General features: G+C 43.9%; 3 protein-coding genes across 7 annotated transcripts; all 3 read right to left on the bottom strand.

Annotated features, from left to right (window-relative positions):
• Positions 1-2,168: 2,168 nt before the first annotated feature.
• TRA2B (transformer 2 beta homolog) lies at positions 2,169-24,557 on the bottom strand. 3 transcript variants are annotated; one of them, XM_035133298.2, is made up of 9 exons: positions 24,402-24,557; positions 16,205-16,338; positions 14,849-15,101; positions 13,421-13,609; positions 10,815-10,930; positions 9,917-10,003; positions 9,286-9,363; positions 8,744-8,817; positions 2,169-8,059 (listed from the first exon to the last, which is right to left on the bottom strand). In XM_035133298.2, the coding sequence occupies exons 1-9, from the start codon at positions 24,435-24,437 to the stop codon at positions 8,049-8,051; spliced, it is 978 nt and encodes a 325-aa protein (XP_034989189.1). In that variant the 5' UTR covers positions 24,438-24,557; the 3' UTR covers positions 2,169-8,048. The 3 variants fall into 3 exon arrangements, with proteins under 3 accessions (XP_034989189.1, XP_034989190.1, XP_034989191.1); XM_035133299.2 differs by having other exon boundaries at positions 2,182-8,059; positions 14,897-15,101; XM_035133300.2 differs by having other exon boundaries at positions 2,182-8,059; positions 14,939-15,101.
• A 31,924-nt stretch (positions 24,558-56,481) lies between these two features.
• Positions 56,482-98,327, bottom strand: ETV5 (ETS variant transcription factor 5). Of its 3 annotated transcripts, none has more exons than XM_035133187.2 (13): positions 98,237-98,327; positions 96,064-96,207; positions 95,827-95,914; positions 95,640-95,687; positions 95,320-95,370; positions 81,354-81,483; positions 80,004-80,276; positions 75,203-75,459; positions 72,556-72,624; positions 68,777-68,845; positions 68,172-68,341; positions 60,624-60,725; positions 56,482-58,654 (listed from the first exon to the last, which is right to left on the bottom strand). In XM_035133187.2, exons 2-13 carry the CDS (start codon positions 96,106-96,108, stop codon positions 58,433-58,435), a joined length of 1,524 nt encoding a protein of 507 aa, XP_034989078.1. In that variant the 5' UTR covers positions 96,109-96,207; positions 98,237-98,327; the 3' UTR covers positions 56,482-58,432. The 3 variants fall into 3 exon arrangements, with proteins under 3 accessions (XP_034989078.1, XP_060130582.1, XP_060130583.1); XM_060274599.1 differs by lacking the exon at positions 98,237-98,327 and adding an exon at positions 98,003-98,073; XM_060274600.1 differs by lacking the exon at positions 98,237-98,327 and adding an exon at positions 97,834-97,935.
• Positions 98,328-111,307: 12,980 nt separating this feature from the next.
• DGKG (diacylglycerol kinase gamma) lies at positions 111,308-227,012 on the bottom strand. The gene is given in 28 exon segments (XM_035132701.2): positions 111,308-115,076; positions 117,283-117,343; positions 118,695-118,815; positions 126,019-126,220; positions 134,720-134,810; positions 150,063-150,127; positions 153,893-154,053; positions 154,555-154,644; positions 156,635-156,720; positions 157,820-157,894; positions 159,181-159,254; positions 160,109-160,225; positions 163,416-163,514; positions 164,403-164,519; positions 165,798-165,886; positions 166,383-166,500; positions 170,784-170,903; positions 171,077-171,151; positions 172,362-172,411; positions 177,308-177,478; positions 179,693-179,950; positions 182,981-183,043; positions 184,834-184,999; positions 188,845-188,865; positions 192,922-192,998; positions 199,118-199,454; positions 217,075-217,144; positions 225,670-227,012. Coding segments are annotated over 26 exon segments (2,733 nt in total). The 5' UTR covers positions 199,185-199,454; positions 217,075-217,144; positions 225,670-227,012; the 3' UTR covers positions 111,308-114,977.
• Between the last annotated feature and the right edge of the window lie 31,773 nt (positions 227,013-258,785).

Below are 258,785 nucleotides of genomic sequence, written 5' to 3'. Positions count from 1 at the left end.
TTCTTTTTCAAAACGTTTTTCAAAAATACGTTTTTGAAAGATTGGGTCTGACTCTGCCCACTGAGCAGACATGGCCTTGGAACCATGGATGAGTCAGAGTTGAGGTCCCACCCCCTCCACAAATAATAAACAATACTTTTTAAACCAAGAAACAATTGGACTATGTTTTCAGTTATATATATATAGACTGAAATCACAAGTCTAATACCTAAGTGCTCATTGCCTCTAGCTACTTCTTAATCAGAAATATTTCATTTATTTTGACCCTTGTATAGATAACAGAAAAGGTTATTTAAATAAAATAATATTGCATTAAAAAATGTCAGGCTAACTGGATTTACTGAAACATCCCAGAGCTTTCCAAACTTTTCATGTTGGTGACATACTTCTTAGACATGCATAATTTTGTGACACAGTAAATCAGTTTTACTAGCAAGTCGGAGGTTAAACTAACCCATTTCCAGGAATGTGGGGAGCGTTCACGCGACACACCTATACACTGCAGTAAACACACTAATGTGTAGTGACACACAGTTTGGAAAGCTCTGGTCTATTGACTGATTGCATTAATGGCTCAGCTTTTCTTCAAGGAGCACAAGGTGTCATACATGGCTCTCCCCCTCTCAATATCACCCTCTTATTTGTTTGTGAGACAAATAGAACAGACCATGTCTGCATTTTGTAAGGATCTTAAGAGGGACTGCAGGAGACACTTTGTGGATAATAAGCAGCGCCATCCTATGCATACTTATTCAAAAGTCAGTATTTTGTTCAATAGGATATATTTATTCCCTTGTAGATTTGAATAGGATTGCAGCCCTATCGAAAGTGTAACACTGCTATTGCTTTTTGGTATTCCCCACCACCACTAATGAACCAACATGGTTATCCTTTTTTTTGTCTTTATATGTGTGTTAACAAAGTTTGTATGCATTGCATTTATGCCTTGTTTTTCAGCCAAAATCAGCTTCTGAAATAGCTTAGAACAAAAGGAGGCTGCAAAGTGAAAACACCGAATTGCAATTTGTCAAGAAGTTCAGTGCTATCACCTATGGCTTGTGTAGGACAAATGTTTTCTTAAAATTGCACTACATGTTTGGGAGGAAGCATGCATGGACAACCCTGGAGAAGGTTTGAATACCACTGTGTGGAATAGAGCTGTCACAGCGTCACCAGACCAGAAGACTCCAAACAAGTGAGGCACCTTGCTTCCTGCATTTGGGAATCAACAGTTAAGCAAAGGAGAGGGCCAAAGACCCAAGGTAAAGTGGGATTCACATCAGACATCTCACAGAGCTACCCCTGGCTCCCATCTGGTAGCTCTGTGGGAGAAAAGCTCTCAATTTGTAAACAGGCAACTGCAACTCAAGCCTTGTCATGTGGGAAACTTTGGGTTGATCTCCGCAAGGCAAGACACTGCTGCAGAAGATGACCAGCTTGGAGGCTTCCAAGTAGCTCCACACAGTGACCATCAAACAAAACTAGTCTAGATGTGGCACAGGACCATTAGCACCAGAATGTGTCTGGTCTGACACAGCCCCAGGGGCAACTTACATCACTGCTGCCAGATACTATGGAGGAGAAGAACTGGGCATGTCCAGGAGAGAAGCACTTGTAAAAGATCCAGTCTAGTTGGCTTCTATATCTGGGGTGTTGTATGGGAGGTGAGCTACTGATGAAATATTCCTTTATTCCCACCAGCCCAGTTTACTCCTGTAAAAACTACAGTAAAGCAGACTTTCTCTTAAAGGGTTACAGCTGTTTCTCAGAAATCCATCTAGTCCAACATCTTCCTCCATATTCAGAAGTATGGTCTATAATGACTAACACACGCTCTGCAGGGTTTCAGACAGGGATTCTTTCCTGGCTCTACGTGGAGATGGTAGAGATTTAACCAGGGACCTTGTGCATGCAAAGCATCCCCTGTAGTTCACTGCTAACTTGCTAACTGCTGCCACATCCCCAAAACTTTGAACTACACAATGTTTCGGCTAATTCCTCTTTTTATAAAATAAAAAAAATCCTTCTAGTAGCACCTTAGAGACCAACTAAGTTTGTCATAGGTATGAGCTTTCGTGTGCATGCACACTTCTTTGTGCATGCACATGAAGCTCATACCCATGACAAACTTAGTTGGTCTCTAAGGTGCTACTGGAAGGATTTTTTAAATTTTGTTTTGACTGTGTCAGACCAACACGGCTACCTACCTGTAACTACTCTTTTTTATGTGTGACTGCTTAGTCATGAAACCTATGTGATTCACTTCGGGCTACAAGCATTTCGGGTTACAGACTCTGCTAACCTGGAAGTAGTACCTCGGGTTAAGAACTTTGCTTCAGGATGAGAACAGAAATTGTGTTCCGGTGGCGTGGCGGCAGCAGGAGGCCCCATTAGCTAAAGTGGTACCTCAGGTTAAGAACAGTTTCAGGTTAAGAACGGACCTCCGAAACGAATTAAGTTTGTAACCCAAGGTACTACTGTACTGGGTAATTCTTCCAAGGTTGGTTTTGCTCCCAGTCTAGGCAGAGACTCCTCCTTGGCTATTAAGTTACAGAGATGGTAAGTCTCTTTTTCTGCTACAATGAGCTCAAGTCACTCCATGAGCTACAGCTGCCAGACTCATGAAATACCACAAGAGTGCGCTGTGTGAACATGAGATCTATGCGATGCTAGCTTTCTGGTGCATGCAAAGTCACCCAACTAGCCCTGCACATTGAGTATAGCATTTCCACACTTTTTAAAAAGGTAGAGAAATTGCAGGTGATAATGGTACACTTATTGCAGAGGTAGGCAGAATATAGATTAGGATGTGCTCTCACCCCCCTTGCCCCCTTTTAATTAAGGGAACTGAAATGAAGCATGGTTGGGATAATTAGGAATTGAACTTTGTGTGGAAGGACTGTGAGCTCAGTTCAGTTCCAGTAATCAAAATAAATTATTGTCCTCAAACTCCGACAGGTGGTCAGGGCAACACTTTTAGCATGATAAAAACTGATGATTGACATAGGTGTGGTCCCGCCTACGTAGGTGGGGGAGATAAAGCTCTCTGGCTCATCAGAAAGGGTCCTCACCCCTGATCTCTAAGAAGAATGGGAACAGCAAGCTGCTCTAAAGAAGCTGCCCAATACAGTATATACAGAAGATGCTGAAGATCTGGCATGTTGCTGAATCTATGTATTAGATCAGGATAAGAAAAGACAGCTAAAAATGTGAGCTTCTGAAAGTATTGGGGATGTACCAGCCATGTGAGCTCTGGAAATTAATTGTGGCTCACCTATTTCACTGCAACAGATAGACCTATGATAGAAGTAGATGGTTTTTGGAATTGTGCAACTATGAGGCCTACAAATGGGACCTGAAAATCTAGCAGTGTTCAGTGCTTTCAGTGTTCCAGTTAGCCATTCATACAATACTTACTTTCAGTAAATTGTTCCCCTGCCCTTTGTCCCATCTAAGCCAGAATTTTATGACCACCGAGCATGCCCAGTTCTCACTGAGCAGTTTCTGCAGTCTCCTCTTTCATCTATCCCCCTTTTTGTACTTTGACAACCTTGGTGCTCCCCAAGCCTGCTGGTATTTCACTCCGTAGGTGATTCTGTTTTGGCTGCATAAGCAACAAGTCTCACCTGTGAATGCCAAAAGTAGACGGAATGGTGTAACTTAAGGAATTGATGCCCATGTTCGTTGTTTTCCTCTTCCCTCAGGTGCATGGGGTGTTAGGTAAGTGGTAGTACCTCTGGGATGCAGGTCTAAACGACTGAGCCTCTTGGGCTTGCCGATAGGAAAGTCAGCAGTTCGAGTCTGCATGACAGGGTGAGCTTCCATTGCTCTGTCCCAACTTCTGCCCACCTAGCAGTTTGAAAGCACACCAGTGCAAGTAGATAAATAAGTATCAGCTGTAGCAGGAAGGTAAACGACATTCCTGTGTGCCCTGGCTTCTGTCACGGTGTTCTGTTGTGCCACAAGCATATCAGTCATGCTGGGCCACATGACCTGGAAAGCTGTCTGTGGACAAATGCCAGCTCCCTTGGCCTGGAACGAGATGAGCGCCACACCCCAGTCACCTGGGCGTCGCAACCTGAGTCATCCGCGACTGGACCTAATGGCCAGGGGTCCCTTTACCTTTAAACCTTACCCAAATCCAGAGTGGAGTCCCTTAGATGGTTGGCTTCTTGTATGTCTGCTTCTGGCAACTCCTGCAGCAAAGCTGGTATCAAACATATTGCTCTGCTTTCCTTTGGACATCAGTGAGGCTGAGATGTGGGTCTTACCATTTGGGCAGCCCAGGACCTCCATACACGCTGCCTGGGCTTGCACCCTAGGGAGGTCACTTTGGTGCTAACAAAGCAGTTTGACTTCACCCCTGGAAGCACACTCCACTGACTCACAAAACAGATGCCAACAATTGGCCTCTTCCCTCCAAACCCATTTTTCCTTTTGTATAGTGTCTTTAGGATTCTAAATGTGTGGGCTGGAATATGTACATTTTTAATCTGTGTACAGTGCTTAATGTTTTAAGCACTTTGTTAAGTGATAAAACAGGCCTAACAACTGCTACATCAGTTTTGGGATCACAACTCCTTTTGGAGGTGAAGCAGTAGCAAAGTGTAGGGCCTATCATGCATACCCAGTGAGTTTTTGCTTGGGTGTGCATATGGAAGATCTTGCAAGTGGGCACTTTTAGGTTCAAAAATGCTGCTGTGGAGTACGAAGAAACATTTGTGCTGTGTTCGACGTTTTATATAGCACTGCCTCCACCTCTACTGGGTAAGTGGTTGCCAACCATCTGTCTTCATAGGACAATAGCTTTGCAGCATTCTTTCTGGGTAGTTTGGATTGCATCCATGCTGGTGAATGTAAGGGCAATGTGTCCTCTTCATGCTCTGCTGCAAAGCCTCTGCAGGCCCAGGGAGGCTATTATGTCTTGACAGTATTAATACAGGACGACAATCAAGAATGGGCCTCGATTGTAGGGCTTTGCTGGACATTATATACTCAGTACCTCTACCACTCTCAACTTGTTTCATCAGCTTTCATGCACACAGTTAAGTGGGCTGTAGAGGCAACAGGTTTATATATGGCAACTGGCATACACATCAGTGATATTATGGGGTTATGGCAGTTTTCACAAAGAGTGTGGTGTTCCTCGGTTAACATTTATGTGCTTGGGGGCTTCAGCTGCACAACAGAGTTGTTAACAGAACAGCATCCTTATGATTCTCATGAAGCCTGGCAAATAACCCGAAGGCAACTTTACATAGTTCAGGATCAACTTGCCTAGAGCAATGGGATATTAAGGCTCATTTTTTAAGAAAGTTAAATAAAAACCCTTTTTGTTCACTCCAGGGAATATTTAATTGCCTTTGATTTTTAGATTCAGACCCCATATTCATTGAACCAATCTTGTTTTGAGTTATGGCTCAGGTTTCTTTAACTGCTTAGCAGGGCCCAACTGCTTCTTGATCTTTGTACGATTAGAATGGGGAGAGAACAAGCATGAGTCTGAAAATAACCCGAGTAGTGCTACTGTAGCCTGCATCGATGACCCTTCTAGGTCAAACACAACTGATGTATGCATGAAACTTGAAGACCACTATAGTAGCTTACATTCTCTTGAGAAAACTGTGCCAAATCATATAATACTTAAGAGCTGGTGATTCTGTGTACAGTCAAATCTCGGTTCCTGAATGCCTCCATTATTGTACGTTTCGGCTCCCAAACGCTGAAAACCTGGAAGTAAATGCTCCAGTTTTTGAACGTTTTTCAGAAGCCAAACGTCTGACGCGGCTTCTGCTTGAGTGCAGAAGCTCTTGCAACCAATTGGAAGTCACACCTATGTTGTCGAACGCTTCAAAAGCCGTAAGGGCTTCCAGAATGCAGTACGTTTGACAATCAAGGTTTGACTGTATTACTTTTATTCATTCAGAAGATCAGGCCTGTTAAAAAATTGGCCAGCTTTAACACACAATAAACATGTTAACTGCTGACCACAAACCAACTAGAAGTCCTGTGATGTGGACCAGAACAAACTACCACATCTACAATGTATATCCCCAGTTGTATATTCTCCGACAGACATAACAGGCGAAGTGCACGGACACTTAAAGCAGCGTTTCTCAACCACTGTTCCGTGGCACACTAGTGTGCGGCGACGAGAAGGGCGATTTGCATTGTCACGTGCCTGGCGGCCACCAATACACAGCGCTGACCCGCCGGAAAGCAATATTTCTCCTCCTCTTTCCCAAAGCTCAGTGCAAACGAGCCTGGCGGCCGCCAATACACATCACTGACCCGCCGGAAAGCAATATTTGGGAAGTGTTTCTTACAGTCATAATTATAATATAGGGCGGCACAGAGTTAATTTTTTTAACTTTTTTAATGGTGGTGTGCCTCGTGATTTTTTTCATGGAACAAGTGTGCCGTGGCCCAAAAAAGGTTGAGAAACACTGACTTAAAGAACCTGTAATGTGAGAGGTTTTAGTTCACAGAAAGCTTATGCCACAGCAAGTCTTGTCTTAAGGTGTCACATTGCTTTTCAATTACATCTCTGTATACTGCAATGAGGCATGTGTCTAGTCCCCCCTGCCCCAATGAAGAAGAGTAGGGCTGCTGGTTTAAAATGTAAAGCTCATTCCCTATTTTTAGATTCTTTAAACCCAGAATGTCAGTCATCTACCATATAAAAACAAAAAAGGAGGGATGCCTATATAGCTAATGTTCTTACTAAGTATAACAGATCACTTAATGAGATGATACTTAACCACCATGCCTTTAACATGGGCTGCATCCAAGATTTTAATTGCATAGCAGAGATGAGAAAAGTACTATGCGTTGAAAGCTAACTCACCTGGTATTGAAGCTGGGATTTGCAGTAAATTAAAAGGCCAGCAGGCAAGTTATTTAAATGCCTGGTTCAGAGGTGTTAAGAGTTTAACATTTCTCATGATGAAATGTGTGCAACTCTCAAGCTCTCAGGAGCACATATTTGTTGTCACCCAGCAACTGGACACAGAGAATTTTTCTAAAGTAGTTTCCTGGATTCTAAAAATGGATTTCAGAGGATAAGGTGGGTGAGAAATGGAGATGAACCTATTTTACTGGGGCTTTTATTTTGTATAATAAAGCTATACATTTGAAAGCACTGAAATAAGAGCTCCCACCTAAACAGGAGGATTCAAACTGAAGCACCTGTGAAATACACAATACACTATTACATGTGTATGTGAACTGTTAATGCAGCTTTTTAAAACTGATGAGCTTGAAGTCCCTCCCCCCCCCAACATATCCTTAAATACAACACAAGAACTGTTTAGTCAGCTTTGCTCCTAAGGGAATAATTAATTGCACATTAATGGACATGGAATGCAAACAATTTAGGGACTGTTATGAAAACTGTTTTAACAACCAAATTTCCAGATCACCTTTATATCATAAAATATATGTTCCTTATCACAAGTTTCCAGCACTTACACCTGCTAATATGAAAAGCTTAACCTACTTACAGAAATAGCAAGTTATAGCAATGTGGGTTTTTATTCATACTTCATATTACAGAAAGTATTTGAGAAAGGTTTGGGGTACAGAATTTTGGATACGGCTCTGAATTTGGTAAAGGTTTAATTATTTCTCTGACTCAAACTTTGGCTAAGTAGGAGATAAGGGCTTCAAAGTAAGTTAAAAAAAAAACTTTATTATGCCACCATTTCAAAGCATATTACACAGGTTTTGTTCTTCAAAATACCTTGGAAACTGTAAAAAAAAACTGAACGAAGAACTTTGGACAATAGAAACCCTTCTGCAAAGTTCAGACTGAAACACATGCAGAAGACATACTGTTCTCAAAACATAACTTTGAACAAAGCACAAACTACACAAATATGCAGAATGAAACAGCATTTTAAAACTTCACCAAAAGTAGTCTCCATAAAAGGTGTAAAAGTCACCTATTCACTAGGCACTATTAGACTTGAACAAAAGTAACAAAGTATTGTCCACAAGATTGCAATCTCAATGCACTGTCTGTAGCTACAAAGTTCTTGTTTCACACTTCAATAGCGACCTGCAAGTAAAGAGATTGAAAGCTCTATTAGAAGCCTGGGTGGGTTCAATTTCTGTTTACTAAGTCTACATACACCGTCAATTCAAAAGCTCAGGGTCGGCTCTAGGTAGAGTCCTGGTGGTGCTGGGCCGCGCGGAAGCCATGCTACACCCTACAAGGGTGGGGGCACCGGAGCGATCTCCGCCCCTCAGCGCCAGGGCGCCCGGCCTGCTTGAGACTGCCCTGCAAAAGCTGGACACTTGGGGGCAGCGGGGGGGGGGAGAGAAAGTTCCCCATGTAAATTAAATGGCTTGGATCCAAACTTGCTCTTCAGGGAGTGGGAAGGGTGTCTGATATGGTAGTTCCTATTGGGAGACGAGGTGATTTCCACAAATTCCCACATGTCATCCATGCCACCTCCCATTTTGTTCAGGAAAGTTCAATCCACCAAAGCTATAAAGCTATGAAGGTTTTTTTTTGGGGGGGGGGCGCTTATGGGGGAATTGACAAGTGTCGCCTCCTTCCTTATGTAGCTAAAGCACTATGTTTGCAGAATACTACTCAAAGAATCCAAACTTGCATTTTTTTTAAATTGATGCATTAGCTAAGTTTAGAAAAACTTAACTACACTGAATTTCAGCTAGTTAATTATAATATAATAATCTCTGAACTTCAAAATATTAATATATTTAACTTGTGACTTACGAGGTGAATAGGATCGAGACCGGGAGCGAGATCTGTAGCCCCCCCTGCTGTAATAGGGAGATGGTGATCTTCGCCTGCAGAAAATACAGCAATTATGATGGTTTAAGTTTTACTTACACAACAGATGTTCATACACAACTTGTCTAGTTTTGTCACCCGTACCCTTTGCATTTCATGCACACTAGGCATAACAACTAGATACCAGATCATGGACTTTACTGTATTATACATTTGTTTCAGGTCATGTGGCCAGCATGACAAAGCCGCTTCTGGCGAACCAGAGCAGCACATGGAAATGCCGTTTATCTTCCCACTGTAGTGGTACCTAGTTATCTACTTGCACTTTGACGTGCTTTCGAACTGCTAGGTTGGCAGGAGCTGGTACTGAGCAACGGGAGCTCACCCCATCGTGGGGATTCGAACCGCCGACCTTCTGATTGGCAAGCCTTAGGCGGCTCAGTGGTTTAACCCACAGTGCCACCTGCGTCCCTCTTTTTAAAAAATAAATAAATAAGAAGGCATTAAATCTTTTTGTAGCATACCTGTACATCTGATCCCGGTCTTGGGCACCTCGCCACCCTCCTCCTCCTCCACCACCTCCTCCGCCACCACCTCCTCCTCTGCAAAAACAAAAGCAGAACCATTTTTTGCACTCTTATTTACTTAATTTCACAAATGATATATGGGATTATTGGTCAAGTCACATCTTACATGAAATACTTAAAACCAGCAAACATGTCAAAAAGACTCAAATGCCATATCAATACTAGGATATTACAGCTGCAGCAAATGTTCATCCTTGAAAATTGTTCCAGTCAGTTATTTCCTGGTAATGGAGTACCAGTATGACGGAGCAATATATTCACCAGTGCTTTTAAGCCCATATCTGGATATGGATGCCAATAGGATTTTGAAAGCAACAAGGACTGAAATAGACTGACATTGCTGGAACTCACAATTACAGATCAGAATAAAACATTGAACTTTAAAGCAGGGATGGGAAACATGTGACCCTCCAGATGTTGCTGGAATCTGATCCCCATCATCCTTGGCCATGGCTGGGGCTGACAGGACTTGGGATCCATCATCACTGGAAGGGGTCAGCTTTCCCATCCCTGTTCTAAAGGATTCATGCAATCTCATTAAGTAATAATTGGCAAAAAGTAGACTTACCTGTATGATCTGCTATAATAGTCACGGTCATCATAGCCTCCTCTCTCAAAACCTCTGTCATAGTAATCTCTCCGTCGGGAACTTCCACTGTAAGGAAACACACAATATAAGTATACAACACAGGAAGTAAATACTGGGTTGAAGCATCTAAGTAAATAGCATAATCTAGGAGGAATGCAGAGGAGAATGCATGCAAAGCATTTTTCATTGGTGTGCCAAGTGCCATCTGGTCCCCTTCATCCATCTATTTCCAGATGCTCTGTATGAGACCAGGGGGGGGGGGGGGAGAAGAGAGACCCTGCTTTGACAGGAATCCATGCTGGCTGGAATCTATGCACCATAGCACTTTTAGACACCACACCACCCAAGTGCCCACCAAGAGCCTCTTGTTTTAGTTTTAGGGATTTTTTGGCTGGTTGGGCATCTTGCTTTTTAAACTGTGGTTTATTTGCATTTGTGGTGGGGTGTAGGTGTTTTGCTTTGGGGGGGGGTTCTAAGCATTACTAGTTTTCCTTCTGTGAAATGGGTATTTTATGATGCCCATGACAGTCCAAATGCGGCAATGGCCCAAGAAGACTGGGGACCCCTGCTTAGATTATAAATCTCAGGGCAGGGACTATTGTTTTTAAACTTTTGTAAAGAACCTTGCAAGTGTTAAGAGACAACAAGAAGTTAACATGCCTTCCGAATTTCTGGAAGTTATACAACTAGTCTAAATCCCGTTCTTTAGTGAAGAAATCCAGATTCATATTTTAACTGCACAGATTTTATATTCCCACATGCTAATACATAACACAAATAAAATACAGGTGATACTCTAATTAGTTTGAAATCCTGTTTTTCAGTATTAAAGTTAACTTTGATTATTTCTAGATTAAATATAGTTACAACAACTTACTAAGTAGGTCTCCCCATATAAATTCCAGGAGTAGGTGTGTGAGGCCTTTTTGTTATTGAGAAATCAACTCTGATCCTTCTTCCATCAAGTTCCATTCCATTAGCACGTTCTTTTGCCTATAGGAGTTGAATTATTTTTAAAATTGTAGAATAAAGCTGTTCTGAATTCAATTTAATTCACATCAAAAACAAGTTAGGAACAAACTTACTTGCATGGCTGGAAAGGTATTTTACCAGGTACCCTTCTTTATTTATTGCACTAGGAAAAACTAGTCATGCTCACATCTATTTTGAAACTATTCTAAATACATACCACACTGCACTGCGGTTTTGGTTATGACCAGAGTTGGTTACATAAAATAGATGCACTGTTCACAGAAGCAGGGACCTTGTTGTTTTCTAGTCATTGCTCACATACATTTTAAAAGAGATGAGCAGCAAAAGGGGCATATATGCATTCTTCGTATCTGGGCACAGGATGTTACTACGCATGTATAGTATGCCTACTTACATGCATGCCATGCAAATATAATGAGTGAAATTTCTGTTTCCTGTTTTAGGTAATCTGGAAGAGGACAAATCACACCCTAAACAGCAGGTCTCAGACTCCATCTACATGAACTTTTGAAATGCCCATGATTTGGGTACAATGGTTTTCCACCTTTGCTTATGCAAGGAATGTAAACTGGTTAAGCTGAGGTTCCACTAGGCAGCCCATGGAGCAGAACTATGTGGAATGCAGAATACTGCATCTGGAAATCTAGACTCTTTTCTTACCAACACTGCATTAGTAAGCACACTTATGCAGAAAACGCCCACCAAATCACAAACCAGCCTACTTTCATAACCAGCCTATTTTCATAAGTATATTAAGTTTTTTCTGGTGTATACAGGGGAAGGTCTGGTGAAGAGTAGTGACTGGGACTGTGAGCTGAAATGCCTCCTGTTCAAATCTTATTTGTGTCATGACCCGGAAGCTGTACGCCGGCTCCCTTGGCCTATAGAGTGAGACGAGTGCCGCAACCCCAGTTGTCTGTGACTGGACCTAGCGGTCAGGTGTCCCTTTACCTTATACATACACACAACAAACAAGCAATGAGTACTGGCCTTCTTTATGGGGTTGCTTTTAGGATTACTATTAAGAATGAATGTTCATGAAGAGATCTGAACATCTGAAATGTGTTGCATAAATCCTAAGGACAAAAATCTATATAAATGAAGGACGCCTAAGAAGACAACCCAAGAACTGCATTCCATCTGGCCTGTAGGAAGAGAAGCCCTGATATATAGTGACCATTTCTAGGCAATGTGCTATTTCACTTGGGTTTATCACAGCCCTGTAAATAATAGCAGCAGTAGTACCAGAGTTTGAAGGGAACCACAAAGCAACTAGTTAATTTTTTTGAAGTGTATTGTAATCTTTAAAGAAACCCCAAACTGAATTTTAAACTGGGGAAGGTGTATTGTTTTTGCTTGTTATTATGTTATATATTTTTGTGTTTTTATATAATAAACTGCCCTGTGATCCTTGGGTGAAGGGCAGTATAGAAAAGTTATGGTTTACCACCTTGAGAAATGAGTACAGGACTAGATGGGCCTCTGGACTGATCCAGCAAGGTTCTTTTTACGTTCATCTTTGAAAAAACATTGTTTGCATTCAGTAATTATTATAGGTGCTTCAAGATCCAGCACATCTAACTGTATTGGATTGTGATACTTGTTTTCAAGTGAGGAATATGGTTTAGGATCCTTGCATGTTAATGAAAAACCAAACAGAAATCTATTAATTTGATAATTGCACCTCCCACCCTTGGTCTCTGAGCTGACCCCCCACCCCAATGAGAGGTGCCTGGGAACCACCCCCTGGCCAGCCCCCGAGGCACCATTCAGCTGGGGAGCTTGTGGCCAGAGCTGCTGCAACAAACAGCTGTGCAAGTCTTTGGGAAGCAGAGACACGAGAGGAACAGAGGCCAGAGCTGCCCGCAAAACACCTGACCATCATTCAAGGCAGCCCAGGGTGCCATGGCACACTGGTTGAAAACCACTAACCAGGGTTGTAGCGATGATAAAATACAAAGGAAAACACATGCTGCCCTAAGCTGCTAGAAGGAAGGACAGAATGCAAATAAACATAAAAATAAGACATAATGTAAGGAGGCACATGGCTTGCGTGACCATAAAAAAATGAGCTATCAACTCAAAACTGTATATAGTGGTACCTCTGGAGACGAACAGGATCCGTTCTGGAGCCCCATACACATCCAGAGCAGTACTTATCCTGAAGCACCAAATCTGCGCATGCCGTCATTCGGCGTATCTGCACATGCGTGAATCACTGAACCCGGAAGTAACCCATTCTGTTACTTCCGGTTTCGGCGCGTACGTAACCCGTGTTGTACGTAACCTGCAGCATTCGTATCTAGAGGTATGACTGTAGTTACAGCAACTAATTAGGATCCACCCTTGTTCAGGAAATGTATGGTTTGCAAAAGTAGGTACTTTAAATCACTTTCTTGATTCAAAACCTACTGACATTGTGAAATATTAAACACTTTATTAGCATTGGCTTTAGAAAAGTACGAAATATTTTAGAGAAAAGACACTCACCTCCTTAGCATCATCAACACTTTCAAAGTACACAAAGGCAAATCCTCTAGAACGTCGGGACTGCTGGTCATATACAATAGAAACATCAGCAATTGGGCCATATTTGGAGAATACCTCTCTCAGGTCCCTTTCTGTTGTGTACAAGCTTAATCCAAATACACCAAGACAACAGTTTGGGTCAGGATTTGCCTGTTTTTTTAAAAAAAGGAGTTTTCATAAGAATTCAAGATGTTCCCCAAAATTGTTTAAATGCTTTAGGATACAATATAAAAATGTTATTCCGGTAAATTCAGAAATCTCTAACAGGCCTAAGGACTACCCTGCTGGGTAAAGATTGCAGTGTATCCTCCTTCATTTGCTTTTCTCATGAGAGAAGAAAAGGTAGAAAAAAGGAAATCAAAATGTTTTCAAGTTCCAGGCAGTCTTATACAATGGTACCTTGGTTTTCGAACGCCTCCGTAGTCGAACGTTTCAGAACTCAAACACCAGAAACCCGGATTTAAATGCTTCGGTTTTCGAACATGCCTCAGAAGTTGAACAGGAAATGCAGCTTCTGTTATGTTCAAAAACCAAGGTACCACTGTACTTCATATCTGGCTGATGAACTCAAAGTCTCATTTATATACAGGTTCACTTAGAACACATAAACAAAAACCGGGCTGTCATACATGATTTCTCATGTATGACAACCCTTTAGCCTCTGTACTATCTTCTTCCATGGCTTTCTGGGTCAAGGAGCATTTCTGGGTTGATATCTTATTTCCCTAAAATAATATAAATCTCTCTTTAGCTAAACATTATTTAGCACATCTATACCTTAATACTTGCACCATAAGCACAATAAAGCTGGAATATGTGGTTTTTTAGAACAGGCAATCCATTTAGTAAAAGTTGCTATGAGAAGAATCCAATTAATATCTTCTAATTGCACCCTGGGGCTTCTAAGACCATCCTCCACAATGCAATCTTTCGTGTCCCCCGACGAGCTGCTGGAGAATGTCAGGGGACTGAAGTTTACCCTAATGTGTAAATTTCAAGAGCTCTCTCAAAGGAAGCACTTTCTGCTACCTCTAAAGAAAGTATTGCAAAATGCAATAAAACACAATGGGACTGATTATGTATGGTAATTATTTTACCTGCACTGAATTATAAATACCATCCCAACCATTATGTCATAACTAATCTGGACAAAATACACCATTTATAGGGGGAAGTGCCAGATTCTGCACACTGACATAAAAATACCTTTTAGAATGAAGCTTAGCTTAAAAGGTTCTCAAGCAGTAGAATAATAATCTTAAATATACAAGTTCAGGTTTAACCATGCACAAATATTAGTACAAATGCTTTCTATGCCCACAGTAAAATTCACCAAACATTTTAAATACCATTTTAGAGACATATTATAAATCAACTTAAAACTTTTACATGATTTCTGGGTAATTTGAAAACTTTAGAACCTCCAAAGACACACACAGCTGAATTATCTCTGGTCAACTGCTGCCATCCCAGCCTTACTCTGTTGCCAACATGACGCCGACGAGTAGACATAGGAGAATGGCTGTGACTGTGACGGCGACGATAGTCGCGGCTGTAAGATCTGCTTCTTGACCTCCTATGGGATCGAGAACGTGAACGAGACCTCGTATAATGTCTGCGAGAACTCCTCCTTGATCTGGATCTGTAAATATGAAAACTAAGATTATGCTGAACTACAGGTGTCCAAAGATGAAACTTGCATAGCATACAGAAGTTTCTATGTCTACTGTATTTTTAGTCTTATTAACTGCCAGTCTGGGGTACAACTAATCAATACCGCCTTCACTAAACATCTGACAGTCAATGGTAAGAAGGGATTTTAATAATCAAAACACTAAAACCCAAACCCTGTCCTTTGTTGTGACCATCAAGTTTCTGATGAAGGTGAAGTGTGGAACAGGGCCTGTGCTGAAGATCTTAATGCACAGGCAGCAATGTAACTGGTTTATATTTCAACAGAGACTTGTACGTATCTGTTGTTATTGCTGCAGGAGTTGGAAGTGAAGTCTAGAGTAAAAAATGCAGCTATAGATGCCTATCAGATTATTTAAATCAAAATGTTGGTATGCACATTGAGCCTCAGCCTCTGTTTGATGAATCTATACCGGTACTTCAGACATACGGTATATCGCATATGTGTAGCTTGGTTTCAGTCATGCAGTGAGTGTCATTATATACACTTTCTCGGTGTTTTACAGTAGCCAAACCAAAATTTCCTGAAAGAATATCTATCTGAGCAATTCCATTAGAATAGATACACAAAGCTTAACTTAGAATAGATACACAAAGCTTAACTGAAAGTTTGCAAGTGAATAGAAACAGGTTTCTAAAAACGCTTCATCTGGGAACCAGAAATACTTTTTGAAATACTGGTTATTCAACTAATGCCATGGAAAGATTCCACATGAAGAGGTCTCAATATAAGAATGTAACACTTAGTAGATAGCCATTCTCTTACCTTGCTATTTAAGACTACATTGGGTAATAGGCTTGGCCAATGCCATGCCCCTACAATACAGCCATATGCTTGCTGAGACTTGCTGAAAGAGGCTGCTTTCCATAGAAAGCTTTACAACAACTCCTTGCTGCAATGGCGTCTTCAGGCTAGACAATCTAGTCTATAATCTAGTCTATAATTGCACCACACACAAAATCCACATCAACTTACAGTCATCTCCAAAACTTTTCTCATAAAAAACAGCAAGGTTTTTAGACACACCAATCTCTTCCTCCAGACAGGCTTACCGAGATTCAGATCTTGATCTAGACTTTGACCTAGATCGCCTTGAACCTTCCTTGGACCTAGATCTTGCAGGCGAGTGTCTTGGAGACTTGCCGGAACCGTGAGCGCTTCCGCTTCTGGAAGCGGAACGGGACTCCTGCGTGTAGAAAAAAAAATAGTTTAGTTTAATTTAATATCAATGCTACTTCTCCAGTACTTTATTCTAAAAACAAGCTCTGGTAAAAGGTACCAAAAACATTAATGATCTGTGTCTCCATTATGTGTCCGGGCAGTTGCCATTAGAACTGCCTAGATTTATGGTTTTTTTGCACCTGTTATGCACTTATTTTTTTAAAACCTGCATGTTTTTTCTATTAAACAAATAATGCATGCATGTTTAGCAAAATATACAGGGACACATAAACAGACTAGTAATTACTTAGCGTAGTGCTTTCAGATTCCAGATTACTTCTTATCTTAACTTCATTTTTATTTCTTTTCTTCATTCTTCCGTTTCAAATTCTGACTTCTTTCATCTTCCCCACTTCACACAAATTGCTCAATATTCTATAAGTGGGACTTCTGGTCTGATAATTAGCATGCATTCACTTTTTTTTCAAATTTCAGCTTCACTTATTCCTGAGCTTCAAATAATTCTCATTTATAAAACTTGTCAAATGGCGACTTCCGCATTTTCCTTCTTCAACATTAACCTTAATAAAAAAAGAACAGGATGAAGAATATTTAAAACTCCAGGATAGATATCTAGTGCCAAGACTGAAACTAGAAAAAATGCTATGTGTTTGCACTATTTTAACTAGATATGCAGTTCTAGTATCACTTTCTTTTTTAAATGATGGCAATTCAATGAAAAATGAATTTGCTAGTTATTCCTACTTCAAAATTAACGTGTAACCACTGAAATGAGATCTTAGACTGCAACACCAAAACTCCATGAACTCCATGTGCCATTCCTCACATAAACATTAAGAAATTAGTACTGTAGTATGTCCCAAACTCAATTTATCATACCTCTGCTCAAGGTTTCAAAAAATAATTTAAGATACTTCGTTCATTAATAAGCCTACCGGTATATTTGCAAGATATAGTAAGTAGACTGCACTCTAACCTCTACAACAATGACGAAATGGAGAATTCTATCTTGTTACAATGACAACTCTAGTTTATGCTAATGTTTTATTAACATTTGAACTCTGCACAACTGAAAACACCTCTGCCCTTACTAGAATGTTTCTGTGCTATTTCTTTCTATTTCTTAAGGAATTCTGAGAGTTTCCATGCTAACAGTAGGGATGAACTATCTTAGTCGTAAAAAGATACTATCCAATCAAATAGTTCTATTAGCTGAATGACTTCTGGTTGCTAACTAAACTTCCCCTCCCTCTCCTTTCCTACCTCCAGATCTGTTCCGAGTCCCCACCTCCACCATATGAAACAGATCTGGGAAGGCTGGTGTGGTGTGAGTAGAAAGAAGTTCTGTCGCACAAATTGAAATCCTTGGGCTAATGGAGCGACTTAATTGGATACCCCTTAAATATTATTATTTTCTTTCTACATATGACAATGGCCCCCAAATCCTAAAACATATTGATTGATGATATAGTAGTAAGATTTTACTGACAAAACCACTGATGAACAACGTAGCACATGTACCATCAAAGCAAGTCTAAGGAAAATTAAAACAATGCATTATCATAATATGCAATTAGATGGTGTATTTTAACAAACTCTAAACCAATTCTTAAAATAGAGTAAACTATAAGAACACATTATGGACTTCCTCTGAAACGAAATGTGTTGGGATGGGCAGACCACAACCTTGTCCTCAGGTAAATATTTTCATGACATAGGCTGAACACTTAAGCAAGTAATTTTGCTTAATGTTCTTCAATGCATATGGACACAAGAAAACAGAAATCCTCAAGTTTCACATTGCTGTCCTAAGGAAATCTACACTCTGTGCAATAGCTATTGGATTGTTTGAGTAGAGATTGTTACCATCATGCATAATATGCAGTCTCAAAATTTTAATTAGTAGACATGCTTGTTCAGAAAATATAAAAGCTGAATACTTGATTTGAAATCATATTGATTAAAACAATCTATTCTCTCTTATTTGAAAGTTCCCACTGCTGGGAAACCTATTCATCTACAAATCGGCTACTCAAATAAAGAATCTGAGTTCACTACAGAAAGTATAATGGGTTGATAAGCAACCAACATTCCCTAGATCTAGAAGTCAAGCATTATGACCTTTGGAAGTTTCTAGCCAGTGACATTATTATGGGAACAACTCCAAAGAAAAGGAAAGACAATTTTAAATTAAGTGATTCCCACAACTCTAAACAGTATGATTTAAATAAAAAAGCAAAACATATAAAATAAAATAGAACTATTTGTATCCCACCTATCTGACTGGGTTGCCAACTTGCCACAGCACTCTGGGACGCTTCCAACAGAATGTGTTGGAACAATAAAATACTACAAGCCACCCATTATACCAATACTATTATCATTAATACAATTTCCTTTTAAAATACTATGCACATATTCTCCTGTGCAAACACCACTGAAAATGGTTAGGAATGCCATGATATGCTGTCGCAATAAAATGTTTCATACATGCAGCATTTCTGCTATATGGGAGTTCTTTTCCCACTGTATAAATTTGTATTTTGCAAGAATGGATGTGGAATGCCAACTTGCTCTATTCCCTACATTGCTCTGATGAATTAAGTGAGCCCACAGAACGACCCTTTCTGATTGGGAAAGTTAACAGGGGCGAATCATCCCTCAATTTCTTTTCTAGTCCTCTTGCCTGGAGAACATAGGGTGAATTAGTTTTATGGCAGAATGACACATAAGGCATATTCTGGAAAACATCAACTTACATGTCAAAGCACACAGTTGACATTCAGTTTATGCATAAATATTTCTTAGGTCAGCAATCAAGTCTTATTAAATTGCAAGCTTTTCCTTACCCTTAATCAGGTATGGCTCAGTCACTCAATTCTTAGCCAAACCTTTCTTCCTGTAATTCTTGAAAGGTGAACTGAACCTATGATTCCTCCACAACCCCCCCCCCATTCATACAAATCAAGGCATCCATTTCAAAGCATTAATCATTCAAGCAGATGTGCAACTTCTTGCACAACATTCCTTTTGCGCCATCTCAAGTTATTCAATCTTGTGTATTTACTCCAGTCTTCAAAACCAATCCAGTGGCTGAAACATTTACTATACCTTCACCATATGAACAACTCCTATACAATCGTACCTTGGTGGTCTAACGCCTTGGTACTCGTCCGTTTTGGCTCCTGAACACAGCAAACCTGGAAGCGAGGGTTCCAGTTTGCGAACATTCTTTGGAAGCCAAACATCCGACGCAGCTTCCGATTGAGTGCAGGCAGCTCCTACAGCCAATCGGAATCTGTGCCTTGGTTTTTGAACATTTCTGAAAGTCGAACAGATTCCGTTCAACAACCAGGGTACGACTGTACTTCCATTCTTACTTTCCATGTTCCTGCTGCCACTTACACACTCCCTTCCCACAGTAATCTCTAGCCTGAGGTAATGGTAATTGAATTACCAGCAGTCAGGTAAAGCACAGTTCTTCCTTTTCTGCTACTCCAAGGAGTAGAAACTGCCACACAGTGAAGTCTTGGCCATGATGGTTCCTAGGCCTTTAACTAGCAAATGCAGCATCTGAAGCTCTTTGCCTCTGCTATAGACTCCGTTTTAGAAACAGTGTGTTCAGATCTAGAACCATTCAAATTTCCAGGAAAGTAACATTTTAACAATGAATGATATTGCTACCATGTTGCCCAAATTGAAATATCACCATTCAGCAGCAACATTCGACTTGTTTCGAGCTAAATGTTCTTTAAAATGTGCCTCTTCTGCGAAGCTCATTCTCTTTCTGATGTAATCAAACCCACAATAATCTGAATGTAATCTTCACTTTCCAAGTTCCCCAAGCATTGGATTTCTTTTGAATAAAAAGCAAAAATCTTTTTGCACTTATTTTTGCCCTATGTTTCAATCATTTGAAAGATTCAGTCTAACCAAGGAACATAATGGTCTGCACATCTGCTCTGGTGACCATACATTAGGCTGATCAAGTGGGACACCTTACTTTCTCCCTCCTAGAATGGCAAAATGTTCTTTAAGATTATAATTATGGTTTGTTTTTGTTTTTTACATCAGAGCTTGCTCCAGTAAACTAGGGTTGATGCAAATGCACAGTGCCATGCTAAAAGAAAAGCTTGCACGTTTGAAATATTTACTTGTGCCAATGTTAAACAGAGAAGGCTGGCACACTAATTTACAGTTGACCAACAATCATGGCATGTGATATTTCATACTACAGGGCTGAATGGCAGCTATAATGAATTAACCAAGTGACAATTCACAGCCTTGTCCCACCCAACACCTGCATTATCATTCAAGTCTCTCAAAACCAAAACAACATACTGTAGATACAACTACAGTGTTCCTCCTAAAATAAGACACGTCTTATATAGATTTTTCCTCCAAAAAAAACACACGTCTTATTTTCGGGGGATGTCTTATTTTTTCGAGTGGGAGCTGGCAACAGCATGCTGCGCCGAGCGCCGTATCCATTGAGAGCAGAAAATAAAAATGGCAAGGCTGCCCTTGTAACAAAGCACAATAATAATACTGCGGAGCTGCGAAGCTCAGCGGGGTTCCGGCCCTCCCATTTGCGTGCTGCTGGGGAGCAGAAGAAACGCCGTGATCCAAGGATCCAAATGCGTCGGCGGAGCAGGAAGCAGCCGCAGAGGCGGCTGTGAGAGAAGCGGCGGCGGAGGGACCGGCAAGAGGCGGCTGCACGGGAGCCGCTTCAGGGAGCACAGCGCGAAGAGCCTGGTGGCAGCTGCGAAGAGCCGCTTCAGGGAGCACAGCGCAGCGCGAAGAGCCTGGTGGCAGCTGCGAAGAGGCAGCTGCGGCTGCAGGTGAAGCCCGGGGTCTGCGTGGGCGACTGGGGGCAAGCGCCCTGAGCACTGTGGCGGTAGCGAAGAGGCGCCCGATCAGCCCGCCTCTCAGCTGATCGGGCGCCTCTTCGCCACAGCGCTCAGGGCGCTCGCCCCGCCGCCCACGCAGACCCCGGGCTTCACCTGCAGCCGCAGCTGCCTCTCACCAGGCTCTTCGCGCTGCGCTCCCCGAAGCGGCTCCCACCCCCGCAAAACACAGTGAGGCGGCCGTGGGGGAAGTGCCGAGAGCGCCCAGGAGCGCGGCTGCAGCGACGGTAATCCCAGGGGCTGCGGAGGTGGCTGTGGGCATGCGCCAAGCCCCAAAGCACAGCAGCGGCAGTGGAGACGGCCACTGCGAGTGGCATGAAAAGAAGAAGGTTGCCAGGAAGCGCGCTGTTGCCTCTTGCCAGCTCTTCCGAAGGCGCTTAAATGTCTTCCTTTCCTTGCCAGACCTGCTCCCCCACTACGGCTTATTTTTGGGGTATGTCTTATATTTATTCTACTCATGAAAAGCCTGCCATGGCTTATTTTTAAGGCCCGTCTTATTTTAGGAGAAACATGGTAGACCTTACATTCAGTATCCAATCTAAACTGAACTGTAAGGACAATTAATCAGCAGGAAAAAGATGTGTGCGCTACTGCAAATAAAGGAGCTACAGCCAGTTCCTGCTCCTGTGCCTATAGCCGAGCGATCAATGTAATTTGTAATGTTTGCCACATGCACACACAAATAGTTTTTGTTGTTGATGTATCCCTAAAAATGTAACATGGGAACAGTACCACTCCTTGAGCAATACTCTTTTTTTCTTGCTGACCTCACCATCTCCATCTCAGCATGGGAGGTAACCACTTTGTTAGAGGGAATTTAAAGCTCACACAAGCATAAGTGCATCAGAAACTGGAACCAAGCACACTAGAAAGGTTTCCTCTCCTTAAGTCATTCCTTCCTAGCTGTGTTGTTTTTGTGCATACGTGAACATGCATACTCTGAAGCTCAACAGGAAGGGAAAGTGCCCAAATGAGAAAGTTCTCCTGGTTCATTTCCCTTTCTGTTCAGTATCCCAATGAGATTTTTTTTTTAAAAAAAGAAGCTGTGTGGGGTTAAATTGGCAATAACAAGGATCTGCAGAAATTTGGGTACACTATAAACATTTTGAGAATTCCCTAACCCAAACCTCAGTGATTCAGCTAGAACTTAAACTGACATACATGTGACTTCCAGGCACTCACTCATCCAGGCACTGGCCAGACCCCCAACCTGCAAGGTGGGAGCCTCATATGCCTTCCACCCATACTCCAGTCTTGAGACATACATATAATCTCTTTATGATCAGAGTTAACAAATTATCATAACTTTACCTTCAGCAATTTACCAGTTGACTAGCTCCCATCTGAAAGTCTCAATCAATTCATGCAATGCCCAATAACACGACTAAATTGCATACTCCCTCACCGTTATCAGCTGTTAGTGCAAGATTAATATGGCAAGAGACTAGATGTTTGAACTGGAAGTATGCTTGACCATTTTACTTTTTTCATATTTTGTGGGTTCAGTTCCTTCCCCCTCCATCACTTGCTCGTTCCCTCTGAACAGAAGTGTGACTTTTTACAATGCAGCTTTCAACAGAAGCCAACTCACAAAACAATCCAAGCCACCAAGCCAGAGGAGGTGTGGATGGCGCAGTGGTATCCCTCTACCCAGTACTGCCTGTGGGAGAACATCACAGCAAGTGGTGTCCTACTGCATCTGCCCAAAGGTGGTAATCAGCACAATCTCCTCCTTCCTCAAAAAAGTTGGTTGTTTTGGAGCCAAGCATCACAGAATCCACTGGATGATGTGACTGCAACAGACCTGACTTAGGCCCATTTGCTGTGATACTGGAAGTTGGCACAACAAAGAGGCAACCCCACCTCCTTTCTGCTTGAATGGTGAAGCTGTGGCTCCCACCACTGAAAGCCAGGGGTCTAAAATGCCTCCTTTGTCCACAGCCAAGAGAACCTGATGATAAGCCACCTCAGTCACCAACTGCAACAGGGAAATACAGCACACCTGTAAAGTTGGTCTGTATAAGCAACTGACATCACTATATCATACATTATCACTTGATACACACGCTCAAATTATTTTCTTACATAAGCTTTTATGTGTCTGCATGAAATTCAGCAATATCATTCCAAGACTGGGCTCTTTACTGCTGCTTACAACAACCTAAAGAGCACAGTGCAACTTGAAATGCAGGTTCCAGCACTTTGACCAATTAGCTCAATGAAACCTAATGCTTTACTTATTCTGAATCTAAAGTTCCCTTTCAAAAAATACCTTCCATTAAGCATTTAGGGTATTCAAGTTAGCCTGCTGAAGAAGAAAAAGTTCTTTGCACTTTATTATGGCAAAAGGTTTTGTGGACTTCACTCCATGAAAGCTCAAACCGCAAAAAATGTTTTCATTCGTTAAGATACCCTAAGGTTTTGGCCTGTTTATTTTAAATGATGTACACTGGAAGCTATTCGATAGCCAGAAAATTGTTCCACCTGAAATGCTGAGTGCGACCGTTAAGCTCAACGTAGAAGCGTCACGGGAACGATCCCCTTGCCATCCAGGCCAATCGGAACAGCAGCAGCTATCCTCTCCGCACGCCCGGGAGCAGAGTCCCAAGCACGTTACTAAGGCTGCGGAAAGGGGCGGGCACGCGTCTCTTTCCCGCGTTAGCCTCTTCTGGGTTGAAGCATCGGCCATTTTCTCTCCCCCTCTAGAGGGAGCCGCAGCTGAGGCGACGAAGGCGCTTCTCGCATCTCCGCTCCTCAAGTCCTGCGCGGCCATTTTGTCCCCGCGGCGGCGCGCTCATTCGGGTCACCAGCCCCAAGATGGCGCCGGGAGCGGGGCTCGCCGCGGAGCGCTACGTCAGAGCGCAACCGCTTCGCAGGAAACGGTGGGCCATTTTCTCGCGCCAAACCGACAAGCAGCGCGATAAAGTGGCGGGGGGGTGGGGAAGAGAGAAGAAGAAGCGGGTGCCGCTAAGCCGCTTCCCGCCTCCTAATCCCCCGCCCCGCGTGTACCTTCACCCCAAAGGCGGGTTTTTTTTCCGCGCCCGGCCCGGAGAATAAGGGGAGTGGGGGGCGGGGAAGGAATTAACTAAAAACAAGGCCGGGCTCCGCCTCTCCACCAAGCGGGCCCGCTTATGCTGCGCTCGCAGGCTCTGCGTATTACCCGCTCGCCGTAGTTCTGCTCCCCGCTGTCGCTCATCCTCCCGCCTCGGAGCGCTGGACGCCGACCGCGGTTGCTACAGCCAAACCGTCCGTTCGCGAGTCTTCTCCGCAGAGGAAGTGACGACGCCACAGAAGCCCCGCCTCCGTGGGTTGGCGAGCGCCCGCCGCCTGGCTCCTCCTCTCTCGCTCGGAGCTTCCGGCGCTAAGAGGAGGGCAGCGGGGCGGGGCAGAAGCGACCCTGCCTCGCGATATTTGGTGGCGCTCGGCGTTAGTGACAGGCTCGCTACAGTGATCGCCCTCGCGAGTAGCTGCGGCCAGTTCAGCACTCGCGCGGGTATCGTCTCTGTGTGTGCACGCGTGGAGGGATTGGGGCTCGTCTCCCCGGTGTTTTACTTTGCAGTCGCCGTTCTTTTGAGTTTCAATGCCATTTTGTACAGACCCTTGTTAAACTCGTGGCCTTGGTCTTTGCTACTATGAACACTGTTGCTCGCCACCCCAGTCTCCGAGAGTTCCAGGGCTCCGGTTTCCTTGTCTTATAAGAATTTCAAGCTCTCGAATATAGAATAAATATTCATAAATGCACACATATCTAAATATATGAACCATGTGTCTGAAATAGTATGGGAGAGCAATCATGAAGCCATTTTGACTCTCCCAATGATCTCAAATATTCCTTTGCAGTAAGGGAGACAGATGGGGAATGCTTCCCATTGTCTTTTTGCTTGCAAATCATGTCTTAAGTGCGTATTTGTGTATGAATAGGGTGAGCCTGTGACCTGGATTCAGGAACTAGAGTATTAACCATCACAAAAGAATGAGCAGACTGCCCAGGTAATGCAATCAGTGACCATTATCAGGTGGATCGCCTGCTTCTGTGATGTACTGTAGTATGATGTTTTTGAGGGTGGTCTTGGACTACAAGGTGGGCAACAGTTCCTTTAATAAAGATCAGGCTAATTAGCCGCTTTGCTTCTCAATATACTGTGGTTGGCCTCTGTTGTTTTCTCCTACTGATACCGTAGGTAACCCACTTAAGGAATCTATACGGAATACGCCATAAGGTAAAGGGGGCAGTTTTTCTTATAACACTTGGAATGAGGGATAGAGGAGAGAGTGGTGCCTTTAGGATATACAATTTGCTTTCAGTGCTTTTTTAAGGGGTTGACGACGCAGGGGTATGCATACCCCTAAACATTTTGTGAATCTTTGTACTTTTTCCATTTACTGTATTTCCCCCTGATTTGAACTATAAAATGGTGATTTTCTTGAGTCAGAATGAGGGTACCCCTAAACATTTTAAAAGAAAAAAGCACTGCTTACAGATACATGTATATATACAACCTGAGCCTATGATGGAGGGGCTCTCAGCACCAACATTTCAAGGTGGTCTTGCTGCTCCCATAGTCACAGCCTTGGAATCCAAAGAAATCAAGCATGGCTCTTAAACTCTCTGGTTTCTGCCTGCTTCTAGCCAGGTCACAGGCACACAGCTCTGGTCTTTGTCTTTCTCACTACCAGCCAGGTGAGGGAGTCAGCCCCCCCCCCCCGCTTATCCTCTGATAGAAAGCCACTTCCTTTGTTACACTAAGGACAGTAATTTGGACCATAAACTCACAAAAATACTTCGGTGTCGTGGATAACACCTGTCAGAAACCAAGATCCAACCTTCAAACAAATCATGTAGAACTGGGTTATAAAAAGTAATTGAATGGCAAAAAATAGGACATTTATTCATTCATTAATCCACCTTTCTTCAGTAGAACTTGGGGCTCTGAAGGTTCCCATATTGCATAGGTGCAGTCAGCCCATATTTCCAAAGATAGAATAATATACACATCAGCATTGTATGGCACAGTCTCCCCCAACCTAGTGCCCTCCAGAAATTTTAGACAACTCCCATCAGCTTCTCCATCTAAGACAAGTGAGCAGTCTTTTTTCAGCTAGAGTCCCATTTTACTCTTCCTGCCCCCCCCCTGCCCTTTTCGCTCTCCTACTCTTCCCAGCAAGTTACTGGAAAGGGGATAGATTGTCCTTGCAAGAGGTCTGAATTTGCAGGTGATTTTTTAAATTAGAGTGAGGCTCACAGGTTGTACAGTATACACCTGATCTAAGAGATGGCACACAGAGATCTTTAGAACATCTTGTCCCCTCCTTGAGTGATTTGCCTGGCTGGGATGTTTCCTTAAATGCCATTGTGCCTTTTGCGTAACTGGATGGAGTAGGTGGTGGTGTAGAAAGTTCTGGAATGGAGCCCACTGTACAAAGTAAGAGTCACATTCATCACTGCTCCCCTTTTTAACTCCCCCCTCCCCGGCATGTGCTACCTGGGATGTTGACACAAAGGGGTACAGCCATTGAAAAATACAACACCCCCTGGATTTATGGGGTGATATTCCCTGACCATACATCTTTTGAGTAATAAACAAGCAGTTGAACTGCTGAGGGATGGAGAGGTTATGATGATTCCTCCTCAACTGCTGCCATTGGCTGTGGACTGCTTGTGATGTCACAAAAGCACATGGGAGCTGGGTAGCTATATAAAGGTGGGCCAACAGAAAAGCCAAGGCAAAAGCTCCCCACCCCCTGAAGACAATATAGTGGGCAACAGCTATGGCATTCAGCACTGGGCAGTCTACTTCCAGTTGGAGACAAACTGGCAAATGGATGGCGGCAATCATGCAGCTGTGGAGCAATGAGAAGGCAAGTTTGCTTGCTGAGTGGGATTGCAGCTTAAAGGCAGCTGATACCCACAGTTGGAAGTTTGCTGATGTCTGGCAGTGGACCTGGTAGAAGCTGGTAGATGTTGGTAAGTAGACGCCAGTGAAGTTTGCATTTGAAAGCCAGTGGATGCCGCAAGGCTGAAGCAGGCTGATGTTTGTGTGTGTAAGCTGGCTGAAATTCACCTTTGGAAGCCCATTGACAGAAGCTGTGTGGATATTTGTGGATTGAAGCTGGGTGTGTATGTGAATGACTGGAGAGTAAACGTGTGTGTGAATGGGAGGTTCTGAATGTGGTCAAGGTAAATGGTGCTTTCTAGGAGTGGCGTAGGTTGCCCTCCATATAAGACCTTATTAGGAATTATGCCATTCGTGGGGCAGGGGGTTGTCCTCCAGGTGCACAGTGAATGAATGAACCAGTAGATATTCATGGGTGGAAGCCAGTGGAAGTTGGCAGGCTGAAGTCAGGGGTGAAGTTGCCAGGCAAAAGCCAGTGGAGGTGCCTGGGTGATGCTGTCAGGTGGCAGCTATCCTCACAGTTCCTGTATTTGCCATTCAGGGATGTCAGAAACCTGTGTAGTTTTCCCTACCTGCAAGAGTAATGAAGAGAATGGCAGGGCTGAAGCAAGCCACCTTCTATTTCTAAAAAAATGTCTTTCTAAATACATTTAAGTAAGTAGTGTTCATCTCCAATATGGATAATGGGAGGCTGTGCAGATGCTTCCACAGCTGTTGCCATCGGCTACCAACTCCTGGTGATGTCACAGTTAAGTATAACTGTTAATACTGAAATGGAGAATGCCTATGTGTATTACCCAAGGCTTTAACATTGGGTTTTTCCATGGGTCTGAAGTAAAAGAATGGGACTATGAGCTGAGGCTCCAATACTTTGGCCACCTCATGAGAAGAGAAGAATCCTTGGAAAAGACCCTGATGTTGGGAAAGATTGAGGGCACTAGGAGAAGGGGACGACAGAGGACAAGATGGTTGGACAGTGTTCTCGAAGCTACGAACATGAGTTTGACCAAACTACGGGAGGCAGTGCAAGACAGGAGTGCCTGGCGTGCTATGGTCCATGGGGTCACGAAGAGTCGGACACGACTAAACGACTAAACAACAATGAGTTCCTAACTGTTGTTGTTCTCTAGTAGCTCACACTTGGGGATTTTGCAATTCAATAGCCTTCCATCTTGGAAGGGTGGTGGCTGAGTCTTTGTTTTTCAGGCTCTGTGGGAGTAAGGCTGTAAAATGTAAATGAAGCTCTCCGGGAGCACACAGCCTCAGGCTAATGGAGGCTGTAAGAAGAGACACACCTTTGATTCCACATCTGTTTGGAAATACAGTATCTTTTACAGTCGTACCTTGGTTTTTGAACAGAATGTGTTCTGGAAGTGCGTTTGACTTCCAAAACATTCAGAAACCAAGGCGCGGCTTCCGATTGGCTGCAGGAGTGTCCAAGTTTGCAAACTGGCACACCTACTTCCAGGTTTGCGACATTCCAGTTCCAAGTTGTTCGTGAACTAAGCTGTTCAAAAACCAAGGTATGACTGTATTTCTAAGAAGATGAACTTGTGGTGGACTTACACAAGACAGTGTGTGGAATTATTTGGATGTATCTTTGACGTTTTTGTTCTGTTTTGAAGAAAGTTCTGCAAGTATAGTTTTAAATTGAACAAATGGGTCGGACAAATTTTATTCCAAAAGGAGTCAGTTTTTATGCTTCCAGTTGCTTCAAGCTATGCAACATTAATATCTGCAATAGTCACAAATGGGCATGGTAGCTGAGGAGAAAGAGGCAGTTACGGTACTAGTGGAAGGAGGTGGAGGGCGCAGCCTTGGTTCTCAAACGCCTTGCTTCCCAAACACCTAAAAAACGGAAGTAAGTGCTGGCTCTTTCCACGTCATGTCAATGCAGTCATGTCACCCACCGTCTCAGATTTTGATGAAACTTGGTGTACACCCTTCACTTATGGTTGAAAAAAAAAAACCCTTAAATTTCCCCCCTCTATCTCAAACAGTTTAGCTATTGGGAAGTGACTCCATTGAATTGTCACAATGGATTTCCACAGATTGAACACACTTCATCAAAACCACTTCAACACTAGATGAGTTCATTGATGACCTAATAGACAAAATAGAACAGGCATGCCCAACCACTAGATCGTGATCTACTAGTAGATCCCTGGCTGATCCTGGTAGATCGCAGGACCATTATCAATCACAAGATTAAATAAAGTTTACTGAAAGTTAACAAATAAAAGCTGAAGAACTCTGGGTAATCCTACCCCCCCAAAACTGAAGAACTCTGGGTTTAACAACTCTGGGCAATCCACCCACACTCCTCCCCCCTCCAATGACAAAAACTGCCAGTTTTTTTAAATACTGGGAGTAGATCACAGTCTCTTGGGAGTCGGACGTGCCTGAAATAGAACATTTGATTCCTCAAATGATTCTTGTACTTTGCATCCTGTGGTAGTGCCTTATAAAAGTCCTGACAGAGAGAAGATGATATTGTCCCATTGCATTGTTTCTGATGATTTAAAGCATGATGTGAATATGGTATACAAAACTCAAGAAATAGGTTTGAAATATATAAAAGATAATTTTCCTCACATCAAACAGATACACTACTTTAGTGACAGCTGCGCAGCACAGTACTGTACAAAAATAAGTTCAACTTCCGAAATCTCTGTCACCATCAGGAAGATTTCCAAATAAATGCACAGTGTCTTTCTTTGCCACTAGTCATGGCAAGTCAGAATGCGACGGTATTGGTGGAACTACAAAATGTCTAGCTAGAAAAGAGAGTCTTCAGAGACCCCTTGACAAGCAGAGTACAGTACTACTCCAAAAACATTTTTTGATTTCTGTGACAAAAAAATTGAAAAGGTCAACTTCCATTATATTGCAAGGGAAGACATAGACATAATCGGCTTTTCCCTTGAAACCTGTTTCAGAGACATGCAGACACTCCCTGGAACTCGCAGTTTCCACAACTTTAAACCACTCAATTCTATAGGCACAACTGAAGCAAGAAGAATGAGCATTGATAAAGAACCCTCCCTCACTTTCAACCTGAGAACCTCCCCAAACTTCCTGTGAATGCTGATGATCTGTATCCTGGCTGTTCTGTCGCTTGCAAGTATGATTATTTGTGGTACTTTGGAAAGATATCAGAGATCATATTTTGCACTTCCGCTTGGATCACCGTAGAAGATGGTTGAAAATTCCATCTCTCCGACCCCCATGGGGAAATTTACGAGGCTGTAGAGGGGAGTATGCAGCCTCCTGAAGTCTCCCCAGGGTATGGGGGGATGCAGTCTCATCCGCAGTTGCCCACTACCAGCTTTGACTTCGGAAGGAGGGAGAAGCTGGGGGCTCTGGATGGTAAGCCCCCATGGGAGCCCGGAGCCATGGAGCGAAAACAGGCTCCATGACAAGAGAAAGATTGGATATAAGCCATGGACATGCTTCAGATAAGGAAAGAAGATTTATACTGCCAAGCTCAGCCACTGAGAAAACAAAAGATAACACAGGAATGCAATCAGCAAGAAATGGTATGTGACAGACTGAAGGGGAGAGCGAGAACTTTATAATTCTGCTTTATTGTGCTTTACAATTCAATTAACATAAGTTTCGTGTGAAGAACCATAAATAACATTTATAAAGCAAGCGAGATTGGAAAGTGGGAAATTTATATGGTCTTTTTAAATATATAAACTGTGTGAATTGAAAACATAAATAATCAAAGTTGTATTATTGGATTCGCTTGGAATGTGGTTGGGGATTCTTCAAGATATGGACATCAAAAAGAAGCTTTCTCATTAGCGGTTGGAAACTTGTCAATAAACTTTTGAGTTATGGCGCAGCTATAATTTAGAGTCCGCCATGTTGGTGATAAAGCCGGCTACGATATTAGTCAAAGGGGGAGAGAGCCATAAATAAGACATAAGATGCGTGTTTACAGTTTTGGTCTGGCAAATCTCCCCTGGAAAGACTATACTGAGTAGCGATCTGGAGCGAAACATCACAGGAGCTTAAAGATTTGATTTATGGGGACTGCTCGAAAGATGGCTGTTGCTGGTTGTGAGAAGGATCTTTGGATTTTTGGACGGACTTGGCAAGATACCAGCGTGCAAAGAGACAGTGCTAATTTATAGAGGAATCAAAGGGATAAATTCACACAGAAACATATTGGTTTGGTTAAACTTGCTTGCTCGAAAAAACTCAGCGGCTTGAAAGAAGATAGAAGGATTTTAACATGTTATTGGATAAGATCTGGATTTTATTGATTAGAAAGCAGTGACTTTCTGAGTCTGAAGCATGGGAACTCACATTTAAATTAGTATAATTTGGCAGAAGATTTGGATTAATTATTTAATTGATATTTGGATAATTTGTATAGTTTGAAAATGGATTAGATGTTTAAATTGGAAAATCTAATAAAAATGTTTATTATTAAAAAAAGGAATGATATCAGAGAATAATCAAGACGAGGGAGATGCATTTGTAAAATTTCTTCACCCAAATGGACCTTCACCTTCATTCTGCTAACCTAGCTGAGACAATTCTTGCGCAATACCATTTCCTCATGTGCTTGGTATTGTACAATCCCCACAGACGATCACTGGCAGTATGGCGTTGATGGAAGAAAAATTGGAAAACTAACAGGTGATACTGAGGCTACAGCAAAGAAACTGAGGAGCATTGAACTTGTAAGGTAATCAACTTTGATAATAGCACAATCTGTTATGGTATTTTTTTTACTTTAGTTTAATTGTTGTCCTTATTGTTGTTAATGTATCTGCTGTCATAAAACTGTCTCATTGCAAATTACGCCTCAATATATTTAACGTAGATCAGCCCTGAGTGCTCCCTGGAAGGACAGATCGTGAAGCTGAGGCTCCAATACTTTGGCCACCTCATGAGAAGAGAAGACTCCCTGGAAAAGACCCTGATGTTGGGAAAGATGGAGGGCACAAGGAGAAGGGGACGACAGAGGATGAGATGGTTGGACAGTGTTCTCGAAGCTACGAACATGAGTCTGACCAAACTGCGGGAGGCAGTGGAAGACAGGAGTGCCTGGCGTGCTATGGTCCATGGGGTCACGAAGAGTCGGACATGACTAAACGACTAAACAACAACAACAACAACAACATTTAACATAAATGTTAAAAGGTCTCCTTGCATCCATTATTTCAAGATGGCACACAAACATCATTCTTTTTCTTTTCTTTTGTAAGACAGACATGTCTATGTATGCAATAATATTCTGAAAAACAAATTGGGGATCATGTAATGTTGCATAATTGAATATAATGCATAATTTTAAATTCTTTTAATCTTTTTCTTGCTAGGTCTTATTACCTACCTTACTTGTCAGCATTTAAAGTTTCTGACCGTATTTTTTAAATTGATTTCCTGATTGCCAATTTTCATAACTTCAAATCCACATATCCCCAAATTAAATGTTGATTATAATTTTTTTGCAAATATGTTGGCAAGAAGATCGAAGAAGGCACTGAGTGAGGTGATACATAAAGAACAGGCAGAATTCCTGCCTGGTAGACATATGAAGGATAATGTTAGGAATGTGGTTTATATATTAGAAATGTTAGAGGTTAAAAAGAATTGTAAAGCATTTTAATGTCCATTGATGCAGAGAAAGCCTTCGACAATGTTTCTTGGAATTTTATGAAAAGAATTTTACAGAATATGGAGGTCAGTCAAAACTTTCTAAATGGTATAAATGCAATTTATTCGGAACAAAAGGCTAAAATTATTGTCAACAATGTGATTTCTGAAGAGCTTAGAATGGAAAAAGGCACAAGACAGGGGTGCCCTCTTTCCCCCTTATTATTTATTTCTGTTTAGGAGGTCTTGCTGAATATTATAAGGAAAAATGATGAAATAGTAGGTATCGGAGTAGGATCGAAACAATATAAATTAAAAGCCTTTGCCAACAATTTAGTATTAACATTACAAGAACCAGATACCAGTGCAGGTAAAGCACTGGATCTCATTCAAGAGTTTGGACATTTTGCTGGTTTTAAATTAAATAAGAGTAATAATAATAATATATAATAATAATAATTTATTATTTATACCCCGCCCATCTGGCTGGGTTCCCCCAGCCACTCTGGGCAGCTTCCAACCGAATATTAAAACAGTACAGCATTAAACATTAAAAACTTCCCTAAACAGGGCCGTCTTCAGTTGTCTTCTAAAAGTAAAATAGTTACTTATTGCCTTGACATCTGCTGGGAGGGCGTTCCAAAACCAAAGTAGTAGGGAAAAATATTTCGAATCAAGAAATAGTTAGATTGGAAGAAATTACTGGACTGAGTTTTGTGAAAATAGTGAAATATCTGGGTGTGAATTTGACAGCAAAAATTTTGAATTTGTATAAAGATAATTATGAAAAGTTGTGGAAAGAAGTTAAAAGAGATTTAGATATATGGTTTGATTTGAAACTGTCTCTGATGGGCCAAATTTCAGCGGTTGCCAAGAATGCTATTTCTATTCCAGATGATCCCAGTGAGAGATAATGCGAAATGTTTCAGTGAATGGAGGAAAGCTTTATCAAAATTTGTCTGGAAGGGATAGAAACCAAGAATTAAATATAAATTGCTGACTGATACAAAGGATAGAGGTGGATTCTCCCTGCCAGACTTAAAAATATATTATGATGCTGCGACATTTTGCTGGCTTAAAGAATGGTTCATGTTGGAAGATATGGATCTATTGGAATTTAGAAGGTTTTGATAATGTATTTGGATGGCATGCATATTTATGGTATGATAAGATAAAAGCCCATAGAGGATTTAAAAACCACATAATTAGGAAATCATTGTTCAATGTATTTGTTAGAAAGAAAAACACCCTGGTGGTTATCACCACTGGAGGCCAAAGCTCAGGAAAAAAAATATGGAGTCTAAATGGCTAAAATATAGTGATTTATTGATTGAAGAAAGTAATAACTTTAAGTTAAAGTCATATGATCAGCTCAAGGACAGTTTAATGGATTGGTTACAGTATCATCAGATAAATGAAATGTTTAAGGTGTTAAGATGTATAATTTATTGTTGGAATGGCATACTAAATATCAACAAGTGAAATCAGAGATGATTGACTGGGCAAGAGATGTGGGGCACAATATTATGATCAATGACTGGGAAAGATTGTGGGAAAAAAGTATGAAATTTACTGCATGTAATGTATTGAAAGAAAACATGATGAAAACTATGTATGTTGTTGTTTAGTCGTTCAGTCGTGTGCGACTCTTCGTATAGGTGTTATATTCAACAGGTGTTATGTACCACCTATACTTTGTGTGATGTTAAACTGGCAAAAATGCACTGCATGTCAGATAATAAATGTTGGAAATGTAAGGAGAAAGAAGGTACCTTTTACCACATGTGGTGGACTTGCCCCAAGCTAAAAAACTTCTGGGAAAAGATTTATAATTATTTCAAAAAGGTGTTGAAATATACATTTCATAAAAAAACCAGAGGCCTTTTTGCTTGGAATTGTTGGAGAGGAAATTAAGATAAAAGACAGAACATTCTTTTTGTATGCCACAACAGCAGCAAGGTTGTTAATAGTTAAACTATGGAAGACACAAGAGATACCAACGATCAATGACTGGCAGATGAAGACGATGGAATATATGGAACTTGCCGAGATGACTGGGAGACTTCGCGACCAAGACGAGGAGAAGATGGAAGAAGATTGGCAGAAATATAAATTTTATTTGAATTTTTTTTACAACATATAAATCACCTTAGGGAAGTATGTGTAAGTTTTCAGTTTCTATTAGAATAATATTTTAGGTTAGAAATTAAATTTAAAATTAAGTTAGAGATATATACTTTTTAAGATGAACCTGCTAAAGAGGTGAAAGAAAAGGAAGCTGAAAAGGTGGGACTGAAGGAAGTCCCTTCACGATGGCAAATTTAAAAAGTTAGTGAGAGTAAAAGAATTTTTTTCTTTGTTTGTTTTTAATAGTTTTTTATTTATTGGTTGTTTGTTTTCATTGTATTTTTGTTGTGTATTTTTGTTATTTTTGTATTTTTGTTATTGTGCTTAATTCTTGAAAAATGAATAAAGTATTTTTTTAAAAACTGTTTGAGATAGAGGAAAAAAAATTAAGGGGGTTTCTTTCAACCATAAAGGAAGGGTGTACACCAAGTTTCCTGAAAATCCGAGATGGTGGGTGATGAAACCCTTGCTTTTTGCGTTGATTTGATGTGGAATGACCCTGTTCTGGTTTTCGAACATTTTTTGGAAGCCGAATGTCTGTCGGCTATTGTTTCCAGGGCACCTGCACCAATCAGAAGCTGCACCTTGGTTTTCGAACATTTTGGAAGTCAAATGGACTCCCAGAACGGATTAAGTTTGGCGTTTTTGTTTTTGCTATTTATTTTGTGTTTTTGAGGCTTTTTCAGTTAATTTGTTTTTGTGACTGTGTGGAACCCAGTTCAGCTAATGATTGATTGATTGATTGATTATTGATTGTGCGACTGCAGAAATGGATAAAAGCCCCCCCCCCCCGCATCCAAACAATGACTATCATCAGTGCAGGTAAGAAAAAATAATAATTTCCATTTTTATCATCTACAATGCTGTCTTGTACATTGATTATTGCTTTCATTTTATGGATCAATGGTCTCGTTAGATAGTAAAATTCATGTTAAACTGCTGTTTTAGCGGTTGTTTTTAAAAGTCTGGAATGGATTAATCCGTTTTGCATTACTTTCTATGGGAAAGTGCGCCTTGCTTTTGGAATGCTTTGGTTTTAGAACGGACTTCTAGAATGGATTAAGTTTGAGAACCAAGGTACCACTGTAGAAGGAGGAGACAATTCAGGGGAATCTGGCGAAGGGCAGGCCAGTTGGAAACACAGAAAGATAACCTGACCTAGCTCTCTTCTGTCTACTTGAGTCGCCAACATTCTGTTCTCTCAGGGCTCCTCTACCAGTCTCAGCTACATAGAGCTAACAAAAGCAAGCGATTCTGCCTCCGGTGAGCAGACGAAAGTCTTACACCCATCCCTCATCACTGTTCTAAGAAGCAATAACTTCCAGAGATCCCGGGTTTGGCTTAGTTGCTTATTGTCATTTCCTAATAACTGTGCTTCTTTAAAAAGATGCACATTGAGTGCACACTGCAGTTCTGTGCCTTGTTTCTGTTCAGAAGGCAAACATATTTGGTACACTTTGACCTGAGAATCTTTGCTGACGAAGAATAGTCGAAACAGGGCCTTGTCCTGATTTTTACTGGAATTTACCTTTATTTGCCTTCAACATTGGGATTGATTCCCATTTAAACTCCGCATCACATCAATAAAACCTTGTGAAGATTTATTTGAAATCCATCTTCTTTTGGCCTGAGTTCTTGTAATTTATCGTTTATTTCTGTTCAGAGATCTAGCTTGCCCTCTCTCCCTTCTGAGAAGGGATAATAATAATAATAATAATAATAATAATAATAATCTTATATCCTGCTCTTATACAAACCACAGTGTGGTAACAAAATCTAAAAAACCACAACATTAAAATCGAAATCTGAAATACTCAATGCTTAAAACAATCAGAAATATAGCTATGTCAATACAGTGAAATGTCCGCCTTTTTGGGCCATCTTAGTTCCCAAGGAGGCAATCACTTGAATGTTATGGGTTATTAAAGGTATTTGGTCAAGGCTGAGCTGCTGGCTAGGTCTTACTTCAGAGCAACTCCTATCAAAAGCCTGTAAAAGATGGAAGCTGGCCCATTAGCATGATATATTTATCACACAGCCTGGTGGGGCTTGCTGTTTTAGTGGTTGTTGATGTTGTGAATAATATATTTTGGTGTTTTCTTCTAGGTGTTGCATACCCTGCTTTGAGATTGTTCGTAACAATGAAGAGTGATAACAAATATTTTAAGTACTGTACTGTAAAATAAAATAAAAAAAATTGCCTTAAGGGAAAGTAACTAATTCATTTGGACACCAGAGGGCAATATTTGCCAATATTTCTCTCTGCCCCAGAAGTGAACTTTTTGTCGTTCCCTTGAGGATTCTTCAGATATGCCTATCATGAGGGGCGTATTTCTAATAATTTCTGGTATTGTTCACGAAGTCTTTTGGGGGGGGGGGTTAAGTTTAAGTAAGTCACTGAAAATGACTAAACACATTCTTTGGATCAAATGTAAAGTTCCATGTCTAACAAGCTTCACATGCACACACAGTTGGCAAAGAAGTAGGGTTGTCAACTGATTAAATAATTTTAGTTAGCTTGGAGGGCTGCATTTGGCTCCTGAGCTTGAGCTTGCCTACCCTGGGAGGCAGCAATCTGTGTGGTGTGGCCAGCAATGGGAATTCCATAGTGCTCTTGAGATCCTTTCAGTGTGAAAACTGTGCCTCATCACACCCTTTTGCAAGGTCCAATCCTGTGCAAACACCACAGTATCTCATTACCATGTAGTGTAGCAAGGGGGAACCAGGCTGAATGCTGCCCTCCACGCCCCTTAGTCTAACCCTTGGACCTCTCTCCATAGTACAGCACCTCTCCCAAGGCCACATACCTGACCTTGTGCTACTTGCCTGCATGTGTCCTAGAAGAAGAAGAAGAAGAAGAAGAAGAAGAAGAAGAAGAAGAAGAAGAAGAAGAAGAAGAAGAGGAGGAGGAGGAGGAGTTTGGATTTGATATCCCACTTTATCACTACCCGAAGGAGTCTCAAAGCGGCTAACAATCTCCTTTCCCCTCATCCCCCACAACAAACACTGTGAGGTGAGTGGGGCTGAGAGACGTCAAAGAAGTGTGACTAGCCCAAGGTCACCCAGCAGCTGCATGTGGAGGAGTGGAGACGCGAACCCAGTTCCCCAGATTACGAGTCTACCTTGAAACTGGGTAATGCCTCTTCAGTGTTTCCCAAACTTGGGTCTCCAGCCATTTTTGGACTACAATTTCCCTGATCCCCGATCACTCATCCTGCTATCTAGAGATGATGGGAGTTGTAGTCCAAAAACAGCTGGAGACCCAAGTTTGGGAAACACTGGTCTTGATAGGATGTGGGAACATCTGGAGAAGCTACCCTACCGCAGAAAGATATAATTTACACTTTTGCCTCTGGCTGTCAGTTTGCATGTCTTAGTGCAGAAAGTATTGATCTTTTCCTATTCTAATTAATTCAAGAGGGTTCTGGAAGCTTCTCTGTGTGAAAGAAACAAGCAGAAGGTTCATGATGTTTGGGTTATTCCTTCAGAGAAGTTGAGTACAGCTGTTTCTCTTATCTCTTCTATCAAGGTCATGCTGGCAAAAAAAAAAAAATAAGGCCAGAAGAAGCCTGGGTTTCTCTCTCTCTCTCTCTCTCTCTCTCTCTCTCTCTCTCTCTCTCTCTCTCTCTCTCTCTCTCTCTCTCTCTCTCTCTCTCTCTCTCTTCCTTCTAGTGTGTATATAGTGTTAGACATAAGTTTTAGTAAGCTTAAGTTAAGTCTGCTGCAACTGGATTTCTTATGGACAGTGCCAATCCTGAATGCATTGGATTTGTAACCATGATGCTCATTTGCCTTCAGTAGCAGTAAAGCTCTGCTGGATGAAATATTAATTGCCTCTGGTCTATTTTTTGGGAATCCTGCAACATGTTTAAGTTTTTACTCTGCTAACTATATGCTGGAATCTGCTCTGGATCAATATTGTGTAGAATTTCAATGATACTGGCTCCACTCATCTCATTGTATGTGGTCCTTCGAAGGTTGCCCAGAAAGGAATATGGCCCTCAGGCTGAAAATCCCAACCTTGATACATTGACTAGGAAAATAGCTGCAGCACAGAGAAGAGTCATTGCTTGGTCCACCCCTCGTTTAAAAACACAGTTAGGACTCAATTACGGTATATGGCTGCAAATATAACATTTTGAATGTGTTGTTAAGTGCAACATACAATTGTGACGCTAGATGGTGACTGTGAGCTATAGCAAATTTAATGCATTTTTCAAAACTATTTTTAAAAAAGCATTTTTCACAACGTTTTAAATGTGTAGATTCCACCTTGGATGAATATTCCAGAAAGCACAAAAGTACTAAGAGGTTTTTTTTTAAAAAAATAAAATAAAATAATAGTGCAACATTCAATAGGAAGTATAGCCAGATATTTGTCACTTTTTCTCTTTCTCACATAGACATGAATATGGGTTATGTTATTCAGAATAGCAACAGACCTGCACAGCTACCAAATAATAATAATATGCAAATAAATTTTAAAGAAGACTTTACAGAATGGCATGGCCACAGGAATTATTATATTGTTCATCAGTAATAAAACACACACACAACTACATTCCACATTCTCTCTCCCCCCCCCCCCGCAAATGGATGCCAAATCTGGGAGAGGGCAGAATTGTATTTTCTGAGGTAACCCCCCCCCCATACACCATGTAGTCAATGTTCAGGTAGTGCATTCTCAAGGAGAGAGACATGAATTATGTCCAATGAACAATAAAAATGCATGTGTTGTGCTAAAAGTACATTGCCTTCAGTCTAATAGGAGAGCAAAACATGTACACAATCCCTCCTGTGCACTTTTCATGCACAGTTCCCCCCATTGCATCAGGTAGCAGTGTGGAAAGGCAGTTCTAAATCTTTCACAGGCAAAAGTTGTGTTTCCTGCAACAATGAGGGAAAAATAATAAAGAACTGCTGTCTTGATGGGCTTGTTATGGGATTAGCTGTACAAAGCACTCTAAAAAATGCCATATCTCTGCTTGAGTGATGCATTTCCTCATGCTAAAGAATTGCTCACGAACTGTTACCAGAATTTGTGAATATCAAACCAAGTATCATTAGAAATAAAATTAATGAGCATGCTAGAGAAAGGTTTAACAACACAGGATATAATTACTCATGAGACCAGAAGAAAATTAGCCTTGAAAGGAACATTGTGTTTCCAGTTATTCCAGTAGATTAAGTAACCAAGACTGTTTCACACTCGTGAGACAGCCCCATCAAGGTGCTTGCTGGCATGTCAAAAAATTGTAAGCAGCTATGCAATTACATGCGCTGAACTTTGACTTTTGGGGCTCATGGACGCTTTCCACAGCACTGCTATGACTTTACCGCCACTCTCCCAAGTGAGATTAGAGGAAACCAACAGTCTCCTCTAATTTTCAGGCCAAGCATGGCCCATAAGAACAACCCCCTCAGCTGATGCCCAGCAGCCACTACAGTAGACAAGGAGAGTCCATAGCTGTGTAAAAATGTATACAGTCACAGTGATCTATTTCTATCTACCTATCTACACACATACACTGAAGAGCAGCAATGCATAGCATAATCTCCAATTTATTATTCTCAGCATAACTGCAATCCTATGCATCGTTTTGTGGGAGTAAGCTCCATTAGGCTGACTTGATAGGGCAGAGGTGCCAGGTTGCCACCAAGATTGAGAGAGGCCTGGTGCATGTTGTGTGCGTGACGTCACACACATCTCCCAGCACTGCACAAGCCGGTACACCCTTCTGCTGGGCTGCGCCAGTCCCAGCGGCATCTCCTGATGCTGCACAGGCTGGTACGACCTTGTGCCAGGGTGCGCCGGTCCCCATGGCCTCTCCTGACACCGTGCACCACAATGTTGCATCCTCTGGAGTCTGGAGGATGCTGAGGCGCACAAAGCCTCTTCAACCTGAGGGAGCCAGGCTCCCTTCAAACAAATGTTGAGGGGGCTGAAGACACCTTGGCCCTCTAGAGTTGGCACACCTGTGAGATAGAAACTTCTGTCAGTTTGCATGTCTTACTGCAGAAAGCATTGATCTGATGTGTAGCGATCTTTCCTATTCAAATTAATTCAAGAGGGTTCTGGAAGCTTCTCTGTGTGAAAGAAACAAGCAGAAGGTTCATGATGTTTGGGTTATTCCTTCAGAGAAGCTGAGTACAGCTGGCTTAAACTGATTCTCAACTCTTTCAGTCAAGGTCATGCTGATTATCAAAGTAAGGCCAGAAGGAGCCCGGATTTCACTTTTCCTTTCTATCTCTTTTCCTTCTGGTGTGGTATTCTGTATACTGTACAGTGGTACCTCCGGTTACGAACGGGATCCGTTCCGGAGGCCTGGTCGTATCTCGAAATCTTCGTAACCGGAGGTGCCTGTTCTGCGCATGTGTGAGGTGTGCAGAGCACTTCTAAGCGTGCGCAAGCGGCAAAACCACTTCCGGGTTTGCAGTGTCCACAACGTAACCGTGCCGTGTCCGAAGGTAACGTAACCTGAGGGTCCACTGTATAGTGTTAAGGTTTAGACTTATTGTAAATTATTGTGAGTTTAAGTCTACTGCAACTGGATTTCTTATGGACAGTGCCAATCCTGAATGTATTGGATTTGTGACCATGATGCTCATTTGCCTTCAGTAGCAGTAAAGCTCTGCTGGATAAAATATTAATTGCCTCTGGTCTATTTTTTGGGAATCCTGCAAGATGTTTAAGTTTTTACTCTGCTAAGTATATGCTGGAATCTGCTCTGGATCAATATCGTGTAGAATTTCAATGACAACTTCATCAAAGAAAAGGAAAGAAGTATTCGGCCTATTGTTATTCTCTAACTTTCTCTATGCTAGTCAATCATAAATGAACTTGAAAGTCTCATTATCCTCTCATTTACATACCAGAGCAATTGGGGTTTGTTATCTGGCAGATAATGTAATCACTTCTGCTCTGAAAAAAACCCTACATTTCCCGTCTACAACTGCCTGAATTCAAAAATGTGAATAGGAACATGGGCCTACTTCAGAATCTTTGAATCTTCGCTTCTAGCTGTACTTAAACCAGTCTCAAGTAAAGACACAGTTCTGCCAGGGATGAACAAACGTAGTGCAGACCTGAGGCAAACATATAATGCATCAAGATGTCTAGGACATGCAGTGCTCTGTCATGAGAGCTACTTAGCTAGCAATTTATTAGTTTGTTAGTTTGTACTTTGCACTTTTGTGCTTCGGTGTATCATAATTTCTGGATTCGGGCTTCCTAAATTAACCACTCCAGCAGAGCAGAATACAATTAGTATTCTATGAAGTACACCACAAATTCACTCAGCAGATGAGAATATTTAATGAATTTACTGGTGGGAGTTCATCAGCTCCATAGTAGACACTAGGAAATCTCCCCAAACCAGGGGACAAACCAGGGGACAAACCAGAAGATCTTAAACATTTTAGGCAAATAATGTTTATCACAGGCATGTCCAACAGGTAAATCGTGATCTACTGGTAGATCACTGGACGTCTGCGGTAGATCACTGGTAGATCATTGGTTCCCTTCCAAAGTAGCTGCACAACTGTGGGTCCCCTAAAAAAACAAACTCAACAACTTTGACCCGAAGGCCCTCAAAATGGGCCTTCTTCCTTCCTAAAAGAGCTCAACAACTTTGACCTGAACCCCAAAAAAGGAGGTAGATCACTGCCAGTTTTTAACTCTGTGAGTAGATCGCAGTCTCTTGGGAGTTGGCCACCCCTGATAACAATTCAGGATAATGGGATATTTTTTGCACTAGGTAAATAGATTCTGTAGGTTGTTTCTCTAAGTTGAAATGCTACATTCTTGCAAGTCAACAGTGCTTTTAACAAACATTATTTATTTCATTATTGATATACCAGATGTATAAGGCTACTAAAGATTTCTTTCATCAACTCTATGCAGGTACTAACCTGTCTTGACAGATGACATATGCCTTCAAAAATTGTAAAACAAAGCAGCCAGGAACCTTGCCCCCATTTGATAATCAAATATAAGAGGCACTTAGTTGCTTGGTATCTATAAATCTGCCTCTTGGTTTTCGAACAGAATGCGTTCCGGAAGTCTGTTTTACTTCCGAAACATTTGGAAACCAAAGCGCGGCTTCCGATTGGCTGAAGGAGCGTCCTGCAGCCAATTGGAAGCCGCGGAAGCTGCGCCGGACGTTCAGCTTCCAGGCAAAGTTTGCAAACCAGAACACCTACTTCCGGGTTTGCGACATTCGAGTTCCGAGTTTGTGAACTAAGCTGTTTGAAAACCAAGGTACAACTTTATAGCTCATTTACACTTTAAGCTTTAGGACAGGACTATTCATCATCTTCTCTTCATCACTACTCCCTGTATCTTGGCTGGGAAGACAGCTTAGTTTAACCTAAAAGTTACTTTTAATTCAGAATAAAAGTCCAGCCAAGCATGATATGGGTTAAGTGACCCATATTAACCCAAACATACTGATTAACTTAGACAAGCCTCTTTACATTTGGAAGATTTTCTTTTGCTTCTGAAAAGGCTAGGAACAAGCCTTCAAAATGAAAGCTCTCGATCCGGAAAGTCCAGTCGTGTAGATGCCAGCTAGTGTTGTCTTTTTAGAACTTTGAACAGCAAAGTCATTCGTAATTAGAATCTTCTCTGTATCTTGCAACTTCTTAAACAATATTCTTGACAAAACTGATTTATTTACTTAATTATATGTGCGTGAAGTTTGAATCTAGGCCTTCATCGCTCCATGATTCCAGAAAAAGGAAGAAAACTTAAATAAAACCAGTAGTCATTAAAACAGTTTAAAATGGAACAGTAAAACAATAATACAGCAAACTGACAGCAACTAAAGTGCCACTTGTGCCTCAGAGCAGTGCACAACAAAAGCCTGGAGAAACAGGTATGTTTTTAATTGACACCAGAAGTAAACAGTAACAGCACCAAACATACATCTTGGAGAAGGGGGCAGTAGAGGGAATTCCATGGGTTAGGCACCACTACAGAGAAGGCCCTATTTCAAATTACTACAGTGGTACCTTGGTTTAAGTACACAATTGGTTCCGGAAGTCTGTACTTAACCTGAAGTGTACTTAACCTGAAGCGAACTTTCCCATTGAAAGTAATGGAAAGTGGATTTATCTGTTCCAGACAGGTCTGCGGAGTACTCAACCTGAAGCGTACTTAACCCGAAGTATGAGTGTAATTGGTTCTGGAAGTCTGTACTTAACCCGAAGCGTACTTAACCTGAAGCGAACTTTCCCATTGAAAGTAATGGAAAGTGGATTAATCCGTTCCAGGCGGGTCCGCGGAGTACTTAAACTGAAAGTACTCAAACTGAAGCGTACTTAAACCGAGGTATGACTGTATACATCAAGTTTGTGCAAAGAGTCCTTTGTCCATAGTAAGGGAAAGGGACCCCTGACCATTTGATCCAGTCGTGACCGACTCTGGGGTTGCGGCGCTCATCTCGCATTATTGGCCGAGGGAGCCGGTATACAGCTTCCAGGTCATGTGGCCAGCATGACAAAGCCGCTTCTGGCGAACCAGAGCAGCACACGGAAACGCCGTTTACCTTCCCGCTGTAGCGGTACCTATTTATCTACTTGCACTTTGATGTGCTTTTGAACTGCTAGGTTGGCAGGAGCTGGGACCGAGCAATGGGAGCTCACCCCATCGCGGGGATTCGAACCGCCGACCTTCTGATCAGCAAGCCCTAGGCTCCGTGGTTTAAGCCATCTCCAAAGCTCCCCTTCATGTGCTCTAAGGGTGTACATGAGGCCAGATAGCCCCACGCCATATGCCTTACCAACTGAATTATGTTCTCTCTGCCCCTGGTTTATATACTGCTGGTGGTGTGCTGTGACTGAGTACACTGTTAATACTCTGCTGTGGGGGAATGGAAGGGCAGGATTTTCTACTCCCCACAGTGGGAGATGTTTAGTTGGTGTAGGGACCAGGAAAAGAGTTTAAGGAAGGGCAGGCTATAGCTGTGGTATGTCAAGGATGGTTGAGGCTTGTGACTATCCCATGCCATGGCTGCCCTGCTCAGATGTAAACATGGTTTGGCTGCAATTGGCTTGGTATGACAGCAACCAGTTGTCAATTGTCCCCTCTGTCGCTGTACAAAAGAGCACATGCAGCCAAGGAGAAGTTAGAAACTACAGGAAGGAGATCAGTCCCCCAACAGTAGGATGTGAATAGTCTGGCCATTGTCTGAAGCTGGAGCCATGATCACCTCTCATATTGAGACTGAAACCAGCAAAACCAGGTAGAGGCAACATCTTCTGATTCCAGGCAAAGGACACTTGGTGCTGAGACAGAAGCTGGCAAAGGACCAAGTTGTATTGCTTTATGTAATTAAGTTGACACTTTTGGTAATTAAAAGAAAGGGGCAGGTGTCTGCAATGCTGGGCTTCATGACACTGTATAAAGAGGAGAAGGGGGTGGGAAGGTCAGTTCCTTCAGAATATATATGGGGGAGAGGACTGGACACTGAAGACTCACCTCCCAAGGATAGGCAGTATTGTACAATGGTATAAGGCTTACATGCAACCCCATTCCTCCTGTCATGACACTGTCATTACCCTCTCTTGGACAAATGGCTGGCAGAGTTGTACCAGTGGTAGGTGTATGCTAGCTAGTGTTTCAGTGTGTAGCCCTAACATTCTGCTGGTATATTTTTATTGGCAGAGAGACTCTGGAGTATGGGGCTTCAGCTAAACCCAAAAGTTCCCTAGCTGGTCTATCCGAAGCATATGCTTTCACCATTAATGGCATTTCTTCTCTAGAAGGGCCTTCTTCTCTGGGTAGATAACTGTGTTGGGAAATGGATCAGTCCATGAAAAACTTGATCCCTGTACATTTAGGAGATTTATATCATTGATACTATAAATTTATAGAAGTCGCCTCCTGGGTGTCTCAGGAATATAATAATTTCCAGTGACTCATTCAGTCTGGAACATTCACAGTAGATATGTTTTGTAATGTAGGCAAAAAGTCTTTAAGTAGAACAAGGTTGCTTTACGAAAAAAGAAAAATCCAAGTGTTTCCATGGCAATGATGAGTCTACCTCTTTTGTCAGTTGCTTGCTTTTACAAAATTCGCATCCCTAGCATATAATTCAGTTTTCACTTGCTGAGCTCCTCAAGCCATACTTGCGGTGATGATGATGACAATCTACAGGGCTCTCAAACAATGGAGATTTTAGTGCTAGCAAGAATAAAAGCCAATGGCTTTGTTACTGGATGTGGCAAGAGGCCAGCTGGTGGAGAGGCATTGCTAACATACCAAGTTTTGATACAGCAATAAAGTGCTATCTTCATCTATAGCATAAGCATCCTTTGCATAACCTTGGCCACATAGCTTTTCCTGTACTTTTTCACACTTCCCTCTTCAGTATATTGAAATAAATACACTGTGATTTTGCTTTTTTTTAAAAAAAAGATGAATAGATCTCATTACTATTAGCACCTGCTTCCGCTTTTGGGGGATGGGCCACAGCTCAGTGGTCAAGCATTGGCCTCACATGCAGAAAGTTCCTGGTACAATCATTGGTATCAAGAAAAGAATGAGAAATCAGTGGCGATGTTCTTCTACAACAACCTTTGCTAAAGTGGTGGCCTCCAATGTGTCTGGACTGCAGCTTTCATAGTCTCTACCATTGCCCATTGGAAAACCAGAGATCTGTTCAAGAAAATTGGAGATATGAAAGGAACATTTCGTACAAAGATTACCATAATCAAGGACAAAAGTGGTAAGGACCTAACAGAAGCAGAAGACATCAAGAAGAGGTGGCAGGAATACACAGAGGAATTATACCAGAAAGATATGGAGGTCTCGTACACCCCAGGTAGTGTGGTTGCTGACCTTGAGCCAGACATCTTGGAGAGTGAAGTCAAATGGGCCTTAGAAAGCACTGCTAATAACAAGGCCAGTGGAAGTGATGATATTCCAGCTGAACTATTTAAAATTTTAAAAGATGATGCTGTTAAGGTGCTACACCCAATATGCCAGCAAGTTTGGAAAACTCAGCAATGGCCAGAGGATTGGAGAAGATCAGTCTACATCCCAATTCCAAAGAAGGGCAGTGCCAAAGAATGCTCCAACTACCGCACAATTGCGCTCATTTCACACGCTAGCAAGGTTATGCTTAAAATTCTACAAGGCAGGCTTAGGCAGTATGTGGACCGAGAACTCCCAGAAGTGCAAGCTGGATTTCAAAAGGGCAGAGGAACCAGAGACCAAATAGCAAACATGCGCTGGATTATGGAGAAAGCTAGAGAGTTCCAGAAAAACGTCTACTTCTGCTTCATTGACTATGCAAAAGCCTTTGACTGTGTCGACCACAGCAAACTCTGGCAAGTTCTTAAAGAAATGGGAGTGCCTGATCACCTCATCTGTCTCCTGAGAAATCTCTATGTGGGACAAGAAGCTACAGTTAGAACTGGATATGGAACAACTGATTGGTTCAAAATTGGGAAAGGAGTACGACAAGGTTGTATATTGTCTCCCTGCTTATTTAACTTATATGCAGAATTCATCATGCGAAAGGCTGGACTAGATGAATCCCAAGCCGGAATTAAGATTGCCGGAAGAAATATCAACAACCTCAGATTTGCAGATGACACAACCTTGATGGCAGAAAGCGAGGAGGAATTAAAGAACCTTTTAATGAGGGTGAAAGAGGAGAGCGCAAAATATGGTCTGAAGCTCAACATCAAAAAAACCAAGATCATGGCCACTGGTCCCATCACCTCCTGGCAAATAGAAGGGGAAGAAATGGAGGCAGTGAGAGATTTTACTTTCTTGGGCTCCTTGATCACTGCAGATGGTGACAGCAGTCACGAAATTAAAAGACGCCTGCTTCTTGGGAGAAAAGCAATGACAAACCTAGACAGCATCTTAAAAAGCAGAGACATCACCTTGCCGACAAAGGTCCGTATAGTTAAAGCTATGGTTTTCCCAGTAGTGATGTATGGAAGTGAGAGCTGGACCATAAAGAAGGCTGATCGCCGAAGAATTGATGCTTTTGAATTATGGTGCTGGAGGAGACTCTTGAGAGTCCCATGGACTGCAAGACGATCAAACCTATCCATTCTTAAGGAAATCAGCCCTGAGTGCTCCCTGGAAGGACAGATCGTGAAGCTGAGGCTCCAATACTTTGGCCACCTCATGAGAAGAGAAGAATCCTTGGAAAAGACCCTGATGTTGGGAAAGATTGAGGGCACTAGGAGAAGGGGACGACAGAGGACAAGATGGTTGGACAGTGTTCTCGAAGCTACGAACATGAGTTTGACCAAACTGCGGGAGGCAGTGCAAGACAGGAGTGCCTGGCGTGCTATGGTCCATGGGGTCACGAAGAGTCGGACACGACTAAACGACTAAACAACAACAACCATTGCCCATGCTGGTCAGGGCTGATGGGAGATAAAAGACCTGCAAGTTACTAGATTGGCGAAGGCTGCTTTTCATTAAAGTTTAGCTAGGAATTGTTCATATGACTCATTAGATCAGCGTGTACAATACACACATCACACTGGGCTTAGCAGTAGAAAAGCCAGGTTCAAATTGCATGAAGTTTGCCAGATGACCAAGGGAATCATAAACTTTCTGCCAACCTCCTTCTTTTGGTTGTTGATGAATTGTAAAACATTTTGCATGCTGGAAGGGCTGTTTGATGATGAGCAGTATGTCTATACTGAAACATTTTACCTAGCAATAGCAAGAGAGCAATTCCCTTGATGCCTTAGATCTTCAGTAGTGCTGATTACAGCAACCAAAGACTTCAAAAAAAAATTATGCTTCTAATTAGTCTCATCCTGTGAATTACTGAGTTCAGGAGGCAGAATGGAGGCTGCATTAATCACTGAGCCTGGTCTGCCAGTGTGATATCAACACTATAGCCCCATGCGTGCTCAGATGGGTGCTTGCTTCTTATGTTGGCCAAATCAGGATGCAAGCGCAGTCATGATGTGCCTTCCTGCCTTTTGGCAGAGCCTACATTAGTTTCATATTTTAGGCTTCAAATGTCCTTTGAAGTTACAGTGTGTACAGAGCTCGAGCTGCTCAAGTTTATGGTTTCCTGGGTGGTGGGCAGAAATCTCAGTGACTGAACTAGAAATTATCTTGGAAAACATGTGCTCCCAAATCTGCACTTGCTGGGAACACAACTAATGCTTCAGATAGGGCAAATCATTTTAGAGTTCATAGCAGCCATGAGATGTGTTTGTGGATCAGAACAGGAGAATGGTGCTTGGGGCTTTAATTTTAAATCAATTAAAATTGCTTTCCCAATGTTGCTGTTTGCCACACAGGTGGAGCACAGATATTTGTACTGTGCCACTAGGTCTAATCCAGTGTGGAAGCAGGAGTTTCAAGCAATTCAGGGGGAAAGGTTAAAAATCTCCCTCCCCTGGTGCTGTGATCCCAGCCTGATTTCTGCCTTCTCCCTGCTGCCCACAATTACTAATTAATGAAAACCATGTGAGATCTTACCATGGATTTCATGTGTATCATGTGTGTCACACTTCTAGTTTGGTCCTAAGGTAAGAGGAATGTGATCAATCACAGGTGAGGACTGGTGGGTAGGAAGGAGGTGTGTTTTACCTTTCTTATGCCCTCATATTCTCCTCTTTAAAGGGTTCCCTAGTAGGCAGTTTGTGCCTTAGCTAGACAACTTACTTCTGATCTATGAGTCCATCTTGGGGAAATTAGTTAAAACTGGCAGGGGGGCACGTTTGCAGTGGAGAATCAGTTGGTGGGTGAAGGGTTAAGCCACTCTGTTTTGCAGAACAGTTATCCAGCTGCATTTATGCCACCGATAAATTAGGAAAAAGCCTGTGCTTTCATTATAATGTTAATTTCTACTCATAGAGGCGCCTTCTAGGAAATAAGACTTCCTGGAAGTGCATCTCATCCTTTCAAGAGCAACACCCCACATTAAAGTATATCAATCACTATGGAAACCAAACCTGATCATGGCTACTTTTGCACACACAGATATACACATGTACTTACACATCCCAGATCAGCATGTTGCCCTTTGACTGTTTTGGAAGCAGGGAGATAGAAATGGACAAAGCAAGAGATATGAAGGTCTACCTTACAGACTCTCAGTTTCCAAAGGCACCAGTAATTCTTAGGTACAGGGAGTGCTGGAATGACCACATTTGTTTTTATACCATTCCTGAAACGCTTGGGTTAAAATAGATTCTCAGCGCAAAGAAGCTTTATGTTATTGGCTGACAAATTCTAGTAATTGCTGGCCCCTGCTGACTTCCTGGAATCCTTCAGCTGTGCTTTATTGCAGAGCCTCCCCCAGCCCCAATAAACATGTCAGATTAGTATCAAGAAATCACAAGTAAATGAGGCTTGACTCATTCCAAAGCTGCCACTTGAATATGGTGCAATATATTTATAGATGCCTGGTCCATATTTGGACTTCAACAACAGATAAATTGCATTCCTGGATTTTTTTTTGAGCCCAAAGGCACAGATAGTTTTGCAAGTGTAATGGCAGATTCACATGACTATTCTCTCTCCTCCTCGCCCCCTCATGCTTTGTTTTGATTCTTCATACCCTGGGGGGTGTCTTTCAGAATGGGGTTGATAATTACAATATTGCAAGTTGCAATTTGAACATGTGCTGAAATACTGTAGCCATAAAACTGGGTAAGCTTATTAAAATCCACTGAAAGTGTGCTAATTTGTGTTGCCCAGTATACATTAGTGCAGTGGGAAGAAAGTGCATTGGAATAACCCTTTTACACAGCTTACAATGAAATTCAGCGTAGTGGGAAAACAACAAACTTTAGAGTGCTATTTGAACTTCTGGATAATTTCTGTCTAGTTTGGAGAGCCAATCCCATTAAGAGAACCTTCACTAGATAGGCTAGATTCCCCAATTAGCGAAGCTCTCCAGTGTCTTTCATTATTAGCCAAAGTCATACTTTAACTTAATTTGCATGCTCATTTTAACTGGGCTTCCCTTCTCCCTCTCGGCATTGCCGTGGAAGAACGATCCCCAAAGCAGGCAAGCATTCAGAGGAAAACTAGAATATAAAAGGTTTAGACTTGTAGACTTGTTTGGAAAGACAAGGAAAGGCTAAAGGAACTGGGTGTGCTGCGCTTAGGTTTAGATGTTTAGATGTCTGTTCAGCAATGGAACAGAACTGCCTAAGGAGGTTGCAGATTTTCTTTCCTGAGAGACAGAAAGAAGGAACTTCCAAGACTACTTAACATAAAAATGTCCAACCCCTAAGAGAAGTTAAAATGATCTGTTCTATTGGAACCCTTCCAATGCTGTGATTTGATGGTACAATACATTCAGGATTGGCACTGTCCATAAGAAATCCAGTTGCAGCAGACTTAATTTAAGCTTACAATAATTTATAATAAGTCTAAACCTTAACACTATACTGAATACAGACCACCACACCATAGCTGCCAAGTCTCCCGTATTCCCCGGGAAAACCCCGTTTTTCCAGCTGTCCCCAGCTGAAAAAACGGATTTTTTTGTTTTCCCCCGGTTTATTCTGGCGCGGCGGCCATTTTGGAACTGGGCGGAGCATGCTCAGAAGTGACTTTTGATGCTGCTTTGCCCAGTTCCAAAATGGCCTCAGCGTGACTTCTGGTGTGGCGGCCATTTTGGAACAGGGCAGAGCAGCATCAAAAGTAGCTTCTGAGCATGCTCCGCCCAGTTCCAAAATGGCGGCAGCGCTACTTCCGGTCTGCTACTTCCGGTCCAGTCCCTTATTTCTCAGGCCGGAACTTGGCAGCTATGCACCACACTAGAAGTGAAAGTGAAACCCAGGCTCCCTTCTGACCCTACTTTTATAGTCAGCATGGCCTTGACTGAAAGAGATGAAAGCCAGTTTAAATCAGCTGTACTCAGCTTCTCTGAAGGAATAACCCAAACATCATGAACCTTCTGCGTGTTTTTTCACACGGAGCAACTTCCAGAACACTCTCGAATGAAATAGAATAAGAAACATCGCTACACACTAGATCAATACTTTCTGCACTAAGATATGCGAACTGACACTATCTAGCTCAGTATTGCCTATACTGTACTGATCAGCAGCAGCTTTCTAGGATTTCACACAAAATATTCTTATTTGGAAGGCAGATTCTTACGTTCTCATAACAGAGTTAGCACAGTGGCGACTGCTCCAAGTACATTAAAACTTGGTTAGATTTACATTTATCCTTATCCACCTTTAAACAAACAATCCCCATGAAAATACTTAGTCGAGAATAAATCACGGACACTTAGCTTTGCAAATAAGTGAAGATTTTTACTCACAAAGTTTCAGAAGTTACAGCAAACAAGTCTCTGTCTATTGGCAGTAAAACAAAGAAGAAAAAGGTTCCAAACTTGGAAGAGAACTTGGTTTCATTGGAAAAATGGTAATGCAATCTTTGACTTAGCAAAGTTGCAGGCTGTAAATATATCTTTTTGGAGAGATTCCGTTCACCTGGTGTTTTATGTAGCTTGGAGCCATGCTGCAGCTCCACCTTGTTCCTGGAAGTAGGAGAAGGAGAGCCTGTGAGAGCAGGGAAGCAACGGCTGAGTTTGCTAAACTCCACACATTGGCAGCTTGAGCTTAGATTAATGTGTTCACGAACGCAAATGTGAGTCGGCAGCTGTATAGCACAACACCAGGACCTTCCACATGCCACACAGGTGCTTTACATGGCTTTTTATTAAATGTTCACTCAAATGTAAGCCCAACTACGCTCTATAGATATTACTCTTAGGTAGGTGTGGATAGAATTGCAGCCTTGTTTAGTTTCACTTTCTCTTTGGCTTGTTAGCTGCTGTTAGCTAATTATGTTCAAGTAGGAACCTTGCCTTGTCTCTAAAGACACTTATTAGTTCCAGGTCTATTGGCGTTTTGTGGAATTATTACATCAGCGAGCTAGAAAAGGTGGAGAAAAGGAAACATTAAAGGGAGAGGGCATTATTAGCATTCTACGTATAGCAATAGGAGGAGCTAGGAGGTATGGGAAGACTTTAGTAGCTGAAAGACCTTTCTGGTCAAGTTCCTATCTGGTTTCTAAACTTTTCCTAAAAGAATTGAGCAATTGCTGAGCTTCACCCCTCCCCCCCCAAAAACCCCTCCAAAGTTAAAAATGTTAGTCATCCACTGTTTTCCATATTATAACATTTTAAATGGTTCTTTGATTTTGTGCATGGCAGTAGGAAATTGGGATTGCATTTTGGGTCTATTTTGAGGACTGCAATGAATTGTTTTGCAAAATATTCAGTAGGTGGAGTTTAGTACACTCACCTTATGATTTTTGTGTTCAGATTTCTTTATTCACACCTGACAGGATTAATCCATTCACTTATTAATCTATGTTGCAATATGCAGTACTGGAAACAGTAAATTTAGCTTGGGCAAGATTTTAATATTTATTATGCCTACTCAGCTCAGCCAGGATAAGTTTAAGTCATTCCAAATACTGTATATAAGTTAGTTTCTTTGGATAGAGTCGCATAATTAACATTATTTAGTTGAGCATGTTGATTTGGTTTCTTGACTTTCAGGTATTGAAAACTGCATGGAACTATTGAGAAATCACAGGCTTCCCAAACACCAACCTGTCTCTCTTGGGAGGGTAATTAAATTAAACTCAGGTTTTCTCTATTTATGCCAGGGGTTGCCAACCCAGCACCTACAGGCACCAATTTGCCTCTGATGGCTTCCCCTGGGCAGGTGCTCCAGACTTTGAGTTTTCTTCTTCTTCTTCTCTTTAAGCAAGTCTCTAGTCCTAGAAAGTTATGGAGCAAAATGTGCAGATACCTTCTAAGTGATTTCTGTTAAAAGAGAGAGGTATGGCTACCGTGTGTAACCTGCTGCTAATAAATGCTCCTTCTTGCTATTAAACAGCAATGGCATCAGAATGTGTTGCATGTGTGATCCCCATAATCAGGACCAGCAAGACATAGCTTGTGAACTATGTTCCTGGTTCGAATCCTGTTTTTTCTGTCTTAATGTAGTTATGCACAATGTATGCGTGTTCTGGCAAATCCCCCCCACCCATTCACCCTCCCGTAAGGCATGGGCCTCCTCCACTGTGTCCCTGTTCCCCACCCCAGCTGCACACCCATTTCTGGTTCTCCCGCCGCGTGACGTCATCTCCCTTCCGCGTGGGGGCACCCGCCACCCCGCCACATTCCTCCTCCCCAAAGGCATGGCCCGCCTCCACTCAGCGCCAAGTTCCTCACCCCAGCCCCGTACCACAACCCGGACGTCACGATACCTCTCTCTCTGCGGTCCCTTCCATCTCTCTGGTCATCTCCCCTCCAGCTCTCTCTGCTCATCTTCCTCCCATGTGATGGCACCCGTCATCCCAACCCCTCTCTCTCTTTCAGTCGCACACCCCATGTGCATCTTGGGCCTGGCCTGCTCCCCTGGCTGTGCTATGCTGGGCAATGCCATGCTACTGTGATGTCACAGATAGTCTGCAGCCAATGGCAGCAGCTGAGGCATCCTCAGTTGTGCTGCTTTGACATGTTTTTATAAAAAACACGTTCTAACTTCTCATCTGTCCACCTGTGCAGTGGAATGGAACGTCGTGTGAAAATTTCAACGCAATCGGTCAAGAGGTTTCGGAGGTAGCCGGACGCGTACGAACGGGGACCTTTTACATATATATATATATATACAGTATATGCAGAAATCAGTAAATTGAAATATAATACTTATGGCAAGGTAGAATGTGGTCAGGTGACCTGTGTACTACTTGCCTCTGCTTTCCTCTATCCTTATTGTCATATATATATATATATATATATATATATATATATATATATACATATACATATACATATACATACATACATATATATATATATATGACAATAAGGATAGAGGAAAGCAGAGGCAAGTAGTACACAGGTCACCTGACCACATTCTACCTTGCCATAAGTATTATATTTCAATTTAATGATTTCTGCATATACTGTATATAGGCATGAGCACATTTTATGCAAAATTGTCTTTTTGGCGATTTTCTTTCTTTTGTAAGCAATGTGAAAGTGGTCACCATACACAGAAGATTTAAAAAAAGATATCCAGGCTTCTTTCTGTTTCTATTCTCTGTAGATGGTTAAGCAGAATGTGCTTTCATTGGCAATGCTTAGGGTAAAGTAGATTTTATCTCCTAGTTCAAGACAGAGCACTTTGCTCAAGCTGCTATCAGGATGCTCACACACCATGTCTGTAATCAGCTGGTGCCGTTCGTAAGGATTTAGCTGTGATTTGTTTTACCTTCCAGGGACTGGGAAATGGAATTTCTCCAAAGGCTAGAGAAAGCCCCATTCCAAGGGGCAAGGGAACAGGAGAGGGATGAGGGCATGATATAGGAAAGTGACCTGCCGATAAATCCAGGTCATTGGTAAAAGCTGCTCACCCAATGAACATGTTGGAAATATATTCTCCTCCTGATTGCAAGGTAATGAAAAGCTCTGCAAAGTCAATCTCGGAAGCAGCATCTGCAGGGAAAGCATGTGTCCTTTAGGCTAGTAGTGATTAACTGTTCATGGTTTATGCGTTAATTGCAAGCACATAAGTTGGAGAGCATGTTATTGACAGGGGGCAGATGTAGAGTAACAGAAGCAAAAATTATAGGAAACTTGAGGCTTACTTAACCCTTTCCCCCCTTTTAAGTGTCCATTTTGGAATCTGATCCAACTGCATCACTTTGTTTTACCCAGTTGCATAAGAGACATCAATGTACATAGCTCTTCTAAATAATATCTTGACTGAAGAGAATCCCGAGTGCCACCACTCTAGTGAAGTGGGGAGTGTGTTGTTCTGTCAGATTCAAAATGCTGCTCAGTTACGAAGCCTCTTGACTAGTCACAATCTCCAAACCTAATCTATCACAGAGCTGATGTGAGGATAAAGGGGCTAAAGAGAACACAGCCATACCGTATATACTAGTCCTGAGCTCCTTCTAGGAAGGGCAGAATTAAACAATGCAGCCTGTTTATTCCCGGGATTGAGCTGAGGTGGGTGTGACTGTGGTCCTCCAGATAGTGCTGGATTCCCAGTTTCTGTCAGCCCCAGCCGGTGAGAAGTTATAGAATAACATTTTGGAGGACAGGTATTTTAGGGGAAACTGTAGAAGTGCTAGCAAGGCGAGAACAAGAAGAAATTGGGGGCAAGAGATGTTGATTTAGAGAAAAACAAACCTTTGGGTCAAAACACCTTATGAAAAGACATTCTGCGAAAACCACTCACTTCCATGTCCGTTGAATATAGAGGTCCTTGAAATAGCGCTAATTTTGCGGGAAACAAGATTGCTTTCTTGAGGGACTGCAGCCCAGTGGCAGGCAAAACTGAGGTGAAGGCAGAGAACTGAGACAGAACAAGCCCCCTCCCTCTGTGCGCTGTTCTGGGTTTTATTCCTGAGTTTTCCCCTGTGAGGGGAACGAGAAGGGAGGAGGAAAGCCCCATTGTGGAAGCCCTTGCATAGGGGTTCTGTTGTTGGGGTTTGTTAGGTGAATCCTGCCCAGGGATCGAGCTCTCCAGAACTCCAGGAGCAGACAGGGCAGTGTCAATCCATTTCTGCGTGGCAGTGCTGGCAAAACGAATGAGAGGGAAGCACACCAGCAGTGCCTGAACAGAAAGCAAAAATCCTTTATTGTACACAGTACAGAATGTAATGCAGCTTTGCAGGAGATATATTATATAGCCCTGCTCAGGCAACAGTCATTTCACATCAATCCTCAGATTAACCCTTTCTGCACTATAGACTTCCCATAACCAATTAAACAAAACGAAACCCACTGTTTTGGTTAAGCCCTGGGTCATATTTTTTGGGGTGGGTGGGGGGCGCTGCAGCTGAACTTTGCTGCTGCCCTGTGCTTTTTTTGACAGGCCACGTGGTACTTTCTGGGGAGAGTAGCCGAGTCGTCTACAAAGAGTTAATCTTCATACTTTAAAAAAAGAAGTGAAGTTAGTCAAAAACCCAAACAAAGTTATCAAAGCAGAAAGAGAAATCCTATACAGCATTTACAACAAAAATTGGAGTCCGCAGGGAAAGATATGCATATTTGGCTCAAGCACGGTACAGTTGCATGCTGAATGCAGCTCGCAGCAAGAAGAGGGGAAATTTCTGAAGGATCCAGAGATGTTTTATATATAATGATCAACTCTGACCAACTCCCCTTCCTCTCTGATTTTTTTTTTTACAAACCCAAGTTATATATAGATATATATATATATTCCTTTTTAAAAAATCCTCTTAAAATATGCAACTTGCATGAACTGAAGGAGGGTAATGCAACTTACAGATGAAGCTAAAAAATAGGTCTGTATACACATCTTGCACCTCTCTTGCTCGCAAGCCTAGGGAGAACTGGAAAAAGTTAGTTCAGCTGTTACAAGACAATGCTGCCACACGGTCAGGACTGCCCTGCCTGGGAGAAGTTCAATGGCTGGAGCTGCCTTGTATTATATACATAGAGTCCCCAGTTGCAGGAAAAGCCAAGCAGCTTGCGTTTGCTGCTGCTGCTGCTGCTGCAGGGGAGCATACTCTGAATGCAGAGCACACTGTACAAACTGTCCTGGACAGCATCCACTGCAGAACAGCACAAAGCAGATATGCACATGGAAGGACAAGGGCAAGGGACGACCCCCCCCCCCCGGCCAAGCTGCAGCAACCTTTGCGTTGGCGCTGCTGGAAGCAAGAAAGCAGCAGCTCAGCTTTGCCAAAAGCTGGTTTTGCCTTAAGATACAAAAACCTACAAAAAACCTGGTTACAAATGTTGCCCCACAACATAAAAAGTGTTTTGGCCGAGGGCCCCCCCCACTTCCCCTAAAAACAAGCCATCCATGCGCAGCCTTGCAACAGAGGGGGATGGCCAAGTGCCTGTGTGGCTCATAGGGATCTGGTAGGTTAAGTGCTGTCCTTTATGTTGGGTTTGCTTATTATGGACCAAAATTATTATTATTATTATTAATTATTATTATTATTATTACACAAAACAAAGAAAAATAATCAGAAGGAAAGGCTTCCTCAGGTTGAAGAGCTGTCGACTGAGAACCCAGAGGGGCTGAGCTAATTCAGCCAGGCCAGGAGAAGCACCACATTAAGCCATGACCCATCCGAAAAGGGCTTATGCTACACTGGCTCCTAAGCACCCGGGAGCCCTTTCCATTATACAAGGTAGATACAAGGATTGTGATTGTTACATAGCGTACTTTCTTGACATTTGCTAATCACACACTGTCTATTCAAGTCCTGTGAACATCTTTTTGTCACACACGACCCTAAGCAACCGGGCCCAGAAGACGCCCCCTGTTGCAAGTCCCTCCCCAGCTGTTCTTCACAGTGGCAGCCAAAGCGACCAGCAACAGGAGGCCCTACTCACTAGCCATGCTACTGTCTGTCTTCAAGGTGGAGGGCCGTTCAGTACTTTAGGCTCTTCCGATAATATTTGCAGAGAGCGGTTTTATGAACAGCAGAAATTCTTTACAAAAAAACAACAAAAACAAAACTTTTTTTGCCCTTATTTGTTGGAACTGGAGTCTCTTGAGGTCAGCACTCATGCTGCCCAGTGAGTCAGTAAGCAAAGCCCTCGGCGTAGGGGAGGTTGCTGCAGTGATCCAGGTCCAGGAGGTATGCGGAGTTGTCTTCAAAGTGTGTCAGAGGTAAGGTGTCATCTTCATTCACATGGCAGTCTGGTTCAGCTTTTAAGAACGGGCGCTGATTGTCAGGGAAGGCCATGGAGAAGAGGGCATCGGGGTCACAAACAAACTTGTAGACATACCGCTCTCCAGCCACCTTAAAAAAAGGAGGGTAATACAGGTAAGGAAGGGGCAGGTATGTATGACTGCATATATGGATGGATGGTTCAATTGCCACATGAAGATGGATTAACAGGCAGGAAGTTATGCAGGAGAAACAGGAAGTGAAGAGTCAATTGTTATAGCAATTGTAACATGTTCTTCAGGGGTTACTTTCTAAATGTTACTACATTTTATTACTTTCCAGTAGCTACTTAACTTCTCAAAATCTGTTGTGAAGGAAGAGTGCAGAGTATGTGCAAGCAAGCGCCTTTCAAAAACCCGGCTTCCCAGAACTGTATTTTATCCTTTCTATGATATTCGTACAAGTCTGTAAAGCATTATAGCTAGGCTGTGTGAGAGCTGAGATTCTACAAGAACACTGCAGAAGTGCAGGCTTCAGTATATTAGTCATCATGAGAAAATCATTCTTTTTCTTTATTTATTTAAAGGATATTTCTAGCTCTTAAGCTGGCAAAAATAGACTCAAAAGTATGCCTGGTGAAATCTCAGAACCTGAGAGTGGGATGGGCATGATATATACTGAATGAGGGCAAGGCTACGTGTAGTCTGCCGTTGTGCAGTAAGATTTTTGCAGAGTACACAAAGAACTTGCAATATACACCTTCCAAAAGGAATAAACTGGGGGAGGTGACATAATGTAAGAAAGCAGGTTTGCCACAGACTCTTTGAAATGCCTTGCTAAGGTGACAGTGCAGAATCGGAATGGCAATCTCATAGGCGCCATTCTTTGAGCAATAGTGCCTGCTGGGGTTGAGCCCATGTCACACAACCACCAGAGAAGCAAAGAAAACAAAAGTAAGCCTTGACAAGCTACTTGTGAACTTCAAGTCAGGTTTAGATGTGGTGGACTTTGTCAGTTTGCATTTCTTAGTGCAGAAAATATTGATCTGATGTGTAGCGATCTTTCCTATTCTAATTAATTCAAGAGGGTTCTGGAAGCTTCTTTGTGTGACAGAAACAAGCAGAAGGTTCATGATGTTTGGGTTATTCCTTCAGAGAAGCTGAGTACAGCTGGCTTAAACTGATTCTATTATCTCTTCTGTCAAGGTCATGACGACTATAAAAATAAGGCCAGAAGGAGCCTGGGTTTCACTTTCTCTTTCTATCTCTTTTCCTCCTGGTGTGGTGTTCTGTACATAGTATGTTTAGTGTTAAGGTTTAGACTTATAAGTTATTTTAAGTTTAAGTTAAGTCTGCTGCAACTGGATTTCTTATGAACAGTGCCAATCCTGAATGCATTGGATTTGCGACCATTATGCTCATTTGCCTTCAGTAGCAGTAAAACTCTGCTGGATAAAATATTAACTGCCCCTGGTCTATTTTTTGGGAATCCTGCAACGTGTTTTAAGTTTTTACTCTGCTAACTATACACTGGAATCTGCTCTGGATCAATATTGTGTAGAATTTCAATGACAGACTTCCTGCAGAAATGTAACTGATAAAGAAGTGTTACAGACTTTGTTCTTAGACAATGCAGTATATACCTAACCAAGCGGCTTCAAACATCAAAAGACATACTACAGGAAAGGTCCCAGGGAGGGTATTGATAAATCTCAGATGCAACAGGGAGTGGCTCGCAACACTCATTAAACCACGTTCCATGCAACAAATGCAATAGATATTAGTGTACTATTGGATGGAGGAAAAGAAGAATCTCGTCCTCCTCACACACGACATAGTATTGCAGTTTTAGGACTAGGGAAATTAAATGTAGATGGTAGAAAGAAATGAAAAATCAATTTGCTTTTTTGTGTGTTGTAAGCGGATTGTCTGGAAATGCACCAAGAAATGGTGTGTTGGCTGTCTTTCCTCCAATTAGGCAGATGGAACAGGAGGAAGAGTAGTCCTGAAAAGTAACCCATAACTGTGCCAAAGACTGTTCCTTTACAACCACACAGCTCTCACGTACCAAAGATGTTCAGAGGAAGGAGTGGGTTGCTCACCTTTTGCATTATGCCTTTTTCATAGTAGTAGCGAAGAGAACGGCTAAGCTTGTCGTAGTTCATTGCCGGACGATTCTTCTGGATCCCCCACCGACGAGCTACCTAAGAAGGTGGAGAATACAGCCATGAAGCTCTGCAGTGCTTGTCAAGTGTTTTGGCATATTGGTTGGAAAGTCTTTGTGATCAAGCCCCTCCCTCTAGAGGAGACAGAAATACCACCAGTAAAGGCCACAGGTTCTGAACTACCTGTATGCAGGCCTAGGTTGGGGGAATCAAATAGGGTATTGGGATCTTCCACGGGGCCTTACCATGACACATATGAAGTCTCTGAGCCTCCTTGGCCCTGAGGAAGTGAGGGGCATTGTCCTTTTCTCTCTTGAAAATCACAGAGAGTTGAAGAAGGAAGTTGGAAGTGTGATACTTCCCCCCACTTCCCCTTTCAGCTCCATGTACTTTTCAAAGGCTCAGAAAAATTCTGCTGGATCGACATTTTACCCAGATCCCTTGGAAAAGCAAATTTTGTGCATGCATGCATGCTTTCTTTCTGTTTGTAAAGAGTGAGGGGGGAAGAAGTGCTGGTACCCATGGCAAATCATTCAAAAACCCACATGTGTCCATAGGCCTAAAAGACTAGAGGACCCCCTCCCCACCACTTAGCACATAGTTAAAAATTGCTTCTTGGTGCTTCACAGTGTCACGGACAACCAGCCAAACTTTGCTGGCCAGGGCACAGAATATAGACCAACAGACCATTAGCATGTCACACTTTTTGACTGCAACGGAAACCAAGGGATGACCAGGAAACCCAACAACGCTGCAGTGAGTGTGTTCCTAATGGGTTGCAAGAGCACCGACTCAATTCTAATACGATTCTGGAGCAGTCATGTAGAGGGGATTACTCATTTTAGCTCTCTTTGGGAGCAGGTTCTGATGACATAAGCCTGCTGCCAACCAACCCACTGTTTCCCAGGGGATTTCTGGAATGGACAATCTGCAAGGCACTCAGAGAAGATTAATGGGATTTCCTTGCACTAAGTGCACCGAGGCAGCTTGCATCCACCTGAGGCATCGCAAAGGCCCAGAACAGCAGTCCGAGCCAAATACACAGGGTGTGTCCAGCAGCCTCAGCAGCTAAGCAGATAGCTACATTTGTACGCTGCACCCGGTCAGTCTGTTTTTTCATCAGAGCCAAGAAAGAGGAATGGAGATGCAAGGATCAATTAAACAGGTACACCATCCTCAGAGAAAGCAGCACCCGGCCTCACTGCAGCTCCAACGCAGAGAAAAGCATCTACTTCCCACAACCTGCCTCTCTGCCCCTTCTCCATCTATTACAGGATTTCAATTAAAGCTCCAGGAAAACCTCCAACAGAACTGACATCTTGCTCCCCTTCGCACTCAGCTTTTTCTGCCCTGCCACCCTGAGCACAGCTCATCTCTCGTACGGAGGAACATGTCTGGAGCAAAGCACAGCAGCATACAAAGCACAGCAGCGCTTACCAAGTTCAACAGCACACCAGTTGCCGCAGTGTCAAAGGAAGGAAAAAGCACAAGAAGCTCTGCTGTGTGTTGTTTTAAGGCAACAGAGAGCAATAGGCTTCTCAATATCGTGGGGGGGCTGAACCTCTCTTAACAGGCTCCAGGATGGAAGCATGTTCGGTTACATTTTGCATGTTCAGACACAAGTTCTTTGCAAATGGATGTAACGACAGGAAGAGAGCGGATTCCAATGCACAGATTCCAAGCAGCCCTGGAGCTGCTGTTACGTAATCATCTCTCAGCACACGGGCTTTGATTACCGCGGTAAGAGCTTCCTCTTGCTGCTGCACAGCAGGGCACTGAAAGCCACAAACTCCTCCAAAGCCCCTCATCCTCTCGCTGGACCATAGGGTCAGAAAGCAAGGTCTCTTAGCAGCCTTTTGATCATATAAGAGAGCCCACTTCCATTTACTTGGGGCAGACTCATTGAGAGAAGAGGCTTCAAAAGTATAAAGCTTTTCACCTTGTGTGCGTGGGGAGCAAGGCCCTGCAATGTGGCTGTGCATCTCCCACTTGCGCTCCTTTGGCATACTCGCCAAAGGAAAACTGCCAGACAGCGCAAGATTCATGGCTCAAGCATTTCCAGATCAAAGCCATGCCTTTTCCTAATGGAGAGGGAGTGAAACGGCCTACTCTCACAGACCTCTGACTAGAGGGGGGGGGGCGCTGCCAAATTGTTGTTTGAAAAACCACAATTTCCATGCCGAGTGTACTGTATATTATGGATAATTACCCACCATGCACTGCCTGGCTCAGCTGTGCAGCTGGTTTCAATTATTAGTCAAACAGCTTCCTTCTCTGTATCATTCAGCACAACCCAGCACACCACAAGATTCCTCTCGGTAATTTCAAGGGTTTATTTACAAAAACCAGTGTCTCCACAGGGCGACGGCAGAGCAAAGCCTACTCAGCAACAGAGTGAAAAAGCGTTTCTGCAAGGCACAACCAAGTGTCTGAAGCTTAATGAGAAAAGTGGGGTGTGGGGGTGGGGAGAGGGGGATGCGGTAGAGGGGAAGTAGGGGGGGGAGAGAGGGATGAGCCAATACGAATAAAATTGGAAGCATAAGAAATCCATCGCTAAAAATATATGTGTTAAGAAGCTCATATGTGTAATGGCAAAAAATAAGATGTGTTATGTTGTCACGAAGTAATTTAATACCTGCAGTGATAATGCATAATGAACAATATGAAAGACAAAACACTGAAAATACAAACAGACAAAAATACAGCAGGATCACCAAAGAATTGATGCTTTTGAATTGTGGTGCTGGAGGAGACTCTTGAGAGTCCCATGGACTGCTAGAAGATCAAACCTATCCATTCTGAAGGAAATCAGCCCCGAGTGCTCACTGGAAGGACAGATCCTGAAGCTGAGGCTCCAATACTTTGGCCACCTCATGAGAAGAGAAGACTCCCTGGAAAAGACCCTGATGTTGGGAAAGACTGAGGGCACAAGGAGAAGGGGACGACAGAGGACAAGATGGTTGGACAGTGTTCTCGAAGCTACGAACATGAGTTTGACCAAACTGCGGGAAGCAGTGCAAGACAGGAGTGCCTGGCGTGCTCTGGTCCATGGGGTCACGAAGAGTCGGACACGACTAAACAACAACACAGCAGGATCATGTAGAAACCAAGATCAAGGTCTTACTATCCAACGTGAGTCTCAGTTTGCTGATTTCATGGCTCTGAAATGTTTTATTTGTGTTTTGTATCAATCTCAGTCTACTTATCCAATTTGGATTATCTTTATTAATGAAGAAACACATCAGCAAGAAAAATAAACACGCCAAACTGTTAATCAGTGGTGGTGCTTCAGGTATTTTACCTTTTAAAAAGGAAGTGCATATTCCCAGTCATTGAATATGACCTGCAAAAACAAACTACTCTTCCAATCTATAATGAAAAATATTGTTATAGTTTATGATTGCTGCAGAGCTGCAAAATTTGACATGCAGCAAACACACATTGTAGCCTCTCTAAAAATGCTGAGAGCAATTGTTTTCAACCATAACTGATTAACAAATGGGTAGCTTTTTTTTGGCCTTCCCACTGATACGTTCCCCATGAATAAGAATTGTCCGAAATGGGTGAATGAACTAGCCTTCCATCAGCATTTTTTCAGAACATTGAGAAAATAGCTCAACTGTATTGATGGACTTCTGAACAATTCTGTCCCTATGAGGTCACTGTATATCTTGGTCTTCCATGTATTTTATATTTCCAGTGTCCTTATATTTTGTTCTGCTCACTGCATATTATTGCTGCAGTTTACCAATCACATGGTGGACCAAGAAGCAGACTGTTTTTCACATTACAGTGTTTAGCTTTCTATTTAGTTGTTTAAAAGGGGGTAGACTTCTTGTGCCTCTAGTTATGAGAAAAGAGGCACATTCTCTGTACAGTACCTGCTATCTGGGGAGCTGTTATGGAAAGCCAAGTAAGCTGTGCCAAAGGAGCAGGGAGAAAACAACATGCAAGAAATGGATCCTGGCTAGACTCTGTGTTATATGCTGCCTACTTTTTTACATTTGCAAATTTTGATTGCTTTTTATATCGTGCACATTTGTAAAACTAACAACTCACCCACAACTTTCCCTAAAAGCTGATTAGAAGCAAACAGCAAAGCAAAAGAACAGGAAAAACAAACAAAGCTGAAATCAGTATGGAAGGAAAAGGGTGAGGGATAGCCCAGCATTAGCACTCAGCACCTGCAGGTAGATGGTGGGACCTACATATCTCCAGTGAGTCGCACACACGGACCCTTTATCATCCAAAGGGCAGAATCCGACTATGTGCTATATTTCAGAGAAGTTTCATGAAATCGGGGAAATTTTCCTGCTCCAAGCTTGGACCTGGTGGTTGCAGGGACAGAATATAAACCCTGACTCCCCAACGGTTCAGAGCTTTGGGGTGTGTGGAGGCTGGCTCTGCCAATGGATTATATGCCACTTGGTTCTACTCAAAAGAGACTCACTGACATTAACAAACATGACTTATTTCCATTAATTTAAACAGATTACTCTGGATAGCATTTAGTTAGTGTAAGGGGGAGACAGTATAGAGAACCTCCCCCATGCATCAGAAGTAGCTCCTCCCCAAGCAGCGATGAAAGCAAAGGCGCTGAGGAAGCCTGTCAGGAAGTGGAGGGAGAGTGCCGGGGCTCTGGCAGCATGGAAGAGACCCGGCTACACAGGAGGGAGGAAATAGAGGGGGAAAGGGGGGAGAAGGAAAGCATGGAGCGTAGACCCTTTCCTCCGGTTCCGGAATTACGCAGGAGAAAAAGGGGGAGGAGGTTCACTGTCCCAAGACTCTTATGTTGGAGGAAGTCACGGGGAGGAGCAGTGCCGGATTCTGCATCGGAATGACCAGACACGTTTTTTTACACCTGTCTCACTATAAATAGAGTGCACCAATAAAACACTGTTGAAAGACAGGCATGTGGAGCGTCGTTACTCTGGAGTAGTCGCAAGAACTCCTGACAGTTAGGTACAACCCTCTGTGCCTTATGTTCTGAGACTGAACACCCAAAAGGTATAGGGGCAATTCCCCACATCGTTGACTCCCCAACAGTTCTGAGCTGCAGGGGGGGGGGGAGGTTCCGTGCTTGCTCTGCCTCTGCGCCCAATGGGTGCTCCAATCTCAGGGCACCCATCAGGTGCAGATACAGGCCACCTCCCCTTTCCACCTTGGAGATGGGAGGCAAAGGCTTGCTATAGTTCTGCACTTACACCCACCAAGAGTAGAATCCAAACAAATGTCAGGTTGGGGCTGGGGAGAGAGCAGGGTTCATCCCCTCTCCTCTGTAGCTCCAGGATCTGAAGGAAGCCTCAGGCTCATCTTGCACATCAGAGCCCGCCTCACGTTTTGCACTCGGGTCTCCCTCGCCACGAGATTATCAAACCCTGCCAATGCTCTCCTTGCGCACCAAGACTGCAAGTGGAGTCCCACAACTTCCTCACCCCATCTGGGTTAGAGTCAAAGTCACTTCTGAGGAAGTGCGCAGGGAGCCCAGTGTGAACTGAACAGAACGTGCTGTTGAGTCAGGCAGTGTCTAATAGGCTGCAGTTTGCTCCAGAACCAGAGCCTCATACAAGGTGCATTGTGTTTGGTCTAATCCAATTGCATTTTATCTCTATAAAACAACACTAGCTGGACAAGATCTTCTGAAGACCGAAAGACAACCCCGGCAGTTAAGACAGGGAGGCATTGCTGGCAAATAATCAGGGACAGCCAAACTAAGCAATTTTGTGCTCAACAGGTTCAGCGAGAAATCTGGAAGCAGAGCCTTGTGCCATCTGCTCTGCAGTTTCCCCATCTGACCTTAATGTGGACCGGGAAAGAATGAACAAGCAAATAAATAACAAGGCCAGAAATGGCTTCATTTACAGCAGGCATAGGCAACCTTTGGCCCTTCAGGTGTTTTGGACTACAATTTCCATCTTCCCCGACCACTGGTCCTGTTAGCTAGGGATCATGGGAGTTGTAGGTCAAAATATCTGGAGGGCCGAAGGTTGCCTATGCCTGATTTACAGCATCTCTGCCCCTGTTGCAGCCCTGGACATTGAACCCTACCACCTGCAACTTGGAGTAAGTTAATAATAAGGACTCAGAGAGGAGATGGATCTACTTGTGCCCTTGCCAAGTTGCCACATGAAATGCCTGTGTAGTGCTCAGCAGTGAATGAGGCAGATTTGGAAGTTACACTGGAAGCACCAACAAGAGGTACCCTGTTTACGCAGTGTGTGCAAAAGGTGACATCGCACACTTCTACCATGGGTAGATATAGGAACTGTCACCACATCGGGTGTTGATGCATCTCTGCATGAAGGCAATGCTCAGCCAGCATGGCACACATCATTGGTATTTTCTCTCGGGAGCACTTGCCATGCCATGTCCCTGCCTCAACAGGCATCATTCCCGGTTGGGAGTGCCAGTATCAGTGAACTGCAGCCATTGTGTCCCACCAGGCAGACTTACAGCAGCTCCTGAACAAGCATCTGGGTTGCTGGCTACCCTTACTTACCTTCCAAGTCCCGGACTGCAGAATCCGGGACCGGCAGCCGTGTGACACCGGAGGTTGCGTCGACGTAACTTCCGGTGTCGCTTTGCCCTTCTATGGGCACCAAAAATGGCCGCCACCGGCTTCGAAAGTCGCTTGTACACATGTCAGGAAGTGCGTCAACGCAACTTCCGGTGTCGCTCTGCCCATCTATGGGCACCAAAAATGGCCGCCGCCGACACCGGAAGTCGCGTCTATGCACTTCCGGACATGCGTAGATGTGACTTTTGAAGCCGGCGGTGGCCATTTTTTGGTGCCCATAGAAGGGCAAATCAGAAAGAAAAAAAATGGCCGCCGGCAGGAGAAAATAACAGAGAAAAACGGGAGACAAAGTGATACGGGGGACCACCGGGAAAAGGTAAGTAAAAACGGGGGTTTCCCGGGGAAAACGGGGCACTTGGCAGCTATGGTCCTGAACCACTGCTATTCGATTCTCAACACCAGTCATTTTAGACAGAAAAGGATAGTTGGGAAGGAATTAGGACAAAACCACCAACTTTTTGCAATCTTTCTGGTACGTGTCCAATTTTAGCACTAAGCAAAACACACACACCAGTTTCCACCATAAGGCCGAATTCATCACCAGCCCTACTCCACAACCTCTGTGCACCGAAGGTCAGAGCCCCTCCTCTTCAGTTAGCCAGACCCCAAACCTTTCCACTCTGGCAGGTCTCTCCTAGTGCTACTAGGCCCTTGGTTAAGTGGCTTGGTCCAGAGGTCAACAGAAGCTAAGTGGCAGCATTTCACATCAGCCAGCCTAAGGTCTCATCCAGCTCCCTTCTCCCAGTGACACTTTCATCTGAACTTCAAGCATTTCGTCCTCTGTTACATTCTAGTAGGCTTCCAGCCATTCTGTCAGCTGAAATTCAAACCTTTTGTTTTGACAGTCAGTAAATTAAAAGTGCAACCGTCACAGCCATTTTGGAGGCTCACTCTCAGATTTCTTTTACCTCTTCTGGCTCAATCAGCTTGAACTCCATGCCCCTGCCTGTCCAGGCGATGAAGTGGGCATTGGCTGGGTCGTCGAGGAGTGTGACGAGGAACTGCCACAGCTGGAGTGACCCTCGCCTCTGGTATGGAGGTCCTTCACGATATACTGTGGGTTCTTGCTTCACTTTACCTGTTCCAAACAACGGCAACACACACCAGTTAGAACTGACACCCCAAGTGCCTCAACCTATCCCCTGGTGCAGTTTCCATTAACTTCTAGATGTCTGAAAGAAGCCAGGTGAGCGAGGAAGTGGCTACATCTGGATGTGGATGATGCTTTTTTTCTTTTTACTCTTCTCCCCATGAAGCAATATGCTATAAAGGCAGGTGAATGCACCTGGCTGGCAGCACATCCTTTGTATGCTTTAGCATCTTATTTGATTGGCACGTAGCTCCACTGCTGGAGCCCTATGTCTTGCAGCAAATTTCCCCATAATATTCAGCACAAACGAGTTAGATCTTATTGAAGTCCATGGGCGAATTGGCGAATTAGTGGCCAATTCTGACCTCTCTAGAGTTCTGCAAAATCTCCACCCCAGACAAACCTAAGTGGACAGTCCCTTACCTTCCATCCTCTCTGGTACAACACAGGTGTCATCAAAGTAGAGCCGGGCATCTTTCTCATAGGGAAATCCTAGGAAGATAAAACACACACCTATTAGCTCACCACAAATTCTTGTTTTATTCTCTGCAATGTATTGCACTCGCATACACGTGCATGTGCACATGCACACACACACATTATTAAGCTGTTCCTTCCTGGATGGTTTGATTCGCTTCATTGCATTGCTTGTTGGCAGCAACGGCAGCTAGTCAGCCATTCATTAAAAGCAACAGGTAAGGCCTTGAAATGCTTATTTGCAAATGTGCCAGCTGCTGCTTCTGCCAACTCCATGGGCTTGTCCAGACAGAAAGTTCCCACATAGTTGGTTTCACACAGAATGGCTAAACCGCAAGTGGAGCAAAGAGTACTGCAAACAAAGTACTGAGAAGCTGGTTTTCTTGCACTACAGTCCTTCACTTGGGCTGTGTCACCAGCATTGCCTCTCCCCATCCCCAGGCCGGCATTTAGACTGGCTGGGACAAGCATGGGGGGTCTGTGCAGAAGCATCCTAATGTTGCTTGCAAGAGTATCAGCATGTGTGGCACTCAAGAATACCCTAAAAAAATAATAATAATCTAAGAACATCCTAGGGTTGCTTTTTATCCTAATTGATTGGATCTGACCAAACTTTTATGCAGTTTAAACTGCTTTTAAAAAAGAAAGAACCTTCCCATGTGCTCCAACTGCACTGGTTAAGTCTCACCAAATGTCTACACTGCATTTAATCATATCACTTTAAAGCTGTCAACAGATTTCTGTGTCCATGGAGCAGCTTCCCTGCTATGACTCTTGTGGGTCTAGTTCCAGTTCAGCACAGACTGCAGGATTGCTGTGCATTTGCAACAGAGGGAGGGATGTCCAGCAGCAGCAGCAGCAGCAGCAGCAGCAGCAGCAGCAGCAGCAGCAGCAGCAGCAGCAGCAGCAGCAAAACACTTTTCACTTTATTTTCCTACTTATAACCATTTCCACTAGTCAACAATTTTAACAAACAAACACCAGTGGCTGCATTTTTATTTATTAACTACATTTATATCCCATTTTTTCCTCCAAGGAGCTGAGAGATGGGTGACTGGCTTCATGGCTGAGTGGGGATTTGAACCCCAGTCTCCCAGGTCTTAGTCCAACACTCTAACCACTACACCATGCTGGGTAAGGCCTGGAGGACAAGCCAGGCTTTGGCCATTTTGCTCACTGATGATACTTGGACTCTCCACACACACCCCTTTGATCAACTTGCAAATGCTTTGCCAGTTCAAATAATGTGATTTGTGACCGGATCCACCACCTGCCTTGCCAGAACACTTGCAAACTGGCTAGAACAGGGATGGGAAAGCTGTTGGACCTCCAGCTTCCCATTGGTCCTATCCAGCATGGCCAATAGTCAGGGTGATGGGAGTTGTAGTCCAACATCTGACAGGCCTCCATGTTTCCTATCCCTGGACTAGAGAGGGAGGGTTCCTGTTGTAGTTTGCCTCCTCCAAACAGACCAAGAAGCAGTTTAAAGGATCAGAGATCCTGGAGACTACAAAATTGTTACATGCCTTATTTGGAAACTGGTTTGAAAGCAAAATCTTCCTTTGACATGTAACCTCTAGTTCTGTACTATGAAAATCATAATCGACAACTTGCTATGGAATCCCTCTTTTGGCTAACGCATAGCCTATAGATCCACTATCCTTCCAGCTATGGTGATTATCACAGTTAATGTGACATGAAGGAATGCTTCACACAAATATGATTTGTGTATATGTGCCAACGGCTTTGAAACGTGGCAAATACACATGGATCTGTTTTGCCACATTTATCAGCTAGGCCAGTGTGCTGGGACTTGATTCTGTTTATTACAATTATTTCCTAGGTCGCTTCAATCACAGGTGCCATACGCAAAGTTCCCAGGCACTCCCCTAATCCAGGCACTGACGAGATCCAAACCTCCTTGGTATTTTATCAGTATTTTCAGTACACAGCATGTACACTTCCTGCCGATGTAGGAAATTTGTCACACGTGGAAGAGCCCTTGGCTATCATCGTAAGGGCAGTGATGGACCCACTCCACTCCAGTCAAACCATGCCAAACTGGGCTTGCTGCTTCAGGGTGTAGCTACTGAGTTTAAAGATAGTTCTCTGCGGTGTATCTTGTATACATTTGAGAGAGACCCTTCTTGCCCAGATAAAGTTCCACTGAAGTCAGGCATTTAGAGCCACGGTTGCAGCTGGCATTGCCACCTAATGTGCCAAAGGAGGAGGCAGGAAGGAAGAAACCACTTTGTGGGTAAAATGGAACGAGCCATATCTATGTCCAAGGAAGGAAATGGGTGAAAGAGATATTGAATTTCTGACAGGCCCGAAAACAGCTCCGTCAATTGATTTGCCATGCTGTGAAGCTCCCATCAGGCCCAACAAGCATGGCCAATGGCCAGAGAAGATGGGAGCTGCAGTTCCACCGCCATCTGAAAGGCTACAGGTTCCTCATTCCTGCGGTAACTCGGCCTTCCCCAACCTGCTGCCCACCAGATGTTCTAGACTACAGCTCCCATCAAACCCAGCATTTAGTCCGAAACATCTGGAGGGCATCAGGCTGGGGGAAGCTGAGTTACAGCAAGACAACGAGGACTTAGCAGGAGGCAGATAACATCACAATCTGAATAAAACTGGCTTCCCCAGTCCATTTAAAGTTATGGCATAAATACATAATTAACAGCTGTAAGATGACATACTTACTCTTGGCAACTGCCAATTTTCTGCTAGGGATGGGTAGGAGCACTTACTATCTGTGAAGATCTAACACAGAACTCAGCGGACTGAAGAAAGCTCAGCGTGGCTGAATTTTGTTGCTGAGACAATCTTTTCGATCAGCGTTCAATGTGGGTTGATCTTCCCCAGAGTTTGCTGAGCAATCAGTACACCTCAATTAGGGCAGTGAGTTTCACAGCACCAGAAGAGTCAGGAAAGAGCCATAAAAACAGGCTCAGAGATAGTAAGAGGAAGAAAGGAAATGCCTAGAGCACAAAGAAGTCCCTGGCTCAAACCTAATGACTGAATTCACTAGGTGAGCGCCAGTGTGGTGCAGTGGTTAGAACACTGGATTAAGACTGGGGACCTTGGTTCAGATGCTCATTTGGACCAGTCACCAATTCTTAGCCTAACCTACCTCACAGGGTTGCTGTAGGATAAAAGGGAGAGAGGATCATGTAGACACCACCTTGAGCTCCTTTGAGGACAGCAAGATGTAAACATGATAAACAAAAATGAACAAGTGGTCTTAGGCAAGCCACTCTCTTGCAGCCTTGCTTCCTCCATCATATAGCCCTAGGCTGCTGTAAGGATCACAAAAATAAAGACCTCTCAACACCCTTAAGCTCTGTAAAAATACTTGAAGTGTCTTGCTATTATTAAATTTACTGGCACCATTTCCCTTGTCGTCGTCTCTTATGTTACAGCAAAAGGGCCTCTAAGCAGAGGCATGTAAGCCAACACTTCTGGTTTCATGGGAGAAGGTGTTTCCCTTTCACTTCCTGCTGGGATAATCACATCTACATTCCTTTCCATTTTACTTCATATGTGCGTAGTCATACATGTAACTCAGCCTTGGTCAACCTGGTGCTGTCCAAATGTTCTGGACTACAACTCCCATCAGACCCAGCCAGCATGCTGGTTGCACCTGATGGGACTTGTAGTCCAAAATTTATGGACGGCACCAAGTTTGTGAAGGTTGTTGTACACCTTGACTTCCCACTTACCATCATGGCTGTTGGGGAAGTAGCCTCCTCCTCCTCCTCTTACATATGCTGATTGACAGTTAGGCACTTCTGAAATAAAGATGGAACTGGGGTTAACACCACCCTGAACCGAACACACTTCACTTCTTCTCCAGGTTAAACAGTGGACAGATCAACAAAGAAAATCCCCGGTGCACCAATGTCTAGGTTTGCAAGATTCCACTTGACAGTTTCTTGGAAATCCAGCATTTATTTTTACGATTCTCCAGTAATGCTTCTCTGAATGTTTTGCAGAGTGCATCCTCCATCCAGATCGGATAGAAATGTATTTCTGCACCATTACTTTTGAAGGCTGCAATCCCAAGCTGGGAGTAAGCCCTACTGACAACCATGAGAATTTTTTCCAAGTAAAAATATATAGTGTTGCACTGCGAGGCTTTCCAAGGGCTTTCTAAATGTACCTTGGAGTGGGCCCAGGTGGGATTTAAAAATCAGATGGAAACCATGCACAAATTATTACGCATCCAATTTCTACACGTCTGCAAACCCCACAAACAGAAGGAGGTTCTGCAAAAATTCTCCGCGGCTGGATTCAAATAACAGTCTGTGCCGCAGAGGTTGCTGCAAAACTCACCAAGTGGAGACCCCCAGTTATCTGTAGAATCCAGCCATGTGGGTGGCCCCAACAATCAACTGTAGATACATAGCTAGAATCACATTTTTGTGTGCCAAGATCCTATAGGCTGAAGTGATTCATGGATGGGAAACCTGGAGCCTTCCAGACATTCCTGGAGTGCAATTCCCACAATCCCTGGCGGTTGGGACATGCTGGCTGGGGCCGATGGAAGTTGGGAGTCCAATGACATCTGGAGAGCTACAGGTTCCCCAACACTGTTCTACATGGTTTTAAGGTTGGCACACAGACTACATAGGTAAACCCACTGTAACACAAATGGGGGTCGAGAAGCAATCTCTGAAGTGGAAGACTGGGCAATGTGGTTATCAAAAAACAAATGTATCATTTTTGAAGGTCTGATCTTTCAACTTAACTCACATCAGCAAGTCAGTGCAGTAATGGAAGAGGAACCTGAGCATATGGTCTAGTCCTGTCTACACTCCCTGCTAGTGGCTCCCCAGAATCTGAGGTAGAGGCCATTTTCCATCACTTGCAGCTGACTCTTTTAACTGAAGATGGCAGGGATTGAACCCATGACCTTTGCACAATACAGCAGGTGCTTTGCCACTTGGCTACAGACCCTTCCATTAATTTCCCCTCATCTGAGAGGCCGGACTATTTCTACCCTTCTGCCATCTACCAAGACACTATTTTATTTTTTTTACCTACTAGGATCTGGCATCAAGAGACAAGATGAATCAACAGCTAAATAGGAGATGACCTGAATTTGTGGGCAATAATAGGATCCCTTGAAAAATCAGGTACATCATATTGTTCCTGGAAGCTGTAATACAATCCCCTTTGCTGCTGCAGCTGTCTCTCCTGAGAAGGCAAAGCCTTTCCAAGAGCATGTGAGAAAATAACTTAATGAACCTGCAGGAGAGGTCGAACACACTGAAAAAGTCAAGCTTAATATTTTGCATTCCCTCCGATAGCACGTGAGAAGCAGGGAAAAGGGGGCGGGGGGGGGGGAAAGCCTTTAACTTTAGATCTTTCCCCATCTGTTCCACCCTGCCTCCAAGAGGTCACAGTATTTTTAGGCCTAAGGCGATTTGCAGATATGTAGTGGGCCCTGCACCAACAGCAGCTGCACAATCTAAAGTGATCAGGCAGCCCCCTCCTCCTTTCCCCCCCTGCATGTCCCAAGGTGAGTGCTCAGCTGCAGGTTCATAGCTGCTCCATGGAGCCGGTCGCTTAACCCTAGAGCTGCCAGAGAGAAGATGGGAAGACAAAGAGCTGCTGCAGAGAAAGGTGAAAAACTGCCTTCCCTTCCCTGCTCCACTTCCCGCACCAGTAATGCCTTTCAGATTATGGAAGCTTAGTTTGTCTGCTACATCTGTTGAATGCCTGATTTTAACATTTGTCGTCCCCCCCCCAAAAAAAGCCAGAAAGAGATAATCTAACGTTCTAAGTAGGTTAAACACTGCCACAATAGACAGCTGCTCCACCCTCTCCCCTTTGCTAGAATGTGAAGAAAACAGCAAAGCTTTAAAGTAACAGTAAAAAAGGGGGTGGGGTTTTCGAAAACTGAACAGGCAAAACATGGGAGGAGCCTGGTGGAATGTCTAGATTAACAAATGCATACAATAGGTGAGACATCTCTCATAACCACGCACGGCTCACTGGTGCCTGCATTGTTGCCAAGGAAGGATGTATTCTCCAAACTGTTGGGTGATCCAACAAGCACAACAGGATTTATTCCATACTCCAAGGGCTGCCTGAAAATTGGACCACTGGCTGCACCAGGATAAGCAAACTGTGGCTCTCCCGGTGTTGTGGGACTCCAGCTCCCATCAGCCCCAGCTAGCAAGGCCAATGGTCAGGGATGGTGGAAGACGGAAGTCCAACAACATCTGGAAAGCCACAGCTTCCCCATTCCTGGGCTACAGAGTGACTACTGTTCACTGAGGCTGCTTTATGCACTTGATGAGATGCAGTGGGAACAAGCCAGCCTTTGCATGTGGCTAAGAGGGATTCAAGTGCAGCACTCACCTGAATCAATGCAGTAGTCCCGGGGCTCTTGCTTGATTCCCATTGGAGACTGGAACCCATGCCTTGGGGGCCCCGGAATGCCTGGGACCCCGTGATCATAGAGCGGGTCGTGGTATTCCTGCTTGAATCCCTGAGGAGGATGGGCAGCTGCTGGAACAATAGGCTCCGACATCTGCCTGTGGTAGACAGGGCGATTGTCCCCAGAAAGTCCTGGCTGAGGATATGGGTGGCAAGGTTCAGACATCTGTCTCTGAAACCTTGGTGGAAATATGAGGAAGAGGAAGAGGGAGAGAGTTATATTCACAGTTAACACACTCCAGACCCACTACAGCAGGACAGCCAATGCGGTACCTCCAGATGCTGTAGACTACAACTCCCATCAGCCCCAGCCAATATGGCCAATGGTGATGGGAGCGATAACATCTAAAGAGCAGTGACTTGGCTACCCCTATTCTACAACAGCCTTCCTCCAGGCTGCACTCCCCTGAAAATGGAGCAGTTCTGATGCTGAACTTTCATTTCAGATGCAGAATCATTTCGTCAACAGCCTACCATACGTAGCTTACAGAAATCCATATTTAACACCAATAGTCCTGTGCAATATAGCAACAACCATCTGTTATGAAGGGGTGGAACCCCAGTTGGGGTGTTTGTGACAGCATGACCAAACTGGAGGCACACAGCCCTGTCCACATGCAAGGAGCCAACATCTGGATCATTTTGTGCTCTGAAAAGGAATTCTGCAGCAAATGGAGCTGCAGGCTGACCAACATCCTGCTAGACTAGAGAATAGCTGTTATGGCACTTGAGGATGTGCCCCCGGAGGAAGTGCTAGAAGAAGCTGGAATGAGACAGAGGCATCTGCTCAGCTTTGCAGGCAGGTTGGCAGCACTTGCAAAACGCTGCACAATGGGCTTTGTAGCTGCTGCCAATCAGCAGCACCTGCAAACCCCCTTTGGCCAGCCATGCTTTTACCTGCCCCACACCTGACGTAATACATGACAGCCCTGGGGGACGACATCACGATGGAGCAGCCTTAGAACAAACTCACTGATTTATCTGCAGCAAAACTAGGAAGAGCCGTCTCAGGCAAGCTAGACCATTAACTGGGCAAGACCATCTCCACTGAGAGGAAGAAGCAGCTTGCCCTTTGCTAAAGAACAGGAACAGGACTATTTCACTATGACTACATTTTTAGTAAACCAAACAAGTGGTTATGTAATTTTGAATCCACTCAGCAATCTATGAATGCAAAGTGGCTGCTAATCTGTCTATAAGGCGAGGGATTAAAGCCTTTAACTCTCCATGCAGGAGAAAATGTGTGTGCTTTCTGAAATGCTTTGCGGCTATATGGAACACACAGAGGCACAACAAAGCAGAGCCCTGGCAGGAGAGCAGCAACACTCATCCTCAGATCTAAGATCTTAACAGAACACCTATTGACGGAATGCCAGTCTGGCCTGGGGGCTTTTTCAGTGACTTGAAAAGGGGTTGGAGATAAAAGGAAAAGAGTCATTTAGGAAGAAATTACTCTTAAGTGCATGTCCAGATGTTAGCTTAGCTTCCTGGAGTGGACCAGATTCTTGGTTGGATTCTTAAAAAGATGGGAAATGACTTGAAATAGGTAGGACCATTTTCCATGGATGACTCCATTTTTCATAGTAACCAGCTGTGGGGATTGTATAAACCAAGGTTTCCCAAACTTGGAGCCCCAGCTGTTTTTGGACTACAGTTCCCATCATCCCTAGCTATCAGGACCAGTGGTCAGGGATGATGGGAACTGGAGTCCAAAACCAGCTGGTGATGTTAAACATGTATTCTGTAGTTGACCTCCTTTGTAATGTTTTATTCTGAAATCTTATAAGATAATATTTTAGTTTTCTGTTATGTTGCTTTGACTGTATATTTGACTTTCTTCAGATTATTTTATTTATGTTTTATTGATTTAATATGCTGTAAACCGCTTTGTGATTGTTCTTAAAAATATAAAGCGGTCTAGAATTATTATTATTTTTAAAAGAGACACGTCTCCCTATCAGTTATTTATGTGGGGGGGGGGCAGAACCTGGACATCTGGATGATGGGCACCTGAAATGGCTCTCTATCGCCCAAATTAGAAGTGTCTGGGTGAGCCCCTAAAAGGATTAAGCAAGCCGCAGAAGGGGAGAAACCCTTGAGTCCTACTTCTGAAGTCTGAGAGGCTGGCAAGGAAGGCACGCCCTCTCCCTTCCCTCCGCTCTGCTGTGGCATCTTCACACTTTGAAAGGCGATTGCTATCAATCAATTCCTTTCCCAAGCACCCAGAGGCGCACAGGCTCCATTTGGCTTTGTAACATGATCCTCTGCAGCTGACAGGCCCAGATTACTCAACTTCCGATCCACGTCCTCCTAACCTTCCAGAATGTAACTCTAGAGCTGTGCTGGTATGGCCTCTGCAGGAAGAGGGACTTCCAGACGGGACTGTGCAGAGTGTCCCTAGCATAGCTTTAAGGTCATGGGGAGCTCAAAGCCTGGGGGTCTAAAAAGCAATTTTAGATGCTGGTGATAGAGAGAAGCTGCTTTTTAAAAAGAAAGAAATGAGGTGGAGATAGGGTCACAGAGACAGATGAGCACAGATCTCTCTCTCTGGAGGTAAGCTCATCTTTTGAAGCTTTAATGTTGATTTATGTTCCTATGGTTTCATCTCTTGTGTAGATTAGCAGAGCATTTCTCACGGCATTCTGCACAAAACAGATTTGACTAGCTTTGCATAGCGACCTTCAAGTCCTCCCAACCCCCACCTGCTCCAGCTTTAAGAGCTCATTTCACATTGGTCCTCTACCCAATATTTTTTTAAATGGGGAAGAAGTGCACAGATGAGCTATGTACACATGGGCCGATTGCATTTCTAAGAATTGCCTCCTTGCCAAACGCTGGTTGTTTCATGGCCCATTTGCAAGGGTTTGCATCCATGCAAATAATTCAAGGCACTTTTAAAAGCTAGCCCTGTGCAAATCTGGAACATCTACAGTGGCCAAAAAGGCAGAGTAGTTTCCTGAACAGCAAAACAAAGAACCCAAACAGAAGCTATCCTCAGTTCTAGTTGTGAAATCCCATTACTTGGGGTGCCTGTGTCTCAGGATCCTAGCCTTCTGCTCAACACTTGGGGAACTGGAATGTGTCTCAGGAACAACCGAGATGTAAAGCAGTTGGAATAAAAATTTTGGCAATGTCAAAGGAGTTTGCAGTATAGAAGGTCACAAATCCCAATTCTGAGAGAAAAAGGATTCTAGTAAAGATGGGAAGGCTGAAGTATCAGGCAAGCCACAGAACGAAAGCAGGAGACATATCAATATCAAGTGCAGAATTTTCTATTAAATCTAATGGGAGTCATTCACCACAGGGAGCTGGCAATTGGAAAACAGTGATAGCTAGAAAGATCAATGGCAATGCAAATATCAATGCAGGCTCAGGATGAGAGAGATTTATAACCAACTTTTTGGCAGATATACTAAATCAGTTAAACCACAGCACAGAGAGCATTCGTAAAATACAGGGCAGGGAAGCACCTTTTGTGTTTAGTGAAGAGAGAGCTCAACCCCAAGTCCTAGTTCAGATGACATGCTAAGCCAAACTTTGGCTTTGTGTAGTGTGGCAGAGCAGCAAAAAGGTTTGGCTTAGCATGTTGTGTGAACCAGGGCACTGTTTTGTCTTGGGGATCAATTAATCATCAGGAAAGGAAAAGGAGATTAGAGAACTTTATGGAAAAACCCAACCAAGCACATTAGGGTTTCATTGAGGGCAAACGCCACTGTGAATAAAAGCAGGATAAATAAGCCCCTGAGAAACTATTAAAAGATAAGAATTGAATCTATTTCAGTTTTATCTATTTAAATTTTATTTCTATTTCCATTTTATCAGAGCGCAGGACATAAATCTTTAATAATAAATAAAATGGTGCGTTCCAGTTTGAAAGACAGGCCTGACTGTTGATGAATTCGTATTCTGTAAAGCTGAAACAATGGTCTCTTGTAGGAGTAGGTTACTCCTGAAAGGGAAGAAGCCAAGTCATTTTCTCCCATGGCAAATGAGAAGAAGAGTGGAAAAGGCTAGCCTCCTACATCAGAAGAGGAGGAAGGCAATTGAAAGGGTTCCAAGTACCCAATATTAAAATGGTAAGATTCAAAGTGCCAGCAGTTATTAAATTTAGCATAGGGCAACTTTTGGAGTGTCCCGGCTTTTTACTTTTTGAAATATGGCAACACTAATTTAGCATCCATCCAGCATACATTGTGTTTTTTTTTACTCTGAACAAGGCTTTTATTAGCAGAAATGTCATTGTTTCTAAGAGATTTTTTTTTTTAAAAAATATATTTTTATTAATTGTTTTATAAAACACAAAGATCCAGCATACATTGTGCCTGGGATGGCAGGACCAGAAAGTGGGGTGCTGCCTGCCAGAAAGCCACATTCCTTAGATACCAGGGAAGTAAATTCAGCTATGAGTCATAGTTCTGAAGTCGCAAACTTTTGCCTCAATTCCAAATTGAACATCTTTCCCTGACTTCAAATAATCAAATATGGCATTCCTCAACGACTTCAGGATATAGCTGCATGCCTTCTTGCAATAAGAACAAGATTTTGACCCTCAGAATCGCCCGGCAGCACTCAGGAATAAAATGCACTGCCTCAGTGTGCCAACCTGTGTGCACTAGCAATGCTGCCAAGTTTATATTTTAGCTCCATTAAAAAAACAATGCCCTTGAATGCACAGATTTTAAAAAAGAAAACAGAAAGAACCAATGTACTTTTCTCTCTTTACCTGTGTTCTGTTGGATACTGGTTTTCAGGCATCATCTTTGGCATCTGAATAGGTTGATGAGGCGGCCGGGGAACAGCGAAGGTTTGCTGCCTTGGTTCCTGAAGGGCATGAGGGGCAGGTGGAGGGCCTGTGCTGGGGGCATGGGCAGGAGTCTGGACAGGTGCTGCTGGCAGAGGCGGGGGTGGAAGGGAGGTGCTCTGGAGCGCAGGTGATGCTGGGGTGGCAGGTGGAGTTAATGGCTTGAACGCAGCAGGGGGCTTCCTGTCGTAGGCACTGTGTGAACAGAAGACAGAGAGGGCCGTAATGAATACGGGCAGCAGCCATTTCCACAGCTTCTGCTAGCTGCTCTTGACAGCTCTGGCTTGTCTGCATTTCATGGTTGTCAGGAAGTAACAGTTGAGGTTGTTCACAGCCTCAAGGGAATCTTTGTACTTCAGGCAAGCGACAAAACAGGCTGAGTCATTGGGCTCATTTTGAAAACACTTCGCTCACAATTTTCTCGGAGATAACTGTAGCTTCCAATTGTTGTTGTTTTTTTCTTATAAAAAAATATTATCACCATTATTTCAGGAACAAACACATTGCATTGAAAAACATTGGGGGGGGGCTTTCTCTTATCCTATTTGTGATAACCCGACAAGAATTTGCTGCGATCTGAATGGCACATAAGCCTGCCACTCATCAACACACAATCATGCCCACAGGCTGCTTCAAATGTGGCTTTCCCACCTACGTGAGTGTAAGATGGAGTATACACCTATGTACACTTGTGTGCAAAAGCCACACATGTCTGTTTCAGAGAGACTCCATGTACGGATAAGACACAAGCAATCTACCATGTGTATCCCTCCCCACTGCTATTTGAAGATTTTTGATACACGAGAAAGGGCCTGGTGTAACTCAGCCACGATAGCAGTAAATGTTAAGACTGTTATTTGCTTTATGGTTAAAGAAGCTTCCTGAATATCTTAAGATCACAGGTACTATGCACACCAGAACATACGATGCTCTTTGGATGTATGACCTACTGCCAAGGGATGTGGTTAACCACAAGAAGGATTTGGAGAGTCAAATTTGCCCATTAGTCAAATCATCTGAATACTGAGTAATAACTAGCCCTACAACATGGGCATGTATTTGGTTTCCTAGAAATGGGATGCAAATCTAAGTTGGTTTCTACTTCCCTGATGGTCCCAACTTTGCCTACTAAGCTCAGCTCCCAACTAGGTGGTTCTTAAGGTTTTTTTATCAGCATAACTGAGGCAAATTGTAACTGAACCCAGTTCAGGTTCCATGCATCCCCAAGCCACCAAAAAGCACCAAAAGCTGCGCACTGTTCATCCGACCTACCAATAGTTGTAGAGGCACTTTTCTCCATAATTAGCACAGAGCACCTGTTCATGGCTACAGGTAGACAGCTCAGAAGAAGGGCTGTGGAGTTCCCTCTTGATCTTAGCTGGGGGTGGTCCATGAAGTACCACTGAATAAAAATTAAAAGTGGAAGAAAAACAAACAAACAAATCAATCATGTAATTTAGCATTTAACCACATTCCCTTGCATTGGAATAACCAAAAACATGCAACCAGACATTGCCCCAGAGCTAACATTGTGCATACTGGTGTCACAGCACTACACGGCGATGAGCACACACACACACAGCTCTCTCCTTGCCTTAAGAAGAGTTACTTATCATTGGAGAGGTGCACATTTAGACTTCCACAGCAGTGTGTCAGAACGACGGAGGCTGTGCGAATGGCAGAAACCCCCATTGCTAGACTTGGATACAGCAGGCATTGCATCACAACAGCAAAAGATTAACTGCTGGCAGCAGCAAGAGAATTTTAGGGTGGGAAAAAGGAGGGTATGAATGAGAATGTGGGGTGGTAATTGCCACAGAACACTTGTTTCTGCGTGGCTTTTACAACTTCTCATTCTCAAGGACCAAACCTCCACTTCCTGGCATATTCCAAGATAGCATGGACAGAACATGAGGAGAACTCAGGATGCCAGATTCTATACACAGAGGAACTGAGAATATGGTGGTACAGTACATGTTTGGTACCATAATCATGGGCAGATTTCTACATCTTGAATGGGATTCTGTTAGAACCATGGAGTTTAACCACCCTTCCCAGGGAATTCTGGGGCATATTCTAATCTAGGGCATGTCCTCAGGTGCCTCTGAAACAAACTCAGGCCTTGGCTGCAAGCCGCATATTGCAGGAAAATATGGTTAATGGTACACAAGCTGCATTTTATGGAACTCCACTAAACCTCTATGGAATACAGCTTGCGAAAAACATTGTGGTTGAAATGCAGAGCTGTAAGGCAGAAATGATTCCACACCAATGAGTTCCAGTACCTGCATACCACACCAACTGTTCTTGTCTCACACATAAGGATTTCCAGGATCACTCTGAGTGCAACACAACTCCTCTGTGTCTTCCACCTCATTTTATGCCAACACAACAAAAATAAATGCCATCGAAAAATGTCAAGGGATGTGGCTAATTTGGGCAAGTACCTGTCCTGAGCTTCCATGGAGAGAAATAAGGGAACTAGGCTTGTAATTGGATCATTCAATCTTGCTCTCCTAGCATTGCAATGTCCCTTTGAGAGGGATGCATCCTTCACATCGCTGTACTGTCTAAACAAGACTTGGCAACAGAAGCCCACTTCCGAGGATGCAAGTGCTGCAGCTATGCCAATGCCGGGTGATAAATTACAAAGCAGGGAACGACCTTGTTAGAAAAAACACCTCGCCTCAACAAGGGTCACGGCAACTCTCAGCTTAACTGGTTCTAAAAATACACAGTGCTGAATCCAACAAATGTCTGCATTTGGTCATTGGCTAAGTTGGCCTTTTCATCAGATCCCTCGTTTTAAGAGGTACACTCTCATCTCTGAAGCACGCAGAACATCATGTTGACAGCATTATTTGCATTCTAGGCGGTACCAAACTTGTGCAAAAGCTGCGTGGATGTAGTTTCTCCACAGGAAGCTTTTAACCAACAGGCACCAAGCACACACCCTAATCTCAGCTAGAATGGGTCTTTCCTAGGTTTAAGGCAGAATTGTGTGGAATGTCCCAGATTCCTGTTTCAGCAAGATTATGTGCCATCAGAATCACTTCTGTCATCATCTGCTCATCTGGGCAACTGCGGCAGCATGCTCCTCCCCATATAGGAATGTACTGCCAAACTGGCAAGATCTTTAAAGCTTGCAGCAAAACGTATCTCAACAGCAGGGGGGGGGGGAGTCCTTGAAGCTTTTGGCCTGAATGCCTGAGCCCCAAATAACAGAAGGAAGTGTTATAGCCTAGAGTTCTAAGATTTGGTCATCGCCTCTAATATTGTTGCAAAAGGTGGCATGATATTTAGGGATTTAGGGATGGGGCAGGGGAAGCAACTACACCACCCCTCATCATTTATTCTATATAGAAATACCAAAATTACCCTGGTGGACCAGCTACCGTTCTACTCCTGTTAACGTAAGAAGTGTCATTAGTTGCCAGTAGTTTAAGAGCTTCTATTATAATTTCCATTACTGTACTTCCATCTAGTTTCCCAGGTACCTTTCAATCACTATGCTATACTTGAGACCTGCAGGTTAGAGCCTCATTCCTTAATGTCACCCCATACATTTCTGCTGTTACACCATATTGCACCACCACATTTTCCAGGCACTGGGCTTCCCTAGCATTAGTTCTGGTGGAAGCTGTCAGTCTAATTGGCTCCCATCCTTTTACTCCAGAGAAAATTGTCCTGTTGGAGGAACTTGCCTTTTACAGCATACTCCTCCCCATCCCTGCAGAGGGATAACAGCAGGGGCTTACTCACTGAAATGCTGCAGAAAACACAAAGCCCAGAATGGCAGGTTATTTGTTCCAGCATCTGGATGAATGTATTCTGAAGGAGCCCAAACCTGGTTTTCTATCACAAGAGAATATCTCGCTTCAGATGAAGCATAGGGACATAGGAAGCTGCCTTATATGGAATCAGGCCATTTGTCCATCTAGCAGACTGGCCGTGGCACTGTAGGATTTCAGACCAGGGTTTTGTCCCAGCTCTACCTGAAGATGCTAGGAATTGAATCTGGGATCTCTTGTGTATAAAGCTTGGGCTCTTCCACTGAGCTGTGGCCCTTCTCCCAAGCTTTGTGGGGACATCAAGAAAAACACAGGGACCCAGGTGGCGCTGTGGGCTAAACCACTGAGCCTAGGGCTTGCTGATCAGAAGGTCGGAGGTTCGAATCCCTGTGACGGGGTGAGCTCCCGTTGCTCGGTCCCAGCTCCTGCCAACCTAGCAGTTCGAAAGCACATCAAAATGCAAGTAGATAAATAGTGGGAAGGTAAACGGTGTTTCCGTGTGCTGCTCTGGTTTGCCAGAAGCGGCTTTGTCATGCTGGCCACATGACCTGGAAGCTGTACACTGGTTCCCTCGGCCAATAATACAAGATGAGCGCCACAACCCCAGAGTCGGTCACGACTGGACCTAATGGTCAGGGGTCCCTTTACCTTTACCCAAGAAAAACACAGACCAGTTTGGAGCACACTGGATAGTTGCTGGGAGATTGCACATTGCCCTGCCTATACCAGTCAATAATCCTCCAAAGAGAAATAGAAGGGAAATGGAAGTCATACCCTATTCTCCTTCTGCAATTGCCAAAGAGGATGCATTCCAACTTGCATGCATTCTGCCACTTTGCAATTTGGAAGCAGATTTCAGATTAGAGTTGGAAAGAGCAAGTGGTCTCTAGAAGGTATATAAACTGGGGAAGGAGGGGAATGGTTCAGAGGACACAGGCCCTCTAAAATGCCAAAATGCTGAACTCAAAATGAAGTGAAGGCTGGCAATGGCCCTCATGCCACAGCAGAGGGTTCTTCTACTATATATAATTTTTAAACCAACTAATATATGCTTAGCCTAATTAATTTCTAAAAGAAGACATTCTAGGAGAAGGCAAGTGCGTCAGAGTTCTGTACCTAAATAGTGACAGAAAAGAACAGCTTGGCTTAGTCGGAAGTGGAGTATTATCTCCACAAAGGCTAAGCGCACAGCCATTGCCCGTAAGAGAGGATAGCCTGGGTCTGACAGCTTCCAGCCATCACCGCCAATTAGCAGTTCCCTGCATTCTGTGTTCTGTCAAAGCCTCCCAGAGATGGGCAGAGACATCCACTCCTTTGGGGCAATTGGGACACATCTGGGAGGGAACATTTGGTGCTAAGGCCAGGACGTGTTCAAATCCTTCTTTCTACGGGAGGGCAAAAGAGAAGAGCCAAGAGTGCCTTGGACTGAGCTGCTTTTTTATATTAGGGATAAGGTTTTGCTTGTTTGAAAAGGCTACAGCAAAAAGGCTACACACAAAAAGTTAAGAGTACAACTCATTTCATTAAACTCTGGTGTTTTCATTTTTGTTCAAAACAAACCACCAGCAGCTGCATTTCTCATATATTTTCATTCTGGCAGTATGTTGGCATTTCATGTGTTAATGTGTGTGTGTGTGCCCCCCCATAATTTGCTCTCTGTCCTCTCCCACCCCCACTTCCTAATAGGCATGGCCTTGCTGAGCAGCAAACAGCAGGAAACTCACTTTGGAGGTGTTCCAGCTGTCAGTCACAAGCATGTTTCTTTCCAACAGTCTCTGTGTTGTTTGAGCGGTTGTTTTTCTGCCAGCAGCACAATGGGGCTTAGTTATTCATTGAAGAAGAAGGTTGAGGGAGGGGGAGAGAATCTGCAAGCAGGCACCACCCTCCATTCACAACCAATTTGGAATACTCCATCCATTCACAAAAAAACCCCTCTCTCTCCCCCACAGCTGAGCGCTACCAATCAGGGGAAGGGAAATGACACTTAAGATCATAACAGAGACCAGCTGTCCTGCACAGAGAAGCTTGTGCTGCGGGCAACGTTTATGTAAGGAATTCAAACACTGCAGAAACAGCCTGCATAGCTAGGAGGGAGTCAGCCTCTCCAAAGAGTTCATTGCAAATGATTGTGCAACCCCACTTGTGGTGAGGTCCGGAAATGCCCTTTGGCCGGGGTGGGGGTGGGGAGTAAAAATAATTTGTAAAATCAACTTTTTCCCTTCAAAACAACGGCTGCCTGCCAGTGGACAGAAAATATCCTCTTAATGCTAATGATGCCCTCACTCTCATCTCCATCTATTACCAGCTACTGTAGCCCCTGTATTTATGGGAAGAATTAAGAGAGGGGCTAATTACCCCCAGTGTAGGGGAAATGGCATTTCTTGAGGACTACAGCACTGGGGAAATGGTGCAAATTGCTCAAAAACTGCTCACAAAAGGAAAAAAGGCAGCAAATAGGGGTCCCGGAGGAGGAAAGACAAAAGATATTGGTAGTATAATGCCAAATAAAAAGAAACACATACAATTTAGGGGAGGAAAGCACTTTCTTACTAAGTTCAAGAAGGGGCAGCTCTTGAAGGGTATTTGGAAGCTGTAACATGTTGCTTAAGTCATGTAACATCCTATGCAAGTTACATGGGCTCTCAGCTTCTGGAGACAGCCCCAGTTTTTGGTTTCAACCTGCAGAAGAGCTCTTATTGCCCCCCCCTCTCTCTCTCGGAGTCCTCCCACCATTTATGGCAGAGGTGAGGAACCTATGGGCCTCCAGATGTCATTGGACTCTGACTCCCATCATTCCCAGCCATTGGCCATGCTGTCTGGAGCTGATGGAAGATGGAGTCCATCATTCATCTGGACAGCCAAATGATACTACACCAAACACCCTGCTCCAAGAAAGATGAACCTCAAAACATGGCTTGGTTTCTTTAAGTTTGATACCACCTTTCCCAGGACAGAGGATAACAAGGTACAATAGCACATCCCTCTGCCAACTCCCTCACTGCACAGGCTCACATATATTTGCCCATATGAACTCTTTCATGAGCCCAGCCAAGGCTTGCCTGTACAGGCTGGCTTTTGATGTCCCACCCACACAATATTTCAGCTTGAAAGATCACTCTCCTCCAACCCCACTGGATGTCTCCTGCATGGAAACTCTGGATGCAAACAAGGGAGAAGGGGGTAGGGTTGGAGGGAGTCCTCACAAACTGGAGAGGCCTCTGTAGTATGCAGGGAAATCCTGCTTATCTAAAAGAAGTCCCTCCTCACAGCAACATCTGGATGCCTACAAGCTCCCTTTCCCCGCTTCCATCCATGAAAGCAAAAAGCACTGTTGCAGTTTCCATCAAACAAAGCAAGGCAGGCAGCATCTGCACTGAAGATGCACATTTGAGACAGGTCTGGAAATCCTGGTCAAGCAAGTAACAGACATGCATTATGCTACTTCTGAGCAGCTAAAGGGGGAAAATAACAAAATACCACCTCCACCTAAAAACCTCCAAAGCGAATCAAACTTTAAATACAGTCATACCTTGGATTTCGAACAGAATGCATCCATTCAACTTCCAAAATGTTCACAAACCGGAACACCTACTTCCGGGTTTGCGGCGTTCAAGTTCCAAGTTGTTTATGAGCTAAGCTGTTTGAAAACCAAGGCACTCTCTTCACACACACCCCATTGCACACCCCTCCTAACCACTAAATCTTAATCCATTACTGGCAACGGCAGCCTCTGAAGCCTTACCAGGCAACAAGAGAAGCAGCCCACCCCTAAAGTGCCTTCCTTGGGTGCTGGGTAATAATAATAATAATAATAATAATAATAATAATAATAATTTTATTTATACCCCCGCCCTTCCCAGTCAAGACCGGGCTCAGGGCGGCTAACAACAAAATATCAAAACAAGCCTAAAAGAAACAGTTCAATTAAAATACAGATTAAATACAATGTTAAAATTCAATGTTAAAATTAGGAATCTACAAGTGGAACCTCATTTAAATATCTGTAGGATAAAACCTATGGGGAAGGTAACACCGGGGTCAGACTGAGTCAGTCCAAAGGCCAAGCGGAACAGCTCTGTCTTGCAGGCCCTACGAAAAGATACACACACTTATGCCAGCACTCAGAGGAAGAGCTCAGTGCCTCAAAGGCAGATATTTTGTGTTGTGTGTGTGTGTGTGTGTGTGTGTGCCTCAGAGAAAGTACACATTCTCATTTCCCTGTTCTAATACATTAACTATAATTAGAACCTAGAAAAAAGAAGCAAGCAGCACAACTACAGGTTATGTCTCAACACGCCAAGGTAGAGAGGAAGTCAGGAATGCAGCACTGCTTGGAGTGGGAGGCGTCAAGGGCTTTTGCCTTGCTTATCTGTGCACTGGCAGTGAAGCAGGACAATAGATGCTGAAACAGCACCAAGAGATCAAGCCAGGAACTTGCATGCATAGAGCTTTGTGCCAGCAGAGCTCTCTACCCCATTCACAGATGCCATAGCAGAGACACCACAATACTGCTTTCACCAGGAGTTATCACGGTACAGTTTGCCAGTTTAGAAATGTAAGCTTTCAGAGGGTGAAAGATGTTTAGAAGACAGATGTCCCATTTGATCCTGAATGTCCAATTTTCAAAATTAGTCACTCTCTCTCCTATTGCCTTAGCTCTAACTATGCAAATAGAATGGCCTGGAATATACCATCAGCAGAGTCATGTGATGCTGCTAGACTGCACAACTTTATAGAGATTCTTTGCGAGATCATGTGTTGGAATGCATGTCTCTCCCTGCATATAGAAACCTAGCACGTCAAGGAGAATGTTTAGCCTGATACTCCTTTCCCTTGGATTTGCTTTCTTTCTAGGTGCTGAGAATCCTTTGGGGGACGGGTGGTGGGAATGAATTTCCCCATCCACACTCTCGAGCAAAACAGTGCAACAAAAGCTGCACCATGTGATTTTCCTGATGGAGGCCTGTGCTGAAATATGCATTTTCACCATGAGTCTGATGACTCGCACACTTTTCAGAGGAGGAAACACACATCCATAAGCTGGAAAAACAGAACTAGAGTCAAAAGACCGTGCCTGTGGCCCAAAGGAGGCAAATTATCTAATCTGTTTGGGCAGTAGCCAACTAACGTGTCCCATCAGCGCATAGGATTTCCGCTTGCGCAATGGAACTTCCCCCCTCCTCCCCCTGCGCATACCCTGCGCCATTCCCAAATCTGTTCTGGAGAGCTTGGAAAACCTCTAGAACAGATTTTGGGGGTGTACAGGGGGAGGGAAGCTATGTTGCACATGTGGAAACCCTTGCGCTGAAAGGCTGTGTTTGTTGGATACTTCCCTATGGAAAGCGACTTCTCAGAAGTCACAGTGTTGTTTGTAGCACCTGCATGGGTTATATGCGGCCGTAAACTCTTTGCCAATACTGCATTGTGCTCAAATCCTCACACTGCCGTTAGAAAGCTGGTGATATCTATTTAAGACACTATGCAGGGATGTACCTTTGCTTGCATGATACCAACCACCTGCCCATGACCTTATGTGCAGCAATCATCACCTGGTTTCCACTCTGAAGCGGATTGCTCCCAACTCCTAAGCAACTTGTACACACAAACAGGTTGCTTGGTAACAGTGTGGGCTTTGTGGGTATGGAAAGCCAATTGATCTGGATCAGTGTACACCTGCTCAAGGAATGACGTACACTCAGGGCAACACCAGCCTGGCATTTGAGCCTTAATCTCCTTGCCTCTTGTCTTTGCAGAACTGACGAGGTCAGAGATCAAGGGGAAAGGGACAAAGTCTCTATGCTTCAAGGCTTTTCATGCAATTTTGAACCTATCTCTGAACTCTGCTCTTCTTTCCCCTTTTTCTGACCCAGAAAGGGTGTCTACAAATAGATGTGACGCAAACCAGAAAACAATTGCCCAATTTCTTCAAATTCTCTCTCTCTCTCTCTCTCTCTCTCTCTCTCTCTCTCTCTCTCTCTCTCTCACACACACACACACACACACACACACACACACACACAGTAATGCACTTGTATGCTTTCACCAAGGAAAAAGTGAAGTGCAGGAAGCAAAATTCAGAGTTTTCAACATTCTCTTACCCATTCTTGGCACTAGTGTATTATCAAAATAGTCTTTCATTTGAATTGACTCCAACTGAAGTGGTTAAAAATACTTCATGATGAAAGAGATGGGAGTTGATCAGCAGAAATCTAAGCACTTTATAGAAATCTAGGCACTTTCTTTAGCTATGTTGTCACAACAGAGAGATCATTGTTGAGAGACCAAAGTTGTTTAAGAAGGGAACTGCTTCCTATGAAGTATACACTTTGAGTAGCATTATACAGATTTTTACTCAGAGTCGTCCCATTAAAATTAATGGCCATGACTAACATACATTCAGTAATTCCAATGAGCCAACTCTGAACAAAAGTTAGTTAAATGTTGTTCCCCATCACTTTTGGCTAAAGAGGATTTGACAGGTTGGAAAGATACAAAAACTTGCCCCTTGCCCTCTGACCTCATCCGTTCTGCAAAGACAAGAGGCAAGGAGATTAAGGCTCAAATGCCAGGCTGGTGTTGCCCTAAGTGTATGTCATTCCTTAAACAGGTGTACACTGATCCAGATCAGTTTACCAAAAGTAATCTGTATTTGTTTTTTTGTTGCATCTCACTCTGGTCTTAGGTTTTGCTGTGTTGATTTTGTGTAAGCCACCTTGTAAATGAAGTCATTAACTGGAGCAACAGCTTGAATTCTGATTTAAGAGTAGAACCATTGAAAACAATGGGAGTTAAGAAGATGCAAAGAGCACCACTGGATCAGGCCAAAGCCCCATCTAGTCCAGCATCCTGTTCTCAGAGTGGCCAACCAGAAGGTGCCTATGAGAAGCCTGCAAGCAGGACATAGGACAGCCAGTGTTAAAACTGAGATATGAAAGCTAGGAGCTAAATGGTATCTTAAACCTAGGTTAAGGGCGCAACAAGGGGATGTCTAGGCACAGAAAATGAAGCTGAAAATGAACAAATTGGAGCTAAAACATTGTGTTCATTTTTCATGTGGTCTAGTCCTTCCTCTGCCCACCCTCCTAATACAGTGGAACCTCGGTTTACGAACACCTCAGTTTACGAACGCCACAGACCCATCTGGAACGGATTAATTCACTTTCCATTACTTTCAATGGGAAAGTTTGCTTCAGTTTATGAACGCTTCAGTTTATGAACAGACTTCCAGAACCAATTACACCTAAGCTTCGGGTTAAGTACGCTTCAGGTTGAGTACTCCGTGGACCCGTCTGGAACGGATTAATCCACTTTCCATTACTTTCAATGGGAAAGTTCGCTTCAGTTTATGAACAGTCTTCTGGAACCAATTGTGTTCATAAACCGAGGTACCACTGTATTCTTAAGAGGGTCTCTTCTCCAGTCTTCAGAGAGTACAGTCATATCTCTGGATATGAATACTCCGGGTTGCGTACAACACGGGTTACGAATGCGCCAAACCCGGAAGCAATGGGTTACTTCCAGGTTCGGCAGTTTGCGCATGCGCAGAAGCGTCAAATGACACCATGCGCACACGCAGAAGCGCCGAATCGTGACCCGCACGTGCGCAGACGCGGGTTGTGTACTGCTCATGTTGCAAACGGGGCTCCAGAATGGATCCTATTCGCAACCAGAGGTACCACTGTAGCTAGAAGTGGGGAGGCAGTAAAAGGTCCTCATTTCCTTCCACTCTGCAGTTTTAATCTGAAATCTTAGAAGCAGTACTGCGCCCAGAGCTCAGGAACTGATTGCGCTGATGAAATTCCCTGTCACAAAATGAGCAGAAAACAATGGGAGCTTCGAACACTGAGGACAGCAGCCCTCTCTGCCACTTGTAATTCCCAGCAACTTGGTATTCAGAGACATATGCCTCTTTGACGCTGGAGGTAGTACAAAGCCATCATGGCCAGTACCCATTCATAGAAGATAGGGCTAAGTTAGTGATGGCTAACTTAAGACCCGCAATGGAGCTTAAATATAGCAGGCAAGTCCAGATGCAACACAATAAATCATAAAGTAAAACAAGTTCAAGTGTATACATTAGGAACCGCAATCCCTCTTCAAGACTGTTATCAACTCTTTGAAATACTATTGTCTCCCCCAGCCCCTTTGTCTTTATCCACAAACCCATCCTTAGCCACAGGAAGTAGTTGCCTGTTTAATAATTCAAGTCATTATCAGGAACCTACAGGAAGAAGGTTGTAACTGTTCACCCTTTTAACCTTCACAGGGTTATTGAAGGCTACTTCAAGAGAAAATACATCCTTACTGCTCCACAGGAAGAAGAAAAAGTTGACAAAATGGCAGGCTATGGCTGGGTTCCCATGTTGAGGCTACCCAAGTGTTCCTACACCTTTTTTTGGGTTGAGGATCATTTATTCTAATCAATATTTTATGTATTAACTCTATGTTTAACCTCATCTCCCTCATATTATCCCTGGGCAAGTTACAATTCATGTATGTATATATCTCACTTTTCCTTTAAAAAACATTGAAGTTTTCTTCATTTCTTTGTTCTTTTTATTGCACGTCTCACTTTTTCAATCAGTTGTCCAAAGTAGTCCACATTTTAAAATGTAAAAAAAGCATTTTTAAATTGTCACAGGAGAGGATGTGTGGATAAGGGAAGAGAGTTGTCCACTGGCGATGTCAGAGGTGACACACACAAACACAGAGAGAGCTAACCATTATGTAATTGGCCAGCCAAGGGAATTAGTCTCTCTCACCAAAACAGAACCGTTACCATAGAGGAAAGCCACCTGGAGCCTGCTCAACAAACTAACAATTGTCTGAAAAACACAGTGGGTGAGATCCAAGGTAGTGTGAGCAGGCATCCTCTTGTGCTGTGGGGCTTCTCCTTACTCTCCTCCCCCTAGCAACCCCCAAACCTTCAGAGTAGATTTCGGGAGCACGTGGGCGGGCGAGCAAAGAGAAACCAAAAGTCTCATTACGCAAGTGGGCAGACAGCATTGGATGCCACCCAACATCTGGAAGAGTCCCTCATTAAAGCGGAAGAAATAGTAGAAAAATAAAAATAGGACAGTAAGACCAACAAGTAATAGGAAACAGGCACCTTAGCCTAAAGCTTGTCACAGTGCCATTCTTAGAAAACTAGAGTCAAAACAGAGTCAGAGATGTGTGCAGACATATTGTGCTTTCTATAGACCTTGCAAAAGAATTAGCTTTTCTAAGTGCCACCCACAAGAGTACTCAAGTGAATGCATTCATGTAATCACATAATAGGAAGCAGAAGAAGAAATGAAAACCCACCACCACCACCCAAATTAAAATACATAGGACTGGTCCTAATTCCAAGACCACACATTCCAAGCAAACATTTTGAGGCAAAACAGCACCAACTGTATCCTTAACAGCCCCAATTCTAAACTCATTTACTTGGCACCAAGTGGCACCAATTTTAAACGGAACTCAAGTTAAGGGTGTTTAGGATTAGCATGTTACTCATGCAGCAGTTGATTTCTGTGCCAGAAACCACAGTAATAATGCAAACCATGAATCATCACACATCCATCTATGACATATTAAGCAAGAGCTCCAGAAATTCTTTCAAGTGCAAAAGATGCCCCGTTCATTTTTCTTTATTCATCTATTCATACAGCTATTCTGGTGTTATACAGCAAACCGCATTACTGAGCCTCTCAAAGGCCACAGAGCTTCACTTTGCAGATTCTGGGCCCCATATGATCTTTCCACCTTTTAAAAAAGTAAATATTGGAGATCCCCTCACTCTTTGGGAACTTTAGCAGGTTTCAGCGATATGTCTTCTCACCTTTGCTCAGAATTTAGCCCTTCTGCTATATTACACAGGGCACAATCCTCTCTCCAACCTCTGGCAATCAGTTTCACTAGCAGGTCAGAAGGGAAGCCTGTCTCCCCTACAGACACATGGTTCCAGTAAGATATAAATTTGGCATTACTAGATCCATTCCAGGCAGGAAGCTACTCATTGATATATAAACAGCTTCCATTGAGAATCCCCTCCTGCCATCGACCTGCTCACCACAAACACAGAATACATCGAGAATGCTCAGGCCAGAAGGAAAAGGCTTCTTAACCCAAACAGAACTCCTAATACCTCTCACAAAGGTTTGCTGCGGAGGCCCAGAACTCTGGAGAAGACATTTTGTTTTCCCCACAATCCTTCAGGCTCTTGAACCGTAAAAGCTTGCAGAGAGAGAGAGAGAGAGAGAGAGAGAGAGAGAGAGAGAGAGAGAGAGAGAGAGAATGAGAGAGGGCCTCTGCCAACAACATCTCCTCCCACACAGCCCGACTGCAGTTTATACTGCTCCGAGCAGGAGAACTGGAAGGGTTGGGTTAGAATGTCAACACACAGAGAAAATTTCTTACTCCAGGCTGCCTTTCATCTCAGGGAGGAGGAGAAGGATGAGGAGGAAAGAAAACACACACACACACACACACCCAACCAACCAACCAGTCTGAGGAAGCTTTCATGGCAAGCTTCCCACTTACTTCAAAGTAATCAAAGGGCAATAATTAACATGCATTTACTGTAGCACAAGATACACCACTGCATGCTGTGACAGAGTTTGAATCAAGAATCCGTTCCACTGCAGGCTATGTTTTCTTCCCTTCAAATTCTGTGGCAATCGGAACAGCTACACACACACACACACATACACCCTGAGTGGATGCGGAGTGACATTTCCACTTTAGACTTTTAAGAACATAATCTTGCTTCTATTTAACCTCTAACGCCCCCAAATCACAGTAAAAATATATATGCATATAGCATGCGTGCCTAAATAGCTTGCTGCCTGCAGAGGCCCAGGTGCTGAGCTCTCAGATGCTGCAGGTAAGGGAGCATTTTGGGGGTGGTGCAGTGTGAGAGGGACGGCTGCTCTAGCTGCCTTCTCAGAGCTGCTGGCTTGCCAATGACGAATGCTCCCTAAAGCTGCTCAAGTTTCACTAGCAAAGCTTTGTCCTTCACAGCTTCGCTATAGCTGCGGCTATAATAGCCAGAAAAGTCATTGAGGGAATTGGAAGGCACAGGGCTGGTGAGAGACAGAGTGCTCTTGTGCTTGCTGTCAAATGGATTTTAATATCTCTTACATTATGAAGTATTCATGGGGGCTTGAAAGGGTTCTGCAGAGATCAAGGTTAATATGCAGCCCCAGAAATGCTCAAATAAATATCCTAAGTCCGCCAATTAAAGCAGTGCCGTTAACACAACAGCCAGTGTCCACACCTTCTGTCTGCTCCCTTCTCGTCAAGATCCATAGATTTGACAAAAAACTTGCAAAAATACATTTTGGAGCTACATTTAATTAACAGAAGCAAAAACCAAGGGAGCAACTCAAACCTGTCACACATCTTGCAATGACACTACAGATTTCACAACATGTAGACAAATGAACAAGAGAATGACTTACAGTTATCGGATTGGAAATCTGGGACAAACTGTTCATCATCAGGAACTTGGGCTAAAAGAAAGGGAAAAAAGAAAGGGGAAAAACAAGGTTTTTTTCCACCAATTAATAAATAAATTAAACCCTACATTTCCTTCTCTAAAGACAAAGGAGCTCACAAGCCAAAATAAATATTAATGTCATACATTACAAAATAGCAAAAAATAAATAAAAATAAAAATAAAATAAATTTCCATAGAAATGACAAGCTTGACCAATTATCATAGCCAATAGGTTATCAAAGCGCAATGAGACACAGAATTGTGACATCAACAAGGATTTACCTTCAGCTAACCAAGCCTCCTGCAACTGGCTGAGATCCTGAAACAATTCTGAAAGAAAATAAGAACAAAAAATGGAGTATTTTTTTCTGCTTACATGCTTTTTACACATGCTGCTTAAAATGGTGATGTTTCAAAGATGCTTTTTTCAAACATCAACAACAAAAAAAAGGACGCAATTCTTCGCTACCTTCAGAATCATGAGCCAAGTCAGTGTCCTGAAACTTCCTTTTTCTGTCATTTACTGGCCTGCCTCGACATTCATCTGTGCAAGGTTTCTGGTAGAAGTAAAGAAATATGACTATGAAGGGCAATCATTCAAAAACACAAAACAGCAGAAGCAACATGAACTTTCGTACAAAAGAGCAGGGGGCACCACATGATAAGAAAACAAAACCACATTTAAAAATATGAAGACAAGTCCTACCCCAGGGACCATGAAAGGGACCTGCTGGTCATAAAAACCATCCATTGTGCTTGCAAATTCTTTAATATTTCCTCGAACGTTTTTAGCATTGAGTAATTCCAGGGTGAGAAGCGTTTTCAGAATCTAGTTCTGGCAGATTTCAGGCTGGAAGGGAGAAGAGAAATACAGAGGAATCAGACAATGTTCTGCCTTTAAGGCACCTGAAGAGACCATCTCTAACAGCACACGAGCATGTTCTGCAAGCTTTGAGGCTTATCTTTTGTGCTTAGTTAACATACATTAAACATGGGGGAGAGAGGAAGACAAATTATAGTATTACCCCCCCTCTCTAGCTAGTTGCTATGATATCCATTCATTAAGTTGCTGCTCTTTTTAAATCAATACACCAAAGCCCCAACCTTTAATCCATGATGTCACAGAGTTACTATGGAAACAGTAGTGACATCACTAAATGCGAATTACAACCGCTTAAGAACAAACATAGGGAGAACGGCATGGATTATAAGTCAGAGATCACATGGCTCGGAGTACATTTTCTCCCTACATGGTCGAAAGATAAAATATAAATAGCAACAAGTGCACAGGAAAGTCGACTGGAGTTAGTGAAACAGCTTGGCTTTCTGGAGATGATAATTATCTGCATGCAACTCCTCTAGGTTACAGAGAGCCAGTGCTCTTTTAACTTATGCCTAACCAATGCAAACCGAAAACTTCTCTTGATTTCAATGCTACCAGAAACGGTGCTTAGTACTGTAGCCATTCAAGCCTTGTTTGAAGTAGCTTTTTTTTTTTTTGCTGATCTAAACCTTTGATTGCCAAGGAAATCTCGGATAATTTACTCGAAAGCTTAAAAACACACTGCAATAAATATCCATGTTAGGTTGACATAAGCCCCAGCACAAAATGGAAAACTGCTTGGTCCCTTGTTCTGCTGATGCAACTTTTGCTGCTCTTTGAACAGCCCATATATCTTCAAGAAATCTGCTAAGCAAAGGGCAGTTTTCAGTCATCCCTTAAGTAAATTCACCGTGAAGTTTAAACACGAGAGATTTATGGCCTGTTTAAAAGAAGCAGTTTTTTTCAACGAACTCCTCTCAAAAATACAGAATCTGTGGTCTTAAAAAAAACAAACTTGAGTGAGTGCGTTTCATAACATGGGGTTGGCGGGGGGGGGGAGAGAGACGAGAAAGGTGGTGGTAGCGAGATCGCTTATTAACTTATTTATCCAGCCTAGCTGACCAACTGTTGCAAACTGTTCCTAAATATCACCGCGGACACAAATATATTCCTTTCCGAACTTGCCCCGTCGATTCAGAGCAAAAAAATGGCAAAAACGGCGATTGGAAGCAACATATTTAAAAACACGTCGCGCGTACTAAATTCGCTTTTCTATCTGGCCGCTGCTATTCGCCTTCCTCCAACCCCCCCCCCCCCGTGCCCCTAGGAAAAGCCTTTAACGCAGCCAAACAATACAATTAGCATCCCCTCCCCCGTGTGCAAATCTGGCTTAAGTTTTATGAATGGCAGAGCAAGCAACAAGAGCAGGTAGAGTGTAACGAGATCCCCGGCGTAGGGCCCCATTCACAAAAACAAGGCACGCACTTCCCAGCTCGCTCCATTCACGAAACGCCTTCAGAGGCGCCCCCACCCCTACAGCCCTGTGCAGAACGCCGCGAGGAGACGCAGCCCCCGCCCCCGCACTCAAGGCTTCATTCACACAAAACCAGCTCCATTCATAAAATCGCCCACATTCACAAAAAAAAAACCCACCAGCAGCAACCGCCTCTCGACCTAGCCAGTGCCTGCTGCAGCCTGTGGCGGCGCGGCTGTGCAGCCTTCCCTCGGAAAAGCTACGCCGTAGCTTCTCCTCCCGCCCGGCACTCTTTTGCAGCCCCCAGACCTGCCCCCTCCCGCACCTGAGATCCAGCCAATTGCTTACCCCAGGCTCCAGCAGACCGGATCACTGCCTGCATCTCAGTCACGGCATCCCAAGCTTATCCAAACACAACCCCCCCCAACATTACTTTGCACCCCCGAACACCTGCGCCCCCGCCAGCCTCCTCCTCAGGCCGCCCAGCCGATCCCACAACTCCCAGCACCCCACCGCTCAGGACCCCCGGCCCCGATCCCTACCCCAGTCCCCGGAGGCTGAGTCGCCTTCGCCCCTCCTCACCTGGCCATAGAACTAGCGGGCTGCTGTGCATTCGCTAGAAGCCCTGGTTCTTCCTCGGGCTGCCGCCGGAGCCCCCGAGCGGCCTCCAGAGCCCGCCCCGCCCCGTCCCCATTGGCCCACGGCCCCGCCAGAGGTTGTCAGTCTCAGCTTGTTTACCCTACCACGCACCCAATGGCGCTCGGATGTTGCAACGCCTCCCGGTCCTGAATGGCTGCGGTGGCCCAGCAGTGCGTTCTAAGCCCGCCTCCTCGCAACGATGAACTGCCTGTTTTTTTCCTCTAGGGAAATATAGCCAATCAAGGCGGCCTTGATTTACATACTTTTTCGAGGAGCGTTTTCATTCATAAAAAAAGGAAAAGAAAGAATGGTCGCGTTCCGAGGGCGAGGCAGAGGCGCGGGGAGGGATTTAAAGGGAACGCGCAGCTCGGCGGCAGAGTGTCTGTTTTTGCCAGCTCCGTTACGAAGTGAACGCTCCTTGGCTGCCCACAGTCCCGTGCCGCCGCCTTCTTCTTCTTTTTCGCCTCGCGGCCGCACGCAAAATCATCTCACAACAACCGGCCAGCTCGGCGGCGGCCGGAGTAAGAAATATCGCCATAGCTAGCAGATCACCCTCGATTTTGGCACCTGAACTTCATTCTTATTACCACCCCCACCAGAAATCAGGGCCATCGTGAAGAAAACACCGTGCCCCCAGCAGTGCCCTGTTCATTCAGCTGCAAGGGGGAAATGGCAGGAACAAAATCTTCTGACCTTTCATCTGGGGCATTAATCCAACGACCGCATTTTTCGTTACAAACAGTGCAAAGCCTGTTAACATTTCAGCCCAATGCGCGCATTAGTAGACCAGTAATGCTTAACTCACAAGAGAAGTGCGATAGGATCCGGCTGCAGAAACTGCTGCGAGTCCTTCCTGGGACTTCTGGAATAGCCTCAGGCTGCAATCCAGTGTGTACACACTTAACCTGTCATGATGTGGGGTCTTCCCTATGAGTAAAGAGGTATAGAGGTGCATTGTAGCTACAGTGCCCTGTGCCTGTTTACTTGCTTGAAAGCTGCCTTAACCAAGTCAGACCACTGGCCCTCCTAGCTCAGGACTGTCTACACTGACTGGCATTTTTGGGACTCCTTTGGGACTTGGGAGACATGGGCGTAGCCATGGTTTTTGTTGGGGGGGCAGAACCTTTGATTTTTATTGATTTTGATGGATTTAGGGGGGACAGCTGCCTGCCCCCTTGGCTATGCCCATGCTTGGAGATGCCAGGGATTAAACTAGACCCCCCATGTGCAAAGCAGCTTCTCTACTGCTGCTCTAAGTGTGCTTTTGGGCTGCACCCAATCAGAGACACTATTCTTACAGGTTGAGAAAACAAGAAGCACCCTGCAGGATCCGATGAAGGACTAGTCCAGCATCCTGTTCCTCACAATAGCCAAACAGATGGCTAAAGGTTGCCCATGAAGGCAGCACCTCTAATCCTGGAGGTAGCATATATATCTAGCACAACTAGTCAGCAAGTCAATATGTCCCCCAGACTGCCTGAATTTCAGTTTGCTCATGTGAGATCTTCTAGGGCCCTAAACTCAGTTCTAAAGTGGGGAGGGAGCCACTGGCGGAGGAAGAGGGGAGCAGAGGGAGCACACCGCCCCCGGCAGAGAGCCAGTGTGGTGTAGTGGTTAAGAGCGGTAGACTCGTAATCTGGGGAACCGGGTTCGCGTCTCCGCTCCTCCACATGCAGCTGCTGGGTGACCTTGGGCTAGTCACACTTCTCTGAAGTCTCTCAGCCCCACCACCTCACAGGGTGTCTGTTGTGGGGGAGGAAGGAAAAGGAGTATGTTAGGTGCTTTGAGACTCCTTGGGGTAGTGATAAAGCGGGATATCAAATCCAAACTCTTCTTCATCCTGGTGGGGTGCCATGTGGCTGTTTCCCGCCTGCACTGAGTGCCACGTCCCTGTGGGCAGCGCGCCACGCCCCTGCCTGCTCTCTGCCCCCCCCCCCCGGAGCATGAAGCTCCGCCACTGAAGGGAGCCACTTTCCCCAGTGACACTGGGAGGGTGATTCTAAGGCACTGGCACAGAACATCTCAGAAGGTTTGTTGGGCAATGCAGGTAGCCTTAAGAGGGAGATGCAGGATAGGGTGCACATGGCAGCAGCAGGCGAGTAAGCAAAGAAACAGTGTGAGGGAAAAGGGAAGTCGAGGTGGCATGGGCCTGAAGTTCATGCAGAAGTAGAGGCAGCAGCAGTGGCAGCAGATGCAGACTGTGGCATGGGAAAGAGGAAAGAGGGCTTGCAAGAGTAGGTCTGAGTAAGCAGAGGACAGAAAAGTGGGACAAAGCCAGCAGGAAAAAGAGAAGTCAAACTTGGTCTGGGGCTGGGCCTCACCAGCTGACCCACTCCATTTCACTTCCACACATTTCCCCACTATCTCACTGATTCAGCCTTTGCCATTGTGATGCCCTGCAGATGGGCAGGGGCTGATGGGACTGGGGCTGATGGAAGTTGTAGTCCAAAACATCTGCAGGGCACTGCATTGGCAAAGGCTGCTCTAGTGGCTTATAAAAACACTACCAATTCACAACCCGTTGAGTTGTTCTGATCTTAACATGCTCCTATGAATTGTTCAACTGATAGCAATGTAATTAAACTTGTGGGAACACTTGGGTCCAGGCCAGTGAGTGCTTCCAAGTCATGCTTTGGCGTCAGTTACTGTTTCAGACAGACAAGCGGGTTGCAAGAGGAAGCAGAGCAGCTTGTTGCGAGGTTTCACTTTCTCCTTGCTGAGAGAGTTACTTTATCTTTTTCCTAGCGAGGATTATCTTTAATTCACATATTTCCCTAAGAACACACATACACACACACACACACACACTCATTTCTGGTGTGAAACTAAGTTCTAGTGTGGAATTTGGAATTGCCACTTGCATTGCAGGGAGACAGAATACTCTTATCCTTTTTTAAGGTCAGGAATGAGAGCATAAGGCAAGCTGAGCTTGCTAGTCTAGGGGCATGATGGTCACTTAGGGTTCAAGAGGTCCTGGGATCAGTTCCTGGGCAAACTCTACTGTACTTGCTGGGCTACTTAGAGGCTTTGTGTAGGAATAGGTATAGATCAGGCATCCCCAAACTGCGGCCCTCCAGATGTTTTGGCCTACAGCTCCCATGATCCCTAGCTAACAGGACCAATGGTCGGGGAAGATGGGAATTGTAGTTCAAAACATCTGGAGGGCCGAAGTTTGGGGATGCCTGGTATAGATACTAGGAGAGGATATATTTATTAGATATTATCATTCTTTCCTCACGTTTGTGAATTCAGCAGAGTTTAGATAGGCTAGTTTTAGCTTTTTAATTTTAGTAATACAGGATGCTTTAAGGCAGACTGGATTCTCCTGGTACTTTCTCCCTTTTTAAATCCCACAAACAATCTTGTAAAAGGTAAAAATAACATTTACTCACCCAGAATACTGGTATATATATCAACTGGCCGTGCACCACCCCTGGCGCCATGATCCCGGTGGGGTGCCATTGTGGCTCCCCCCCCCCGTGCTGGGTGCCACGCCCCTGCGGGCAGCACGCCATGCCCCCTGGGACATGTGTAAGCCACGCCCCCGCCTGCTCTCCGACCCCGGTGCCGGAACATGAAGCTCCACCACTGTATATATTTGCTATGCCCTCCCCGGGTCAGGGCACAGTGGGAGCATCTCTCAGAGTTCTCTCTAGCAAACTTACAGGAAAACTCTGTGACCTTCAGCTCCTATCATGTGCCTATCTAGCAAACATGCATTGTTGGTTTGATATCCCACATTTTGGTGGGGTGACAGGGAGAGGTTTGTATGCTGATAGCAACAGAGCCCTGGCATCTTTGGGAAGGAACCATGGAAAGCCAGGTGTCATTGGACTCCAGTTCCCATTCCCCCTGAGCATTGGCCATGCTGATGGGAGTTGGAGTCCCTCAACATATTTAGGACATTGCATTGGCTACTTGTGCTTTATGCTGTCTGTAGGCACCATGGCAAAATTGGAGGACTAACATAGAACCACATGAGAGATATTCATTCATTCATTCATTCATTGTATTTATATACCGCTTGTTTGCCAAAGCGGTTTGCAGTTGAAAAATATAAAAACAAACAAATGGCTCAAGATACAGGACTGTGTTATCTCACACTGATTTCAGAAGGCAATGACAAACTCCCTGGCCTGTACTTCTTCTTGCCAGCCTTCTCTCAAGGCACACAAGTCTTTCTTTAGTAGCCCCAGGATATAATTGAAGAAAAAATAATTTGGTCTGTGTTTTAAGTGAACTGAACTAATTCACATCTCTTGGATTAACACATGCCAAAAATGCACATCACTGCATATGCTTTCTGTAAACAAATGTGCAGGAATGGGACAGAACAGATTTATGAATAATCAAACACAAAAACGATGCAGATCAAACAGAGATGGATTTGTCCATCCCTGTGTCAGGAAGGTGGCAGGGAGCCCCGAACTTTCTCTGAGGCCACCTTCAGGAGATGATGGTTATGAACTCCCTGGCCTGGGCGTCTTCTTTTCTGCCTTCCTTTCAGGACTTTCTTGAGTAACTCTTGGGAAGATTTATTATGGTTTAAATGGGCAGTATTCTTTGCAAGGTGTTGTTATGGTGTGTGAATATGTAGACACAATATCCACCCCAATAACTCCAGATCCATATTATATACATTTAAAACATATTCAATGCACATTTTAAGCATATTACTTCCTCCAAAGAACCCTGGGAACTATAGTCTCACCCGCACAAAGCTACTATTTCCAGCACCATTAACAAACTACAGTCCCCAGAATTCCGGGGGGGGGGGAGTCATATGTATTGAACACATGTGGGTCTGGTAATACATTCATGGACCATGCATGCAGCTGACCTCTGGGCCTCCTTAGCACATGTGCAGATGCTATGACACATCACACGGACAGCTTGAACAGTTCCAATGGGTTTGAGGTGTTTTTTTTTGGGGGGGGGAGTTTTGGACCCATCTGTTCTGGCAAGTGGCCAGGAGGATATAATTAAGGCTGAGCCTCTAAAATGAGGTCCAGTCTGTGCAATTTTTAGGGTATAAAATCATTTCTAAGGCTAAGTGGTGGACCCATGGAATGGTGGTTCTGCAGCCTCGACAAAGCCTGTTTTATTAGCTGGTTTGATGGAAGAAACTGTTTGAAGAAGTCATACTTTGCCTTCTACATTATACTTTTCCACTGAAGCTCTGCTGGAGAGAGGGTAGAATAAATTTGACTAAATATAACCCATTCTAAAAAAACACCAACCCCAACAACCATAGGCTCTAAATTTAACACAATACCTTTCACATGGAGTTTTTCTTTGGTTTGGGAGACACGTGAGCTTGCCTGCTGCTGCCTTTTATTTTTTGTTCTCCTGGGATGGAGGGTGATGGGGAGGGGAAAGAAGCTGATTATTTATAAACCAGGAGGTTTGATTTATACCGGCTACAATGACATAAATCAGTCTTTTTTATTTTAAAATTAAATGCTCCTTAAACAAAATGAATGGAAATGTTCCGTCACTGCTACAACTGGGCTTGCTTTTTTGTTGGACTTCCAAAATATGAAGAGAATGAAATGATTGGAAGTCCCCTTCTTCTACAGCATCCCAACAATTGTTTCATGACTTTGTCATAGCTGGAGATGGGCCAGGTACGCGTAGAAGACATGGGAGCTCAAGGGCAAAATGCTTCCTATCCAGAATTTGTTATTTACAGGACAAATGACAGTCCAATGCCCTTCACCCAGTTTCAAGGAAAGCAGGTGATCTAAAGTCTCCCTTAGCTGTCGGGGCTAGAAGCAAGAGCTCATAGCTCTGTTCAGGTTGGCATATCCAGGGGAAGCCAATTCAGAACCCTCCAGATGTTATTGGATTCCCCATCGGCCACCATGGCCAATGGTCATGAATGATTAGCGGGCAATACATAGTTAGATAGACCAGTGGCCTGACTATGTTCCAATAAACTGTGAATGAATGACCTGGTAGATCCAACATGTGGTCTTCAAGAACAGACCAGCTAAAAGTGAAGAAACTCCCACAACCTTGGTTAGAGTGTGTATTTTGCCAATTGCCTGCGAGAGGAGCCTCATATTTCATTTTGGTTTGGACTGAAGTTGCTGTTGACTGCAGCTGGTATTACGGGCTTGATTGTGGCAATGGGTTTTTTATGATGAGCACTTTCCCAAGACAGACAATGTAATGTTAGCCTGGAGACAAGGACTCTGCTGTGGCTGGGTTGTATTACAATTACGCCAATAAAGTGGTGCATGTGTGCAACACCAACACCAATATAAGAAGACAGAGAGTCTGAGGTTGCCATTGGCCCCCTAATGACTTATAACCAATGGCTACTTGAATGATGGGCAACTGTAAATGTGGTTGAGCACATCAAGTGTCATTTTTATTCTTACACCATCCTACTCTGTGCCTACGACTGGGGTTCTCCTCTGTTTTGTCATCACCGTTTGTTTTGATGCTGCTGTTTTCTGGCACCTGGGCTAGCTATGGCCTGTTTTGCAGAAGGTGCCCTTGCTTTTTTAGGTCCTCCTTTCTACTCATTGCAGTTGTGTTGCCCTTGAACACTGAACAGTCAGAAAGTTTCTTGGAGAACTACTGCAATCCGGGCACAGGATGCTTATTTTCAGGCACACGAGACATTAGCATGGCCACGCTATTGTGCCTGGAAAATGGCAGTAGATGATACCCCACCTGGTGCTCTCAATCAAAAGTCGTTCCAGAACTAGCCATTACTTCATTGTCATTTTATTTGATGTAAAACCACATCGGTTAGGATTTACATATAAACATGAGCTACATTACGAATTCACACAATTCCATGCAGGGAACTACATCGAGATCCATGGGAAAGGAGGAAGAGCAGTCATGCTCAGGAGGATATACAGTACATTTCATGGTGAGGAACAGGATTAACTCTAGCTGCCCGTATTCACACAATACACTAGGCGGGAGGTGTGCATTGATTACAGCCTAAATGGAGAGATGCCCATTTTGCCCCATTACGTACCTGGTCCTCTCTCTGGCTGCACTGAGAGTCTCCTAAGATTGGTTAGTGAGATGCTAGTGAAGTGCAGTTTAGTCTGGTAGCTTCTGCAACAGAGGCAAATGTTGTGTTTTCAATTGGGAGTTTTGCTTGTGGTTTGGTGTTGTCATATGCTGAATTTATATTGCGGGGCTGCTGTGTTGTTTTGTCAGAAGGTTTCTGAGCATGAACCGAACTGGGACAGAGCAACTTCATCCACCAGATAGCGAGAGTGACAGGAGCAAGGATGGTCGTGTCATTGAGGGATGGGCTGTAGCTCAATGGTAGAGCCCATGCTTTGCATGCAGAATGTCCCTGGTTCGATCCCCAGCATCTCCAGGCAGGGTTGGGAAACCCTGGAGGGCTGCTGCCTGCCAGTGCAGGCAGTACTCAGGTGGATGAACCAATAGTCAGACTTGATAAAAGCAGTTTACTACATTCCTCGTCGGCATGGATTTCAACAGTAAGGCCATGATTCCCGAATAAAAGCATTGTAGGTGGCGGGTGCGTAGCAGTGGGATGGACCCTTAGGAATTAAGCAATCCCATAAATGACACTAACAGCACTCCACCAAAAAGAAAACCCCACCAAAAACCAGAGGAACTGCTTCCATACTTTATATATGTTGGATTGTTTCAGGCATGCACACATATAATTCAGTTTCTCAAAACTGGATTACCCAACACCTGGTGACTCAGCTGAACGTGTGAAGTGTCTCCACCTAGAAATGTTGCATTTGAGGTGGAATTGGACGGTGCAAATGTTCTCGCTGCAGGGATTAATTTGATTAATTTGTAAAGGCTCATGTTTCATTCATATATGCAAATATTGGTTTCATCAACGGTCATTATGTGATGAATGTGGATTGTGAGCCGACTTCTAGCACCACCATATGAATGGACTGCATTTCTTTGGAGTGGAATTGTCTTAACTGGGCAGCAATTCCTTAGGTGCCAAAGTGGTGCATCGAGCCATTTTGTGCAGTGGTGGTGGTGGTATTTTGCAAGATGATGACCAGGCCTAAGGAAGCAGCCCACTAAACTGACAAGAGATCGAAAGCTCTGGCACAGTCCTTCACTACATGGAGAAGCCGAGCACAGCAAATAATTTGACTCAACGTTTCATCCTGGATGGCTGTTCAGCAAGCTACATTCCCCCAGAATCTATCTTTTATGCAATATCCCAAAATACACTTCTGAGGGGCAGAAAGATCAGGGATGGGAGAGGAAACTATTGTAGATGTGCAGATTGAGAATGGGAGGAGGAAAAAAAGTTGAATGTACAGAGTGACAGAAAGAGAGATAAGCAAGGAACAGACATGGTGCAGATGCTGGAGTATCACAAGGTTGCTTACTGAAATTGCCTTTACTTTATGCAAAAGGTTCCAGTTCCAGACCCCCAGATTCCTTGGCCAAAGTTCAATCTACACTGATGTAAATGCAGGAGAGTAAATAGCACCTTACCCCAGTGAGCAGGGAGTTTGGCCTGCTTTTCTGCAAAGCGCTAAGCCCACAAACTGCCTGCCACGCAAAATAAAGCAAGCTGCTAATGTCACTGGAGAAGCCAGCACAGCACCCCGCCGCCCCCCAACGGCCCTAGAGGAGCTCTCTGTGAATTGGGCACTGGCTGTATGCAGAAGGCATTTGCGACATTCACAAATAAACGCTGCTTTGTCTGGCTGTCAGCCTGTATACTCTGCCTGGGCTGGAGATCAAGCTGGGCTAATGAGTCATCACCTGGAATAAAAACCCCACAGCTGGAGTTCACATCAGTTGCTCTCTTGACAATGCAAAAGGCAAACTGGGCTCCTGCTGCTTCTGCCTCAGCTCCCTCAGGCCTGCAGAGTGAACAGGACAGGTTGTTGCCTCCTGCAGGAGAGAGGCAGAAGTCTTACGGCCACACTCCTTTGCAGCACAGAGATGCAGTGATGGAAACCACTCCACCAGACCCACTTCTGCCTACCATGCGAGTGCTAAAAGACATAACCCCAGTTCAGGGATAAACCACAGTAAGCTACAGCCATACAAGGAGCAGGGCTGTTGTACAAAGAGTTGCCATTCTGATATGAGCCAGAATTTCCAGCGGTTAACAGTTCTAGTAAAGAAAGAATGAAATGGAAAAGGAAGAAAAAAACCCCTGTCCAAAGCTCTCTCACACTAATGAGCTCATAAATGATGATTCCATATACTAAATTTGCCTTTGTGAGGCAAAAAAATAAGTGAAAGACCAGCTTATGAATGTGGCACGTGCCTGCTTAGGGATCTTGAAGGTAAAGAAACACTGTTTGCCTTCCCGCCAGAGCGGTTCCTATTTATCTACTTGCACTGCATGCTTTCGAACTGCTAGGTGGGCAGGAGCTGGGACCGAACAACGTGGGGATTCGAACCGCTGAACTTCTGATTGGCAAGCCCTAGGCTCTGTGGTTTAACCTGCAATTCCCTTCATCCCTGGCCATGGCCATGCTGGCTAAAGCCGATAGCAGCTGGACTCCAAGGGCCAGTGGGTCACACATTCCCCATATCTGACTTAGATCTAAGCACAGGAAAAAGAAAATCAAATGGTTCTATATGAGGCAGGTGGAGTGTGAAATATTCAACCCCCTTTCAACTTCCAAGTGCTGCAAGAGGAGGTAAGCCAGCTATGGCTCCTCTTGCCTGTTCCCTCCTAGCTCTTTCATCCACCCTCTCCCCTGCTTCCTGTAATTGATCAGAGCGCCAGGTATGCCTCACAGAAAGAAAGGGAGGAGCAGATGACAGAGTTGGCAAGGGAACCGGCAGGATGTCTCTTGCCACGCTGGGAGATTTAAAGGCATATTATATTAATTTCAAAGCATATCTATATAACCCTTCTTCAAAACGGAGTCCAGAGTGGTATACAACAGATAGCGAATTAATTAATACCTAATGTGATACAATAAAACACCAACAATAGCAGCCATAGAAAATGACAGCAGCTAAATAATGCAAAACACATTACTGTAAATGCCTGGGTAACTAAAAACCATTGAATCGTAGAATTCAACGGGGCCTCGAGGGTCATCTAGTCCAGTGTTTCCCAACCTTGGGTCTCCAGCTGTTTTTGGACTACAACTCCCATCATCCCTAGCTAGCAAGACCAGTGGTCAGGGGTGGTGGGAATTGTAGTCCGAAAACAGCTGGAGACCCAAGGCTGGGAAACAATGATCTAGTGCAGGCACCCCCAAACTGCGGCCCTCCAGATGTTTTGGCCTACAACTCCCATGATCTCTAGCTAAGAGGACCAGTGGTCAGAGATGATGGGAATTGTAGTCCAAAACATCTGGAGGGCCGAAGTTTGGGGGTGCCTGATCTAGTCCAACCCCCTGCAATGCGGGAATCTCAACTAAAGCATCAGTGACAGATGATAATCCAACCTCCGCTTAAATACCTCCAATGAAGGAACCCTTCCAAGGGATTATTTTAGGCTACAATCCTCACCACGTTTACTCAGAACAGAAGTAAGTCCCTCATTGGATTCAATGAAGTTTACTACCATGTAAGTGGGGTTAGGGCTGTGGCCTTAACCTAGTACAAGAAGGATTGTAAAGTAGGCGGCAGGTATACCTCTTTAGGGAAGGCATTCAAAAACTGGGGTGCCACCACGGAGCAAGTCCCTTGAGGTTTGCAGAGTGACCGGAAGCTGTGGGTTCCCAGGCTTGTCTTATCTTTCATCTTCAGCTTCCTTTCTATAAAAAAAATGAGCAGCAACCTGTTTCTTGGGGCTGCAGAGGGGATGAGTGGACACTGCAGAATGTTTTGCTCGCCAAGATTGCTCTATCCACTAATACGCTTTGGGGTGGGAGGATGACAGAAAATGACACTATCCCAGATTGTTCTGATTACCAAAACCTAGCTGCTCCCTGACTTAAACATACTGCTGCAAGGTTTTGCTAGTTCATGTTTTGTTCAAATGTCTTTAGCTTGCTGCTTACTGTTGAGATGCCTCTAGAGCTGTGTACTAATAAAAGAGCATGTTAAAGCCTTCAATTTGCCAAGTTATACTTGGCACTGAGTGGAAGGCAAGGATTATTTTAAATTATGGGATTCTTGAGTGTGGCCAGATCATTTGGGTTTTAAAGCTGCTCTGATGCTCTGCAACCATTTCTGCTGTTTAAGTATCTCTCCTTCATTCAATGTCTGCCCTCTGGCTATTTTTCTCTCACTGTATGGGAGGGTGGATTTTTGGAGGGCAAACAATGTATTGTTTCTTAACCCTTTTTTTATAAGCCATCTCAGCAACCTTTCTATCCTATAGGAATTGGACATTATTATTATTTTTAAGCATCTGAATCTTTATCTTGGCTTGCCTACTGTCCCAGAGCAGCCTGATCATAAATGTTCATTTTCACATTAAGTGCACCAGATTTAGGATTGGGTTGTCATCTGCATCCTGTATATGTTTAGGTGGGAGTAAGTCTCATTGATTCCAGTAGGACTTACTTCCAAGCATGTCATTTCATGCCTCTTGTGGGCTGCTCTCCAGAATGTTTCCAGTGATATACAGGATATCCTTTCTAAATTTATTTGTATTATGGTATCAAATAAGAGGTGATGTCTAGCCTGGCTGGTATATTGTACATGGTGGTTTTTAGATTATGTTATTATTATTTTTGTTACTGAATGGGAAACACTAAAAATGCTACTTTGTTTTTGGCTGCCCTGATTAATATTAAGTGAAACTGTCAACAGTGGCTTAGTGTGAATGTGCAAGTTCCCAGAGAGGAGATGGTGGCCTCTTTGTAACTCCTCCTCCTGTACTGCCGTGAGCTTAGCTATGGTTTGGCTTAGTGCCATCCGATCCCAGGTTTGTGGTTTGTGTCACTCCAGACTAAACATGAGGGGCAACTGAAGGTTGTTCTTGTGTTTAGTTTGTGGTTTGTCTGGAGAAGACAAACCATGAGCCTGGGGTTCAAAGGACACTCTCAGACAAACTATGGCTTAGCTCAGCAGCAGGAGGACCATGAGAGGAGTGGAGCTGCTGTGATCTCTCCAGGAGCCCTCATGCTTGTGTGTTCAAGCTAAGCCATGGTTTGACTTAGGGTTACACTGCATGCAATCCAGCTCATTGTTATACAGTCATACCTCGGTTTAAGTACGCCTCGGTTTGAGTACTTTCAGTTTAAGTACTCCGCGGACCCATCCGGAATGGATTAATCCACTTTCCATTACTTTCAATGGGAAAGTTCGCTTCAGGTTAAGTACGCTTTAGGTTAAGTACGGACTTCCAGAACCAATGACACTCATACCTCGGGTTAAGTACGCTTCAGGTTGAGTACTCCGCGGACCCGTCTGGAACAGATTAATCCACTTTCCATTACTTTCAATGGGAAAGTTCGCTTCAGGTTAAGTACAGACTTCCGGAACCAATTGTATACTTAAACCGAGGTATCACTGTATTTTCTAAAGGCATCTAAAATTAGATGTATTAGCTTCAGCAAGGCTGCTGTCTTCCATGCCATTGGAGCTAACTTTGCTATTTCCCCCCTGAAAGTACAGCACCTTCCTACTTCCTTCTTAATCACCAGGCATCTCTGTGATGCTTTGACATTTCAGAAATGTAGCAAAGCCTCAGTCACACCTGACAGCAAAGCACTATTTGGCCCAAAATAATTGTGGCAGTCAGTTGTTTAAAGCCGAACAACTGATAAATGTTAGTGAGTACTTAGGCATGAAATCTGGCAAATGCAATTAGGTATTCTTGTCCCCTGAACCATTCGATTGTCATTTTCTCCAGGACCCTCAGAATCTCATTTTGCTAGTCTGGAAGAGAATCTATTTCCTATTCTTACCTAATCTCCACCCACCTTTGTTAATATCTGATTTTAAGATATGAATTTAGCCCAGCTGCTTTCCTTATGAGAATTTGTTCATTTTAAATGTGCCTTTGGTTGCCCATAACTCATTCTGAGCACTTGATTTCTTTTCTTTGCAAATCTCAGCTACTTCTATGCTGCCTGTATGGTTAAGGATTTTTTTTGAACATTTATTTACTAACTCCTTCCTTCTGTGATTGTTTTCCTGCTCCATTTTAACAATTGAGCCACTGATGGTTTTCCAGAATTATTTCAAATCCAGATACCAGTAATCCTTGTAAGAAGGTGGATTTGGTTATAATTAAACCAGTGCAATTTTATCAGTTGAACAGTCCTATAAGAAACAAGATATTTAGTTCATCAGTAAGCCAGCTTGTTAGTCCTGAATCAAATCACTCACAGCGTGTCTACAAACACCAGTTTCATAGTTGTGCTTTATGCCAGTTTAATTGTTATGACTTTCCCCCAACAAATGATAAGAATTATAGTTTTTGTTAGGGGCCTGAGAATTCTGCTACTGGTCCTCTTCATAGAATGATAGTTCCCTGAGGAAGGGACTCATTAACAAACCAGCTTAAATTTGTGGCATTGGCATGTCCTCATATTTCAGAGAGGGAGAAACTAATATTTACAATGTAAAGAATCCTGGCCCATTGCCTTTAGTTTTCTCAGTTAGTATCTTACTACCTTTATTGTTAAGAATCTATTTCAGACTCCCCCACGTTGGTGCTCTCCATGTCTTTTGGACTGCAGTATAGCTTAGCATGGACAATGGTCAGGGATGATGGTCAGGACAATGGTCAGTTACAGTCCAGAGTATCTGGAGGGTACCAGATTGGGGAAGACAGAAATGCCTAGTACTTAACACTTGCCTCTTCTTTATTTTGCACCAGATTTATAAAGTGGGATAAGATCTGGTTGCAACTGCATGGAAATCCCCAAGGGGGACAGAATTTGTGCTGTGTTGTTTTTCTCCTTGGCAACTCAAGAATCCTGAGCTTCTATCTGCTGGCTTCTGGAGAAATTATTTTCCTTTGTTCTTTGCTGTACAGTCAATTAAACCCAAACCAAGCCAAGCCAAATATCAATTCAATGGCAGGAGATAATTGTATTTGAGAAAACAGAGAACAAGCTATATTTGCAGCATTGAACCAAAACCCCCCAAAAGAAGCAGAATACAGAAAAGAAAAGAGACAAAGATATTGTGATGCAAAAACGTTCAGAGACAGGTGAGTTGAGCAGGAAGGAAAGGGAGCTTTGGGAAGGGAGAAGGGGTAGGATAATGTAGCTGATAGCCAATGGGGTATCTTCTGCCCCACAAAAATAAGCAGCTCATGGAGACTTCGGTTGTTGAGTGTAAATGGTCCCTCTGTGAAAGCAGCTGTCATGCAGCCCTAAAGAGGTAACGCAGTAATCATTCCTGAGACCACAAAGCCAAAATATCCATCTTTGGGGAGATTCCTCAATTTCCAGCTGTAAGAACAAACCTGCACAGCCACCACAGTTTGTTCTACCTTTCGCTTCTTTCTCAGATAAATGCTATCATCTGAATGGGTCCCAAATGTAACACTGTGGTGTTTGTGACTGCAACGCAGTTATCTATGAAAATACAGTCATGTTGTCATGGATGCCAAGGTCTCCACCAGATTTCCTAGCTTATTGAGAGTGTTAGGCAGGGTTTGTTCTAGGTGAAGCCAAGTGACTTCATCTAGAAAGAATTACATTAGCTGAGAACACCCTTCCTCATTATTTAAGCGGTAAAATAAATAGGCATAATATTTGGAATTGTGCCACTAGCTTTTTCCACGTTCAAAGAATAAATCAAAGATTGCATTCCTTTCTTTCAGATATGCAGAGGCGAGCCTTCCACGTGGTCCTCTCAGCCAACAAGGAGAGCCAGTTAACACTTCCTTATTCTCCTGCGGTTAAATGTGAATGAGACATACAGTACTTGCTGACCCTGAGCAGCTTCAAACCAGGGCAAAGAGCCACCCAAACAAAATCCTGCAAAGCTATCTCACACAGAAGAAGGTTACATTAAGAACACCGTCTGGTTCAGACTCTTTTCCTTTGATGATGTAATAAAAACACTCTTTCATAGGCCCATTTGCCAATGACTGGTCTGCTTTGAAGAGGAGTTATGTTACAGGCTATTCAAGCTGTTCATGGATGCCTCTCTTGAAGAAAAAATAGGAATTGCACCAAGGTGGCATGTGGGCTACTGGTGGATCCAAACCCAATGTGGCTTGACTGCCAAGTTTTGCTTTTGGACAATTCAAAATTTGACTCACAGTCTATGCAGTTAAAAGAGTTAGAGCACGGAAGAATAGCAGCTAACCTGGCTATTCAATTCATATTGAAACATAGAGCCATTTTAATCTCCCCTCTTTGTGAGTTTTTCAGAGTTCTCTTCTGTGCTGTTCTGTTACAGGAACAAATACATCGGGGTGGGTGGGAAATATTAGCTCTTTAGGATGACCTCTGTGTTTGCTTACATTTCATCATGGGACCAAGCCGGCCTTTAATGACATTCCAATACCAACCATGGAGTTTGCTCTTGGTTTGGGGGTTCAATCCTTGCCGCATGTTTAGGCCATTGTAACACATCCAGCACTTGATTTGCAATTTTTTGCCACTGGACTAAAGTCAGTCCCATGACAAGAGTGAGTTCTGGCGGAGCTCTCAATGAGTGCTGCCAGAGAAAACTTAAAAACATGTTCACATGTGTCAGATGTGGTCAGACAGAAGAAAAGAAAAGCATCCAGAACTGAAAGGAGAATACAAAAAAATTAACAGAGAGAAGCGTGGCCTACATCTAAGCTGAAAGGATCCTCAAGTTGGTGAGGTTGTCATCATAATCACAGACCAAACTGACTTGTTATTCATACATTTATAGTACCCTGAGTTTGCTTTCTACTGCCAAAAAAGGCTCCTGCCTTTTTTATTGTCAACTTCACTCTTTCTGGTTTCCTCACTTGGCAATCTCTGCTTTCTGCATTCATAAGCCTCTGAAATGGAACGCCTAACCAGCTTCTGCTTAAAAAAATAAAATAAAATTAGAACCAAGCTAGCAAAAGACACTGCTGTTGCAAGAGTTTGGGGGTGGTGGATAATATCTCCCCCAGTGTTTCTCCCCTCCCCTAAGCTAAGGAAAAAATAAATAAAGAACATTTCTTATCATGTGTAGGATTTGGTGACCCAAGAGGGCAGCACAGCGAGATGCCAAAAGTCTTCTGACATACCTTTAAAAAAATAAATAAGTGAAGCTCAGATTCTTTGCCAAGTTTGGTGTTTTATCAGCAGCTTCTGGGGTTCTAAAGAGTCCAAATAAATGGAAAAGATCCCACATCCCATCTGCAGGGCTACGTCAGACATGCCGTTTTCCATGTCTGTTTGTTTGCTTTCAGACAGGGCTGTGCAATTCATGGCTGCCTAGAACAGCTCTCCTCAGAACAGTCCCCAACTCTCGCCACAGTCCAACCAGAGCAGTTTTGAGAGTTTCTCCTCCTTAGACTGTGGTGCCGTGGAGGAGAAAAATCCCCCTGAACCATCAATGTTAGTGTTATCCCTGCCAATGATATTTAGAGAATGTGGCTATGTGTGCATGTATATACAAACCCACACCGCTATTTCAGTTTGGCTGCCGAATGCCAACCCTGTTATTTTCCACTAAGAGTTCATAATGCTGCCTCCAGACCGATGTTTCCAAAGCAGATTCAGAAGCCAGGAGATCTGAAGAGATGAAGGTTTCTTTCCATAGGCTTTCCCCCTGTGCGGTTGACTGCCACCGGAATGGAGAGCTGCTGCTTCTGAAGATTGTTCTTTTGCTTGGTTGCAGATTAGTCTCGAGTTCGGTTCCTCCTCCTCAGGAAGAAGAAGCTGCTCTTTTGGGGAGGTCCCAGTAACATCGGCACTTGGCTTTTGTGGGTGATTTTAATCTAAACGGAAAGAAATAACACCGGGATTAGAGCATTGCTGTTTCTGCACAGCCATTATGCCAAGAACTCAAGGAACATAGGAAGCTGCCTTATGCCAAATCTGACCCAGTGGTCATAGAATCATCGAATTGTAGAGCGGGAAGGGACCCCAAGGGTCTTCTAGTCCAACCCCCAGCAATGCAGGTCCATCAGGCTTAGTACTTTTCACACTGACTGGCAGCAGCTTTCTGGAATTTCAGGCAGCGGCCTTTCCTAGTTCTGACTGGAGATGCCAGGTGTTGACCCTAAGACCTTCTGCCCTATACATTTAAAGCAGTATTATATCACCTTAAGGATCATGGTTCCCCCACCCCCACCCCAAGAATCATGGGAGCTGTAGTTTGTTAAGGGCACTGAGAGTTGTTATTCCTAGCAGAGACCCATAATTCTCAGAGTGATTTATCAATCAATCCCTCATCCCAAGGAACTTTTGGACCTGTAGCTCTGTGAGTGGAATAGGGGTCTCTGAAGCATCCTTAATGAATTTCAGTTCCCAGGATTCTTTGAGGGGAAGCCAGGACTCTTTTTTAAGTGGTATAAGCAGTGTTCGAAATTAGCCAGGCGTATTTTGCACCTGGCTTTTGACCACTTGCAACCAAGTGAAGATGCCTTGTATAAGTGACCCAGTGGGCACCTTGCTGTGGACTGTGTGTGTGTGTGTGTGTGTGTGTGTGTGTGTGTGTGTGTGTGTGTGCAGGGACAGTATCCCATCGAAAACTGGGCAGTTCCAGTAGGCCACATCTGCTCTTGAACACGTGCCTGATTTTATCCAGTAGCCCTTTTAAACTGCAACAGTGCTTTTGCTTTCCCGGATGGAAACAGGGATGAGGAGCCTGTGGCCATCCAGATGTTGTTGTATAAGACTGCTTTAAATGTATTGGGGGCCAGAGTGCCCTCCTGTGACCCGATCAAGCCACCGTCAAGAGAGGCACTGCTCACAAGTTCCACCCCCACACCTGTTGCATCAGGAAGCAGGGAAAGGAAGGGCAAGTCTGCCCAGTTCCTTATGCAACATGAGCAAGGCTGCTTATCGGAATACCAATCAAACTGGAGGCAGCACTGTGATAAGACCTTAAGACCTCTGGGTGGCTGTGGAGGCAGCAGAGGATGAGGACAACCCCCTGAGATGGTTCAGGGGTGGCAGGCAGGCTCCCAGGAAGCCACATAAAGCATTTCCTGTCTGACAAGTCATCTGCCACAAGGATAAGGCCTCAATGCAATATGAAGGATGGGGGTTGGTATCCAGCATCACACAGAAAAAGGAACTGGATCCCTAGATGCCTCCAGGTGCTCAGCACAATTGTTTTTCGGAAGATTTTTATACCACCACCAGTATACAGTTACAACCAACGCTTCTCTGTCAAAGGGTTTCAACTTCCGTAGGAAAACCTAGGGAACAGAAAAAGCACTATACAAGGTTTTAAATGACCAATGAGAAAAATGTTCCTAATGTTATTTCCTGACCACTGGTGACATTTGTATGTACACATGAATCTTAAGATCCTTTATTTTCAGCTGAAATTGTTCATTGCAACATTCTGTTCTACTCATTCACAAATAACAGAGGACAATCTGTCTTTTTACCATGTCTAACACATCCTCCTTTGATCTTCAGATGGTGTACAATGGTGTGGAGACACAGAAGATACAGCAATGTCCATAATGTTGCAGCAGTGTAGAACCACCATAAGTCTCTCCCTCTTTCCCCTTTGATTTTCCATTAGGAATACAAATGTGACTGTCATTGCTGAGAAAGGGTTTGAGAATGACATCAAAGGAAACAGGAAAATCATGCCTCCTTCTTCTAAAATTGTAAGAGGGCTATTAGCTAGGATATTATAGTTATTTTGCTTCATTGTTTCCATGTGAAATAAAAGCTTATTTTGAAACGTAGCCCCTTTCCAGGATCCACAACTGAGATCTGGGTTTCACCGGCAGTTCATTCTCCGGAAGAGGGACAGCCAGCATGGTGTTCCCAAGGTGTTCTCATCAGCCCCAGCCAGCATGACCAATGGCCAGGGATGATGGAAGCTGTAATCCAACAACATCTGCAGGGCATCACATTGGTCACTCCTGCTCTAGAGATCAATCTTCCATAGCTTCTAGCACTGACAGATGAGCTACACTTGCATATCCCAGCTCCCTTTCATGACATGCAACTACTCACTGTGCAAGGTGGCTGCATCCAGGGCTCTCCATCCACTTGCATGGGCAAAAGCTTGGTTGTCCTGGAATCCACAAACAAGGCACAGCGAAAAGGTTAACAAGACTGAAGTGGATAAGCCAGGGGAGAAACTGTATCTTGTTGCAAGCTGATAATAACAAGCATTTTTGGCAAAGGGGGGTGGGTGGGAACAAGGTGGTCTAGCCCTATGTTCTATTACTCACAATGGAGATGGCTCAGCAATCTGTTGAGGAGTGCAAGGAAGACCACAGTCAATTTCTGTATTTCAGATCCACCTCTTAAATGTCATTCACCTTATATGTGAACCTGCTACCTGTTTTCGTAGAACACTACTTGGTGTGCAACGGATTTTTGTTCTAATCTCAAATACACCTCTACATTTCTGCCCATTTAGGACTTTTTGCCATCTCGTTTTCAAATGCACCACTAGAAGGCTAGAAAATTGGAACTTAGTATTAAAAATAACAGAGAGGATTGCAACAAGGACCTGCAACAGAGGTCAAGGGAGAGGAGTGCAAGGTTCCTTCTTCTTCGCTTAAGTCTCTCACAGACCAGCTTGAAGCCTCTTACAACCTGCCCAAAGGAACCCTTAATCCAGGCATCCCCAAACTTCGGCCCTCCAGATGTTTTGGACTACAATTCCCATCATCCCTGACCACTGGTACTCTTAGCTAGGGATCATGGGAGTTGTAGGCCAAAACATCTGGAGGGCCGCAGTTTGGGGATGCCTGCCTTAATCCTTCCTGCTTCCTTCAACCAGTTGTCAAAGGTCCTGGAAGGAGATTGTCACTCAACCCAACCATGCTCCCCTTAGGCCTGTAGGTCCTCTCAGCTTCCCTACCTCTTAGACATGGCTGCCTATGCCACATGCCTTTCCTGTTTCCCATATGTACAAATAGGCACTCAGTCAGTAGCCCTTACTCACAAGCAGGATATAGTCCCAGTTGCTGTCAGGAGGAGCATTTGGAGCTGGTGTGTTGATCGCCTTGGACTGTCCAGTAGGCATGCCTGCCTACCATCTCTACAGCCAGTCTGCTGCTTCCCTTGCTTGTCAATCTTGCCTAGCAATCTCCTTACCCAGGACTAATCAGGAGGTGGAAATACTTCTTGGCTCTCCCAACACAACTTGAGCCCATCCTTCTATAGTACAGAGTGCTGTATTTTATGGGTGCCATAGCTTCCTCAGCTCTACAACGTTATGCGTGGCATAGGCCCAACAAGATATCAATTTGAGTCAACAACAAAAAACAGATGTCAGTCTCTGCTCTCCCCCACTTCCCACGTGATGCTTTCCTGCCTGTAGTATGATTTCATGCTTTGAACATCCCCCAGAGCTCTCAGTAGACTTGAGCAAAAGCAGGATGCAGGGACCAAGACCCAGGGGTGGTCGGTACCTGATGGTAACGGAGGAACACTGAGCTAGCCTCTTGCCAGCACTTTTCAGTCCAGTATAGATCTGCCCCATCTCCATCGCCCCTTCAAGGCCCACAACTTCCAGGAGTTGATCGCTGAGATCTAATGAGAGAAAGGGTAATGTGTGAATAAAACAAATACAAGTATGGGCTTTGCCTTCCGTGAACATAATGCATAGGAGTGAGCAAGAGAAGATGCACTTAGGAGCAAAAAATGTGGTCTGAAGGCAATGTCTAGAACAGGCATAGGCAACCTTGGCTCTCCAGATGTTTTGGAACTACAACTCCCATGATCCCTAGCTAACAGGGCCAGTGGTCAGGGATTATGAGAGTTGTAGTTACAAAACATCTGGAGAGCCAAGGTTGCCTATGCCTGGTTTAGAATATCAACTTCAAACTTATTGCAACAGATACACTATCATACACCAAAATGCTCAAGAAGATGAGCTTAGTCACATACAAAAAGTCTCAAATCATCTCCTTTGAGGTGTGGGTGTGTGTGGGTGTGTGGGTGTGTGCGTTACTCTGTGGTATGCAGCTCAATATTTCTTGAAGTAGCTAAGATGGAAAAAATTGAGTCCAATGCCATCTGAAAGAGCACATCTGAAGCTTCATATACCGTATACATGCAACTTACGTGTGGTACCTTTAAAAAGTATTTAATATGGGCAAAACCCAGCTAAATTTAGCAGCAATTTCTATGGAAAGTTTAAGAGCATAAAGAAAAGAGTGGAAAATAATAATAAAAGGGTGTGTGAGGAATTTACTTGGGGTGCATGTTTTGTAATTCTGGGATACTTTTGTGTGTGTGACAGAACTCATCCTCCTGAGCATTTTGGTGTATGATATGCTTTTGTTTCAGTAAGTTTCAAGTTAAACCATAGAATACATAGTCCAGTCAAATAGCACCTTCCTATGCTCACCTTGCAATTGAATTCTCAGGTAAAGCAGGAATATTAATTCAGAGCTGGAGAAGAGAGCTAAACCAGGCATCCCCAAACTGCGGCCCTCTAGATGTTTTGGCCTACAACTCCCATGATCCCTAGCTAACAGGACCAGTGGTCGGGGAAGATGGGAATTGTAGTCCAAAACATCTGGAGGGCCGAAGTTTGGGGATGCCTGCGCTAAACTGTCAAGGAGTTTTTCTGCATTTTGCTTTGCCTTGAGATGAGTTAGTTTCTGTTCCTATGTGGGCCCTCACCTGGAAGACCAGTGTTAAGGTCACAATATAGGACAGGTGTTGTGGCATGAGCCATGCCACTCACCATTCATGATATTATAGGCACACCATCTATTGGTGGATGCAACTCTCATGCCACCACATTACTACCACTCCAGATCACAAAGACCCAACTAGGAAAAGAACCACATTTTCTGGGGAAGTGTTTCAAGGGCTTGAGAAATGTGGTATCCCTGAAACAGAAGCCCTTCCTTGGAGGAAGATGTGTCTTGATCCAATACAAACTAAAAGGAATCATAGAATTGGAAGGGATCCCAAAGGGCATCATGGCCAACTCCCTGCAATGCAGAAATCTCAATTAAAGCCTCCATGGCAAACGGCCACCCAACCTCTCCTTAAAAAGCTCCAATGAAGTTCCACCACCTCTCATATCTCATGGGAGTTCATTCCACTGTTGAACAGCTCTTACTGCCAGAAAGCTCTTCCTGATGTTTAGTCGGAATCTCCTTTCTTGTAACTTGAATCCATTGGATCGAGTCCTATCCTCCAGAGCAGGAGAACACAAGCATGTTTCCTCTTCCATGTGACAGCTCTTTAGATATTTGAAGATGACTATCACATCTCTTCTCAGGCTCCTCTTTACCAGGCTGAACTCCTTCAACTCCTTCAACTGTTGCTCATAAGGCTTGGTTTCCAGACCCTTTACCATCTCGGCAGGAGCATCAACTGTGCATGTGGTACAACAGGGTGACACACTGGTAGATTGTGCTGCCCAAAAGCGCTACCGATGGCTGCTCATTTGTTGCACATCACACAAATATACTAAGAAGATGCCTTTTGGCTCAAGGGTATAACATTTCTTCCAGGCACTGAAAATGATGTGGCAGCTAATGATAAATAGCTGCGCCTTGCCTTGTCCTGTTTTGGTGTTTGTTTGGCAAATCCTGTTGCCTAAGCTCAGCTGCGCGCGTGTGTGTGGTCTATTTTTTTGTTTCCTTTTCTGTGCAGGGAAAAAAGCATGTCCTAGATTAACAATGAATAGCAGACAAGGAGAAACAAATGTGAAAGCGGAGCAAACTGGAGGCTTTTGCCTACTTCACACCCAACCATTTGTCCATGCCAAGGATGCACCTGCAGTCCCAATAGTAAGAGTCATTTCCCTTTTGCATTGCCGTGAACCAGAATTTTTAATTCTCCCAAGCTAAGCCTGGCTTGAAAGGCCTCGAGAAATTGGCGACGGTGGTCTCAGACTATGCCACAGCCTTAATTTCCTTCCTTTGCTCAATGGAGCCCACTGGACTAATATGTTCCATCTCTGAAATATGGCACAGTCTACACAGCCAAGAGTGTTTTTCTCTGGTGTGGTTCTTTCTTTCTTTCTTTCTTTCTTTCTTTCTTTCTTTCTTTCTTTCTTTCTTTCTTTCTTTCTTTCTTTCTTCTAACTTGGGCAAGGAGGAGGTGTTTGCTGCCAAAGGTCTGAAGATCAGACTGATAGCAGATCATGCAAAGCCGCACAGTTCAGTCAATTCCTTTGTGTGACTCAAGCCTAGCTTATAAATAATCTGTGTTTTTGTGTACTGCCGAAGTAGCTGCTTCAAAAAGCAATAGTTGACATTCCTCAGAATCAACCCTGCAAACCTTATCCTGATATGCTAGCGGTGGTTGTTTTTAGGTTAGTTATCCATTATTACCTGTGCAGGCATTGTAAAAGCAGCATGGAAGCTCACAAGGCTGCTGTGTGCCAACTCACCTGTGAACCAATAATTGCAGGAGGTGAAGAAGTGGAAAAACTTGCGTAGGAGGGAAAGCCAGGTGGGCTGGATATGGCCTGCAGGCCTTCAGTTGCCAGCTTCTGCTTTAGTGTAAAGTTGCAGTCTTCAAACAATTACCTCCAGTTTGAAAAAGTAATTTGAAAAGGTGCCATTCGCTCTTCCAAATGAGGGTGATGCCCAAAGGCTTGCTTTGAGGATTGTGCAGCAAACATCTGCAGACTTTGCTGCCTCTGATTCAGTCCTCTCCGCTCAGAAAATTCTCTTGCATTAGTCACCATGGAATATTCTGGAGGGAGCGTTGTTTCCCCACCTCTGTAACTTCCTTTCCTTTGCTTGTATTGTAGCTGTATTAAAGCATCCTCTTAGTCATTCTGCCATGCCTAAGTAACACCTGCTATGCCAGGCTCCTTCCCAATGCTTTCCGCTTTCTCCCACATGTACATAGATAGGTCTTTTTCTTATTTTCAGCCAGGCACTCTCGCCAAAAGAGCATTTCAGAGAAACCGGTGGTTGTGGGTCCATGAATCCGAGCCTCCTTTTCATTTCCAGCAGCTCAGCCCTGCCCTGCTGCGCCAGCATCGTTATTAGCTGAAGCCCTTTAATATTTAATTAACCTACAAGATCCATTTTCTGTAAAGACTCAGACTCGGAGGAGACCAGCATGGGTAGAAGGAAATTAAATATGCAACCTCTAATGAAATTCAGGTTAAAGACAAACATAAAAATAACTGCCCCGTGGAAACTGCTGATTTTAAAGTGTGGCGTGAGTAACTAACTAACTCCCTCATTCTGAAATCCATGCATTTATGTTGATGATGGGGAGGAATGACAAAAAACATGGGATGGGGGAATGGGGGGTGGTGGATCTTGTTGGACTCCACTTCCCATCAGGCCCCAGCCAGTATGGCTAATGGTCCAGAGAGATGGGAGCTGTAGTTCAGCAGGATCCGGAAGACACCACATTAGCTTCATCTTAGTCCAGAAGCAAGATCTACCCATCCATCCATCCACAGATTAAGTGGGGCAATCTGGAGCACTGTGTACTGGCAGCAGAGACGAAGCATGCTGCAGAAAAGTTGCTTATAAGACTAGCAGATTGAAATGATTCATCCAAACAAGCCAAGCTGCACCTGGCTGTTTCTTTAGCAGAAATGGCGATTGTGTTTTTGGAACAGGTTCCATAGTGGGGGTGGGGGTGGGGGTGGGAGGACTAGACTAGACAGCCAATGTACTGTATCCTTCTTCTTATTGCATCTTTCTCTCTTTGTCCATGCCCTGTGGTGCCCGTCCTCCAGAGACATCCTCGCCCTCACAGCTGGAAGCCTGCCGTGTTGCTTACATTAAAAGATTATTTAGATCTGTTAATTACGGCTCCTTGAATGCTGCATGGTAGACTGTCCCTAGGAGGGCTGGCTAATTATCAGGTGTGCCCTGCCACGTCCACAAGCTCTAGCTGGCCCCATGCCACCCTTTTCAGCCTCTGCCTTGCTGAGCAATCTTGGAAGGCAATCAGGACCTGAGGAGGAGTGCCAGGCTGGCTCTCAACATGACAGCAAAAAATAAGTACAGTAACTATGGCCTCAGTCATATACGATGACACTGACCTGGAGGTTAAGTCCTATTGAACGCTATGGGGAATACTTCTGAGGAGACATGCTTAAGATTGCACTGCCCACTTCTCTTCTATATTTGTACCTATAGTTGTTCTCGAAGCTACGAACATGAGTTTGACCAAACTGCGGGAGGCAGTGCAAGACAGGAGTGCCTGGCGTGCTATGGTCCATGGGGTCACGAAGAGTCGGACACGACTAAACGACTAAACAACAACAACATAGTTGCTTCTGAGCTTGGTTGATGTAAAGTTGTAGCTCTACACTCCCACTTGCCACTCAGTTTTGAAAACTGATCCTCAGTGATTGATCTTGACTTTCTGGATTCCAATAAACTCCACCTTCTGTTAGGACTGGAAATGTCTCTGGTCTAGGGTTGCCACCCATCCCTAGAAAAACGTGATCGCCCTTTTGGAGAAAATTGTCTCCTGTCCTGTTTGGACAGGACACCTTTTTTCATGTATTCAAGCTCCTCCTCCTCCTCCAAACTTCATGGGCAGAGGGTGTGTCCAGTGGGAGGAGGAGAGCTGAGACCGAGAATTATCATGGGATGCGAGCAGAGGGTGGGGTGGTGCCAGGAGGAGGAGTTTGAGAGTGTGTGTTTTTGTGTGGGCAAATGATAGGTTGGGTAGAGTGAGGGAGAGGGTTTGCAGGGGCCTGGTCCGGTGTGGGAGAGAGAGTTTTTGTGCGGGCTATACATGTAAAGCCCAGCTACACATGTAATATACAATACAGTACTTTTCTTACAGTTGTAAATCATAGTGCTTTTGCTGATTTTTTTCATTGAACTGTAAACCCTGTTGATCTTGTCACTAACCCCAAATGTCAGCTGCAGCCATTTGAACCCAGCTCTCTTCTCAGTGCTGTGCACCTTTTGGGAACTTTAAATCCCACCTCACACTTTAGACTTGATCAGTTCAGACCTGGTTCTTGGCTTGCCACTGTCACGTGTGGTTTGGGCCTAGCAAATCTAGTGAACAGTGACACAATGTGCCTGTCTTGATGACCTACAATGTGTCTGCTTTGGGAGCTCCTGTGGTGACAGCTACCATCCTGCGGCAACTTCTACTGAGCCATGAGAGGCAAAACAAAGTGTCCTTATCATTCTGGGATCTTACCTACCCGTCTTGTAACCTGCTTTTGCTCTAATTTCATAGGAAGTGTTACGTAAATTTCATGAAGGTTTCCCAAACAAAGCAAGTGGTAATTAGCATAAGTGAGACGGGTTTTGCAAGAGAGGAACTACTAGGCTAGAAAGAGGGGAGAAAAAAACACAAACCAGATCAGTTATCTTTATCTGTATCAGCTGAAGTCCCTGAGGGAAGAGAAGCCCTATCCTTGCCCACAGACAGCCCACTAAACTGGAAAAGCAGCTCCTGCAGCGCTAGAATTGCTAGCTTATACTGGGTGTGCCAGGTCTCCCTTGTGGCAGGTAAATATCTTCTCCATATGGCATGTCAATCAACTATTAGAGGCACGAGAGCTCTGCCAGAAGAGTTGCCAGCTCCAAGCAGCAGACTGGGCATCTCAGCAGAGTTATATAGACCAGGGATCCCAGCACTGCAACAAACTTGGATGCTTCTTCCGTTTCTTCACCTGCTTCAACAATATCATCACCAACTTTAATGACATCAATCAAAGCATCAAGGACTCATTCATCCAACACACCCTAATGTTATGTATGCCACCGTGTGCCAGAAATGCCCTTTGCTAGTTTAGAGTGCTGACAGGTTAAATGGGGAAGTTGTGATATAAGCGAACAACACAAAATGAACACAAAACAATTTTACCCCTGCCTTTATTTCTCCCCACCCCCTTCCTTTGTTGGTCTACCTGGTGTCAATTTCAATATTGTAAGCCCCTAGGGAGCAGGGACCTGACCTTTCCTAATTTGAAAGTGTTATGTAGCTGGATGGTACGGTAGTATGGAGATATGCAAATTACACAAACTAGATGCAAAAAAGTGCATACATTCACTTTTACAGGTTGGCTGTTATACTCTATTTCAGGCATCCCCAGACTTTGGCCCTCCAGATGTTTTGGACTACAATTCCCATCATCCCTGACCACTGGTCCTCTTAGCTAGGGATCATGGGAGTTGTAGGCCAAAACATCTGGAGGGCCACAGTTTGGGGATGCCTGCTCTATTTTAAAGGACAAAGAAGAGTCAGAGGCAGCAGAACTGGAGTTTTTAAACACACTTGATAAGGGCATAACTAAAGTTTAGCAGTGCAATCCTCTATCAAATTCTACACTGGCAGGGATTACGGCACAGCTTCCATTTATTCTAATGGAGAGGGATTGTGCCCTTTTGTATTGGCTTTGCATTACAGAGGTGATGTGTTCTGGTAATTTCTGTTATTGCTAGTTTTCGGCCTATTATTGTTGCTTACAAATATCTCAGCGCATATGCATACATGCCCACAGTGCTTTTTTTCTGGGGGTACGCAGGGGTGCGCATACCCCTGAACATTTTGTGAATCTTAAGTTTGGCCTCATTGAGGGGCAGTATTTTAATATGAGTAGGAAAGTGAGAGTGCCCCTAAACATTTTTAAAGAAAAAAGCACTGCGTGCCCATCACTATCACGAGCTGAGAGCCACAACACATATTTTTGGCTCTTCAAAACTGGCAAGTTTTTGAGTATGGATTGCACATGGGGCAGCAGCAGCTGCAGAAGGCCAGCTCTTAAAATGTCTGTAACTACCCATCCACTCATCCTATCGCAATCATAAATGCCCTTACCTTGACAACAGAACTTGAGCTCCTTGGCATCAGTAACCACTGAGGATTGTAACTTTTCAGGTACCTTCTTGCTCATCCGGTTATAGCTGCGTTGTTTCTTGGTCTCCCCCCAGAGATTGGAGCCGCCATACATGCTAGGAATGTTGAGGACTGCGATACCTTCCAGTGAAGTGCTACTCAGATCCAGAACTGTTCCATCACACTGGCAGATAATGGTGGGAGACAAAGATAAAGGAAGCTATTGTGAGGCATAAAATGCCCTGCATTAATGCACTTCATTGTTATGTATTTAGTTAAACACTTCTATCCCACTTTCCTAAAAGTCCAAGGTGAGTTCCAACTGCCAAGGAGCCAATAAAACACCACCTTTATCAAAACACATCACAGCATTAATGTACAATCAGAGTACCATTCTAAGACTGTTGAAAGCTTTCTGAAACAGAAAGGCATTGAATCCCCCCTCCTGCCTAAAGCTGAGCGATGGCTTAGAAGTGCACTCCAAAATCTCAAGGGCGCTAGGAAAACGACTCAGCATACTTTTTTTTACAGCTGTTTTTGTGCATTTACTGAAAGGACCTATCCTGCATGGGGCCTTGCTGAACGATTAGAACAAGTGGAGAGGTGTATGTGTACATATGTAGAGAAAGGCATTCTCTGAAGATAAAGGCCATGCGGGATTTCATGGGAGAGAACCAGTAGCTTGAATTGGGCCCAGAACCAAACATGAACCAAGTACAGTTGACATAAAACAGGCTGAATGTGTTCTCACTTCCCCTTTCCTCCATGGAGGCAAGTCCCAGCATTCTGAACCTGCAAAAGCCTTATGGGCAACATTACAAGGCCGCCCCAGATACCTACAGAAATTAATGTTGAAGATTATGCAAAGATAACGGCAGCAAGAGCCTGGGTGTGCAGCTGGTACATCTGATGCAAAATGCATGAAAGATACTCCTTGGTATGGCTTCTGCTTGGTGAAGTGGCAAAGCCTGATGGCAAAATTATTCTGATAAGGTAACTGAAATGCTTTCAACAACAGATAAACTCACCTCACTTAAAGTTGTGACAGTTAAAGTGGCAAATCACCAACACATTTGCTTCCAGGTACTCTCTCTCTCAACATAGCCTTAAAGGATATTTCCAGGGACGAATGACCCTGCAATTCCCTACAAAATGTACTTGCGTCCCCTTTTTATAAAAGGGGAGGGAGGCTTGAACAGTTTTTTTTAATTGACCCAAGAAGCTTGCTAGAAATGCTAGTCATCATAGGAGCAACAGTTCCAGACATCAACAGAAAGCTATGTTTAAAAAAGCAGGTCTAAATACAAGGTAGATAAACAGCAATAGAGTCGCTGCTTCAGTCCAGAAGGAACAATGATTGCCAACAGTTAAACTTGGTTCTGTTGTTTTTCACGGGAATATTATGATTGAACCTTCTCTGTGCTGCTGGGTAAGCAAAGGTCTGGCAGGCCACAGAACGTGATACAGATGCCATATATTCACACAGCAGAAGAACGAGCATCCAATGGGCAGAGAGAATGTTTCCCTCTTTAACCGTGCTCTGTCTCTGTGCCAGTGTGGTACAATGGCCTCTTTGAGAAGGGGCAGCTGACAGGCTGTTGGCAGGGAGACTGGAAGTAGACATTTGCAGCTGGGAAAAAAAACCCCAACTTTATTTCCAGGAGTCTATACCGTAACTGATGCCAATTTCCAAAACAAAACTGTCATTTCACTGTGCTCATGACTGATGCCTGGAGCCAGAGGGAGGGCAAACTGTTGCTTTCATGCCACCAGATTAACACTTTGCAGCCCTGAGAGTGGGAAATGAGGGCTATCCATTTCCACAAGCATTACGCCTAGGTGCCTTTCCCATTTCACTGATGTACTGCTGTACATCAGTACAGAACCTGAAAAAGGCTAAAATAATTTGGCTGGGTAAGTAGAATCCCTATATGCAATCAATAGTCTTTTCCTGTCTCAGAACATATATCACATCATGACAAGTGTTAGCACCCAAGCCTGTGTGGAGGTTATAACAACAGGCCTGGAAACTTTTCTTGCAGATCCTGGATGTGTAGTAACCTATTGTGATCATTTGGGTGGGTGATGGTTACTTCGCACATCATGAAAAGTGTTATTGTCTTTATTACTTCCCATGTCCCATGACTCAGCCATAGGACGGAAAACAGGTTCTGGGGCTAAGGCCAAGCACCAGCTGGGCACTGCTCACTGCATATCGCCCCAAAAGCTTCTGGCAAGATTTGCTGTTTGTATATTCCACATCTGACTTCAATTCTCAGCCATGAATCCCTTTTTGCATTGTGTTAAAACAAAATAGTCAAAGACAACCATTCTATTGAAAGACAGCTTTGTATCCCCCCCCCAAGGCCAGCTGGCTCACAGAGAAGCAACCCCAAAGAAGAATCAAAGGTACCAATTCTAAGGATGGGATGGAGCTGCAGGGTAGAGCATCTTCCATACCTCATTGCAGCTGGAAAGGGCAACTTCTATGGCTTCATATATATTATTCCTCAATATCTACCCTTCTTGTGTCTGAAATGCCTCTTTAGGAAGTATTTTATTGCCCCCTTGTTCTGAAAGTTAATTCCCCCCTAAATGCTTTACTTAAAGTCTCTCCACTTACTAACATGGTTTCTAAAGAACTGGAACTCTTGCTTTCCTTAAGCATGATTTTGCAAGTTTAAGCAAATGTCAGAATTTAGGAAATTTTGAAACTGTCTGATAATTTTTAAAAAGCATTTTAGGAGGATGGGCTTTGAAACTAAAGGTATCCACGTCTGCCCAGGTGTAAGTACTAAGTCTGCCATTTTAAGCAGTAACATGTGTTCTTGATTAAATTCAGAAGTCTGGTGATGGGCAATATTATTTAGCAATTCTTAAAAACATTAGGAGGCCACTGCAATATGTCAGAAAAATTTGACAACTGGGTACTGATGTAATGGGCCCACAGCCAGCAGGGTTCCCAGGTTCTGAGCTTTCATTTGAAAATTAATTATCACACCATCCCGAAAGAAACTAGGAAGCAAAATGTGCAGATATCCTTCTAACATATTTCTGTGAGAAAAGCCTGCCTGCCTGCTTCTACCCTTCACTTCTTTTACCCAAAGAGTCAGCGCTGTGATTGAAGAGCGAGTTGTTTTGATACCAGGTGATAGGAATCCCTGGTTCCTAAAGAGCTGCTGGTCTTTTGAATTAGTATAACATCTGACCTGGGTTGCTGTCTCACTAGTTTTAGGGCTCAGATGAGGTCATATCTTTCTTATAATGATTCAAAATGATCGTTAAGCTACATAAAACAGCATGAAAGGTAATGTGAGGGTAACAGTATTTGGGCAAGGGGGGGTTACTGCTCCACCAACCTCAGCCTGCCTTTAGCCAGCCCCCCAACTTCTGTCCTTCTTACTTACAACCAGTCCAGAGAGTGGCATGACCTGCCTGCTTCCTCCCCTTAGCTCTCACCCACATTTCCGCTTTCCTTGTCACTTTCCCCCTGGGAAAAGCTGCTGTTTACTGCTGAATCAGAGCAAACGTCAACTGTGTTTTATCTGAATTGATACTGGCTTCAATTTAGTGCTAAAAAGTGGGTTTGCTGGGTGAAAGTGGAAGGGCAAAGGCAAAACCTCCTCGGTGTGGATGAGCCTTAAGTCTCAGTGTTGCCCTTTTTAGAACTCAGAAAGCAGAAGGATGGCGACAAAACTAGAATTAGTTGGCTCAGCCTTGCGATTGGCTCTGACTCTGCCTAATGTTGGGCTCCCTGCCTTCCACCCTACTAATCCCAATGGTCATCAACCACCACTGGAGGATAAGCCTGCTAGAATCCAACACAGATGAGAAGGGCCTAGAAGTTGTAGTGATTCACAAACGGAATACAATCTCAGCAGTCAATGCCTGGAAAAGAAAGGCAAATGTTATTTTCGGCTGCACTTATTTTATAGATGTACTGGGTGTGCAGGACGTAGGAGGTAATAGTAGCGTTCACTTAAAAACCAAACCAGTAAAGCACCCCTCCCTAAATTTTAAGTAATGTTGGACAATGGGAAAAAAGTTCCCTAGGGAAGCTGTGGAATCCTGCAGGGGTTTTTTTGTTTTTTGTTGTTCACCCTGTTACTAAACGGATCAGAGATACAATTACTAGAAGGGAAGGTGAGGAGAAGTGTCCAAATGAGTGGGACCCAGACACTTGGGATGGCTCAGGTCCAACTGCGCGTACGTTTTGTGCTTTATAAAAAAGCATGCTTATTATAAAGCCCCTACCAAGGCGCTGAAAGCAAAAAAGGGAGCTGTAGAGTGAAAAATTGAGGGAGAAGGAAAAGGGCAACAACCACCCAGCAATGAGCAGTAGAGCATGTCCACATGGGGCTTTTGAGATGAACTGGATATGCTCACCCAGTGCAGCAAAGTAAAAGGGAAAGGACCCCTGGACTGTTAAATCCAGTCGAATTCGATTATGGGGTGCGGTGCTCATCTTTGCTTTTAGGTCGAGGGAGCCGGCTTTTGTCCTCAGACAGCTTTCCGGGTCATGTGGCCAACATGACTAAACTGCTTCTGGCACAATGGAACACAGTGACGAGTGCCAGAGCGCACAGAAATGCCATTTACCTTCCTGCCACAGTGAAAATCCAGACACAAAAATTGTTGAGCTTTTTTGTTTTTGTTTGGGGTGTGTGTGGCAAAATTGATGAGCTGCTTTTTTAGTTTTGCCCAAAGTTGCCATATGTCCATATTTTCCCAGACATTTTACCGATTTCTGCCCAGACACAGCTTCCAATTACAGTACAATCATACCTCGGTTTAAGTACGCCTCGGTTTGAGTATTTTCAGTTTAAGTACTCCGCGGACCCGTCTGGAACGGATTAACCCACTTTCCATTACTTTCAATGGGAAAGTTCGCTTCAGGTTAAGTACGCTTCAGGTTAAGTACAGACTTCCGGAACCAATTGTGTTTGTAAACCGAGGTACCACTGTATTCTGGATATGTCTGGGAAATTCCAAACGAATGGCAATCCTAGCCTATTTTTCTACTTGCACTGACATGCTTTCAAACTGCTAGGTTGGCAGGATCTGGGTCAGAGCAAAGGGAGCTCACCCCGTCGCATGGATTCAAACCGCCAACCTTCCGATTGGCAAGCCCAAGAGGCTCAGTGGTTTAGACCATAGCGCCACCCACGTCCTCACCTTTACCTCACCCAGTGCACTGCATTCCCAAAAGCTGCACATATACACAGAGTTAATCTAGGCTGTCACCTCCCCGCTCTGTGAACAATCCTAGAATATTAGCAAGGCTAGAACAGACAGGGCTATGTACACAACGGTGGAGGGAAGGATGCAAAAAGAACCCTAGTGGATCAGCCCAAAAGCTTATCTAGTCCAGCATCCTTCTTCCACTGGTGAACAAGGTGCCTCTGGGAAGCCCAGAGGCAGGACATGAGTGCAGCTGTGATCTCCTGCTGCTGTTTCCCAGTGCTCTCTCTGATCATTAGGTAGCAACCATGGATAGCCTTTTCCTCCATGAATTTGTCTACACCTGGGACCTTCAGCACATACTCCAGCAGCTGCTCCACCAGTGATCTGCAGTCCTTCCTCTGAGGATCATGGGGCAAGCCTTCAAAACAGGTGCCGCTTCCCTGTTGCCTTTAAAAGCACCACCGCTCAACCTAGTTCTGAGCACTGCTTTTGACAGGAGGCTATTATCTGTTGTGTTGGACAGGGGGAGTCATTTGCAAAACACTCCATCGCCAGGGCAAGGTTTTTGTGCCAGCTGACGTTTCTGCATTCCAGCTTTAATAAATAACTAATGAAAGGTTCATTTATCCACCGATGGGGAAAGGAGGAAGTTTACAGAAAACAACACCTCCCCAAAGCCCCAATACAAACTGTGTAAAAAAAGAAAAGAAAAAGAGAGAGTAAAATGACAGGGCTCTTATCAACCCCTGGCAAGCTGTTCACACTCCTCTCTAATTAAAGACTGTTTCCATCTAGCCCAAAGATTGCTGTATGCAGACACGGGGGTGGGGTGGGTTTGCACGCACACACGCACGCACGCACACACACACACACACTTCCAGCCAAGCTCTGAAGTACAGCTGTAAGGAGGAGGGGAAGAGGCTAAATTCTGCTCTCCTCCAACTGACTTCAGAGATGGCAAGAGCCCAGATGCTAGGACCAACAAGTACATTTGAAGGAGGATACCTCAGTGATGTGTATGCACTTTTCAAATGCTGCTTAGTGTCTATGGCTGTTTTTTCTTTTCACAGAACTGCTGCCTTTGGTATCTGAGGAGCTTCCTCCACTGCAAAGAAACTGCCCCCCCCCCCCCGTGCACCCAAATTAGCAGTGGATGGCAATGTCACTAAAGGATAGGCTGGACTGAACTACTGGCTGTTTGCAGAAAAAGAAAGCTCCTGTTTACACATTGAACAATGAAGGGCAACAGGATATTTATTGTTAGCTGGATCTGAATGTGTTTTAATCCAAAGACTTGCTCATATCTGTAACTGGGAGCCCGAAGCAGGATTCCAGCTTCAATTAGCAATAAGATGAAGATTGTTTTCAGGAAGGCTGTGGAAGTCATAGCCCCGGAGGGAAAAGGAAGTGGCCCTCCAGTAATGTCCCTTAGGCAAAGCTTTCCTGGGAACTTTTCTCTTGACTCCCTCCTGGGCTGTGAATCCATGTTTGGAAGAAAGAGGCAAAATGTACTCGCTTCCTAGCCTCCCCTCTTCATTGCATTCAGAAGCACAGTGGAGACTAAGAGAATGCACCAGACTTTCTTTTAATCTGGTCATTTCCTGACAACCTATTTATTTGAGCATTCATCCTGAATTGCTCGCACAAAGTGTGCAGGGAGGTTAGACACCATCGGCTGAACATTCATTCTGATTTGCTTGTCAAGAGGTTCTATGGCACTGAGTCAAGCAAGTGTTGTTCCACTCTTTCCAGTGCATTTTCCCATCACTTTCCTTATGCCATCATAAATGGCCAAGCCTTTAAGGTGCTACAAGATGGTTTGAAACTTCTGCCATAATGTTTAGAAAAAATGCGTGCAACAAACCTGTTCTTCAATTATTAGTATGGCTGGTTAAATAAAATGTATAAGATCAAAGTTTTAGCTGATTAACACATTCGATTTGTGTTTGGGCCAAACACTTTCTGAATGCAGCAACATGCTTTCCTTGTTTTTAGATGATGCGCTTACATATCATAGCAGACATTACAATAGAAGAGGCATTCCTTTGTGTATGGGAGAATGCCTCTTTTAAAATGGGACTTGACACCTACAGTTTTTATATGCATCTAACTATATATTCATAGTATGTTGGGAACGCCTCCCCCAACCCTGCTACCCAGTTAGACAGTGGCACAATTTTAGCCGATTAACATTTTAATCTATTGATCTAACCAGCCAGTTGATTAAATTGATTAAACATTGCAGTCTTTATTATTTCTTATAATCTGGAAAAAAAAGTTCAAGCAATTTGGAGCTCCATTGCTGATGTTAGTTGCCTATCAAAAATACTCTCAGCGTTGACTAATAGTATGAGGGCTTGTTTGGAAATACAGGAACCAGATCCCTTTGTCATTTGGATTTAGCCACTAGTATAAATCCTCCCCCCCCCCCCCGTCTATTACACAGATTATCAGGAAACCAGCATGGGAGCAGAACAAGTGCTAAATAATAGGTATGGTACCTTAACTCAGCATCTCAAGTCTTGGAAGATCTCCACTGTGGGCAAGTCTTAATTGCCTGCAAAGCTTATGGTTGCCTAATGGATTTGATCCATACCTGCTTTGGGCATGAAAGGACAATGGGTTTCTTTCCTGCTATTAGTGTTAATTAGCCTAGAAATGCTACAGTGAAAGTGTTATCACAAAATATTGGTGTTGTGAATGGCCACTTGGGATTTACCCACACTTACCTTTTCTCTTTACTCTGTTCTTTCCAGGCACAGTGCATGCTTTTAAACTGCATGTCCAATCAACCTTTCCCCATGAAAACCTGCTCTTTATAGCTCAATTGGAACAGACGTCAATCTGTGGCAACCCCAAATTGACGTTTGCACCTATTAAGCACTAAAAAGTGGCTTGTTGCAGGGAAAGCTCCAGGGCAAAAGAAAACCCCTTCAAAATGCTCAGACACAGTGCTTTTAAGTATGGACTTGTGCCTGGAAAGTGTGGGGCAAAAGGTAAGTGTGGATAACCCTTAATTTGGAGTGTCACAGACTCTACCTTTTATAGTTCATTGCCACTTGACCTGACTTTTTACATTTCCCCCCTTTCCTCTGAATTCATAGCTATAACACTCATGGCATCTGATGAACTGCAGTCTAGTCTGTGAATGGTGAAGCCATAACACCTGTATATACTTGTAAATTTTTAGGGTCCTTCATCGCTTTTGTCGCAACCAACTAACATGGTTATTCCTCCGGAAGCAATGAATTTATGGCGACTCTGAAAGCTGATCCCTACATCATTGCTGCTATGTCAAAACTCCTGGAAAAGGAGTATTCCCAGCAGCTTGTGTGTGACAGTTGTAGGATCAGCTTAATGGAAAGAGGGGGCTGGAAGGGAAACTTGTATCATTACTGAGAATTACACACATAGTCTCCTGGGCAAGAAAGAGGCACTGCAATCACCTGGACAACAGTCTCCAGTAGAAGCAGCAATTTCAGGATCCCTGGAAACTCACCTCAATCTCTACATAGTCGTGGAGCTTCTTGCAGGTGGCGGCAAAGGTTTCCGTTGTGCCAAATTCAAAATACCAAAGTTTATTCTTCATTCTGACAGAGAGAACAAAGAGAGGGGGGCATTACAGAAGGCGAGATCCCCTCCATTATCTCCTTTTCTGAACATACTGTCCTCTCCAGCGGTCACTGAGCACCATACCTACTGCAAATGTTTGCATGCAGAGAACTACCACACTGCCACTGGAAACAGCTAGAAAAGAACATCTTTTGCCTCCCAGAAAATTAGGGCCATTGTACGATTGAATTCTCAGCTGGCACCATAATCTTTTGTGCAGGGTGGTCTGGTGAAATGCAGGAGATGGGAAGAGATCCAAGACTAAATTCACAGGGGCATTTTCAAACCATTGCACAGAGAGAGTACCAAGGCTCCGCAGAAATAAAAACTTGGAGTGCTTATCCAGGCTTACTCCAAAGTATCTGTGTTTGGACAATAGATTTGCAAATCCTAGTTGAAAGACTGGGAACAGTGTGATCTCTCTGTACTGTAATCCACACAGAATAGGTGGCTGGGGGGATCACCTTGCTGTAGAGGGACAGGCATGCTGCTGTTGGGCTCCTGTAAGCATAGAGGAGGTGATGAGGTGTCCATAATCCTCAAAGAATAAAACAAAATAAATGCAAACAATGCATTTCTCTGTTTTTCATGAAGGGCGTGTGTGTGTGGGATTTCTAAAGGAGAGTAAGCTTGGTGATGTGATAATTGCCACTTAAAAGGTGGGGGGGGGGGTTTTGTAGATCAGGCATCCCCAAACTGCGGCCCTCCAGATGTTTTGGCCTACAACTCCCATGATCCCTAGTTAACAGGACCAGTGGCTGGGGAAGATGAGAATTGTAGTCCAAAACATCTGGAGGACCGAAGTTTGGGGAAGCCTGGTGTAGATGATCACATGTGACCTGGACTGGTGTAGTGGGAAGAATGTCAGCCTCTAAAGCATTTTGTGTTTGTGTGCGTGTGCAAAATGGCCTTGGTGAAGGGGAAGGTATTGCCTATCATCCTCCACAGGCATTCTCTGACTGCCTTCTCCAGAGCAACTGCAACAAAAGTACTACCAGAATGAAGAGTCAGATTTTCCTAGATTTTAATGTTTAATAGATTATTTTATTTCATTTTTCTGTTGGAAGCCGCCCAGAGTGGCTGGGGAAAACCAGCCAGATGGGCAGGGTATAAATAAATTATTATTATTATTATTATTATTATTATTATTATTATTATTATTATTATACAAATGTAGCACATCTCATGTTGGGGGGGAAGGCATCATTCCTGAAACAGAAGCATCATGAAACATCAAGGGATGCCATCCAGACTGCATGCAGTAAAATGGTAAAAACTGCATGCTTATCACGCTAAACACTGATCATCCCAAGGAAGATGGCAACTCTCTGGGAAACTACCAAGGGTCACCCACTCAAAGCTGGTTAGAGCTGGGTGCCAGGCTGGAAACAATTCGGCTGAATTCCTGCCTTTGGCTGAGTGAGAAATACCACAAAGGCAGCTTTCCATGTGGCACCTTGCTATGTTTGCGAAGAACTTGAGCTTTTATGCATATGACTTAAAACACTGCAAATGTATCAGGAGCAACAATAATAGGTCAGCATCCTTTCATTGTGTGCACACGCAAGAGACTCGGGGGAAACAGCTCCTTTGTTCCTTGGCTGTTGTCTGTGGTGGTGGAATACAGCAGTCTGAGGTTCCTGCGAGGGAAGGTCATGCAAAGCTTTGTCCTGGAACCCAATGTGAGTCTTGCACCACCACCATGGAATGGTGGCATATTCCATCTCCTTTGTGGGGTAATTAAGACAGCAGGTGCAATAACAGCAATATCAGCTCAAGGTTAAGCTGATACTTAACATTATTACTTTTATGAGCTCATACACATTTACCTTTGCTGTGTGTTTCTAGGCAAAGATCTGGGCTCTCCAGGTCCGTATCCAAGCATGGTGTGTGTGTGTGTGTGTGTGTGTGTGTGTGTGTGTGTGTGTGTGCTTTCCCCATATTTCACTGCTGAATCGGACCAAACAGCAATTGGGTTTTCTACGGATTGCCATTTGCTCTGATTTAGCAGTAAAATACAAGTTTTCCCCCGGAAAAGCTTTGGGACACACCCACAAAACCATGCTCAGACCTAGAGTCCTAGAAACCTTTGCTTAGAAAGCAAGGAGCAAAGATAAGTGTGGATGAACCCAAAATTCATCAACAAGGCTTCATGTTGATATTTTATTTTAAGAAGTATAAGCAAAAAGGGGAAAATATCAGGGGAGAATCTCAATTGTTTGAAACTCATAAAGCCAATTAAAATTCTGAAAATTTTGCCTAATTTCAGATTTATGAAAAAAAAGACAATAAAGATCTATTCTATTCTATTCTATTCTGTTCTAAGAGGGCTAAAGCCATGGAAAAACATGTACTTTTGTACTCTCTACCATTCACTTCTTCATAATAAGACTTGGCCCAGTTAGCTTGATGATCACTGTGGCTCTCCACTGCAAAAGATCCAAAAATTCAACTCAAACTGGAAAAAGAAAATTGTCCTGCACTAGCCTTTTGATTGAGCTAAGAGCCTTTGGGGACAGAGATCAGGCTTACCTGGTTTCTTGTGCTAATAAAACTGCGTGGGAACCTCACTGAACCTCGCAGGGACAATTTAGTCCTGGAGAAAGGGATTGAAATCACTAATGCTAAATGCAATAACAACCAGAAGCACAGTGCCTCTGTGTCCTTGCTGGATAATCATGGTTCTCATGAACAGAATGCGGGAACAATCAATGCTGCCATGTTTAGAACAGCTAGCTGATTAAACATGAGTCAGCAGAACAAAGCTAATGCGAGATAAGAGAAGAGAAATGTCTTTGAGGAAGGGATAGGGGAGTGACTACATTTTTTTGTTTTTTAACAACACCTGGCTACAGAATTAAGCAGGACTCCAAACCCCTTGCTCCACCCCCATCGTTCTGCCCAGACACTGAGGTCCAGTGCCGAGGGCCTTCTGGCGGTTCCCTCGCTACGAGAAGCCAAGTTACAGGGAACCAGGCAGAGGGCCTTCTCGGTAGTGGCACCCACCCTGTGGAATGCCCTCCCACCAGAGGTCAAAGAGAACAACAATTACCAGACCTTTAGAAGGCATCTCAAGGCAGCCCTGTTTAAGGAAGCTTTTAATGTTTGATGGATTTCTGTATTTTAATATTTTGTTGGAAGCCGCCCAGAGTGGCTGGAGGAACCTGGCCAGATGGGCGGGGTAGAAATAATAAATTATTATTATTATTATTATTATTATTATTATTATTATTATTCAGCAGCACCAGCTCTTTGGCAACAGGGAAAGCAATGGAATCTTCTTGGAAGTTTCTAAGAGTTGCCTCAACACTGCAAAAAAAGGCACCTGCTCAAGGATAGGTAACTTGCTGCCCTTCAGATGTTGCTGAATCACAACTCCCATCATCCCTCATCATTGGCTGTGCTGGCTAGGATTGATGGGCACTGCAGTCCAACAACATTGCAGGGTGGCCAGAAGTTCCCTGCCACTACTTTAAGTGTAAAATATCCTTAGATAATCCAACGTCAGTTCAATGTATTCAGTCATTATATATATATATACCAATTTATATGTCATATGGATACCCAATATGAACTACAACATATGACTGAATACATTGAACTGATGTTGGATTGAATCACGAGCGATATGACCTTTATGGTTGTGTTATTTAAGTTATTCTGCGTTATAAGTTTATAAATTAGTGTTTGATTACAGCAGCTGGTTACACTTGTTGTATAATTGATACTTTTTTTTTTTTTGAACATACTTTTTATTAATTTTACAAAATACAAAAAAGCAAAAAAAAAAAAAGGTACATACTTAAACCCCTTTTCCACCTCCTTCCTACCCACCCACATGGGTCCTCCCCTGCCACAGAAGTATCCCATGTATGTGAACAGTCAGAGATGGTCCATTTTATGCTTGGGTTTCTGTCCTCCCCCCCCTCCCCTGGCCCCAAAGCCCCCCCCTGCCACCAGGGAGCTCCAGCAAACCAGGGCAGTACGCAGGAGGACATCCATCCAACCATCTATTGTCATACCAAAAAAAAAAAAAAAAAAAAAAGAGAAAAATAGAAATAGGAAAAAAGGGGGAAAAAAAAGAAAGGGCGAAAAAAGAAAAAAGAAAAAACAATACAAAACAAAAAAATTTTTTCTTTCATTCATAGTTGTAAAACCATATTTTGTGGGCTTCCCCTCCCCCCCCCTTCCCCGGTTTTCATCCCTTTTTTATCATCTGCAACAGTTTCTTACTTTATAAAAATACACCTTTGCATCTTATACAACTTATAAATCAATTGTTAACATTTTCATCTAATATTCAAATCACTGAGAAATCAAACTCCCATTTTCTCTTCCCGTGCCTAATTTTTTGTTTTTTCTCCCTCTATAAGCCTCCATATTTTCACATTTTCCAAAATCCATTCACTTTTAAAACTATAACTATTCTCAATTTAACCTTACATCCCCGATTGCCGGCTTCCCCCCCCAATCCAGCAAATTCCAAAATCAGCAGACCAGTTATAAACCTGTTAATCCATCCTTAATCACAACATCACTTTCCCTTCACCCCACCCCCTGTTTACAGTCTTTTGTCATCCAGGCCACCATACAGGACCCCTGAATTTCTTCTCTTCTCTGCATATTTTTTCCTTCTTCCCTGTGGGCGTTCTGGAGTTCCAATGATACCAATCGTGCCCCCCTCAAAAGCAGGGCACTCCATCCAACTTTTTGTAAAGTAAAGTCATCATTTTTTTCGTGGTGTGCTTCATTTTGTGTTGAATCATCACAATCCTCATCTTCTTCTTTTCCTTCCCCATCATTGTCATTCTCACATTCATCTTTTTCAGCGTCAAAAGCTTCATCTCCTAAAAAATCATATTCCGCCATCACCTCCTGGAATTTTTCCTGTAACTCTTGCCGTCGTGTCTCCTCTTGACATAACTCTATTCTTGTTTCCCACATTAAGGTCAAAACAGACCGCTGGAACTCAGGGGAACACTTTTTTGTTGACATATTTCAGTCCTGCCAAGGTCAAAACTTGTCACGTGGGGTGGAATATGATCACAGTTTATTTTTCGACTCCATTTTAACAAGCTGGCTGCATTCTTCAAGTCTTATTGACAATAAAGTTCGAACTCACATTCCACAAACACTTAAGCCAAAAAAGAAATTCCACAAAGTCCAGAAATACAAAGTGAAGTAAAATTTGACTTATAAAACCTGACAACTCACTGGGTTGTCTGGGCTGCCGGCTCCCGAGTGGAAAGGTTTTTTTCTTAGGCTGTGCCTCTTATTGCAGGGCAATCATAAACCGCAGTCTCTCTCCCCTTTTCACCCTGCATCAAAGGGGAGATTCTCTTTGATGCCTTTGAGGGATCCTTTGAATTGTAAATCTTCTGTTTATGGCTTCGGGTTTCTATTTACTGTCTCTTTTGTTGCCGTGGGGGGGGGGGTGGCTTCCTCTTTTCTCCCCTCTCTCCCAGATCCAAATTGTTTTATAGTAATCCAAATCATGAGGTTACTTACAGTCTTTTCCAATCGTTTTATTTTCGGAAGAATCCAGCGCTCTCCGCCTTCGGCTTGAAGCTTCTCCCTGCTAGAATAACGTTGCCGCTCAAAATGGCCCCCGCGACTTCTACCCTCCTCGCTCCGGAGCTCTTATTAGAGCTAGCCGAAGAGTTGGGGAGTCCGGATTGGGTCTGTGCCGAGCAAATTGCCCTCGGGACGCCCTTCCCGAGGTTCTAAGGGGCGCAGCGTCGCTCTCGCTGCCCTCCCCACTCCTAGCAGAGACGGGCCGTCTCGGAGACGAGACAAAGCCCCGCCGATCGACGCTGGCGCTGAACCCGGAAGCCCACTTGTTGTATAATTGATACTTGCTACTTGTAACCTAGGTTTGTGTTGTGCGAGTTACACTTTATATGTTTAGCTGAAATTAGTTCCTGCCCCAATAATAGGGATAATGCATTGGGAATGGGCCCAGCGAACTGAACGGGATGTGCACAGTGTCCTTTGTATTTGTTGCTTTGTTGCTGCTTTTATTTGATATATGTCCCCTTGAGCATTTTTAATTGAAAAGCAAGCTTTTTAAAATTAAAAAACCAAACTCCAAATCAACCAGATAAAATAATTACGTGAAAAGAAATTGGGATCTTACATTATTTTCAATCACTTCAGTGGTATTTGCTTAGGAGGAATTTCTGAACGATTGTGCCAGTTTCCTCGCAAACAGCTGCAAGGCCTGAGAGATTTAGGGGCTCTGTGTTGAACAGCCAACCTAGGACCCTCCCTCCCTCCAGATTCTCCAAATGAGGACTACAGTGAAACCATAGCCTCACTGGCAAAGAAGAGCAGAACAGCAAAATGTAAGGAGGTGTGGGGTGGATGAGAAACCCGCCCACGTTCAGTCGAGAAAGAAAAGGCAGGGAAGACAGGTTGATTTACTAAATGCAAACACACATGTCAGGCAGTATTTATTTTCACCCTGCTACGCACCTCATCCTGACATTGTTAGAGTTGTCGTCAGAGGTTCAAAAATTGCACGGTTAATTTTTAAAAAAAGGCAATTATACATGTCTGCATAAAGTTTGCATAATTTTGAACTAACTGCGGCTTGTTAAAAACAACTTTGCAGATTTTATACTTTTTCATCCCCCCCTTTTTTTTGCAGGGGAGGAAGTGCTCAGGAGAGACTAGGGGGGAAAAGCCCAAAAGCAGTATGTGGAAGGAGGGGTGTGGCCTGATGAAGCACTCACTAAGAGCTGTGCTGAGTGATGGCTTCCTAGTCCCTGATTCCTGGGAGCTGTGCCCAGTCTTTAGAGGAACCGACCAAAATGTTTTCAGGTACGTATTTCTACACAATCATGCGACGTGTCTCAGAAATGTGCTCTGTTCACAGAACAGCTGACATTTTCAGGATCAAGTTTCAGACATTCAGTGCTTGAGACTATATACCCTGCATCTTGCAAGGCAGACAACCTTGCAGATTCTTAGTTTATCAGAGGCTTTAGTTTATCAACAGCTACATGCAGGGGGGTTGCTAAGTACAGACCTATGACACAAATTTCCATCAAGTTTGCATATGCTATAGCATACATGACTCTGGGCAGTTAAGATGCTGGGTGTCTGCACCACCACTGCATTTTGCAGGGTTCTCAGCCACCTTTAAGTCAATTGGGGGGGGGGTTAAAAAGCGGAGGGGAAGTAGCAGATGATCTGGGCTTCACTGCAAAAGGCCCATGGCTTGAGCCCTTAACAATGCCCTTGGCTACATATGGAAAGGGCTATTATAGAAAAGCAAAGTGTGTCAGTATAAGAGTGTGTGATCAGCTTGGTACAAGTTGCCTCTGACCCTTGACCACTGCTCTTCAGCTTATCGGCAAGATGTGGAGCAGGACAATGAATGTTATTTCCTGCTTACACTCCTGATAGCCCTTATCGCCAGCTGTCTTCACCCAAAGACAACAGACTTCAGCTGCAACCCGGTCTCTTGGGAACCCAGGGGTTTAACCGTTGTCAAAGCCAAGGTGGACGTGGAGTAATCATACAGTTCTGGTCCTTTACTATTCCTAGACTGAAGCAGGGAGATCCTAATGTAAAGGAGGGACTTTCAGATATGAGATTAGAGTTGAAGAACCTGTGGCCCTTCAGATGCTGAGTCCACAAGGTCCTCTCTCCAATTCTGTGAAGGCCAACCCATAAGCACATCCACTCCCCCCACTCCAGATTAGGTTTGAAAGCAATCACGCTTTCAAAGCTGTTTACACCTGCAAAAGTTTTGGGGTGGTCACACAGCTTCAGTTCGCATCAGTGCGTATCCCATAATTTCCCACTATTGAAATCCCATAACTTTTTTTTTTTTACTGCAAACGTTCTGGTTTGTTGTTGTTTCATTTCTGCTAAACTCTGAACAACAATGTGGTCATATTTGGGAAGCATCGCACAACAAACTAAAGTAGAATAATGCACTATAAAGACAGGGTTGCCATATGTCCGGACACAGCTGGTATTCAGCCCTCCTTCTTTAAAAATGCATGGTTGTTTTTTTTTTAGATTTCGCAAAAAAAAAGGCTGAACAACTTTTGTGACCAGATTTACATTTTGAAATATGGCAACCCTATAAAGAACATATTGCAAAATACATTTGTTGTTGTTGTTTAGTCATTGAGTCGTGTCCGACTCTTTGTGGCCCCATGGACCAGAGCACGCCAGGCACTCCTGTCTTCCACTGCCTCCCGCAGTTTGGTCAGACTCATGTTGGTGGCTTCAAGAACACTGTCCAACCATCTCATCCTCTGTCATCACCTTCTCCTTGTGCCTTCAATCTTTCCCAACATCAGGGTCTTTTCCAGGGAGTCTTCTCTTCTCATGAGGTGGCCCAAGTATTGGAGCCTCAGCTTCACGACCTGTCCTTCCAGTGAGCACTCAGGGCTGATTTCCTTAAGAATGGATAGGTTTGATCTTCTTGCAGTCCATGGGACTCTCAGGAGTCTCCTCCAGCACCATAATTCAAAAGCATCAATTCTTCGGCAGTCAGCCTTCTTTATGGTCCAGCTCTCACTTCCATACATCACTACTGGGAAAACCGTAGCTTTAACTATACGGACCTTTGTCGGCAAGGTGATGTCTCTGCTTTTTAAGATGCTGTACTGCTGTACTGTACATACAGTACAGAATAAAACTCTAGTCTGGAGGGGCCCCCAAGAAATGTTGAGGAAGCTTCTTTCCACACAGGAGGCTTCCAGAAGGGGGCTTAATGTTGCAAATGAGCCATTCAGATATTCAGGTCATTTCTAACATGTTGTTGTTTTTAAACTGACTGGATTTCCACTCCAGATTAAATCGCTGGGGTGGAGGGTACTGGCTGGCATTTTTATGCCAATGACATCATGAGGACTTGGTCAAAACACTGCATGCATGAACAGCATCCCTCCCACAAGAAACATATTGTCTTGTTATAATCAATGGTGGTCATGCTCCTTAAGACTGGGCTGTGGAGCTGGGCTCCATCTATGTCCAGTGCTTGGGATTGAAGGATTAAAAAAAAACAGGAGGGGGAAGAGAATCAGAAGTTAGGGGTTAGCAGCAGACAGAGAACGAAACAGGGCCAGCCCTACCATTAGGTAGAGTAAGGGAGCCACCTCAGGTGGCTGATTTTGGATTACATAAAAGGCAGAAAATTGTTATTTAGTTTGTTATTATATTTTTACTGCTGGGGTGTGTGTAAGTGTTAGGGTTCTAAGGCAACTTTTTGCCTCACATTACACAATACCTTAAAGGGCCCTGGGTTTTATGCAGCTTGACTTTGAAGGAGAGGGATTCGCTGCTCTGCTTCAGGCAGCAAAATGGTGTCGGCTGAAAAGGAGAGTCCCCTTCATCCCAATACACTTTGCATTGTCACTCTCACCCCAGCGCCTGAGGACTTCCTCTCTCTTTTTAATTGCATGTCTGATGGCACCTCTCTAGCCTAAGATGACTCCAGTGCACTCCTAAGACCATGGTAACCTAATAGAGATTGTTTACAGGAAGTGTGTTCATGTCCGAGCTTCATTCCCTGTACCAAAATTCTCACTCAGTCCCCAGAAATCTTTCAAAGGTTTAAGGACTGCTGTAATGCTGTAAAGACAGAAACAGCAGCTGTTCTACTCCCGGCCACCTGTAGGTGTAAAAACATCTCCAGAACTAAATAAGGCAGCTCTGAGGTATGGTGCATGTCACTAGGTGCCTTGCTAAATACTCTTCTTCGCATTGTGTGGTGCCCTGCTCCTTCCTAAAAAAACACACACACGTTCTTGCCTTTCAGATTTATTAAATTTAACCAAATTTATATACCGTTGGATCGTAGTAAAACCTCTAAGCAGTTTATAAGAGAGTTGTCTACTTGGAGCTTTCTTGAAGAGAGAAGGCTTGGATTTGAATTCATGTGGGAAAGCCACAATCTGCATCTTTTCTGTCCAATGGAACAATTGTCAGAATGTGTTTGCATAGCACGAACAGGCGTTTTGTGCTATTCTAGGCTGGAGAAAACACCCAGAACACTATTGTCTGACTTGAAAGGGGTTTATAAAGGCTTCTGTACATTATCAGCCTTCCCTAACTGGGCATCCTCCATATGGCTTGAACTACAACTCCCATTAACCTTAACCATGTACACAGCCATTTCTATTCTTCCACTGCCATGTCTGGTGAGGATTTGCAAGTTTTTTTTTAAAAATAAATAAATACAAAAATGTCAAAACCTGTTTACCATAGGCAAAAATGGACGAGTTAACAAAATGTGCAGCAATCCCTCTATCAAACTGTGTTGGCTCTGGAGGAACCACCCTCTCCCATTGTCTGCTTTCAAACTTAAAGAAGCCATTTAAGATAAAGGTAAAGGGACCCCTGACCATTAGGTCCAGTCGTGACCGACTCTGGGGTTGCGCGCTCATCTCGCATTATTGGCCGAGGGAGCCGGCGTATAGTTTCCAGATCATGTGGCCAGCATGACAAAGCCACTTCTGGCGAACCAGAGCAGCACACGGAAACGCCGTTTACCTTCCCGCTATAGCGGTTCCTATTTATCTACTTGCATTTTGATGTGCTTTCGAACTGCTAGGTTGGCAGGAGCTGGGACCGAGCAACGGGAGCTCACCCCGCCACAGGGATTCGAACCACTGACCTTCTGATCAGCAAGCCCTATTTTGTCAATATTGGAGTAACTACTAGCTCTGCTCACAAATTCATTTGGAAGCAGTGCACAAGATGGGTTCAGCAAGTGTCAGGGTATTCACACACATCTCACCACAAATGTTTGAAAGTCAAGCAGACCTTCCTTTATGCATTTTCTCTTAAATGTCCAAAGCTTGCCTCTGTCAGGCGCAGGACTCTGGATGAAGTAGACTACTGGTGAAACTTTCTACATCCATTACAGAAGGTTCTGGGGCATGGCCTAGGGCTGGGGTGAAAAATCTTTTTTGGCCTGGTGCCTGTATTACCTCTGTGGATAGCTGTGGGGAGTTGCTTTCATCTAGACCAGGCATAGGCAACCTTGGCTCTCCAGATGTTTTGGAACTACAACTCCCATGATCCCTGACCGCTGGCCCTGTTAGCTGGGGATCATGGAAGCTGTAGTTCCAAAACATCTGGAGAGCCAAGGTTGCCTATGCCTGATCTAGACAGTGGATGGGGTGATCAGACCCCAAACCAGGCAGGTCCAGATGTGCACACAATCACACACCCTTAACACACAAACACTGAAACTCTTAAAAGGCTCTAGATCAGGCATGTCAAACTTGTGGCCCTCCAGATGTTTTGGACTACAATTCCCATCTTCCCCAACCACTGGTCCTGCTAGCTAGGGATCATGGGAGTTGTAGGCCAAAACATCTGGGGGGCCGCAAGTTTGACATGCCTGCTCTAGATATTGAGTCAGGACATGATGCAGAACATTGACTGGGACTCTTGAGTCTCTTGTTTTCTTTCATGAACTGAGAATGCATCCATACACACTTAGTTGAAGATTGCAGGAACAGATTAGTCGCAGTGGACAAGCAAACTTTTAAGGAAGTATATCCACACATGGAGGAGATATAAAGCTGCGTTATACTGAGTCAGATCATCCACCGGGTGGCCCATTTAGTCCAGTTTCCCTTACTCCAATTGGGCAGGGGGTCCCTTTCTCAAAGCTATTACCTGGGACCTACTGCAAGCAAAGTATATGTTCAACAGCTGAGCTATGTTTCCTCTGTGAGGAATTCTTGAAAAACCTGCAAAGAACCCCAGGATTTCCAGGAACACTGTTTGAAAACTATAAGATGCCCTCCGCCTGTTTTTATACCTCATGCCCCATCCTTCCTCAGAGCTGCTCTGTAAGTTCCCAGATTGCTGCTGGGCCAAAGCTGTGTAGACAGTTGGTTAGAAATGCATGTCCACAGGTCCTGGAGAGGAAATCCACGGTTAACCAAAATAAACCACTAATAAGAGGTGGGAAGGCATAGCAAACTAAATGGCAAGTAGAGATGTTGATTGGGTTGCTCTCCATGGAGGATGGCTTCACAAGAGGATCAGGAAACTGGATGAAGACCAAGTATTTTTGGATGGGAGGGAAGAAAGAGAGAGAAGTAACAGCATGGGCCAAGAAACACTCAGGTGCATAAGCACTTAGCTGGCATTTCAGGCTATGATTCTGGTACCTGTTCTTAAGTTTCCTAGAGGCAGTGTGCATTTGCCAAACCTGCCAAAGCAAAAATGTAACATTTTGCCATTAGTATTAATGGGAAATGAACCCATCTGTAAGGAGTCTAATGACACAGCCAGGCTATTGGCAGGGATGTGCGCAGTAATGGGGGGAAAAAACTTAAAGGAAAACTAACACTCGAAGAAATGATGTTGTCTATATTAAATCATTTTTTAAAGGTTGTTGAATATGGATTTCTGAAGAAAGCAGAATTTCCAGTTATGGACTGCAGTGGGGGGAAAGGAGGAGAGCTGAAAGCAGTGCTTTTTTTCAGCCAGAGCTCAGCTCCAGCACCTTTCAGGTGGGCGCCATTGCCATTCTAAGAGAACAAGGGAAAAGTTTGTAGCAAACTCCAGCACCTCTTTTTCTAGAAAATTAGCACTGGCTGAAAGGTAAGTTCTCTGTGAAGGAAGTCTGATTGTTAAACCACTCTAGGAACTGTAGTTCTGTGAGGAGAAGAGAGGTCTTTAACAACTCTCAGCACCCTTAACAAACTACAGCTCCTAGCATTTGGGGGGGGGAGCCATGGTTGTTTAAAGTAGTATCATAGTGCTTTAAATGTATGGTGTGAATGTGGCCCAAGTCTTTGACTATGTGATGGCCCATCTGATAGCACCTGAAGCCCAGATCCTTCAACTGTTTCTCATATCCATCAACTTTCCCCATATTACTTTGTTCATCGGTTCACTTGGAAGATCCTGTGACTGGATTAATGTGTGCTATGGGTTTCAACCTTAGCACACAAGGAACTATGTGAGATGTACACAAACCGGAAATGTTATGGACATGAAATTATTTATTTTAAAATGTGTGAGATAGCTTTACCATTTCCCTATTTATTCTTCATCATCTAAGTGTGTGCCCATGCAATCCCTCCACATATAGGCCGCTGCTTCTTTCTCTAGTTTGGACAGCACCGCGTAAGTTGTGGCAAACAGATCATGGCATTGCTCAGCTCATCTGAAAGGTTTCTGAGCGCATGCACCAACCTGATGTTTGCACAGGTACCAAATGATTCAACCTGGCTACCATCTGAACAGATACAGTTGAGCTAAACATCAGTGAAGGGGGGCAAAGCAGTTGTGTGAACTGTTAGAAGAAAAGGGGATACATTAAAGCATTACATCATTCTTAGGTTTCTCATTCCATATTGGCGATTTTATCCCTGGGGTACATTTTAGAGGATAAGAGTGATTTTCATTTTCAAAGAAAGCTTGGAGTGTGGTTGGAAGAGTGTTAAAGGTGCTAAGGAATTTTTGAACCCAAGAATCCTAGGAGTAATTCCCCGAATGTCTCCTGCACAGGCCATTAGTGACGAAGTCTCCCATTTTTGTGAACTGCAAGCCAGGACCATATTTTTATGAACTGCAAGTGAAATGTGAGCTAGTTCTAACCTGATGTTGTGCCTTGCCTTGATAGCCTGTTCCTGCTGGCCCTGGAATTTCTATGTAATTATGAAGTGTGAATGAATAGCGCTGGGTTTACAGCCAAGCTCTAGCAGCTTTCTATGCAGAAATTAAAGTATCAAGACCTGCAAAGTGTAAGAGTTGCAAATCCTACAATGGTATAGGCCACATTGCCTCAGGACTGCATGCCATGAGGCTGACGTAATTAACTGCTGTACAGAGGGAAATGAGTTTCTTCAGTTACAGTTTCAGGTAAAAAAAAAAAAAAAGCAAACCATCAAGTTACAGTTGAGTTAAAGATAAAGAGAAGGGCTCAAATAGAGAGGCCAGGTAATACAGATTTATATATGAATCCTCAAATAATATTTGCATTGTTCGAGATGGCCATTATTTGGATATTCCTTATCAGTGAATGGCTCTGTTCCTGAGGGAGTGGAGAGACAGAAATGCTAATACATGTTTCTTTTACAGAAATGAGTGAAGTAGATTATTTACCGTACCTTTGCCTTGCTAAAATACTCAAGAAGGACTTTTGACTGATACCTGGCTTACTTATGGGCTGATACAAACAAAAAAAGAGGAAAGATTTCTTTTTCTCTGCTGCAGGGGTTGGACTAGATGATCCTCAGGATCCCTTCCAACTCTCTGCTTCTATGAGGACCATCCCTTAGCCATCATACTCGCCACCAGTGAAGGCCAACTGGTGGCTCATGGGCTGGATCCCACCTCAGGAACATATTACTAGACACCCAGTTACCCTACCAAATATTAATCAGCATGTGGTTTTGCACTGGTAAAAGGTTTGTTTATGGTTTCATTGTACTGTGACATGCATGTGTGTGTGTATATATATATATATATATTAAAAACCAAATATATATAATGAGTACATGTTGGTCTCCCATATTTAAGTGCCAAATGAGAAGCACAGGAAAAGCCATGCCTACTACAAGGTATGAAGCATAAAGGAACCATCAGTATCCCTTGCTTTATGCATATGTGGAAGCCTGTACTGGCTGCACTTCATCCTTGCCTGTTGCAGAACTTGGTGAGAGAACAATGTGGGCAAACTTCAGCTTATGTGTGGGTTGCCTTTAACAGCTGCACCCCACAGAAATTGCTATTTCCATGCTGGGCAAAGCATCACCTGTTGATTTCTTCCTCCCATTCAGCTGTTAAAATCATGGAGGTGTCCCTAAGTAGGATGGCTACCCTAGGCTTACAGGGGTCAGATACTGTCATGCAGATATTCCTGGGGAAATGTCTGGCCAGTGTGCCAGGTTCTTTAGCCACCCAGCAGGTGAACAAAACCCAGAGCCAGGTGGTGGCTTCCTACCAAGATGTGTTGCATCCCATTACCATAACACTAACTCAGACAAACACAGAGACCCATCCTCTCTCCAACTCAGGAAAGTTCCAAGCAATACACAATAGCTTGGATACCACCTTAGACTTACTCAGAACAGACCCACTAAGTTAGATCCATTAATTTCGGAGGGACCTACTCTTAAGTAAACCATAGTTGAAGATCATCCAATGTAAACAAATGGCATTATTCCATCATAAAGTTACTGAACACCTTCTTCTTTAGCACTACAATGACAATGGAGAAGGGGAAAGATATTTACCTGCTATTAAACTTTTCTGGATGTTTTTCCCTCATCATGTGGAATCTGTGCGCAATGGATGCATCCTATAAAGAGAGTTGGGGGGGTGCAATTAGTCAAGATAGTCTCATCAGAGTTCTGATTCAGGTGTCCCATGAAACTGCACAATTTGCACTTTTCACCCATAAACCTATTTTACAGTTACTTCCCCCCATGTGTATTTCATAAAACAGGAACACTATGGGAAATACGACATCTCTCTATTTCAGAGCACTCAGACATCATGCGGAGCTTCTAAGGCTTCCCAAAGCACCTCCTAAGTTATTTGTGACAGAGATACATCTGGTTAATTCAACATTATGAATCCTTGTGTACTCTTGCCACTTTTCCCATGCTTTGGAGAGATCCTTCAGAGGACCTGTTCATTGGACATGCATTCTGATTTGCTTGCACAAAACCTGTGACTAGTCTTTATTGAGAATTTCTTCTGAATTGTTTGCTTGGAGCTTAGGTGACAATGAGCATTCATCCTACTTTGTTTGTGTGGTGTTTATGCATCATTCATTCATCCCACCCTTTTTAGTGTATTTTCCCTGTCACTTTCCTAACCGCAAAAAGTCATAGAATCATAGACTCCCTTAAAAAAAGGAAAATAGTGGATTTGTTGCATCAGGGTTACAGAGTGCTTTGATATACTTTAATTGCGCAAAAGTAAATTTCCAGTATGTACTTGAATCTCCCCTGCAAAATATTGACTGTATGGAGGCAACCCCAGCTTGAGTTTTTAAGATGCAGGCAAAGAATTGTAGCAGGCTCTTAGAATGACAGCTTTTGAAAGGACAAGAATCCATCTTGTCTAGGCATATTATTCACTGTAATCTCCTTTGTACCCTTAGAATATTAACATAATCATTTTTAAAAGATCACCAGAAGCCCTGATCAGCATAATAAACCAACAAAGAATGCATCAAAACAGGCCTCTATGGAATGACCTAGCTCAAGCCTTCTTTAGTTAGCGGGAAACTTGTTATTCCACTTATCTATCATGCGTGTCTGCTGTATTTGAGCAGACATAAACCTCAAGTAGTTTTTGAATGGCCACATAATGCACACACACATAAACAGAAGTCACAAATAGTAACACAAGGGCCCCTCTTGCAGTTTCTCTGGGTTCGGATAGCCTAAGGAATGTGCTTTACTCCATCCAGGGATTAACAAGCTGTTCATCATCCACATCTCAGTGATGGGGTGCAGAGGTGTCACTAGTCTCAGGGACTTTGCAAGCCCATGGCCTGATCTATTTGTAATCCAAAACTTCCTGTTAGTGATATAGCTGCTGGCCCACATTTCTCACAGCCCAAAAATAAAGGGGGCAAAGATGGGAAGCTGCATGTGGCAGCTTGGACTCAGAGGTGAAATGGCTTGTCATCGTCAGTGGTAGTACTATTTAAAGGCACCTTGTCAGCAATGAAATTTCATAACACCAAAGCTCCCCAATTTACTTTCATTGACCTGCTAGCACCCTGCAATTGATTATAATGCACAATGGATCTATGGAAATAATGCCACAAGTTACACAAAAGTAACTTTCCTTAAAGATCTGCAAAGTGTTAAGACAATTTAAAGTTATTTAATGCAATATTAAGCATGGGCTATGGAATCTAAAAGGTCAGCACTTCAGTTATAGCCATTTTTTAAGACATACTGGCCATGTTTGTAACACATGACAATCAATCACTTATAAATGGAACTTCAATATAACATGAGACTGTTTTTAAACAAATGCTTCAGTGCTTTTTTTTAATCAGCTGTTTCTCCTACCATGTCAGAACGCTAAAACGAGTCAGCTGTTGTGGGGAGCTTCTTAGCAACCCTACAACACAGGTAAAGTGATATCTTTTATTGGATCAACTTCAATCAGGGAAGGAGCATGCAATCCATTAAGTTACACAGAATTCTTAATTGGGGAGAACAGAAATTCAGGTAGTTAAATTTCAGGTACAGAAAGGAAAAGGCGGCTAATGTTATAGCAAGAAATCAAATTCCTTAGTGCAGATATGCTCGTGCTAATGTAATTAGTGAGGAACAATTTATAAAGGAAGCAATGATTAAGTGGGTCATTGATATCAGGCATAATATTGAAATTGATGAGTGGGAAAAATTATGGAACCAAAGAATGAACTTCTCGGCATGTTACCAAGTAAGAGAAAATGTCCAAAAAATGCAACACAGATGGTATTTGACACCGGTCAAACTCTGTTGGGAATGTCTAGACCAGAGGCTGAGGGTACTTTTATTCGCCTATGGTGGAAATGCAACAGGGCAAAGAAATTTTGGGAAATGGTGTATAACAAGCTAATTTAATTTTTTTTTAATTCACATTTCTCAAGAAACTGAAAGCATTCCTTCTTGGAATAATTGGGAATGAATTACCAAAAAAAGTCAATATCTTAGTCCTATATGCAACAACAGCTGCAAGATACAAGAAACAAAGAGAGATCCCAGGGAAAGAACAGTGGTTAAATAAGCTAGTCAGGCTCATAGGCCCACCAAGGAGTCCAATTTTGATCACAATGCCTTTTTCTCAAAATCCCACCCAACTGTCAATCACCTGATGTTACTTGTGACATCAACTGGTGGGTGGGGTTCAAGGGACTTCAGCTGCGTGCAGGTGATCCTTCCACAAGGCACCCTTTTCTCTCCCCATCATGTGATCAGGAGGGGAGATAAAGCTGCCTTTTGAAAACATCACCTGCACACAGGTCTCCCCTTGCAGGTAGCTGATGCTTCCAAAAGGCACATTTTTTGCTTCCCCTTCCATCAAGTGATGGGAAAGGGAGGATAAGCATGGGACAAAGATTCATTGTTATGTGAAAGGAGATATTCCTAGGCAGCTCTGAAGTCAAGAGCCTCAGAATGGGAGCCCAATTACATTTCAGGATTCACAAGTCAGGATTCACAGTTCCCTGTAGCTGAATCCTATTTTCACACAGGAATTCAGCCTTCCTTTATCCAGCTCTGTTCCTGACCACACTACCCACAAGATTGGGTCATGTGAGCCTTTCAAAGATCAGCTGACCAAACTGGCTAAGTCCCATGACATTCCTGTAGGTCAACTACCCATATTCTTGCATCACAGACTTCAGGATAAAGACTGTAACTGCTTTTTTCTCTTCTAATAAAGAGGACTGTCTTAACTAAAAATAATAATTATTGATGCAGAAGTGAGTCTTCTTAGATCACAAGTTTGCAATAAATTTATTGAGATTTAAGAGTCATCACAGTCCCCACAATCTCCATTCTCAAGTACAAAACATAATTTCCAGTCTCAAATATGAGCTTTTTACAGCATGCCCATAAGACAAGAAAATTGCACTCCAATTTATAGCTGCGAGTTGGCAGGCCCGGCTCCAGGTGTAGTCCCGGTGGCGTGGGGCGTCAGGGCGGCGGAGCGGCAGGGGGGGCACTGCACGGCAAAACCGCGATGCAAGGGTGGGGGCACTGGAGCGATCTCCGCGGCTCAGCGCCAGGGGGCCCGACCTGCTTGAGACGGCCCTGCGAGTTGGGCTGAAGGTGTTGCTTGTGGTATGCATATATCTCACTGCTGTTGCTTTAGTTAGCAGGTTTTATGGGGATGTGGGGGACTTCAAAACATGGAGAAGGCATTTGTCCCTAGGTGACAATGGGACAGAATAGTATGTACACCATGGACAATGATGCTGCCATTGTATCACCTCTAAAGCCTATTGTCCATCTCCAGTCTGGCACACAAAGATATCTAGGGCTTCTGATACTACAGGGGAAATAGGGAGGGAGGTCATGGGAACGAGAGCTGTACAGACAGTGCTTACCACTCCTATGGAGAAGTAGTTGTTGATGATACTGTAAGGGACAGGGTCCCCATTCTCCTCTTTGTCAATAGGGATGACATCAATTTGCCATCGGTCCAGCATTACCTCTGCACTGTGTTCAATGTCCTTCAGGACCTTCATTAAGTTGCCACCTTCATAACCTTGAGAGTGGAAAAAGGGACGGCATATGGTAAGGAACAGAATGTCAGGGGTGGAATATGCCAAGCATTAATGGGGCAAACAGTTGTGTTACAGAGAGTCTGGTAATGGACGCCTCGGCGCTATGCAAAGCCATAAAAGAAGGCCAAGTGATCAGAAGCAGAGAAGTAGAAACAATCCTGGCAATGATTTGGGCCCAGCAACATCAGTGGTGAATGGGGAACCATGCTCTGTGCAGTAGATATGGATGTGGCTTGGGTAAGATTGCAAGCTGCATGGTGGGTGTGGTAAGATTTCTTTTCTTTTTTAATGTATACTCTGAAGAGCTGTCAGTGATGGACAATCTCCAGTGGTGCAAAGCCTGGACAATGACAAGTGGGATTAGAAGCAGCTGACAGGTTTCAACAGCACATGGGACTGCTGTCAGGAGGGATCAGTGGCAAGCCATGGTGTGAGGTCGTGCTGAATGACCCTACAGTGTTAGGCTGACTCAAAATACTTACCTCCTCCCCATCATAGGCAGCGGGCAAGGTCATTGCCTGTTCCCAGGGGCAGGATAGCCACAGGAGGGTGTTTTGCTATGTTTATCTTATCTGCAAAAAGAAAAACAGACATTAGAAGCCAACAGATTGCAGGATTCAACTTTCCTTTTTCTACATCACCTGCCATAGCAGAGCTAATGAGGATAGGATTTCCCAGGGGCAGGACGAACTACAGCTGTATTCCCTGGCTATACATGGTGTGTTGGTGTTTGAAAGCAATTTGGCCTAATATATTGTAGTTTTATATGCTGCTTTCACAAACATGCACCTTTCTGAGCACATTTCTGGCTGGGGAACTGCATCACAAAATTCGGAGAAGTGCAAATTTCAAAGGATAACCTCATTTCAGTTAGCTTACTGGTGCGGCAAGTGTGAATAAAGTAGGTTTGCCTTAAAAGGTAAACCAAACTAATTTCCCACCCACACCCACCCCTAGTTCCTTGACCTCCTGGACCTCAGTTCAGAAATTCAGGAGACCAAGCCTGCAACCCAATCTATGTGTGCAACTTTCAGAAAAGGGAGGCAGGAAAGCCTCTTTATAATGTGCCTGCAATCAATATATGAAATTCAGCCCTCTCCTGCTGCAGGTCCACCTCCTTGGGCTCCTTGCCTCAGAGTCTTCCCAGCTACAAACTTTTCCTTGTGCGCACTTCAACAGTACAGAACTCTCCCTGTCTCTGGGCTGCATGAGAGACATGCTTTCAGCTGCCCCCGCTTTCTCATTCGTTGCCAACATCCATCTTTCTTTCAAGGGAGGGAAATCCTTGGGATGATGCTGCCAAAAGAAGGGAACTCCGCTGAAGGAGCGAAAGGACGCCCTGCCGTGGGGAGGACAGAAATGATATGTCTGCAAACCTATGCATACTCACTTGGGAGTGAGGCCCATTGTTATCAGTGGATACCAAGGGCATTTCTCCTCTCAGTTCTTATCGCCTGTGTGTATTGCTTTGTCAGGTTGTAAGCCATTTGCAGAGGCTTGTCTTTTGTTCCAATTTGCACAACACTTCATTCAATATTAGATGCTGACTAATAATGACAATATTAGCGGAGATGCAAATTGGGGAGGCGGTAGCGGGGGAAAGAGCATCTGGCTACTCTTTCTGGCAGAGGGAGGAGGAGGAGATCATTGTGACCAGGTTGTCAAGTTGGAATTTTCAACGCTACAGACTGCTCCTTTTCTGTTCATAATCATTATATGGGGCAGAGGTGCGTGTGGGCATACAGTTCTAAACACAGTGAGGATCCCCGTAAGACAAATCAACCACCAAGATCACTTAAATACTTGTGTGTGTTTTTTTTAAAAAAGTACATTTCACATGCATTTGAGTCTTCTTGGTGGATGAGTTCTGTGCATGGAGACAGGACTGGTCCAAGATATTTTGTAGTCTGAAGCATGGGACAACCTGGAATCCTCATCGGAGCTCCAAAACCCTCATAATCCTTGTATGGGACAGAGGCAATGTTTGAGTCTGTGTATGTAGATGGGGCCAGCCCAATACATTTTGCTGCCTGAGTCCAATATGTTCTCCTGCTCCAGCTGACTGGACTGGAACTTGACTCTTGCACCAATCCTAGCAATGGGATGCTGTCCTCCACAGCACCTGAGGGGCAGCAGGCTAGGTTAGAGGGTAGCGGAGCAGGCTGTGTGCAACAAAGCTCTGTCCCTCCCTGCTGCTCCCTGCCTCCCAGCACCTGCTAGCTGAGGTGGTTGCCTCACTCTGGCTAGCGGAAGAACTCTAATTTCAGCCCCTCAAAGGAACACAGGAAGCTGTCTTATATTGGAGTCGGAGTCAGACCATTGGTACATCTGGTACATCTGGCTCAGCATAGTCCACACCTGGCAGAAGTCCAGGGTTTCATGCAGTAGCCTTTCCCAGCCCTACCTGCAGATGCCAGGGGCTGAGCCGGGGGAAGTATGTGCTCTGCTACTGACCTACTACAGCCCTCTCTCTACTCTTACATAGTAGGTGCCCAGGTGTATCAGCTATCCAGTGAATCTAATGTATTTTGATCCATACAGCATCCCTGGATCCCAATTTACCTATGCAGTCCAGGATCCATCCAACTGTCCCATCTCCTCCGCAAGCCAAAATACGGAAGTCTGGAGCATCACGGAAAAAATTTAAACTAAGAGAAAGCAGAAGGAAAATATAGGGGAGCTCTTTAGAATAGCTTGCTTGCCATATATGAGAAAGAACACCACATCTCACTCTCCACCTTAGAACAAATCTATACCACCAGGTGCCATAGAAAAGCACTAGACATATCAAGAGATCCAACGCACCCTGGTCACCATTTCTTTCAGCTCCTGCCATTGGGACGGAGATATAGAACTATGCAGGCAAGAACGAGCCGTCTCAAGAACAGTTTCTTCTCTAGAGCGATTTTGGCCTTATATGGAAAGCCTGGACTTTGAAGTCATCTTATTTTACTTGTTATTTGTATTATATTTACTGTTTTTAATTAGGTTTTGTAATTTTGGATTATGCAGAATGCTTTATCTGAGTGGATGTAGCAACCGAGTAATTTTGTTGTTCCCGCAAGGGGACAATGACAATAAAGATATCTTATCTAAACTCACACAAAAGCAAATGTGAAAAAGGCACAGCAGCCTTGCTGCTCTCCAAAGTCCTAAAATCATGCAATTCTTGCTCATTCTCAAGTTTGCAATAGAACAAAACAAGGAAAACCAGTGAAGAGTCAACCTGCACAGCACACATTCAAGAAGACACCCATAAAGAAATACATGACAGTAAGAAAGATCTGCACCAAGTTGTTGTTGTTGTTGTTATAAAATCCATGCAAACTTTGGACAAGATCCAGCAGCTGGTTGCTGCAACAACATCCAATTGACAGCAGTGCAACAGGCCTTAGCCACAAATAACTTTTGCAGGATTGTATAATTTGTATTCAGGTGTAATATCCAAAGGTATTCCATCAGGAGTATGTAGAGTCCCAGAGCCCAAAGGTTTATTGCCTTAAGACAGACATGGCAAATATCATAAACTCTAGCACGAGCGCCATGCATAATTCTAAAGAATTGGCAGCAGCCTGAGTTCCTCAAGCTAAGGTATGTTAAGAAGCTTCAGTGAGAAGGGAGGTGGAAAGAGAAACTGGAGAGGGAAGGTGAGCAAAAAGGAAATGGGGAGTGAGAATGGGCAGCACAACTAAGAGGGAATAGTAAGGATAGCAAAATGGATGCATTTTGGTCAATGGATTTCAATACCCAGGAGTCGGTCCTCCTCGGTCCAGGTTGTAAACTTGTCTGGGGTTGAGTAGATAATGGAATTTCCGATGAACCCTGAAAGTAAGTAAGAAAAACAAGAAGTGATGGCCCCTAAAAAGGAGAGTATAGGCTAGGAGGAGGGAAATCTGTCAGTTTCACTATGTCTCAGTTTCTCATTTTTCCAGTCTTAGGTTCTCCACATTTCCACACCAGTTTTCTTTTCTTCTGTTTTAAAAAAAGTCCTCATGAAAATTCATCAGAATTTTAGTGCAAATTTCTCCTAATATGACATGTTTGCAAGCAATTTTGCCCCAAAATACACATTTTTGCAAATCAATTTCCCCCTATTATAATGCACACTTTACCGCAATATATGCATTTTTGTACTCATTACTTGGCAAGATTTGAAGAAGTGCACATTTTTTGAAGGATGCCTGTGTATCAGTTTGTGCATTGTTTTGGAAAGTGAGAATTAGGGAAGTTTGCCTTTAAATGTGAACAGATTCCAATTTCTCCCCTATCCTTATCCAAGGCAGATGATTACACTTTCTTAGCATCAGCTACTCTCTACCCACACCACATCCTGCTCAGGGCAGCTCCATAAGTGGAGCAAAAGTTGCCACCTTCATATTCAGAAAATGGAGGATCCTTTTGGATTGATGTTTACTGCATCGTGGACCCATCTTTTCTCCTTTTTCTTTATTATGAATTTATTTAAATTTTCAGATTTACAAACAATCATCAAGCAGACAAATAAAACAATTTCCAATTGGAAATCTTTTCTCCTATGTCTAAGCTCCCTCTCTGAAATGTTTGCTTCATAAATACTTTTGAATTACAGTTGTCCTTACCAAGCCAAAGACTTGGTGATGTCCCAGGCACCAGATAACAGGTATCAGTGACACCCTTGCAACCACATTGAGAGCCAGTGTGGTGTAGTGGTTAAGAGCGGTAGACTCGTAATCTGGGGAACCGGGTTCGCGTCTCCGCTCCTCCACATGCAGCTGCTGGGTGACCTTGGGCTACTCACACTTCTCTGAAGTCTCTCAGCCCAACTCACCTCACAGAGTGTTTGTTGTGGGGGGGGGAGGGAAAGGAGAATGTTAGCCGCTTTGAGACTCCTTCGGGTAGTGATAAAGCGGGATATCAAATCCAAACTCTTCTTCAGTGCTATCTGGGGTACTTCCCAAGCAACACAATGTTGCCATCTGATTGCAGGGAAAATGCAATCTCTCTGCTATTACTTCCTTAAGGGAAGATGTTTGCATTACTTACAATGATTACTAAATGTGCATTTACTGTCCCCAAAACCACTATCCTGCAGAGGGTACAATTTTCCAATAGGGGGAAGGGAACCATACCTTTCTCCTTGTCTCCCTCCACTCTTGGGGTTCACAAACACCAACAGTGGATGTGTTCCAGGCTTAGGGGTGATCTAGAAAGCAAATTACAAAGCAAACAAAGAGCCTCCTTATACAGCATACAAAACATCATTCATGCAAATTGGGGGAGAATGAGTCATACGGCACTGCCACAGAGGAAGTAAGCCATGCAACTGGCAACATGTTGGGTCAGCAGAATCTGGAGAAAGCTGGGAACCACCAGTCTCTGCACTTATTCTTATCCAGACCTATTCTGTCTATGGCTTTCTAAGCACACGACCCACAGCCTCAGGAGCTCAGCTCTGTTTAATATCCTTTGACTCAATAATGTTTGCTTTATGCTCCACTAGTATCTTCTTGTGCGCTTCCTGATATATGCCTGGAGACTGAACTCTTTAAAGGACAAGGCAGGCATTGCTATTGAGACAATATCAGGTTAGCAGAGCTTCAGCAAGCTTGGGTTCTGTGGGGAGAGCTCCAAGGGTTAATCTGTTAACCATGCACAATTCAACAGGGCGAGTATCACCCAAAGTATATTCCAGAACCAGCTTCATGGGGAGATCAGTGCAGAATGACATCTTCTCCCTGGTATGCCTTCCTCCACAACTAGCCTGCAAATTAGGCACGGTGCACAAAATATAATTCTGCAGGTACACACACACACACTCATTCACAAGTGTGAGAGAGCAAGTGTGATGTACTGGTTAGAGTGCTGGACAAGGGCAGGTTCAAATCTTCACTCAGTCGTGAAGCTCTTTGGGTGACCTTAGGGCAGTCCCCACCTTCCAGTCTAACCCATCTCACCAGGCTGGTGCTGGGATACAGCAGGGATGGGAAGAACCACACATGTTGAGCAGGACAGAAGTCAAATAAATAGATACGATAGCAGCAGCTGTGAACTGTCTACCTGTAGTCCATGCCCATCCACCGTGGTGGTGTTGTATCTGAAGGCCAGGGTTGTATCATCTGGGGATGTGCTGGATGGCGATTCACTGTCTGATCTTCTTGGGTGGGATTGCCTATCCTTTGGAATAGGGAAAATGCATAAAGGACTTTGAAGCATGGATGAAGGCCAGCAAATAACAGGGAAGCACAGACAACATAAACAAAGTGGGAAGGATGACTTCCTCCTGACTGTACTGAAATACAACAGAAAGACCATGAAAGCTCCAAGAGTTAATTTAATAATGTATTAAACTTTTGTATTAAAATATTGTCTGTCAAGCAACACAGAATACAAACATACGGATAAAGCATCAATAATACATTGCATGAAGTGCAAACCCTATCCGAATACAGTGAGCACATAGTGAATGGCACTGAAAGCCAGAATCAGTCATTCCAAAAGTAGTTTAGAAAGTTGTGTATACAATGATGGCTCCAAGGTTCAATACTTGACTTGCTTCCCAGGCTGATGTTGTTCCAAGATTTATATTAACTCCAAAATTCCACAATCTGCACAGCTGAGAAGCTTTCCGAGAGGCCCATACACATATTAAAAAAAGATAGCTTTTTAACGTGGATTTTTAAACACTGATGCAGCTTTCATGATGTTTAGATACCTGAAAAGTGAATGAATCCAAAATATTTATACCATCCTATGTTTAATCATATTTATACTGCAGTTTTCAGCCAAAATTGGCTCTCAGAGCAGCTTTACAACACTAAAAGCATCACAAAACCTCATAGATTATTCTGACTAGCAATCGTAACAGAGGAACAAGTTAATATGAGAAAAATCCAGAAAAGAGCACCACATACCGGTAATAAAATAGCCAAAACCTTATTCTTTAGTAAGTCTCTCCAAGGGCTTCCTTCACTAGGATCTAATTCCCAGCTTTGTTATTTCTTAGCAGTGGCAAAAGGGAAACCCTGGGCCATGATGGGGTTCCAAATTATAACAGCCATATGCCATCTCAGCCAGCTCAGTGAGTTCCATATCGGCTTAAAAAACAAAAACTGAGATGACTCTTCTAAATCTTCTGAATCAATTCACTGTTTTAAGCAGTCCACGTATGGTGTTTGCCATGTTTAGAAGTGTCCAAGAGCCCCTTTTGGAAGCAAATGTAAAAGTGGATAGGCCTTCCATAGGGTTTACGAGATGTGGAGATGGTGGAACTGTGAGATCGTGTCAAATATTGAACTTTGGAACCATCAATGTGTCCATCATTTTAAGCCACCGTTGAAGTGATTGATTCAATATGATTCACCGCAGGACCACTAAATTAACAAGGATTGTTTGCAGCAGTAGTGGATGACATGGTGGGGCGGAGGTGCTTACCTGAACGCCTCACTCAGCTGCTTACCAGGAGGGAGAGGGGGAAAGGTAAGGCAGCAGGGAAGGCAGTGCAGTGCCAATGCACTGGCAGGAGCAACACATTGGCTCAGCTGGGGCGTTTGCACTGCACTGACTTTGCTGCCCCCTCGCCCCCCTCCTCCCAGTAAGAATCAATGACCTGCTTTCTGGGAGGTCAAGTAAGTGCTTTTGCCCAAACAATCTGTTAGGACTTTATGAAATGTATTACTGAATGCTTATCATCATGGCACTGTTTGACAGACAGCATTTAATGTATTATACATTAACTTTGGGTCTTCTGTTATGCATTTTGGGTGGCTGCATTTCCACTAGCAAGTATTAAGGTATATTTTAATTTCTCTCCCAATTCCAAGGGTTTCTTCCCCCATGGATTTACAAGTTTATAGATTCTGAAGTGGGATATAAATCTGAGGATAGAGAGATAGATAATGTACTATAGACTGGTAACTTGATTTCCTGTTTTTAAGCTTTATTCACAGAATGGTTATTAATTCAAAAAATGCTACTGTTCTCCATATTTAATGTGCAATCCAGATCACTGGCATTTTCATGATTTTTGAGCTCACATATACATTTTCTTCACTGCGACTCGATTACAGCTTTCACTATTTCCCCATTTCTCATCGTTCTGAACACAGAAAAAAGTAGACATCGCATTTGAAAGTAAATGTTTGTAAAACCACAGTTTCATCATTAGGAAAGAGGAAACTTCTTAAGTTGTGGAAGTTGTGGAGCTCTCTTCCTACAGAGGTGTGTTTCAAATATTGTGCTTTTAATTGTTGCAACCCACCCTGGAACCTTCAAAGATAGAATAATCTTTTAAAAGCATATGCAAAACCACAAACCACAAAATAAGATTATATGCAAAACCTGAGTAAGAAACTACAAAAAGTGTGGAGATCTCTCAGCAATTGCCATTTTGGAGCCTGTCCATCTTACATTCTTGCACACCTTGGAGTGCCTGTGCCTATTCCAAGCAATCACAAAGTGGCTCTAACACAGGGATAGGCAACCTCCAGCCTACTAGCCTAATCAGGCCTGACAGGCCTTGGAGGTTGGCCCACTAGGCCACTGTGGGCAGACCATGCCCACCTTTCCAACACTTGACATCATATACAGTAAGACGTCAAGTGCAGGAAACTTGGAGCTAAAATGAAGCTGTAGCTAAAATGGAGAAGATTTGGCTTCCGATTCTTCCTTTGAATGCAAAGGACCCTCCTCTGCAGGCAAGACTTGAGCAGCACCTGAAGAGAGAGAAAATGTTCCTTTGGGTCATCTGATGTCATCCTGACATAAGGTGATTGACAGGCGGACAGCCCTACCCACTTGCCAAAATAGTCTATGTGGTGCTCAGGATCCAGGTAGATTGCTTGGTTTTGTTCATTATCCCTGCCTCCTCTAACAGGAGGAAACGCTTGTGCATAGACTACAATCATACGGCACAACACTCTTCCTTTGAGTTTTTATTTTCTGCTACTTTCTTTTCTGCAACGAAGCCTAAGGCTGTATGCTAATGATTATTTACTTGAAGCAATTGGAGTGATTTTCCTCTTCTAGCAAGCCTCAATTCACTATTAGTAAACTGATAGCTGCATATAGTTAATGGAGTAGTGGGAAAGTATGGTAGCAGTAGCAGTGGCTGGATACAAAATACCCAGATTGCAAGCAGTTTGTCATTCAGCTGTTTTAGGGGCACACCAGCTTTCTAGTAATGGACATAAGAGGCATTCTCTAGCAGCTCTATAGGAAAGTACCTTGGTTTTTAGTTAACAAAATCAGTTTGGATGGGGTGAAAATCTTAAGTTTTTGAAAGAGCATCATCTAGCGGCCTTCATATGTGAGACAGAAAATGCCAATCATTAAGCCCATTTCATAGGTGTCAAGCAGGCTCATTTACCAGAACAACTGGGCAGATGTGCGAAGGCAATAAGATGTGGTCCTTGAGCTGCCCACCATCACACTCAGGCTTCACATGAGAGGCACATTTGTTGTGAAGCTGCAAGAGAACACAGCACAAAAATTCTCTTTAAATTTATCCATAAAAAGGAAGGTTGTTACAAGTAATGGCAAGGTGGTTTCTCTACCAGTTAACTGGCATTAATAAACAAGATAAATAAATATTTCCTGGCTAATATTACATTACATATTGGAAATGTCAGAAGACAAGAGGGGATCGTTATCATATATAGTGGGAATGCAAATCTGGGGAGGGGGAAGAAAAGAAGACGTATTGGAGGTTAGGTAACTATCAAACAGAAGGAATCCTAGGATTCACTGGCTCAGTTATGGTAACGTTATGGAAAAAGATGAATAAATATAAAAAATAGCCTCATATGTGGTCCCTGTGGATGGGGGTCTGCTGATTTGGGAGCACCAAGATCAAATGTAGCCTTTCTTAACTGGGGAAATATGTCAGGGTGAGTGGACTAAACCAACTTATACAGGCACCCCCAAACTGCGGCCCTCCAGAGGTTTTGGTCTACAACTCCCATGATCCCTAGCTAACAGGACCAGTGGTCAAGGATGATGGGAATTGTAGTCCAAAACATCTGGAGGGCCAAAGTTTGGAGATGCCTGTTATAGATAGTGGAATGAATTCTATATGTGCAAGATGCCTTCTGTATTTGATCCCAGGCTCATCCTACCAAATCAAGCAAGTAACAAAGTTCAATCACATTCCATGGCTTCTCAACAATATTCAGTGTCGTGACCATTTTCACAACCGGGAGAAAAACCGAGGAACAGGTTTCTTATTTATTCACAGGCATGCCGTGATTATTGCCCAATATAGAAGAAACATGGCCTGCTGATGTAGGAGGTGACTTGCCTTGAACAGCTTAGTGTTCTTTAAAAAAATACCACCACACTTGCTTCACGTACTCACTGTGATTTGGCACCATACACAATGTAGTCCGGTAATGCCCTGGTAGCTCTTGATGCTTTTATGACAACGATCACATTTGGCTGGAGAGTTCCCCTCAATCCATGTGTGCTGCATGACCTAGAAATGCATGAGACAAGGTGATCCATGCTGGAAAAGAAATGCAGGCACTAAATACGAGGCAAAGAAGAAGAAGTAATGCTCCTGAATGAGCATCAGAATCGTTATTCCTTCAAATGTTTCAGGATATGCTTTTGAAGCATGGGATAAAGAAAGGAATGGGGAAGTTCAGGGGGGGGAGTCTGTGATCCAACTATCGTGGTGTCTCATGAACCTTCAGCTAAACACTGCATTATAAGGCAGGCTACTCACAATTTTAAAAGCCATTGGTATAGAATATTAGATGGATATTTTAGCCATAATACCACAATGACGTGCTCACATGTGGAGCACTACATGGGCATGCACAATCAAAAAACCATTGACTTTCTCCATTGCTTCTCTGAGTTCTTTTCCAGTTTTGCAGCCTCTGTTTCTGCTTTGTCTTGACCTCTCAGCTATGTTTTAGTACAGCTTCTGGTACCAGCTGCAACTCTGGCCAATGTTTTTTAATGTGCTGCTCTCTCTCCGACTACAAACCCAGCTAGAGTTCCAGCACAATTTTCTTATACATCTAATGACAGGGCTGATGACCATCCTGGGGGCAGATCAGGGCCGGCTCTACATAGACCCCCGGTGGCGCAGGGCACTATGGCGCCGGCCCGCCAGGAGGGCGCCGTGAGCTGCGCCCGCCCGCTGGCCGGCCGGTCCGCTGCGCAGCTGCGCGCGGCGCCCACCTGCCCACCGCGCTGGGAAACGGGGCGGGAGGGCGCCGGAGAGATCGCGCTGTGCCTGCCCGCCCGCCCGCCGTGCAGCAGCGCCGCGCCCACCCGCCCACCACGCTAGGAAACGGGGCGGAAGGGCGCCGGAGAGATCCGGCGCACCATGGCACCAAGGGCGCTTAAGACGGCCCTGGGGTAGATGCCTTCATTCAGAGCTCAGGGAACCTGGAGCTGCTGAGCTCTAAGAACGTAGGACTCTGCTGCCAGAAATGGGCCTCAATGTTTTGCTGTTGAGCATTTGCTTGCTGAACCTCCTCTGGAGAAGTACGTAGCCATATCTGGAACAGGTGCCCAGAAGGCAGATTCCTCCCTTTTCAGTTTGATACTTATGAACTATTCCAGCAGTATGGCAATTGGGTGAAGTGTGGTAGCCTATAAAATACAGGTTCTTCTTGGCACAATAGTAGGGCCCATGACTGTGTGGGCAGCATGATCTGCATAGCAGATGGCCTGCCTTAGATGGAAGGTCATCAATAAGTGAACACATGCACTAGGCATTCATGAATGCCTTACTCACAGTTGTATTTCTCTTTGATTTCACATAAGTGCTGATGCAGGGGGGAATCTCTTTGGACACACATCTTTCATGGACTGTGTATTTACAGACTGTAGAGAAAAAGAAAAAGAAAAAGAGAGCAGCTCTAAGTTCACCCTATATTCAAGGCAAGCAGTTTCCAGCTATTTGGCAGGATTGGTTGTTAGAACCAAGATTTCATGTATCTGTTTGAGATTGTATTGAAGAATTAAAAATACCCCCCCCCCAATGCGTTATCTACTATCTTAATCCATGATGTGGTACTCATCACAGGGTGTTCACCTAATAGGTTTAAAACCCAGCTGAGACTACAGACTCACTTGGTGGTCCTGCCTTAGTCATTTTCTCACCTCTGTTTTGAGTGTTGGTGTTGTTGTTGTTTATTAAATTTATTAGTCACTTTTTTTGTCATGGCAACTCAATCAACTTACAAAAATGACTTTTAAAAAAGTCCCATACATACATTAAAATGGGGGGGGCGTATATTAAAACACCCCACCCACTCTAAAAGGCCATAGATCGTTAAAAGCCAAAAGTCGGATTAAAACAGAGGGTTTCTGCACTTACAGGAGCAGCACAGGCCTTGCTTCCTGACGCCCAGCAGCATAGTGCGACAAAAGTTGCAGTAGGCAGGCTTCTTGAAGTGCTTCAGCCTCCATGCATGCTGTCCATCATCCTTTACATTCTGCAGGGAGGGGGAAAAGCCCATTGAGATGGAGTGGAAGATACAGAGGAGAGATGGCGTCTCTTGCAGCACCTTTTCCAGGATAACCTTTTCAACTCGGGATGACCAGAAATGCAATGTAAACTACTTGCAAACCAATTGTCTGAACTGGTCCATTTACAGCCTCAACAGCCTACTAACATTTTTGAGGATGCCGGTTAGAAAATGTACGTAAAAGAATAACTTAGTTATGATGTAGACAAATCTTCATAAAGCCCTTGATAATAATAAAAGAGATTTTATTTAGACTGCAATCTATATGTGCTGTATATGGTTTCTTTTTTTACAAGCCTCACTTAGAAATGCTAATTATTAAGTGGTATACCCAGGTGGCGCTGTGGGTTAAACCACAATGTCTAGGGCTTGCTGATCAGAAGGTCGGTGGTTCGAATCCCTGCAACGGGGTGAGCTCCTGTTGCTCGGTCCCAGCTCCTGCCCATCTAGCAGTTCGAAAGCACATCAAAGTGCAAGTAGATAAATAGGGACCGCTCCGGCGGGAAGTTAACGGCGTTTCTGTGTGCTGCTCTGGTTTGCCAGAAGCAGCTTTGTCATGCTGGCCACATGACCCGTAAGCTGTCTGCGGACAAACGCCAGCTCCCTTGGCCTATAGAGCGAGATGAGCACCACAACCCCAGAGTCGGACACGACTGGACCTGATGGTCAGGGGCCCCTTTACAAGTGCCCTAAATAAATAGATGCCGTTACCTGGGAGTAAATCCCACTGAACTAAATGGGACTGGCTTCTGAATAGACATGTATAGTTTTGCACTGTCAATGACTGTGAACTATCAAGCCAAATTAGAGGATTAAGCGTTTTTAAAAATTTGCACCGCTTACCCCATTGTAAGCCACGGTGACCCTACTATTTCCAAGCAACTATGAAATCCAAAGAAACAAATTATACAAAGTGTATTAACATACAAGAGAAAGATTTTATGGTGTATCATTATCTATACTATTTGTTTAGTGTGGTTGTGTTGTTTAGTCGTTTAGTCGTGTCCGACTCTTCGTGACCCCCATGGACCAGAGCACACCGGGCACTCCTGTCTTGCACTGCCTCCCGCAGTTTGGTCAGACTCATGTTGGTGGCTTCGAGAACACTGTCCAGCCATCTTGTCCTCTGTCGTCCCCTTCTCCTTGTGCCCTCAATCTTTCCCAACATCAGGGTCTTTTCCAGGGAGTCTTCTCTTCTCATGAGGTGGGCAAAATATTGGAGCCTCAGCTTCAGGATCTGTCCTTCCAGTGAGCACTCAGGGCTGATTTCCTTAAGACTGGATAGGTTTGATCTTCTTGCAGGCCATGGGACCACATGGGACCATTTAAAAAGGAAACAGAAAGTCTGTAAAGGTGCTAGATTTTCCGCAGCTTGAAGGCAGTATCTATCGAAATTATTTCTATACTACGGTATGACCATTGTAACACACTAATTAGTTTTTTGTTTTTGTTTTTGCTCTACCATGTTTTCTAGCCAGGCAAGTTTCACAAATTTCCAAGGGACATTGAAGAGATATTAAGAATAAATGGGCAATAAAGGCTCGACCGTAGTTATTTGAAATGGTATTATCTGAAGAAAGGTTCGATGGAGAGAACGATGAGTCAAATATGACAGCATGAATGCAAGTAGAACAAAGGCACCTAGTCATCCTTTATTACAGGCATGAATGTTAGATAACCTCAAAAACTCTCTTCTGAATGGTGGTGGTGGTAACTGGTCTCTCCATTTGGCACATAAGAACTTGAGTGGAAGCTTCTAAGCACCAAACCAAATAACTCTCTCACCTCCTACTCAGAAAAGCTATTCCTTTGTGCACATAAGAAGAATGTGTGAAAATGGATTCCTCCAAGTGCTTTTTCCCAAAGTCACACACGCCTACGTATGCCACATCAATACTTGCAAAATGCTGCTCTGCTTAGCAGCTCAAAAATAAAAATTAAAAAAAAACCAAAATCAAAAAGCTGGCTTTAGTAGCCCCCTTATAGAGTGAGTGACACTTCCTCCCATTGCGGAATGTCTTTATAAACATCTAGTTCTTGTCATGGCACAGGGATCTCTACCCCCAAATTGAGAAAAAACTGTCCACACAAATACCCAATATGCATCACAAGAGCTTCATGAGCATGGCCATCAAGGGCCCATTGTACAATCTGCAGATTCTTCTTCTTCTTTTTTAAAATGAATTTCAACCAAACCATTCGCTATATAGAAAGGCATATGATAGGGAATACTCTGTAAGGACAGGCAAAGCAATGCCTACTAATTGGGGCTGATGGGAGCCAGCCAGGAAATGTTAGAACTGGATGTCATGGTCCAGGAGACAAATGAATGAGAGACTGTGAATGGTTAACCAATTCCAGGAGTTCCTAGGACCAAGGACTTAAGAGACCCATGTGGCCAGGTAGGATAGGTCATCTGCAACCAAATGTGGTCTTTGGTGGCTAAATTGGGACTTTTGGGTTGCAGGATTAGAGAGTTGAGGCAGAATAAGAACTTCCTGAGGTTGGGTGTCCCAGGCAGCACTTCCTTCAGGATCTGAAATTGGTTATCTATGTTTCTGAATGATCAGTGGGGGGCTCAGGCTTTGAAGTGGCAGAATATGAAATTAAACAAAACGAAAAGAGGTTCACAACCCAAAACTACTTGATTACATCTAACCTCTATCTTTATTAAAGTAAGCTACATTTGCCTCCTTATTTTTTTCTTTTTATAATTGTTATAATTCTTGTTATAATTCTGTTAACAAATTTATTGAATGCCAGCAGCAGTTCATTTATTTTCCTTGTAAAGAACAGATGCTGTTTGAGAATCTGACTTTTGACATTCTGCTGCCCTCGTGTGGTTTTACTTTTGAAAGTAGCTGTATTAACAAAAACTTTTGTTCTTTTCCTTTGCTATCATTGACTTTATTCTGTGCTCTTTTTAAAGTTCTGTTTGTCTCAAAAGGGCTTGTGCAAAAGATGCTCCTTGAGAACTGCACCTGTAAGCTATTAAGACCTATGTTTGACTGTTGACCTTGACAACACAAGTGATTTAAGTATCTTTCCCTGAATGTAGCAGAGCCATCATCTGTGCTGTTTTACAGTCAAAACAACAGGGGGAGGCAAAACATCTTGGTATGCATGAGCAATGGTATGTATTAACATTAACACATTTAGTTGCCTTGCCAAACGTGGATCCACCAAGTTTATTTGATTCCTGTTCCCAAAGAATTCCTGTTCCTCAAATACGCATTGATACTGAATAAGGGATCTGACTCTTAAATCAGTCTTTTTTATCCCACCAAGAAGCTGTGGGCGGCAGTCACCCAACACTCTCCCTTTATGATCACATGAACACTAAGGCTGGATCTACACTGATCTTTAAAAATGCTAAGAAAAAATCCGCTATATAGCTCTCAAAGCAATTTTCCATTGACTGCTGTATAGCGCCCCCTGGTGTCACATATTTATAACGCATTTATAACATCATAACTCACCTCCTATTTTCCCTGACTGGCAGCATCTCTCCATGGTTCTAAGCAAGCCTCTTTCTCAGCACTTGCTGCCAAAGATCCTTTTGACTGGACCAGGAGCCTTCTTCATGAAACGTGGGTGCTCTACCACTGAGCGGTGGTGCCTTCTCCCTTATACACATCAATGTTTTAAATTGGGGGTGGGGAACCAATGATTCCCGAGATGTTGCTGGGTTACAACATTGGTGATGGGGCTGGTGGAAGCTGGAGTCCAACAATGTCGAAGATGGAGCAAGCTTGTTTTGGCCTGCTTCAGAGGGTAGGACTCGAACAAACCGATTCAGTTTCCAACTAAACATCAGGAAGAGCTTACTGATGGGGTAAAAGCTGTTCAACAGTGGAACAGACTCCCTAGAAAGATTGAAGACTCTCCTTCCTCGGAGGTTTTAAAGCAGAAGTTGGATGGCCATCTGTCATGGATGCTTTAGTTGAGATTCCTGCATTGCATAGATGACCCTTGGGGGGGTCCTTTCCAACTCTACAATTCTATGATTCTCTGAACATCTGGAGGTTCCCCATACCTGCTTTAAATACAAGCATTTGTTGAATCTACTCACATTTTGAAGTGCCATAATGTTTTTGAACCAAATATACAAGTAGAAAGAAACTGGGTGTATCACATTTTTAAACCCTCATTGAGAGAGAAGAAAAATCTTGACTAGCTACTTTTTTTTTACTACTACTCAGTTGAACATCTTTTGGCTCATCTTCTCTGAAGTTAGACCAGCTACTCACAGTTTCCATGCCCAGCAGAACCAGCAAAGGAATAGTGGTCATGCCACCCCGAATCCACTCTTCCAGCGTCACAGTTCCATCATGATCATAGTCTATTTCTTCCATCATCTCTTTCAAGATCTGTAGAAGAAGACAAAATCTAATTAGAATCAACAGATCCTCCCTCAACCCACCAAACAAAAGTTATGCCATTGGTAGGATCTATAGCAGATCTTCAAGGGTACAGGCAAGAGAGCCTTCATGACTTAATTCTGACCATGCTCAGCAGAGACATGTATACGAATGAAACTCACCGGCCTCAGTTCTGTGGAGTCCCACTCAAGGTATTCTGCTACATGAACCATCTGATTGATAATACGATCCAGCTCCTGGTTTCAGAAATAAGACAGAAAGGAAGTGGGGGGGGAATGTAGATGTGTGCACATCTTCAGCAGGTCTGGATAACCTGTGGTCCTCCAGATGTTGCTTGAGCTTCTAATTCCCATCAGCTCCAGCCATTATGATCAATGGACAGAGATGATGGTAGCTGCAGCCTAGACACATCTGGAGGACCACCAGCTTCCCCACCCTGGATTTACAGTAATGTAGTAATGTGATTGCATATGCTGACATTGCAAACATATATCACTACACAAGGAAGGCATTCTGTCTTTATGATGCAGCTATGTGGGTTCAGTTTTTCGTTCTTGGAGGCTGTGAGGATAATTCCATTGAAGAACTTGCTCAAGGGTGATATATAATACTATGTGTCGCACACAGAAAAATAGCAGGAATTGTACAGTGGTACCTTGGGTTACAAACTCCGCTAACCCAGAAATAGTACCTCAGGTTAAGAACTTTGCTTCAGGATGAGAACAGAAATGCTCCGGTGACGCGGCAGCAGCGGGAGGCCCCATGAGCTAAAGTTAAGAAGGTTAAGAAAGTTAAGCTCAGGTTAAGAACAGTTTCAGGTTAAGAACGGACCTCGAGAACAAATTAAGTTCTTAACCCGAGGTACCACTGTATGTAATTTCTAATAAGAAATAAGGGAACTCAAGCCAATACACTGTTAAGAAAATTAATAGGAAGTCCAGCATACCTAAGCTTCATTAAAGGCCTTGACATCCTCAAAAAGCTGTATCAAAGATGTGTGGGTGGGTGGGTGGGTGGGTGGGAGGCATCAGGCTTGAGTGGGTCCTGGGCATCAAGCAGCTAAAGGTCCCCTTACATTTGCCACTGATGCCCTCCCTCCATTGGTGCTGCTGCCACTATCACCAACATTAAAAGGAGCAGTTGGGTTTCCAATAATGCTTTGGAGCAAGGCTACATCTGAAAAACTGGGAAACTGAATGGCTAAACTCAGCCACACTGCCGTACTGCCGCCACCACTAGATAAGCATAGGAATGGCTTATGAATGGCTTGCTGGTGCCACACCCGAACCCCCTCCCCTGCCCCGAGACCTAGGAGCTTGACCCAGAGACCAATCAGATATCACAGATGCGCATATGATCCTCTGCACATGGGGAGGCCTCCAGAGATTTAGAAAGACTTGTGTCCTCACCTTCTCGAGAAGGGTACTGATTTGAGAGATGGCTTACCGAGCTGTCCAGGAGGCCATTGCCATCTGTGTCATAGAGGCGAAACATAACTGCAAGAGAACACAAATTAAGGGCAAGCATGTAGTGTGGGCCACATATTTTGCTTTTTTTAAAAAAGAAGAAGGAAGCAAATCCATAGACATGTTTGGTAATGGCATGTTTAGCATCATGTCTAGTTTGGCCCTGGAGGGAGGGTGGGGAGAGAGACCAGGCTGAGAGTTCCTTGCTGGAGTTGGCTGGAAATGAAACTGCAGCCCTTGGGAGTTGTCCAAGTTGCTTTCCAGGGGGATCTTTGGCCTTGGGGGATTGTCCATTGGCCCCATACTCTACATACTTTTTAAAGAAAGCGAATGTTATTAAACCACACTAATTTTCCAGTGCCGAAGGGATTGGCTGGGTACCTCTCTTCCAGCTACACTCTTCCTATTGGAGTAGCGCATTCGTTGATGTTGAGAGCCCTTCACTGTTCATTTCCCATCAGCACCTAGACCGAAATATTTGCCCTGTGAAGTCATGTGCAAGCTTAGACAACTGGCTAGGGTTGAGTGCAGTCAGGTTTTGGTTCTGGCCTGACAAACAGAGGCCCTACTAAAAGATTTTATGATACACCAAACCCTACCTGCACTTAAACAAGCAAGTGACACCTATTCTACCTATTTCATATATCTTATGTTTTCTGAACATGCTCATCAGTGAACTAAATATAAGTAAGTGCACAGCCTGGGCAGTGCAAGCACCAACACTTGGCATCATTAGGCAGTTGCCAGGGTGCCAACAGCCTGGTGGGAAGAACTACGGATGCCGCTTTGATTTTATGTGTGTGATCTGGTGCTCCTAGCAGTACCAGGTGGTGGGGTCTAGCCACTATCACATCCCTCCCCCAGTTAAAATTTGTGGGGTATTAAATGGCAACTAGACTTATTAGCTTTGCATTGCTTGGAGGGCAGAGTGTCATGTTAAAAGGCCTAAGATCATTAGAAATAAGAACCTGGGCTGTGCTTATTAGATGGCACCTTTATTTTAGTATCCGTTCCTCGTTTACAACTACATGCAGACTGGCGTTCTTCCTTCCAGAATTCCCTTTCCCCCTTTTTTGCCTACTCTAAGTCTTGGGCTTGAGCAGCCTATGCTTAGTCCCCAACACTATGGAATTCTGAGTCTGGATCAAGAAGTAGATATTCCATAAACATTACTCTGTGCTGCCAGGTAAGCCCAGCATAGTCCACTGATGGAGGATGGAGCCAATGAGCACTTTGCTCCTCAGACTTCGAGCCAGGGGTGGAGGAAGTGGGGTGCAGTCTGAACCGGGTGACAAAATGCCTGGCAGCACTCACTGCGGGGCCTGCAGTGAGCTCGAGTCACTGCGTCTCTCCTGGCACAGGCTCCACGCTGCCCAAATGGTCCACCCACTGCTTCCCCCCCCCAGCTGTAGAGCAGCTGAGTGGGAGGAGGCAGGCAGACGCTGGAGGCCCCACGGTGCGCCCTGCCCCTATGGGTGGCTCGCCCCGCCCCTGGGTGCGCCACCCCAGGCGCCTGAGCGGCTTCCTCTGCCACTGCTTGGAGCCAACCTTGGGCATCGTTAACAGCTGGTTTAACATGCAGGAAAAATTACAATAATAAGGAATGCCAAAATCAACCAACCAACCAGCAAAACAGAGATTTATCTGGCAAAAAAGTAACATTCATTGGTTGCAACACCTATCTGGTCCTATCTTCATGGCAATGTTATTTCATCAGAGCTATCCTGCCTGCTGATCTCAGTGCTGCTTTGCGTACTGTGCTTTAATCCTCACTTATATTCCTGGTGCCGTGTTGAGTTGTGATCTATCTATTGACCTCCACATTCTCCGTGTGCTATGACTCTTCAGTTGCTTGGCTTGCTCCATATAATGTCAGTTTCAAATAATTTTTGTTAGGTGACCACTTGAAAGAAACTGACTGTGGGGCGTTTCTTTTATGAAAGCTTCCTGCAAAAATTCTTTGATAAACAGAGATGTCGTATCCATCATTTCGTGGTGTCTTTTAAGAACAATTAAAAAGCAGAAGAAAAACAAGCCAAGGGCACCAGAGGGCAGCCTTGCACAGTTTCCTGAAATGCTAATGTAACAGTCATAAACTATTTCCCATGGCTTTGTCACGGTGCATTGTAGAGAGTAATAAATAAGTACTAGCTTGCCTTCCTCCTCCTCCTCATAGCACAATTTCTAGGTACCCTCTTTCATCTCTTGCTTTTCATTCAGATCATGATAACCAGCTCAATCCATGAAGCAAACCACACTTTTTGTGCAATACTTGAATTGTGCAGGTAATGAGAAGAGACGGGCAACTTTGCCCTAGAAGAAACCTATTTAGTAGTTACAAAAAACAAAATGAAAAACAGAAACACCCTTCTTCTTAGACATGTAAGTATCCTTTTAAACAGGCAAGCCCTGTGACCAGGGTGCCTGTTATGTTAAGCTTGGATCCTAGAACAATAGGCAAGTAGGATCCTAGAATGCAACAACTGATCGGCCTGCAGGAAAAGACCAATCAGGCTCCAGGAGGAAAGCAGAATCAGCCAATCAGGGGGGACTTATTGTGTAAATAATGTATATAAAAGCCTGAGGGTTTTTTTTTGGGGGGGGGGCATTTCATTCACTGTTTTACAAGCTGCAATAAGGAGCATGAAGTCACTACAGGACTCCGAGTATATTTCAGTGCCTATTCATCTGTCTACATGTCAGCGATGCTCTTTCCAGAGGCCAATTCCAACAACACATTTCCATTCCTGCTGTGACATTTTGAAAAGTTCCTGGGCACAATTTTATCCCTGGAGCGGGTTATCCACATTATGATTCCCAAGCTGAAGCTGATCCTGTGAGGAGGATCCTACAGTATTCTGCTGAGTAATATTTTCCTAATTAACCTGCCCTTTGGTGCGCAAAATGACTCTGGGGTTTCTAATGGCAAATGAGTCACACAGTCAGCTTGGCACAAATTCAGAGCCATCCAAGGGAGAAGAAGGAGAAGGAAAACAGCCATGATAAGCTCCGTGGTTATGTGAGTCAGCTCTGCAAAGTGTTTGTATGGAAACTGATTGATGAGCTTTCATCTCCCTCCATGTTAGAATTCACTTCTTTTAACGGGAGCAATCAGTACTGCATGCAAAATAACTGGATTGTCTCCAAAGTTGTTTATTGTTGTTATTATTATTATTATTAAAAGGTCCCTTCCAAATCAAATTGGAAACTGCTTAAAATGTAAGAATTTGTGTGATGTTTCAGCTTTTTAAACACACACACACAACGTCTAGTGAAGTTGTATAGCCCTAAAGCAGGGATGGCTAACCAGGACCAGCCACACTTTTCCATACACCATCCATCCATCCAGAGAGTATAGCATATGCTTATATGCAGGCAGATACACACATATACTGGTACCCAAATGGCATACCTAAGTAGACCCAACCCTTGAACTGGTGGTTCACCCCCTATGCTTGACTTAAGGGATCGCCAGGAGTCAGGCATTTTAATTGTCCTTTTCTGTCTGTTTCTGCTAACCAGGATAGGTGACCTGCAGGGTCCAGGAATTTTCAGACTCTATTCCTCCAAGAAGCAAAGTCTCTAAACTTCTCCGAAGATAAACAAAGACAAGGCTCGTGTTTTCTCCTGGAGACTGACAGATTGTTATTTTTTTTAAGGCAGTACTCAAAATCACAACAAGCAGGGTTATGAGGGTATCTGGTCCATTTACTTTTTGTGATGCTCTGTTAAGATACATTTTTTTTTAGAAATTTGTGTGGGCCATGAATGATCTAAGGTTGCAGGAAATAATATGTGTGGGGCTTGTGGATTAGATTAAAGCCCCCTACACACATAGTATCTTTTATCCCATAATTTGAATATAAGAAAAGAGTCTACCACCTCAGGCCTGTTTTGAATCTCTGAAGAAGGGACCCAAAAGAAGCAAATGCAGCATAAAAATATGACCTAAATTTATCTGGTCAACTAAGAGGTGCTACATAACCAACATATCTGCCTATGATGCTCTAGAGCAGTGGTTCCCAACAGGTGGTCCGGGGACCCCCAGGAGTCCGCGAGCTATGCCAGAGGGGTCCACAAGATGCTATTAGAATAAAAAATATATTAAATATATTTCGTATGATAACAGATTTTTTGTTTTGGCCGCTTCTTGCATGAGCAGAGTCTAGCGCAAAACTAGAATTAGATAGAGGCAGTAGTTCTGCTGTATGCCGTTAGGTGGCGCTTTACAAACACTACTGTTTTGCAAAGAGGCAGCACGCGCATTCTACTGACACTCACCTCCCCAAGATGCTTTGTGCGCGTCAGCTTCATTTGTGCGCTACTGTGCAGGTACCCTGTCTTCTCCATTCCCCTCCCTCCTCCCTGGCGCACGCTGCCTCTTTGCAAAACAGTAGTGTTTGTAAACAAAGCGTTGTTTTTCGCGGAAGCTACAGTTTGCGTTGTTAAAAATGGACTGTTGGTTAAAAAGTGGTTCATCTCATTAAGAACTGAAAATTAAAATTAACTGTATACTGATGGAGTACTCTGTTGTAACTGTATAAAACGTATAAATATAAAATATAAAAAGACTCTTAATTTGGCTCTCACTTTTTAATTTTAGGATTAGGAATTAATGGGGGTCCTTGTCACAATAGCGGCTCGATGAGGGGTCCTCGAGAAAATTTTGTTGGGAACCCCTGCTCTAGAGGAAATGGAAAGGGATGGAGGATTGTGACCTGGTTGATTCACCACACACACACACCCCACCCCACCCCGCCTCTTGCCTGAATGTGAATCTCAAAGCCATTATTGCTTCTCCTGAAACCACAAACCCTCCCATTCCCACCATAGCACACCACTGCCGCCAAGTGACCACAGCATAAAACAGGTCTTAAGACCTGATGCTGTGGTCACAGACACTCTTCCTGTCACCCAAGCACTTACACTCCAGCTTATCCTCAGCCCGTCCCCTTTCCAGCAGTGACAGGTAGCAGACAATGTCCTTCAGGTAGACTACCTGAGCCAGTGGGGCTGACAAATGTGGACTGGCTGTTTTCAGGGAGATGTGGCTCTTTCGAAGGCTGAATGGTAATTTCTTCTCCAAGCTTCTGGAGCCTAAAGAGGAGGTCAAAAATAAGCACAGGTGTTTCAAAGCTCCAAAAGAGATGTTGGGCTATGCGGTCAGGTAGACATTAAAAAGACAACAACAACTCAGGGTCTTATTTTGCTTGATCCTACCAGTGGCACAAGCACCTCAGGAAGGGCTTGCCAGCAGCACATCCTTATAGGTCTGTTTTATCTCTAGCAGTCTAAACTAACTTGGGCAGCAACAGCAGAAGTGCAGCACAGCAATCTTTCCACCTAGGGGGAAAACCTCCCCAAACCTTCCAGCTGGCTCCTTATTTTCAGGAAAGCTGCACATAGCACTGCACTAAACTTTCATCACTCCCTAGTGGGTGGCTGAATGTAATGAGGCCATTTAGCTTCCTCCCCTTCCAGCTCTATGAATTGTTGCATGCCACCCCAATCTCTTGCACTTTAAAAATTACTTTTGGAGGGTGGTTTTATGGGGTTTCATATCCCATTGTATTTTATCCGTTGGCCTGGGAAAGAAATGATTAAGATTATAAATATGCGAGCCAATTTTAAATATATGAAAAGCCATCACATGTAGATGATGGAGCAAATTTGGCTGTTGTTGTTTGTTGTTGTTGTTGTTGTTGCTGCTGCTGCTGCTGCTCCACAGCAGTCTTCCCCAGCCTGGTGCTCCCCAAATGTTGTCAGCCACTGCCAGTACGGCCAGTGGTGCTCATATGAGTAAACCTCTTGCATAACATCCCAAATCAACACGTCTGCCAAGGTATATAAGGTTTGAGGAGGTATATATGTATGACGCAGGTGGCGCTGTGGGTTAAACCACAGAGCCTAGGGCTTGCTGATCAGAAGGTTGGCGGTTCGAATCCTTGCGACGGGGTGAGCTCCCGTTGCTCGGTCCCTGCTCCTGCCAACCTAGCAGTTCGAAAGCACGTCAAAGTGCAAGTAGATAAATAGGTACCGCTCCAAGCGGGAAGGTAAACAGCGTCTCCATGCACTGCTCTGGTTCGCCAGAAGTGGCTTAGTCATGCTGGTCACATGACCCGGAAGCTGTACGCCAGCTCCCTCGGCTTATAGAGCGAGATGAGCGCGCAACCCCAGAGTCGGTCATGACTGGGCCTAATGGTCAGGGGTCCCTTTACCTTTATATGTATGAGAATACAAATTCCTCTATATAACCTCTGAGAAGGAAGACCTAGGAAAAACAACCAAATAGGGAAAGAGAAGTAGCTGGCTCAAGACTAGCAACTAAAAATTGGTCAACAGGCAAATCATAAGGCAGTGTAGACATACACATTTTATGTGAGCGCTGGCCTTTAGGAAATGAGGAGATTTGCATCTTCTCCCACTTATGCTTCCCTGACATAAAGGAGTGGGTTGGAGGCAATAAGACACTCTGGTGGCTTGCCCAACCTGGCTCCTATTGCCATGGTAAAAAAGATACTGGCTGACAGGATTTCAGCAGCAAAACAAGACACTTTCCTCCCGCCCCACCGCAACATCTAAAGATGCTGCAGAATCCACTGTGCTTGAAATAGAAATGTGGCTTTGCAGCTGAGCTGAGGCAGCTGGTGACACCACCTCAGATAAATTAGCTTGTTGCAAATACACTCCAATGTTTGCAAAGGCAACAGTAATGTGCTTCCCAGAGTGTCTCAGAGGAAACTCTCAGGAGTCCCTGACTACCACTGTGCAGCAGATGGATGTGGCTGGGCCTGTGGAGAGAGAATGCGGGAAGTAACATAGTTAGTTATTGACCCAGTGAGAGAATTGCTTTTTGAAAAATCACTTTCTTGTCCTGAGGCTGATGTGTTTGCTTCTCAAACTCTCACAGAGATCAAAAGTGCTTCTGTTCAACTTCCATTTCAGGTTTCCTAACCAGACTTTGCTGACAGAACCAGAGAACTCCAAGCTGTGGCTTTAGCCTGTGACAACTGCGGTCACACCCACACCATAAAAGCACACCTCACATCCATTAAAAATACATGGCTCCCCCTCTCCACCAAATCCTGGGAACTGTGGTTTACCCCTTGCAGAAATACAATTCCCATACACTTAACAATTCACACTTCCCAGGGTTCTTTGGAGATAGTCACGTGTTTCAGATGTGTGTTAAATGCGACGTAATTGTATGTTGCGGACCTGGCCTCTCTTCACAGCTACAGAGAGTTGAGGCAGGGAAATCGCAGTGTTCATACAAGGCCTCAGGAACAGAAGAGCAAAGATGAGACTCACCTGGGGACTGTGGGCTAAGCAGAGAACCTGAGGAGAGCTTGGAGGACCCTGAGGAGTTTTGAGCCGAGGGGGTACCGGCAGTGGATTTCTGTGAAGACGACCTGGACCAGCTAGGCGAGGCATTCCCAAGGGCGTTGGCATTGGCAGTTGGAGCAGGACTTAGAGATGCTGTTTGTGGCTCTGCCAGGTTTCCCTGGGAGCTTTTGGGTTCAGGTGTGTGCCTTCCTGTGGCAGTTAGGAAAGTTTTCCCATTGATCCCTATAAATTAAAACACAGCATGAAGTCAGACATCTTTAATGGAACGTGTTATTCTGCACACTCCAACTTTGAGCCTATTGGATGAGGACTGTCATTCAGTGTCCTGTGCAGATGGAGAAGTATCTCATGTACTGCTTGTGCCAGCTCAGTCCCCAGGAAGTTAGGCCTGGTCTGTTGAGTTCTCTCACATTAAACACAAGGCTCATTTCTTCTCTGATCTGCAGTCTTACGTACATTCATCTCCATCTCTGTTACCACTGGTAACTGGTGTTGTCACTGCATTTCATAGTGTTCCCAGCCAGAAACAGAAATTACTCTCCCTACCTTGATCACACCCAACACTATGCATTTAAAGCAGAATCAGGTTCTAGCCAGTTAATTATTATTCCCTTTAATAGGTCAGGAGAGGCCATAGCTGAACTATGAAGTCTAGCAAGCTATCAATATTAATTTCATCAGAGGAACCTGAGAAGAAAACAGAAACGTGATTGTCTCTCAGGGAGCTCCTAAGCTGCTGTTTCCACAGAACTCCTTACACTTAATCTTATCACAGCTTGGTATTTCATAAAATGCGTTTGAACAAGCTCCAGTTGTCTCTTTTACAACAACTATGCAGCCAGGATAAAAAGATTTATATTTGGAAGTGTGCATTGGATGCAGATGAATCCTGAGGATTTTATTTTTTGCCTTGCCAGTGATAAAGCAAGGTGGAACAAGTCGCAGCAGGGACCCATGAAGCCCTTTGTGGCACACTTGTGATCCAGACATGAAAAAATGCTGCAGACAAGCATCTGGTGAAAGTAATGTCTCTAAGCTTATCATAATGTCAGGATGTGGGGATGGAAGAAGGAGACCAAATACAGGTCACACTTGTAACCAGAGGGCTGTTATATATATATATATATATATATATATATATATATATATATATATATATATATACAAAACAAAAAACAGCAACACAGAAAGTGAATACATTTTAGTTCTTCCTATCCTAAAATCAATTTAAAGATTCCTAACACAAAGCCCAATTTGTTTCCAATTTCACAGGTTTCTTAATGCAGGGGCATCTGTTTCACGTTTGCAATTTTCAGACCAATTGCCCACACTTGTGGAGACTGAGGGCTTATTTACATTTTCTCTTGTCCCACTACTTCCCTCCTCCAAGGAAAAGCACTCAATCAGAACAGATGGCAACACTGGCGGAGGAAGAGGAGTGCGGGGGGAGCACACCGCCCCCGGCAGCGCGATCCCGGTGGGGTGCCATTGTGGCTCCCCTATGGGCAGCGTGCCACACCCCCGAGATACACGCCAGCCCTGCCCCCGCTGCTCTCTGCCCCCCAGGGCCGGAGCATGAAGCTCCACCACTGGAAGCCAATTTGAGTTTTCTCCGGATTGACATTTGCTCTGATTTAGCAATAAAAAGTGGGTTTTCTTTCGGAAAGGAACGTAACAAGGAGAAAGCTGCTCAGACCTGTGCCTAGAAAGTGTGGGTGAAGCAGAAAACAGCCCAGACCTGTGTTTTCTAAGCACAGGATAAATGGAAGTGTGCGTGAGCACTGAGTGATTCCTCGTTTACCCACTCTAAAACTGCAGTGGCTGCCCTTGTAGGAAAACCACTGGTCTGAAATTTGGCAGGATTAATGATCTCATGTCGAATAATCCATTTTGTAAAGGATAATCCTCTGTGTGTGTGTGTGTGCTTGAAATTCAGCAGATGGGCTACCATGCCTACAAATTTCGTCCACTTCTGTCAAAAGGCAGGGAGTTACAGCATTACTTTGATTTTCCAATAGTGAATAGGGTGGAGGGGGGGGGGGAGAGAGAAACAAAGCAGATATAAATGGACCCTGAGCTGAATCAGGTAGCCTTTGAAGTACCTCTGCCTGAGATGGGCTGTTTCCTGAAAAGCCAAAAGAGGGTTTGAAGTGAAGCATGCCATCTATATAGAGGGCTTTTTTTCAGCCGGAACTCGCTGGAAGTCAGTTCCGGCACCTCTCAGGTTGTCATTATAAGAGAACAAGGGAGGCGTTCATGGTGAACGCCTCTTTTTTTAGAAAAATAGCACTGGATGCACACACACAAAGATCTTTGTTTTTTGTACATAACCAGAACGGTAGATGCTACTTCAATGTAATATCAGCATTGTAGAGTTGAAAGATCCATCTCTGCATAGCAACAGTTTCTTGACAAGACCTGATGGTTTACAAATGCCAGGTTGCACTGAAATACTGAGAGAGATAAAGTTGTAAAAAGCTTTGGCATCCAAATACTGTTTGTTTTCTATGTTTACTTAGCTGCTGCATGTGACTGTGCGGGGATTCCAGAGAGAGAGAGAGAGTAGTCCCAGGTAAAAAAGGATGAGGTGGAAGCAAGAGAGTACAGGAACCCAGCATCATCAAATAAAGGCAGGAGATTTAGGACAGACAAAAGGAAGGATGGCAAGATCCAAACCAGTAGGTTCAATTTTCAAGGAAAAATATTTAGACTTAAAATCAAGGACAACTTTCTGATGATGCTGTGGAACAGACTTCATCAGAAGGTGGGAGAACTCTGATTTGTTAGAGATTTTTAAGCAGATATTGAATGGCCATCTCTCAGAGATGCTGTAGGGATGGAATTTCCTGCACTAGTAGCAGTTTGGATCAGGTGACCTTAGGGGATCCCTTCTATATGTTTCTAATGGTTAAATAATGAAGTTTGCTTCCAATGGCCATCAACATGAACAACTTTAAAAGGAGGCTCAAGCTATCAGTGGCTACTACACACACAATAGCTGTACATTACTTCCAGTCTCAAATTCGGCATGTCTCTGAATATCAGTTGCTGGGGGACAACAATGGGAGAGGACTGCTGCATTTGTTTCCTGTTTCTGTTTCTGGTTGGAAAACAGTTGAGTAAACTAGAAAAGCCCAGATAGACTTTTGTATTTATAAATCTCTGTACAATACTGCTCTGTCCATTTATGGCTATGGAGGCCGTTGTTAAAAGGTGGAGCAGGGATTTCATTAAAGAGCTTATCGTAGATACCTGTAACAGGGGCGCAAGCAACTTCGGTCTGGATAGAGATGCCTGCATCAATGGACTTAGACTCTGGAAACACGAGAGAAACAGAAAAATAAACACACACTTTAACAATGTACACTCATTAACGTTTATTGCAAGTTTGTAGTAAACAGCTGTCAACACTTTCTTCTTGGAAAATACATAAATACTTGGCTAGAATAGAAAGGGTTGTGTGTACATACCCTGTTTCCCTGAAAATAAGACACACCCATAAAATAAGCCGTAGCAGGATTTCTAAGCATTTGCGCAATATAAGCCATACCCCGAAAATAAGACATAGTGATAGGCGCCAAGGAAGAGGTGAGGCTGGATGCGTAATAAAAAAATAAGACATCCCCTGAAAATAAGCCATAGTGTGTCTTCTTGAGGAAAAATAAATATAAGACAGTGTCTTATTTTGGGGGAAACACAGTCTCACCAATAATGCAAAGTACAGGGGGTGGGGATGAGAACCTAACCAAAGCTGTGGATGGCCTAACCTGAACCCTGGGCAAGGAGGAGGTGGAATCCAATGTGGACTCAGTAGGCTCAGTGGCCACAGAATGCCAGCTGGTTGTTGGAGAAGGGTGGAAATGGGAAATCAGGAATGACAACGGGTGAAATGGAGTACCGTGTCTAAGACGCCTCCATGTATAAGATGACCCCCTACCTTTTGAGCCTCAATTAAGAAATAAACATTTTGAACACCAAACAGAACAACTTTGATATTTTATTAAATATTCAAAACACCGGTATATTTAGTACCATATATTTAAACATCAAATAGTGAGGCAAGCTGTGTAATGGCGGCTGCTCCTGTTAGCTCAGTGTAACTCCACTGTAGCTACAGCCGCAGCTCTCCCACCTGTGTGTTGCACTTTTGTCTCAGTATTTATGGTATGTACCGTATTGAGCGCCGGCAGATGCGAACGCTGATCGAGGAGCTGCAACTGCCAGAGCTGCCTGAGTGAGTGCGTTTGGGGAATGTGTGTGTGTGTGTGTGGGTAGCCAGGGGGTGGCTGAGGTGAAAGGGACAATGTCCGGAGTGGGGGCTGCTGGGGGGGGGAGTACTAGACAAGGCTTTGTCGTGAGGCCAAGAGTGAGAGGAGGCTTGGGAGGGGGGAGAGAATATGGATGGGGGCATGTATTTATTTATATATTTAATTGCAACATTCCGTGTATAAGACGACCCCCAATTTCAAACTGAAAAAAATTCGGGGGGGGGGGAAATATCGCCTAGGGCTTGCCAATCAGAAGGTTGGCAGTTCAAATCCCCACGACAGGGTGATCTCCCATTGCTTGGTCCCTGCTCCTGCCAACCTAGCAGTTCGAAAGCACGTCAAAGTGCAAGTAGATAAATAGGTACCGCTCCGGCGGGAAGGTAAACGGCATTTCCGTGCGCTGCTCTAGTTTGCCAGAAGCAGCTTAGTCATGCTGGCCACATGACCTGGAAGCTGTACGCCGGCTCCCTCGGCCAATAAAGCGAGGTGAGCGCCGCAACCCCAGAGTCGGTCACGACTAGACTTAATGGTCAGGGGTCCCTTTACCTTTACCTTTAATCATCTTATACATGGAAAAAATACGGTATTCTAAAAGAGCCTGACTGGAAGAGAACCCCACACTTGCATTTTGTTGCAAGTCTCACTTTGTTCCTTCTAAATACAAATCTGCCACAGAAGAGGACTTCTAAAAACACCCCAGCTTCATTTTCAGTTTTGACTGAACATCCAACACGCTTCTTAATAACTTAAAAAATTACAAATGAACCAACCAACCAACCAATCAATCAATCAAGTGATGGTGTGTGAAGCAGACAAAGGAGAATGGATGTTGCTCACCAAGATTGCTGAGCTGTGTGATGCTGGAACTTTGCCTCTGGCTCTCTGGGGAATATTGGCAGATTTTTCGTTTGAAGGACATGAAGAGGTGCTGGCAGAGCTCCTCTGGAATATCCACCTCCAGATATGTTCTCATGAACAGCTGGAACCCCTCATAGTCAATTGGCTTCAGGGAAGAATGGAGTAAAGCAAAATAGAAAAGCCCTTTAGATTTGTTTAACTTCTCATTTTAAAAAGGGACTGTCTGTAGTAGTAGGATTCCTTCCAGACAATGCAACAATTAAAATCAACCACCAAGCTTTCAGGCTGTTGCTAATGCATGTTACATGCTATACACTATGGTAACCTGTGATTAACAAATTGTGAACAGGTAGCATTCAGTATCCCATTTGAGCAACATGAATGGTCCAACAGAGCTCCACAAAACGGCATCAGGGATAAATGAGTGAAAATCATTTTTAGGTCAGAGATGTCGGTCTTCTGTGGTCCCTTAGAAAGGAGAAGAAGGTTATCCCCATGCTACTTTTTAAAAACGAACCAGTTGGTACGGTATGTTTAACTCTAGATTGCTCTCTTTAGCTTATCTTCAGCATTGGTCCATAGGCGGTTTAACATTTGCAATTCAGATATTTAAATAAATGGACATATGCGGACATATGCAGTTAGAGTAGATTGGGCAACTTTAAGCTACAGAGCAGGGTTTGAAGAACATTGCTCAAAACCAGACAAACACAAATCAGAGAGTTGTCTCCCCCTCACACCAGGAACCGCCCATCATCCTTTGAGGGATGGCAGATGGATGCTTCCAGATCCATGACGTGCAATTAAATTTAAGGAAGGTTCAAAATAAGCATGGGAAGGGGCAGCAGCAGCAGCAATGATGGGATCCAGAACCCTGGCAAAGCAAGGGAGGCAAAATAAAATACGTTTGTTGTGACAGATGCATCATGGAGACCAGCTTGCAGTGCACATTTTGCAGTTGCAGCATTCAGCTTTCAGAACTCTGGCAAAAAATATTGTTAGACAGAGAGGAGTCACATTTATATCCCAAGGCCTAATATGAGAAAAAGCCACACGCTGCACAGCAGGAATTCATTTCTGAAACCAGGGCCCAAGAATAATTTTTTGCTGACCTGATAAAAACTTGTAACCCCCCACCCACATCACGCTCTTATCCTATACAATCTCATGAGTCATGAAAGATAAAGTTACTGTATTAATTATTAAATTACATTTTATGCATTCCTGAAATTACACCTTGTTTCTGAAACATGCCCTCCAATCCCTTTTTGCTATTTTTCTTAAACACAATGTCAAGCCTGATGAACGGTCCTATGAAGTTTCTGACTATTTTGTATCTTTTCGGTTGGTTCTGTTAACGGTATTATCCTCTTGATATATTTTTATTCTAATGGATGAAAACATTTTCTAAATAGACGAGTTCATGTTAAAGCTTTATTTTTCTGGCTCTTTTCATTAAAAAATCATGGATTAACTTCCTAAAGTCAATTTAACTTGCAAGTTTGAACTTGATAGAAGAAGTCGCTGCGTGGCATTTACTCACAGATATAGCTGAGCCAGTAAATCCTGCCAGCAGCATTGGCTCCTACTGCCCCTGGGATCGGTATCCCTATTATAGTGCTTTGTTCCTCTCACCAGCTGTACCCCCTCCTTCCCATGCACCAGGAACTCTGGGACTGGTAGTTCTTGAGTGAGCATGCCATATAAGGAAGCACGAATCTCTTTCTCTCAAACAACAGGTTCTAACTGCATAAGCACACTCACTCTATTCTAGAGAAGAACCTTGGCCAGCAACTCACTGTTCAAAATACTGCTTTTTCCGTTCTAACGTTATTTCTGAATAGCTCCAGCAAATATCACAAGATGTGGACAATAGGTAGATAGATACAAGGAAATATGCATTCACAACTATCCTCAAACATAAAAGTGGAATTGGAGAGCTGGAAAACAATTCACACCTGCCAACCAGTGCACCCGTTTGCTTTCAGATAGTATATATGAGTAAAAAGGTAAAGGGACCCTTGACCATTAGGTCCAGTCGTGAGAGACTCTGGGGTTGCGGCGCTCATTTCGCATTATTGTCATGTGGCCAGCATGACAAAGCCGCTTCTGGAGCACCAGAGCAGCACATGGAAACGCCGTTTACCTTCCCGCTTGGAGCGGTACCTATTTATCTACTTTGACGTGCTTTTGAACTGCTAGGTTGGCAGGAGCTGGGACTGACCAACGGAAGCTCACCCCATTGCAGGGATTTGAACTGCCGACCTTCTGTTCAGCAAGCCCTAGGCTCTGTGGTTTAACCCACAGCGCCACCTGTGTCCCAGTATATGAGTAGACAAGTCTAAAAAGCCTGGGACACAATATTTTGTGGTGGCTCATTTACCAGAAGTAATGTATTTAGCATTAACTCTGGAAGTGTATTCTGACCAAACTAAGTCTCCTAGAGCAAAATATACAACACATTAGAGGGCTTTGAAAATTGGCGTCCCAGGCTTTTAAGATTCGTCTACCCATGTACTATCTGAAACCAAAGGGGTTCATTGGTTGCCAGCTCTCCTACCTCACCATAAAGTACAGCTCAGCCTTCCCCACTCCATCAACAAGGCTTGCAAGGTTTGGGGTAGCCCCCCCCTGGATCTCCGGATGCTCGTAAAATGTATCCTCTCCTCCACATCTTGGGCCCTGTGCAATCCTAACTACCCCAACACACCAGAGATAGAAACAGATCAGATTGTAAACACACACACAGCGGCACATTATATGCAGCAGGAATGCACTGAGCTCTGTTTGAAGCTTTTCACATAACAGATATATGCCACATATATAACAGATATATCTAAAGAAGCCTTCCCCATCCTGGTGCCCTCCAGATGTTTTAAACTAGAAGTCCCATCAGCCTCATGATGCTAGGGCTGATGGGAGTTATAGTCCAGGTAGGAGAAGGCTAATCTAAAAGTATACAGAGGAATTGCAAAATAACATATAGCGCTAATATAAAAATAGAAAGCTCTCTCCCCCTCACACTGAAGCATAGGCGCAGGAGAACATGCTACACAGGAAAAGGCAGAGGTGCACTTTTCACACACATTGAAAGCAGAGGCGCATACTGGACTATAAGCTTATGTGGGGTGGCAGCAGCGACACCTAAATAGGAAATGCAGCTAAAGCTCTTCAAGGTGGAATCTACAAACATATTTAAAAAACGTTCTGAAAATGCTTCTTTTTTAAAAGCGTTTTTAAATATACAGTGGTACAGTGGTACCTCAGTTTATGAACACAATTGGTTCCAGAAGTCTGTTCATAAACTGAAGCGTTCATAAACTGAAACGAACTTTCCCATTGAAAGTAATGGAAAGTAATGGAAAGTGAATTAATCCGTTCCAGATGGGTCCGCGGCGTTCGTAAACCGAAAATTTGTAAACCGAGGTGTTCATAAACCGAGGTTCCACTGTATATTGAATTTTCCATAGGGCTCACCATCGCCATCTAGTGTCACATTGTATATTGCACTTAAAACACACTTTAAACGCTTTATTTGCAGCTGTATAGCTGAGTCCCAGGAGTTTACACCGCAACAGAGGATGGCATGCTCAGCACAAGCTGCCCTTCCTGTGGCACAATAGGTCAATGGGTCAGAAGGTAGGTGGTTCAACACACAGGGATGGCTGTGGGCAGGATTCCTGCATTGCAGGGGGTTGGACTAGATGAGGCTCAGAGGATGAAGATGATGTGAGAATTAGGACATTAGGACATCAGTTCACTATTCTGACATTTTTCTGTATGTTTAAGTCCTCTTAACACTGACTCCCTAAGGATACAGAAGCAGCACTGAGGTTTTCTGATTTTTGTAGAATACTGATTGAAACTGCAAGTCATAACTTTGACCTTATTTCTTTTATTTGCGGGGGGTTCAGTTTAAGCAGAAGCAAACATGCAAGGCAACATGTAAACACCACATGTGATAGCTAGAGTATGGAAAGCAAGTCTTACTTGGTTCAGAGTGTCTTGTTTCTGAGGAAAGGAAGAGCGGGAAAAAGACAAAGCAAAGTTCAGTGAAGAAGGACTGAAGAGCAGGAGGAACAGAAACAACTATTCTGCTGGACAAAGGCAAACCAAACTTTCAGGATGGTATGTGCTACAGTCCTTCCCACGACTGTACTATTTCAGAACACACTTGGGGAAAATCCGTAATTTAAAAAAAAACTTTGCATTTTAAAAGCATGCCCTTGTCAAAATTTCCCAGCAGATGGAACTGTTTACATGCTAGAGAAAAGGCTTGTGAAAATTTTATCCCTGAAATGTAAATTTTTGACATAAGAGGACAGGCAGAGTTTTTGCAAGAACTATTTAAAGGATTAAATGAAAGATTGGTTCATTTATTTATTATTTTTATTTCTTGTCCTTGTATTTGAAACTTCCTCCAAGACGTACAGGGCAGTTATCACAAAGTTATCATTTTATTCTCACAACAATCCTGCGAGGTTGGTTGAGCTCAGCGAGCACAATGCCTAAGGTCATTTACAAAGTAATCTTGTGTGTTTACTCAGAAAGACGTTCCATTGTGTTCAGAGGGGCTCATTTCCAGCAAAGCATCTTGAGGATTGCAGCCTAAGGGAATTTAACAGATCAGAACTTTGTGGCTTAAATCCCTCTGGGTTCAATTCTACACCGTGCAATTACAGGTGCTGGAGATACTGAAAAAGTGCATTCTTGGTAATGTTACCTTCAATATGGGATACAACACCTATGCTTTTAATCATGATGGTTGCTAGAATGTTGCTGCATTGTGGGCTTCTAATAGGCATCTGGTTGGCCACTGTAGACTATATGGGCCTTCGGACTGAACCAACAGGGCTTCTTTTACATTCTTTTGACTAGATGAAATGCTCGATACGAATCTGCAGCTATTGTGCAGGGTGTGCACAATAAAACTTCAAACATTAAAAACTTCCCTAAACAGGGTTGCCTTCAGATGTCTTCTAAAAGTCAGATAGTTGTTTATTTCCTTGACATCTGATGGGAGGGCGTTCCACAGGGCGGGTGCCACTACCGAGAAGGCCCTCTTCCTGGTTCCCTGTAGCTTCACTTCTTGCAGTGAGGGAACCGCCAGAAGGCCCTCAGAGCTGGACCTCAGAACGATGGGGGTGGAGATGCTCAGGTATACTGGGCCGAGGCCATTTAGGGAGCTATAGTCCACAACATCTGGAAAGTATCCTATTGGCCACCCCTGCCTTAGAATCTTCTTCCTGACCCCTCTCAGACAGGATGGCTCAGATGGGGGAAAGGGAATGGCAATCATACATGAGCTATGCCTACCTTTCTTCTCATCTCTAGACTTGCTCTGAGAGAAGGTTAGACTGCAAGCATCCAGTCAGGTGGGTTAGTCTATATTCTGCTTGGCCTTTGTCATTGAGTGATTTGCGTTTAGTATTCTAGCTCCCAGGTCAGGCATCCCCAAACTGCGGCCCTCCAGATGTTTTAGCCTACAACTCCCATGATCCCTAGCTAACAGGACCAGTGGTCAGGGAAGATGGGAATTGTAGTCCAAAACATCTGGAGGGCCAAAGTTTGGGGATGCCTGTCCCAGGTAGTTATACTTGTTGCTTAGTTTTTTAATCTGGTTTTAAACTTTATCTTCTAAGTCATCTCAAAGGCCTTTGGGTGGAAAACTGACCAATAAATACAAACCTGGTAGATTTTTTTATTTTATTTTGGAAGCATAGTGCCAGACCTGAGCACATCAACATTTAAGGTTCTTTAAAGAAAAAAAGTAGGCAGCCCACCTGAATGTGGGAGAAAGTGAGGAGCAAACGGTTTAAAGGTACTTAAGAAATTTATCCGGAGGCTGTTATGCGTGTCATTAGAGGACACATGGTTGAGAGGGGAGGAGGAGGAGGCAGGTTCAATGTTTCAGCAGAAAAGCTCCCACCCACTCCTGCTTCCAGACACATCTGTACAGATCCTTGATTTCTCCTCACGGCTTTTGCTACGTTGCCATCGCTACAGGCAAGCGGCTGTCTGAGGCAATGATGGGATATCCCCTCAAAGAGCAGGAAATAACAATTCCACTCTGGCTTTTCCCAAGTGAGGTGGGAAGCGGGGCGGCTGCAGTGGTATAATTTGGAGCACGGGGGTTATTGCAACAACCCCCTCTCAATATGTTATTACTGCAGGGATAAAGTAGTAGGAGTACCATTAAACAAATAAAAGCTAAAAGACAGAAAAGGACTGTAGGAAAATACCCCCCCCCCCCGGCCACTCACTCCTTTATGGGCAGCTTCCTCCGCAGCCTCTGCTGGAAAGCAACTCTGTTCTTTAAAGAGGTTTTAAAAGGCAATTAGTCATTAAACCCAATGGCAAATGCAGTAATTTCTCAGAGCGGGTAATAATGAATTATACCTACATTGGCTGTTTTGTGCCATGGAAATAATCACAGTAATATCTCCTGCCGTGGGACACAAACCACAGCAATGTGCTCTCAGTAGAAAGCGGTGCGGCCCACTTACAGCCACCCACAACACAGCACTTGTCCTGTTCCCTCCTAAGTGCCTAACAAGCACTCTTCCTAAGAGGGAGCACAATTGCAATTCCTGCCATTTCTTTTGTTGGCTTGTCCTCGTAATTACATTGCGTGTCAAGAATTCCCTCACGAGCTCTTTGTGCCCATTTCTTATTTAATTTCATTTGATATTCTACGGTTTTGGAGCCTTTTGTGTTCTTCTTGAATAGCACCGCAGCTATTTCCTTCTCTTACCGTGGAAGTGGGGACAACCCACTTTTATTGTTCTTACTAATCTGCTTTTCCTAGGAGAGAGAAGATATGCCTTCAGATGTGTTGCTCTCTGGAAACGTTTCCCCACCTCTCTAAAAAGAAATATCCTAATTTCTCCTTAAAATACGGAGGAATCACTCCCAGAGAATCTGATGAACAACACTTTCAACATGTGGGCAAATGCAGTGAGGACTGAAAATGTTTTCTGCTCAACTTGTTCCAAGTTAGTTGTTAGAGGGGGGGGAAGGGAAAGTAGTAATGTTACCAACTTTAAGCCATTGAAAACACACAAGTGTGCATACATTATGCTTCCCCCCACCCCCAAGTTAGAGAATTCTAATTTCAGATTAGAAAATCAAAATACTTATGTGCAGCTACGAATATTCATTCATGCTGGTACCTTTGTTCATAAACAATGAAATTGCAAATTCTTAGAAACTGATGATACAGGCACCTCTCAGTTACTGTTAATCCATTTCTCTTTTGACACTATCAGAATGCATCTTCAGATGTTCAAAAAAAAATCCATATTTAGGACAATGCCTTTATTACATCAACCAAAATGCCATGACCATTTGAGTTTCCCAGGACTCTTCATTGGGCTAGATAGTAAACAGAGTAAGGGATGGATGGATGCGGAAAAGGCTAGCCCTTGATGAAGAGTCGCAATCATCTGGTCACAGTATCAAAACAGAATGTGGAAGGAGACAGCAAACAAAGCTCGGTTACATCCTATGCAGGCTTCAGGTTGCACCTAGGGCTGCTGGGATGTAGGTACAGGCAATGACTGCCCTAAGTGCAATGGGACATTTATTACGGCATAAGCTCACAGTCCATTTTATCAGATGCATGAAGTATAATCCTGAACTGGCAAGAATATATATCCATATGGGGAATGTAGAAGAATGAGCTCAGAGGAAAATGAAATGCAAAACCAATAGAAACAAACATGACTACCCTTCTGGAAACTGTGGTGTGATAAATAATATATTTGAACCTTTATCTTTTTCCCCAATTACTTTTCTATTTACAAATTTAACAAAGAAAAGGAGAGAGAGAAAAATAATATATAAAATAATATATAAGTAATACTATTAATAACAGTAAACCAACATCAGCCTTTTTAAACATCTTGCCTGAGAAGGAGTTGTGCATTGCTCAAAATGTCACCTGGTGGATCCTAACAGATGGCATTATTTGACCGAAGGGGTGCATTTTGTTCAAATGGACCAACAAGACTACTGGTGTTACTTCAATATAGAATTTAGGAATACATTTACAGCAAACTTCCTTACCTGTTCTGGATTATATTTTGCTAGAACACCATCTCCATGGAACTCTTCCAAAACATCTTTCAGTTTCTTTGTGGAATCTAGAAGGAGAAAGTTAATGCCAATACCATGAATATTAATAATTACATAGAAGTCTGAGGAAGTCATCTGTTTCTTCAGAAGGTCATCACAGCTTGCCAAGCTTAGGAATGATTATATACAACCATGCTGACACCTCGGGCAAAATGATGTTGTAAAAGTCATGGCGGGCTCTAAAATGTCTTGAAAATCCATCCTGCTTTATTTTGAAATTGCTGTATTAATGAACCTGCAATGAGTAGAATTCCCTAAACGTTATATTTACAACACCCCAGATGTTTCCTTTGAAGCAGAAGATACATCAGAGTTGCAATGTCAAATATTTGACCCTAGTATTGTGTAGGGAACTCACACCATCTCAGCCTCTGGTTTCTCAACCAGGGCCCAAACAAACCCTCAGCTCTCCCACAAAAGTCTCACAACAAGAGGAGAGTTCCTGGAAACAGCAGACACCACCCTAGTCTCTCACTCTAGACTTCCTTTTTATGGGCAGACCCAAGGTGGGTGGTACTACCGGTATGTCCCATTCAGCTGCACTATCCACATCAAATTCCAGGTTTGCTGAATTTCCCAGGGGGTCCCAAAAGTTGAGAAAAGGGCCTCCTTCCACTCATAGCTTTCTTCACCCTCTGCCCTCTCCTCCATCTTCTCAGATGCTGACTGCTACTGCAACACATGCATGCGCCACAGCCAAGATCAGGCATCCCCAAACTTCGGCCCTCCAGATGTTTTGGACTACAATTCCCATCTTCCCCGACCACTGGTCCTGTTAGCTAGGGATCATGGGAGTTGTAGGCCAAAACATCTGGAGGGCCGCAGTTTGGGGATGCCTGGCCAAGATGGTCTCTGTCCTTTTCAGCAGCTTCAGCTTTTGTAGCTGGAGTCAGGACCCCGCCCACCCAAGCCAGGTGGTAAAAGGCCTGCAAGGACTCACAGCCAAGATGGTCTTGCAGGCTTCACACAGGTAACCTGGTTGGGTGGATGCTTAATGAGACAGCCCTCTGCTAGGGTTCTTATTAGGCATGGCTTCTTCCACACCCCATTCCCAACAGCTGTCTATCCTAAGGTGTAAAGGTAAAGAGACCCCTGACCATTAGGTCCAGTCATGACCGACTCTGGGGTTGCGGTGCTCATCTCGCGTTACTGGCCGAGGGAGCCGGCGTACAGCTTCCAGGTCATGTGGCCAGCATGACAAAGCCGCTTCTGGCGAACCAGAGCAGCACATGGAAATGCCGTTTACCTTCCCGCTGTAGCGGTACCTATTTATCTACTTGCACTTTGACGTGCTTTCGAACTGCAAGGTTGGCAGGAGCTGGTGTACTAAGGTGTACCAGGGGAATATATACACAAATACAGGAAAATGAACACAAGACTAAAGGTCTCAGAGCAGCTGTTTTAGGGTGGGTTAATCTTTCTCAAGATAGTGCCATCCATGCAGCAGTGGATCTACAACACACAAGGCACTGTTTGGGATACTATTTCCTCACCACCACCACTCCTCACTGCTATTGCTATTCTTCTTCGGCGATCACTTGTAGCCAAGGAAGATTGTCATTCATGAACACGGTCTGAACAGTGAGTCTGTAAGTGACTGCGGAGGCCAATTCTGGCTCCACATGTCCTTCCACAGTGGGGACATAGGTTTCCGGGCAGGAGTTGATCAAGGTGAGGGTTTGTCAAATGTGCCTTCCTTTTAGCACCTTTCTCCCTTTCATCCTGAGTTCGAGCGTCTTCAAAATCCATGACACCTTTGGCAAAGGCTGTTCTCCAACTGGAGCACTCGCAGGCCAGGGTTTCCTAATTCCCCTTCCCCTTCTTTCCCCCTCTTTTCTTCCTAATCTAACACTGTATTCAACACTAATGTCTCACCACAAATGAAACTGATCTGTAGAAAATGCAACCTGAAAAAAGAGACAGTGCAAGTATTTTTGTAATCTAAGAAATCTTTAATAAAAATATATTAAAAATAAATTAAAAAACAACAACACACGCACACCCCATACATTTTAAGCATATTTAAAGGACATCTCCCTCCTGGGATCTGTGATTTATCTTTCACAGAACTAGAATTTCCAGCACCCATAACAAAGCGGAGCTCTCAGAATTCTCAGGGGTAGGGAGATGTGCTATAAATGTATGGCGAGTATGCAGGCTAAATGCCTTTTCTACCAATTTCAAAGCTTGTGCACAAAAAATAACTGTTCACTGGCATGCTGGATTTCCCTCCTGCCACGATTGGAAACTTGCATCTCTCATGGGATAGAAGCATTTTCACTGTAGCACTTCCTGTCCTGAACCACTGAGTGATGTGAATTGAAAGCAGCTTAGCTCCCCATGTGCAAAGAACAGCATTAATTTAGCAGGTTGTGATCGCTATCATCCATTATTTCTGCCACTAAAATATTTGAGAAGGGTTCTTTCGTAAGATGTCTTGATGGAAGCCAGTTTCTTTTTTTAATCTCCCTTCCTGGGGTCTCAGAGCTCCATGAGGTGAAGCGTCCCAGCAGGCTCACAGCTCAGCTGCCCTGGATTAGGAAGTCAGCCCCAGAGGATCAACCTTCGACTGAAATACCAGAGGAAAATGCTTAAAAGAAGGGAATCTGCTTTCAGATGCCTAAAAAAGGCTTCTATAAATAAACTAAGGGGACTGCTCATATCAAACGCTCAAGATCCCATCTCTTAAAGTGGTCACGAATATCACAATGTTTGGACTAGGCAGAGGAACCAGAGACCAAATAGCAAACATGCGCTGGATTATGGAGAAAGCTAGAGAGTTCCAGAAAAACGTCTACTTCTGCTTCATTGACTATGCAAAAGCCTTTGACTGTGTCGACCACAGCAAACTATGGCAAGTTCTTAAAGAAATGGGAGTGCCTGATCACCTCATCTGTCTCCTGAGAAATCTCTATGTGGGACAAGAAGCTACAGTTAGAACTGGATATGGAACAACTGATTGGTTCAAAATTGGGAAAGGAGTACGACAAGGTTGTATATTGTCTCCCTGCTTATTTAACTTATATGCAGAATTCATCATGCGAAAGGCTGGACTAGATGAATCCCAAGCAGGAATTAAGATTGCCGGAAGAAATATCAACAACCTCAGATATGCAGATGACACAACCTTGATGGCAGAAAGTGAGGAGGAATTAAAGAACCTTTTAATGAGGGTGAAAGAGGAGAGCGCAAAATATGGTCTGAAGCTCAACATCAAAAAAACCAAGATCATGGCCACTGGTCCCATCACCTCCTGGCAAATAGAAGGGGAAGAAATGGAGGCAGTGAGAGATTTTACTTTCTTGGGCTCCTTGATCACTGCAGATGGTGACAGCAGTCACGAAATTAAAAGACGCCTGCTTCTTGGGAGAAAAGCAATGACAAACCTAGACAGCATCTTAAAAAGCAGAGACATCACCTTGCCGACAAAGGTCCGTATAGTTAAAGCTATGGTTTTCCCAGTAGTGATGTATGGAAGTGAGAGCTGGACCATAAAGAAGGCTGATCGCCGAAGAATTGATGCTTTTGAATTATGGTGCTGGAGGAGACTCTTGAGAGTCCCATGGACTGCTAGAAGATCAAACCTATCAATTCTTAAGGAAATCAGCCCTGAGTGCTCCCTGGAAGGACAGATCGTGAAGCTGAGGCTCCAATACTTTGGCCACCTCATGAGAAGAGAAGAATCCTTGGAAAAGACCCTGATGTTGGGAAAGATTGAGGGCACTAGGAGAAGGGGACGACAGAGGACAAGATGGTTGGACAGTGTTCTCGAAGCTACGAACATGAGTTTGACCAAACTACGGGAGGCAGTGCAAGACAGGAGTGCCTGGCGTGCTATGGTCCATGGGGTCACGAAGAGTCGGACACGACTAAACGACTAAACAACAACAACAACTCAGAAGGATTACATTTGGAGCAATAAGGTCAGTGGGAAGAAATTGTTCTGCACAATATGGAAGCGTATCCACCAACCACAAACAGAGAAGATTGTTGTATGTGCACTGGCGGAGGAAGAGGAATGCGGGGGGAGCGCACCGCCCCCGGCAGCGCTATACCGGTGGGGTTCCATCGTGGCTGCCCCCCTCCACACTGGGCGCCCTGCCCACACAGGTGGCGCGCCATGCCCCCAGGACGCACGCAAGCCCCGCCCCGCCTGCCCCCCCCGTGCCGGAGCATGAAGCTCCGCCACTGTGTATGTGTGGACATGCTGAAGGGCTGCCTCTTGAGTGCCAGCCCCATTCACTTAGAATTTGACTAGTCCGTATTGAGACTAACATTCCTCCTTCCCCCACAAATTGCATTGCTAGCCCATTTGGATGTGGAGCTGCCCCTTTATCTGTTCTCTAGGTGTTCTCTCTTTTCCCACTTCAACCGATGAGGGCCTCACATGATAAGAACAGAGGAAAAGACCTGCAGACTTAGCCCAGCAGACACCAGGCAGGCACCTGGTTGAGCTGCAGTTTTTCCATAAGGCAATAGCTGTACAGATTCATACTTGGCAAGTGCTGCGTTCATGTGTTGAGACACGGACGCAGCATTTGTATCATTGGGCCACTTCACCCCGGCACACTTTAAGCATGTTTGTTAGCCTGGATAGAAAAAATAAATAAATTAAAAAGGTTAATGTGAATGGATCGTCAGGCACAAACAATTTTTAGAAAGCCTTTTCGTTTCCTCCATGATAGAAACCTGCTTGAGAAGGCATTGGAAACATTACTTGGTAATGCTGCCCAGCAAGCTGATATGCTTGTACAGACAGAGCAATTTCAACAGCACAGCACAGCACTGAATTCTACCCTAAAGGTAAAGGTAAAAAAATAATGGACCTGACCCCGTTAGGTCCAGTCGCAGACAACTCTGGGGTTGCATGCTCATCTTGCTCTATCTATAAGCCGAGAGAGTCAGCATACAGCTTCCGGGTCATGTGACCAGCATGACTAAGCCGCTTCTGGAGAACCAGAGCTGCGCACGGAAACGCCATTTACCTTCCCCTATTCATCTACTTACACTTTGATGTGCTTTCAAACTGCTAGGTGGGCAGCAGCAGGGACCGAGCAACGGGAGCTCACCCCATTGCAGGGATTTGAACTGCCGACATTCTGATCGGCAAGCCCTAGGCTCTGTGGTTTAGACCACAGCGCCACCCACATCCCTTCGAATTCCACCCTAGGTGTTTGCTATTTCCATATACAGAATTAAGCCCTCTTGCATATGAGTCTCCATGAAAACTGACACATTTCATGGTAGCATCGCGGAGCCCTACCACACAGGAGTATCAAAATGTTATCTTAGGCCTTTGCAGCAGATCTTTTCTCTGGCCAGATCTTTGCGGAAGAGAAAACCCGAGAGAGGGCACCAAGTTATTGACCTGCGTACACTAGTTTTATTATTTCTTTCTGTTGTGAATTTTGCTAAAGCCTAAGCGCTTAGTAGTGGGGTGGGAACCACCTTTGGAATTAAGAGCTTCTCAGGCTCTCAGTGCTGGGAGCAGTACTTGAAAAATGAAAGTATCACATTAAACACAGCTTTGCAGATTCTTCCCTTGTGCGGAACACGCCACCCTTTCAAACCCACATGAATCCCTCACTACTATCCCTGCCTGTTCTGCAAACTAACAGGCTTCGAGGATGGATTGCAGTTGGTTCATGCTGGGGGAATGAGCCCAATGCCCTGTATTTGACGACCAACACACACACACACACCCCTTAAATACTCCCCATGTAGTCAGGACTTAAATTTATATCTCTGGGTTTAAAAAAAGATCTTATTGTATGCCAGGCATCCCCAAACTGCGGCCCTCCAGATGTTTTGGCCTACAACTCCCATGATCCCTAGCTAAGAGGACCAGTGGTCGGGGAAGATGGGAATTGTAGTCCAAAACATCTTGAGGGCCAAAGTCTGGGGATGCCTGTTGTATGCACTCAGATTTTCTGAACTTAAGTTATTGTGGCATACCTCACAGAATAACACGTCATGGTACAAATTAATTGTATTATTCCTATGAAAGAAAGGACAAGGATCGCATGGCTCTGATCCACCACGTGCTGGAAGCTGTTATGCTAATGCTGGCATAAATAACCCACAACGAAATGGCAAGCATTTGAGCCGAGAGAGGAACAGTACTTACACTCAGAATACTGCTGGAGCTGAGCAAACTCTGCCGGACTAAGGGTGATCCAGGTGCCATCGTTCATCTTTCAGGTGAGCTCTGGGAGGCTGTCTCCACCCTTAGCAGAGGTCTTCAGGAGGAGCTGCACCTCTAGAACAAGAAATTATTCTGGACCATCGCTCAAGTTTTGCTCTGCCGATGTCTACTGAGTCACTGTTGTTTTTCTACAGCAGAACTCAGATCATGATCAGGATGAACGCCAAAGTGCCTGGTCTCTGCAGAGCCATCTTCATCTCCGCTGTAGCTAGGAGTGCCATCAGAAAATGCTTCCTGGAGAACACCAGTGTCTTCAAATCTAGAATTAAAATGTGCAAGTTATAACGGCATACATTTCCCCCAAATATTTTTCTTCCATGCTGGCTTTCAGGGAAATAAAGGCAGAACTGTGCTGACTCAAGCTTATTTAACAATTTGAAAAATGAATTGAGAGAGAGAGAGAGAGAGAGAGAGAGAGAGAGAGAGAGAGAGAGAGAGAGAGAGAGAGAGAGAGAGAGAGAGATTCCAGAGCCCCCACAATGAAATAGGCCATGCCCAGTGTGGGGTTGTGGTTGGAGTGTCACACAGGTTTAAAGCCTGGCCACATCCGTATGGTACATTTAAAGCACTATTATACCAATTTAACACTCATGGCTGTGAAAAAGAGAGGATGTTCAGGAAAGCCTCTCACATCCCTTTGTTTGCCCAGCTGCTGCACAACAGCCCTGCAGTGGAGTCAGATAGGTTTTATGATCCCGTGGCTGCTAACCACCATCTCCCACTCACTCTTGTAACCCACGTGGGAGGGGACCAGGAATGCACCAAAGCAATTACTCTTTAAAAATGATCTGAGCCAGAATCCTGGGAGCTAGAGTTTGTTCAGGTTGCTGAGAGTTTCGGAGACCCCTCCCTATCCCCTCAAACAACAATTCTCAGAGCCGTTTAACAATCAATCCTTCTTGCTAAGGAACTCTGGGAACTGTAGGTCTGTAAGGGGAACAGCGGTCCCCTAGCAATTCCCAGCACCCCATCGTTCCCATGATTCTTTGGGGGAAGCCAGGGCTGTTAAAGAGGTATGATAGTGCTTGGAATGTAGTGTTGCACACCAAACAAATCTCTTGAGATTCCAGGGGTTCCAGACACTTTGAATGAGGGACAGCAGAGACTGTGGTGTTGTAATAATACTGTATACGGTTTATTTACACATATATACAACCTGATGGAGAGGGCTCACAGCAGCAACATGTCAAGAAGGTCTTACTTCTCCCTTGGTCACAGTCTTGGATTACAGCAGAAATTGGGCATGATTCCTTCTAGCTTCTACTTCACATGCATCAACTCTGCCTTTGTATTTCTAGGTAAAGGTAAATCTAACTACTAGCAAATTGTGGGAGGCAGACCCACCCATTTGTTGTCTAGCACAGAGCCACTTCCTTTGTTACCTTAATGGTCCATACCTAGAGGACCATTAACTCCCCAGGAAGCTAGCCTGGCTATTCCAGGGATTGAATCCATGCTGGATCCAGGAATCAGAAGGGTCTGAGGCATACAGTCTTCACACACACACCAAGGAAACCGTCCTAATAGTATGACACAGATATTGCTTGGAAGAATGTCCTGGCTGCCCTTGGGCAAATTGTTATTTCTTAGCCTAAGGCAGGGCTGTTATGTGAGAGAAAGAGCACACAAGGGAACCATGTATGCTACTCTGAGCAACTCAGAGATGGGTGGGATAAAAAAAAGGTAAGTAAATACAAGCTTTTTGCAAGATTTGATGGACAGTGTTGCTAATATAAAATAGCTCTTCTGTATCCTAATAAATGAGTGAATCTCTCAGCCATGAGCTCAGATGAAGCATACAAGGAACTTCAAAGCAGGAACAACTTAGTTCATCTTGATTTGAATATAAGCAGCTGATTACAGTTTCAGAAATGAATGACAGTTTCCCAAAATACAGGACGTATCCTAAGGTTCGGTAAAGGCAAAGATTGGGCCGTTTTCCTGAAAAGAATAAATAGTCTTAGGAAAGCCATTTGACATTATGCCTCACAATTCATGGAGAACCTGGCAGAATGAGCAGCCACATTCATTCCACCATCCTGTTTAACATTTACGCCCCGTGCAAAAGTCAAATCAAGCAAGCAACCCTTTCTGCAACTTTCTAGAAATTGCTGGGTGCCCAGACATTCTAATTACATAGGAGACATTGTAAAAAAGCTCTATTAACCTCTAATTTCCCATCTAAATAACACAAACAAAGGGGATTCCTAAACATGTGTGCAATGAGTGACGATCTTTCCAGACACTATGTTGTTTGTGTAGAGCCAGCGCAGCCATCTCACTAATTTCTTATGTGGTCTAAATAACATCTACCTAGCAAGTTCTGTAGAGAAGCTGCAGGGTCTCCAGTACTAATCAAAACACTAAAACGAGTTCCTTGAGAACTGCAATTCTTTCTTCAGTGAACTCAGATATCACATGTGAGAGCAAAAGCTTTGTGTAATGCTCTTGGCAGTGAGAAGTCTCTCCACTGAGTACCTAAACCATAAGGCTGTGTATACACTACCGGTATACATTTAAAGCACATTCAGGGTAGGAAAGAGAATTGAATGGAGTACGCTGGAAACATGACTTATTCCACATGCCTCCATAGCATGATCACCATGTTTTAATCCAGGCATCCCCAAACTGCGGCCCTCCAGATGTTTTGGCCTACAACTCCCATGATCCCTAGCTAACAGGACCAGTGGTCGGGGAAGATGGGAATTGTAGTCCAAAGCATCTGGAGGGCCGAAGTTTGGGGATGCCTGTTTTAATCTGTGCCTGATGTAAATTTGGTGTTTTCCTGTAAAAGTACATGATGGTTGTGAAAAATTGAGGGAATCCATGCCCTGGTCTACATTCTTTTGGGCATTTCGAATTCATGCATGAATCACTGTCTGAATGACATAGGAGGGAAGTTAATTATAGAAGTTTAAGAATATATAATGCCGTAAGAAGAGCCCCGTTAGATCAAGCCAAATGTTTGTCTAGTCTAGCTTCCTGTTCTCACCATAGCCAACCCGATGCCGATGGGAAGCCCACATGCACGTCCTGGGTGCAACAGCACTCTTTCAAATTGTGATTCACAGTAACTGGTTTTCAGAGGCACACTGCCTCTAACAGGGGAGGTCATCATGTTACAAATGAGAGAAAAGAAGGCTGGATTAACAGAGCTGAACAGTGGCACCTCGGTTTACGAACAGCCCTGTTAACGAACTATTCAGTTTATGATCTCCTCAGAACTGGAAGTGCAAACTGTACTAAGCTGTTGGTGTGCGTGGGCTCTCCACACAGTCAGGAATCCTACATAACTGGAATACCAGATCACACAAGAACCTAAAAGCAACGAGGAGTAAGACGTGCTGGTTGAGTCCATCTTGCCCACATCCCTACCAGAGGAGCAAGACCCAGCCCCTGATCTTGAGCCTGGAAACCATCTCCAACCCGGAGACAGCTCTTCCTAAGCCACCCCCCAAGTAATGAAATCCTATCATGGAAGGTGCCTCTTGCTCCCCAAGTCCTGCTCATCAGTGAGAACATAAGAGGCAGTAAGTAATAAAAAAAGTGTCAGAGTGCCAGGCCTCAGACCTGAGGGCAGTACCTTAAGAATCTCCATTCCATGGGGATTGAGTATTTGGAAGTCTGAAGGATATTATAAGCCATTATCTGGGACTGTTGGAGGAAGTTCCCTCTACCTAATGATCTGTCCATGGTCCTGCAAATTTTATATCCTGCTCTCTTGTTTCTCCAGAACCCATTCTGTATTGGCTGCCTGTGAATATCTGCACAGTGGACTGTCTCTTTCACTGATCTAGATTCTCACCATTGCCCCAGACCAATCTTCTGCCTTCTGGGATGTCCATGGACTGTGCTGCTTCAGAGCAGGACGTTAGGTCTTCAGTATTAGCATGTACTGTACACATAAACCTTTCAGCAGAGATACAATTAGGATCTAAAAGCTTCAGAAAAAAACGGTATGGGCATGCACAGGGTGCATCAACTTCACTCGATATGGAAACTCTACATTTAATAAGATGATTCCACAACAGGTAGCTTTCGTATAAGCAGTGGTACTTTGGTTCTTGAACGGCTTAGTTGTCGAACAAATTGGAACCCGAACGCTGCAAACCCAGAAGTAAGTGTTCTGGTTTGCGAATGTTTTTCCGATGCCGAACGTCTGATGTGGTTCCTGCAGCTAATCAGAAGCTGCGCCTTGGCTTTCGAACGGTTTCAGGAGTCAAACAGACTTCCGGAATGGATTAAGTTCGAGAAACAAGGTCCACTGTACTTATAATCATCACAGTAGAAGAGGCTGCTGGATAAGGCCAACGGCCCATCTAGTCCAGCAAACTGTTCTCACAATAGCCAACTAAACACACAGGAGCACACAGCATTTTTAAAACCTAAGGGGAAAAAACAGGAACGCAAACCCTCCATACATCTCTCAAATCTAGACACACACTTCTTTGCCATAGTTATATTATTGGATTAGGATTGGCTGAGTGCTGCAGAGCCCTGATTGGCCAGAGGACAGTGGATTGACAAAATTGTTTGCAGAACATCTCTGCATTCAAATAGAAGCATAATATGTGTGGGAGAGGAAGAGTGTGTGACTTTTGAGATTTGGGGAGAATTAAAAAAAAACTGTTTGACATTCTCCTTGCAAAGTCTGTGCTCCATTAGAGCAAATGGGACACTGCCCCATTAAGCTCAATCTACCCTCCTTCAGTCAGAGTCCATCTGCCTGCCTTCTTCCTAACAAGCAGTCTAGGGGGTGGCACCGCTTGCCAGCTTCCCCCTCTTGTAGAATTCAGCAGGGAGAAGGATGGGCACAAACCTAGAATTAGTTAGCTCTGCCTCTGTCTCCACCTACATTTGGTCTGTGAGTAATGCTTTGGCATCAGCTTCTCTGAGAGATCACTGCTTCTGTATGTAGAATTCAACACACATCTCCAAATTCTGAGGTGAGATGGGTGGGCTAATGGGGGCAGGAGCTTCTCTCCAATGGGGCCTGTAATTTGGAATGTCCTTCCCAGGCCTATTAGTCCCAGACCTCTACATGGTTTTATCTTTCAGGCATCAGTGTGATTGTCCAAGCTTTCAGAGGGCTTGTTTCATGAGGTTTTTTTTTAGCTATAACCAATTGGTGCTGGAATCCTCGAACCATAGAATTGCAGAGTAACGAAAGTGATCGAGGTCCTTCCCTTAATCTAGGCAACCGTGTGTGCTTGTGTTTGTGTGCATGTGTATATGAAAGTACAGTGGTTTCCTGGATGTGATGCTTTTAGAACAAAAGTGTTTCCACTTACATTTCCCAACTGGCTTCTCCATTTTCACATTCTATTCCTTGCAAAAAGTAGACATGAAATGAGAGGAAGTGCTAGAGGGGAGGATACTTGTGCTCTCTTCTCCACTGGCATCTTAAAAAGAAATCATACCCCCGCACGATCTTCTCCCCCTGGTCATGATGCCTGCAACAGAGTTTCCTCACCTTGAGAGACTCCTCTCCATTTTTAAAGCTGTGCTGCTGCTCTCAGCGAGCTCAGCAACTCCCCCTCTTTTCAGTTGCTGCCTTCTCTGGCTTGCCCACCCACTCTTCCCCCCCCCCAACTGCAAATCTACTAGTGCCAGAGTGGGCAGGGGACAAGAGGCTGCTGCTGTTGAGAGAACAAGTGCCGGCAGCATTTTGTGTGGCTGAGATGGGAATCCCACACAGCAACAGGCAGGGATCCAGGGACCAAAGCTCTGGAGAGAGTAGGAAATGGATTGTGGCTCCGACATCTGGGGGAGAAAGGGCACTTTTGATCTCCAGCCTGCTAAAATATCCGCAGCGCTTTCCCTCCCTCAGCAATATACCGAGAGAAATTCTGAAGCAGTTACGTTATATAGTCGTCCCCCTCACGCACAAACAGAGCACTTGGAGGGCGTTTGGACTCTCTGCCTGTTGAGCCCTTGAAAGTCACTCTTGCTATCTAATCTGCACATGCTGTGGGCGTTGGAGCAGTTGCACCATGAGAGAGCTGCATCATCACCACTGTAAGCAGACAGTGATCTTGCTAGACACCCTGAGAGCGCTGCTGGAAGGCACCGAAAAATAAAATAAAAAATGGTACGAACTAACTGCATGCACACACAGACACACAGATAAGCCGCAAATAGCAGGCAGGTGACCCTGTCAACTACAGGGCATCCTATTTCTGAGAGAATGTTCAATAAGATATCAAGGGAAAATGCCAAAATACTTCCTATTTCTACAGGCCAATAATGATCTGTGGTCAGCTGCTGTTGCTGAACATGCCTGGTTCGTTGGTCTGCTTTTTAAAAAAAACCATTGCTTTAACCTGCAGAATAAGTGTCTTGCCTAAAGTGAGGTTCTTTAAGAAACTGGAGCAAATGACCTTTTGCCATGTTCAGTTTGTGCAATAAAAGCAAACTCCACACTTCTGCTCTTGGGGCACATCTGGGACAGTCATCTTTTAGGGATCAGATTCAGAAGCAGCCCTGATGTTCCAAATATAAAATCCGCAGCTCACAGGTACTGTCTCATGACTCTCTTTATATTCACACAATGCACAGCAGTAAGGTTTGAGCATACCTCAAAAGGGGGAGGGGGGAAGCACAGAAAATATTTTCATGCTTTTTCAAAAGTGTGCAATAGTTTCCTCTTCTGCACTGCAAACCTAGTACAGTAATCAGTCTCAGGTTCTTCCCTGAACTTCCCCTCTCTTCCAACCTTGCCTTAAACTATTTATGTTTGCTTTTAAAAAAATTTACCGGGTAGCCTGCAGCTAAAGGAAATAGTATAGACCGGGACTTATTATCAGTGCATGAAATGAAGAGGTTCTTATGTTAATGCCCAATAGTTTTGCACCCTGGTGGTAAGGAAACTTTCTCAGCTTACATAAAAGACAATAAACAAGCAAGAACAGCCTTGAACTGCAAGCAATAGGGTGGAAGACAAAAGGAAGTACTTCCTTAAACACTGCACATCGTTGTTGTTGTTGTTGTTTAGTCGTTTAGTCGTGTCCGACTCTTCGTGACCCCATGGACCATAGCACGCCAGGCACTCCTGTCTTGCACTGCCTCCCGCAGTTTGGTCAAACTCATGTTCGTAGCTTCGAGAACACTGTCCAACCATCTTGTCCTCTGTCGTCCCCTTCTCCTAGTGCCCTCAATCTTTCCCAACATCAGGGTCTTTTCCAAGGATTCTTCTCTTCTCATGAGGTGGCCAAAGTATTGGAGCCTCAGCTTCACGATCTGTCCTTCCAGGGAGCACTCAGGGCTGATTTCCTTAAGAATGGATAGGTTTGATCTTCTAGCAGTCCATGGGACTCTCAAGAGTCTCCTCCAGCACCATAATTCAAAAGCATCAATTCTTCGACGATCAGCCTTCTTTATGGTCCAGCTCTCACTTCCATACATCACTACTGGGAAAACCATAGCTTTAACTATACGGACCTTTGTCGGCAAAGTGATGTCTCTGCTTTTTAAGATGCTGTCTAGGTTTGTCATTGCTTTTCTCCCAAGAAGCAGGCGTCTTTTAATTTCGTGACTGCTGTCACCATCTGCAGTGATCAAGGAGCCCAAGAAAGTAAAATCTCTCACTGCCTCCATTTCTTCCCCTTCTATTTGCCAGGAGGTGATGGGACCAGTGGCCATGATCTTGGTTTTTTTGATGTTGAGCTTCAGACCATATTTTGCGCTCTCCTCTTTCACCCTCATTAAAAGGTTCTTTAATTCCTCCTCGCTTTCTGCCATCAAGGTTGTGTCATCTGCATATCTGAGGTTGTTGATATTTCTTCCGGCAATCTTAATTCCGGCTTGGGATTCATCTAGTCCAGCCTTTCGCATGATGAATTCTGCATATAAGTTAAATAAGCAGGGAGACAATATACAACCTTGTCGTACTCCTTTCCCAATTTTGAACCAATCAGTTGTTCCATATCCAGTTCTAACTGTAGCTTCTTGTCCCACATAGAGATTTCTCAGGAGACAGATGAGGTGATCAGGCACTCCCATTTCTTTAAGAACTTGCCATAGTTTGCTGTGGTCGACACAGTCAAAGGCTTTTGCATAGTCAATGAAGCAGAAGTAGACGTTTTTCTGGAACTCTCTAGCTTTCTCCATAATCCAGCGCATGTTTGCTATTTGGTCTCTGGTTCCTCTGCCCTTTCGAAATCCAGCTTGCACTTCTGGGAGTTCTCGGTCCACATACTGCCTAAGCCTGCCTTGTAGAATTTTAAGCATAACCTTGCTAGCGTGTGAAATGAGCGCAATTGTGCGGTAGTTAGAGCATTCTTTGGCACTGCCCTTCTTTGGAATTGGGATGTAGACTGATCTTTTCCAATCCTCTGGCCATTGCTGAGTTTTCCAAACTTGCTGGCATATTGGGTGTAGCACCTTAACAGCATCATCTTTTAAAATTTTAAATAGTTCAGCTGGAATATCATCACTTCCACTGGCCTTGTTATTAGCAATGCTTTCTAAGGCCCATTTGAGTTCACTCTCCAAGATGTCTGGCTCAAGGTCAGCAACCACACTACCTGGGGTGTATGAGACCTCCATATCTTTCTGGTATAATTCCTCTGTGTATTCTTGCCACCTCTTCTTGATGTCTTCTGCTTCTGTTAGGTCCTTACCACTTTTGTCCTTGATTATGGTAATCTTTGTACGAAATGTTCCTTTCATATCACCAATTTTCTTGAACAGATCTCTGGTTTTCCCCATTCTATTGTTTTCCTCTATTTCTTTGCATTGCTCATTTAAGAAGACCCTCTTGTCTCTCCTTGCTGTTTTTTGGAAATCTGCATTCAGTTTCCTGTATCTTTCCCTATCTCCCTTGCATTTTGCTTGCCTCCTCTCCTCCGCTATTTGTAAGGCCTCGTTGGACAGCCATTTTGCTTTCTTGCATTTCCTTTTCCTTGGGATGGTTTTCATTGCTGCCTCCTGTATAATGTTACGAGCCTCCATCCATAGTTCTTCAGGCACTCTGTCCACCAAATCTAAATCCTTAAACCTGTTCCTCACTTCCACTGTGTATTCATAAGGGATTTGATTCAGATTGTATCTTACTGGCCCAGTGGTTTTTCCTACTTTCTTCAGTTTAAGCTGGAATTTTGCTATAAGAAGCTGATGATCTGAGTTACAATCAGCTCCAGGTCTTGTTTTTGCTGACTGTATAGAGCTTCTCCATCTTTGGCTGCAGAGAATATAATCAATCTGATTTCGATGCTGCCCATTTGGTGATATCCATGTGTAGAGTCGTCTCTTGTGTTGTTGGAAGAGAGTGTTTGTGATGACCAGCTTGTTCTCTTGACAGAACTCTATTAGCCTTTGCCCTGCTTCATTTTGAACTCCAAGGCCAAACTTGCCAGTTGTTCCTTTTATCTCTTGATTCCCTACTTTAGCATTCCAATCCCCTGTAATGAGAAGAACATCCTTCTTTGGTGTCATTTCTAGAAGTTCTAGAAATGAAACACTGCACATCAGGGGTCCATAAATTGTTTTGGTTGGCAGATCAGATTGTTTTCTCTCCAAAACTGCCAGGTGAGTGGGCCTGCTCAGTCCCTTTTCTTCGTGAAGATTTTGTGTGTTGTGAGCCTTCACAAGGAGTACCCAGGATTGGGGGAACAGAGCCTTTTGCTCAGAGTTGTGGCCAGAGGAGCAGCACACGTGAGTTTTCCATCTTGTTTCTGCAGAAGTGAATCAGTGACAGAGGGCATTGATATAGCAGCTGGGCATTTGGGGAGGGGGAGACATCAGGTGAAACAAGCTATAGTTTATTTGGACATCTGCAAGAACGATCCTTGCTCATTGGACAAACTGTGGTCTGATCAAACTTTGGCTCGGCATTACACCCAAATGTAGCCTTGCAGTTCTCTTGTGCTGCTTCTGGTAGCTTAGCTTGGTGGAGCTGGTTGGGTTGTTGTTGTTGTTATTTATTATTATTATTATTATTATTATTATTATTATTATTATTATTATTATTCCTTCTGCCCAGAGCACTTATGATCACAGGCTCTTCTCTTAGTGTTTCGCTGATGGCTGGCTGAGCCGCAAAGCATAATGTTTTTGACATAGACCAGAAACAGAAGCTCTGGTGCTCAAGACCATAGACTACTAGAAAGCATTTCCTCTTGATAAGCTGACTCTTTGCTGCCAGCATTCTTCTCAGGCACCCGTGACGTAACATGGAAGGCAGCCTTTCTGGGTACAGCAGATGAGCAGGCAACCAGTGGGAAATCCCCTGAGGCTAGGCTATTTTGGAAATGTTTTGATTATAGATTCAGTTTCTCAGCCTGGTCACAATTATGCAGGATGGCAGCATGTACATAGCAGGGATTTTCCTCACCAAGAGAAAGGGTTGTGGGATCCCAGCAGGAAGCAAGCAGTTCCTGCCTGCTCTAGTTCCTCCCAAATAACAAGAGTGTTGCAATGGCCCCGGCTGTGGAGGAGGGAATCAATGGGAGTTCATGCAATTCTGCTTTAAGTCTTTCGGCCCGGTCAACCATAATGCACATCAGCTGAATTTTGCATGATACTCCAAAATCCTTTTCTAGTACCAGTAATTCGATCTCCTGTCTAAACATGAGAGGTGGAGGGGGTAACCTTGCTGTGTTAGAATTCATTTTTCATTTCAGCAAGAAGGGAGTCTGCAGTCTCCAAAGTTTTAAAACAGGGGTGGGGAAGCTTTCCCAGCTTGAGGGTTATATTCCTTTCTGGGAAATCTTTCTTTGAGAGGGGAGGTTCAGGACAGACCTACCAGTGGTAGGTGGGGCCAGAGGCAAAAGTAAACAAATGTAAACACTACCTTTGTCCAGTAGTCCAGTTTATACATCCACACCCACATTCTCTGTATGCTCCATCTAGACAAGAATAATTATTAAAGGGCACATTCCAGGCAGGCAAAAACACTTGGGGGAGGGGGCAAGCAGGGCCAGTGAAGGGTGTGGCTGGGGGAGTGCCCTGAGGGCCAAATAGAGAGGCATGGAGGGCCGCATTCAGCCCCTGGTTCTACGTTCCCTTGATAAAAGAAATAAAGGTAAAGGTAAAGGACTCCTGGACCGTTAAGTCCAGTCAAAGGCGGGTATGGGGTGAGGCACTCATCTCGCTTCAGGCCAGGGAAGCTGGCGTTTGTCCACAGACAGTTTTCCGGGTCATGTGGCCAGCATGACTAAACTGCTTCTGGCGCAACAGGACACCGTGACAAGTGCCAGAGCACACAGAAATGCTGCTTACCTTCCCACCACAGTGGTACCTATTTATCTACTTGCACTTGTGTGCTTTCGAACTGCTAGGTTGGCAGAAATAGAACCGAATAAGGTTAAGCAAGAAACAGATGAACTCTGACATTCTTTGATGGTTCTGTCTTCCCCTGTCAATATCACCTACTGAAAGTCTTTTCTATTACCTGTCAGTTCTACACCTAAGGTGATCTGCTGCAACTTAAGGTGCTGTATCTGTGGAGATACTGTAAACCACTTTGTGGTCTTTGGATTAAGGTTGGTATATAAATTTAATAAGCAAACCAACAAATGTTGGGATTAAAAAAACCATTGAACTGATAAGCTCTCATTCCCTGGTGCCCTACTTTCTACTCACCATTTGGAATTGTCTATCCTGGTGCAACTCTCTCACACAGAGACCTTTCAGAGGAGGAATTATGCTGGTTTTGCCACAGCAGACTTAACACAGAGTTTTGTGGTATCTTGGTTTGTTTCCATCACCAATGCCAACCTGTCCCTGAGCAACCACCACAGAAAACTCCATTGTGTTCACCACCTCCCAGTCATAACTGCAATTCATTTTGTCCCTGCTCATCCAGTGCCTCTGGCTAGCAAAATAGCTCACCTCCTCTTTTGACTTCACTGGGCACTCAATCACCTTATTGCAGATGAACACACACGGTCCCTATTATGGTTCTGGCAAGCCATGTTGACAATGCTGCAAATCAAGAGTCGACTCTCTTCCATCTATCGACTCCGCATAAATGGGCAGAAAGAACAGATGATCCAAAAACTGGTACAACACCTCTGCAGTTGGCATAGGAAATCAGTTACCAGCAGAAATGGCCAAGATCAGGGCCCAGGAGCACATTTGCAAACTATAGGCACTATTGCAGACATCACAACCAAGCACACACCAAAATCCATTATACTGGCTACAATAGACTCTTTCTTTAAAGACTGGGGTTCATGCCAGGGGTGGGGGAAGGAGACCTTATGGGTGCCAATGAAAGTATTGGTTGGTGCAAATGCACTCATACATGCTGGTCGACAGTAACATCTGCCATGCTTCCATCAAACACAATTGTTTCTACCCTAACTTCCTTGTTCTTTCCTATCTACACTGCAGCAGCTGCACTATGTCCCTGCAGACTCAAACTACCTCTACACTAAAACAGTTCTGGAATGAGCTCCACTATCAGCTAGATATCCCCAAGACAACTACAAGACTCATGCCAGGGGAGGGAAGGGTTGGCTCTACTAGGTCCACCTAAAGACTCAATGCCCTTCCATCAGCCCAGAGAGCCATCCTATTGCACTCTAGCTAAGTTCCTCAAGACCCACTCCTGCTGCGCTCCACTCTCACGTCTCCCTGCTGAAATGGAGAATCCCTCTGCCAGGGCCCCCAATCTCCTCCATCACAACATACACAAAAAAGAAAAGAAAAGAAAATTCACAGATCCTGGATTCTCCACTGACACAAAAGAACGATCTTGATGGCAGGTGTGTGGACTGTGCACAGTAAATGAGAAGCAAAGGTGTTGAATAGTGGGTAAGAAGGATGAAGTTACAGCTCTCAAAACAACCAGCTCTTTATTCTAGCTCTGAGTCCCAGACTGAACAGTAGCATAGCCAACTGGCTTATACTGTACTCAGTAACTTGCAACAGTAACAAACTTCCCCTAGCTACCCAATCCATGAACAGCACTCTCAATCCTTCATTTGCATGTTGTGGACCTGAGTGAGAACTGCAGCCACAGTGGGCAGGGTACGAACTGCAGCCACGGTGGCCAGAAGGAGTACTGCAATTAACTTAATACATAACACCCATTGTGGACCTGAGTGAGAACTGCAGCCACAGTGGGCAGGGTAAGAACTGCAGCCACGGTGGCCAGAAGGAGTACTGCAGTTAACTTAAAGGTAAAGGGACCCCTGACCATTAGGTCCAGTCGTGACCGACTCTGGGGTTGCGCGCTCATCTCGCATTATTGGCCGAGGGAGCCGGCGTATAGCTTCCAGGTCATGTGGCCAGCATGACAAAGCCGCTTCTGGCAAACCAGAGCAGCACATGGAAACGCTGTTTACCTTCCCGCTGTAGCGGTTCCTATTTATCTACTTGCATTTTGTCGTGCTTTCGAACTGCTAGGTTGGCAGGAGCTGGGACCGAGCAACGGGAGCTCACCCCGTCACAGGGATTCGAACCGCCGACCTTCTGATCAGCAAGCCCTAGGCTCAGTGGTTTAACCACAGCGCCACCTGGGTCCCTTGCAGTTAACTTAATACATAACAAAAGGCATGTATATTCTCCAAAACAGCAATAGAGAGAGACCCTTTCCCTTCAAGGGCTGCCTCTTGCTTTTGGTTCTAGTATTCTCTCAGTGCCAGGGAAAGGGAGCTGATGAGCAGCTCTCAAAGAAATCCACAGCTTTCCCAGGGCTTCCAAGATAAACCTTTCTCCAGAGATAAACCTTTCTCCAGAGGGACACAAATCTGGAAGAGCTAAGGCTAGAGACTTTGGTGTTTAGGACCCCACTTACACCTGGCATTCTTTTTGCTGGCTGTAGCAAAGTGAAGAGGGCCTCCTGCAGCCCTGCTCTTTGCACACAAACCAGGTCCCTTTCAAAAATTGTATCTGTAGCTGCCCCGAGCTGTTCCAGAGAGAGTTCCAGAAAAACGTCTACTTCTGCTTCATTGACTATGCAAAAGCCTTTGACTGTGTCGACCACAGCAAACTATGGCAAGTTCTTAAAGAAATGGGAGTGCCTGATCACCTCATCTGTCTCCTGAGAAATCTCTATGTGGGACAAGAAGCTACAGTTAGAACTGGATATGGAACAACTGATTGGTTCAAAATTGGGAAAGGAGTACGACAAGGTTGTATATTGTCTCCCTGCTTATTTAACTTATATGCAGAATTCATCATGCGAAAGGCTGGACTAGATGAATCCCAAACCGGAATTAAGATTGCCGGAAGAAATATCAACAACCTCAGATATGCAGATGACACAACCTTGATGGCAGAAAGTGAGGAGGAATTAAAGAACCTTTTAATGAGGGTGAAAGAGGAGAGCGCAAAATATGGTCTGAAGCTCAACATCAAAAAAACCAAGATCATGGCCACTGGTCCCATCATCCACTGGTCCCATCACCTCCTGGCAAATAGAAGGGGAAGAAATGGAGGCAGTGAGAGATTTTACTTTCTTGGGCTCCATGATCACTGCAGATGGTGACAGCAGTCACGAAATTAAAAGATGCCTGCTTCTTGGGAGAAAAGCAATGACAAATCTAGACAGCATCTTAAAAAACAGAGACATCACCTTGCCGACAAAGGTCCGTATAGTTAAAGCTATGGTTTTCCCAGTAGTGATGTATGGAAGTGAGAGCTGGACCATCAAGAAGGCTGATCGCCGAAGAATTGATGCTTTTGAATTATGGTGCTGGAGGAGACTCTTGAGAGTCCCATGGACTGCAAGAAGATCAAACCTATCTATTCTTAAGGAAATCAGCCCTGAGTGCACCCTGGAAGGACAGATCGTGAAGCTGAGGCTCCAATACTTTGGCCACCTCATGAGAAGAGAAGAATCCTTGGAAAAGACCCTGATGTTGGGAAAGATTGAGGGCACTAGGAGAAGGGGACGACAGAGGACAAGATGGTTGGACAGTGTTCTCGAAGCTACGAACATGAGTTTGACCAAACTGCGGGAGGCAGTGCAAGACAGGAGTGCCTGGCGTGCTATGGTCCATGGGGTCACGAAGAGTCGGACACGACTAAACGGCTAAACAACAAGCTGCCCCGAGAACAGCCAGTGTTCAGGCTCTGACGTAAGAGAGGAAGGTGTTAAGCTGGAGTCTGGGCTTTCCCTCTTAACTAAATTTAGGATTGCCCAATCAATTCCTGCATGAAGTATCCCAGGCAATTGCAGGATAATTTTATTTGAAAGCATTTTGTGCATACTGATGTCAATACCACCAGCGCCTGGAGGAGAAAGTGCACATTTAACTAGCAGCTTCTCCTTCTGATTTCTGCCATTCGTTCATATTACTTTTTACCACCCGGAATGATACAGCTCTCAGCCCCCACACCTACAGAACCATTAGTATGTCATTAAATCAAAGGGAGGGTTATTAAACAGAGATTTGTCCTTTTGGAACCATCCACCCCAATGAGAATCAAATGCCAGCACACAATACGCATTCTGGAAAAGTAAAGGCAAAGAGTATGATATAAAAAAAACACAGTTCTTTGTATTTATGTAAGGCCCTCCAGACACGAAGAGTCGGACACGACTAAACGACTAAACAACAACAACAAAGGCCCTCCAGACAGATTGTGTGGTGTGTGTTTTGTTGTTGTTTGTTTTTTGGCATTTGTATTCTGCAACATGTTCAGCAAATAAAAGCAAAATTCATTGCTAAGAAGGAGCACCATGAAGTACTGTACTACTGCTGGATCAAGGGGGGATACAGATACTAGGATAAGTACACTCACTTCATCTTCCTGCCATGGAGATCCTTGTGCATTTCTTTTTTTGAGACTAGATAAACCCTTGGTTTCTTTGACTCAGCCCACATGCTTACGGGGTCATCTGCACCAAGCCTGCTACAGATTAGTATAAATGGATTAAGCAGCAGATTGAATTAGATCCCAGCCCCACCTTGACTTGCAAATGCTGAACTAAATGCATCCACACTTGCTTCAGCTGTTCACACAGCTGCTTCTAAAATGACCAAGCTACATGTTACAACTGGCTGGCTGTATCTTGTTAGGTTTTTTTTTTTTTGTTTCTTTGTTTTTAAATCAAAAACAGCCTCTAGAATGGTGGGAAGGATAAAAAAAAACACTGTGCAAGACGTTTGCTTCCTGACATTTTTTGACTGCGGGGAGGAAACATGCAGGTCCTGCTATCTTTCTTGTATGACACATTGTAAATCTTTGATTTAGTCTGAAGTGCAAGGAAACTGCCTTTGATGGAGGAAAAAAACCACCAGGTTCATTAGATTGCCAGCTATTTCCTAAATGTAGTCCTTTTCCTATGAAGGAAGATGGTAGCGACTGTAGCTGTTTTCTTAGACCTTCATCTCTACAAATGAGGCAAGGAGTTGTTGTCATTTCTAATTAACAATGCAACAATGGAGCATTCCCCTTTTCCATCCGCTCCTAGCACAACAGTCCTTACCACTGTGATTAATAAAACACAGTGAATTGGGAAGCGAATATGGACAAATTAGAAAGAGAATGTACTGCTCCATATGCTGGAATAATAAGCCACCCCCCCACACACACAATTTTTCCTATTCATGCTGCCTTTGACTGGGAATTGTCTTAGTTGCATTCTGGTGGTGTTAGAGTAGCTGCACCCTGAATCAGTTACCGTATCTATCTAAACAGGATACTCTTGCATAAACCAGAGCCAATCTCACATAGTGGTTAGAGTTTTGAAATCAGGCTACATACACACTAACCCAGGCATCCCCAAACAGCGGCCCTCCAGATGTTTTGGCCTACAACTCCCATGATCCCTAGCTAACAGGACCAGTGGTCGGGGAAGATGGGAATTATAGTCCAAAACATCTGGGGGGCCGAAGTTTGGGGATGCCTGCACTAACCTGTAGTAGTTTTCCTCCATAATTGTTCATGCCCACCCCCAACATCCTGCTTTTAAGCTAGATCGATTCTAGATCCTGACATTCACAAGGGCGGGTGGTTACTTGATACATATTTGAAAACCCTCCTGATTGCAGTCTTGGTATACACCCACCCACAATGTCACTGGGCAGGTGTGGATATATCTGGTATTGCCAGGACAGCCTACATCTGTTTTCAAAAGGACACACTGTGAGATAATGCAGACTCTTTTTGCAATGAACTTTTTTTTTTAATGAAACCAGTTTCTCGAGAAGCACTTTTCAGGGGCAAAAATATGCAAATAATATCGATTGAATGTGGTGTACATGGAACATAGAATCATAGAATTGCAGAGTTGGAAGAGAGGGTCCACGAGGGTCCTATAGTCCAACCTCCTGCAATGCAGGAATCTTTTGCCCAATGTGCAGCTCAAATGCACCCTGAGATTAAAAGACTCATGCTCTACCAGAAGAGTGGAACTGGTCCATTTGGACCAGTGGAGCATTGCCCCACCAGCCTCAGCCTGCCCTCACCCAGGCTCCACCTGCTTGCCTCCTTACTTACAACCAGTACAGAGGGGCAGCTGTCAGCTTCCTCTGCCTTTACACAACTTGGCAGGAAGGAGGATGAGGACAAAACTAGAATGAGTTGGCTACTATTTGGGCTCCCTGGCTTCTGCCTCACCAACCTTGATGGGTGCCAGCCATCACTGGTGTGTGTGTGTGTGTGTGTGTGTGTGTGTGTGTGTGTGTGTGTGTGTGTGTAATCAAGCACTCTGTCTCCAGTGATTCTATAATAAAATATTATTATAGAACCCATATTTTTGTGAGGATGAAAGGGGGAGGACCACCTGTGTTGCCCCAGACTCACTGAAGAAAGGCAGGAAACAGAGAAATGAAATAAATGAGAGAAATTTACAGAGCCCTATCTTCCTTTTCAGAAAGCACCTCAGGTGCTCATGGTGATCTCTGATATACCGAACCCAGGAAAAACAGGGTAGTTATTACAGCAGCAAGTTTTTAAAAGCAAAATAAAAACCCACATACCCAGTCACCGGATCTGTGTGCTAATGGCAGAATCAGAAAGGTCCAGCTTGATTTTGATCCCACGGTGAGACTGGAAATTGAACAACAACACAGAGAGAAATTTAACATGAGCATGTTTTGATAACAAGACGTATGATAAGTAAAAATATAGACATGCTACTTCTCCTTTTAAAGGTAAAGGGACCCCTGACCATTAGGTCCAGTTGTGACTGACTCTGGGATTGCAGCTCTCATCTCGCTTTACTGGCTGAGGGAGCTGGTGTACAGCTTATGGGTCATGTGGCCAGCATGACAAAGCCGCTTATGGCGAACCAGAGCAGCACGCTGTTTACCTTCCCTATTTATCTACTTGCACTTTGACGTGCCTTCGAACTGCTAGGTTGGCAGGAGCTGGGACTGAGCAATGGGAGCTCACCCCGTCATGGGGATTCGAACCTTTTACAACACTCCTTTTACAATACTGCAAAAATATGGCTCTTTGCCCCTCCACTGGCTCAACAAAAACTCTGCTCCACACCTTTGCTTTGACTACTGCAGCCTGCTCTTCTCTTGGCCCACTCACCTCTGTCAAAATAGAAGTTAGCAGTCCAAATCGCTCATGTTCTCATGTTGCTTTGATCACATCAGATCTCTCCTTAAATACCCACATTGGCTTCCAACCCAGTGTACAAATTCGTTGTCTTTACCATGAAAGCCCCCTCTGCTCTTCTATCTCAATGCAGTCATATTCATCAAGGCTACAAATTAGTTCTGACTACCCTGAATATTGACATGTAACATGGTTGTGACATTCAATGTGCAATGAGAGTGATGTCTTTTGCCTACAGCATGCAAGCCTTCATCCTTCTGTGTAAGTCTCTTTCCAGGGATTAAAGGAGCAGTGGGCCCCCATCACTGGTCCTGCCCCCCCCAAGGCTGTACAGCTCCAAAGTCCCTTCCCCTAACATCAACAAACTGAGAATAGCTAACTAAGAAGAACATAGACCTTTCCTCAGGCGTAGATCTCTACAGCCATAGGCTTCCCCTTCTCTGACATCCACACTCAACTCTTAGATCAGGCACCCCCAAACTTCGGCCCTCCAGATGTTTTGGCCTACAACTCCCATGATCCTTAGCTAACAGGACCAGTGGTCAGGGATGATGGGAACTGAAGTCCAAAACATCTGGAGGGCCGAAGTTTGGGGATGCCTGTCTTATATGGAGGCAGCAGGGAATCAAGTCTTATAGGTACATTTGGTACAAGATCAGGAATGTTCAGGGGGAGGAAATGTATTTGAAATCTCACCAAATTTTGAAGGAACATTATGTAGTTCTTTGACAACATCCATGCTATCAAATATTATAACACTGTTTTCTCAAAAATTATCTGGGTAGAAGAAAATCAAAAAGGGACAATTGGATCGAATTTACCAGAGTACCCCAGGGCACTATCAAATGATTGTGCAATGCCTTCCACAGTGCAAGTTAAGAGTTCTCTGAATTCATTCTTTCCATTAGGTCTATGAAAAATGTTGTGAGCATTATTATTTTTTGTTTTGCATATGAAATCTCCAAATTCCAGAGAGAAATAATAGAAAGTTATTATAAATTATTATCAGAAATGTATAATATATTGTTGGAATGGGAGACAAAGGATGAAGAGGTCAAATGTGTAATGATAAAATGGGCAAAAGAAATTAACCAATAAGTTGAAACTGACACGGGGACAAATAGAAGACGACGGCTTCACCCCGGTATGGTTCCCCTTTATCACATACACAGCCCAACAAGACAATGACAAAAACCCACCAACAGCATACAAATCAATATGGCTAACCTGATCCAAAAGACTCACCCACCCCACTCACACACAAAACAAAGTCCACCCAAACACAAGGAAACAACCATATCCTAGGCCAACCCCAACATCTCTCACCACCAAAGGCACAAGCGAATGGCAGAGAACCTACACAAGCAACGCTGACAAACCCCCCCACACACATATTAAGCAAAATAAAAACATCATCACCTGACCCCTTCCCCATCTACCTCTCTTCCCCTTTTGTTAAAAAATGGGAAGCTTTCTTAATAGGTATAATTGGAATGGATATACTGAAAGAATATAAAGGTTTATTTATGTATGCAACAACAGCTGCATGGATATTGATAGCCCAACGCTGGAAAGAAGAACGAGTCCCAACTAAAGAAGACTGGCAACGTAAACTAATGGAATAGGCTGCAATGGCTAAATTAACTGGAAGACTAAGAAATCAAGAGGACAACAAATATAAAAAAGAATGGAAAATGCTTATTGCATATTTACAAAAGCATTGTAAAGACGTTAACACAACAGCAGGTTTTTTTTAAAACACTTGTAATATTAAGGACAATGTTTGAAATTGGAAATATTTAAAGATAAGAAAATTATATCCATGCACAACATTAGAAAACACAAAAGAACCGGGGGAGGGAGTGGAGGGAGGTTAAGGGATCAGAGGAATCCCAAAATATGGATTTAATATGGTATGAAAATGTTCTATTTTCTTTTTTAAAATTTTTTTAATTGTATTTGTTTATTAAGGTATGTGAAGATGTTTGATTGTGAAAAATAAAAATAAAATCAAAAGGGGGGGGGAATGTTGCAAACAGTTTGTTACTACAGAGGCAAACAATACATTTGCAGAATCTATTGCTTTTGCTTTAATTACTGGGTGTTTCCAGCTTAAACTTTTTGATGGAAGAGGAAATTTGTTGGATAGCAGAACCAATGATTGATGCAAAAAGTCCACTGATACAATTTCACTTTTCATCTTCTGAAGGTATCTGCTCTTCACAATTCTCCCATCTGCATCCATCAGGATTCATACCTGTCATCTTCTCATACCTTCTCACCCAAGATCTGCCTTCCCTTAACCTGGAGCTCTCCAGACATTTTGGGCTATGACTCCCATGGCCATGTTGCCTGGTCTTGATGGGAGTTTCAGTCCAAAACATCTAGAGGGCACCAAGTTGGGGAAGGCAACCAGCAGAATTATCACTCATTAATCCACTTTGGGGGATGGAATCTTTGTTGCGGCTTTGCTCAAGAGCTCTATCACATTCTGTTAAAAGGAATATCTATCTCTCCTTGATATTGGAACGTCTACTGCCCTCAGACTTGGAGCTGTTTGCAGTATTCCGAATATGAGAGTGTCGGGTTTGCTGTTCTCCGCCAATATGAAGAAAAATGGTGTGGAAAAATGGATAGCTGATAGATACATATCCCAGCCAGGCTCACACACTGCTCTGTGTAGGAGGATGTGATAGCAAGATCTCTCAGTTCTTCCCCTGCAAATTATTTGTATTCTATTATCACACCCTTGGATATATTTGAAATGCATCAGGGAAGGAAAAAACACATAATTTATCGAATTCACTGTTGCAGGGTATGTTGATGGCCAATAGATTAGGTGACTTTTAAAAAAGAGTTCCTGTATACAAATTCCTGGAGGAGATGGTCTATTCATAATCAGGGTTAGCTCCAGGTTTGTGGGGGTCCTTGGGCACAGGATGTCCATGGGCCCCTTGTCGTCGTCCCCCGTTCCACCTTCAAATCACAGCTCCCCCTCTTGAGCACACAGGTTTCAACTAAAACAAATATTGACCAATATGGCAATCCTTTATCATCAAAGGAAAGCACAAATGTTAGCATTTCACTAGTTGCCTTTTTAATTATTATTATTTTTACCCGATAATATAACTTAGAGATAAATTATGCACACTTACCTGGGAGTAAGTCCCTGTGAACTCATTGGGGCTTACTTCTGAGTAGACATTTACGTACATAGGATTTTATTGTCAGAGGCAGTTAGTACGAAAGAGACATATGATTTGGAGGTACAAAAATGAATATATCTTATAAAAAGCAAACAACCTGAATAAATGCTATACCCTTTCCTGCAATCAGAAATGTACTTCAAATAAGGAGAAAAGATGTTTGTCTGACAGTGCATTCCTGTAAAGAGGCAAAACTTAATCTCAAATCTTTTATACACATCCCCATTTGACTCAATGAGGCTTACTTCTGAGCAGATGTATTTAGAATTGCATTCTACATTTTTCAGTATTTCAGAGATGCACTTCTAACCATTAAGGCTATACTACTAACAACTAATATGTTTATTGCGGCCCTGTTGCATTTAAAGGTGAACCTACCTAACCTGCTCTTTCTGAAACAGTACAAGAACCAAACTACAGCCACTCTTCAAAATTCACACATCTTTGAATTTTGCAATATAGCTCTCCAGTCAAGTAATGCTCACAAAAATGCATACCGTATACCGAGGTAAAGTGTCCATAAAAATGCATATGTTTGTTAAAATAACATTAAACAATGCATTGTTTTGTGGGAAATATTAGGGAAAAATGCATGGAATTGTATACAGTAATACCTCGGGTTACGAACGCGATCCGTTCCGGATCGCAGTTCGTAACCCGAAAAGTTCGTAAGCCGAACACGACCCGAAGTGCCATTTTCCGCATGCGCAAAGCGCGATTTCCGCAATTTTCACGCTTTGCGCATGCACAGACCGCGCATGCCGCTTCTGCGCACGCGCGCGGGGCGAAAACACTTCCGGGGTTGCGCAGTTCGTAACCCGAACTGTTCGCAAACCGAGGTGTTCGTAACCCGAGGTACGACTATATTAGGATAAAACTGCACTGAAATGCTAGTGCATTTTCATGAGAATATATTTTTTTAAAAAAATTGCAAACTTAAGATCAGTTTTCCACATTTCTATATAAGTTTGCAACATTGGAAACATAAGAAACTGAGAAAAACCCAACCTGGCAGATTGGCCCATCCTGACTTAGGCCACATTAGTTGTCAAACTCTAACCTGGGGCAGAAGTACAAGGGGCCCTCCAGATTTTGCTGGACTACAAGTCCCACGTTCTCTGACCCTTGACCATTCTGGATGGGGGTGATGAGAGTTGGAGTCCAACAAAATCTGGACAGCCACCAGATCTCCATCCCCTGTTCTAGACCACTAGATTCTGGGACCGAGGGAAGCAGGTTGCCTGGCCGGCTAAGGACGCCAGGGGTGAAAGAATGGTCAACACAGACAGAAGGGAGGTTCTAGAGCAGGAAAGTGAGAACCAGAGGGGCCAGAGGCACATGCATACTGTTCAAAGCTGCCCAGAACAGCAAGGACCAAACTGGAAGCTCTGAGCCCACATGGCAGATTAAGATGGGCCATTGGTCTCATCTGACCAGAGTCCAGGCAGCATTGGCTGGCAGGGCGGAGCAGCATCGCTTACCTGGTTTTCCAATGCAGTGATCACTGCCATAAACCAAGAGGAAGAGAAGGAGTGTCATAGTGTTGGGTAGGCTGGTGTGGTGCTGGTGCAATGACGAAGCCAATTTGACTCTCAATAACACTGTGCCTGCATCACACCAACCTCCCCACTCTTATTCCCCACCTCCCTGGCAGCAACCGCTGGGAAGGCAGAGGAGCAATGACACCCCACCCCACCCCACCGCCAGCTCCTTCTGGGTTCAAACATCATTGATCTTGGCCCAGTAAAAAAAGAGCATCACATCAATCCCATCTCAATCTCATGAGTCATGAAAGAAAAGTTTCTATTTTAATCCTGAAATCACATTTTCTACATTTCTGAAATTACACTACGGCCACACTGGGGGTTTCTGCTATGCCCCCAAATACCCCTCCTCTGTTTTTAACATAACTTCCAGCATGAAGTATGAGGCTTATAAAGCTTGCTGACTATTCTGTCATTTTTTTGGTTGGCACTAATAAAGGTACTGTTTTGATTCCTCCTCCCTCCATCCTAAGGGACCAATGCAGCTGCAAACATTTTATAAGCAGACCAATTCAGGAAGAAAGCTTTGTTTTTCTGGTCTTTTCCTTTGCAAAATCATGAATTATCTTCCAAAGTTAATTTTTCACACTGTGTGGACATAATAGCCAGATGGCTTAGCTGTTCTTGTCTCAGAGAAGAATGTCTGCAGTTGGTCTGAAATCAGGTAGCTGTAGACCCAGTGACTGAAAAGCCATCAACATAAGCCAGAGGGAAGCAAGTTCAAATCTTTGCTGAGCTGTGAATGCTCCATATGTCAAGGAGAGCACCTCAAAGTCAGTTCTTTCACTCATAAAGGCTGTTATGGGGGTGAATGTGATGGTGACTTTAAAAGTACAACAGAAAATGCTATGCAAACTATAACAATGGCCAAGGCTTCATTCAGTTGATGCCCTCATAGGAATAAGGCTGCTCAATTTCTCATAAAATGCTAACGGAAGGGAACCCAAACACTTTAAGCACCTGAGGAGATACCTGCAGAGAATCAGTGGGTGCTGCTCAAATGGCCCCAGAGAGACAATTCAGAGTTAAGCATTTTTAAATCCAATTGATTTCCCTGAGAGAGTTAAGGATGCACTTAAACATTTTCCACTAAAATCAATGGAACGTAAACGTGCTTGACATTAACTGGACTAAGTCCCATTAATTTCAGTGGAAATATTTAACTACATGCCTAACTTTCTCATGGAAAGCAATAGGGTTTAAATTTGGCAAAAAAAAAAGCTTTTATTTGTCTGCTAAGTTGAGGCTAATTAGGATACCTACTTCACATGTTGAAGATTTTAGCAAACATTGGAAATAGAGCCATTTTGATTAGTTTTGCTAATTGCCAAGTTCCATTAAGCCAGCGGAGGGTGGGTGGAGATGACGCAATTCCTGGACTAAAATCATAGATTGCCATCTCCCTAGAAAGAAAAGGTGTAATTTGCTTCTGTTAATTTTGTTAGATATGTAAATTTAAAATGGCACATTGTCCAACACCGGTGCTTGCCTAAAAATAGCCTGTAAAAATATCAGTCAGCTTGGAGATGGGAGTATCAAGTTAGACCACCATTCATTTGGCTTCCTGAAGGTGCTGTTTCTGGGCAGATTGAAACTTGCCACCTCCAAACCCAGGTTGGGTTGTGCCATCCCTAGAAAAGAATGTTGATAACAATTCCAGAACACTTTTGATGTGGCTCTGTACTGCAGTTCCTGAATCTACTAGCATGTGTTTGCTTCCAGTAATGGGAAGGGAGCACTACAACTCACGGTTTGCATACAGAAAGCTCCCTGTTGAGTCCCCAGGAGGTTTGCTTATGAAGGTATTTGGGTGACATCGTAACCCAGCTAGGAAAGTCCACTGCTGGGCTCATTCTATGGCCTTCACTGAAGTATAAAAATATGCCAGTATTTTCCATGGATTGTGTGGTTTGAGCTCCATATTGAAAGTGTGGAATCTTAGTTGTGAAAACTTGAAGACCTGGTGGGACTATGTGCTGAGTGGATCAAGGCAGGGAAATGAGACTCTGACCATTTAACTTTCATGCTCAATTTGCAGTTCAACATGCATTAGCCACAAAGCACCTGGCGATCAGCAGATTTAAATCAGCATTATGGTCTAAGTGCCAAACTGGGTTCAAGATGAAACTACGTACATAATAACCACATGCTAAATTTAGCTTGGATCTAATCAACTTGACCACAACAATGCATCATGTTAATTGCCCCTTGGATGATGTGCTGCTTACACACAAGTACACGTCGATAAATATCAAATCTCTATGCTCCACTGTACCCTGTTTACCTGCCCCTCACCTGTTGCAGACATTGTTAGGACTGTAAGAGTCATTTGAAATGGGGTTGGTAGGTAGGAAATCACCATACCATTCCTGGTTAAACAGATACCTCCTTTGTAAGGCAGTGCCAGATACAACAGAGCAAAGGCCACAGCTCCTGCACCTTTAATAGCTGTGGAGAAGAGGGAATTTCAGCAGGCAGTTGCTTGTCAAAAGTGCTCTATCCTCTTTTGCATCTGGCTATTCTCCTTCTGTCCCATAATGGGATTGTATAGAATATGACTTGCAAAAGCCCACCTTGCAGATGTGACATTAGTAAACAAAACAGGATCAGATTTTCAGCCAGCTGAAACTATGCTGCTTTTGCATTGCAAAACAGCAGTGGCAAAACTTCACATGAACAGGTGAATCTCCAGGACCCTAGCAGGTTAAGGAAGATTCCCATTTTTATACATCTTAGCAAACCAGTGAGAAAAATTGTGTGTGGAAGGAAGCCCACATCTACTATCTCTCTAAACCAGAAGCTGTATTTAATCTCTGGAGAGCAAAGTTTCCCCTGGGAGGGGGCTGCTCTTGTTTCTTCTACCCACCTTCCATCATTCTCTCACAACAGCTTTCCTTCCAGTCCAGTTAACGGACACTCATTTCCTTCCTAACGAGCTCCGACACCAGGCACCGTGTCTGTATGTTAATAGCATCAAGTGCCCAGTGTCTTTTTACATTGCACTAGACGCAACAGACTATTAAACTGCAGCTGAATTAAAGACGAACCTCCCAGACATCCTGCTGCAGTCTTCAAGCTACATCCTCCTTTCAGTTCTACTGCAGACCAACTCCCCACACTGTAAGACACCAGCCAGAGCTTCGCTATTTGTCTGCAACATGGGCTCCGGTGAAATAAACATGCATCAGCTTCAAGCACACACACACACACACACGTGCACAGCTAGGCTGCTTTTTAAAGTGTTTTTCAGCCTTACCTTTCGAGTTGTCAGAAGCTTGCTTTCCTTTCCTTTCCTCCCTTCCTTTTCTTCCCTTTTACTTAGGGCAACCAAATAAACAGAGCAGATGGCTTTGAATGCCCAAGCCTGTCATCTGTAGCCTTGGCCCTTATAATCCAGGAGGCTTAGCTGGCTGGGTGGCTTCTTGGGTGTCAGGAAATGCAGGCAAGCATACAAGGAGTGCTTGGGAGCAATGTCTGTTTTCTTCTTCCAGGCTGCTTGCTGTGCTGTTGTGGATAGAGCTTGTCTTTGCTGGCAACTGCTGTCTCCCTTGGTCTGAGCGCTTCCCCACTCAGCCTGACAGCTCTAGCTACCACTTTTAAGGTGGCTCCCAATCCCTAGCTGCAATATTTTCTTTCTGCCAAAAAAACAAGGTTGCATCTAAGCTGTACCTCCTGGATCCTTCAGGCAACACGCTGGCTCTGTCTTCTCAGCAGGAACGGAAAAGAGTTCCCCCACCCAGCCACGACTGCAGAGAATGAGCTAGGGAAACATCCATCCTCTTCGATGGTTCTCTCTCTCTCTCTCTCTCTCTCTTTTTGTTACTTCATCGTGTGCTGAAATGTTTTGCTTGTTAAGGCTAAGCAGGAGTGAGTCTGTTTACACACAGCAAGAGTTCTATAAGACACCCATGGAAAGCCTTGGTGGAGTGTTGTCCCCACCTCCTAAGCACTCCCTTAAATTCATAACGCAAATTGAATTGCCTCCCCATTTCTAGTTAATTCACTTCAATTTGTCATTAGATTTCATCTGGACTTGTGTAAATGCTAAGTGGGAGAACCCCCAGGCTCAGATGTCAAGGCCAGATCGCCAGCAGGGATTCAGAGCACAGCTAAGCTCATTCAGACTGGTTTGGAGGGTAGCCCTCTCTTTTTTCCCCCTAGGTGCCTGGAAACAGAATTCTGAAAGCTGGCCTCCTGTAGCACCCACATGGAGAATGTTGCTGGCTGACAGTCCAGTGTTCTCTGTCCTTGCTTAATCATCATCATCATCCCACTTCAAAGTTATGCTTGTTAAATTGGATCAAGACTCATTCGAAAGGAGTTTCTGTTCCCAGTGTTGGGTCTGCATTTGCTCCGCTTCAGCCCTTCCAATATCTATATCCACTCCCATTATGGGTAGAACTTGGGCATTTCTCTTCAAGGGTGATGTGCAAGTTCCTACTTTGCTTGATGCCTAGAAGCTTGGAAATACGATGTGTCACTGTCAATACCTGCCTCTTTTTTGGGCAGATACTTCAAGTTTTGTGCTAGAGTGCAGAACAAAGAGGAACAGAAAGCTTCCTTGTGGATGAGCCTTGCTGAAGAGCCTCACTCCCTCCCCTTGGGACACAGAGATGCATGCCCCATGACTGACCACACCCATCCCTTGTTAAAGATCTGTGCCACTCCTGTAAAAAGTCCTCAGAGATCCACAAGCAGTGCGAATTGGTATTCGGTGCATGCTTGTTTTGATGCATGTCCACAGATTGTTAACCATGTCACACGGCTGTCTGACTCCCCTGCTAAGAGGCTTTACTTATTCTGGTTGCACAACTAAGATGTAACCTCACCTAGGTGGGCGAGGTTATTGCCAGTCAATTGATGGGCTCTTTTTAGAGAGAGCAGGCAACTGAATTTGACAAACAGCAGTAACTGCACTTTCTTTTTCCCGTTCTAATTACATCTATACAGATTTCAGCAAAAGTAAGACCATGTCAGTATCAATGATCTATTCAGTGTCTCCTTGTGGCATCTGTGTAAAACATGTATGACCTACATTATCTCTAGGGCTGTAACCCAGTTGAAGGAATCTTGGTTAACTGCATATGAGAAAAACAATAGCTTTATGGGGCAAAGCATGCTTTTTGGCTGCAATCCTGAATGCTTCTCTGGGCATAAACCCCACAGAATTCAGTAGGACTTACTTCTGAGTAGCCATCCGTTTGATGATGCACACATTTGTCACAACAGGAAGAACACACACTGCGTTTTCTCTTAAGCGTGACACCTGCAGGGTTGTTTGTTTGTTTGTTTTGCACACACACACAAACAAACAAACACACACTATATGTATTTTTGAAAAACTGGCTGATTAATCAGAGGCACACTTTTAGTTGATGGAAAAGTTTTAACTGATGGATGTGACTGATTATTCAACTAATATTGCTGCCCTAAGGATCTTTACAGAAACCCTCTGGCAAGTAGGGTTAGCCTTGTTTACGGTGCTGAAAATTTGTACTGGTGTGAAGCATGAGGAGATCATTTTGTTCCAACATGCTGTGCTGCAACAAAAACATGTGAAATGCCACATGTCTAGACTTAGAGCTGCATGTTGATCAAGGAGACCTTCTGGTATTGAATCTGGGCTGGGGGGAAACAGTTCAAAGCAGCTGTGAGAGGCAGGGCAGATTTTGGTTCCCACACCAGCCTGCTCATTTTGATCAAAGTGAGTCTCCACAACCCCTGTTTCGCAGCTGGATGGCTAATCATGTGCTTAGCAGACATGTGCATACAACCAGTTTGCCCCCTTAACTTCTCAGGATTGTCATGAAGATCATCAAAATACTTAGTAAATTAAGGGGGCAAAATAAAACGTAAGCCCGCGGGAACAATTGCCATAATAAGCTCAACATACTGGACTGGTGTATCATTTCTGAGTTAAGCATTTTAGGGCATTGCCAAGACCAGGATGCTTTTCCTACTTTCACAATGGAAACTTCACTAGTGGCCAGTGAGTCCGATTTATCTCCCCCTCAAGTCTGCAGCAATGGCAATGCGGGTTCACCATCATGGTGAGCACGATTTGCGGTGGGGGCTTAAGAAACCACTCCTGAGTCCAAAGGTGGGGGCATGAGTGGTCACTCCTCTGTTGCTGGGCAAATTCTGATGTTGCGATTTTGTGGGTCAGCCCCCTGGGTTTAAAAGCAAAGGAAAGAGGTTTCTCTTTCTCTTTGGCTGCATTTCGGATCCCCACCCTCCCTCCACTGTTTTTAGGCCTCTGTGTTGACATTGCTGTGCCTCTCATGGGGTCGCCTGTATTCAGGGGCCTGGTAGGAATTTTTCCATTTGGCTGATTGGCTGGTGCCATCTGGTTTTTGCCTACTGCATAGCAAATAAGTCACAACTTGTAAGGTTGGTGGTTAGGCATTGGTTATTGCTTGTATATGGGGTCTATTGACTTTGTTGGCCCCTTGTGTTAAAGCTTAAGTTAGGGGAAATTCCAGTCAGGAATACAGGGGCTCTATGCAGTGTCCATATCCCTGGTAGGGGACGAGCAACACGCATGAGCCCCTGGGAGCCTGAGGGGAGAGGGGAGAGCCTATTGGACCCGACTCCCTGTCTCTCCCTGTAGGGTTTCCCCTTGTTGAAAAGGCGAGTTTATTTCTGTCCTTAGGTGACAGTTGGAGAACCAATGCCTACGCAACCACTCACTGGTTTGATTTGTATTCAATAAAAGTCGTGGCCAAATTCATGCCAAAAACCATTAAACAAAAATTCTGTCTATAGTGTGAGTTATTTGAGGGGTGGTTTTGGGGACCTCCACACGCAATTGGCCTTGCAAGCAAAGAGAGCAAAGACTCACGCTTGCTGTTTTTCTAGCCAGGGTTTGCTACACCAACACCAACACCATTCATTCATTCATTTATATTTTCATTTCACCTTTTCCATACATGTGGCTTCCAGGAGGTCTGCTTGGCTTCAGTAAAGTGACAGTTTCCTGTGCCTCCTGGGACCCTTTGGGGTCAGCTAAAGTGCTTTCCATTTTAGTTCAGTTGCCATGTCATGTTTAATTCATTTTATTAAAAGCATTTCTGCCTCTCCTTTTGGTTCAGAAAGTTTGAAGCGTTGCCAACAATGGGGGATTTCCCCCTGAAACAAGCACCAGCTTCATCAGAACCACAACATGGGAGGAAAGGGTAACACTCAACACTTAATTATCAGCCCCACACCCAGCTGATGCTATTTGCATCTTCGGAAAACAAACCCTGTGTGTATTAAGTGCAAATACGTATCTAATGTTACTTGTAGCTTGGCCTTAAAAGGCCTGGGCCCTGCTGGCAGAGTTCCTGGTTTGAGTTTACCACTGGCTTTCAGTTAAAGCCTTAATAACAAAGGTCACTCTAAGGGTGGCAAGCCCACTGCTCACACATCCTAAGAGGTAATTGGGTTACTCTAGCTCAAGTCTGTGCATGGATAATGGGGGCTGTGCATGCATTAGATGTACAGTAAAAAAAAGAGATGATGCTTTATGAACCCTCTCATCACCACCAAACCTCAATGTAGGTCACAGCAGTGTAAAAATGCAACAGTTAAAACAAATTACAATTAAAAGAATGGGTGCTTTAAAAATTCTTTACAAAAGAGAGATTGTGCAAACCAAATACACTAGAAGCAACATACGGTAGATAAGCAATACTGCACACAATATAACTAAGATACCTATGATGCAATTACAAGGGGTCATGCTGGCGATAGGGCAATGGTAGCAGGTAGATTCATATTTGTGTTCTTTTTTAAGACAATGCATGTGCACCCATGTGATAGAGTAGAATAAGAATCTTCTTTTGTGAAACTAATGGCTTACCCATCCTTCCTCTTGTCCCACTGCTTTCCCCTGAGGAAAACTGCTCTTTAGTGCTCAGTTGGAGCAAACAGCCGGAGAAAGCCCAAATTGCCATTTGCTCCGACTGAGCACTAAAGAGTGGCTTTTCCCTGGGAAAACCGCTCAGGCCTGGGCTTTCCAGGCACAGGAAAAGCAGAAGTGCGGACAAGCCCAAAATCAAATATCATTTCCAGAGGGTGCATCTGTTGAATTAGACTGTAGTTCGCTGCAAGAGACCCTCTGGAAATTATATTTGCATCTGTTGAAGTGGACCCTAGTCCATGAAAGTTTATTCCATAATAAATTTGTTAGTACTTAAGCTGCCACAAGACTCTTCATTATTAACTTCTGTTAACTGTTTTTAACTCTAAACCAGGGCATGAAAATTGGACCTTGCCACTAGCGATGACTTAGTGGTTCTCTTAATCATACAAAATGTATCCGTCTTTATCATAAGGGCACTGGTTGAACTCCTTGCTGGGGAGATCTCTTATTTTAGCAGCTACCTCTGGGTATACTCAGAGGCGTAGGAAGGTCAGGTGATACCCAGCGCGGAAAATTACTTGTCACCCCCCCCACACACACACACCTTATTTCGTATTTTCTTACAAAGGAATGTGGATTCTGGGCCTCTGATAACAAGTAGGCGACTATGGACAGATACTTAAATCTACAGGATGGATTGTGTTTTGGCTTGTGTTATTTGATTTATATTTATCGTTTGTTTATTTAATAAAATTTATTTTAAAAAACCTGGAAAGTGGTTTACCAAAACAAAAAACACCACAGCTGCAAAATCAAGAAAAATTAACAATCCTACCTTAAGACATACAAAAGCTAAAATATTAAGATTAAAATTACTTCAACTTCCTAAGCATCTAGGTATGCTTGCCTAAAGAAGAATGCTTTTAGCAGGTGCCCGAAAAGAGTCTAGCAAAGGCACGTGCTTTGTTGCAATAGGCGGGGAGTTCCAAAGTGCAGGTGCTGTCACAGTAAACAATGCAGTACAGATACGGTATTATGTGGAACCTGTAGTAGCGCTTGAAACTACTGAAGGGGAGGTTTTATTTATTGTGATTTCACCATGCTCTGTATTATCTGAAAAGGAAAACATTTATTTAAAAAACAGGACTGCACAGCAGCAATCTAGTCTCATCATGATCAGTGGGACTTATTCCCAAGCCGGCGGTGCGTAAGATGGGCTGCAATCCTATGCACCCCTTGCATCCAACCTGTACCTAAAACTCTGCACAAGCCTGCACCAGAGAATTGTAGAGTTTGAAGGGACCCCTGAGGGTCATCTAGCCAAACCCCTGGGGGCAATGCAGGAATCTCAACTAGACTATCCCTGACCGATGGCCACCCGTCTTCTGTTTCTCCCCTCAGCCAGGACACACAACAATGGAGACGGGAGGTGGGGAAAAGATAAATTTTGACAACTAGACCATCCCTGACTGATGGCCATCCTTCTTCTGTTTTTCCCCTCAGCCAGGACACACAACGGATAAAGACACAACAACGGAGACTGGAGGTGTGTGTGGGGAGGGAAGCCCAGCGGAGGGTAAGGCATAGGGCAGTTCATAAAAAACTTTTTTTTGAAAATGCCTGCTCAAAAGGTCTTATCTTACTAAACTAGGGATTATATAGCTATATCTGAAATTTCATGCATATCAGTTAATATCTTGACCCTGCTCCACTGAACTGAAATTTCAGCCTTCATGACAGGAAAACAGCCAAGCAAACAGCTATTTTCATGGAGGAGGGTCAAGATATTAACTGATATGCATGAAATTTCTTATACAGCCTAAGAAGTGGTTGGTAAAGCTGGGCGATCATTTAAGTTCTGCCCTAGTGGACATTTATTGCTACAAGAGACAGAGAGACAAGAATGCTACCATGTTTCTGAAAATATATTGTCCATATGTAAGTCACAAGAATATACAGAACATGGAGAAAACTGAAGGGCCATTGCAATGTTTTCCTCTTTCCTAATGCAAGACCAGTCCCTTGACATCACAACTGAGGCTGTGTTCTGCTCCCAAAACAGGAGGGCCTGGTGTGCTCAGACAACCAACCCTCAAGTGTGTTATTATGGCAGCCCTTCAGTCAAAAGCTTCCTCTTTCTCTCTCTCTCTCTCATCTCTCTGTTAATTTCCTTCAAAAACAAAACAAATGAAGGTTCTGAGCATTTTCCTTCATGGCAAAGGTTGAATTTTCCTAAGGAACAAAACAAACCACAGCAAACAAAATATGCCAAAATAGATAAAAAGCTTTTCCCCTTTCTTTCCATGACGTGCATGCTTTAATGCCAAGAGGCGACACTATTTCAGGCATGTTGTATTATTTATATCTAATCATATTGCACTATATTCATTTTAGAATATATATAGAGGGGGTTCTGACTTCAAAACGCTGAAAAAGAGCAATTATGTCTTAAGCTGACGAGAAGTTGATGGGGAAGACTCACCTCATTTGCGTAACATAACACACACATGTACATTCACCCACAACTTGCTTTTGATCCGAATGCTTATATTTCATGTGTTTTTCAGCTCTTCTCCATTACCTTGCTTCTGATTCCCTCTGTTTTTTTGCTGAGAATCTAATAACATGCTGAAGGCTGGGTAGGGGAGATGAACAATTTATGATATGAGGAACCAGTAAAATCCCAGAAATATTTTTAAGAAAAATCAACCTCCCCTCCCCCCCCCCCAAAAAAAGCCTGGTAGGGGGAATAAAATGCAGGTTTGTGGGAAACATGTAAAAAAATCTTCCATGGGTACATGTGAATATATGAATTTCCCTGTTCTTCCTCTGTGTGTATTAATTTCTTCTTTTCTTGACAGTAATACAAGTATTATTTGTATTATTTTCAGTATTACTTATGGTATTACCTTGAAAAGGATTATTTCACTTCCCCTCCCCCACAAAAAAAAGTTATATGGGTTTTCCTTGTGCCTTGAAATTTAGCAGATTAAAAAAAATATTTTTAACTCTAACAGCAACCCATTAAGCAACCAACTTGGTTTAGATGTTGCATATTGTTGGAACCTACATAAAAACATGTACAGCCATAGCAGGCCATAAGTATGTTCACCAAAGTATATACTTAATTCCCAAATTTGCAGTGCAGTCCTAACTACTCAGAAGTAAGTCCTACTGAACCCAATGGAGTTTACTCCCAGGTAAGTGAGATTATTCAGATGCATACTATGGTGTGGTAATATTTTTTCTGAGGTATAGCTACACCATTATTGTGACACTTGTTTCCAGCGACACCTTATCAGATCACGACTTTGCTGCTTGTTGAAAGCTCTGATGCTATGAATCATTTGTTTCTGTTAGCTATAGAAAAGCCATATTGGCTGGACCCAGAAATCACTCCTCCTGTGTGCTGTGGAGATTTCTAATTACTATTAGCTAGTCGAGTTCCTTCCTGCGATTAATTAATAGTTTCCATTCACTTTTAAGCACTATTAAGAAATGAATCATTATTCTGTTGGCTAGCAGACAACCATGAGACAAGAATAAAAAATGGGCCCCATTTTTGCTGAAATTTAAAGCTTTGGAGCAATAATTCTTGCTATTCATAGAAGGTTTGGATGGTCAGTCCATCTCTGATTGTGAAGTTGTTATAACACTGAGGTCCTCTTTGGGCTCTAGATGTGCAGCACAATCCTGCACATGTCTACTAAGAAGTAAACGCCATGAAGTCCATTAAGGTCAACTCCCAGGAAAATGTATGTAGGATTGCAGCTGTGAGACCTAACGTGGGGTAGCGGTTAGTGTGCTAGACCAGGACCAGGCCCGTAGGGTTGCCATATTTTGAAGAGTAAAAAAGAGGACAGCTTTTGCGACTTCTACTTTTAACTATGGGTCGCTAGGACAACTCTACCCATGGAAAAGAGGACATGGTATCTCACTCCTTCCAGGCTATCAGAAATGTATAAGAACTTAGCGAATGTGTGCTGGAGGTGTGGAGGGAATAACGGAGACATGTTCCACATGTGGTGGACATGTGGTAAGATTAAGATATTCTGGGGGGAAATATACGGTGAATTTAAAAAGATGGTGGGAATAACCTTTACCAAAAAAACCAGAGGCATTTCTACTGAGCATAGTAAATAAGGACATTCCAAAACAATCAAGGGAAATATTCTTATACGCAACGGCTGCGGCCCGAATTCTAGTAGCTAGAGGTTGGAAGGAAAAGGGGGTTCCTAAAATTACAGATTGGCAAAGCAAATTACAGGAATTCGCCGAGATGGCACAACTGACAAGCAATCTCAGAGGAAACACGAAACAAATTTGTGCAGAAATGGGATAGTTACAGGAAATATGTTCGAAAATATAGTAATAATACTAATGCTAACATTCGAGTGATCAAGGAAGAATACGAAGACGAATTATAAAGGAAGGCGAGATAGTGTTCTCAGAATGTATTAGATAAATGGTTATAGGAAAGGCAAATATTTTGAGTACATTCAATTTAAAGACAAAGTATATACACTGGGTAATGACAGGAAGTCACAATGGAATATTTAAAAAGTATATATACACACACACACACACACACACACACATACACACACACACAGTATATATATATTCTTTCTCTTTTTTCTTTTTTTACTCTTTTTAGTTTTAGGGAAGAAAAAAGAATATAAAAATAGACAATAAAGATGTGATACTTAATTTTGTTTTTGTATTTATTTTGCTGTATTGGTGCTGGTGGTTTCATGATGTATGGAAAAGCAATAAAATTTAATAAAATTTTAAAAAGGAAAAGAGGACGTGTCCTGGAAAAAGAGGACATATAGCAACCCCGCCTGGGAGAGACCAGGGTTCAAATCCCCACTCAACCATGAAACTCCCTGAGTGATACTGGGCTAGTCGCTCACTCTCAGCCTAACCTACCTCAAAGGGTTGTTGTGAGAATAAAATGGGTAGAGGGAGACTTATGTACGCTACCTTGAGCTCATTGGAGGAACGAAAGCGGGATATAAATGCAACAAACAAATAAACAAGCCCTCCACTGAGACGTACAGTGGTACCTCTACTTACGAATTTAATGTGTTCCGAATGCACATTCATAAGTCGAAAAAATTTGTAAGTCGAATCCCATAGGAATGCATTGGGAGAAAAAATTCGTAAGTAGAAGCAACCCTATCTAAAAATTTGTAAGTAGAAAAAATCCTATCTAGACCACATCCAAGATGGCGGACGGAGCTCCATTCGTAAGTAGAAACATTCGTAAGTAGAGGTACCACTGTACGTACAATACCTTTACACTCAATAGTGGGAGGGGATCTTTGAGCTCAGTCCTCCAGAATGGCCATGCTCCTGTTATCCTGCTGTTCGAAACGATGCTGGTACTACTCTATGCACCCTTTGTCTAACAATGGCTGATTTGGGTGGCAGTGATGTTTCTGCCCATTGGCAGTGATACCAGGTATAATCTGGAAATGTCATCCGTCAATAGTGGGCATAACCTGTGGTCAGCAGATGGAGCCCTGTTGGGGGTATCACCACTGGTACTGCCTACTTGGCACTGATCATGACACAGCCTTCTTGGTGAAAGTTCTCTGGTGAGGGGTGTCTGTCTCTCTCATTAACATTTAGGAGGAATTCTAAAATGTTCCTATTTGCTCAGGCAATTGATAGCTGAAAGACACTCTTCTTGGCAGCCACGAAATTATTAGCAGTGAGAATATGTGGTTGTTTTTCAATGTCTCTCACATGTTCCTTAACGCTTTTAAATGTTTTATTTTTAATCGCACTGCTTCGGCGTTTGCTGTTGGCTGCCACGGGCTCCTCTGGGAAGATAGGTGGGATAGAAATTTAATTAATTAATTAATTAATTAATCATTAATGTCAAGGGGAAGTGGTGGGGGGGTGTCTACGAGGACATCATGGATGGTGGGGTGGGTAGAATCAGTACCCAACAGTGAATACATTCAAGTGATTTATGTGCATAAAATATTATTAACAACACGAGAATCAGTGTTATTATGACATTTAAGAGTAAGTGCCTGGTGCTTGTCAGTTATCTTGGCAACTCCGCGCTCATGGGCTGAGGCACTGGAATATTGTTGCTTCTTACTCAGCCGTTGGGTAGGATCCTGCCTGCACACTTTCCTTTATATCTCTCTCCACAAGTAATTGGGTCAGATAATTTATTTTTAAACGTAAGTTGGAAATTCAGGACAGGGGCCTGGGAAATAATATAATCAAGGAGGCCACAGACCTGCCTGAGTTGCCCCGAGAGAGAATACGATTACAGCCCTGAGAGAGAATTTGATTAGATAATTTATTTAAGGTTACATTTATCTCATTGGCTAAACCAGGGATGAGGAACCTATGGCTTTCCAGATGTTGCATGAAGACTATGCCTCCCACCAGCCATGACATTGGTTATCCTAGCTGAGGCTTATGTAGGGATGCCATATGTCCAGGATTCCCTGGACGTTACCCGGATTTCAAAGGGGGAAGTGAATTCTGGGGGGAATTTCTGGAAGGCGGTGGATTGTCCTGGATCTTTGGCAAGTAAACCGAGAAATCATGTCTGGATATTTACATCTTGAAATATGGAAACCCTAGTTTATGGGAGTTGGGGTTCAACAACCTCTGGAGGGCCACGGGGTTCCCTTCCCTGGCCTAAATGACTCCTGTATTGGCAGGTACGTTTATTTTTAAGCAGCACTGGATTTTGGGCAGCCCAGGTGATTCCCCTGCCTAGGGTGCCAAGCTGAGGGGGTGCATGACAACACCACCACCACCTATATTTATATAGGTATCTACTCAAAGGCCCCAGACAGATGGGCAATTGAATTGCTGCAACTATGATGTAGTGCAATTGACAGCATGTGCAGAAGGAAAGGCAAGAGGGGGAGGGTGCCAAATAAATATTTATCGCCCCAAATTGTGCCCTCGCTCAGGGTGCCATATTACTAAAGTCCTCTCCTGTTTGGAGCATAAACCTTCTGTTCTTCAGAAACCCTGTTGTTGTTTTTCGTCATCACATTTCTAGCCTCCCTTTTCATTTCAATAACTCAGGGTGGCAAATGTGGGGTCATTTCCTTTTCTTCCCACTCCTGTGAGAGAGAAAATGCGTGTCCTGGTTTTCCGCAGCGACATGTTAGAGGGTATGCACCACACCACCCTGGCTCTTTGCAGGGGATGTTGGGCCTACCCATATTTTCTTAATGTCCAGCCGTATATTTCTACAACATGTAATATAGTAATTAGTAAGCTGGTAACAGAGGTGCTGATTGTTGCCTCAGGGCACCAATGAGAGTTTCAGGTGTTGGAGGAAATTAAGGCGAGTTGGTCTTGGTGCCCCCCCCCGTCACTTAAAGTGCTCACACCCTCCTCCTTGTTGCTGTGGCCACCGCCCATTTCTTTGCTAATCCACCCTACCTCCCAGGGAAATGAGACAAGGATAAAAAGAGGTTACTGCTCCTTCCCACCACTCCTCATATTGCTTGCTTGCTCAGCAACAGCAAGGAGCAGGAAGCTCCAGTGGCCCCCCGGCCCATACCTGCCAAGTTGCTGTCAGAGAAATAAGGGACCGGGCCGGAAATAGCAGACCGGAAGCAGAGCTGCCGCCATTTTGGAACTGGGCGGAGCATGCTCAGAAGTGACTTTTGATGCTGCTTTGCCCAGTTCCAAAATGGCCACCGCACCAGAAGTCGCACTGCAGCCATTTTGGAACTGGGCAGAGCAGCATCAAAAGTCGCTTCTGAGCATGCTCCGCCCAGTTCCAAAATGGCCACCGTGCCAGAATAAACCGGGGGGAAACAAAAAAATCCGTTTTTTCAGCTAGGAACAGCTGGAAAGATGGGGATTTGCCGGGGGAAATGGGAGACTTGGCAGCTATGCCCCAGCCTAAGGCACAGACCTTGGAAGGTGCTTGATGATGCTAACCCTGATGCAAGTACTGGAAGGCAGAGATCTCTCCAGCACAAAGTAATTTTCTCCGTGCTTCACACCTCAGGTTGCTTACTAGTTAATAAGGAAAGCTGTCACAGCTGAACCCCAGAAAGAAAGACTGACTGGGACTCAGACCCCACACTGATGACCAAAAACTACCTCAGGGTCAGCTTTCTCTTTTTCACAACAGTCATAAGGAGAATTTTACCACACATTAGCTACTGGAGTGATGGGCCTGGTCTGTACATGCAGCAGAACAAGGTGGTAGGATGGGCTGTAGTTATTCAGACTGGAGGAAAACTATAAACTTTTTTTAAAAAATGCCCTGTTTTAGTGACTTAATGCAAACGGGACACCACAACTGCAAGCCAATGCTCAAGCAAAGTCTTTCGCTTTGCAGGGTCTTTTCTTTTTCTTTTCTTCTATTTGATTTCTACTTGCAAAAGCAGTCAGAACTGGAATCCCTCAACCCTGCAGCCTGAGGCAACTTAGTCCATTCTTCTACCTCAGACTTCCCTATCTTTTTTCTACTAAAATGTACAGTTGAATGTGTGGACATCTGTATAGCTTCTCTCACTTTTCCAGAATGTCTGTCCTGCTGCATATGATAACCAATCACCTCATGATCTGAATCTTATGAAAGACAGGACTCCAATACAGCAACCTGCTTCCATGACAACAACACTCTGTATTTGGTCTGCAATTCATGCTACACTGAATATATCCCCAGAAATATAAAGTCATTTGACATTTGCAATTTATAGCTGGAATGTTTCCATGTGTTGCAAGGATTTTGCTTTGGTATCCCACAATGCACTGCCTCAAAAACATGCCTATTTTGAGTGGTCACTAGGGATGGACCTGCCAGTTTTGGTTCCGTCCGTTTCTTGTTTTCCCAGTTTTAAACTCAGTTCTCCAGATTTCTGAAGCAGTTTGCAATTAAAACAAAAACAAAAAACCAGCAGCATTTTGGTGCAAATTTCTCATTATAAACACATTTTTGTATGCAGTTTTAATTAATGTACACATTTTTGGAAGCCATTTCCCCTAATGCATGTATTTTTTCCCAAACATTGGTTGGATAAGTGTGAATTTTTGAAGGATCGCTATGTTTTGGTTCCCTTATTGTTTCAGAAAGTGCAGATTTGATAGCTTCACCTTTAAATGCGAACTGAATTCAATTTCTCTTCCATCCCTAAACTGAATTTGATGGATGTCACTGTCCACTTTTTAAACAGGATAATATGGTTTCATCAAATAATACATTGCAGCTGCTGTATCCTTCTTCTGCCACTGTGGCTGATGGCATAAGCCCCAGAGGAGCTTCAATTTGAATTAGCCTGATCCTCTATTCCCTTTTCCCTTTCCTCTTCTATGAAGAAACCCTTTCTGGGACCCCACATTTAAATTCTTATTCACACACCTCCTTGCTGGCTCGATGTCTACTGACTGGTTGTCCCCCCCCCCCCCCGCCAAATGACCCCTGTATTCTAGAATTGTATTGATATTGATGCTGCATTTTATGTTGTATTCTATGCTGTTTTTAAGTCGCATTTTAATCAGTGTTTTATATTTGCTGTTAGCTGCCCTGAGCCCGGTTTTTAAACTGGGAAGGGCAGGGTATAAATAAAAAAAGAAAAAAGAGTAGAGGTTATGTACCTGGTACATCAGTACATTTACTCCTTGTGAGTTACCGGTATCCCACCATTTATTTCAAAATTGTCTGTCCTCATAAATCTCTGATTGTAGTGTTTCAATGCATTAATCTTTAGAACGATCTGTGTTCTTGAAGGGAAACTGCATCAGGAATGTTGATCATAATGATGGAGGGCTGGCAATTCATTGTGTATTACTTCTATGACCAGAGCCTACCAGAATACTAACAGTTTGACCAAGCTGCCTTTGGCTTCTAAGATATCTTGAAATACGGTACGTCTCAGAGGATATCAGTAGTGCTCTCTGTCTAAGACCTCCGGACATCTGTGAATATAATATATTTTTTTTCCAGCCAAGCAGAATGTTCTTTAAAATTTGTGTTCACAACAGTGCACAAGCAACCCACGTCCCTGCCGTCACTTGCTTGGGGCAGGGTGGGGGTGACTTATGAACAGTTTGATTGGTGGCTGTGAAAGCACATAAAAGAAAGAATGAAAATTCAAAGCTCAAGGTTAGGTTCCAAGTAGTTAGATAGCATTATGTAGTAACATGCTTTCCCACCCCATTACACTGGTAATTGTGGAGAACTCACCTTTTAAAAGGTACTTACTAGAACAGGGTTTGGTTTAGAATTCAGGGGTGCCCAAACTTTTTTCAAAGAGGGCCAGATTTGATGAAGTGAACGTGCGTGAGGGCTGACCAAAGTTGTTGAGTTTTTTTTCACAATTTTAACCCAAAGTTGCTGAGCTTTTTTCACAATTTTACCCCAAAGTTGCTGAGCTTTTTTTTAGGATATTATCCCAGGACATATACTGCCGGGGGGCAGATTAAATCGACCAGCGGGCCAGATTAGGCTTAGGCCCCCGAAACGGACTTTGGACATGCCTGGTTTAGATACTATGTATGGGTATGTGGGATCATATAACATGATGGGTTAACTTTGAAATACTAAGTATACCTTGGTGGCTGAGAGCTGGCTGTTGTTTAGTTATATGTCTGGTCTGGGGAGAAACTGGGTTCTTTTAAATACTGAGAGGTGGGGATTGCAAAATTACACTTCTAATTGGTTTACTAGGTAGACATTCTTGGCCACTCATTGCATGGGGTAAGTGGTCTGATGAGTAGGAGAGTTCCATACCAATCTGATTGGTTGAAGGATAGACTGGTTGGAACATGAATAGGCTTGTTCTGCCACTGCTGAGAGAGATGAAGAAGAAGACAAGAATGAAGACAGAAGACTGGCTGTGAAGAACAAGCTGAGGCTGGAGCTGAAGTGTAAGTGAGATGGTAAGAGGCTATCGAGGATAGGGAAATCCTGGTAGTGTAGAGCTAAATCACAGGCTGAAGCCAAAGATTGGAAGAAAGGCCATAAGAGCATGAGAGGGATTCAGTAAGGAGCTTCTGCAACTGACCAGAGTGATAGCTGCCTGCAAGCCTGGCTCAAACAAAACCAGGTGTGGTCCACAATACCTGGTGGTGAGATTGACCAGGGCAGAGGGACTGGAGGGTACTTGGCATGTAAGTTGAATACACTTTTCCAGCCAGCCTTACATAAACATCTGTAACTGTAATTTAAATATACAGTAACATTATTACTGCAAGACGCGGGTGGCGCTGTGCGTTAAACCACAGAGCCTAGGGCTTGCTGATCAGAAGGTCGGCGGTTCGAATCCCCACAACGGGGTCAACTCCCATTGCTCGTTCCCAGCTCCTGCCAACCTAGCAGTTCGAAAGCATGTCAAAGTGCAAGTAGGTAAACGGCATTTCCGTGCGCTGCTCTGGTTCGCCAGAAGCGGTTTTGTCATGCTGGCCATATGATCTGGAAGCTGTATGCCGGCTCCCTCGGCCAAGAATGCAAGATGAGCGCCGCAACCCCAGTGTCGGTCACAACTGGACCTAATGGTCAGGGGTCCCTTTACCTTTAAGTCTTAAAAAGCCCCATAAACAACTGAAATATAGTATTTACCTTATTTTACATTTATAGTTTATAATAAATACAGAATATTTTGTTACTTTGATTTAATTATAAAAGAGTCTTTGGCTGGTTTGGTATCACATGTAAAATATCACAGCTACTGGGTATTGGTAAACAGTACAGCTTAGTACAGATACAGTGGAACCTCGGTTTATGAACACCTCAGTTTATGAATTTTCGGTTTATGAACGCTGCGGACCCATCTGGAACGGATTAATTCACTTTCCATTACTTTCAATGGGAAAGTTTGCTTCAGTTTATGAACGCTTCAGTTTAAGTACTCCGCGGACCCGTCTGGAACGGATTAATCCACTTTCCATTACTTTCAATGGGAAAGTTTGCTTCAGTTTATGAACGCTTACTCCGCGGACCGTCTGGAACGGATTAATTCACTTTCCATTACTTTCAATGGGAAAGTTCGCTTCAGTTTATGAACGCTTCAGTTTATGAACAGACTTCTGGAACCAATTGTGTTCATAAACCGAGGTACCACTGTATTTGGTGGCAGAATTTAGAAGGTGAATCAACTGTAGTAAATAAAAGCTGGCTCTCTACATATTAAGGAAAGGCAACTCTTCACTGTATCTGACAGCAGTTTTTTTCCTCCTTTATCATAAATTTAAATGAATTGCAGAGTTGCATTTCAAAAAGGTGTAATAAGACGAGGAACGTTTTTGGTCATTTCACCTGTTTTCAAAAATGGTCCTGCTATATGATACAGGTATGTGCACAATCCACATGGCACAATGCATTTTACTAATCAGTAGGTTTATAATGTATATAAAAAGCAACCCATGTATTTAAATAAATAAATTACCATATACACATGAGCACAAATTCTTCTTTTTTTAGGGGGAGCTGGAGACTCCCCCCCCCCACTCCCATACAGCTCATAACCCTTTTGGGAGGATCCAACCCTGGCAACACAAAAATTATTTTGTACGTGAGGTGTCAGGGGTGTGAGAGAACGAGTGTGCTTCGAAAAGGCATATATTTATGACACTATTGCATCCCCTCCAGCAATTGGTTTTGTAGTCCTGTCATAAGAAAAGAAAAGCATGTTTTTCTGAAGAACTATATCCTTTATAAATCCAGGCTACTTATTATTCATGGTTTCTGGTGCCCACTAGGTACTCGGTGATTTCTTTGGTCACGATTTTTAGGCAGGGTGGCAAGGATCTGAAAGCACTAATGTTCCCAAAATAATTGCCTGAGTAGGACACCTGCTGTGGATATAATGGCCACTTCAGCTACACCTACTGTACAGCTGGGCTTAGAGCTCAGTGCCTAAAAGCTACTTATATATGTGCAAAAAAATAACTAAGAGGCTCTGATTGGCAGGTAGCAACTGGCACACAAGCCTTTATCCCTGCTTCTTCCCTGCTGCAACTCCTTTGAACACCGGGGCATTGTGCCAGAGCAGAGTTTGATTTGTTAGCTTTGGTTGTGTTCTCCCCAGCCATTTTATATTTCAGGATTCTATTGTTGTCGGATGCTCAGTAATGAAAGTGCAATAAGAACTGGGCCGTCAGGTATAAGGAGGAAGAGTGTTGAACTGGACAGTGCTACAGGACAAATGTCGACAAACCCAGGTTTAGCTCAGGTTTAGCTAGGACAAACCAAGGCTTAGCTCCAGAAGCTGTATCAATGGATCAAGGTTTAGTCTGGGGAACGTATGAAGTAATAATAATGAAGAGAGTGTCTCTGAGCCTATGACGACTGCTTTGCCCATATTACTGAATATATATATCTGCCACCTTGTGCTGCACAAATGGGATATGAATTAAATAGGGAAAAGTTACTGCTGACCCCTAAGTCCTGAAAAACGAATGGTTCCTTTCAAGTTGAAAGGCAGGTATGTGGGTTTAGTTTAGCATGTGAGGTCTTATCAGAAGCTCTGCTGAGAAAGAATTTGGCATACCAATGACACATTTCAGCCTATTGAGAAAGCGTTTCTGATTTGCTAGACTTGTGAATGCAAACATTTGCAGCCATTGGCTTTCTGTCATCCTCCTTTGGAGTATTCATGGGAAATATAACACACACATGAAGACAATTAGTTAATACTGAAAGAATGTGCTGGTTTTGTGTCCTTTCTCAGTAGGGTCAGTGCAAGTGGACAAGCAGCCCAGGCCATTGCTCCAGGCAGCAGTATTTTAAGGGCAACACAGCAGGGACTGATCCTCCCCCTAAGGTGATCATGTTCAGAGACCACCTCAGTTCTGCCCTAAGCTCTCTCCTTTGCAACTCTCCCCACCTGCCCCAAACTTGTCTCCTTCCTTGTGGGAAAATGACTTGTCTGGAGCAGGAATTCTTTAAACAGAACCAGTTCATGACTTCCTGTTAATTCCCTTGTACAGGTTGGGAACTAAGGTTGTGTGTGGCTGACGCATATGAAGTCCAAAGGGGCTCTTATCCCATAAACAGTACAATTGGAGTGCATATTGGTTCATCATATGTGGTTCTGGAATAATGTGGTTCTGGAGGTGCTGGAACAACAAAGAGTATGGGGTTCACCCATGCAGACACCTAAATCTAATGTGTGGACACAGAGCAGTGGAGCCCTGCTGCTCCTTGATCTCCTGAATGTGCTCTTCATATGATGAAAGTATAGCATTAACAGCAGTTTCCATCCTGTGTCAAATAGCTTCACGGAGGCAATTTTTGTTGTGACTATGGCATGTGTGGAGAGGCTAAACCCTCTTCCCCATGTGCCATGGTCCTAATTTTGGTTGCCCCCTCACAAGGTGAGACTTGCAGGGCTTTTTTCAGCCAGAACTCAGTCCTGCCATCTCTCAGGTGGGTGCCATTGCCATTATAAGAGAACAAGGGAGGCATTCATGGTGAGCTCCAGCACCTCTTTTTCTAGAAAAATAGCACCTGGTGGGAGAGGATGTTTTTGTTATTGTTATTGTTATTAACAGGCAACTTATATGTTCTTTTATTTTAATCTCACCCCTAGCATTCAGGCTGGCACAAGCTTGAAATTGAAATAAATAACATTTTCACAAACAAGTTGAGTAAACATGGTGGGCGACTCAAGGAGGAAAATGTAAGAATCCTTTCCTCTAGGTAAGCATTCTGCAAGCTCATTACATAAGGGCATATAGGTGATAGCTATCCAGTGTTCAGATGATAGGAGATCTCAGTTTAGTTTGTAGGATCTGTTCTGACTGCCATACTGTTTATTATTTCCCCCCGATTTGGGTAGAGGCGGCAGAATTATTGACAGATGGGCAGATTGCATAGCAAGATGGAACATGAGATACTGCTCTGGATGAATTTCGTAAACTGAAGAACTGATCTGGAAGCAATGATGTGAAATCCAATAACTAAGGACAAGTGTAAACTGTAATGTTTCAGAAATGTCAAATGGACAGAAACCAGCCGAAGATTACAAGTTCGATAGCAGTATTAGAGAAAAAGATCAGAGTAGTGTCATAGATCCCAAAGGAAACACAGTCGATATGATTCTTTTGCCAAAACAAAAACAAAAAAGTAGTAGATTGCATTTTTTAAAAAAATTCACAAAAGCCTATGAAAAATGCCTTAGTTAGCAATGACCTCAGTATTGATCACATCTCAGAATTACGTTCAGTATTTCTAAATTGGGGGTGGCTCAAATGAGAACAATAAATATGATGGATTCATAAAGAAACATCTAGAAAGATAGGTTAAAGCACTTGGTTTTTTTGCCCTGGTGCTTTTCCTGTGAAAATCCACCCTTTACAATGAATCCTGGAAAACATGAATTGCTGTTGGTTCCGACTCAGTACTAGAGTGAGATTTCCTGGGGAAAGCAGGGACCTGTGCCTAGAAACTATAGGGCAAACGGGAAGTGTGGATGAGCCCTTGTTGAGTAAGATCTACCTAACCAATTATACAATAGAGCAGGAGAGCTGGTGGGATTATAAAACAGATCGTTAATTATATTGAAGAAACTAAAGTGTTATGTTATAATCCAGCAAACGTTATAGCAACTCTCATGAACCAGTGCAGTTCTACTCAGAAGTAATCCCCACTTTGTTCACTGTGTAGGAACTTCTACTTGTTACTTTATTGAACACAGTTTATTAATGTTCCTGTTAACGAAAAACAAATAAACGTCTTTAAAATGGTAAATGCAAGTTGAACCCTATGCACTATACAGTACATTTAAAGCAGTATCATGCGACTTTAAACAGTCATCGCTTCCCCCAAAGAATCCTGGGAACTGTAGTTTGTTAAGGGTGTTGAGAGGTGTTACGAGACCTCCATTCCCCTCACAGAATAAATTTCTCAGATACCCCTATAGTGCGGATGTGGCCTTGATCTTTAAAGTGGCCTGTTCACAATATCTGCATAGTGGCTGTGGAGGATCAAAGGCAGCATGCTCTAAAGTGATCTCCTGTATGGTGTATTGGTGAGAGTGCTGCATGCAGTGGCGTAGTAATAGGGGGACGGGGGGCGGCGCCCCGGGCAGCAGGCTGGACGGGGCTGACCACCTCCGACGGCCGCCGCCACTGCGCGATGCGGCCACCGCCATGGAGGATGAGCCCCGATGCAACTGAGGCTGCCTCACTCCGCGGCTTGCTTGCAGGGTTTGCTGCGGCGCCATGGCGCACGCCTCCTGTGTGTGCATGCGCCGCGCACCGCGTGTCGTGTGTTATGACACCTGCGTCATGATGCATGCGCGCGACAGACACCCCGCCCCCCACCCTGAACCCGGTTTCGACTGGGGAGGTCGGGGTATAAATAAAAAATTGTTATTGTTATTGTTATTTGGCACCCCAAGCAGCCAGGCGGCTAGCTATGCCGCTGGCTGCATATACAACTAGAGTGACACAGTTTCAGGTTTTTGCCTGGGCATAAAGATAATTGAGTAATACATAGCACTGCAGGGAACCTCAGGAGGGGGTGAGAATGGGGGAGGCGCTTAAGCATCACCAGAAAAAAAGGGAAATGTATCATGTGCCCCCAAAGGGGGGAAAGCACAATTTAGCATAAAATTTGCATATGCTAATTTTTGTATTTAAATACACATTTGTGGGGGCTGCTGTCTTCATATATTCTGCTGTTCAGTCTGCTGATGGGCAGTTACAAGGTCCCTCCCCTACTCTCCCCTTCTTATGGGTGAGGCTACTTTTAAAACAGACTTGGACAAGAGGACATCTTCAGATATGTGAGTGACCTTTGAAAGCCCTTCAAATAGGTTGACCCCTTCACTGTCATTCTATACAAATGGCTTATCATGTCTAGGTTCTCAATACAGTGGTACCTCGGGTTAAGAACTCAATTCGTTCTGGAGGTCCGTTCTTAACCTGAAACTGATCTTAACCTGAGCTACCGCTTTAGCTAATGGGGCCTCCCGCTGCCGCCACACGATTTCTGTTCTCATCCTGAAGCAAAGTTCTTAACCTGAGGTACTATTTCTGGGTTAGCGGAGTCTGTAACCTGAAGCATCTGTAACCCGAGGTACCACTGTACGTAGAACCAATAAGCTAGCCAGAAATATAGGTGTGCTTGAGCAAACATCCTGTGTTGCCTGAAACAGGGGTGGGGAAAGTATAGTCCCTGGTTGTCCCCATGCTTCCTTAATTGGTGCCCCAGCCCATGCAACAACACTGTTTAATATTTGAGGGCTGTCATTTCTATTCAGTCACCAGAACAGGAGAAAATGTCCTCCCTTGCCTTTGTTTTACTGCTTTAAAGTGAGAGCAAACTAGCCTGGCTTGCCTATCCCCACGATTCAGTCAGAAAAATAAGTGCAGGAAATGTGTTTTGAAAGGGCATTAGGCTGCTTTGTAAATCTATGGATATACTCCTTTGTGGCTTTATAGTTCCTTATTCTGATTGCCCCACTTCTTCATGTTAAACCGCTCACTTTTGCTTTCTCTTGCTCACTCCCATCAGCAGAATCCATTGCTGTTATTATCGCTGTAGCTCTATAGCTTTTGTGGAGGCCCTTTGGAGATTGAGATATATTATATATATATTAAAGGTTTTTCCTTACTGTCTGCAATAGCATAGTTACACCACTATGCTTGCTACTGGGGCCAGGACAGCAGATAGGAAATGTGTGTGAGTACAGGATGTTTTGTTTCTTTGCTGACAAACACCAAATCAAATTTTAAAAGGGACAAAATTATATATAGAGAGAGGAAACAATGGAAAAACTGGATTCTATTAAAACAATTATTTAAATGCAGCTTTTTTTAAAAAAAAGGCTTAAAAATATGCATAAGATATTCTTTGTGGACTCAGTCTAGCTTACCTGAGCTCTGAGATAGTTAGCTGAGACAAAGCAGAGTGGAGATTTTAGGATTGCAGTTGGGGATGTTGTAGGCTGAAGGAAAATGGCTTCAGTCTGTTAAAGGCTGCAAAGTGGACCGAGAGTAAGGACCATGACTGGTATCTGTTTTGAATCCCAAGTTGTGCTATGAAGGAAGCAAGACCCTCTTGGAGTGTAATGCTGTAAGCCCCTCCATCATTTGGCTCAGGTTGTATAGATGCATGAACAAACCATATATCATAAAGACACCACAGTCTCCACTGTTTCCAGACAGAAACATGAATCCTAGGTAAGCACCTAGTCATAGAACCCTGGAATCTTGCATGACTTGGAGTTTGGGGTGGGTGGTGTGTAACAGTATTATTTGTTTCCTTTCTGAATTTTCTGTTCTCAGCATTGCCAAAAATGACTTGGGCTGATCTTCCATAGAATCTGTACAGCTGACATTGTTACATTCCTGTTTCTTCACAGCAATCTGAAAGATTCTCACCAGGCTAAGCAGGGAGCAAACATAACTAAGTGGGAAATTTGTGTTCTTTTTCACTGAATGCTGCCCACACAATCTCCGCACATTCTTCTTTCTCTGAAAAGAAGTATGCCCTCAGTACTGGCCAACATTGTAATCTGTGTTCAATAGCAGGTACCTTGTTATGTACAGAAGTGACAAGCACTTTGATGGTACATGTTGAAAGATAACTTTCTATTTCATTTCTACAAACTCAGAAAAGGACATAAGAGATTCTACTTTCTTGGACAAGGGGAAAAAACCTCACTGTATACAGTGGTACCTCGTGTTACGGATGGGATCTGTTCCGGACAAGGGCGTACCCACCATGCGGCAAGTTAGGGCAGCTGCCCTACTCTAGAAGCAGGGCTGGTGGGCAGAGGCGGACCACAGCCCGGCGGAGCGCGAGTTCGCCATTCCCGCCGCACCGCGCCGCACCCTCCCTCCAGCTCCCCGGTGCGCCCACAGGCAAGGCCAAGCGCGGCGGGGAACCAGGGAGCGCGGCGCGGTGGGCGGGAACGCCGAACTCGCGCTCCGCTGGGCTGGGCTCCGCCTCCGCCCACCAGCCCTGCTGCTAGGGAGGGGCACAGCCCGGCGGAGCGCGAGTTCGCTGTTCCCGCCCGCCGCGCTGCGCCCTCCCTCCAGCTCCCCGTCGCGCCCTCTGGCAAGGCCAAGCGCGGCGGGGAACCAGAGAGCGCGGCGCGGCGGGCGGGAACGCTGAACTCGCGCTCCGCTGGGCTGGGCTCCGCCTCCGCCCACCAGCCCTGCTTCTAGGGAGGGGCACAGCCCGGCGGAGCGCGAGTTCACCGTTCCCGCCCACTTTGTGGCCCCTCCCCTTCCGTGCCTTGGCCCCTCCCCTTGCCCCCCCTAGTTTTGATCCTGGGTACGCCCATGGTTCCGGAGACCCGTCCGTAACATGAAATGCCCACAACTCGAAGCACTGCATCTGCGCAGGCGCGTGGTGCGATTTAGCACTTCTGCACATGCGCGAGCGGAAGTAACCCGTTCCAGTACTTCCAGGTTGCCATGGGACGTAATGTGAAAAGACGCAACATGAAGCGGACGCAACACGAGGTATGACAGTACTTGGGGGTTCTGCAGCAAAACTCAAAGCACTCATCCAATGTTTGCGGCAAGTATGGATTATATGATGTTTGCATCTAATTTCTATCAGGTAGTCATTAAACTGCTTTAACTTCTGATACACTGATCTGTGCCATAGCTGCCAAGTTTTCCCTTTTCTCACGAGGAAGCGTATTCAGCATAAGGGAATTTCCCTTAAAAAAAGGGAGAACTTGGCAGCTATGATCTGTGCTTTTCCAAATTTACATAGGCATTGTCAGCTCCATAATACAGAGACCATTCTCCTGTGGAATGATGGTGATACGTGTCACAGCTGACTGACTTGTTAAGTCATTGCAAAAATCAAGCTAGCCATGCTTAATTCTGTCTGACACAGAAAAGTAACAAAGACTTACTAGGAAGACTTTCCTCTGCCTCGTGTTGCAAACAACAGATTCAACTGGGGAAAACAACAACTGTGCACCATCCAAGTCCTTACGCAAAGGTTCTAGTGATTTTGGTGCCAAAATATTTTTCTGTTGTGCTGATTGCTTTTGTCTGTGCACAAGATTGTGTTGCTGTTGCAATTTCAGAATCGGACAATATTCTTAGAAGCATTTTGCTTGCAGTCTTGGCTTGCATAATTTGAAGGGTGTGAAGTTCTGTGGTAGACCTGCCCCACTTCTGCTATTGTAACCAGATTTTCTTGGAGGAGAAATGGTACAAAATGATGAAATCTGTTGAATTCTTTTCTGTTGTTTTTCTAATTCCTTAGGCTTTCTGTGTGGCTCCTTACTGCTTAATTCCCCCCCCCCCAATATTTAACTGAAGACCCTTGGTGGCATCCAGTATTCTCTGCTGGTAGCTGTGTTGACCTTGTGAAACCAGTTCCTAAATGCATTTTGTTTGCACCATTCATCATTAAAACCACACAAATGCATCACCTTGTTCACTGTGCCACTGTAATCTTCACTGACCACCACTACCTCTCTCTCTTTTGTTTCTGTTTACAGAAGGCTTCTCTGGATGAATGCCCAGCTCCTTCATGCTGCCTCTCCTTAGGCTGTCTCAGCACTTCTTCTAGACTCCTAACTCCACTGTGCACTAGTCAAACTCCATTTTGCAACATTGACTTGGGACTGGTTTCCATGGTTTGGTTCTCTACTGCCCAGGCCTGGCAGCTGAGTCAATCAATGATCCCCTTGTAGCTGTGGCTCAAGCTGAGTAGTGAGGGCGGGGCAAGAGTCCCTTGTACCTGTTCTTGACCACCACTTTCTACTGTGAGACAGCAACAGTGGCTGGTCAAATCCCCAGGATTGGCCTCAGAAGATTCCTGGAGCTGCAGGTTGATGCTTAGACTCTGGGCCAAACCTGGAGGGCTGGCAACTCTAGTGGGAGAGGAATCATAGATTTGTAGAGTTGGAAGGGACTACAAGGATTTTCTAGTTCAACTCCTTGCAATGCTGGAATCTCTTGTCCAACTTGGGGCTCGAACCTACAACCCTAAGATTAAGAGTCTCATGCTCTACTGACTGAGCTATCAAGAGTAACATTTTCAGGCTTGCCTTTGAAAATATGTAAGATTAAACTGCCAAAAAGCAAAAAAATAAAAATAAAAGCAAGCATTGTGGTTACATGAACATATGAAGCTTCTGTATACCAAGTTCATAGTCCATCTAGTTCTGCCTTGTCCACACTGACTGGCAGCAGCAAGGATGCAGGTAGGTACTGTTAGACTCTACACTTTATGGCCTTAGCACCCTCTCTGCTCTATAGGTTTACTTCAAACTGTGGCCATGCTGTGTTTGGGGGCCCTCCTACTCATTCCATCGAGTGGGGCCCTGACCTCCTTCTCCAAAGTCCTGGCCTGATGGCACCACTGGGCATGGCTTTCCAGGATTTTGGACAAGGATGTTTCCTCACCCCAACTGGAGATGCCACAGATTGAACCCATGACCTTTGGTATGCGGAGCAAGTGCTCGGCCACTCAGATATGGCCCTCCCCTTATACCTAATAATAACCAAAGATATGCATTACACTTTATAACTATTGATAACAAGATGGTGTTCCTGAGAACAGATCATATGCAATTTAAAACACAGAGGGTGAGAGAGGTCTCCTTGCTGGTGCCCTGACAGTTATTTCCTCTATCCTGTGTTACTAACTGAGCTAGGAATGTTCTGGTTTTTTTCTGATTAAAACTCTCAGTCTAATTATAATCTAAAATTAAGTTTTGAAAACTGGGCAAACTGTAGCATGGATGTGTTATATTCCAACTAGCACATGTTCCAAATCATTGAAAAACAGGAATTAAGGAGGCCACACAGAGTTCTTTCTCGGGTGGTGATGCATTGCAACAAAATTCTGCTGAGCAGCTGGTTAGCTCATAAAATTGCTAATTTGCTTATATTGGGATTTACAGTGTCTGCTTCCTGTGGCATTGGCCAAGATGAAATCCCTAGTGAAGAGAATCAGTTTTGACTCTTATCTCTTCTTTATAATGCACTTTTTCAAGAACATTAACAATTAAGCAATTAGTGAGGTTAAATAATTTATACATAGATCTTTCAGCCAAAGAGGATTTTTATTTGAGGCATTGCATCTGGGAGGAATATTAACTTCCAGATATCTTGTATTTTTTAAGGATGCATTAAGATAAGCAGTTTTTGAATGACCTACTAGTGATTGTTATTTGTGCATGGAGTATACACCGCTTGATGGTAAAAATAAATCTCAAAGTGGTTATCTATATCACATGCCCTGAATTTTTCATTTAGAAGCTGGAAACTGTCCCATAATTTTCCTTCCCTAGCCACTGTCTTGTTCTTTCTCCTCTTTTTTAATCCACAATTTATAACATTTTAAAAATCATTGTGCCCATGCAGCCTACAGATACCTTGCTGATTCATTTGAGCAGAAGGTAAATCTGGCTACTTCATGGCCCTCCATTGAGGAGGCATATTGCATTAACTGGATTGGAATGTGTACAGGTGCCAGTTCAGAGATACAATTACACATCTGTAGCAGCATTCTAGAGAAAACTAAAGAAAAACTCAGCCCCATAAAGAAGGATGCATATATACACAAAGATTACTACTGTACCAGGATAGTGATGGATGAAAACTGACTTGAAATGCAGTAAAAGTGGTGTGTGTGTGTGTGTGTGTGTGTGTGTGTGTGTACCCACTTCCCCCACAAGCTCTGTTTCAAAAAGAAGACAGATGGGTCTGATTTTCTGCATTTTGGTGCTTTAGAGTGTAAGATTTATACCGAGACCACCAGTGGAATTTGGGAAGCCGTTAATCAATGTATTTTCAAAGTGCAAAATTTGCTTTGTTGCTTTCCCAGGCAAGTCATTAGAGAGCATCTGAAAATGTTAAGTGCACAGGATGAAAAGAAAGATATTCATACGAAGATTTTTCTTACTCCAAGTCACCCTGTTTGGAATCTTGTCAGATTTTGTGAGATTGAAAAGGCAACAGAGAGAGAGAGAGAGAGAGAGAGAGAGAGAGAGAGAGAGAGAGAGAGAGAGAGAGAGAGAGAGAGAGAGAGGACTGACTTACAGTTAGCAAAAGCCATGTCATTCCAGCGGAAAGCCTGTCTGCTTTTAATGCAGCCAAATTGCCCACATGAAGCCAGAAGATTTGTGAAGCTAAATGAGCCAATGATAGCACAGACTGAACTGTATTGAGGTAAGTTGTAGCAGGTCATGTCAATCCGATTGTTCATTAATTTGCCTGACTCACTGGATGAGAATTCAATCTAAGCAAGAACACGGAGCTTGCTCTCATCCCCTTCTGAGCTTATAAGGATAGAAAGGAAAAAGGTGTATGGTTCACTTTCTTTGTAAGCCAGCTTTACTTCTCCTGGTTGCTGCTGAGGCCATATTGCGCTGGACGGAGAAAGAAATGCAGGCAAGGAGGTGGTCAGGTGGGTTCAGCAGCTTGACATCTCTTAATGAGATCCATCTGCTTGGGATGTACAGGATTTGGCAGGATTCCTGCAGGCCTGACGGCCAACTCCTTCGCCAGGCTTTTAAAATGTATAATCATATTGGGGCTGTAATTGGCACAAAGCACTGAAGGCTTTTCTGGCTCAAGTAACAAGTGTAACACTATGGCTGAGTCACAGGTGTGGAACACCACTGTGCATCTGAGCTGATCCCTGTGATCAGTTTTTATTGGGGTTGCTGTCTCTGCTTATTAAAGGTTATGTAACATGAGTTCGCCTTGTCCCCTTGAGTAGAAATAAGCCAGGTATTTTGCTTATTGAAATGCTATGAAGTTTAGGGTGGCCATATGTTCTGCTTTGCAGAAATCCATCCTCCATTTGAAGAGCTATCAGAGGATAGTCCTCTATTTGAAGGTCTGTCTGGCCCTAGATAAAAAAAAAGTAAGGTGGAAGAGGAGGACTCTTGAAGTTGCCCATTCTAAGTGAACATTGGGACAGCAGATTGAACTGCAGAATGCCATCTGGTCACATTCTTCCCCACTATGAGTGAAATTTGTTTTATTATTATTGAAATTCTATAAATTAGCAAATGCAGATCTTATGCAAATCTGCCCACTTTTTGGTCTTTTAGATTATGTCTTCCATCCTTTTTGGTCATGCACCAGCAGTCAGCTAATAAGGTTCCAGACAGCCTATTATGTGGGCAGTGGCATTTCCAGCAGAATAAGGCTTGAAATCACATAGGATGAAAGGGGCAGCACTATATGTCACCAATTTCTTACACAAAAACATTGCTGCTATTTGTTTTATAGGCTATTGTATTTTTAAAAAAGGCCTTTATATGTAACACAATAGACATTTTCTCCCTTCTTGATTTTATGCCACGCTTTCTATTTTCCAATGTTGCTAGTTGCTTGGAAACTTATTATGTGTCAAACAACTCATAAATTGACTAAATAATAATAACACTTGGTGTTCTAATCCTACAGCCTTACATGGCACAGCTACAGGCTGTGATCCCATGTGCTCACCATGTGGAGACTGTAAAAGTACTGCGTGAGCGATGCTCACTGGGTGAGCCAAATGAACACAATTAATAAAATCTCCCGTATGGACATATTATTGAATTTTAATTTCAGTATTATTTAACTTCATTAAACTGCACCTGCAAACGGACACACACTCAAAGTGGCTGGCTGTCAGCAGTGATAAGCTGATTGAAGATGTCAGAAAGCCAAGCAACAACTGGAAATGTACTTTAAGCTTCCAACCGTTTACAGCCATGTCTTTGCCTACATCACATATGACAACAAGTGTGGGGCAGGTGAACGTGGTTTAGAGAAAATGGCCTCGTGGTCCAAATTAGGACCTCTGTGGAAAAGGATGTGCTTGTTTCCCTCCCCTCCTATTGCTAAACAGCAGGTGTATAGGGATCCAATGTTCTGTACACCATGGTCTATTTCAGGCATCCCCAAACTACGGCCCTCTAGATGTTGGTGTTGTGTATTGAGTCAAAGGATTTTATATCTGTATTATTATTGTCTGTATTTGCATTAGGATAAAGTAACTGCCTTTTGGTCCCAGAGGGTACAGCTACTATTGGTTCATTTAAGCTGCTGTATTTGGATCCTCTGTCTTATTGGTTTCCTCCAAAAGGCAGCACTGTGATTGCGTGATATTGTTCCCTCCAAAATGTATCCCTTCCTAGCTAGTCCCCTGTCCCTATAAATGTAGCTTTCCTCTCCTCAGTCTTCAGTCTTGTTCACTTTAATAAAGAGCTGTTACTAGAGAACTGTCTCCAGCATGTTTTGTCAAGAGAGCTGAAATCACAAACCCCACGTCACAACAACTGGCGACGAAGGTGGGATCCGGAATGCTGAGGAGCGGTTAAACACAGCCCTGCCTCAGAGTCCGGATTGCAGCTTAGAACAAGACTCACTGGCCAGCTGAGAAGACGACCCTGCCCGCTAGGACAATGGAGAGTCCAAGGGTATTGGAGCCCTTCCAGCCATCAGAGCCCCACACCTGGGAAGACTACGTCAAACGCTTCGAGTTCTTTGCAGTGGCTCAAGGGATCACCGATGCCAGCAAAAGAAGGGCCACATTCCTGAGCTACTGTGGGCCCGAGACCTTCAAGCTGGCCAAGGCATTACTTGCTCCAGCGAAGCTGAGTGAGACATCTCTCAAAGATATTCTTGCCTGCCTAACAAGCCACTTGGCGCCTACTGAGACCAAGATGGCCCGGCGGATGGAGTTCCATAAGAGGCAGCAGCATGCTGGGGAGTCTGTATCCACATTTCTGGCTGAACTCCGGAAGCTCGCTCAGCACTGCGGCTTCCAAAATCTGGAAGAGACTCTCCTGGATCGGTTTATTGGTGGTCTGAGCAGCAAGAAAGCCAGAAGACGCATCGTGGCTAAAGAAGAGGTTACCCTTGCTTCAGCCTTGAAGGAGGCCACCGCCACGGAGAATTATGAAAGAGAGGAGCTTGATGCCAGTCGCAAGGCCACTAAGCCACAGATAGAAGTTGCGCATGCCATGGACGAGCTAGAGGCTACTCCAAGCCAGAGCCCAGTCCGTGGGGTTGAGTCGGTGCGTCAGGCCTGCACAGTGCACAGAGATCGCCGAGGCAGTTGCCCAGGTTGTGGCGGAAACCATGAAAGGAAGAGTTGTCGTTTCAGGGATGCTATCTGCCGGACGTGCGGAAAGACGGGTCACATCGCCAGGGTCTGTAGATCGGCGGCGTCGGGAGCGACAGGAGCACCTAGACTGGAGCATCGCAGACCGCCCACAGCAACTCGTTTTCTAAAGGACTGCCACTACGTAACGGAGATCAATGGGAGGGCCGTGCAGTTTCCAGCGCAAGGCAAGGCACACGTCAAGGTGAAGATTGAGGGTCAGCAGTGCGACATGGAAGTGGACTCCGGATCTGCATTCACCATCGTGTCAGACCAGACCGCGAAGACATTCTTCCCCAGGGGTAAGTTGCCCCCTCTGGAGCCCTTTCCGGCAACCTTGCAGTCGTACTCGGCAGGCCGCATCCATGTTATGGGAATGTGTGCCGTGAGAGTACAGTTCCGGGACAAACAGGCTGTACTCAAACTGGTGATTGCGAAGGGCAGTCGCCCCAGTCTCCTGGGCACTGACTGGTTCCCTGCCCTGGGACTGAGTATCTCAGGGCTTAATTCAATCCAAACCTGCCCTGAGATGAGCGAGGTATTATGCAAGGAATTTGCTGGTCTCTTTAATGGAAAACTGGGTTGTTATAAAGGGCCCCCAGTTGACTTCGAGTTGGACCCCGGGGTGGCTCCAATCCGACTCAAACCAAGGCGAGTGCCATTTGCACTGCAACCCAAGATCGAGGCAGAGCTGGATAAATTGGTCAAGCAGGGAGTTCTCTCACCCGTGGACTCTGCTAAGTGGGAGACTCCAATCGTCACGCCCCTTAAAGCAAATGGGGAAGTCAGGATATGTGCAGATTACAAATGTACTATCAATAAGGCACTCAGGGGAAACTCATACCCCATTCCAGTTGTATCACATCTGTTGGCTAAACTGGCTGGGGGCAAGGTGTTCGCCAAAATTGACCTGGCACAAGCTTACCAACAGCTGCCAGTAACCCCACAATCAGCGGAAGCACAGACTATTGTCACACATAAAGGGGCGTTCAGAGTTAACAGATTACAGTTCGGAGTTTGTGTGGCCCCAGGGATTTTTCAAGGGCTCATGGAACGCCTGTTAAGAGGTCTGCCGGGGGTCTTGCCATTTTTTGATGACGTTTTGATTGCTGGAAAAGACCCACAGGAACTGGTTGCGCGTGTCCGTGCAGTGTTGCTCAAGTTCAAGGAGGTGGGGTTGCAACTGAAAAAGGAAAAATGCAGTTTTGGGGTGCCAACGGTGGATTTCTTGGGGTTTAAAATTGATGCATCAGGCATCCACCCCACAGATGCTAAGATTAAGGCCATCATCGAGGCACCACGACCACAGAATAAGACGGAGTTGCAGTCATTCCTGGGACTTATTAACTTTTATCATTCGTTCTTACCCCAGAAAGCTTCGGTAGCTGAACCATTACATAGACTATTGCAGAAAAAGAATGTGTGGCGATGGGGGCGGGAGCAGCAGAAGGCTTTTGACTCCTTGCGAGGAATGCTGAGTAGCAGGAGCGTCCTTGCTCATTATGATGAGTCAAAGCCGCTGGTCCTGGCATGTGATGCCTCTCAATACGGTCTGGGGGCTGTGCTGAGTCATAGGGAACCGGATGGGTCGGAAAAGCCCATCTCTTTCTATTCCCGTACGTTGTCGCCCACGGAGCGCAACTATGCTCAAATTGATAAAGAGGCACTGGCTATTGTGTCCGGAATCAAAAGGTTCTATGATTATTTGTACGGTCGCCAATTCTCCATTGAAACGGACCACAAACCACTGTTAGGGTTGTTCAACCCAAACAAACAAACGCCACAAATTCTCTCCCCCAGAATGTTGCGTTGGTCAATATTCCTGAATGGGTTCCAGTACACCTTGACCCATGTGCCGGGGAAACAATTGTGCCATGCTGATGCGCTGAGTCGCTTGCCCCTTCCTGGCGGGAGCAATGAGGATCCTGCTCCGGCGGAGCACATTATGATGCTAGAAACACTTCCGGGGGCTCCTGTAACAGCTACGGATATAGCTGAGAAAACGAGGAAAGATGCTGTTCTCTCCCGTGTGCTCACTTGGGTGGGGAGGGGGTGGCCAGGTGGTCCGCATGAAGAAAAATTCAGGCCTTATGCGACAAGGCAGCACGAATTGTCCATGCATAAGGGTTGTCTCCTATGGGGAGATAGGGTGATCATCCCAGCACCACTGAGAAACAGGGTTCTTGAGACGCTTCACATGGGACACCCGGGAATGGTCAGGATGAAGTCGCTAGCCCGATGTTATGTGTGGTGGCCTGGAATGGACCAGAACATAGAACAATGGGTACGAACATGCAAGGCATGCCAAGAGGTGCGGCCAGAAGTGGCCAGAGCACCAGTCCACTGGTGGGAGCAGTCCAGGACTCCCTGGAGCCGGCTGCACATAGATTTTGCGGGGCCATTCCAAGGGAAGGTCTTTTTGGTTATCGTTGATGCATATTCCAAATGGTTAGAAGTGGCGATGGTCCCTAGCATGGCATCA

The sequence above is a fragment of the Zootoca vivipara genome, chromosome 5, assembly GCF_963506605.1.
Source record: "Zootoca vivipara chromosome 5, rZooViv1.1, whole genome shotgun sequence".
In the NCBI taxonomy this organism is placed as follows: domain Eukaryota; kingdom Metazoa; phylum Chordata; class Lepidosauria; order Squamata; family Lacertidae; genus Zootoca; species Zootoca vivipara.
The sequence above is the reverse complement of the archived record's forward strand: the minus strand, read 5'-3'. Positions and strand labels throughout refer to the sequence as shown.

Coding starts and splice junctions, on each gene's coding strand:
- ETV5 (XM_035133187.2), bottom strand. CDS start 96,108: ATGGATGGTTTTTATGACCAGCAGGTCCCTTTCATGGTCCCTGGG. Junction 68,342..68,776: donor TGTACCAGAGAGGATGGAAG/GTAAGGGACTGT, acceptor TGTTTGGAACAG/GTAAAGTGAAGCAAGAACCC. Junction 60,726..68,171: donor AGCTGATTGAGCCAGAAGAG/GTAAAAGAAATC, acceptor CCACCTTCTTAG/GTAGCTCGTCGGTGGGGGAT.
- TRA2B (XM_035133298.2), bottom strand. CDS start 24,437: ATGAGCGACAGCGGGGAGCAGAACTACGGCGAGCGG. Junction 16,339..24,401: donor AGCAGAACTACGGCGAGCGG/GTAATACGCAGA, acceptor TTCTACACGCAG/GAGTCCCGTTCCGCTTCCAG. Junction 13,610..14,848: donor TCAAATTACCCAGAAATCAT/GTAAAAGTTTTA, acceptor TTAAAAAAACAG/GCAAATCCTGACCCAAACTG.